Genomic DNA, 288,358 nt, shown 5'->3' with positions numbered 1-288,358 from the left:
TGTGTGTGCGCGTCCACTCCAGCTGGCCATTGAGAAGTATGAAGAGATGTTCCCAGCATTTTCAGATTCCAGAGAACTTAAACTTTTAAAGGTAATGGTCTCTCTCTCCCTCTCTTTCTCTCTCTCTCTCTCTCTCTCTCTCTCTCTCTCTCTCTCTCTCCTGCTGTCTGTCTGTGTCTCTCAGAGAGAGACAAAGACATATTATTGATAAAATGCACACATGAACATGCTGTACATTTGTACGTAACTTAAAAAAGGATAAAACACAAACACTCGTATTTATATTGTGGATGTTTTGAGTGCAAATGTTTTCGTGTAAAGAGCTTCTGATATCATTTTAGGCAGAACATTGGCCATGTATTTACCATCAGTAACCAGTAAATCATCATTGTCAGTAGTTGTATTTGTTTTCTGTGGCTGTATCTGTGTTTGTCAATGCCTCTGTCTGAAAACATGTGTTGTCCCATGCCCTTCAGAGCAGGTGTAGTGTTGTCTAAAAGGTCAAAGGTAAATACAGAAAAAGGAGTTAAAGACATTAAAGAGACACAATTAGACTACTAGAGCATACATTACGCGTGTAATGTCAAAGGTACATAAAAGTCCAATCTTAATTACTTCCTGTCAAACACGAATATGAATCATGATTTCTTTCACCTTTGTGATAGCTCATGTCAAGTGTTGAGAAAAACGTTTGCACACCTAGAATAAAAGCATAAAGTGCAGGTGCGTAGGCATATTAATAATAAAAGAATACGGTCACACACTGCCAAACTGCACGGTACAAGAGTGCATTTGTTGGCCCAGGCGGTGGCGTAACCGTCTGGGCACCCGACTGGTAATCCAGTCGCAGTGTGCCGCAGGTTCGACTCCCGAGCCCGACGCGGCCTTTACTGCATGTCATCCCCCATCTCTCTCTCGTTTCCTGTCAGCCTACTGTCTGTCCCTTCAAAAAACCAATAAAAGGCGTAAGCCGCAAAAGAATATCTTAAAAAAACAAAAAGAATAGTGCATTTGTTGAAGGAGAGGCACTAATGACCTTCGTCAGGCATAATTCAGCAGTCTGACAGTTACTTATATACAAACCATATACTGTAGCTCATCTTCTAGCTCAACGTTATTTAATAATAATATATTTAATAATAAAATAATAATACATTTATATAGCGCTTTTCTAGGTACTCAAAGTCACTTTACAGGACAAACTAATAAAACCAACTGTATTAGAAAATACTAGTTAAAATGGTTAAAAACTAAAATAAAGAAAAGAACTGTAAACAAAAAAGGGCGTTGGGATTTATGTAGGGAATGCAATTATGAAAATGTGGGTTTTGAGTGTGCTTTTGGACGTGGTGGGGGTGTCCCAACTCTGATGTGAGTTGGGAGTGCCTTATTTCAAAGAGAAAGTAAAATAAGTTCACGTTTTTTGTCGATGCAGAAACTTCTGGACGCACACGAGGAGCAGAACGCAGAGGCGTTCACGGAGGCGGTGAAGGACTTTGACTCGGTGTCTCGCCTGGACCAGTGGCTCACCACCATGCTGCTGCGCATCAAGAAGACCATTGCAGGGGACGCCGGCGACCTGAAATAGAGGGAGACGGGCGGAGAGAGGGAGGGAGGGAGGGAGGGAGGGATGGAGGCGGGGGAAGAGAGAGGGACAAAGGAAGCAGCATGCCTATAGTCATGCTCACGCCGCTGTACAACAAAGTATAATAGCTGCTGCGTTCACACTGGCATATACGAAAGACGCAAAAGATACGAAGCAAAGCAGCATAACCTGTCACGGAGCTGCTGTTTATCTGTCGCACAACGAGCTTGTTGACTTCGCCTGGTGTGCGTCGGACACGCAAGAATATTGTGTGGCGAGCAAATGGTCGAACAACAGTTTGTCGTTTTGTAAATTAGCTTTGTAGCTGAAGTTGTTCAAGCCAGCACAACTTGGATTTGTAGCTTTGGTATTTGTTGTCGCTTTTTTGTAGCAGCTACGAACGTCAGGCGCACTGTGGCTTTGTATCTTCATGATGTCGCTGGCTTCCATCGAAAAGAAATGGTAGACTGTATAGCTTTGTACCTACCAGTGTGAACTCACTGCATGAGAGATGAACAGAATAAGAGAGGGAGGGAGGGAAGGAGGGGGATGGGGGTGGATGAAGGAGAGGGGGAATAAAACGGTGTACATATCAGTCTGCATGTGACCCCCCCCCCCCCACCCCACCCCAAGCTTGACCCCAATCACCCCCCGCCAAAAAACCTCCCCAGACCTTGACATGACCTTCAACTAACCCTGCTGTGACCCTACTGTGTCCAGAAGTATTACTTCTTTGTTGACCGAAAATAAAACTGTACAAAGGTGTAGAGAGAGTGCAAGATTGAAAGAGAGAGAGAGTGTGTGAGAGTGATAGTGTGAGTGTGTGTGTGTGTGTGTGTGTGTGTGTGAGTGTGTGTGTGTGTGTGTGTGTGTGTGTGTGTGTGTGTGTGTGTGTGTGTGTGTGCGTGCGTGGGGGGTGTCGGGGGGGGGGGGGGGGGGGGGTGTATGGAAAATTATAAAACAATATTATATGGGATGATGTGTAACTTCTATCAGAGTTAAATATCTATATGTAATTGAAGACACATTATTTATGAGGAACTTATTTGTTATGGTGCTCAGTGTTAATAATTTGTGCTAATATGTTCGGTATTACCTCTCTCCTCTCCATCTCTCCCTGATCCTAATCACTTGGACCTGGTCAATCTGTGACGTCGCTCATCGTGATAACGTGATTGGTTACACTTCTTTGTGTTCTGGCCAGCCATTGGTCAGTGACGGTGTACAGTAGTTCGCTAACCCTCACCCTGTCCTCAGACTCCGGGACCTTTGTTTCTGCATGTCTCTTGTCATGTTGATCTACGTGTGTCTGTGTTGTGGTAAATGTGTTTTGATCATACTGTACATGTAGCCTGGTATCATTTTGTGCAAATGTCAGTAATCATATGATGTATCTCGGTATACAAAAAATAAAAAAAATGATCGCACTCCCGACAACCAGCTGTTGTTTCTGTGTTTACAAGTCAGCTCAGAACCAGATAGTCAATTGATCCTACCCCTGTTTTAGACTTAGAGCACTGTGTGCTTCCATATGTTGACAAACTTTATGGAGATGCTGATTTCCTTTTCCAGCAGGACCTGACACTGCCCACAGTGCCAGTGCCACAGGCTGACCACCTCCATGCCACACCCCATTGATGAAATAATTAGTTCAAGAGTAGCCCAGACAAAGAATTTAGTTTTTATACATTGTATACATTTATTGAAAACGTGTGAAATGGGACCTTCTGCATATGATTACTTTTACTTTAAATTATTGAATATAAAATTTTACTTGTCACAGACTATTTCTATAATAGGGTAGCCTATTGATACTTTTACTTAAGTATAAAAAAAATGTTGGTACTTCTCCATCTCTGATTAAAGTTAGTTTTAGCATAAAACTCTTGATTTGACCTTCATGCAATACCACTTGTCAACCAGTAGATGTCCTACCTTTCCACATTCATAGGCTACATTTCTGAAGATAATGACGACATAATAATAAATAGGCTACGTAGGCCTACTATAACGAAATAAATAAACACGACAACGAAATCATTATCTTTCTTTTATTAATTTTATTTCATTATGTCTTTTGTTAATTTCATTGCCATTCTCATTTATTTAATTGTGGCATTAATTATTACTTAGAAAAAGAAGTCACCCCTCACAAAAAAATATAAAAAGGAAAAAGAAGAATAAATAAATAACAAGAGTTTGTAGCCATAATGCATTAACCAGCAGGCAAAGACTGTAAAAGCGGTGCTTAATTTCATGGCAGCAACACTGACAGAAAGGAGGTATACTCCCGACCAGTAGGAGGCAGCATTGTGCCGAAAGGCATCCAGTCTGCCGGAAATCACAAGAAGAAGAACCGGATGCATTGCGTTAGAAATTGTTCCTGTTTCCGGTGTGGTGATACACGCTCGAGCGCAGCGCTGCTTTATTCATTTCATGTAGTTTTGGGTTTGTTTGTCTGCCCGGTCGTTTTGTCAACGTCTTTACATTAAATATCTGGATTAACTGAGGTCCAGTGTTTATTTATTTTTGTTTTACTGAACGGAGGAGAGGAATAAACCGCCGCAAGAATGCCGCGAATTATGATTAAAGGAGGCGTTTGGCGCAACACGGAGGTACGTGTTTACATGGTTAGCAGCTAACACAGGTTAGCTGCGAAGCTAACCAGCAGCAACTAAAGTCAACGGGGTTTAATTAGCATGTAGCCGCTACTTCCAGAATAATAGCCTGCTTGGCTAACAGTGTTTGGCTGCTATTGAATGACCCATTAGCAGTTTCGTTTACTTTTACACATTGTATTGACATGCTTTATTATAATACAAATGCTATTATTGCAACAACAAAAATACCACAGAAAACCATGCAGTAAAGCTAATACGTTAGCTTCTGGAGCCTGTATGCATCTCGTACATTAGCTCTGGTACTCGTACTTTAGCTCTGGTCCATAGCTCTAATGCGTTGCATAGAGCTATGGACCAGAGCTACTCGTACGTCATGTCAGTCAGTGGTACTTCACTTTATACACATTGCAAGGAAGGAAGCAGCATTGCACTATGTGCTAATGCAGTGGTATTGATTGATTGAATACTTTATTTACAGTTTGCAGAAAAACAAGCACAAGAAAGTAGAGTTTAATAAGAGGTCTGCTAAGTGGATTTAAACGCAAGAAGAAAGCCTATCATGGCTTATTTCCATTGAGGTGGAGTTAAGTGTCATTAGCCTCAGATTTAGACTCTCGTAGATGTATTTATCGATTCTGACATAGTGAAGATGTCAGAATCTATAAATAAATCTACCAGAGTCTAAATCTTGGGCTAGAGTGTCCTTAATATTCAATTCATCAAAACACATTGGTGGTTCTCAACATGTGGCCCGGCCAGAGGTGTGTCAGCTGAATGACTGATGGCTAATTTTAATTTTTACTATACGAAAATATAATGTTTTGTATTTGTTGTTGATGAAATGTATTATTGTGTAATTTGTATGCTATATTGGACCACAATGGAAACAAGTCCCCAGGACCTTTTTTGTGTTATCTTTTGCCTGACAACGAGATTGGGTGTAGATTGAAAAAGAACATGCAACACAGGTCCGTTTGACTGAGTATTGATGGTTAAACTTAAGTGATATTGATGGATTCCAAATATTATCAAAGTATTCTTTCTAAGGCACCCCTGGACTTGCGCCAAGGCACCCTACGGTGCCACAGCACCCACTTTGAGAACCACTGCTTTAGTGTGCATCATGTCGGTAAAGGAATCGTGGACCCAATGACGGACCAAATCACGTCTAACAATACACTTGTTATTATATTGTGGTCCTAGGGTTAAAAACCTTTAAAAATGAGCAAGTTTAAAAGGCTCAGTTCAGTTGTGAATCACTGATGTGAATCACTGTCTTATAAGACACCATGATACTGACCAGCGTGTGACTGACTAACTTCCAAATTCTGTCTTCTTTATCCAGGATGAGATCTTGAAGGCGGCTGTGATGAAATATGGCAAAAACCAATGGTCTCGTATTGCCTCTCTGCTGCATCGCAAGTCTGCCAAACAATGTAAAGCCAGATGGTAAGTCGTAATATTTTTTATTGTACTTGAATCCATAAATACTGTGAGTCAGAGTGGAAGGTTGGTACGGCGCTCTTACAGTATGTTGTGTGTGTGCACTGTGCAGGTATGAATGGCTGGACCCCAGCATCAAGAAGACGGAGTGGTCCAGGGAGGAGGAGGAGAAGCTGCTGCACCTGGCCAAGCTGATGCCCACCCAGTGGAGGACCATCGCTCCCATCATAGGACGCACGGCCGCACAGTGCCTGGAGCACTACGAGTTCCTGCTGTACGGAACATTTAACGCTGTGAAAGCATACATATATTTTCAAAGATTTGCGCCACATTTTCGCGGCACTCACACTACGAGCATTTTTATTTCAGTTGACTAAAATATGTGTGCCCGTGTCCGTGTGTCCAGAGACAAGGCTGCTCAGAAGGACAACGAGGAGGAAGCTGGAGATGACCCCAGAAAGTTAAAGCCAGGAGAGATTGACCCCAACCCTGAAACCAAGCCTGCCAGACCCGACCCTGTTGACATGGACGAAGGTACCTGAGCATAAGGACAGGGCCACATCACTTAAATCAACATGACGATAATTTAAAACCTTTAATAACTGGACCCTCCCCCTCACTGGTCTATTTGGTTAAATTAACACTGGAAAATAAGATGGGAGGGGTCCTTATGTACAATTTTATAGCTATCAAATCAAGCCCATGAATTGGTATTTGAGTCAACAAATGGAATTTGCGGGAGGGCCTGCTCAATCGTGCCGGGCAGTAGGCTACTGCTGTCTGGGAAAGAGGAAAAACATTAAAGTTCTCATTAAGATGACCATTGGCATTTATTCTGAAATGGACATGGAGCCCATGCAGCGCAGCTAAGACAGGAGTTATCTATTGAACACTCACATGTTAACTTGTCCCGTCACAATAGCCAGCGTCTGGACCAACACGAAGTGATTCAAGCGTCTAGAAATATATTTCATCTGACGGTGGGAATGTAGCTGAATAATGGTCTCCGTGTGCGTGTGTACGTACTACAGATGAGCTGGAGATGCTGTCAGAGGCCAGGGCCAGACTGGCCAACACGCAGGGCAAGAAGGCAAAGAGGAAGGCCAGAGAGAAACAGCTGGAGGAAGCCAGGTACTGTTGTCTCTGCTTCACCAGTTCTTTGCAAACTTTTTAACGTTTATAGGGTATCGCACACAACACACACCTAACTTCTAAATGCCTAATCCTGACCCTAAGCCCAACCTGAATGAATCTTTGTCCAATTGTAAACCCATCTTTTAACATCTTTTTTTTTAAATGATTCAACCATTGTTTTTGTGAGTACCAGGAATATAATCCTTAGTCTATTTCTCAAATTCTTCTATACTTGTGGGGAAGTATCGTCTCACACACACACACACACACACACACACACACACACACACACACACACACACACAATCGATAAGACACTACTCTCATGCTCTCTCTCTCTACCAGGCGTTTGGCAGCGCTGCAGAAGCGCCGGGAGTTGCGAGCGGCAGGAATAGACATCCAGAAGAAGAGGAAGAAGAAGCGAGGTGTCGATTACAACGCCGAAATCCCCTTCGAGAAGAAACCATCTCAGGTAACGAGCAGGTCCTACGGTACAGAGTTCCCACCGCTAACGACTAACAGTTAAATCAAACTAATCAATTCAATTGATTATAATAAAATTCAGGCGTCAAAACATTCCCTTCCCTGGGGTATCAGTGGTTCCAAAACCTTTTCATGGGCCCCCATGAAATATGACATTTATTTCACCGCGGACCCCCGTCTGAAATTAAATAAATCCAATACTTCAAATCCAAGATTACAAAAAGAAAAATTTCATAAATAGCAGATGTACAAGCTCGCAGCTCTGCACACTGTGAGCTTCTACATCTGCTTATTTTTTTATATCAAATATGTAATATATATATATATATAAATGGATAAAGTTGTTAAAATGATTGTGATGCTATGTTAACTGCTTTTGCTGGGTCTCCACTTTGAGAACAAAATCTATATATGCACCATTTGTGTTTGTTTTCTGCAGGGATTCTATGACACCAGCATGGAGCAGTACAACCCTCTGGAGCCAAACTTCAAACGCCTCCGACAGCAGCACCTAGATGGAGAGCTGCGCAAGTGAGAGACGCAAGCCCACCACACACCACACACGCCTCCATTATTTTCAATGAACCTATCGCACACCGGCTCCGTCCGCCGCGTCGCGCCGTCCCGCACCGCCCGGCGCGCCGATAGAACACAGTTCTCCCCAGAAACTCCCCCCTGTCAGGTGTAAAGGAGCAACTTGGACACTCAAGCATGAAGGAAGCATGAGTTAAGTCCGTTGCTCTCCCCAGGTTGGCGGAGGGTGTGTAGAGCCCAGGATCACAGTAGATGATTGGCACAGGGGTGAAAAATGGGTTACAAAAATCGTGGGATAAAAAATATAAAAAAAAAGAAAAAAGAACACAGTTCTATTTTCCAGGCGCCGCAGACGGGTTAAATGGAACAAATAATGATCTATACATTTAGATTGTATGTCGTGAAAGCAGTTGTGTGCATGTATGTTATTTTGAAACCTTAGCATCATATGAAGGTGGAGGTACATTGTTTCTTAAGGTGCCGTTTAAAAGACCAGTTTGTGCAGCATGAAAAGGAAAAAAAAGAAAACACATTTCACATGGTTAAAAAGTGTGTGTGTGCCCCCAGTGAGCGTGAGGAGAGGGACAGGAAGAAGGACAAGGCGAAGATCAAGAAGAAGAAGGAGAGTGACCTGCCGTCGGCCATCCTGCAGACCAGCGGCGTGGCTGAGTTCACCAAGAAGAGATCCAAGCTGGTGCTGCCCGCCCCTCAGGTTAGTTCCGCTCAGACCTGCTCATTGCCCATTATGTTCTGAGACCAGATTCTACAAAATGTCTTCTAAATCATGACAGTTTTCTGAAAAAAACCCACGTTACTATATCAGTGGTACTCAAGCTTTTTCATGGCAAGAACCCCTATGGAATTATCTGTATTTGTCCGCTGACATTCATCTCAAAATATTTAGTTCCAGGGACCTCCCAGAAGCATGGTTGTGAGTAAAAAAAAAAAACGTTTGCTGGGAAAGAATATAATTAATTGTGTGCAAGATTTGCGCACATTTTCACGATTTTTCAAAAATAACAGATCTAGAGCTTGTACATCTTTTTCAACAGCTAACGTTTAAATAATGGTTAAAGTGGTTAAAAACTAGATGCCTTCCAGGTCTTAATGGGTTAAAGATTGCTCTTACTCTTAATAGACCCCCGGGTATGGTTATAATATTAAAATATGTCTTCCCTGTGTATTTTTGGTTCCTTCCTGAAAGCTGAAAGCCTTTGAGTAAAAAGGCCCAATCGAAATACAGACAGACCTGTTGTAACCTATACGTTGTTATACCTTTCAATCCAGGAGCTACCTCTGTGTCTCATGAATATAGACAATGAATGAAGCCTGTCAGTCCTTGCAATGGAAGTCGCCATCTTTCTAGATCCGTTTGGGCCCAGCTGGCCCATTGGCTGGCCCAGACAACGAGGCGGGACTTCCCCCCTTCTTCTTCGTTGGTTTTTATTTTGACTCGAGTGGGTGGGGGATCCCGTTCATAGACTGTAACGGTAGCCATGCCCCTCAGAACATGCCCAACTTTATGGTCATTTTTTTTATAAATGGGACCATCATTTTCCAAAAAGAATATTATGACATTAGAAATGAGACTTTAAACTAGTGACTGGAAGCAAAAAGTATTCATGACCATGTTTATTAAGGTAAAGTCTAGGTGAAGTTGGGCCCAAATACATGGACTTCTATGCGGCTATGGGTTTTTTTTGGGCCCAATGACAGCGCCACAACAGGCCATTATATGCTTTAATTTCCTTAGTGGCTTCACAAAATATCTGTCTGACTGCCCCCCTGGTGTGATGCTGTAGTATGATCAAGTAGTTCATTTACAAGTTTGTGAGCGGCCTATTTGTCATGGTGGTACACCATGTTTTGACTCTACGTTTTCATTCTTTTTAAATCGTTTCTTGGGTAGATCAGCGACGCGGAGCTGGAGGAAGTGGTGAAACTGGGCGTGGCTAGCGAGGTGGCCCGCCAGGCAGCAGAGGAGAACGACCTGACTGACTCCGCCTCCTCCACGCTGCTGTCAGAGTACAGCGTCACCAACGCCATGGGAACGGGCCTGCGCACGCCTCGGACCCCTGCTGTCCAGGACAAGATACTGCAGGTGACCATACACACGCACACATGCACACGCTAGAGTTCTCAACGGGCCTGAAAATGAAGGCCCGAACCTATCTGGGCCCTAACTGATCAGGCCCGAGGCTCGGCACGTCTAATTAGCATGGATGTTTAGGCCCGACCCGGCACTAAAACGTCAGGCGGTTCGGGCGGAATTTGAGAACTCTACACAGAGTAAAAGTGAAACGCCAGTCAGCACCATCTTCATAATAGATAAATACACAGACGGAACAGAACTATATATTTATTTTTTAATAAAAAAAATGCTATATATCGTCGTAATTCTTGGTTTTACACTTGGTTGCATGCTGCAAATAGCCGAGTACAGCCAAAAAGAATAGCACCAAAAAAAGAGGTCCTTGCGGTCCATCATTACTTTTAGACTCAGTCTAAAAGCTGTTATTGGACGCGCTGCCATTCTCTCTACTGGTTCTCTAAACCAACGGTTTGGCTGTCAAGGCTGCCAAGATTTCATAAAATGTATTTAAACGTAAAACAAAAAAAAACGCACAACCTTAAGTACCGGTAAAAGAAAGATTCAAGACTTCTCTCTTCTGTTTCGACTGACTGTTCTCTTATCTCACAAGACCAGCTGCCGTTGAAAGATTCTTTTAAATATTCTAATATGGAATATTCGTCTACAGCCTTAATCAGTTTTTCAGAAATGAGACGCCACGCTTTATGCTGTCGAGCATCCGGTTGTGAAAAGCATTGAGTCAACAGACCATAGACTTTGCCTCGTAACTCTATGGTTATGCAGAGCGTGCCAATGTTGTGACGCTGCTGCTGCTAATTCAGCCTTATGAAGAGTTTAACCGTGTGTGTGTGTGTGTGTGCAGGAAGCTCAGAACCTAATGGCTCTGACCAACATCGACACACCCCTGAAAGGTGGTCTCAACACCCCTCTGCACCAGAGTGACTTCAGTGGAGTCACACCTACACGGCAGCAGGTCCAAACACCCAACACAGTCCTCACCACTCCGTTCAGGTGGGTCAAGGTTCACAGATAACAGTGGAACCCTGTTTCACCCAAGTGTTTGGATTTCATGGACAGACAATAACAACGTACAGACGATAACAACAAAGTGTAATCTTTGCAGAAATACATTATTTGCTTTGATATAACGTCCTGTGTTACATGTTTTTTTTTCTCCAAAAAGTTTGGCTGTTGGTCAGCCAAACATTTCACTTTTCATTAAATCCTTGTGGGGTTTGGATTAATACGTATCATTTGGACGTCTGTTTAGCAGGGATAGAACCACTTTAAACGATAACGTACCTTTTGTCCGAGGAGCCTTCCTTACCGGCGAGAGAGAATGGACGCTCCTGCGTCCATACGATTAATATGGATCTATACAACTCTTGCGTGGATTTATTTGATGTGATTTATGGGACAAATTGTCATGAGCTCCAGTGATAGACATTTTTGGAAACTGTTCATATGCTTGCAGAGAGCTTAACTTTGGTGGGCACACAGTCTTTGATCTGTGTGTGCCCCTGTTTTGTCTAAATACTTTACCATAATGGATTTATTGATTTGTGTCTTAACTGGTCGTTTCCTGTAGGACCCCCACAGCAGGTCAGGGGGCAGAGGGGGGCATGACCCCTCAACCCCCGGGAGGCGCGTTGACCCCGCGTGGCCCCGCGTCAACCCCTGGGTTGACCCCTGTGCGCACGCCACTGCGGGACAAGCTGAATATCAACTCTGAGGAGCAACTAGCGGACCCGGCATACGCCAAACACCTGGTAACATTACGCAAGTTCTCAGGAGCCAGTGTGTCCCTGCACCGAAAATAACATCGCAGCGTGACGTGTTGTGAGCTTGTAGACTGCTAATTATCTGTTATTTTAAGATGAAAGTGGTCAAACTAGCAATAGAAATACAAGTCTTTAGAAGCATCTTCCAGAGACCATGAATGGTCTCAGAAATGTCATGATTTCTTCAGCTGGTCAGCCTGTTTTGAGTTTTTCTTATTTTTGATATAGGCTGATATAGGTATAGGCTGATATTGATATAGGCTTGTAGAAGAACGTATAGAAGTACTGGTGTTTGAGTACTTTGTCTGCCACTGCACCTGTTAATAAACACTTATTTAGTTTCTGAGTTGGTCAAATTATTCCCTCTGGTCTGTCTGTCCCCCCCTGCAGCAGAGAGAGAGCCTGCAGCAGCTCAAACAGGGCCTTCTGTCGCTGCCACTCCCCAAGAACGACTTTGAGATCGTGCTTCCCGAAAACGCTGAGAGCGAGATGGAGGAGACTGACATGGAGTCGGGCTTCGTAGAGGACGCCTCTGAGATTGAGTGCCGCAAGCAGGTAGACGACTTAAAAAAAAACAACCTTTCACACATACTTGTACTCATGTTGTGCTACATAACCTGTCTGGTGTTGGAGTATTGAAAGGAAATTAACTTACTGTGTGTTACACTGTTACACTGTGTGTGTGTGTGTGTGTGTGTGTGTGTGTGTGTGTGTGTGTGTGTGTGTGTGTGTGTGTGTGTGTGTGTGTGTGTGTGTGTGTGTGTGTGTGTGTGTGTGTGTGTGTGTGTGTGTGTGTGTGTGTGTGTGTGTGTGTGTGTGTGTGTGTGTGTGTGTGTGTGTGTGTGTGTGTGTGTGTTACAGGCTGTTCGTGACTTAGAAAAAGAGAAGGAACTGAGGCTGAGGCACACTGCTGTTCAGAGGAGTCTACCAAGACCTACTGAGGTGAGCTTAGTCACTTTTCCCATTCAGTACAGGAACCCCTTTGGGGTTCTGATTGCCATACAACAGTATATGGCAGCATACCATTTTTGAAAAGTTTGTATACATCTTTCAGTATTTATAATCGGCCTAGTCCTAATTGGGTACACACACACACACACACACACACACACACACACACACACTCTTCAACATGATGCCTTGCCCCATTGTGCCAGCGACCTGTTAAAATAGGACATAGGATAAAAATGCTATTTTTGGAGGCAACACACACATCTCTTCTCCACTGGTTCCTCCCTGACATTTAGTTTGTATTTGTTGAGGAAATTGTCTATATTTTGCCATAGTTTTAGTCATCACAGCGAACACACAGATCTACAAGCTCTCAATGCGGCTATTTTCCGTTTATTATTTTAACATCAGAGCATTTGAAGTGGTCAAACTAGCAATATGATCAGAAACCTCTTCCATACAACCGCAATGGTGTCGGATATTTCATAATGGCAAAAGTTAAAGCTTCAATGATTGACGATTTCTTCATTGGCAGTATGTAGAACAGCAGGAACAATTTATCTATAAATGCACCATGTCTCAACGTGTGTGTGTATGTCTGTAATCCACATACTGTAACTGACACCATGTCTCTGCGTGTGTGTACGTCTGTAACCCACATACTGTAACTCGAGAACCATTCGCCTCACGACTTCAAATTCAACACCACCACAGGGAGTGCAGTGCCCAGCCTTGAGTCCGTCGGACCCATGCTTGTCCAGAACCAGCACAAAAGCCTCTGCCCAAGGCCCCTGCTCAGCCCCTGGACAGGGCCCAAATTTGCCCATTGATCACCCCTAGATCTCCATATATGGAGCTGGCCTGTTCTGATGTTCTGACATGCGCATGCCTGACAAAGAACATAATGACTGGGTGGGGCATTCATTTCCAACTTGCCCAACGGGCACCGCTCTAGTATTACTAAAGCATAATTTTACATATTGTGTTAATTGTTTAGGAGACAGTGCTAGTGTTTTGGAGGTTCCTTTCACACTGTTAGGACTTGTTGGCTGCGCAAACATTTTCAATCGTTCATTTTGCTTTAATCGTGAATGTGTTGTCTTTTTTTTTATGACAAACAGAATAAAAACGTACTGTATTTAATCGTCATAACTTAGTTTTTATTAACAATTTGGTCAAATAAAATAGACTAGTGGAGAAGAGATCCAATAGAACTAAAAGAGAAGTCTTTGTAGCAATGAGATTGTAGATCTGCTATTTTCAGCATACAACAAAGTTTAAAATCGGGCACTACGGCCAGAATAAATTTCGACGTTTGACACGCATCGCTCCAACGAACTGTAGCGGCCAATGAGGCATCTATCTTTCTTTCTTTCATATTCGTGTGTGTGTCTAGGTGAATGAGTCCATCCTTCGCCCCGCCTCCTTGGAGCCTCTCTCTGACCTCCAATTGGCAGAGGAGATGATCAAACAGGAGATGATCACCATGCTGCACCACGACTGCCTGCATCACCCGTCACTCAGCGCAGCCTGCCAATTGCAGCGCGGCAAGGCCCGGGGGCCCGCCTCCACGTCCAACAACGCTTCTCACATAGCCTACCTGGACTCACACGCCTACCAACCAATCAGCACCGAGGAGATGGAACAGGTGACACACTGATGTTATTTATTTATTAGTCTCGTCAACCGTCGCAGTCCCGTCCCCTTTCATGACGACGCCAGGCCCAGGAAATTAATCCCAATGCATTTTTCCCATAGACATTTCAAAAAGTATTTATTTAAATACCTTTTAACCCATTTTGACCTAAAATCAGATTAAAAAAATGTCTTCTACATCCTGACAGTTTTCTGATAAAGCTATGTTTCTATATCAGTGACTTTGATTTTTCAAAAATAGCAGACCTACAAGCTCGTAGCTTGTAGATCTGCTATTTTTCAATAGCTAAAGCATAACATAATGCTAACACCAAAAGGGGTTCCAGCCCAAAATGGGTTAAGCGTCGTACGAAGCCAACTCGAGTTGTGACAAATCATGACGACAAACACAATATTTTGGAACAAACGAATAATTACAAAGAAGAAAAACAACAAAAAAAGTGTTGTAACCTGCCATTTTCTTCTACTTTCTAATTCTTTGTTTGGCCCAAAACATTGTGTTTATTGTCATGATTTGTCACGACAAGAGTTGGCTTTGTCCGCGGCGTAAACGTCTTTAACCCATTTTGGGCGGGAACCCCTTTTGGTGTTTTAAACATTGTTATAATTTAGCTATTGAAAAATAGCAGATATACAAGCTCATAGCGCGGCACCGAGTGGCGCGCTACAAGCTTGTAGGTCTGCTATTTTTGAAAAATCGTGGAAATATTTATTTCAGAAAACTGGGTTTTAATTTTGAAGTCAGGCCTAAAATAAATACTTTCTGAAAAGTCTATGTGGAAAATAAACGGGGATATCTTTTCCGGTTCTCTCGAGGGGGTGGGGACTGCGACGCTCTATAGTAATTGCCTAGCCTGGGTAAACCCCCCCCTCGCCATGTTGATGGTGGGTGATGGTGTTCACTGTGTGTAGATGCAGTTATGAATATGATACATTAACGGTGGTGTACTGTACATGCACATTGAGCAAGCGCCTACAATTTGACTGTGCAGGCCTCGGCGCTGCTGACGGCAGAGATGGACGTGGTCAAGGCTGGAATGGGACACGGTGACCTCAGCATGGAGGCCTACTGCCAAGTCTGGGAAGAATGCTACGGACAGGTACAGTTCTTCAGTCGCCATGGCTGATTTCACTCATTTGGATTACATTATATTAATGTATTTGATGGAAGCATCTCAAGCACCGAAAATAGGTGGTCAAAGTAGCGATAGAATACACGTTCAATCTCCCAGAAATATCTCTAATATTTCATAAAGGCAAAGGTTTGAAGCCTCAATCTGTGATTTATTCATTATTCATTTGCCAATGTTTTATTGTGACACGGCGCTAGTGTGTGTGTGGGCGTTTTCTTTTCACGACGTTTCACAAGGATGTATTAGCTTAACAACATTCAGACATTGGAGAGGAGAGTGGGGAGGAGGAGGAGGGGATATGGGACGAGAGGGGAAATTGGACGAGAGGAGGCAAAGAATTGGTTGTGTCTGTGGCGAATTTTGTTACACCATTAACAAAACCATTACAATGTTCCTATTTTGATCATAGACTCAATTACTGAATGTTAAGTCTCCAGGCTTTACTTCAGAATATGTATTTACTATGCCACTAATATGGCATTTTAAGAGTCCAACTAGTACTAGTGGTTCTCAATTGTTTTATTTGCAAGGATCCCCTTAACTCTGAGTGTACCAACTCTTGAGGGGCCATAAAGGTCCATTTGTACACTCAGGGTTACAGACCTGTCGTGGTCATTCAGGGTTAGCTCTTTGTGTTTTTGGTCGGGTGCAGTACGTTGTTCAGACTAGTCATTGGTCTGACCTAACCATAAGCGCAAGCACGGGAGCAGACGCTATCCGCATGTCGGACTTATTCCCTGTCTGAATTACATGCGGGCCCCGCTTTGGTCATATTATTGTCCACTCAGTTTAAATTTGGACCAAAATGTCCACCACAAGCCAGCACGGTGATGACCCGCCCCCTGTATCTCTCTCCCCATGTCATGTGTGTAGGTGCTGTATCTAGCAGGTCAGGCCAGGTACACCAGAGCGAACTTGGCCTCCAAGAAAGACCGCATTGAAAGCCTGGAGAAAAAGCTAGAGGTGAGAGAGTACACACCATCATTATTCCAACATTTTGTGTTTTTCTGTAAATTATGCCCTACTTGGATTCAAATTCAAAAGCCTGAGTTGTGGAGTCTGGAACTGTCCTAAAACCATTAACATCTGTGCGTGTGCTCGTCGTCCGTGCAGGTGAACCGTGGTCACATGACAGCAGAAGCTCGTAGAGCCGCTAAGCTGGAGAAGAAACTCAAGGTCCTCCTGGGAGGTTTCCAGTCCAGAGCGCTGGGCCTTCTGAAGCAGCACAGCGAGCTGTGGGAGCAGGTTGGTAGAACACACACTGTACCACTACCTGTACTACTGCTTCTCAAGGAGGACTGGTTTAAGACACGTCAGATAAAATGCAAGCATCCCAATAGTCGTGGGTTCAGAACTGTATGTTACATTATGTTATCGTGTGATATACCTGCGCAGGCGTTGACACCAAGCGTTGCCCACCTGCCCCTGGCACTTGCAGGTAAATAAAACTTTCGGGCAGGTGGAGTTTGTTTTCAGTTTGCCCGACCGGGCAAGTGTTCGTTTGAGAGGGGACGCAACAGTCTATAATGACAACACGAGATATGTCTAAACAGCTGAAAGTGGCCAGAGAGCTCTTCTGGTCTGTGGAATGTAAAATCAAAGCACTGTTTACCTATTTTCTGTTTTCACTGTTGCTACATTTAAAAATAGGAAATAAGTGTGAACAATGTAGGTATCACATGTTATCGCACAGCCCCAGAAAGTAAAAAACAAAAAAGTGTTCAATTACTTATAATAACACTATAATAATGAACTTTTCGGGCAAGTGGGCATGATTTTTTAGCAAGTGAGACCTTGGTGTCAACCCCTGCTGCTGCTCTACAGAAGAAATACAGCTGTTATTTAGAAGCTTCTCCTTTTGTCTCAATAGGTTGAACAAGCAGCGACTGAACTCCAGACCTTCAGTCAGCTGAAGAAACAAGAAGATACCGCTATACCCAGGAGAAAGGAGGTATGACCTCATACTATATACATTACTTTATACCCAGGAGACAAGAGCTATGACATCGTAGGGGTGGAAATCTGTAGGTACCTGATGATTCAATTCAGGCCACCGTTACACGAGAATGGTCGCCAGAGAAAAAAAAATGTATTCACCTTTTACATGGGAACCCAACATTGATGAACACGCTGTAGTGTTCATCAACATGCCACCTCGCTGGCATGTGGCGGTGACGGACGGCCAGATAGATCAGTCACCCATGTACAAGAAGAACAGCACTGTGCCGTTCACTTCCTATCATACTGTTTGTTTAACATTCACCATCGCTAGTCGCTACATTTGTATAGGATGACCGGGGCGAGGGAGTGCTTGCTCATTTTAATACATCCTTATATCACCTGCGGCTCTGCATCAATGAAATAAAAATGTGCGTTGTGAACCCACGTGAGCCATGTCACAAGTTTTGCGGATTCATCGTTTTGCCCGTTTACATGGAGACGGGAGGAAACCGCGTTTTCAAAGATTTCCACCCTGGAAGGTGTTTTCACTTTGTTGCGCAGTTCTCGTCTAAAGGGACCCCAGCAAACGATACTTTATTTTGCCGTTTTCTATGAACACTGTTCTTGTGTAAAGGCTTTCAGAGGGCTTCGATTGTAAATTCAATACAGATGCATCTCATGCAATACATGATTTCATCCCCCCCCCCCTCACTGTGGGAGGGGTGGCTGGGGGGGGATTTGTTTATGTTAAGCATCAACGTGTGTGTCTCTCACAGGCTCTGCGTGAGGACGTGGAGAGACAGAGCCAGAGAGAGAGAGAGCTACAGCAGAGATTCGGAGAGCTTCTGCTGGACAAAGAGACTCTTCTCAACTCTACTCCCGCCGAGAAACTGTGACGATGAGAAACATAACGATGATGCACACGCGTCAACTACATCCACATAAATATGGTGTCGCTGTCGGGCGGAAATCTTGTATGTCCAAAAAAACGTTACTTTCCGGAAGAAAGATCCTGTGTTCCAATGTAGTTATTATTTAGTCACAATCTGGTGTTAATACTTTTCATTGGTCCGATAAATGTTTCATTTTCAAATTAAAGTTTCTAAGACAAAGTTGTGATGTGACGAAGTGTGACGTTCATTTGCAAAGATTTGAAATATGCAGGTTAAAGGTTTCTGCTCGACAGCAACAACAGCAAACATACAAACTCACTCATGACAGTGATATGATAGATAATTCAACCGTTTATTTGGGTTTTTATTTTATGTACAAACGCTGATCACACAGAATACTGAACACTTTCAGTGTTCGGTGGTTCTCAAAGTGGGGTCTGGAGGACCCCCAGGGGCCCTTGAAGGGATCCAGGCGGTCCCCAGTGAAACGATTGATGGGTAGGAATCAAATGGACACTTCCAGGTTTGTAATTCCAGAGAGTGTGCAAATGGGGTACGTTTGGTACCATTTGCATACTCTGTTATGGGGCTACACCGTGGCCTAATGCATACCAAATTGACGGTCTTCTAAGTTAAAACGTTCGAGAACCACTGGGATTGTGCGCGAAGTTGGCTCCCCCAAGATTTTAAACATATAAAATTGTATTATTTTTCCTTGCAAACATCTTATATCGTCACTGTTGGCTAGCCAACTTGTTGTGTTCCAATCTATCCATTGTAGTTATTATTTAGTCAAGCAAATCTTTGCTTCTGGGGGTTCCCTGGAACAACATATTTTCAGATGGGGGGTCCGCAGCTAAATACAGATAATTATGGGGGCATGAAAAAGGTTGAGCACCACTGACATGGAAACATGTCTTTTGATTTTGAAGAAATTTTTTGAATTAAAATCGTTTCATATAAGCATTGTGGTCCAAAAATAAACAAGCTGTCTCTGCGTTATTGTCAGTCACTCATATATGAGTTATTGTCAGTCACTCATATATGATAGTCTGTTTCTAGCGAAAATGTAACTAATTCAGTAGCAGTAACAATAGCGTTTTCTCTCAGTCAGTTGATTCTTCATATCCATATGAGTGTAACGGCTGGGATGACATGGTTATTTTTCAAACACAGTTCTTATGAGGCGGTCTAAAATCCCCGTATGGGATGGGATTACAATGTAAATAAAAAGTACATGAACCCGTGGATTTGCGCCCTCGATATTGACGCCAGCCTTCTGTGCTCTATTGTGTAGTACATATAGCAGTAATGCAGATGTTTAACAATTGAGAGCATAAAAATAGTTTGATTTTACACGCAAGAGTTAAAGATCTATTAAGGGTCCATTTGTTTACCAACTCTTCATCATTTTTCTGGGGACCACCTGGAACCCCCTCACGTACTGGTTGAAAACCACTGTTCTAAATTGTTCACAATTCTTAAAATGCCAAAACGGCTAATCTACAAGCTTTCAATTCATGAAAAGTGTTCTATATATCCGCATACACATTTTCAGATACGCTCTTGGTGTGTAACGCCTTTATTCTGATTGTTGTTCATTTGAGATCCGATGAGATTATAAATTCTATGACCAAAAAAACGTACTGGCACTAATTATGATTTTTTTAAACCTGTCCAGACAAACTAGTGTATTTTTTTTTAAGTGTTCAAGCCAAGAACAGTGGCTTTCCTCAGGCCTTTTGCTTAAACTATTATGAATTGTACAGCACAAATTAATAGAAATACAAGTTAGCCTTGGGGTGCCAACTTGGGGCACACATTCCAGCCCCCCCGCGTTCTCTTTCTCCTCTGTGTACTGATGATGATATTGTAATGTCACCGGCTGAGTTGTGAGCATGCTCAGTAGAAGTTCTTGTGTTTTATGTCTTAGTGACCAATAAAGTATCTTTTGAACAGTAGCCTGGCACCTAATCTCTATATTTTAACCTCTGCACCACCATGGTTCATACACAGTGTTGGGTGTAACGGCGCTATTAATAACGGCGTTATGTAAGGGACTACTTTTATTGGTAACGGAATAAAGTAACTTGTTAGTTTTGCAATTTAGTAGTTAGTTCCTTAGTTACATTTCCAACAAAGTAATCCCATTACTATAATGTGTCCCTGTTCATTCTGTTGGCAAGATTTAAAAATAAGATAAAAGTTATCCTCGTTTCTCATCATTTTGGACCATGGGCTATAGCCCATATCGTACGGCATACTATAGCGCGCCGTTTTTCATCATTTTTGAGGATTTGAAAAAAATGACGAAATGACAAAAACGATGGGTTATAGCCCATGTTTTTTGAAATTTTGAAAAAAAAAGTTAGCCTCGTTTCTCATCATTTTGGACCGTGGGCTATAGCCCATATCGTACGGCATACTATAGCGCGCCGTTTTTCATCATTTTTGAAGATTTGAAAAAAATGACGAAATGACAAAAACGATGGGTTATAGCCCATGTTTTTTGAAATTTTGAAAAAAAAAGTTATCCTCGTTTCTCATCATTTTGGACCATGGGCTATAGCCCATATCGTACGGCATACTATAGCGCGCCGTTTTTCATCATTTTTGAGGATTTTAAAAAAATGACGAAATGACAAAAACGATGGGTTATAGCCCATGTTTTTTGAAATTTTGAAAAAAAAAGTTAGCCTCGTTTCTCATCATTTTGGACCGTGGGCTATAGCCCATATCGTACGGCATACTATAGCGTGCCGTTTTTCATCATTTTTGAAGATTTGAAAAAAATGACGAAATGACAAAAACGATGGGTTATAGCCCATGTTTTTTGAAATTTTGAAAAAAAAAGTTAGCCTCGTTTCTCATCATTTTGGACCGTGGGCTATAGCCCATATCGTACGGCATACTATGGCACGCCGTTTTTCATCATTTTTGAGGATTTGAAAAAAATGAAAAATGAAAAAAACGGTGGGTTATAGCCCATGTTTTTTGAAAATTTGAAAAAAAAAGTTAGCCTCGTTTCTCATCATTTTGGACCGTGGGCTATAGCCCATATCGTACGGCATACTATAGCGTGCCGTTTTTCATCATTTTTGAAGATTTGAAAAAAATGACGAAATGACAAAAACGATGGGTTATAGCCCATGTTTTTTGAAATTTTGAAAAAAAAAGTTAGCCTCGTTTCTCATCATTTTGGACCGTGGGCTATAGCCCATATCGTACGGCATACTATGGCACGCCGTTTTTCATCATTTTTGAAGATTTGAAAAAAATGACGAAATGACAAAAACGATGGGTTATAGCCCATGTTTTTTGAAATTTTGAAAAAAAAAGTTAGCCTCGTTTCTCATCATTTTGGACCGTGGGCTATAGCCCATATCGTACGGCATACTATGGCACGCCGTTTTTCATCATTTTTGAAGATTTGAAAAAAATGACGAAATGACAAAAACGATGGGTTATAGCCCATGTTTTTTGAAATTTTGAAAAAAAAAGTTAGCCTCGTTTCTCATCATTTTGGACCGTGGGCTATAGCCCATATCGTACGGCATACTATGGCACGCCGTTTTTCATCATTTTTGAGGATTTGAAAAAAATGACGAAATGACAAAAACGATGGGTTATAGCCCATGTTTTTTGAAATTTTGAAAAAAAAAGTTAGCCTCGTTTCTCATCATTTTGGACCGTGGGCTATAGCCCATATCGTACGGCATACTATAGCGTGCCGTTTTTCATCATTTTTGAAGATTTGAAAAAAATGACGAAATGACAAAAACGATGGGTTATAGCCCATGTTTTTTGAAATTTTGAAAAAAAAAGTTAGCCTCGTTTCTCATCATTTTGGACCGTGGGCTATAGCCCATATCGTACGGCATACTATGGCACGCCGTTTTTCATCATTTTTGAGGATTTGAAAAAAATGAAAAATGAAAAAAACGGTGGGTTATAGCCCATGTTTTTTGAAAATTTGAAAAAAAAAGTTAGCCTCGTTTCTCATCATTTTGGACCGTGGGCTATAGCCCATATCGTACGGCATACTATAGCGTGCCGTTTTTCATCATTTTTGAAGATTTGAAAAAAATGACGAAATGACAAAAACGATGGGTTATAGCCCATGTTTTTTGAAATTTTGAAAAAAAAAGTTAGCCTCGTTTCTCATCATTTTGGACCGTGGGCTATAGCCCATATCGTACGGCATACTATGGCACGCCGTTTTTCATCATTTTTGAAGATTTGAAAAAAATGACGAAATGACAAAAACGATGGGTTATAGCCCATGTTTTTTGAAATTTTGAAAAAAAAAGTTAGCCTCGTTTCTCATCATTTTGGACCGTGGGCTATAGCCCATATCGTACGGCATACTATGGCACGCCGTTTTTCATCATTTTTGAAGATTTGAAAAAAATGACGAAATGACAAAAACGATGGGTTATAGCCCATGTTTTTTGAAATTTTGAAAAAAAAAGTTAGCCTCGTTTCTCATCATTTTGGACCGTGGGCTATAGCCCATATCGTACGGCATACTATGGCACGCCGTTTTTCATCATTTTTGAGGATTTGAAAAAAATGAAAAATGAAAAAAACGGTGGGTTATAGCCCATGTTTTTTGAAAATTTGAAAAAAAAAGTTAGCCTCGTTTCTCATCATTTTGGACCGTGGGCTATAGCCCATATCGTACGGCATACTATAGCGTGCCGTTTTTCATCATTTTTGAAGATTTGAAAAAAATGACGAAATGACAAAAACGATGGGTTATAGCCCATGTTTTTTGAAATTTTGAAAAAAAAAGTTAGCCTCGTTTCTCATCATTTTGGACCGTGGGCTATAGCCCATATCGTACGGCATACTATGGCACGCCGTTTTTCATCATTTTTGAGGATTTGAAAAAAATGAAAAATGAAAAAAACGGTGGGTTATAGCCCATGTTTTTTGAAATTTTGAAAAAAAAAAGTTAGCCTCGTTTCTCATCATTTTGGACCGTGGGCTATAGCCCATATCGTACGGCATACTATGGCACGCCGTTTTTCATCATTTTTGAGGATTTGAAAAAAATGAAAAATGAAAAAAAGGGTGGGTTATAGCCCATGTTTTTTGAAATTTTGAAAAAAAAAGTTAGCCTCGTTTCTCATCATTTTGGACCGTGGGCTATAGCCCATATCGTACGGCATACTATGGCACGCCGTTTTTCATCATTTTTGAGGATTTGAAAAAAATGAAAAATGAAAAAAACGGTGGGTTATAGCCCATGTTTTTTGAAATTTTGAAAAAAAAAGTTAGCCTCGTTTCTCATCATTTTGGACCGTGGGCTATAGCCCATATCGTACGGCATACTATGGCACGCCGTTTTTCATCATTTTTGAGGATTTGAAAAAAATGAAAAATGAAAAAAACGGTGGGTTATAGCCCATGTTTTTTGAAATTTTGAAAAAAAAAGTTAGCCTCGTTTCTCATCATTTTGGACCGTGGGCTATAGCCCATATCGTACGGCATACTATAGCGCGCCGTTTTTCATCATTTTTGAGGATTTGAAAAAAATGACGAAATGACAAAAACGATGGGTTATAGCCCATGTTTTTTGAAATTTTGAAAAAAAAGTTAGCCTCGTTTCTCATCATTTTGGACCGTGGGCTATAGCCCATATCGTACGGCATACTATAGCGTGCCGTTTTTCATCATTTTTGAAGATTTGAAAAAAAATGACGAAATGACAAAAACGATGGGTTATAGCCCATGTTTTTTGAAATTTTGAAAAAAAAAGTTAGCCTCGTTTCTCATAATTTTGGACCGTGGGCTATAGCCCAAATCGTACGGCATACTATGGCACGCCGTTTTTCATCATTTTTGAGGATTTGAAAAAAATGAAAAATGAAAAAAAACGGTGGGTTATAGCCCATGTTTTTTGAAATTTTGAAAAAAAAAGTTAGCCTCGTTTCTCATCATTTTGGACCGTGGGCTATAGCCCATATCGTACGGCATACTATAGCGTGCCGTTTTTCATCATTTTTGAGGATTTGAAAAAAATGACGAAATGACAAAAACGATGGGTTATAGCCCATGTTTTTTGAAATTTTGAAAAAAAAAGTTAGCCTCGTTTCTCATAATTTTGGACCGTGGGCTATAGCCCATATGGTACGGCATACTATGGCACGCCGTTTTTCATCATTTTTGAGGATTTGAAAAAAATGAAAAATGAAAAAAACGGTGGGTTATAGCCCATGTTTTTTGAAATTTTGAAAAAAAAAGTTAGCCTCGTTTCTCATCATTTTGGACCGTGGGCTATAGCCCATATCGTACGGCATACTATGGCACGCCGTTTTTCATCATTTTTGAGGATTTGAAAAAAATGAAAAATGAAAAAAACGGTGGGTTATAGCCCATGTTTTTTGAAATTTTGAAAAAAAAAGTTAGCCTCGTTTCTCATCATTTTGGACCGTGGGCTAATGGGCTATAGCCCATATCGTACGGCATACTATGGCACGCCGTTTTTCATCATTTTTGAGGATTTGAAAAAAATGACGAAATGACAAAAACGATGGGTTATAGCCCATGTTTTTTGAAATATTGAAAAAAAAAGTTAGCCTCGTTTCTCATCATTTTGGACCGTGGGCTATAGCCCATATCGTACGGCATACTATAGCGTGCCGTTTTTCATCATTTTTGAAGATTTGAAAAAAATGACGAAATGACAAAAACGATGGGTTATAGCCCATGTTTTTTGAAATTTTGAAAAAAAAAGTTAGCCTCGTTTCTCATAATTTTGGACCGTGGGCTATAGCCCAAATCGTACGGCATACTATGGCACGCCGTTTTTCATCATTTTTGAGGATTTGAAAAAAATGAAAAATGAAAAAAACGGTGGGTTATAGCCCATGTTTTTTGAAATTTTGAAAAAAAAAGTTAGCCTCGTTTCTCATCATTTTGGACCGTGGGCTATAGCCCATATCGTACGGCATACTATAGCGTGCCGTTTTTCATCATTTTTGAGGATTTGAAAAAAATGACAAAATGACAAAAACGATGGGTTATAGCCCATGTTTTTTGAAATTTTGAAAAAAAAAGTTAGCCTCGTTTCTCATAATTTTGGACCGTGGGCTATAGCCCATATGGTACGGCATACTATGGCACGCCGTTTTTCATCATTTTTGAGGATTTGAAAAAAATGAAAAATAAAAAAAACGGTGGGTTATAGCCCATGTTTTTTGAAATTTTGAAAAAAAAAGTTAGCCTCGTTTCTCATAATTTTGGACCGTGGGCTATAGCCCATATGGTACGGCATACTATGGCACGCCGTTTTTCATCATTTTTGAGGATTTGAAAAAAATGAAAAATAAAAAAAACGGTGGGTTATAGCCCATGTTTTTTGAAATTTTGAAAAAAAAAGTTAGCCTCGTTTCTCATCATTTTGGACCGTGGGCTATAGCCCATATCGTACGGCATACTATGGCACGCCGTTTTTCATCATTTTTGAGGATTTGAAAAAAATGACGAAATGACAAAAACGATGGGTTATAGCCCATCATTTTGAAATTTTGAAAAAAAAGTTAGCCTCGTTTCTCATCATTTTGGACCGTGGGCTATAGCCCATATCGTACGGCATACTATAGCGTGCCGTTTTTCATCATTTTTGAAGATTTGAAAAAAATGACAAAATGACAAAAACGATGGGTTATAGCCCATGTTTTTTGAAATTTTGAAAAAAAAAGATAGCCTCGTTTCTCATAATTTTGGACCGTGGGCTATAGCCCAAATCGTACGGCATACTATGGCACGCCGTTTTTCATCATTTTTGAGGATTTGAAAAAAATGAAAAATGAAAAAAACGGTGGGTTATAGCCCATGTTTTTTGAAATTTTGAAAAAAAAAGTTAGCCTCGTTTCTCATCATTTTGGACCGTGGGCTATAGCCCATATCGTACGGCATACTATAGCGTGCCGTTTTTCATCATTTTTGAGGATTTGAAAAAAATGACGAAATGACAAAAACGATGGGTTATAGCCCATGTTTTTTGAAATTTTGAAAAAAAAAGTTAGCCTCGTTTCTCATAATTTTGGACCGTGGGCTATAGCCCATATGGTACGGCATACTATGGCACGCCGTTTTTCATCATTTTTGAGGATTTGAAAAAAATGAAAAATAAAAAAAACGGTGGGTTATAGCCCATGTTTTTGGAAATTTTGAAAAAAAAAGTTAGCCTCGTTTCTCATCATTTTGGACCGTGGGCTATAGCCCATATCGTACGGCATACTATGGCACGCCGTTTTTCATCATTTTTGAGGATTTGAAAAAAATGACGAAATGACAAAAACGATGGGTTATAGCCCATGTTTTTTGAAATTTTGAAAAAAAAGTTAGCCTCGTTTCTCATCATTTTGGACCGTGGGCTATAGCCCATATCGTACGGCATACTATAGCGTGCCGTTTTTCATCATTTTTGAAGATTTGAAAAAAATGACGAAATGACAAAAACGATGGGTTATAGCCCATGTTTTTTGAAATTTTGAAAAAAAAAGTTAGCCTCGTTTCTCATAATTTTGGACCGTGGGCTATAGCCCAAATCGTACGGCATACTATGGCACGCCGTTTTTCATCATTTTTGAGGATTTGAAAAAAATGAAAAATGAAAAAAAACGGTGGGTTATAGCCCATGTTTTTTGAAATTTTGAAAAAAAAAGTTAGCCTCGTTTCTCATAATTTTGGACCGTGGGCTATAGCCCAAATCGTACGGCATACTATGGCACGCCGTTTTTCATCATTTTTGAGGATTTGAAAAAAATGACGAAATGACAAAAACGATGGGTTATAGCCCATGTTTTTTGAAATTTTGAAAAAAAAAGTTAGCCTCGTTTCTCATCATTTTGGACCGTGGGCTATAGCCCATATCGTACGGCATACTATGGCACGCCGTTTTTCATCATTTTTGAGGATTTGAAAAAAATGAAAAATGAAAAAAACGGTGGGTTATAGCCCATGTTTTTTGAAATTTTGAAAAAAAAAGTTAGCCTCGTTTCTCATCATTTTGGACCGTGGGCTAATGGGCTATAGCCCATATCGTACGGCATACTATGGCACGCCGTTTTTCATCATTTTTGAGGATTTGAAAAAAATGACGAAATGACAAAAACGATGGGTTATAGCCCATGTTTTTTGAAATATTGAAAAAAAAAGTTAGCCTCGTTTCTCATCATTTTGGACCGTGGGCTATAGCCCATATCGTACGGCATACTATAGCGTGCCGTTTTTCATCATTTTTGAAGATTTGAAAAAAATGACGAAATGACAAAAACGATGGGTTATAGCCCATGTTTTTTGAAATTTTGAAAAAAAAAGTTAGCCTCGTTTCTCATAATTTTGGACCGTGGGCTATAGCCCAAATCGTACGGCATACTATGGCACGCCGTTTTTCATCATTTTTGAGGATTTGAAAAAAATGAAAAATGAAAAAAACGGTGGGTTATAGCCCATGTTTTTTGAAATTTTGAAAAAAAAAGTTAGCCTCGTTTCTCATCATTTTGGACCGTGGGCTATAGCCCATATCGTACGGCATACTATAGCGTGCCGTTTTTCATCATTTTTGAGGATTTGAAAAAAATGACAAAATGACAAAAACGATGGGTTATAGCCCATGTTTTTTGAAATTTTGAAAAAAAAAGTTAGCCTCGTTTCTCATAATTTTGGACCGTGGGCTATAGCCCATATGGTACGGCATACTATGGCACGCCGTTTTTCATCATTTTTGAGGATTTGAAAAAAATGAAAAATAAAAAAAACGGTGGGTTATAGCCCATGTTTTTTGAAATTTTGAAAAAAAAAGTTAGCCTCGTTTCTCATAATTTTGGACCGTGGGCTATAGCCCATATGGTACGGCATACTATGGCACGCCGTTTTTCATCATTTTTGAGGATTTGAAAAAAATGAAAAATAAAAAAAACGGTGGGTTATAGCCCATGTTTTTTGAAATTTTGAAAAAAAAAGTTAGCCTCGTTTCTCATCATTTTGGACCGTGGGCTATAGCCCATATCGTACGGCATACTATGGCACGCCGTTTTTCATCATTTTTGAGGATTTGAAAAAAATGACGAAATGACAAAAACGATGGGTTATAGCCCATCATTTTGAAATTTTGAAAAAAAAGTTAGCCTCGTTTCTCATCATTTTGGACCGTGGGCTATAGCCCATATCGTACGGCATACTATAGCGTGCCGTTTTTCATCATTTTTGAAGATTTGAAAAAAATGACAAAATGACAAAAACGATGGGTTATAGCCCATGTTTTTTGAAATTTTGAAAAAAAAAGATAGCCTCGTTTCTCATAATTTTGGACCGTGGGCTATAGCCCAAATCGTACGGCATACTATGGCACGCCGTTTTTCATCATTTTTGAGGATTTGAAAAAAATGAAAAATGAAAAAAACGGTGGGTTATAGCCCATGTTTTTTGAAATTTTGAAAAAAAAAGTTAGCCTCGTTTCTCATCATTTTGGACCGTGGGCTATAGCCCATATCGTACGGCATACTATAGCGTGCCGTTTTTCATCATTTTTGAGGATTTGAAAAAAATGAAAAATGAAAAAAACGGTGGGTTATAGCCCATGTTTTTTGAAATTTTGAAAAAAAAAGTTAGCCTCGTTTCTCATCATTTTGGACCGTGGGCTATAGCCCATATCGTACGGCATACTATGGCACGCCGTTTTTCATCATTTTTGAGGATTTGAAAAAAATGACGAAATGACAAAAACGATGGGTTATAGCCCATGTTTTTTGAAATTTTGAAAAAAAAGTTAGCCTCGTTTCTCATCATTTTGGACCGTGGGCTATAGCCCATATCGTACGGCATACTATAGCGTGCCGTTTTTCATCATTTTTGAAGATTTGAAAAAAATGACGAAATGACAAAAACGATGGGTTATAGCCCATGTTTTTTGAAATTTTGAAAAAAAAAGTTAGCCTCGTTTCTCATAATTTTGGACCGTGGGCTATAGCCCAAATCGTACGGCATACTATGGCACGCCGTTTTTCATCATTTTTGAGGATTTGAAAAAAATGAAAAATGAAAAAAAACGGTGGGTTATAGCCCATGTTTTTTGAAATTTTGAAAAAAAAAGTTAGCCTCGTTTCTCATAATTTTGGACCGTGGGCTATAGCCCAAATCGTACGGCATACTATGGCACGCCGTTTTTCATCATTTTTGAGGATTTGAAAAAAATGACGAAATGACAAAAACGATGGGTTATAGCCCATGTTTTTTGAAATTTTGAAAAAAAAAGTTAGCCTCGTTTCTCATAATTTTGGACCGTGGGCTATAGCCCAAATCGTACGGCATACTATAGCGTGCCGTTTTTCATCATTTTTGAGGATTTGAAAAAAATGACGAAATGACAAAAACGATGGGTTATAGCCCATGTTTTTTGAAATTTTGAAAAAAAAAGTTAGCCTCGTTTCTCATAATTTTGGACCGTGGGCTATAGCCCATATGGTACGGCATACTATGGCACGCCGTTTTTCATCATTTTTGAGGATTTGAAAAAAATGAAAAATAAAAAAAACGGTGGGTTATAGCCCATGTTTTTTGAAATTTTGAAAAAAAAAGTTAGCCTCGTTTCTCATCATTTTGGACCGTGGGCTATAGCCCATATCGTACGGCATACTATGGCACGCCGTTTTTCATCATTTTTGAGGATTTGAAAAAAATGACGAAATGACAAAAACGATGGGTTATAGCCCATGTTTTTTGAAATTTTGAAAAAAAAGTTAGCCTCGTTTCTCATCATTTTGGACCGTGGGCTATAGCCCATATCGTACGGCATACTATAGCGTGCCGTTTTTCATCATTTTTGAAGATTTGAAAAAAATGACGAAATGACAAAAACGATGGGTTATAGCCCATGTTTTTTGAAATTTTGAAAAAAAAAGTTAGCCTCGTTTCTCATAATTTTGGACCGTGGGCTATAGCCCAAATCGTACGGCATACTATGGCACGCCGTTTTTCATCATTTTTGAGGATTTGAAAAAAATGAAAAATGAAAAAAAAACGGTGGGTTATAGCCCATGTTTTTTGAAATTTTGAAAAAAAAAGTTAGCCTCGTTTCTCATCATTTTGGACCGTGGGCTATAGCCCATATCGTACGGCATACTATGGCACGCCGTTTTTCATCATTTTTGAAGATTTGAAAAAAATGAAAAATGAAAAAAACGGTGGGTTATAGCCCATGTTTTTTGAAATTTTGAAAAAAAAAGTTAGCCTCGTTTCTCATCATTTTGGACCGTGGGCTATAGCCCATATCGTACGGCATACTATAGCGTGCCGTTTTTCATCATTTTTGAGGATTTGAAAAAAATGACGAAATGACAAAAACGATGGGTTATAGCCCATGTTTTTTGAAATTTTGAAAAAAAAAGTTAGCCTCGTTTCTCATAATTTTGGACCGTGGGCTATAGCCCATATGGTACGGCATACTATGGCACGCCGTTTTTCATCATTTTTGAGGATTTGAAAAAAATGAAAAATGAAAAAAACGGTGGGTTATAGCCCATGTTTTTTGAAATTTTGAAAAAAAAAGTTAGCCTCGTTTCTCATCATTTTGGACCGTGGGCTATAGCCCATATCGTACGGCATACTATGGCACGCCGTTTTTCATCATTTTTGAGGATTTGAAAAAAATGAAAAATGAAAAAAACGGTGGGTTATAGCCCATGTTTTTTGAAATTTTGAAAAAAAAAGTTAGCCTCGTTTCTCATCATTTTGGACCGTGGGCTATAGCCCATATCGTACGGCATACTATGGCACGCCGTTTTTCATCATTTTTGAGGATTTGAAAAAAATGAAAAATGAAAAAAACGGTGGGTTATAGCCCATGTTTTTTGAAATTTTGAAAAAAAAAGTTAGCCTCGTTTCTCATCATTTTGGACCGTGGGCTATAGCCCATATCGTACGGCATACTATAGCGCGCCGTTTTTCATCATTTTTGAGGATTTGAAAAAAATGACGAAATGACAAAAACGATGGGTTATAGCCCATGTTTTTTGAAATTTTGAAAAAAAAGTTAGCCTCGTTTCTCATCATTTTGGACCGTGGGCTATAGCCCATATCGTACGGCATACTATGGCACGCCGTTTTTCATCATTTTTGAGGATTTGAAAAAAATGAAAAATGAAAAAAACGGTGGGTTATAGCCCATGTTTTTTGAAATTTTGAAAAAAAAAGTTAGCCTCGTTTCTCATCATTTTGGACCGTGGGCTATAGCCCATATCGTACGGCATACTATAGCGTGCCGTTTTTCATCATTTTTGAAGATTTGAAAAAAATGACGAAATGACAAAAACGATGGGTTATAGCCCATGTTTTTTGAAATTTTGAAAAAAAAAGTTAGCCTCGTTTCTCATAATTTTGGACCGTGGGCTATAGCCCAAATCGTACGGCATACTATGGCACGCCGTTTTTCATCATTTTTGAGGATTTGAAAAAAAATGAAAAATGAAAAAAACGGTGGGTTATAGCCCATGTTTTTTGAAATTTTGAAAAAAAAAGTTAGCCTCGTTTCTCATCATTTTGGACCGTGGGCTATAGCCCATATCGTACGGCATACTATAGCGTGCCGTTTTTCATCATTTTTGAGGATTTGAAAAAAATGACGAAATGACAAAAACGATGGGTTATAGCCCATGTTTTTTGAAATTTTGAAAAAAAAAGTTAGCCTCGTTTCTCATAATTTTGGACCGTGGGCTATAGCCCATATGGTACGGCATACTATGGCACGCCGTTTTTCATCATTTTTGAGGATTTGAAAAAAATGAAAAATAAAAAAAACGGTGGGTTATAGCCCATGTTTTTTGAAATTTTGAAAAAAAAAGTTAGCCTCGTTTCTCATCATTTTGGACCGTGGGCTATAGCCCATATCGTACGGCATACTATGGCACGCCGTTTTTCATCATTTTTGAGGATTTGAAAAAAATGACGAAATGACAAAAACGATGGGTTATAGCCCATGTTTTTTGAAATTTTGAAAAAAAAGTTAGCCTCGTTTCTCATCATTTTGGACCGTGGGCTATAGCCCATATCGTACGGCATACTATAGCGTGCCGTTTTTCATCATTTTTGAAGATTTGAAAAAAATGACGAAATGACAAAAACGATGGGTTATAGCCCATGTTTTTTGAAATTTTGAAAAAAAAAGTTAGCCTCGTTTCTCATAATTTTGGACCGTGGGCTATAGCCCAAATCGTACGGCATACTATGGCACGCCGTTTTTCATCATTTTTGAGGATTTGAAAAAAATGAAAAATGAAAAAAAACGGTGGGTTATAGCCCATGTTTTTTGAAATTTTGAAAAAAAAAGTTAGCCTCGTTTCTCATCATTTTGGACCGTGGGCTATAGCCCATATCGTACGGCATACTATGGCACGCCGTTTTTCATCATTTTTGAGGATTTGAAAAAAATGAAAAATGAAAAAAACGGTGGGTTATAGCCCATGTTTTTTGAAATTTTGAAAAAAAAAGTTAGCCTCGTTTCTCATCATTTTGGACCGTGGGCTATAGCCCATATCGTACGGCATACTATGGCACGCCGTTTTTCATCATTTTTGAGGATTTGAAAAAAATGACGAAATGACAAAAACGATGGGTTATAGCCCATGTTTTTTGAAATTTTGAAAAAAAAAGTTAGCCTCGTTTCTCATAATTTTGGACCGTGGGCTATAGCCCATATGGTACGGCATACTATGGCACGCCGTTTTTCATCATTTTTGAGGATTTGAAAAAAATGAAAAATGAAAAAAACGGTGGGTTATAGCCCATGTTTTTTGAAATTTTGAAAAAAAAAGTTAGCCTCGTTTCTCATCATTTTGGACCGTGGGCTATAGCCCATATCGTACGGCATACTATGGCACGCCGTTTTTCATCATTTTTGAGGATTTGAAAAAAATGAAAAATGAAAAAAACGGTGGGTTATAGCCCATGTTTTTTGAAATTTTGAAAAAAAAAGTTAGCCTCGTTTCTCATCATTTTGGACCGTGGGCTATAGCCCATATCGTACGGCATACTATGGCACGCCGTTTTTCATCATTTTTGAGGATTTGAAAAAAATGAAAAATGAAAAAAACGGTGGGTTATAGCCCATGTTTTTTGAAATTTTGAAAAAAAAAGTTAGCCTCGTTTCTCATCATTTTGGACCGTGGGCTATAGCCCATATCGTACGGCATACTATAGCGCGCCGTTTTTCATCATTTTTGAGGATTTGAAAAAAATGACGAAATGACAAAAACGATGGGTTATAGCCCATGTTTTTTGAAATTTTGAAAAAAAAGTTAGCCTCGTTTCTCATCATTTTGGACCGTGGGCTATAGCCCATATCGTACGGCATACTATGGCACGCCGTTTTTCATCATTTTTGAGGATTTGAAAAAAATGAAAAATGAAAAAAACGGTGGGTTATAGCCCATGTTTTTTGAAATTTTGAAAAAAAAAGTTAGCCTCGTTTCTCATCATTTTGGACCGTGGGCTATAGCCCATATCGTACGGCATACTATAGCGTGCCGTTTTTCATCATTTTTGAGGATTTGAAAAAAATGACGAAATGACAAAAACGATGGGTTATAGCCCATGTTTTTTGAAATTTTGAAAAAAAAAGTTAGCCTCGTTTCTCATAATTTTGGACCGTGGGCTATAGCCCATATGGTACGGCATACTATGGCACGCCGTTTTTCATCATTTTTGAGGATTTGAAAAAAATGAAAAATGAAAAAAACGGTGGGTTATAGCCCATGTTTTTTGAAATTTTGAAAAAAAAAGTTAGCCTCGTTTCTCATCATTTTGGACCGTGGGCTATAGCCCATATCGTACGGCATACTATGGCACGCCGTTTTTCATCATTTTTGAGGATTTGAAAAAAATGAAAAATGAAAAAAACGGTGGGTTATAGCCCATGTTTTTTGAAATTTTGAAAAAAAAAGTTAGCCTCGTTTCTCATCATTTTGGACCGTGGGCTATAGCCCATATCGTACGGCATACTATGGCACGCCGTTTTTCATCATTTTTGAGGATTTGAAAAAAATGAAAAATGAAAAAAACGGTGGGTTATAGCCCATGTTTTTTGAAATTTTGAAAAAAAAAGTTAGCCTCGTTTCTCATCATTTTGGACCGTGGGCTATAGCCCATATCGTACGGCATACTATAGCGCGCCGTTTTTCATCATTTTTGAGGATTTGAAAAAAATGACGAAATGACAAAAACGATGGGTTATAGCCCATGTTTTTTGAAATTTTGAAAAAAAAGTTAGCCTCGTTTCTCATCATTTTGGACCGTGGGCTATAGCCCATATCGTACGGCATACTATAGCGTGCCGTTTTTCATCATTTTTGAGGATTTGAAAAAAATGACGAAATGACAAAAACGATGGGTTATAGCCCATGTTTTTTGAAATTTTGAAAAAAAAAGTTAGCCTCGTTTCTCATAATTTTGGACCGTGGGCTATAGCCCATATGGTACGGCATACTATGGCACGCCGTTTTTCATCATTTTTGAGGATTTGAAAAAAATGAAAAATGAAAAAAACGGTGGGTTATAGCCCATGTTTTTTGAAATTTTGAAAAAAAAAGTTAGCCTCGTTTCTCATCATTTTGGACCGTGGGCTATAGCCCATATCGTACGGCATACTATGGCACGCCGTTTTTCATCATTTTTGAGGATTTGAAAAAAATGAAAAATGAAAAAAACGGTGGGTTATAGCCCATGTTTTTTGAAATTTTGAAAAAAAAAGTTAGCCTCATTTCTCATCATTTTGGACCGTGGGCTATAGCCCATATCGTACGGCATACTATGGCACGCCGTTTTTCATCATTTTTGAGGATTTGAAAAAAATGACGAAATGACAAAAACGATGGGTTATAGCCCATGTTTTTTGAAATTTTGAAAAAAAAAGTTAGCCTCGTTTCTCATCATTTTGGACCGTGGGCTATAGCCCATATCGTACGGCATACTATAGCGTGCCGTTTTTCATCATTTTTGAAGATTTGAAAAAAATGACGAAATGACAAAAACGATGGGTTATAGCCCATGTTTTTTGAAATTTTGAAAAAAAAAGTTAGCCTCGTTTCTCATAATTTTGGACCGTGGGCTATAGCCCAAATCGTACGGCATACTATGGCAGGCCGTTTTTCATCATTTTTGAGGATTTGAAAAAAATGAAAAATGAAAAAAACGGTGGGTTATAGCCCATGTTTTTTGAAATTTTGAAAAAAAAAGTTAGCCTCGTTTCTCATCATTTTGGACCGTGGGCTATAGCCCATATCGTACGGCATACTATGGCACGCCGTTTTTCATCATTTTTGAGGATTTGAAAAAAATGAAAAATGAAAAAAACGGTGGGTTATAGCCCATGTTTTTTGAAATTTTGAAAAAAAAAGTTAGCCTCGTTTCTCATCATTTTGGACCGTGGGCTATAGCCCATATCGTACGGCATACTATGGCACGCCGTTTTTCATCATTTTTGAGGATTTGAAAAAAATGAAAAATGAAAAAAACGGTGGGTTATAGCCCATGTTTTTTGAAATTTTGAAAAAAAAAGTTAGCCTCGTTTCTCATCATTTTGGACCGTGGGCTATAGCCCATATCGTACGGCATACTATAGCGTGCCGTTTTTCATCATTTTTGAGGATTTGAAAAAAATGAAAAATGAAAAAAACGGTGGGTTATAGCCCATGTTTTTTGAAATTTTGAAAAAAAAGTTAGCCTCGTTTCTCATCATTTTGGACCGTGGGCTATAGCCCATATCGTACGGCATACTATGGCACGCCGTTTTTCATCATTTTTGAGGATTTGAAAAAAATGAAAAATGAAAAAAACGGTGGGTTATAGCCCATGTTTTTTGAAATTTTGAAAAAAAAAGTTAGCCTCGTTTCTCATCATTTTGGACCGTGGGCTATAGCCCATATCGTACGGCATACTATAGCGTGCCGTTTTTCATCATTTTTGAAGATTTGAAAAAAATGACGAAATGACAAAAACGATGGGTTATAGCCCATGTTTTTTGAAATTTTGAAAAAAAAAGTTAGCCTCGTTTCTCATAATTTTGGACCGTGGGCTATAGCCCAAATCGTACGGCATACTATGGCACGCCGTTTTTCATCATTTTTGAGGATTTGAAAAAAAATGAAAAATGAGAAAAACGGTGGGTTATAGCCCATGTTTTTTGAAATTTTGAAAAAAAAAGTTAGCCTCGTTTCTCATCATTTTGGACCGTGGGCTATAGCCCATATCGTACGGCATACTATAGCGTGCCGTTTTTCATCATTTTTGAGGATTTGAAAAAAATGACGAAATGACAAAAACGATGGGTTATAGCCCATGTTTTTTGAAATTTTGAAAAAAAAAGTTAGCCTCGTTTCTCATAATTTTGGACCGTGGGCTATAGCCCATATGGTACGGCATACTATGGCACGCCGTTTTTCATCATTTTTGAGGATTTGAAAAAAATGAAAAATGAAAAAAACGGTGGGTTATAGCCCATGTTTTTTGAAATTTTGAAAAAAAAAGTTAGCCTCGTTTCTCATCATTTTGGACCGTGGGCTATAGCCCATATCGTACGGCATACTATGGCACGCCGTTTTTCATCATTTTTGAGGATTTGAAAAAAATGAAAAATGAAAAAAACGGTGGGTTATAGCCCATGTTTTTTGAAATTTTGAAAACAAAAGTTAGCCTCGTTTCTCATCATTTTGGACCGTGGGCTATAGCCCATATCGTACGGCATACTATGGCACGCCGTTTTTCATCATTTTTGAGGATTTGAAAAAAATGAAAAATGAAAAAAACGGTGGGTTATAGCCCATGTTTTTTGAAATTTTGAAAAAAAAAGTTAGCCTCATTTCTCATCATTTTGGACCGTGGGCTATAGCCCATATCGTACGGCATACTATGGCACGCCGTTTTTCATCATTTTTGAGGATTTGAAAAAAATGACGAAATGACAAAAACGATGGGTTATAGCCCATGTTTTTTGAAATTTTGAAAAAAAAAGTTAGCCTCGTTTCTCATCATTTTGGACCGTGGGCTATAGCCCATATCGTACGGCATACTATAGCGTGCCGTTTTTCATCATTTTTGAAGATTTGAAAAAAATGACGAAATGACAAAAACGATGGGTTATAGCCCATGTTTTTTGAAATTTTGAAAAAAAAAGTTAGCCTCGTTTCTCATAATTTTGGACCGTGGGCTATAGCCCAAATCGTACGGCATACTATGGCAGGCCGTTTTTCATCATTTTTGAGGATTTGAAAAAAATGAAAAATGAAAAAAACGGTGGGTTATAGCCCATGTTTTTTGAAATTTTGAAAAAAAAAGTTAGCCTCGTTTCTCATCATTTTGGACTGTGGGCTATAGCCCATATCGTACGGCATACTATGGCACGCCGTTTTTCATCATTTTTGAGGATTTGAAAAAAATGAAAAATGAAAAAAACGGTGGGTTATAGCCCATGTTTTTTGAAATTTTGAAAAAAAAAGTTAGCCTCGTTTCTCATCATTTTGGACCGTGGGCTATAGCCCATATCGTACGGCATACTATGGCACGCCGTTTTTCATCATTTTTGAGGATTTGAAAAAAATGAAAAATGAAAAAAACGGTGGGTTATAGCCCATGTTTTTTGAAATTTTGAAAAAAAAAGTTAGCCTCGTTTCTCATCATTTTGGACCGTGGGCTATAGCCCATATCGTACGGCATACTATAGCGTGCCGTTTTTCATCATTTTTGAGGATTTGAAAAAAATGAAAAATGAAAAAAACGGTGGGTTATAGCCCATGTTTTTTGAAATTTTGAAAAAAAAGTTAGCCTCGTTTCTCATCATTTTGGACCGTGGGCTATAGCCCATATCGTACGGCATACTATGGCACGCCGTTTTTCATCATTTTTGAGGATTTGAAAAAAATGAAAAATGAAAAAAACGGTGGGTTATAGCCCATGTTTTTTGAAATTTTGAAAAAAAAAGTTAGCCTCGTTTCTCATCATTTTGGACCGTGGGCTATAGCCCATATCGTACGGCATACTATAGCGTGCCGTTTTTCATCATTTTTGAAGATTTGAAAAAAATGACGAAATGACAAAAACGATGGGTTATAGCCCATGTTTTTTGAAATTTTGAAAAAAAAAGTTAGCCTCGTTTCTCATAATTTTGGACCGTGGGCTATAGCCCAAATCGTACGGCATACTATGGCACGCCGTTTTTCATCATTTTTGAGGATTTGAAAAAAAATGAAAAATGAAAAAAACGGTGGGTTATAGCCCATGTTTTTTGAAATTTTGAAAAAAAAAGTTAGCCTCGTTTCTCATCATTTTGGACCGTGGGCTATAGCCCATATCGTACGGCATACTATAGCGTGCCGTTTTTCATCATTTTTGAGGATTTGAAAAAAATGACGAAATGACAAAAACGATGGGTTATAGCCCATGTTTTTTGAAATTTTGAAAAAAAAAGTTAGCCTCGTTTCTCATAATTTTGGACCGTGGGCTATAGCCCATATGGTACGGCATACTATGGCACGCCGTTTTTCATCATTTTTGAGGATTTGAAAAAAATGAAAAATAAAAAAAACGGTGGGTTATAGCCCATGTTTTTTGAAATTTTGAAAAAAAAAGTTAGCCTCGTTTCTCATCATTTTGGACCGTGGGCTATAGCCCATATCGTACGGCATACTATGGCACGCCGTTTTTCATCATTTTTGAGGATTTGAAAAAAATGACGAAATGACAAAAACGATGGGTTATAGCCCATGTTTTTTGAAATTTTGAAAAAAAAGTTAGCCTCGTTTCTCATCATTTTGGACCGTGGGCTATAGCCCATATCGTACGGCATACTATGGCACGCCGTTTTTCATCATTTTTGAGGATTTGAAAAAAATGAAAAATGAAAAAAACGGTGGGTTATAGCCCATGTTTTTTGAAATTTTGAAAAAAAAAGTTAGCCTCATTTCTCATCATTTTGGACCGTGGGCTATAGCCCATATCGTACGGCATACTATGGCACGCCGTTTTTCATCATTTTTGAGGATTTGAAAAAAATGACGAAATGACAAAAACGATGGGTTATAGCCCATGTTTTTTGAAATTTTGAAAAAAAAAGTTAGCCTCGTTTCTCATCATTTTGGACCGTGGGCTATAGCCCATATCGTACGGCATACTATAGCGTGCCGTTTTTCATCATTTTTGAAGATTTGAAAAAAATGACGAAATGACAAAAACGATGGGTTATAGCCCATGTTTTTTGAAATTTTGAAAAAAAAAGTTAGCCTCGTTTCTCATAATTTTGGACCGTGGGCTATAGCCCAAATCGTACGGCATACTATGGCAGGCCGTTTTTCATCATTTTTGAGGATTTGAAAAAAATGAAAAATGAAAAAAACGGTGGGTTATAGCCCATGTTTTTTGAAATTTTGAAAAAAAAAGTTAGCCTCGTTTCTCATCATTTTGGACCGTGGGCTATAGCCCATATCGTACGGCATACTATGGCACGCCGTTTTTCATCATTTTTGAGGATTTGAAAAAAATGAAAAATGAAAAAAACGGTGGGTTATAGCCCATGTTTTTTGAAATTTTGAAAAAAAAAGTTAGCCTCGTTTCTCATCATTTTGGACCGTGGGCTATAGCCCATATCGTACGGCATACTATGGCACGCCGTTTTTCATCATTTTTGAGGATTTGAAAAAAATGAAAAATGAAAAAAACGGTGGGTTATAGCCCATGTTTTTTGAAATTTTGAAAAAAAAAGTTAGCCTCGTTTCTCATCATTTTGGACCGTGGGCTATAGCCCATATCGTACGGCATACTATAGCGTGCCGTTTTTCATCATTTTTGAGGATTTGAAAAAAATGAAAAATGAAAAAAACGGTGGGTTATAGCCCATGTTTTTTGAAATTTTGAAAAAAAAGTTAGCCTCGTTTCTCATCATTTTGGACCGTGGGCTATAGCCCATATCGTACGGCATACTATGGCACGCCGTTTTTCATCATTTTTGAGGATTTGAAAAAAATGAAAAATGAAAAAAACGGTGGGTTATAGCCCATGTTTTTTGAAATTTTGAAAAAAAAAGTTAGCCTCGTTTCTCATCATTTTGGACCGTGGGCTATAGCCCATATCGTACGGCATACTATAGCGTGCCGTTTTTCATCATTTTTGAAGATTTGAAAAAAATGACGAAATGACAAAAACGATGGGTTATAGCCCATGTTTTTTGAAATTTTGAAAAAAAAAGTTAGCCTCGTTTCTCATAATTTTGGACCGTGGGCTATAGCCCAAATCGTACGGCATACTATGGCACGCCGTTTTTCATCATTTTTGAGGATTTGAAAAAAAATGAAAAATGAGAAAAACGGTGGGTTATAGCCCATGTTTTTTGAAATTTTGAAAAAAAAAGTTAGCCTCGTTTCTCATCATTTTGGACCGTGGGCTATAGCCCATATCGTACGGCATACTATAGCGTGCCGTTTTTCATCATTTTTGAGGATTTGAAAAAAATGACGAAATGACAAAAACGATGGGTTATAGCCCATGTTTTTTGAAATTTTGAAAAAAAAAGTTAGCCTCGTTTCTCATAATTTTGGACCGTGGGCTATAGCCCATATGGTACGGCATACTATGGCACGCCGTTTTTCATCATTTTTGAGGATTTGAAAAAAATGAAAAATGAAAAAAACGGTGGGTTATAGCCCATGTTTTTTGAAATTTTGAAAAAAAAAGTTAGCCTCGTTTCTCATCATTTTGGACCGTGGGCTATAGCCCATATCGTACGGCATACTATGGCACGCCGTTTTTCATCATTTTTGAGGATTTGAAAAAAATGAAAAATGAAAAAAACGGTGGGTTATAGCCCATGTTTTTTGAAATTTTGAAAACAAAAGTTAGCCTCGTTTCTCATCATTTTGGACCGTGGGCTATAGCCCATATCGTACGGCATACTATGGCACGCCGTTTTTCATCATTTTTGAGGATTTGAAAAAAATGAAAAATGAAAAAAACGGTGGGTTATAGCCCATGTTTTTTGAAATTTTGAAAAAAAAAGTTAGCCTCATTTCTCATCATTTTGGACCGTGGGCTATAGCCCATATCGTACGGCATACTATGGCACGCCGTTTTTCATCATTTTTGAGGATTTGAAAAAAATGACGAAATGACAAAAACGATGGGTTATAGCCCATGTTTTTTGAAATTTTGAAAAAAAAAGTTAGCCTCGTTTCTCATCATTTTGGACCGTGGGCTATAGCCCATATCGTACGGCATACTATAGCGTGCCGTTTTTCATCATTTTTGAAGATTTGAAAAAAATGACGAAATGACAAAAACGATGGGTTATAGCCCATGTTTTTTGAAATTTTGAAAAAAAAAGTTAGCCTCGTTTCTCATAATTTTGGACCGTGGGCTATAGCCCAAATCGTACGGCATACTATGGCAGGCCGTTTTTCATCATTTTTGAGGATTTGAAAAAAATGAAAAATGAAAAAAACGGTGGGTTATAGCCCATGTTTTTTGAAATTTTGAAAAAAAAAGTTAGCCTCGTTTCTCATCATTTTGGACTGTGGGCTATAGCCCATATCGTACGGCATACTATGGCACGCCGTTTTTCATCATTTTTGAGGATTTGAAAAAAATGAAAAATGAAAAAAACGGTGGGTTATAGCCCATGTTTTTTGAAATTTTGAAAAAAAAAGTTAGCCTCGTTTCTCATCATTTTGGACCGTGGGCTATAGCCCATATCGTACGGCATACTATGGCACGCCGTTTTTCATCATTTTTGAGGATTTGAAAAAAATGAAAAATGAAAAAAACGGTGGGTTATAGCCCATGTTTTTTGAAATTTTGAAAAAAAAAGTTAGCCTCGTTTCTCATCATTTTGGACCGTGGGCTATAGCCCATATCGTACGGCATACTATAGCGTGCCGTTTTTCATCATTTTTGAGGATTTGAAAAAAATGAAAAATGAAAAAAACGGTGGGTTATAGCCCATGTTTTTTGAAATTTTGAAAAAAAAGTTAGCCTCGTTTCTCATCATTTTGGACCGTGGGCTATAGCCCATATCGTACGGCATACTATGGCACGCCGTTTTTCATCATTTTTGAGGATTTGAAAAAAATGAAAAATGAAAAAAACGGTGGGTTATAGCCCATGTTTTTTGAAATTTTGAAAAAAAAAGTTAGCCTCGTTTCTCATCATTTTGGACCGTGGGCTATAGCCCATATCGTACGGCATACTATAGCGTGCCGTTTTTCATCATTTTTGAAGATTTGAAAAAAATGACGAAATGACAAAAACGATGGGTTATAGCCCATGTTTTTTGAAATTTTGAAAAAAAAAGTTAGCCTCGTTTCTCATAATTTTGGACCGTGGGCTATAGCCCAAATCGTACGGCATACTATGGCACGCCGTTTTTCATCATTTTTGAGGATTTGAAAAAAAATGAAAAATGAAAAAAACGGTGGGTTATAGCCCATGTTTTTTGAAATTTTGAAAAAAAAAGTTAGCCTCGTTTCTCATCATTTTGGACCGTGGGCTATAGCCCATATCGTACGGCATACTATAGCGTGCCGTTTTTCATCATTTTTGAGGATTTGAAAAAAATGACGAAATGACAAAAACGATGGGTTATAGCCCATGTTTTTTGAAATTTTGAAAAAAAAAGTTAGCCTCGTTTCTCATAATTTTGGACCGTGGGCTATAGCCCATATGGTACGGCATACTATGGCACGCCGTTTTTCATCATTTTTGAGGATTTGAAAAAAATGAAAAATAAAAAAAACGGTGGGTTATAGCCCATGTTTTTTGAAATTTTGAAAAAAAAAGTTAGCCTCGTTTCTCATCATTTTGGACCGTGGGCTATAGCCCATATCGTACGGCATACTATGGCACGCCGTTTTTCATCATTTTTGAGGATTTGAAAAAAATGACGAAATGACAAAAACGATGGGTTATAGCCCATGTTTTTTGAAATTTTGAAAAAAAAGTTAGCCTCGTTTCTCATCATTTTGGACCGTGGGCTATAGCCCATATCGTACGGCATACTATGGCACGCCGTTTTTCATCATTTTTGAGGATTTGAAAAAAATGAAAAATGAAAAAAACGGTGGGTTATAGCCCATGTTTTTTGAAATTTTGAAAAAAAAAGTTAGCCTCGTTTCTCATCATTTTGGACCGTGGGCTATAGCCCATATCGTACGGCATACTATGGCACGCCGTTTTTCATCATTTTTGAGGATTTGAAAAAAATGAAAAATGAAAAAAACGGTGGGTTATAGCCCATGTTTTTTGAAATTTTGAAAAAAAAAGTTAGCCTCGTTTCTCATCATTTTGGACCGTGGGCTATAGCCCATATCGTACGGCATACTATGGCACGCCGTTTTTCATCATTTTTGAGGATTTGAAAAAAATTACGAAATGACAAAAACGATGGGTTATAGCCCATGTTTTTTGAAATTTTGAAAAAAAAAGTTAGCCTCGTTTCTCATAATTTTGGACCGTGGGCTATAGCCCATATGGTACGGCATACTATGGCACGCCGTTTTTCATCATTTTTGAGGATTTGAAAAAAATGAAAAATGAAAAAAACGGTGGGTTATAGCCCATGTTTTTTGAAATTTTGAAAAAAAAAGTTAGCCTCGTTTCTCATCATTTTGGACCGTGGGCTATAGCCCATATCGTACGGCATACTATGGCACGCCGTTTTTCATCATTTTTGAGGATTTGAAAAAAATGAAAAATGAAAAAAACGGTGGGTTATAGCCCATGTTTTTTGAAATTTTGAAAAAAAAAGTTAGCCTCGTTTCTCATCATTTTGGACCGTGGGCTATAGCCCATATCGTACGGCATACTATAGCGCGCCGTTTTTCATCATTTTTGAGGATTTGAAAAAAATGACGAAATGACAAAAACGATGGGTTATAGCCCATGTTTTTTGAAATTTTGAAAAAAAAGTTAGCCTCGTTTCTCATCATTTTGGACCGTGGGCTATAGCCCATATCGTACGGCATACTATGGCACGCCGTTTTTCATCATTTTTGAGGATTTGAAAAAAATGAAAAATGAAAAAAACGGTGGGTTATAGCCCATGTTTTTTGAAATTTTGAAAAAAAAAGTTAGCCTCGTTTCTCATCATTTTGGACCGTGGGCTATAGCCCATATCGTACGGCATACTATAGCGTGCCGTTTTTCATCATTTTTGAGGATTTGAAAAAAATGACGAAATGACAAAAACGATGGGTTATAGCCCATGTTTTTTGAAATTTTGAAAAAAAAAGTTAGCCTCGTTTCTCATAATTTTGGACCGTGGGCTATAGCCCATATGGTACGGCATACTATGGCACGCCGTTTTTCATCATTTTTGAGGATTTGAAAAAAATGAAAAATGAAAAAAACGGTGGGTTATAGCCCATGTTTTTTGAAATTTTGAAAAAAAAAGTTAGCCTCGTTTCTCATCATTTTGGACCGTGGGCTATAGCCCATATCGTACGGCATACTATGGCACGCCGTTTTTCATCATTTTTGAGGATTTGAAAAAAATGAAAAATGAAAAAAACGGTGGGTTATAGCCCATGTTTTTTGAAATTTTGAAAAAAAAAGTTAGCCTCGTTTCTCATCATTTTGGACCGTGGGCTATAGCCCATATCGTACGGCATACTATGGCACGCCGTTTTTCATCATTTTTGAGGATTTGAAAAAAATGAAAAATGAAAAAAACGGTGGGTTATAGCCCATGTTTTTTGAAATTTTGAAAAAAAAAGTTAGCCTCGTTTCTCATCATTTTGGACCGTGGGCTATAGCCCATATCGTACGGCATACTATAGCGCGCCGTTTTTCATCATTTTTGAGGATTTGAAAAAAATGACGAAATGACAAAAACGATGGGTTATAGCCCATGTTTTTTGAAATTTTGAAAAAAAAGTTAGCCTCGTTTCTCATCATTTTGGACCGTGGGCTATAGCCCATATCGTACGGCATACTATAGCGTGCCGTTTTTCATCATTTTTGAGGATTTGAAAAAAATGACGAAATGACAAAAACGATGGGTTATAGCCCATGTTTTTTGAAATTTTGAAAAAAAAAGTTAGCCTCGTTTCTCATAATTTTGGACCGTGGGCTATAGCCCATATGGTACGGCATACTATGGCACGCCGTTTTTCATCATTTTTGAGGATTTGAAAAAAATGAAAAATGAAAAAAACGGTGGGTTATAGCCCATGTTTTTTGAAATTTTGAAAAAAAAAGTTAGCCTCGTTTCTCATCATTTTGGACCGTGGGCTATAGCCCATATCGTACGGCATACTATGGCACGCCGTTTTTCATCATTTTTGAGGATTTGAAAAAAATGAAAAATGAAAAAAACGGTGGGTTATAGCCCATGTTTTTTGAAATTTTGAAAAAAAAAGTTAGCCTCGTTTCTCATCATTTTGGACCGTGGGCTATAGCCCATATCGTACGGCATACTATGGCACGCCGTTTTTCATCATTTTTGAGGATTTGAAAAAAATGAAAAATGAAAAAAACGGTGGGTTATAGCCCATGTTTTTTGAAATTTTGAAAAAAAAAGTTAGCCTCGTTTCTCATCATTTTGGACCGTGGGCTATAGCCCATATCGTACGGCATACTATAGCGCGCCGTTTTTCATCATTTTTGAGGATTTGAAAAAAATGACGAAATGACAAAAACGATGGGTTATAGCCCATGTTTTTTGAAATTTTGAAAAAAAAGTTAGCCTCGTTTCTCATCATTTTGGACCGTGGGCTATAGCCCATATCGTACGGCATACTATAGCGTGCCGTTTTTCATCATTTTTGAGGATTTGAAAAAAATGACGAAATGACAAAAACGATGGGTTATAGCCCATGTTTTTTGAAATTTTGAAAAAAAAAGTTAGCCTCGTTTCTCATAATTTTGGACCGTGGGCTATAGCCCATATGGTACGGCATACTATGGCACGCCGTTTTTCATCATTTTTGAGGATTTGAAAAAAATGAAAAATGAAAAAAACGGTGGGTTATAGCCCATGTTTTTTGAAATTTTGAAAAAAAAAGTTAGCCTCGTTTCTCATCATTTTGGACCGTGGGCTATAGCCCATATCGTACGGCATACTATGGCACGCCGTTTTTCATCATTTTTGAGAATTTGAAAAAAATGAAAAATGAAAAAAACGGTGGGTTATAGCCCATGTTTTTTGAAATTTTGAAAAAAAAAGTTAGCCTCGTTTCTCATCATTTTGGACCGTGGGCTATAGCCCATATCGTACGGCATACTATGGCACGCCGTTTTTCATCATTTTTGAGGATTTGAAAAAAATGAAAAATGAAAAAAACGGTGGGTTATAGCCCATGTTTTTTGAAATTTTGAAAAAAAAAGTTAGCCTCATTTCTCATCATTTTGGACCGTGGGCTATAGCCCATATCGTACGGCATACTATGGCACGCCGTTTTTCATCATTTTTGAGGATTTGAAAAAAATGACGAAATGACAAAAACGATGGGTTATAGCCCATGTTTTTTGAAATTTTGAAAAAAAAAGTTAGCCTCGTTTCTCATCATTTTGGACCGTGGGCTATAGCCCATATCGTACGGCATACTATAGCGTGCCGTTTTTCATCATTTTTGAAGATTTGAAAAAAATGACGAAATGACAAAAACGATGGGTTATAGCCCATGTTTTTTGAAATTTTGAAAAAAAAAGTTAGCCTCGTTTCTCATAATTTTGGACCGTGGGCTATAGCCCAAATCGTACGGCATACTATGGCAGGCCGTTTTTCATCATTTTTGAGGATTTGAAAAAAATGAAAAATGAAAAAAACGGTGGGTTATAGCCCATGTTTTTTGAAATTTTGAAAAAAAAAGTTAGCCTCGTTTCTCATCATTTTGGACCGTGGGCTATAGCCCATATCGTACGGCATACTATGGCACGCCGTTTTTCATCATTTTTGAGGATTTGAAAAAAATGAAAAATGAAAAAAACGGTGGGTTATAGCCCATGTTTTTTGAAATTTTGAAAAAAAAAGTTAGCCTCGTTTCTCATCATTTTGGACCGTGGGCTATAGCCCATATCGTACGGCATACTATAGCGTGCCGTTTTTCATCATTTTTGAGGATTTGAAAAAAATGACGAAATGACAAAAACGATGGGTTATAGCCCATGTTTTTTGAAATTTTGAAAAAAAAAGTTAGCCTCGTTTCTCATAATTTTGGACCGTGGGCTATAGCCCATATGGTACGGCATACTATGGCACGCCGTTTTTCATCATTTTTGAGGATTTAAAAAAAATGAAAAATGAAAAAAACGGTGGGTTATAGCCCATGTTTTTTGAAATTTTGAAAAAAAAAGTTAGCCTCGTTTCTCATCATTTTGGACCGTGGGCTATAGCCCATATCGTACGGCATACTATGGCACGCCGTTTTTCATCATTTTTGAGGATTTGAAAAAAATGAAAAATGAAAAAAACGGTGGGTTATAGCCCATGTTTTTTGAAATTTTGAAAAAAAAAGTTAGCCTCGTTTCTCATCATTTTGGACCGTGGGCTATAGCCCATATCGTACGGCATACTATGGCACGCCGTTTTTCATCATTTTTGAGGATTTGAAAAAAATGAAAAATGAAAAAAACGGTGGGTTATAGCCCATGTTTTTTGAAATTTTGAAAAAAAAAGTTAGCCTCGTTTCTCATCATTTTGGACCGTGGGCTATAGCCCATATCGTACGGCATACTATGGCACGCCGTTTTTCATCATTTTTGAGGATTTGAAAAAAATGACGAAATGACAAAAACGATGGGTTATAGCCCATGTTTTTTGAAATTTTGAAAAAAAAAGTTAGCCTCGTTTCTCATCATTTTGGACCGTGGGCTATAGCCCATATCGTACGGCATACTATAGCGTGCCGTTTTTCATCATTTTTGAAGATTTGAAAAAAATGACGAAATGACAAAAACGATGGGTTATAGCCCATGTTTTTTGAAATTTTGAAAAAAAAAGTTAGCCTCGTTTCTCATAATTTTGGACCGTGGGCTATAGCCCAAATCGTACGGCATACTATGGCACGCCGTTTTTCATCATTTTTGAGGATTTGAAAAAAATGAAAAATGAAAAAAACGGTGGGTTATAGCCCATGTTTTTTGAAATTTTGAAAAAAAAAGTTAGCCTCGTTTCTCATCATTTTGGACCGTGGGCTATAGCCCATATCGTACGGCATACTATGGCACGCCGTTTTTCATCATTTTTGAGGATTTGAAAAAAATGAAAAATGAAAAAAACGGTGGGTTATAGCCCATGTTTTTTGAAATTTTGAAAAAAAAAGTTAGCCTCGTTTCTCATCATTTTGGACCGTGGGCTATAGCCCATATCGTACGGCATACTATAGCGTGCCGTTTTTCATCATTTTTGAGGATTTGAAAAAAATGACGAAATGACAAAAACGATGGGTTATAGCCCATGTTTTTTGAAATTTTGAAAAAAAAAGTTAGCCTCGTTTCTCATAATTTTGGACCGTGGGCTATAGCCCATATGGTACGGCATACTATGGCACGCCGTTTTTCATCATTTTTGAGGATTTGAAAAAAATGACGAAATGACAAAAACGATGGGTTATAGCCCATGTTTTTTGAAATTTTGAAAAAAAAGTTAGCCTCGTTTCTCATCATTTTGGACCGTGGGCTATAGCCCATATCGTACGGCATACTATAGCGTGCCGTTTTTCATCATTTTTGAAGATTTGAAAAAAATGACGAAATGACAAAAACGATGGGTTATAGCCCATGTTTTTTGAAATTTTGAAAAAAAAAGTTAGCCTCGTTTCTCATAATTTTGGACCGTGGGCTATAGCCCAAATCGTACGGCATACTATGGCACGCCGTTTTTCATCATTTTTGAGGATTTGAAAAAAATGAAAAATGAAAAAAAACGGTGGGTTATAGCCCATGTTTTTTGAAATTTTGAAAAAAAAAGTTAGCCTCGTTTCTCATCATTTTGGACCGTGGGCTATAGCCCATATCGTACGGCATACTATGGCACGCCGTTTTTCATCATTTTTGAGGATTTGAAAAAAATGAAAAATGAAAAAAACGGTGGGTTATAGCCCATGTTTTTTGAAATTTTGAAAAAAAAAGTTAGCCTCGTTTTTCATCATTTTGGACCGTGGGCTATAGCCCATATCGTACGGCATACTATAGCGTGCCGTTTTTCATCATTTTTGAGGATTTGAAAAAAATGACGAAATGACAAAAACGATGGGTTATAGCCCATGTTTTTTGAAATTTTGAAAAAAAAAGTTAGCCTCGTTTCTCATAATTTTGGACCGTGGGCTATAGCCCATATGGTACGGCATACTATGGCACGCCGTTTTTCATCATTTTTGAGGATTTGAAAAAAATGAAAAATGAAAAAAACGGTGGGTTATAGCCCATGTTTTTTGAAATTTTGAAAAAAAAAGTTAGCCTCGTTTCTCATCATTTTGGACCGTGGGCTATAGCCCATATCGTACGGCATACTATGGCACGCCGTTTTTCATCATTTTTGAGGATTTGAAAAAAATGAAAAATGAAAAAAACGGTGGGTTATAGCCCATGTTTTTTGAAATTTTGAAAAAAAAAGTTAGCCTCGTTTCTCATCATTTTGGACCGTGGGCTATAGCCCATATCGTACGGCATACTATGGCAGGCCGTTTTTCATCATTTTTGAGGATTTGAAAAAAATGAAAAATGAAAAAAACGGTGGGTTATAGCCCATGTTTTTTGAAATTTTGAAAAAAAAGTTAGCCTCGTTTCTCATCATTTTGGACCGTGGGCTATAGCCCATATCGTACGGCATACTATAGCGCGCCGTTTTTCATCATTTTTGAGGATTTGAAAAAAATGACGAAATGACAAAAACGATGGGTTATAGCCCATGTTTTTTGAAATTTTGAAAAAAAAGTTAGCCTCGTTTCTCATCATTTTGGACCGTGGGCTATAGCCCATATCGTACGGCATACTATGGCACGCCGTTTTTCATCATTTTTGAGGATTTGAAAAAAATGAAAAATGAAAAAAACGGTGGGTTATAGCCCATGTTTTTTGAAATTTTGAAAAAAAAAGTTAGCCTCGTTTCTCATCATTTTGGACCGTGGGCTATAGCCCATATCGTACGGCATACTATAGCGTGCCGTTTTTCATCATTTTTGAAGATTTGAAAAAAATGACGAAATGACAAAAACGATGGGTTATAGCCCATGTTTTTTGAAATTTTGAAAAAAAAAGTTAGCCTCGTTTCTCATAATTTTGGACCGTGGGCTATAGCCCAAATCGTACGGCATACTATGGCACGCCGTTTTTCATCATTTTTGAGGATTTGAAAAAAATGAAAAATGAAAAAAACGGTGGGTTATAGCCCATGTTTTTTGAAATTTTGAAAAAAAATGTTAGCCTCGTTTCTCATCATTTTGGACCGTGGGCTATAGCCCATATCGTACGGCATACTATAGCGTGCCGTTTTTCATCATTTTTGAGGATTTGAAAAAAATGACGAAATGACAAAAACGATGGGTTATAGCCCATGTTTTTTGAAATTTTGAAAAAAAAAGTTAGCCTCGTTTCTCATAATTTTGGACCGTGGGCTATAGCCCATATGGTACGGCATACTATGGCACGCCGTTTTTCATCATTTTTGAGGATTTGAAAAAAATGAAAAATAAAAAAAACGGTGGGTTATAGCCCATGTTTTTTGAAATTTTGAAAAAAAAAGTTAGCCTCGTTTCTCATCATTTTGGACCGTGGGCTATAGCCCATATCGTACGGCATACTATGGCACGCCGTTTTTCATCATTTTTGAGGATTTGAAAAAAATGACGAAATGACAAAAACGATGGGTTATAGCCCATGTTTTTTGAAATTTTGAAAAAAAAGTTAGCCTCGTTTCTCATCATTTTGGACCGTGGGCTATAGCCCATATCGTACGGCATACTATAGCGTGCCGTTTTTCATCATTTTTGAAGATTTGAAAAAAATGACGAAATGACAAAAACGATGGGTTATAGCCCATGTTTTTTGAAATTTTGAAAAAAAAAGTTAGCCTCGTTTCTCATAATTTTGGACCGTGGGCTATAGCCCAAATCGTACGGCATACTATGGCACGCCGTTTTTCATCATTTTTGAGGATTTGAAAAAAATGAAAAATGAAAAAAAACGGTGGGTTATAGCCCATGTTTTTTGAAATTTTGAAAAAAAAAGTTAGCCTCGTTTCTCATCATTTTGGACCGTGGGCTATAGCCCATATCGTACGGCATACTATGGCACGCCGTTTTTCATCATTTTTGAGGATTTGAAAAAAATGAAAAATGAAAAAAACGGTGGGTTATAGCCCATGTTTTTTGAAATTTTGAAAAAAAAAGTTAGCCTCGTTTCTCATCATTTTGGACCGTGGGCTATAGCCCATATCGTACGGCATACTATGGCACGCCGTTTTTCATCATTTTTGAGGATTTGAAAAAAATGACGAAATGACAAAAACGATGGGTTATAGCCCATGTTTTTTGAAATTTTGAAAAAAAAAGTTAGCCTCGTTTCTCATAATTTTGGACCGTGGGCTATAGCCCATATGGTACGGCATACTATGGCACACCGTTTTTCATCATTTTTGAGGATTTGAAAAAAATGAAAAATGAAAAAAACGGTGGGTTATAGCCCATGTTTTTTGAAATTTTGAAAAAAAAAGTTAGCCTCGTTTCTCATCATTTTGGACCGTGGGCTATAGCCCATATCGTACGGCATACTATGGCACGCCGTTTTTCATCATTTTTGAGGATTTGAAAAAAATGAAAAATGAAAAAAACGGTGGGTTATAGCCCATGTTTTTTGAAATTTTGAAAAAAAAAGTTAGCCTCGTTTCTCATCATTTTGGACCGTGGGCTATAGCCCATATCGTACGGCATACTATGGCAGGCCGTTTTTCATCATTTTTGAGGATTTGAAAAAAATGAAAAATGAAAAAAACGGTGGGTTATAGCCCATGTTTTTTGAAATTTTGAAAAAAAAGTTAGCCTCGTTTCTCATCATTTTGGACCGTGGGCTATAGCCCATATCGTACGGCATACTATAGCGCGCCGTTTTTCATCATTTTTGAGGATTTGAAAAAAATGACGAAATGACAAAAACGATGGGTTATAGCCCATGTTTTTTGAAATTTTGAAAAAAAAGTTAGCCTCGTTTCTCATCATTTTGGACCGTGGGCTATAGCCCATATCGTACGGCATACTATGGCACGCCGTTTTTCATCATTTTTGAGGATTTGAAAAAAATGAAAAATGAAAAAAACGGTGGGTTATAGCCCATGTTTTTTGAAATTTTGAAAAAAAAAGTTAGCCTCGTTTCTCATCATTTTGGACCGTGGGCTATAGCCCATATCGTACGGCATACTATAGCGTGCCGTTTTTCATCATTTTTGAAGATTTGAAAAAAATGACGAAATGACAAAAACGATGGGTTATAGCCCATGTTTTTTGAAATTTTGAAAAAAAAAGTTAGCCTCGTTTCTCATAATTTTGGACCGTGGGCTATAGCCCAAATCGTACGGCATACTATGGCACGCCGTTTTTCATCATTTTTGAGGATTTGAAAAAAATGAAAAATGAAAAAAACGGTGGGTTATAGCCCATGTTTTTTGAAATTTTGAAAAAAAAAGTTAGCCTCGTTTCTCATCATTTTGGACCGTGGGCTATAGCCCATATCGTACGGCATACTATAGCGTGCCGTTTTTCATCATTTTTGAGGATTTGAAAAAAATGACGAAATGACAAAAACGATGGGTTATAGCCCATGTTTTTTGAAATTTTGAAAAAAAAAGTTAGCCTCGTTTCTCATAATTTTGGACCGTGGGCTATAGCCCATATGGTACGGCATACTATGGCACGCCGTTTTTCATCATTTTTGAGGATTTGAAAAAAATGAAAAATAAAAAAAACGGTGGGTTATAGCCCATGTTTTTTGAAATTTTGAAAAAAAAAGTTAGCCTCGTTTCTCATCATTTTGGACCGTGGGCTATAGCCCATATCGTACGGCATACTATGGCACGCCGTTTTTCATCATTTTTGAGGATTTGAAAAAAATGACGAAATGACAAAAACGATGGGTTATAGCCCATGTTTTTTGAAATTTTGAAAAAAAAGTTAGCCTCGTTTCTCATCATTTTGGACCGTGGGCTATAGCCCATATCGTACGGCATACTATAGCGTGCCGTTTTTCATCATTTTTGAAGATTTGAAAAAAATGACGAAATGACAAAAACGATGGGTTATAGCCCATGTTTTTTGAAATTTTGAAAAAAAAAGTTAGCCTCGTTTCTCATAATTTTGGACCGTGGGCTATAGCCCAAATCGTACGGCATACTATGGCACGCCGTTTTTCATCATTTTTGAGGATTTGAAAAAAATGAAAAATGAAAAAAAACGGTGGGTTATAGCCCATGTTTTTTGAAATTTTGAAAAAAAAAGTTAGCCTCGTTTCTCATCATTTTGGACCGTGGGCTATAGCCCATATCGTACGGCATACTATGGCACGCCGTTTTTCATCATTTTTGAGGATTTGAAAAAAATGAAAAATGAAAAAAACGGTGGGTTATAGCCCATGTTTTTTGAAATTTTGAAAAAAAAAGTTAGCCTCGTTTCTCATCATTTTGGACCGTGGGCTATAGCCCATATCGTACGGCATACTATGGCACGCCGTTTTTCATCATTTTTGAGGATTTGAAAAAAATGACGAAATGACAAAAACGATGGGTTATAGCCCATGTTTTTTGAAATTTTGAAAAAAAAAGTTAGCCTCGTTTCTCATAATTTTGGACCGTGGGCTATAGCCCATATGGTACGGCATACTATGGCACACCGTTTTTCATCATTTTTGAGGATTTGAAAAAAATGACGAAATGAAAAAAACGGTGGGTTATAGCCCATGTTTTTTGAAATTTTGAAAAAAAAAGTTAGCCTCGTTTCTCATCATTTTGGACCGTGGGCTATAGCCCATATCGTACGGCATACTATGGCACGCCGTTTTTCATCATTTTTGAGGATTTGAAAAAAATGAAAAATGAAAAAAACGGTGGGTTATAGCCCATGTTTTTTGAAATTTTGAAAAAAAAAGTTAGCCTCGTTTCTCATCATTTTGGACCGTGGGCTATAGCCCATATCGTACGGCATACTATAGCGTGCCGTTTTTCATCATTTTTGAGGATTTGAAAAAAATGACGAAATGACAAAAACGATGGGTTATAGCCCATGTTTTTTGAAATTTTGAAAAAAAAAGTTAGCCTCGTTTCTCATAATTTTGGACCGTGGGCTATAGCCCATATGGTACGGCATACTATGGCACGCCGTTTTTCATCATTTTTGAGGATTTGAAAAAAATGAAAAATGAAAAAAACGGTGGGTTATAGCCCATGTTTTTTGAAATTTTGAAAAAAAAAGTTAGCCTCGTTTCTCATCATTTTGGACCGTGGGCTATAGCCCATATCGTACGGCATACTATGGCACGCCGTTTTTCATCATTTTTGAGGATTTGAAAAAAATGAAAAATGAAAAAAACGGTGGGTTATAGCCCATGTTTTTTGAAATTTTGAAAAAAAAAGTTAGCCTCGTTTCTCATCATTTTGGACCGTGGGCTATAGCCCATATCGTACGGCATACTATAGCGCGCCGTTTTTCATCATTTTTGAGGATTTGAAAAAAATGACGAAATGACAAAAACGATGGGTTATAGCCCATGTTTTTTGAAATTTTGAAAAAAAAGTTAGCCTCGTTTCTCATCATTTTGGACCGTGGGCTATAGCCCAAATCGTACGGCATACTATGGCACGCCGTTTTTCATCATTTTTGAGGATTTGAAAAAAATGAAAAATGAAAAAAAACGGTGGGTTATAGCCCATGTTTTTTGAAATTTTGAAAAAAAAGAGTTAGCCTCGTTTCTCATCATTTTGGACCGTGGGCTATAGCCCATATCGTACGGCATACTATGGCACGCCGTTTTTCATCATTTTTGAGGATTTGAAAAAAATGAAAAATGAAAAAAACGGTGGGTTATAGCCCATGTTTTTTGAAATTTTGAAAAAAAAAGTTAGCCTCGTTTCTCATCATTTTGGACCGTGGGCTATAGCCCATATCGTACGGCATACTATAGCGTGCCGTTTTTCATCATTTTTGAGGATTTGAAAAAAATGACGAAATGACAAAAACGATGGGTTATAGCCCATGTTTTTTGAAATTTTGAAAAAAAAAGTTAGCCTCGTTTCTCATAATTTTGGACCGTGGGCTATAGCCCATATGGTACGGCATACTATGGCACGCCGTTTTTCATCATTTTTGAGGATTTGAAAAAAATGAAAAATGAAAAAAACGGTGGGTTATAGCCCATGTTTTTTGAAATTTTGAAAAAAAAAGTTAGCCTCGTTTCTCATCATTTTGGACCGTGGGCTATAGCCCATATCGTACGGCATACTATGGCACGCCGTTTTTCATCATTTTTGAGGATTTGAAAAAAATGAAAAATGAAAAAAACGGTGGGTTATAGCCCATGTTTTTTGAAATTTTGAAAAAAAAAGTTAGCCTCGTTTCTCATCATTTTGGACCGTGGGCTATAGCCCATATCGTACGGCATACTATGGCACGCCGTTTTTCATCATTTTTGAGGATTTGAAAAAAATGAAAAATGAAAAAAACGGTGGGTTATAGCCCATGTTTTTTGAAATTTTGAAAAAAAAAGTTAGCCTCGTTTCTCATCATTTTGGACCGTGGGCTATAGCCCATATCGTACGGCATACTATGGCACGCCGTTTTTCATCATTTTTGAGGATTTGAAAAAAATGACGAAATGACAAAAACGATGGGTTATAGCCCATGTTTTTTGAAATTTTGAAAAAAAAAGTTAGCCTCGTTTCTCATCATTTTGGACCGTGGGCTATAGCCCATATCGTACGGCATACTATAGCGTGCCGTTTTTCATCATTTTTGAAGATTTGAAAAAAATGACGAAATGACAAAAACGATGGGTTATAGCCCATGTTTTTTGAAATTTTGAAAAAAAAAGTTAGCCTCGTTTCTCATAATTTTGGACCGTGGGCTATAGCCCAAATCGTACGGCATACTATGGCAGGCCGTTTTTCATCATTTTTGAGGATTTGAAAAAAATGAAAAATGAAAAAAACGGTGGGTTATAGCCCATGTTTTTTGAAATTTTGAAAAAAAAAGTTAGCCTCGTTTCTCATCATTTTGGACCGTGGGCTATAGCCCATATCGTACGGCATACTATGGCACGCCGTTTTTCATCATTTTTGAGGATTTGAAAAAAATGAAAAATGAAAAAAACGGTGGGTTATAGCCCATGTTTTTTGAAATTTTGAAAAAAAAAGTTAGCCTCGTTTCTCATCATTTTGGACCGTGGGCTATAGCCCATATCGTACGGCATACTATAGCGTGCCGTTTTTCATCATTTTTGAGGATTTGAAAAAAATGACGAAATGACAAAAACGATGGGTTATAGCCCATGTTTTTTGAAATTTTGAAAAAAAAAGTTAGCCTCGTTTCTCATAATTTTGGACCGTGGGCTATAGCCCATATGGTACGGCATACTATGGCACGCCGTTTTTCATCATTTTTGAGGATTTAAAAAAAATGAAAAATGAAAAAAACGGTGGGTTATAGCCCATGTTTTTTGAAATTTTGAAAAAAAAAGTTAGCCTCGTTTCTCATCATTTTGGACCGTGGGCTATAGCCCATATCGTACGGCATACTATGGCACGCCGTTTTTCATCATTTTTGAGGATTTGAAAAAAATGAAAAATGAAAAAAACGGTGGGTTATAGCCCATGTTTTTTGAAATTTTGAAAAAAAAAGTTAGCCTCGTTTCTCATCATTTTGGACCGTGGGCTATAGCCCATATCGTACGGCATACTATGGCACGCCGTTTTTCATCATTTTTGAGGATTTGAAAAAAATGAAAAATGAAAAAAACGGTGGGTTATAGCCCATGTTTTTTGAAATTTTGAAAAAAAAAGTTAGCCTCATTTCTCATCATTTTGGACCGTGGGCTATAGCCCATATCGTACGGCATACTATGGCACGCCGTTTTTCATCATTTTTGAGGATTTGAAAAAAATGACGAAATGACAAAAACGATGGGTTATAGCCCATGTTTTTTGAAATTTTGAAAAAAAAAGTTAGCCTCGTTTCTCATCATTTTGGACCGTGGGCTATAGCCCATATCGTACGGCATACTATAGCGTGCCGTTTTTCATCATTTTTGAAGATTTGAAAAAAATGACGAAATGACAAAAACGATGGGTTATAGCCCATGTTTTTTGAAATTTTGAAAAAAAAAGTTAGCCTCGTTTCTCATAATTTTGGACCGTGGGCTATAGCCCAAATCGTACGGCATACTATGGCACGCCGTTTTTCATCATTTTTGAGGATTTGAAAAAAATGAAAAATGAAAAAAACGGTGGGTTATAGCCCATGTTTTTTGAAATTTTGAAAAAAAAAGTTAGCCTCGTTTCTCATCATTTTGGACCGTGGGCTATAGCCCATATCGTACGGCATACTATGGCACGCCGTTTTTCATCATTTTTGAGGATTTGAAAAAAATGAAAAATGAAAAAAACGGTGGGTTATAGCCCATGTTTTTTGAAATTTTGAAAAAAAAAGTTAGCCTTGTTTCTCATCATTTTGGACCGTGGGCTATAGCCCATATCGTACGGCATACTATAGCGTGCCGTTTTTCATCATTTTTGAGGATTTGAAAAAAATGACGAAATGACAAAAACGATGGGTTATAGCCCATGTTTTTTGAAATTTTGAAAAAAAAAGTTAGCCTCGTTTCTCATAATTTTGGACCGTGGGCTATAGCCCATATGGTACGGCATACTATGGCACGCCGTTTTTCATCATTTTTGAGGATTTGAAAAAAATGAAAAATGAAAAAAACGGTGGGTTATAGCCCATGTTTTTTGAAATTTTGAAAAAAAAAGTTAGCCTCGTTTCTCATCATTTTGGACCGTGGGCTATAGCCCATATCGTACGGCATACTATGGCACGCCGTTTTTCATCATTTTTGAGGATTTGAAAAAAATGAAAAATGAAAAAAACGGTGGGTTATAGCCCATGTTTTTTGAAATTTTGAAAAAAAAAGTTAGCCTCGTTTCTCATCATTTTGGACCATGGGCTATAGCCCATATCGTACGGCATACTATAGCGCGCCGTTTTTCATCATTTTTGAGGATTTGAAAAAATGACGAAATGACAAAAACGATGGGTTATAGCCCATGTTTTTTTTAATTTTGAAAAAAAAAGTTAGCCTCGTTTCTCATCATTTGGGACCATGGGCTATAGCCCATATCGTACGGCATACTATAGCGCGCCGTTTTTCATCATTTTTGAGGATTTGAAAAAAATGACGAAATGACAAAAACGATGGGTTATAGCCCATGTTTTTTGAAATTTTGAAAAAAAAGTTAGCCTCGTTTCTCATCATTTTGGACCGTGGGCTATAGCCCATATCGTACGGCATACTATAGCGTGCCGTTTTTCATCATTTTTGAAGATTTGAAAAAAATGACGAAATGACAAAAACGATGGGTTATAGCCCATGTTTTTTGAAATTTTGAAAAAAAAAGTTAGCCTCGTTTCTCATCATTTTGGACCGTGGGCTATAGCCCATATCGTACGGCATACTATGGCACGCCGTTTTTCATCATTTTTGAGGATTTGAAAAAAATGAAAAATGAAAAAAACGGTGGGTTATAGCCCATGTTTTTTGAAATTAAAAAAAAAAAATTAGCCTCGTTTCTCATCATTTTGGACCGTGGGCTATAGCCCATATCGTACGACATACTATAGCGTGCCGTTTTTCATAATTTTTGAGGATTTGAAAAAAATGACGAAATGACAAAAACGATGGGTTATAGCCCATGTTTTTTGAAATTTTGGAAAAAAAAGTTAGCCTCGTTTCTCATAATTTTGGACCGTGGGCTATAGCCCATATCGTACGGCATACTATGGCACGCCGTTTTTCATCATTTTTGAGGATTTGAAAAAAATGAAAAATGAAAAAAACGGTGGGTTATAGCCCATGTTTTTTGAAATTTTGAAAAAAAAAGTTAGCCTCGTTTCTCATCATTTTGGACCGTGGGCTATAGCCCATATCGTACGGCATACTATGGCACGCCATTTTTCATCATTTTTGAGGATTTGAAAAAAATGAAAAATGAAAAAAACGGTGGGTTATAGCCCATGTTTTTTGAAATTTTGAAAAAAAAAGTTAGCCTCGTTTCTCATCATTTTGGACCGTGGGCTATAGCCCATATCGTACGGCATACTATGGCACGCCGTTTTTCATCATTTTTGAGGATTTGAAAAAAATTAAAAATGAAAAAAACGGTGGGTTATATAGCCCATGTTTTTGGAAATTTTGGAAAAAAAAAGTTAGCCTCGTTTCTCATCATTTTGGACCGTGGGCTATAGCCCATATCGTACGGCATACTATGGCACGACGTTTTTCATCATTTTTGAGGATTTAAAAAAAATGAAAAATGAAAAAAACGGTGGGTTATAGCCCATGTTTTTTGAAATTTTGAAAAAAAAAGTTAGCCTCGTTTCTCATCATTTTGGACCGTGGGCTATAGCCCATATCGTACGGCATACTATGGCACGCCGTTTTTCATCATTTTTGAGGATTTGAAAAAAATGAAAAATGAAAAAAACGGTGGGTTATAGCCCATGTTTTTTGAAATTTTGAAAAAAAAAGTTAGCCTCGTTTCTCATCATTTTGGACCGTGGGCTATAGCCCATATCGTACGGCATACTATGGCACGCCGTTTTTCATCATTTTTGAGGATTTGAAAAAAATGAAAAATGAAAAAAAACGGTGGGTTATAGCCCATGTTTTTTGAAATTTTGAAAAAAAAAGTTAGCCTCGTTTCTCATCATTTTGGACCGTGGGCTATAGCCCATATCGTACGGCATACTATGGCACGCCGTTTTTCATCATTTTTGAGGATTTGAAAAAAATGAAAAATGAAAAAAACGGTGGGTTATAGCCCATGTTTTTTGAAATTTTGAAAAAAAAAGTTAGCCTCGTTTCTCATCATTTTTGACCGTGGGCTATAGCCCATATCGTACGGCATACTATAGCGTGCCGTTTTTCATCATTTTTGAGGATTTGAAAAAAATGACGAAATGACAAAAACGATGGGTTATAGCCCATGTTTTTTGAAATTTTGAAAAAAAAAGTTAGCCTCGTTTCTCATCATTTTGGACCGTGGGCTATAGCCCATATCGTACGGCATACTATAGCGTGCCGTTTTTCATCATTTTTGAGGATTTGAAAAAAATGAAAAATGAAAAAAACGGTGGGTTATAGCCCATGTTTTTTGAAATTTTGAAAAAAAAAGTTAGCCTCGTTTCTCATCATTTTGGACCGTGGGCTATAGCCCATATCGTACGGCATACTATGGCACGCCGTTTTTCATCATTTTTGAGGATTTGAAAAAAATGAAAAAAGAATTCCGCAATTTCTGCAATTTCCATTTCCGCAATTACCATTTCCAGAATTTCCATTTCCGCAATTTGACAAAAACGATGGTCAAAAATGGTCAAATCGTTAAAAAAAAAGTTATCCTCGTTTCTCATCATTTTGGACCATGGGCTATAGCCCATATCGTTTATAAATCTCAGACATTTTTCCTACAAATAAGTATCTTCAGTTATTGGAATTAAGAACCTTTCATAGCTTATTTCACTCTAAATATCCCATAGATTAGACATCACAACAATGACAACCTGTGAACCTCCGCCAATCCACCTCTTCTCTTGCGAGTGTTTGAGTGAACCAAATGCTATAAATGTGCTATGATAAAGCAGATTCATTTAACAGGTGGACTGGGATGTCACACAATAACCTAGTAGTCATGTGGGGATACAAGTCGAATGGGCACCTAAACAAATTCCAAATGGGTGCAAAGACTCCACCTTATCCGAGTTGACTTGAATTTTAATAGGTTTGATTTGTACATTTGTAACAGTAAAGTGTGCAACAAACCATACAGTTATCCCCAAAAAGGACAACTCCAAAGATAGCTTTAGTTTTTTTTTCCTTTCGCCGTATACATACATGAAATAAATTCACAATCTACACTTTGAAGTACATGAAGTAGTTTACAGTACAGTCATCATTTCTCTAAACTGAGACGCAGTCTCAAATTAAGCCACTAGATTACATATTCTTGTGTTTCCTGCCCAGTTGTGTTTATAATACACGCTTGTGTTCACCAAGAGAGTGAACAGCATTGTTTTTAGTATGCTTTACAAAAGGTTCATGCCATGAGTGGTTGAGGTCTTCCAAAAAAATTAAAACGTGACAAAAACAAATAAAACAATTAAACAATTCTAGCCGCAATATGGGCTCACCGGCTAACCTCACAAGGCAAGAAAGTCGTGTGTAGGATAATTAGAGCCTAATTTATGCTGTGTGGCACGACGGCATCGCGTGCCGAGAATAGCAGACCTACAAGCCCACAGGTGAGGCTTGTAGGTCTATTTCCCGCAAGCGATGCCGCCGTGCAAGAGGAAGTATGAATCGAGGCTTAAAGGGCACCGTTTCAATGTTATTTCCATGCAACATTAAGGGAGACAAGTAATCGTGTACTGATAATTGACCAACTGCCTAGGGTACTAAACCCTTGGTTGAAACCTTTTGGTCAGTTAGATTGTTTTCAGTTCAAATTATAGCAGTGAAAAAACATGAATAAGGCTGACCTTATAATGCATGCAAGTGGTGCAGCTGCAGTTATTACCATACAATTAATAGTGGGCGTTAGATTTAACTGTCTTTGTGCATCGACAATACTGAGAATTGTCTATAAGCCTACTTGGCACAACCATGTTAACAGGCACAGCTAAATATAACTCGCCCCATATTATTACATATTAATATTATACAGCATCATTAGCTGCAGCTGTGTCGCTTACTAGCCTGCCATGTTTTTACCCTTCTGTAGTTATTCATTATGTAAATGAAAACAAAGTCAAAATCAGCCTTGGGTTTCATGGCCCTTTCCAAAAAACTGCCGAGCTGCAAGCCCACGACAGGACCAAAGTAGGGAGGGACAAAACGAAACGTGTTCTTTTGTCAAAGCAAAGTGGTCAAGCTTTGACGTTCAAAGATGGTTCACAAATCTCAGCGAAAAAGACAAATAACACTCTTAAAGTGCGTACAAAAAATACGTTACACTTAAGTTTAAAGACAACGTTCTAGATTTAGTATACCTCATGTGAAGCTTGTGTCACACCCTCCTAAGCCAAGTACTGCACATAGCTTCTGTTGCCTTCATGTCAAACTAGCACTGTGGAGGACTGTGAGCGACGTGCTTCACTGACATAATCTGCTCGACAACAAATGTTTATGCGAACAGTGGCGCAGATAAATTATCATTTATCTCTGATAACCCCTATTTCCATTGCATTTCTCTTAGTCCCCTTATATTATTCTCATGGAAAGTTTCCACTTTTTGAATATCAGCAAAATGTTGCGACCCTAATCCCAGGCTACACCGTTTCGTTATGAACCAAATTGACTGCAGTGCAGGACGACAACACGAGTCGATGCCGCTTATCGAGCATCGATATTGCGCACTTTAAATAGCCGATCTACAAGCTCACAACGCGTCGCAGCACTTGAGCTTGTTCTCCAGAGGACTGCAGTTCCCGGAAAACACATTGGCGACATGTCGCCAAAATAAAAATCACCTTCAGATCACAAGATTATTTTAAACATACATTGCACTAGACAGAAGTAGGTAAAAGAAAATGTGAATGAAACCAATTAATTCACACTTAACCTAATTATTTAAAAGGAGAACGTTACCCATTTTCAACCGTATTATCATAGAATTGGTCCCCACGGATTCTTATTGTAAGATGGTACAATTTCTGTACGATCTATTTGTACTCCGTCTGCGTCTCATAGGTGGGCTATAGGTCATCTAAGTCAAGATCACTAACCAGACCACAACAAGAAACATCCAGAACACCTTTGATGTGGATTCCAAGCTAATAAAATCTAAAGTATTTCTCTTCCTGGAAGTTTAGCATGCTGAAATAGAAGCAATTGCTCTTAATAAATAAACAAAAGTTTTAAATCTTGTTTGAAACTACCACATCTGCCTACTGATGATGTCACTGGTGGGGAGGTTTCTGAACCGTACACAGCCTACCTCTGAGACCAAATAGAGATGGTGCTATCTTGTAATTTGCAAATTTGCATTTGTGGGGGCCAATTATACGAGAATAAGGTCGACAATAGGTGGTCCTTGAAGTCCAAAATGTCCCCATGAAGGCAAATCTTCCACCCTCAAGGTAAATGATCAAACTGAGACCACTGACTCAACAACAAGGAAAAGGGAATAAAACGTGTTCTGAAGAAAACCGATTTAGGTTCTTAGACGACTATTTTATCCACCAACGGTCATAATTCATAATTCTTGACTCAATACTGCAAGGTTCTAAAATTATAAAGGAAACAAATGCAATCCCTTTTTTTTCTTGCATTATCCTCCAAAGAATTAGATTATTTCCAAGAAAAATGAAACAGGATTTTTTCTTTTATAGGAACCAACGTTCAAAAAAAGAAAAAAAGTCCAGCCACCAAAATCGGTCTTAGTGTCAAATGGCATACAATTTGAGTTTAGGGTTATGAGCAAGAAGCTCGACAACACACTTTAGTTAAGCGGCTTCATGCACGCCTTAATTTAACAACGCGTGACATTTCTAAACGCCAACCCCCAGTCACATAAAGTTGTGCAAAAGTCATAGTGAATCTTTCGGTTCAGTGGTTTTTCGTCTGTGGACAGCAGCACTTGATTTAAAACACATTATTGGCGACGTAAGCCCCCACCTTAAAAAAGGCCATGCCTATGAGTGGTGACAGCTGATGGCATGGAGGGGACACGGGGATATGATTGAAACACTTTTGAAAGCAAGATACGCCTGACTCATTTCACAGGACAGGACAGCACATGAGCGTCCGGGGGGAGGGGGTCGGGTGTAATCAATCAGACCTCAAAACCAAACAAAAAGAAGAAGAAAAAAAAAACCCTAAATGACACACCGCGCGGTGGTGCCACGTGCCGAATACAGCTGACCTAAAGGCTCATGACGCCAACGCGCCTGCGACGTGTCCTGAGCTTGCAGGTCGGCCGTTATTTCTGGCGTGCGACTGCCATCGCGCGACAAGAGCATAAATTAGGTGTTAGCGCGTCCCCCTTTCATTTCTTGCTGCGCAGGCGTTTCGACTGCCTCGGGAGGTCTGAACTCTTCCTGGTGCGCTTTAGCGAAAAGCCGCCTTCACCGATGGGCTCTCTGGCTAGAGACGGCAGCGTGGATACGGCCACCTGCGTCGTGCCGGACGTAGTGGCAACGCCGGAGGAAGAAGAAGACGCTACGCCGCTAGCGGCAGACGTGGAAGGAGGAGCCGGGCCGGGGCGCGGAGGCGGCCCTCCCACGGCGCTACTGTCCATCAGCTCACGGAGCTTGTGCTCCAGCTCGGCAAGGCGTGCGTTCTGCTCGCCGATGACCTGTGTCTGCTCTAGCAGCTTCTGCTCCTGGTCCTGTAGCTGCTTCTGCTGCTCCAGCTGCTTCACACGCACCTGGAACGGAATGGTTTGATGTTACAATAAGTTAAAGCAATGGTTTAGCCTTTCAGACCCAAGACTTGGAATGTTTTGTTCTCGTTGGGTACTATTTTGTCCACGATTCCATGCTGTCGGTAACGGCGATAACAGGCAAACGTTGAGCCAAATAACAAATTCTTCTACATTCTCTAATTGTGTAGACTTCTTGAAAATGAAGTGATGCAGATGTTTAATAATAATTCAACTCTTGTGTAAAATAAAACAAATGGACCCTTTTGGGTCCATTTGTTTCATTCTCATTTTTTATCCCACAGGTGGTCAATCCTTACATAGTTTCATTCAATAGCTGAGCTGCACAGTCGGCATGTGTGAAATAGGTTTGTGTTAGACCGTGAGTTGGCCGTTTGTAGAACAAGAGTTTCATCTACTAATAAAATTAATTAATCAATACCACAATGATTGTTATATGAATTTTGTCCACCACACACCTCCTGCATCTCCCGCCGCAGCGCCGTCACGGAGGCACCGTTCACCTTCACCTGCTGCTGCACCTTGGTCATCTCTGAGCGCGACGGCGTGTTCTTGGCCAGAAGGGACATGGTGGTGAGGGAGGTGGATGGACCTGCGACTGAGGGGGGGGGGGGGGGGCACAAGGAAGAGCGGAATTAAGCCACAGTCGGAGATTGTGTCTTTCAGCGATCGCCGACAGCAAAAGCACTTGTTAAACTTTAGATACCCCATGATAGGGTTCAAGAGGTTACAGTGATCCTACCTTTGACCCATCTAACCCGGGCGAGTACGTGTCCATTACCTGGGGCGGATCCGATGAGGCGTCCAGACAGGTCGGCCCCAGGCAGCCTCTTCTTCAGGATGGGGACGATCTTCTCGTCAAAGTACTCCATGGCCATGGAAGAGATGTCGCGCAGCTCCTGCAGGACCTCGTGAGCGCGCTGCGGCGCGCGAGTGGAGTTGACATAGCGCAACACGCGGTATATCTCGTCGATCACCTTTTGAAACACAACCGAGGGAATACAATTAGGACCATGCTGTTAACACCCCGAACACCCAGGGTCATTTAATCAATTAGGACCATGCTGTTAACACCCCGAACACCCAGGGTCAATTAGGACCATGCTGTTAACACCCCGAACACCCAGGGTCATTTAATCAATTAGGACCATGCTGTTAACACCCCGAACACCCAGGGTCATTAGGACCATGCTGTTAACACCCCGAACACCCAGGGTCATTAGGACCATGCTGTTAACACCCCGAACACCCAGGGTCATTTAATCAATTAGGACCATGCTGTTAACACCCCGAACACCCAGGGTCATTAGGACCATGCTGTTAACACCCCGAACACCCAGGGTCATTAGGACCATGCTGTTAACACCCCGAACACCCAGGGTCATTAGGACCATGCTGTTAACACCCCGAACACCCAGGGTCATTAGGACCATGCTGTTAACACCCCGAACACCCAGGGTCATTAGGACCATGCTGTTAACACCCCGAACACCCAGGGTCATTTAATCCAGTGGTTCCCAAAGTGGGGTCCGGGGACCCCCAGGGGTACCTGAGGGAGATCCAGGGGGGACCCATCTATTTTGTTCATGTTCATAAAGTGCTAAAGTGTTTAAAGCAGTGGTTCCCAAACTTTTTCATGTCAAGGACCCCCAAATTGACACTACTTAGCCCGTGGACCCCCATTTGAAAAGATATGCCAGGGATCCCCATAAGAGAAGACGTACACATTTAGACGTCTACATTTAGACGTCTACATTTAGACGTACACATTTAGACCCCCCCCATAAGAGAAGACGTACACATTTAGACGTCTACATTTAGACGTACACATTTAGACGTCTACATTTAGACGTACACATTTAGACCCCCCCATAAGAGAAGACGTACACATTTAGACGTCTACATTTAGACGTCTACATTTAGACGTACACATTTAGACGTCTACATTTAGACGTCTACATTTAGACGTCTACATTTCCCCAGTGTCTCCCCAGTGCCTGCCCAGTATCACATTAGATAATTGACACAGGGGTGAAAAATTAGTTACAAAAATCGTGGGATAAAAAAAAAAAAAGGTAATCTAATTAATTAGAGGCTTTGTAATTAATCAATCTCGATTAATCGCATATCAATATTCGCCCTGAGAACAGTGAGAAACTTTTTTTTTCTTTTTATTCCAGTGAATCAATTTATAGTGACTATGGAATACCACTAATTTTCAACATTTTACTATGTCATTAATATACCTTAGAGTTGTTGGAAAAAGTCCCCCCATTCTTTGTTGCCTAGAACTGGAGGTCTGAAAAAAACTGTAACATTATGAAGTACATCTCAGTGATGTCACAAAGATGTACTTCATAATGTTAGTTTTTTTCCCCCCAGACCTCCAGTTCTAGGCAACATAGAATGGGGTGAATTTTTATTATTTCCAAGATTGCAGGCCAATAGACACCATTTTATAAATAACTCTTCCTACTTCCGGGCCTCTTCCAAATTCCGTGTTATCGATGATACTAATTAAGGCTCTGTTCCATTTAGTGTAAAGTGGTTCTCAAACGTTTTAATTTCAAAGGACCTCTGTACAGTGGTTCTCAAACGTTTTAATTTCAAAGGACCTCTGTACAGTGGTTCTCAAACGTTTTAATTTCAAAGGACCTCTGTACAGTGGTTCTCAAACGTTTTAATTTCAAAGGACCTCTGTACAGTGGTTCTCAAACGTTTTAATTTCAAGGAACTGAGAGTGTACAAATGGAACCATTTGTACACACCCGTACGGGGCCATTTGTGTAATACAGAGATTTACATAGAGAAAGACAGTTTGTTTTCCATGTCGTGGGATCCCAAATACGAACACAATTGGCTTGTGTTCGAGTTAGCGAAGCCAGGGTGGAGAAGTTGATATTACTCATTGCACATACTCCTACCTCCCGGTGGGGGCTCCTTGCTGGCAGGTGAAAACAGCAGTGACAGCAACACACAGAAGTGTGTGGGACTAATTAAAGTGTGTTTAAGTGTGTTTGAGCTGAGCCGACCTTTCCAGGGATGAAGCAGCATAGGTTGGTGTCCACGTATTTCATGAAGGTCATGTTGAGCAGCGAGAGGCGTGTCTCCACGGCCGCCAGGATGTCCGCGTGGCGGGCCAGCGAGTGGTTCCTCCTCTCCGACTCTCGCCTAGCAACAGGTGGCAACGTTATGCATTCATATTGACAGGCTCTCTTTATTATGAAGTTGTAATGTTCGTAAAATCAAACTGACCTGGGCAGCTGTGCTTTGACCTGCCTTTGACACAGGCTGTGGTATCTCTCCACACGCAGGAAGCCCTGGTTCAGGATGCGCTGGCAGATAATGTCCATGCGCTTGCACACCTGTAGAACACATTCAGCAAATGAGATGGAGCACTTTGCAACAAGAGCCGACATTTTGATGGGGCAAAACATTTTAAGGGGCCGGTTCGAAGGCCACAATAACCTCGCTTAACAGACTAATAAATAATCTATTAATAATATATCATCCATCAACACGGCCAAACCCAACAACAATGCAAATTAGCCTTGGCTATAAACCCCATATACAATGCAATGTTTCGTGTTTTATTTTATTTTATTACCGGTATATATTTTTTATCCCACGATTTTGTAACCCATTTTTCACCCCTGTGTCAATCATCTAATGTGATCCTGGGCTCTACACACCCTCCACCAACCTAGTCCCAATATATGGGGGACAAGGGGAGAGCAACAGACTTGAACTCATGCTTCCTTCATGCCTGAGTGTCCAAGTTGCTCCTTTACACCCGACAGGGGGGAGTTTCCCTGGTTGGACATAGCGCGTGGAAGGAACACGTTATTCCAACCAGTTCCTTTCCCCTCCATCAGGCACCCCGGCTGGCCAGGGGGAGGCAATGTTTGTCTGTGTGTGGACAGATGGACAACTCTGCAAGGTGACCTATGTTATGCAACTGTACCCCCTCCAACTGTAAATACTTAAACAATTTAGGAAATAAAATGGGGTATTATGTTTTGCCACTTGCTTTGATAATGTAAACATTGTTTTCTCATGCCAATAAAGAACCTTTCGATTGAATTCATCTGATGGCATTTACAGACTGTTGCTACACAGTAGTCAATTCCTCGGGTCCTGGGTTTTTACCTTAGTTTAGGCAGGGCACAGTAATAAATGACCAATCCTCGTCAGGAGAGGAGGACCTAGTTCCAAACATTACCGATTGTAGCTTTGTAAAACAGTTTGTTAGCAGAAATGGAGAGCTGGTAACCAAATGGACCCTTAACCCTTATAGATCTTTAACTCTTGATCAAGAGTTAAATCATTGTTAATCTGCATTACTTAATTTACAAGAAGTCTACACAATTAGAGAATGCAGAAGAATTGTTATTTTGATTAACGTTTGCCAAATGGTCGCACATCAATACAGCATGGAATTGTGGACAAAATCGGGAGCGTACCCATGTTCCCCAGGTTCTATGTTCCCCACCATGCAAAAACCAGCATGGTGGCCTTGTGGTTAGAGTGTCCGCCCTGAGACTGGGAGGTCGGGGTTCAATACCTGGCCGGGTCATACCAAAGACTGTAAAAATGGGACCCAGTGCCTCCCTGCTTGACACTTGAGCATCAAGGGTTGGATTGGGGGTAAGTCCCTGCGACATACTAGCGTCATGTCCAGGAGGTGTACTTGTACATCAAACTGCTTCACGCTACAGAAACAGGAGATAGGCTCCTGCCCTATGGGCCTCATGGTTCGGCAAGGCTACTTACCACCATGCAAAAAAGGTTCTTTGTTCCCCACTTAGAATAAACCTAACCAGACGACAACAAGTAAGAGCGGAATTAAGCCACGGTCGGAGATTGTGTCTTTCAGCGATTGCCAACAGCAAAAGCACTTGTTAAGTTTAGATACCCCATGATAGGGTTCAAGAGGTTACAGTCATCCTACCTTTGACCCATAAACTCCGTCCTTTTGATCACATCAATCTCCATCTTGAGCGCTGGGCGTTACAAATTGATAGGGCGGAGAACTCAGTCTTGTGCGCTCAGGGTGTTAACTAGAAACTAACCTAGTAATTTTAGTAATTCTAGTAAGACTATAAGTATTTTAGCAACTTAGTCTTATTTTAGTAGCAAACTCTGATTTAAGCTCAGTCTTTGAACAATCCATTGACTATCTAGTCTTAGCAAACAAAAAAGCAACACCGGCATAAAATAAAATAAAACATAATTGCTCAGACTCTTCAACAAAGATGGCAAAAACAAACATTCTTTGTTCTGTACTTATACCTACAATTGTATAGTACAAAACACTGAAGTCCTTAAACCAGAAACCTATAACGCTAACCCTAAACCCTAAGGTAAGTTGGGAACATAGAACCTGGGGAACATAGGGATGACCCCAGGAAATCTTATCCAAGGACAACAAAATATTCTACGTTTTGGGACTGAGAAGCGAAATCTCATCAAATGGTGGTCCGTGGCTCAAACATCGAATAAATAATGGCCCTTGACATGAAAAGGGTTAAAACACCGGGCCCTACAGGTTCAGCTGCAACCAAACCAAACACACACACGACGTGCACACAAAATCAGGGGCATGCTGGCTTGTGGTGGACATTTTTGTACAAAATGAGTGGACAATAATATTACCAGAAACACAAAGAGCTATCCCTGAATATCCATAACAGGTCTGTGACTGTGTTGTGTTCAAATGGTCCATTTGGTTCCATTTGTAGGCTACACAGAGTTAAGGGGTCCTTGCAAATAAAACGTTTGAACAGAACACCTAATCAACATACCACCGTCCTAGTGGACTCGTCGTGCCATATAGTGTAATAAATCACTTTCATACATATTCTGAAGAAAACCAGGAGGCTGGCATTCAGTAATTGGGTCTTAGGATCAAAAATAAGAACATTTTGATGGTGCGTGTAAAACAATTAAATCTAAAATTAGCAACGGACAAGACCATCACGTCTGTGTGGACATATTGATGACCCCTGCACATAATACGAACACACACACACACTGGCATACATCCACAGCGTCATAATTATGAACACGAATTGTGGTTTAAATTAAAGCAGCGTTAGCTTCGTTAGCATCGCGTTGTGTTGTAGTTTGTTTTTGTTCTCTCACACACAGTGGGAGCAGTAGTGCCGCTTTACACACATCCTGTCTACAGCGGATACGGTATCAGATCGTGCGTTTTTGCAGCGTGTTCGCAGGTTTATCAAGACAGTTATATAAAGATCATTGTCCAATTTTATTTTAACGGCAAAATTGAGAACACATTTAGAAATATTTGTGTGTATACTATAAGTTGCCGGATACAGTCAGTAGGCGGTCTCTAGACCGGATATTATGAGCACTATGCAGAGTAAACAGGAACGGCCAGCGGGGTAATATTTTCCGGCGACGCAAAAAAATAACAAACTGTGTCGCGCGACGAAAATAGCAGATCAAGCTCGCACAACGATAATAGCGTCGTTAATAGAAGACGCAGAAGTACACTGCTTGCACGAGCTTGTGTTTATCTGCCATCTTCGGTCTGCGCGACACCGTCTAGTCGGCTTGTGTGTGTTCTGTTGTCCTTTCACCACTGTTGCCAGATCCAAAGAGAGAAATAAGCAGCCAGGTCTATGAAAACAACCCCAAAAGAGCAGTGGTGGAAAAAGTACTCCATGTATTCTATTCTGAAAGTATCATTACTGCAATGTAGAAATACTCTGGTACAAGTAAAAGTCCGGAATTCAAAATGTACTTGAGTAAAAGTAAAAACATATGGGCGGCGTCAAAACTTACTTAAAATAGCAGATCATGTAGTGGAGTATATTTGGATCCGACATGTAGTGGAGTAGAAGTAAAAATTGGAAATACTCCAGTAAACTAAAAGTACCTCAACATATTAAGTGGTACAGTACTTGAGTAAATGTAATACTTTACACCACTGTTTACAAGCAACTTCACAGAATATTCAGATTAATTGAATATGGACTAGGACCCCACTGGAAACAAGCCATAGGCTCTTTGGTTTAACTACAACTTAAAACATTGCATGGAGGATGCACCTGGGACGTATCCTCAGTGATGAGGAAGTGATATCCCAAGATCACTGGGGTTTCGGGTCTCTCGAACATCATTGCGAACGCAGTGAGCACTTACTATAAGACCTAGCAGATCATGTCTGTCTGTGTGTGTGTCTGTCTGTCCCGCTATACGTCCAAATATGGAGTGTGTTGCATCAGCAATCACTCAGCTCCATATATGGGCACAAAAGGGGCCAGGTCCACATATACAGTAACAGCGGGACAGACACACAGACAGACAGACAGACAGACATGATCTGCAGAGTCTCAGCTGCGTTCGCTTCCCGCGCGTCTTACTGGTACCACTCACTCAGGTGACCCAGCCGGGGTGATCAAGTCCCGACTTAAGTCCCAGTAGCTACCCTCGATCAGTCCCATTAGGGGAAAACCAAGGACAAACAATCCGTTGTTCCGGAACTACTCTGCCAGGACTGGGAGAACCAGATCCTGGCGAGTGGAAGGACTAGGCTCTGTGGGATTACTCCTGTCCGGGCCCCTCCTACATCTCACTAGGACCAGGACCTGTGCGTTGCACCAGACTCCCAGCACCAGGCACTTCATTCAGGAGTGGTGGATTATAATGGCCCTCATAAAGGCCCTCACTATAAATAGAATAAGTATAACTGAAAAACATCACATGGACATATCCTCAGTGATGTATCCCAAGGTCATGGGAGTTTCGGGTCTCTCAAACATCATACCCCTCACTCAGGTGACCCAGCCGGGGTGATCAAGTCCTGACTCACGTCCCAGTAGCTACCCTCGATCAGTCCCATTAGGGAAAAACCAGGGACACACAATCCGTTGCTCCAGAACTACTCTGCCAGGACTGGGAGAACCCGATTCTGGTGCGTGGAGGGACTAGGTGGCTCTGCGGGACCCCTCCTACGTCTCACCAGGTCCACTCCTGCTCTCACCAGGCCCTTAGCAGTCAGATCCTCTTATAGTCTTAGCAGATCTTGTATTGAACTCTATTTTTCTGTTAAACTGTTAAAAGTATTCAATCAATCAGGATAGATAACAGGCAAATAACGTAATATAACAAAACAACAATTATTCTACATTATCCAATTGTGTAGACTTCTTGTAAATTCAGTAATGCAGATGTTTGACAACAATTTAACTAGTTGCAGATCTATTGAAATTTTGTTTTTGTTTTCATGTGAAGACATTGAATTTGAAATGTGTTAATTAATAGATTGCATAGGGTCTAAATGGAAACAAGGCTGCAATTAACTTTTCTATTTTGTGCTGAGTGTTTGACACATAATCTTTTGCTGTTTTTACATTGCTGTCTAATAAACCAATCAATCAATCCAGAAAACCAACCAGGCCCCAAACACAGTCGCTTGTATTCAGCAGACGTGGCAACGCCGTGTCTCACCAGGCGCAGCAGGCTGATCTCGTCGTAGGACAGGAAGTTGAGGATGGTCTCCACGGCCACTATGGGCAGCCCCAGCAGAGGGTTGGCTGCGTTCTGGTTCTGATGGCTCTGCTGGTGGTCCGGCGGAGGAGGCGTCGACACCAGCCGGTGGGGCGACGACCAGTCCGACGACGACGAGTCGCAGTCCATCAGGTTCAGAGAGCCGCCCGGAGTAGCGGCAGCGACGACAACACCCCCTCCACCTCCAGCTCCGTCCGCTCGCTCTACGATGGCAGCCATCTTTGCCTTTTTTCCTTTTTTTCCCCCGTCCAAGGAAGGAGGAGTAGAGGAAGTGACGTCGAGGGGGAGGGGAGGACTTCAGGACTTGGGGGGAGGAGTGGTGGAAATACCAATAAAAGTAACACTGTTACAAAAAGTCAATTTCTTTATAGCCCATTTCAATCAATTGGATTGTAAATACAATTGTCACTGTAATGTTGCAGCTGTTTAAATCACTTATCCTTCCACCCATCCTATCTACCCACCTACCTACCTTGGAACGCCCTAACAACAGTCATTAAGACATGTGAATCCCATGACTCCTTCAAAACTGCTCTCAAAAGGAACCTACGGACGGCTGCAATTCAAACTGGGTTTTGTGTAGGGTATCAGACTCATGACTGTATATAGGACTGTTGGTATGTCTAACCAAGCACATAGATAGGACATGTTATGACCCTAAATCAAATGACCCAAATGTAATAAACATTTAACAAAGTCTACCCCAAAATGTAATCATATTCAGCATGAAATACATTTGTCTTCCAGAATGTAATAAGTGGTTACCCTGCCCAAGATTCCATTTTTGTTGGGCCATTATTACATCAAGATGTTGTGACTCTTACGTTTAATTGTAACTATTTTAGTGTTTAAATTCAGTGAAATACTCACTCCACTCAAAGGCAACCAGCTAATTTATTAATGTAAAACTAACATATTGCCAAAACTGTTATTTTCCAGGATTCAAAAACAAAAATAGCTAAAGTAACAGATCGACAAGCTCAAAACGTTCAAAAATGTGGTGTTTCGAGTTTGCAGATCTGCTACTTTTGTGTGACACTGTAGTGTGATCAAATAGAAGAAAATAAAAATATGGATAAGAGGTTTCTGCCCGACAGCAATGATTTGTTGTCTTCCTTGACGTCTTCCAGTTGAAGTTTTAGCAGTCCTATTTGCCAGCTGGAACTGGAAGGTTGTTTGGCATGTGCCATAGTTTATGTTGACCTCAATGTAAGATACAAGATAACGTAAAATATGGTAATATTTGAGTGCAAACAGCTAAACTTTACCTGCTTTGTTAATATGTATTAAGCCAATATTACCTATTTAACTTTGTTAATGAGCGTATTGCTGTTATTTCTTTACCGTTCACTGGTACATTCCGCTAAATTATAGGAAGGTCCATGATCCAGAAATTGGTCCATTGGAGTAAACAGGAGTTGTTGCTGCTGTTTTTACACCAGTTACCATTTCTAAACTCAGTTTACTATGAAAACCTGCATCTCCCGTCAGTCACGCCTCCATATATGGTCATGCTTCGTGTCATTACGCCTCCATATATGGTCACGCCTCGTGACATCACACCACCATAATAGCCGTCTCCATATATGAAGATCACAACACTGACCTGATCAAACCCTGGATAGCCAGGTACCGTCCTGAAGTCTTCTCTTCGGTGCTACTGAAAATTTCTGACAAGCCGAAATCATTCCGGCACTACAGCGCAGAAACAGCGGTAAAATAGGAGTATGAATCGGCCCAAATGAAGTGGCAACTATACATGATAGGTACATGATTTAATATTCCATTTCCTTAAGTAACTATTTCACCGTTTGGAGATACAAGGTTTCTGCCAACAGCAAAACACTGTACACACGGTACACCAAATTTCCTTTAGAAAATCCAGCACGTTGGCGTATTTTTACTGGCATAACTGATGTAGAACAATCTATATTTTCAATTGCTATGATCTGATTATTTATATAGGATATAAGAAAACGGAATCTGTCAATGTAATTCCAAAGATACATTATACACTAGCACAAAATATATATAAAACAAAAAAAGGTACTGTACAGTATAAGCAAGCCGCACCAACAAAATGTGCTGCAAAGAAGCCAGCTTAACCCAACCGGGAACGCATCTGTGTCATTTTAGATGGATATAGCAACATACGTTTTAAAGAAAATTCTTAGGATTTAGAACAGTGGTTTAGATCTTCTCTTCTGGTGGTGCCCTGGCACAAACACATTTCAGATGAGGGGGGGGGGTCCGCGGGCCTCAGGTCTTATGGATCAGGAGAAACAGTGGCTGTAGGCTCAGTCCATACAGTATCAACAGAGTCTTTCCAATCAAAATGCCGTTTTGAAATTCGAACGCCAGCCAAGCACACATTGTGTAAGTCAATGTCTGTTTCCTGTGAGTGTAAGCGTTTTATTTGGTCCAGATTCATTCCATGTCTGTAGAGTCCAGTTCATTCAAGAACCTCTGACACTTGGTCATGAGAACTTTTATGGCTTCTGTCACGAGGACATCGGGTGGCAGGATACCAGTCGACTCCACAGTAACTAGGAAGAGAAAAAATAAACGTTAAACATTTAACACCTTAAAAGCAACATTAAAACATCCTGCTGTATAAACATATTTTAATATTATAAATGTAATGCTTCTACAGAACTGCTCTGTGTTGAACAAGCGAAAAAGTATTAAATATGCATTCTACTTTAATTATTTACTCACTTATTTATTTATGAATGGATCAAAGCAGAAATTAGTAACATTTCAGGGTGCATGCATGTATGCACATGCGCGTTCACGCACGTTTATGTGCGTGTGTGATGTGTTACATTAACATTAATTCAGAATATCAGTATGTGCGCGTCTTAGAGTAACAAACTGAAACTCATGGGTTCATAATTACAAATATTGTACCAAATAGAAATGAATGGCATAAAGTCCACATTGATGATGTATTCTACTGATGCTGCTCTGTACAGCACTTTGTATGTGCTTTTACATTGACTTGACAATAATGAGTTTGGTCTCTTGTTCTGAAATTTCACTTCACCAAACAAAAGGTCCTCCTTTCCTCTATCCTCTTCTCATTTCCTACATGCTTCCTCAGTGAGAGGAACTTCACATGCAAGGAAAGGATGTGAGAGTAGGACAGACTATGGATTTAATTTAACAAAGAATCACCCCTGGAAACCATTCAAGACAATTCTAAACACCCCCATTAAAGTAGTGATGATGATAAAATGATTTGTGATGAATTACGTACAGATGAAGTGGTCTGAATTAAATGATTTGTGATGAATTCCATGCAGATGAAGTGGTCTGAATTAAATGATTTGTGATGAATTCCATGCAGATGAAGTGGTCTGAATTAAATAATTTGTGATGAATTACGTACAGATGAAGTGGTCTGAATTAAATAATTTGTGATGAATTACGTACAGATGAAGTGGTCTGAATTAAATGATTCGTGATGAATTACGTACAGATGAAGTGGTCTGAATTAAATGATTCGTGATGAATTACGTACAGATGAAGTGGTCTGAATTAAATGATTTGTGATGAATTCCGTACAGATGAAGTGGTCTGAATAAAATGATTTGTGATGAATTCCGTATAGATGGAGTGGTCTGAATTAAATGATTTGTGATGAATTACGTACAGATGAAGTGGTCTGAATTAAATGATTCGTGATGAATTACGTACAGATGAAGTGGTCTGAATTAAATGATTCGTGATGAATTACGTACAGATGAAGTGGTCTGAATTAAATGATTCGTGATGAATTCCGTACAGATGAAGTGGTCTGAATTAAATGATTTGTGATGAATTCCGTACAGATGAAGTGGTCTGAATAAAATGATTTGTGATGAATTCCGTACAGATGGAGTGGTCTGAATTAAATGATTTGTGATGAATTACGTACAGATGAAGTGGTCTCGGACCCTCGCCAACTTCACCAGATTCTTCAGGTCGTCGTGACGGAGCACTTCCCTGCTGCACGTGTCCAGGCGGCTGTTCGCCACCTTAGCCACCTGTCTCCCTGGAGCAACAAACACACACATGTTCCACCACGTCAGTAATATACCATTGATTCATTGAATACTCATTATAAAGTACAACTAATAAACAACAATGCTAAAAGGAGAACACAAAAAGTCCTGAGGGATTGTTTCCATGGTGGAAATGTGCATTGTTTCCCAAACAGTGGGTCGGACACTTTTTCTTTATTTTTTAAAATAAGAAAATCTAAGATAATTGTATAGGTACATAAAAAATAAAAAATAAGAAATCTAAGAATTGCCATGAATAAGAAAGCTTGTAGATTGGCTATTTTCACTAGTTTGGGTCCCGGGCAAACGTTTAATGTTTCTTTTGGGTGTCGAAATTAAAAGTTTGGGAACCACTGCGTTAGACATTCAATACTATACGAGATCATCGATACTAGGAGCAGTAACATATATTTACAGAAAAACATTGATTTTATTGGCAAGCTAGACAATGTGTAGCCCCTGTTGTAAATTGGCGTTATTTTAAGGCGATTTTGAAGGAGGGTAGGGAGTCAATGACTGGTGACTGACTGGACTATCCACACAGATTTAAAGTCTTTGCTAAATAGTTACTGTATCGATTTTAAATAATTGAAATGTGTCGTATCGTCAACCATGAACCGTGATGTGTATCGTATCGCTGTTCAAATGTATCGTTAGTTACACCCCTAAATGTTTACCATTAACGTCTTCCAGCTCTATGACCCCTCGAGAGAAGCAGCGCTTCAGTCTCTCTGCCTTCTCTCCCTCCACCACCTGGAGCAGCGTGATCTCTGGAAGCAGTCTGTAGCTGGCTGTGGCCACGGGAGAGAACTTTGCATGGTCCTTACCTGAAAACACAATAGTATAATTAAATAACAATAATAGTCTTTATTGTCCCCTCAGGGATATTCATCTTCACAGTCCAGTTCCAACAGAAAAACAGATATACCATATAGCCAGTGGTGGAAAAAGTACTCACATTTTTCACTTGAGTAAAAGCATCAATACTGCAATATAGAAATACTCAACCACCGCACCTAAAAACGAGTATGTGTCGCCCTTAATGGTCATTTGGAGCAAATTCTTTATGTGTTTGTGTACTCATTTTGTATGTGCGTGGCAAAAATAGAATTTTGACAAATGTCCACAACAAGCCAGCATGGCACCCCCATAGGAAGAATGGCCACTTATACCCACGCCCTTCACACAGTGCATGACCAGGTCCAGTTCACTTACCCACGCCCTTCACACAGTGCATGACCAGGTCGATTTCCTGCCCTGGGCGGAGCTGTGCCAGCAGGATGTCGCCGTGCACCGGGCCGATGTTGGCGTCCGCAAAGACGTCTGCCTGGTTCCCAATGGGCACCCACTTCATGTCCTTGGAATACACTGACATAGGCACGAGAAGGAACACCGTTAAATCACACATTAAGGCCTGAGGCCGATTCTACAAATGCCTTCTAAAATCAGTTGTTCTTCTCACACTTCTCACACTTTTTTTCAAAAATAGCAGATTTGCGAGCTTGTATATCTGACCATTTTTGAATAGCCAACGCTAAAATCTAAAATGATACGGGTGCTTTCCCGGTTTAATTGGGTTAAAATAATGCACCCTTTCATTCTGGAATTATTCAGCACTTAAACAAAATCAAACTTGACTTGTGTGAAGTGAGGGGTTCCCACTGTATTGATATTGGCCAAATGGCATCTTATGTCGTCATTTAGTGCCCTAAACAAACATTAAAGTCCATAGACTCACTTGGCTGGCAAATGATTTATGTCATAAGTGTTCAGCCTCTAAAAAGAAACATTAAAAAGACCATAGACTTGGCTGCCACATGAAAATCCATGCATTGGAAGGGCTATTGCTCCTCAAAATTGTGGCAGAAACTTAGAAAGGTCATCTTGTTTTCTAGTATGTACAAGTAGGACAGTGATATTCACCACAAACCTGAAAATGTTGCTGCAAAAACAATCATATTTGATGAGCATTTGTCAGTATTATTTTTGGATTTAGTGGGTGATATTTTGAAATAGAATGGCAGCAACTGCAAGCACCAGAATCTTATTTAGCTATTGTTTCAGGATACTCCATGCCACATTTAATACTTGTATTTGTGCAATCGTAGTACTTTCATATTTGCATAATTATTTGTATGGTTTATAAGTGGTTAATACCTACCCATGTGATTTAGGTATAATTCCTGTGGGTCTGAGGAGTCTTTTGTGGCTTTTGGGTTCCTCGTGCACTTAACCGTCAGCTGAAGCTTTACTGTGTCAATTTCAGACCCTTCCTCCTCTTCAGATTGTTCTTCACCTGGGAAAAAAAGAGAAGAGTACCCCTCATGAGCCTTTAAAAGATAACACATCACACATGGGATCATCCGAAACTAGTGTGTGTCTTTCATTCTGTATATATGGATTTATTATTCAATAATTCAGGATTCCAATTCAGAAATAGCTAAAATAGCAGATCTACAAGCTCAAAATGTTGATCTTGTAGATTGGCTATTGTTGCTACTTTTGTGTAGAATGACGAAGTAGGGCATTCATTTACAAAAGAAAAAGTTAAAATACAAAGATAAGAGCTCTACAGCGAACTAGAGCTCTGAGATAAGAGCCTCTATTGTACACTGCCATGTACTGCCTGACAGTACATGCAACGTGCCTGTGGCCCTCTGGAGTGAGTGTGGCAATATAGTGGTCCCCTCCATCATCAAAGTTGCCCACCCCTGGTCTAATCCTTTGCCTCATTCCATGCTTACCAGCATTTCTGTATTCAAACAGTCGAGGGTCAGCCTTGATGGGGACCAGGCCCAATCTGTGAGCCAGGATCTCGTCCTGGATGATGGACGTGTTGTTGTAGATGAACACTTTCTCTACAGCCATGGTGGGGACCTGTTCACAGTTATAGCACGTATCATTCATTCAAACATTCATTTGATTTATTCTTGAAAGACATTGAGCTTGCCCTCATTTGCAGTATCGTCTAGATACATCACATACACAATTCCATCAATATTCACTTCAATGATGAAACGGAACAAAAACACAACTAAAACAAAACAGAAACATATAATGTTTCAAAGTAGTTGCACACTCATTCCAAGTGGTTGGGGCATTAAAACACAGCTTGGTGTTTACTTTGGGGACCTTTAGTTTGAGCACAAAGAGTCCTTTAGCTCAGTGCTTCTCAAACCCATTCAAGTTGAAGAACTACTGATTTAGAAGGCATTTGTTGAATCGTCCTCAGTTCTTAATGGGTTAATTTCAAGGACCCCTAGTTAGATATGCATGTGAAACCACGGACGCCCATTTAGTATCTCTGGGACCGCAATCCACACTGAACAATCCTCTGCGTTAATTTTACTCTGAGAGTGTAGAAATAGAACAAACCATTAGTACAGTCAGTATTGGTTACAGACTTAGTTGTAAATAAGGGTCCATTTGGTTCCTAAATATCAAAGATGTAGCTGTGTTTTCAATCCCAGTGTGAATCATCATTCATACCTCATGTTAGAAGGTAGGGGAGGAATAACAAAGAAAAACCATACCTCTGCTAGCAATATCCTTCGAAAGGCATTGGCTATAGAAGCATCAATCCCAACCATGTCGAACTCCATGGTGTTTTCATCCATGTCCACCATGTCAATTCTAAAATTCTGCAAAGAAAGCATAAAATATCAGCTCTATTGAATTTTTGTTAAACCCATTTAGGCCTGACGTCGAAATAATAAAAGATAAGTCTTCCTGAAAGAATATATATATATATATATATATATATATATATATATATAAGATTTGTGCCGCATTTTCACGATTTTTCAAAAATAGCAGACCTACAAGCTCGTATCTGCTATTATTCAATAGCTAAAGTATAACATAATGCTTAGTTAAAACACCAAAATCCAAAAGGGGTCCCCGCCCAGAATGGGTTAATGTAGGGCCGGCTGAGATATCATCGCTGCCAGACGCAAAACTCCTCTCTTTGCATTTTAATTAAAAAATAATAATACAAATAACAATAATAACCAATTAAGTATTAAAAACGCTTCTAAACCTCTACATTGGATCCTCAAACTGTCGGTCAAACCACTTAAATCCAACTCAGGATTAGTTTCCGTCTGACTTCGTCATTCTTATCAACAATACAACCATCTCCACATACATTGGTCAAAAACCAAAAACCAAAAAGCCAACAACTCCACTTGAGCTGGCTTTGGATAAAATGATGATAATATAAGGACATATGCTAGTATCTGATGATGATAGTCGCCGCAGCAGTCACAATACCAACTTTGATGATGCAGTATTGTGTGAATGCGAGGAAGGAAGTCACTCACCTTTTGAAATTTCTGTAAAGTCCAAGTGTCATCGTAGCCCGGGTAGTTGCCAGGATAATCAGTAGTATGAACCTGCAAATGTCAAATCCAGTGTATATTATTTTATCTATTTCCAACTCCAATTCGTCACATTTGTACACTATCAGAGGTACAAATAAAAATAACACTCAAGATAGTACAGTGTGACCGCAAAGAATGTGGCAATGCCTCAAAAAATTTGATAAACCATACGTTCCCAAACAAACTGGGGGTCCGGTCAGGACACCCAGGTCACCAGATGAGTACGCACATTTTTAGCGGGTCCCCATTTGATGGAAAATATAGAGAGTATGCACAGGCATGATTTTCCCATCAGGACACGCAAAACATTGAGCAGCATGGAGTGTTGGAGTTTGGAAGCGCTCGTTGGAAATCACTCAACCGTCCTGTTTCTAAATGTCACATAATGCAGGAGGCAGCAAAATGTTGTTATTGAAAACAAGCACTTCCAAACTGATACTTCACAGCTCATAACGTTTCTATGGTGGATTTTTATGAAACAAAAACTTTTCAGATAGAAAGAGGATAATTCAATTAAATTCCCGCATAACTTCCAGGTACGATGATGTCACGCGCATACCCTCTATTAGCAAGCTTCACAACCAGCTATTTTTACTGTTTCTGTGGAACTGGAGGGTCACCATTTCAAGTATGATTCTGCTGGGGGTCCCAGTTCAAATATGATTATTTTGGGGGGTTTGAGGCCTGTAAAGGTTGGGAACCTGGTGTACATTGTGGCAGGAGTAAAACTTGCTTCTTCCACCACTGACTGACTCGAATAAAAACATGATAATCGCACAGTAACTGATTTAAGTAGCTTAGTTCAGGGGTTCTCAACCTGTGGTCCTTGAGGTGGGTGGTTGGTTGGTTCCATGTGGTCCCCACTCCCCAGCTAAATGGACAACCATATGGACCCTCATTAAATATTGAACTCTTGAGATGATCTAACTCTGGTCTTGAGTGTAAATCTCAAGAGTGAGATAATTGTTAAAAATCTGCATTACTAATTAATTTAAGTCTACACAATAAGAGAATGTGCAATAATTGTCATGTCTTTCAACGTTTGCCTGTTCTCTCCTAATGGTACGGTGGTACCACATCCAATACAGCATTCTATCTCAATGGTGGTCCGTGGCTAGCTATGGACCAGAGCTAGTCCCGTGGACCTTGATAAGAAAAGGGTTGAAAATCACTGGCTTAAATGAACAGAGTCAGCAGCAAGCATGCATGCTGACCAGAAATAACCATATTTATCAATATCATATCATAGCATGATGGTGTCCACAGTTCAATTAACTAGCGGCAGAAGCTACATATAAGCCCGCAATGCTGCTGGATAGAACGACATAGTTAATAAAGACATAACGGTAATTAAACAACGTACATGCTTAACGCCATATTCTTGTAATATCACTCGATTCCGAATCTCATCCACGTTGCTCATGGACGCCGCCATTTTGCATATGTTTTCATTGACGTCACAGCAGGATAGGCTTCTTCTCGTTTCCGGCAGGCGTTGGACGTTAAAAGGCGTAATACTGCCCCCCGGCGGCCAATCCAATAGTCAGTCCAGGTAGTATAAAATTCTGGTGGGACTGGTTCAGTGTTAATTTGGTTGACTAAGACTAAAAAGACAAAGACTAAGATTTTTGCGAATGCAGTGAGCACTTACTATGAGACCTAGCAGATCATGTCTGTGTGTGTGTGTGTGTGTGTGTGTCCCCTTTGTGCCCATATATGGAGCTGAGTGATTTGTTTGTGATTGATGCAACACACTCCATATTTGGACGTATAGCTGCTTTGGGGACTCCTTATATGGTTATGGCTAAGTTAAAAACTTAACTTAAAAATAACTTAACTTAAAAAAAGAATAACTTAAAAAAAAATCTTAAAAAAACCCAAATATGTACGAGCTGCGTTCGCTTCCCGCGTTTGCGCGTCTTACTGGTGATATTTAGTCGACTAAGACTAAATAGGACTAAAACTAAATGGTGTGTTCAAAAGATCAAGACAAAATCAGAATTTACTGTCAACACTATAGGGAAGGTGCTGGAGTCTCCGGGTGAGAGCTGGTCAAGGAACTCAAAGGTTGAATGTGAAAATAGACTTGAGAAGTCGTGTCCTGGAGATAGACGAGAAGGAGATGAGAAATAAACGTGTGGCGGCCACTCTTCATATAGTGCTTATAATGGCTGGATGGATGCTCATGACATCTGATCTCACTGACTGTCACAATTGAGTCAGCTATATATGGAGTTATATGACGTCACAATGAGTCAGATATGGAGTTTTACCATGGCATGATCATGATGTCAGCATTCTACATGTCTCTTCGGCGCACTTATGGAAATCATGAATCGGAATGAAAATGGCCAATCTGATTTAAACTTAGATCTGATGTAACTGACCGGTTTATTCCATTTTTAAATCCTATTGAAACAATTGTGCATCATTCGGATTGAAGTTCATTCTGGTCTTTCTGTGCATGCTTGTTTCCATGTAATTGGTATGGCTATATTATGCTCTTGTTTTGCGATTAATTATATTAAGAAACTAGACAACTAGGCTACAGGATACATCAAATACGGCATAAGTGTTTTTTTATTATTATTATTTTGTTTTACTGAAATGTAGTGGAGTAAAAGTAAAAGTATTGGAAATTGAAAATACTCAAGTAAAGTAGAAATAGGCTACCTCAAAATTGTACTTTAGTACTAAAGTAAATGTACTTATTTACTTTCCACCACTGGACGTAAACATATATCCGCCCGGACCCCTATCCAATCAGAAGCCTTCCCAGCCCCAAACCTGATGTGGAATGAAATAATGGGATTTAAAAGTATTGTCCATGTAAACACTCATTGGGAATGACCTTTCCCATGTAAACACGCAGCAAAAAACATTACTTCTGAATTAATTAATTCTGAAGTTTTCATTCTGAATGAAAAAGCCCTCATGTAACCGCAGCCATTGTTTGGTGTCACTTCTTGTTCAGTTCAGTGTTTGTGTCGTTTTCCCAGTTATTTTGTAATAAATCACCCATCTTGGATCTTGAACTCTGTCTGCTTGCTGTCCTGCATTTGGGTCCTCACCACACCACCAGAACGTGACAATGACTCAACCAGACAATCCGGTGCACTTCCCCCTATTGAGATATCATACTAACTAGTGGAAAAAATTTAAATCAAAAATCAAAAAAAAAAAAAAAAACGCCTCCTTCTAGGCCTTTTCTATGCCAGTAGAATGCCACATTGAGGATGAATGATTGGCCTCTGCGTAGTCTGCGAGCAGCAAGTGGATAAGTGACATTTTTACGTTTGCTCAGCAATGCGGATGTGTCAGGCTTCTATCCCTGCAGAACTCAAGATGAACATGAGGTATAATCTTAAAGTATTTACTTTGCAAAAATAGAACTTAGGTGCACCTTACAAGGCTGCAGGCAATAGAGAGAACATACAAACAGGTAGAGCAGAATGATAAGCCAAAAACCACAGGTAGGCCCATAGGGAGAATGGGAGCAGGTGAGAGGTGAAAATAAGTAGTCATCAGGTCACTGGGTGAGCGGGTTTGGCACAGACTGTGGAAGAGGATGTGACACAATGTCTGTTGTGCAGTGTCAGACTTCCTCGATTGACCAATCAGAATGGTTGACGTCAGTGTTACGTCAGTGCACTGGCAGTACACAGTACAGTATATATTCCCTTCAGGCAACATGAGAGTGTCTTTACACTTTCACTTTGTCTCAAGCCACGCTTGAAAGGAAGAGACAGAGAGAATAACAACAGCAACAGTGTTGCAGAGATGCTCCCGCCGAGGTTCCTGTCGCTGCGTTCCACTGTGTCCAGGGCCTTCCGTGCGCTGGCCGTGGCTCCTCCTCCTCCTCCTCCTCCTCCTCCGGACATGACGGAGGTTCGCAGCAGATTGATGGCCATCGTGGGAGCGTCCAGTAACTGGAGAGACCACCAGCAGGCCTTGGCAGAGCGTGTGGCCTTATCGTCCCAGCTGGCCGGCTCGCAGAGCGAGCTACCGGTCAGGAGGATGCGAGACAGCTATGTGGAGGCCCACCTGCCCCTGGGGTCTCAGCCTCTGCTCAAAGAGAAGTACATCACGATCCACAACACCGTCCGCTTCGGACGGATCCTGGAGGATCTGGACAGCTTGGCAGTGCTGATCAGCTACTGTCACACCCACAACGATGCGCTGCCCAGATCTCCGCTGTCCATCGTCACCGCCCAGGTGGACAAGATAGACAAGAGGAAGCATACCATCTACCCCGACCGCGATGTCAAGTTCACCGGTCACGTGACGTGGGTGGGGAAGTCCTCCATCGAAGCCAAGATGCAAATGTTTCAGTACTACGATGGAGCTTACTGTCCCGTTCTGGACGCTACGTTTGTCATGGTGGCCAGAGACCCTGAGAACAAGAAGGCCGCGTTCGTGAACCCCTTGAAGCCGGAGGGCTCGGAGGAGGAGAAACTGTTCCAGGAAGGAGAGAAGAACAAGAGCCGCCGCGAGGCGTTGAGAACCGCGTCGCTGTTAAAGGTGGCTCCGACGAATGAAGAAACTAAGGTGGTTCACAGCCTGTTCCTCAACACCCTGGATTCTAAGATGGTGAGCTTTCAAAGTCGGGTTTTGCCTCCCAACTCCGTGTGGATGGAGGACGCCAAACTCAAAGGACTGGAGATCTGCTATCCCGAGGAGAGAAACATCTACAACAAGATCTTCGGGGGTTTCCTGATGAGGAAGGCCTACGAGCTGGGATGGTCCAACGCGTGCATCTACGGAGGAGGTCGTCCCAAGCTGTTGGGCGTCGACGACATCGTGTTCCAGAAGCCCGTGGAGATCGGCTCCGTGCTGCTCCTCTCGTCACAGGTGTGCTACACAGAGGGGAAGTACATCCAGATCAGAGTCCACACAGAGGTGCTGGACCCGCTCACGCGGCAACACGACACCACCAACGTGTTCCACTTCACCTACGCCTCGGAGGGGGACCACCTCCCCGCCGTCGTCCCCAAAAGCTACGGAGAGTTCATGCTGTACCTGGATGGGAAGAGGCACTTCAAGCGGACCTTGGAGCACTGAGCAAGGGACCCACTGACTCAAGTCTATTCCCAGCGCAAACTTTAGATTATTTTGTTGTTGGAGTGGTGCTAACCGCTCCAACATGTGACTTTGGGTGTTTGGGTGTCTAATTCTGTCGCATGTGATGTCGCATTCAAGTCAATGTCAAAAATAAAGTTTATCTACCACAAATAAATTAAATCTGCAATGGCAAAATAAAGGGTCAATACATCATCAGAGATGTGTGTTGCTCACTTCACACTGGGTGTTATTTTTCCGACACTAGTGTATAACATAGAAATAAAGTCTATCTATGGAAAAGGCCATTATAGCAATGTGGGTGTGGGTATTACTATTATTAACGTCACTTCCTCCATGTCTTCCTGGGAGGCACCAAAGATCCCAGGATGGTGTTGGGCGAGTGGGAAGACAGTTGGACAAACAACACATTTCATATTCATATTCATACACAAGAGCCTCTGCACATTTTGCATGTGTCATGGTTCTATTTAATCACGTGATCCCTATACGTCCATATTCTTGCTGTTAACATTCAGTGGAAATAGACAATCTCACAACGGGTCACAACGTGACGCATTCTGAGCTTGTAGATCAGCTATTTTCGGGGAAAACATTTAGTGTAGTGCAAAAACAGAGGAGGGGTCTAGAATAAACTCCTCTGAGAGTGGGGACTCCGGTCATTTAGGGTTAGAGGAGGGCAGGGCTTAAAGCTTGTATATTCTCGTTGTGTATGTTTGCTGTATATGTTTGCTGTTTTCTGAGGTTTGGAATATAATCTATTCCCAGAATAGATTCTGGGAATGTGGGGAGGCAAACATGGCAGATATTTATTTACCTCCCACTGTGGAATGTTTTTGAGGTCTATATTGTTTCAGTTGTGTCTGAACGAGTTTTATGTCTTCATTACTGACAAGTCAAGACCCACCTCCTCACCCTGGAGGCATGGATGAGGGTATTGTGTTGAGTCAGGCTATGTGTTCCATTGTAAATGCACAGGGCTGGTTCCAGTATTCAAATGCTAATAAACTTTGAATACTTTGAGAATCTGAATTGTGTCTGTATGAACAATCCATATGTGCCTATTGGTGTGATGGATCTTCTAATCTGTATTAGGAAGGTTCAGAGACACATTAATGACTGTGTCTCTCCCTTGTATACCCATAGAGATCTCTGTGTGTCTGTCTGTCCCTTTTATCAAAGTCAAAGTCGTACGATTTGTCACACACGTTACCGCAGTGAAGTTTGTTCTCCGCATTTGACCCATCTCTTGGAGCGGTGAGCTCCAGCTGTGCCGCGCTCGGGAATCATTTGATTAGTAGATTTAGATTATACCCACTCATAGAGATCTTAGTAGCCTACTGATGTCAATAATATCGATTTGATAATGGGTACTGTACCGCATTAGATGCTTCTGTTGTGGAAGAGAAAAGGGGAGAGAAGAGTCGCATGACGACATGGGGTTCAGACTCTTTGACTGAGCCAGTGATTCTCAGCCTTTTTCATTTCAATGATCCCCAGTTTAATATGCATTATCACTAATCTTATTAAGTAAGCCTTGTGAGCCACGAGGGCAGGAGGCCTATCTCCTGTTTCCTTGGCATGGGGGAGCTTTGCTGGACATGATGCTAGTATGTCCCAGGGGCGTACCTCAATCCAACCCTTGATGCTGAGTGCCAAGCAGAGAGGCACTGGTTCCCATTTTTATAGTCTTTGGTATGACCCGGCCGGGGATCAAACCCCGGGAATCTCTGTTCTTTTATGCCCACATATGGAAATGACTGGCGTGACGTCGCTGCTTGAATACAGGTGCAGGTAAATAAAGTGTGCTCTGCATTTTGTACCTCTATATTTTCAGATGTTGTCAGTACCTCTCAGCCAATCATGCTCTCACAGGAATGGTTGGCACACATTCTGGAGGCTGCTCATGCTGGCCACATTATGTAGTCATATCTTCACGGCTGAGATCGAGGTACGGGGCGTAGTGGATTCTACGCACCCCAAGGACTTGATACTTATTCTAATAGGAAAGACTGGAGTGGGAAAGAGTGCCTCTGGAAACACCATCCTGGGGAAGAACGTCTTCAAAGAGGACGTTTCCCCGGAGTCGGTGACGGCGCATTGCCAGAAGGAAGAGGTGGCGACGACGGGCGGAAGGAGACTCACGGTGGTCGACACGCCGGGCCTCTACGACACCAACATGACCAAGGAGGAGTTAAAGAAACGGATCGAGGAGTGTGTCGTGCTCTCCGTGCCGGGACCCCACGCGTTCCTGCTGGTGATCACCCTGAAGGCGAGGTTCACCGAGGAGGAGAGGAACACCGTCGGATGGATCCGGGACAACTTTGGCGTCGACGCCTCCATGTACACCGTCGTTCTTTTCACACACGCAGACCTGCTGCGGCACAAGTCGGTGGAGGACTATCTGAGAGAGAGCGAAGAGCTGAGGAGGCTGATCCACTCGTGCGGGGGGAGGTACCATTCGCTCGTCAACAGCCCAGCGGCTGCTACGCCTCACGGCCAGGTCGAGGAGCTGCTAGAGAAGATAGAGGGGATGGTACAGTACAACGGAGGCAGACATTACACCAACGACATGTACCAGGAAGCGCAGCGGAAGCTCCAGGAGGAGAGGACGAGGAGGGAGCAGGAGGACCTCAGACAGAAGAAAGAAGAGGAGGACAGGATTAAAGAGGAGAAAAGAAGGTCTTGGTGTAAAATGACATATTTTGCCAGTCTGGGATTAATCGCTAAGGGATTCATCGGAGGAGGGGCATATTTGTCCTCCACTATGTTAGTGTCTCTAGGTGCATACCTGGGAATCACTGAAGGCCATGAATGCTTAAAATACATGTTTAAATGACATGCTGTGAGGCACCCCGCCGAGCTGCCGACCACTAGTATATTTATAGGCCTATAATCTATATCTATCTATAAATTCCCTACATATCTGTGTCTGTATATCTAACTGTTCAACCAAAAGTCAAACCTGCTGTGAGTATTACCCAAGGAGTGAAGTGCCCAGTGGGAAGTCGATCAAATCAGCAACTCTCAAAATATAATTCCCAAATATGTAAATGCTAGAGTCGCTATTCTAATGTCTATCCCTTTTATGCCCATATGTAGATCCATGACGTCGAAAAGGCATGTATCATAAATACATTCTCTTCGAGGACCACTTCAGCCATTTTCATACATCTTCATATAATTGGTCCTCAGTAATGCTCATTAAAACATGGTACCATTCGTCGGGAAACAAAAGTGGCATTCCGACGCCTTTGCTTCCACATGCGGTTGTCGTTAGGGGCAGGGTTAGTATTAGCATGTTGAAATGTTGGCAGGTTTGATCATTTCAAACATTATTTTTTAATAGTTTTTAAGAACATTGGCCTCATCATGCGCCAACCGTACATTTTGAAGAAGATTTTGCCAATGTTAACAAAATCTACACGCACTGAAGAGCACTCTTAGGAAAGCCTTTGAGTTAGTGTGACATGTTTGTGCAAAAAATACTTTTGCACAAATTATTTGTGACCTTGAGCAAGTTCCAAGGGTCCACAGAAAAACGAAGAACAGTTTTACCACTTTAGGCCCCTTAACATTACCCACCCCATAATCCCCCACCCAGTGACTCCACCCACCATCATCATCACCTACGTGGCCTATACGTACTGTATGTCGGTGGTAAGTGGGAACCCTTGGCCAATAAGGGACTCCATTCTTATGTACGGTGATTAGAGCGCACCTCACTTCACATGGGTGTGATTTTTTTACCTTTCAAGACGGGAGACCATTGTTGTGTTGTTGCTATGTATAGTACAGTATATAGTAACATGTTTTGTAATTGTGTGTATCTGTCTGTCTTTCTGAGCTTTTAATTGAAAATAACTACAATACCGGTAATAATAATATAATTCACTGTTGATTCTTCATGTTTATGAAATGGTAAAAACTACAATCAACGTTTGCAATATTTGTGTATTCGCATTGTTTACTAATCACATCCATAGAGTGGTAAAATAATGCTTAGATCTATGTTATTTTATTCACTTATATATTATTCTGTTGTGTTATGAGTGGAACAGCTGTTGATGCCAAAGTAGGATACAGTCGTTCATAGAATCCATCTCATATTCCTGCATAGTAAGCCATCTGAAGGCTATCGCATTATAATATTAGTTTGTTGAAAGTTGAAACGGTATTGTTTTGATTCTTGTGAAAAATATGATCGTCACTGGGTGGACTCGAACCACCAACCTTTCGGTTAACAGCCGAACGCGCTAACCGGTTGCGCCACAGAGACGGTGGTGACCACAACGGACGAAACAGGAGTATTCTTTAGTCATGCGACCATTGGACCTCTAAACAATGAAATTACATTTTATGACGTGTCTGTATGTGTGTAATATATAGGCCTACCTGTATATCACCAGACTTCAGCTTATGGATGTCATCTTTTGATGTTTTTATTCCAAAGTTATGGTAGCGTCTACTTCATGGTGCACTTTCACTTTTTCAGCAACAGAGGGCGCCAAATGCCAAGCATGGAGTAGGCCATCCCTGAAATAAGTCCCACAGCCAGCTGTCTCATAAACATGCAGTGGTGGAAAAAGTACTAGCCCAGAATTCAAAATGTACTAAAATGGTATCAAATCAAAATGTAACGAATGTAGAAAGATGTAATAAAGTGTAATACATTTACCGTAAAACAACATGCAACAATGAGTTTCATATTCTTTGACACAATGTGTATGAAATATGATACATCAACTAAACTACAATCAGCTGTTGTCTCTCTGTGTGGATTTTAATATTTTATATTTACTTAACTTCAGGTTGACAGATATAAACTATGGCCGAGCCCAAGATCCCAAATCAGACGAACCAGATCCAACCAGGAATCCATTGTCACATTTAATGGAACAAAAATCCAGAACCGGGTTTTATCTACAGCACTGTCAGAGCCGTCAGTCTGTCTGCCTTCCTGTAATGTTATTTTTGTACAAATATTTTTCACATTGTCAGGTGAATGTCAGTCATGAATTAATTTATTAGGTGTTCCATCATGCTCATTTAAGCGTGACTAGATGGCTACTTCAACCAATCAGATTGCTTCCTTGAAACGACCTGCTATTAGTGATGATCTTAAAGAAAAGGCTGCACGGCCTGGTATTCCTAAAGTAACCTAAGTACATTATGCTTAAACGGTTAAACTTAACCTTATTCCTAACCTTAACCTCATTAACTAACTAAAAATACATCGCATGGATGCACCTGGGTCTTCCAACATCATACCCCTCACTCAGGCGACCCAGCCGGGGTTGATCAAATCCCGACTTACATCCCAGTAGCTACCCTTGATCAGTCCCATCAGGGAATGAGCAAGGCCACACAATCCGTTGCTCCGGAACTACTCTGCCGGTACTGGGAGAACCAAAATCTGGCGCATGGAAGGACTACTAAGCTCTGTGGGTTGACTCCTGACCGGGCCCCTCCTACGTCTCACCAGGTCCACTCCTGCTCTCACCAGGCCCAGGACCTGTGCGTTGCACCAGACTCCCAGTACCAGGCACTGCATTCAGGAGTTAAACTATGCCCAAACCTAACCCTATTCCTAAACTTAACCCCAGTAAAACTATGCCTAACCCTAAACTTATTTCTAACCTTATTCTCAGTAAAACTAAATAAAAACTAAAAGAACCGTCGGACTGAGCGGTCGGCGTGAGGTCGGCGGAAACATTGAGGGGTCAGATGGTTTAGGGGCGACCGTACCTGATACCATGTGAAGTACCATGAAGGGCAATTCCACACCAAGCACTCCAACCGAGCAACTATACCATTACTTACAAAAAAGTAAAATGTCAAGACAAATCTTTTGTTACAAGATCCGGAGCACAATTTACTTGGTATTCATTTGATTCCTTGGCCCAGAAGACATAGGATTGTCATGTTTAATTAGCCTAAGTTTCTAGGTTGTCTAGAAGCCAAGATAACACCAATTATGTATTTCATTTATGTTGGCCATTTTGAAAGTCCAACATGGCAGCCATGCAATTGTCTGTGCAAATGGCAACATAGATTTTTGGATTCCCCATGCTCTGAAGACCCCAAAAATGTATAGTTTTACTAATCTCCAAATATTTTGAACAAAAATACATAGTGAACCTGACTATAATGGGAACGTGCGTGCAAAATATCACACGCTGTGGTCATGATTTGAGTAACCTCACGTCACCAGGCTTTCCACCTCGGATGATTTGATTTGTTTTGTTCAAAACGAAGCACAAATCTGAAAGACGATTTTGTTTAATGGCTATAGAGTAGCAACTTCGCTGACTTGCGTGATGTTTGGACAACATCTGTAAATGTACCTCCTTGTGGCGCTATAAGAGGCCCAACTATGGGCCTCAAAAATGTCACATGTGAATTGAAGGCAACAGTGGACATTTATTTTATTAAGGACGTTAATGGTCCAAAAACAAACAAGGCACTTTAATAGAGCCAACACAACACTGTTGTAAAACAAGTGAAATGTAACCCTAAATGGTTCAACATGAAGGACAACCAGCTGCCTGGAAAAAGAATATCAGTAAAATCCTCAAGTGTTAATTTAACTCAACAGTCAAACTTTATAGGCATTTTACACAATATGTGAATATTTGATATTATACATTCAATACCGCCTTTGACCATCAGGATCACGGTACACTGTACTGCAGTTGCAAGCTCGGGTTCAGACTACAGTAGAGATAATTTGCAGTGGTGGAAAGTAACCAAGTACATTTACATAAGTACTGTACTTTCTGTACAATTTTCTGGTATTTGTACTTTACTTGAGCATTTCCATTTTCCAACTGCCATTTCGGACGGAGTCAGGAGGACATCTTGGGGTGCAACAAGTTCTGAGAGAAAGTTCTGAGACCTCCCATCATATTCAGAAGTTCTGAATGATGTCAATTTGTATTTAGAACACCTCCGTTTAAAGAAAATAAAAAAATAACATTTATATTGCATAGGACGGATTTGTAAATTTTTACATGCCATAGTGAAATTAAGACTGAGGATGTATCTGTGTCAATGCACAACCAAATGGCTCAGTAGTAAACAACAGCAAACATTTAAGGCTTTCATGATAAATAGTAGTGCTGGATCCCATATTACATTCATACTGTATATACTGGGACACTAGTTTGACACGTTGCTATTCCAAACTAGTTTTCGAGGAGTGTAGGGCAGGGCAATATATAAATATTCTATCGATATCAATCATCTGTGTTTTTTGATTAATATCAAGTAATATTGTGATATGGCAAAAAATACTTTATCTAATAATCCTTTATTTCTCAACCAAGACCTTCTCGTCGTCAACTATCCCTTGCATGAGCATTAGTGTTTATATGAAGATAAGGTTGAAAATGGTAGATTGAAATCAGTTTAACTAATTTAAAGGACAACTTTTTTTCCCCAACAAAGTGTCATGTTTTAGATTATTAGAGAAAGTAAAAGATGAATGTTATTTATTTTTCATTTGCTTCTGTCTTTCGTTTTTGACGGGGACGGGGGATAAATATGATTTTTAGCAAGTGACTAAATATGATTTTAGTTTTTTAAATGTGTACAAAATTTTACAGTGATTTAGAAAACTTACATCTGGCCACAAAAGATCACAGCATCTATTGTATGTGAAGGGGGAGGTACAAGGGGGATGCCATACTGAGGGCGTGTTCGGAAAGCTCACTGAGCACTGTGCAATGCAAACTAATAGGCGAGTGCGCTCCGGTGAGGTATTTCCGAACACGCCCTGTGTGTCATAGGGTGCGTTCGGAAATGCGCCCTGAACGCACTGGTGTGCTCTCTTGTCGTTCGTTTATTCAGTGCACTCGGTGTGTTGTCGTTCGAAAATCCAGTGCGCTGCGCACCGGGTGTGCCGAGTGCCCGCACTGAGCGACCCTACCCTGAAGCTGGGGTTGTCCGGTGTGATTCGTGTGAATGCGTCACAGCTGTGGTCGTTCGTAAATAAGGCACACTGAACGCACTCTGTGACGTCACCGCCCACCACACTCAACAAACGGACCACATTCGTGGTGCGCATTTCCGAACGCACCCGTAGGCTCAATACATCGGTTTGTCACCTCCCCCTTCAAATTGGGGGAGGGAAGCCGGGTGGGGAGGGTGGTATTGGTACATGTAGCCACTCCTACAGGCTGGGGCCACACCTGGCGAGTGTTGAGTCAGTAGGATACAACAGTAGTGACAACACAAATGTGTGTGGGGAGGAATACATTGGGGAGAAGAAGGGGGTAAAATTATTGGCTACTCTTACAAAAATAATAAAAATAAATAAACATAAGATTTTCTTTTTTAACTACTTCAACTCTATACATACGTATAAATCAGACACATAAAAAAAAACAAAAAAAACACGAACACTTTTTTGAAACATTTTAGCAACACAAATTTTGAATTGTATTCTGTATGGAGATCTCTGGCACAAACAGATGGGTGTCGATGGCCAAATACATAATAATTGCCAAGGTCGGAAGGCCTTTTTGTGTTGTATGGGACGCATTTTGTTCTTCATGCACGTTATTTGTATATTATATGTTCATAGCCTATTTTTGCACATGGCTTCGCTATTGCAAAACAACAAAAACAAAACACAATTCCTGTTCCAAAACACTGTTTGGGAGGAGCAGTGGTTCAGTTTGGTATGCCATGCATTAGGCCACGAACCCCCATAACTCTTTTTTTTTATATATTTGTTAATGGAGGGACTAGTCTCGTGTTGTTGCCTCTGCGATTTCCATAAGCTTCATCATACAGTCTGGGCCAACGAAAAAGGTCTCACGAGTATCCGGATACAGCGGAAGTGGAGCCTCCTCGCCACTTACGTTTCGTCTTTACAGTCGCGCATATCTATCCTAATATAAATAGAAAACATCTAAGGCTATAGCTAGCTTGTTGCTTAGAAGAAAAGGAAATAAAAATATATATTTTAACGGAAATGGCAGCTTCCGTTACTCAGCTCATGGGGGCTATAGTCCCAGACTCTATATAGCATTCGGAATAGTTGTCTGGCTACGTGAGACTATGGAGGGACAGAAAGTAGGCTGACAGGAAATGGGGAGAGAGATGGGGGGGGGAAGACATGCAGTAAAGGCCGTCGGGATCGGGAGTCAAACCCGCGGCACACTGCCAGACTGGATTACCAGCCAAGGTGCCTGGACCACTGAGCCATGGCCCAGGCCACCCCCATAACTCTTTGAGTGTACAAAATGTGTACACTATGAGTTACAGACCCATATTAATGGTCCATTTGGTTCCTAACTATCAATCGTTATACTGGGTTCCCCTTAGTTGGAACACAGCATAGAGTAGGGCTTGTGTTCACACAATTCATCACACATTTATGTGAGATGGTTACTGCGAAACATACTTGTGAAATACTAAAAAAATAACTTTGCAACTAAGGTACAGTATGACTTTAAAATATGTTCAAAAATAGCAAAAATAAACTGATCCACATGCACACAACATGGTGTAGTGGGCATATAGATCGGCTATACCTATTATTTATTTAAAACAAATGTATTATCACAATATTACCATCACAATATCGATAGAGGCATATCTTGTCTGTATCGCCCAGTGTTGATTTTGACAGCAAATTTTGATTTAGTTTAAGTCAGTCATTTGAATAAAATTCCAATATTTCATATTTTAGTAATCTGAAATGCAAATGCAATCTGAAACTAAACATCACATTTTAGTAGACTAAATCTATAGTTGATATAGTCGATTAATATGTATTTTGGCAGGCCTTGATGGTGTCTTAATGCCTGATTTTGTTGCATGCTGAATCTGCAAGCTTGCTTGTAGATCTGCGATTTTCAGCATGCAACCAAACAATGATTTCTCTTTTAGTTCTTCTGGATCTCTTCTCCACTAGTTTTTCTTCAACATTTTGGTCTAGTTTTTATTTAGTCTTAGTATTCGTAGCTTAGTTTCTTTGTAATTTTGCTCAGTGAAAAAAGGTAGTCGACAAACATTTTTATCAGTTTTAGTTGACGAAATCAACTCTAGTATTGCCCAGCCCTAGAGGAGTGTCTTTTGTGTTGCCATTTTTAGCTGTGCCTTTTACATGCAGGAGTAACGTTCCACTAGCAGTGACTTAATGCTTGTCATCTGTAAAGTAATAATTGACCATTATCATACCTCGGAGTTCATAGTTCATAAACTAGGGATGGGACGATGATAGGTTTTATCGTGATATTTCTTTTTCACAATATCCGTATACCAGAGATGTAAATCTATCGTCGAATTGTCCTCCGTCATACACTAGGATGAATGTGCTTTTGTTGAGCTGGAAATTCAGTACAACAAAAACAGACGCATTTGGTAAGCTCTTATGTCACTCTGCACAAATCCAGTCTGGCATTTTCAGTTTTAAGCATAATTTGATTATCGATAATATCGTTATTCATGATTATTGTTGTTAGCCACAATAATTGTGATTTTTGTATCATCCCATCCCTAATATAAACATGCGTGTATAACTGAACAGCTATATCAGGCAGTCACAGCAACAGGGTCACATAATATATAGAGAATTCTAGAATACGACAGATTTTAATGAACGGATGAATATTAAACATCCAACCTCGACACATCCCATACATTCACCAGAATCATCCGTCCTCTGTGTGATCCCAGTAATTTGCGTACTTGAGGAAGTTTAGAGAAACGATGACCGTTGAAGCTAAATTTATGCTCCGTCTGCTATTCTGCACCGTCACGCGACAAAGTATAAACCTGAGCTTTACGTTGCAGTAGTACTATAAACATCATGATATTACCCCCAGCTGCATCATCTTCAGATGACTTGCATACAAAACGATGAGCGAAGACGACGTTGAGTCGCCTCACCGCGTAAACGAACACCTCACGCCTCACGGGACTCGAAGAGCGGCTCGTTAGGGGGCGGGATCTTGATGTCGGAAGGCTCTACCCCCCAGATCTCGGTGGCGTACTGGGAGATGGTCCGGTCACTGGAGAACTTGCCCGAGCCCGCGATGTTCCTGATCACCATGCGGGTCCATTCCTTGGGGTTCTGGTGAGGACAGACGCTCAGTAAGCCAGTGGTTCCCAACATTTTCATTTCGACAAACAAAAGAGAGATTAGACGTTTGCCCGGTACCCAAACCAGTGAAAATAGCAGATCTACAAGTGCACAACGCGTCACTTTGCACCGCATTGCAAGCTTGGAGATCGTCTATTTTCAGTACTTATTAATTATTTTGTTTTTATTAATTTAATTATTTGCTTTAAAATGTAAATAATTGTTTTTTAATTAAAAAGAAAAAAAAACTTTTGAAATAATATAAACAAATATGAAAAGTGGAATGACTAAGTAATCAAATGGCAGGTGAGGGGAAATGGCTCAGGTAGAGCCTGAAAATTGGTGTGGGGACTTAGGCTCATTAGGTCCACTGGTAGAGCCTGACCGGAGCCTTTTCTGGCCGTTCTGGACAACCGTGCATCCGACCGAGTCAAGGCTGTGCACTGCACTCCCTGTGGTGGTGTGGAACGCATGTGTCGAAGTTAAAGTCGGTGGGGCGAACAGGTCTCAAATTACGTGGATTACAGAAGTACGTATTACACACACATACAGAGACTAGGATGAAAATGGGTGACGTGTTCTTTAAAGATATTCTGATGCCAATAACTTTGCACTTTTACTCAAGTAAAAGATTGTTATTAAGTAAATAATCAGAGTACTTCTTCCACTATGGGAACAAGCTGACATTGAGATGAAACTAGAAGCGTTACCTTGTAGAGCTCACTGACGGCCTCCTGGCTGTGGATGTAAGCCTCATAGTCAGCAAACACTTTGAACCTGGAGACACACAACAACCTCATAGTTAACACTTTGAACCTGGAGACACACAACACACACACACTGTGGATGTGGGCCTCATAGTCAACACACACACCACACACCCACACCCACGATAAATGAAGACCATTTAATTTCCCACCCAGGGTTTCACATCCTAAAGTCCCAGAATGCCTTGCTGCGGCCCCGCCCCTGCTGTTCTTACCTGTCGTTGTTCATGAGCATGTGCACCACATCTTTAAACAGGTCCGGCTGTGAAGGACTGAAGCATCCGCTCTCCATCTGATCCATCACCTGCCTCAACTCTGGTAGACGGTCATAGTACTCTCTGGCATTGTACCTGGAGAGAGAGAGAGAGAGAGAGAGAGAGAGGGAGAGGGAGAGAGAGAGATAGAGAGAGATAGAGATAGAGATAGAGATAGAGATAGAGATAGAGACACAGACACACAGACACACAGACACACACACAGACACACACACACACACACACACACACACACACACACGTAACGTTGTCGCCTCACAGCTAGAAGGTTACGGGTTCGAATCCCACCAGGGACACTGTGGGCGCCTGGGGCGTGTTCTCTCCTCCGCGTCATCAGCGCCCATATACACTAGGTGGGGTTGGCGAAAGGGCCTTTCTGTGTGGAGGTTGCATGTTCTCCTCGTGTCCCCTAGAGTAAGTACCCTCACAAAAAAAAACATGTAGTAATCCGCATCCCTATACTGCCTCCCCCATAGATATTCCACTGTTACTTTCTTAGCTTACGCATGTTTCATGATAAATGCTTTTATGTGATGTATTCCCATGCTTTTGTTCTTGCTTAATGTAAGTCGCTCTGGATTAAGAGCGTCTGCTAAATGCCTAAATTGTAAATTGTCCCCCTGGTCAGCTGGGGCACCTGATGGAGGGGAAAGGACCTGGTTGGAAAAATGTGTTCTTTCCACGTGCTACGTCCTACCAGGGAAACTTCCCCCTGTCAGGTGATGCGAAGCGGCTTGGACTCATCATGCTTTGAAGGAAGCATGAGTTCAGTTCGGGGCTCTCCCCATGTTGGCAAAGGGTGAGCAGCGCCCAGGATTTCAACTTAGGCAATTGGCACCGGGTGAAAAAATCGTGAAAAATAAAATAAAATAAAACAAGAAATGACTGAAGAGAGATTGACATTCCAATCATTCTTCTTTTGTGGACCTTAATTCTAGGCTAGGGGAGAAAGTGTGTGGGGGGGGAACGCCTCCCCATTGGCTTGAAGGATAGCCAAATAGCCAATGGTCAAAAAGTGTAGAAGTGAAAAGAAGAGTTGAGTTGAATAAGAAGTGTTGAAGTATGAACAGCCTGACACATGATCAGCTCTGCAAGCTGATGAAAAGCAGATGATGGATGAACAAGTCCTCTCACTCACCCGTGCTGCTGCTGGTCCATGCGCTCCACGTCCTCCACCCTCATGCCGAAGATGAACAGGTTGTCCTCCCCAGCCTCCTGGGCCATCTCCACCGTGGCTCCGTCCATGGTGCCGATGGTCAGCGCTCCGTTCAGCATGAACTTCATGTTGCCTGTCCCCGAGGCCTCTGTCCCCGCCACGGAGATCTGCTCCGACAGGTCTGCTGCCGGGATCACTGAGGACCGCACACACGCACACGCGTTTTCATTTTGACAGCAAGCTCTGATTTAGTTGGCAAAAACACACCATTTAGTTTTAGTCCAGTTTTTGGCACCTTTATTGTTTAGACGTAATTAGTTAATCACAAATCCCTTAGCCTCGGAAACCCAGATGATTTTATTTCCAGGGAGAAAATCAAATCCTTAAAACTAACTTATAAATGTCAAATCCAAACCTGAATCTTTTTCCTTTTTCCAAACCTGAATCGCTAAAGGACCAAGAAAATTGTACTATACTATAATGGTATAACTTATAGTATAACTTCTACTATAATGCGGTCCTCACAAGTATGCTAACACACACGCACAGTACCTTTCTCAGCCAGAGACACCCTGTAGTTCTCTAGGTAGACGACCTTCAGCCTGTCACCCACGGTGGGGTCATTGTTGACCACCTGACCCACTGAGGTGATCAACTTGATGATCATCTTGGCCATGTGGTAGCCTGGCGCCGCCTAGTGGAGCACACGTCTCATAAGTCATTCATCAGTGCTTCTCATACCCACCAGTGTGGCCATGACGATATTGTAATTGATGGGTCTCCAAATAATACAATTTTATTGAAAATATAGCTTCTTTTTTTTTTTTAAAGGGACCAAGTACGTCCAGAAAGGACGTTGGTCACTTATTGTTTGTCTTTTTTTCCCTTCTCCTCCTTCTTCCGCCAAAAATAGCAGTTCTGGCTGAACCGTGCAGTCGGTTTTCGCGAAACGTGGCAATATGGTAGAGGGCCAATGCCAAAAGTTGACTATGCAAAGCCCACGGCCATTGGCCAAAGGGTGGCGCTATAGTACTCAATTGAAAATGCAATCTTTGACCACGCATAGCCCATGGACCGTTTTACAGAATAAATAAAATAAAACGTCGATACACGTATGTGTCTCCTCATGCCGAACAACTTTCGTGCTCTAACTTTTGACCTCTGACCTTTAGATCACCCGCCATTTTGAATGATATGAAAAACAGTTCAAATCTATCTCCTCCCAGTATCTAACACACACACACACACACACACACACACACACACACACACACACACACACACACACACACACGCACGCACGCAACATGTACCTTTCCTCCGATCATCACTGTCCTGGGAACAAAGTGCTTGCTGGGATCTTTCTTGATGCCTAAACAACAACAAGAAAACATTTTTTCACTTTGTGCAAATCACCTGTAGTTCTGTGCTGCACAGACAGGGGGCAGTAACTGCATGTCATAATGACTCACTATGTAAACTCTCACATTCTAGCCCATCTATGAGAAATCAGCTGATGTCTGTGTTTAGGTGTTCTCTTCTTTTCAGAGGCAACTTGACCAAGTTCAGCCAACGGAACCTCTAGCAGCATTATCTACAAGCTTGTAGATCGGCTATATAGCATGCAACACAGTGTAAAATCAGGCATTACGACACCATCAAGGCCCACCAAAATGCCTTTTCGTTGACAAAATCAACTGTAGAAAACTAGACTAACTAAAATATGACTAAAACTAAATCAAAATTAGCTGTCGAAATCAACACTACATGACACTGACTGACAGACTCAGCAAGAGCTCAGTCCCACACTATGATTTGTTGAATGGCCCTTTCTTTCTTTTTTAAATATTTGTTTTATCCCACGATTTTGTAACCCATTTTTCACCCCTGTGTCAATTATCTAATGTGATCCTGGGCTCTACACACCCTCCGCCAACCTGGGGAGAACAACGGACTTGAACTCATGCTTCCTTCATGCATTAGTGTCCAAGTTGCTCCTTTACACCTGACGGGGGGGAGTTTCCCTGGTTGGACGTAGCACGTGGAAGGAACTAGGGCTGACCCAAAAAAATCGATTAATCGACGTTCAATCGATACGCACGGGAATCGATTTTTAAATTTTGAATCGAATAGTCATTTAAAAAAAAGCGTCCGCTTTTGGTCCGCGAGACGGCCCCATTTGGTCCGCGAGCCATGCTTGCGCCTCGCAGCACCTCGCAACGCCTCCTCTTTCCCCGTGTTAACAAGGAAGGCAAGCGCATGCACCACAGCTCAGTGGACATTAAATATAGGCTACCTTGTTTGATAAGTCATATAAAAACATTACTTACACGAAAATGAAAATATAAACTTCACAGATTATAGATCACTTGGAATTATAACAATCTGTTGAGTATTGCCTGAATAATGCCACTATAAAATCTCAACTTTTATCGATGAGCCATTACGCTGCTTGGATTCACATGGTGAGTGCGCTCAGTGCACCGAAGAATTGATATTTTTTGCTCCTACAGACCCAGACCAAAACACCTTTTCTCTTTGGCATTTAATTGCACCTGATCGTATTATTGTAATAATGTAGCATATACTATTTGCCTGTGTTTTGTCTTTTAATTATGCTTTTTTTTTTTGCGCCGATGGTGATGCGATGCTCCACTTGTTTCAGCCTGCAGGCCTACAGCACTTTGGTCAGCTTTTATTGTTTTAAATGTGCTATATAAATAAAGTTTGATTTAGGCCTATATTGGAGCAGGTGCTGGCAAATAACGAATTACTGTAATGCAGTGAAGTTGCGCAAATGTCAACTCAATTAGCAAGTGGAGCTGCATGCATTCTGCACTGCAGTCTGCAGATCTCTTCTTAGAGTTTACTTTAATATTATGGTTTACTTTCAACCATAAACCATAATATGATTGACAAACCTTGGATTATAATTCTTCATCGACCAACAGCGCATGCAGCATGACTATGAGGTAAATTTAACTATGTGGGATTTCTCCATCGGCATCGCATGTCGATAAAAAAATGGGATTTCACTAGTGGCATTATTCAGGCAATACTCAGATTGTTATAATTCCAAGTGATCTATAATCTGTGAAGTTTATATATTTTTTCCCATACGCACACTCACAGTCACATTAACTTTATGATCAATCAAATCAACCGTGGTTGATTTTATTTCTGACAAGTGTCAGGCTTGAAAAGTTCATTCATGTTACCGTTCGTTTACAATTGACAGAGGAGTTTGGATTATATATATTTTTATTTGATGGAGAGGTAATGCCTGTTTCAGGCAGTTGACTTGTTACGGTCGGATGTTTTATTAAGCCAAATTATTTGTGCGTCACTGCTTTCATGAAGGCTGCAAGCCTGCTACAGTTGTTGCTTATTGTTTAAAATAAATGAGACCAATACAAGCATGCCTTTCTCTCCGCTATATCGTTGTTTAAGCCAAAGAGTCACTGCTCGCGCGCGCGCGCGCGCACCCCCCCCCCCCGTTGACGTTTCGAAGCGTCGACGTTCGAAACGCGGGAATCGATTTTGAATCGATCATCAAATACGGAATCGAAGGTCAGCCCTAGAAGGAACACGTTATTCCAACCAGTTCCTTTCCCCTCCATCAGGCGCCCCGGCTGGCCAGGGGGAGGCAGTTTAGAGACCAGGATTACTGCATGTTTTTTGTGCGGGTACCCGCCTCGGGTATGGGCACTGATGAGGAGGAAACACGCTGCCAGCACCCACAGCGTCCCGAGCGGGAATCGAACCCAGGACCTTCTAGCTGTGAGGCGACAGCACTACCAACTGTGCCCCTGAATGGCCCTTTCTTTCAGCAAACCTTAATTTAGTTTGGCCTGGAGATCGCCGGTAGTTCAACTTTTTCGGTTAGATCTTAGTTTTGGTTTTGTCAGTCAGGGAGGGAGGGGGAGCAGCTTCAACGTCCCTATAGGGCAGTGGTTCCCAAACCTTTCAGCCTGTGACCCAAATGAGAAATTAGACATTCTCTCTGGACCCAAACTAGTAACAATTGCAAGCTCAAAAATCACTTCGCCCCCCGTTCAGCCCAGTGAGCTTGTAGACGGCAATTTTCACCTCTTCTTCTGGTAAAGTAATTGCATTGAGTTGTTTATTGAGTTGTTTATTCCTCCCTTTGTTGTGGGAAGTAAATAAAAAGTGATTTAAACGTTTCCAGTTTGTGGTGTCCTATCATTAAGTTGAGAATAAAAAAAGTGATTTAAACACACTGGTTATTTTGATTATTTGTTTGGAGACCGTAACAGACGTGTACTTACGGTTGTACAGGGTGATGGAGACCATAACAGACGTGTACTTACGGTTGTACAGGGTGATCGAGAGCGTAACAGACGTGTACTTACGGTTGTACAGGGTGATGGAGACCGTAACAGACGTGTACTTACGGTTGTACAGGGTGATGATGTGCAGGCAGTTGAGCAGCTGTCTCTTGTACTCGTGGATCCTCTTCACCTGAACGTCAAAGATGGACTCTGGGTTGATCTTCACCTGGTACTCTTTCTCCAGGTGGGCAGCAAACTTCTGCTTGTTCTCCTGGTTATCACGAAGGAACACGGGATTAAAATAAATTTGTGAAACAGCATGGGGAAAGGAGCAATTTTCAATGAGATGCCCAATCTGACAGGCGGAGCACTCCTGCAAAACTCCTGCGTTCGTGCTCGTCTTGTGCACACACTAGACTAGAGGATGAACTATTTGTATCTGTCCAGTCACTGGAGGAGTGCAGTCAGTGTGATCCCAATGGTACAAGCAGGTACCATTGGGATCATGGATACAAAACAAGCCCACTGTGGCTTTTAGTGTTATCCTTTCAGCATAACCTACATTAACAATTCTGCTAATACAGTATTCAATCAATCACAACTGCTGTTGCACACACTGACAGGCATACAGACAAATAGGCAGGCAGGCATGTAGAGTAGGCATGCATAGTGTACGTATGTGTACAGACAGACAGACAGACAAGGTGTGCACCTGTTTAACTTTGGCCACGTCTCTGATGAAAGCCTCGTCATCGATGAAGTCCAGAAGCCTCTTCAGCTGGTACATGTCCGTCAGGAAGTCCTCTCCGATCCTCTGCAGCACAAACACACCCATACTGTACCACTTTAGTAGCATTACTACTAGTACTGCTACAGGCGTCATTTCAGAAAGAAATAGGGGGTGGCAAAAAGTTACCATGATACAGCCCCATTTCTAAAATAGTGGATCTACACAAGCTCTCAGCGTGTCACTTGACCACACGTTGAGAGCTTGTAGATCCACTATTGTCACCATTTGGGTGGCAATTGCCAGCCCCTGATGCCCCGAATGACGCCCCTGGGTAGAGGAGATCAAATCAAACTTAATTTTCGGTAGTAGGAAGAGTACTGGTAGTAGTCCTAGTATTGGTACTAGTGCTAGTATTACTAAGTCTTACCAACCTCAACTATAACATCAGCCAGTCCAGGGTTACACAGCAGTAACCATCGTCGAGGCGTGATACCGTTGGTTTTATTCTGAAACTTCTCTGGCTCTACCTCAAAGAAGTCCTTAAAACTGCAAAACAAACACAAACGTGTAAATATCACATGCAGTACAATACATACTGCATATCGTTGCTGGCCTGCAAACGAAAATTAGGTATACTGGCTGGTTCTATGTTATGCCTGGCCTACTAAGCAGGCACGTTACAAGCGCCATACAGCTCTCTTACAATGTAAAAAAACGAAGGCGCCCACCAAACACACACAACCACACACACTCTGTGTTCTCACATGGTGCTCTTGACGATGTCAGAGTGGATCTGGGCCACTCCGTTGACGGTGTGCGAGCCGACCACACACAGGTGAGCCATGTTGACGCGTTTAGGATCGCCCTCCTCTATCAGGGACATCCTCCTCACACGCTCCACGTCTCCTGGGAACATGGAACTGATCCTCTGAGAGCGCGCGCACACACACACACACACACACACACACACACACACACACACACACACACACACACACACACACACACACACACACACACACACACACACACACACACACACACACACACACACACACACACACACACACACACACACACACACACACACACACACACACACACACACACACACTACATATTTAAGTGTGACACAGACACCTGCTTTAGACAATATACAGTAGATCAGTGGTTCCCAAACCTTTCAGGACGAGATCCAAAAGAGAGATTACGTTTGCCCGGGACTCAAACTAGCACGGAGCTTGTAGATCGGCTATTTTCACTACATTATTTTTACTTTATGGAATTTCCTTGTTTCCATTTGTGTTTTACAATGAATACAATTATATATGTTAAAAAAAGAAAATAATATATAACAATGTTTTGACATTTTTAGATGTTTACTCGAGTCGTGACCCATAAAAATTGGTCCGTGACCCACAAACGGGTACCGACCCACAGTTTGGGAAACAGTGATATAGATCACAATAAATGTTTAAGACATGTGTGTGTGTGTGTGTGTGTGTGTGTGTGTGTGTGTGTGTGTGTGTGTGTGTGTGTCTTACATCCAGGTGTCTCTGGTTGATTTCATAAATTATGTGGAGGTGTCGGGGGAGCAGTTTCTCAAACAAACAGACGGGCCATCTCTCCAAGGCCTCTGGCAGGACTGTATGGTTGGTGTATGCACACGTTTTCACTGTGATGTCCCATGCCTGCACACGCACACACACACACACACACACACACACACACACACACACACACACACACACACACACACACACACACACACACACACACACACACACACACACACACACACACACACACACACACACACACACACACACACACACACAGGGTTGCAGGATAACAAACACAATGTTCCCACTGTGCAAGTACAATGTTAATTGTATGTACTTAATAAACCTAATAAAAAATATGGGTCGGAAGCATTCATAAAAAAAACACAGTGAAGCAGCATTCTGCTTCCACGGCCTGGAACAAACTCCCATTACACTGTGTGTCCGGCAGCTTCTGTATATAGCTTTAAACCAAAGCTCAAGACCTATTTCAGATTATCTCGCTTGTGTTGTTATTCATGTCCTCACTGTTCTGCCTGATTCACTGCCTTTTTTGCTATTATTTTAATGTTTTAGGTTTTCTGTATTGCTCTGTGAAGCACTTGAGCTACATTTCATGCAATGAAAGGTGGTATACAAATAAAGTTGTTTATTATTATTACGTATGCGTATATTCCATTCACCTTGTCCCAGTCCAGCTTCTCCATGTCCAGTAGTATTCTCATCAGCTCAGGGATGGCCAGCGCTGGATGTGTGTCGTTCAGCTGGATAGCCACCTAGCACAGCGCAGGAAGTACACGCATTAGAACCACCACAGAAGAAGAAGAGGAAACCCTGGGCCAGCTGTATCAGCAAAGATGGTGGATATAAATGGCATACAAAATGGTCCTGTAAGTGAGCGCCGTCTGACGGCAAATGGCAAAATTGTCCTATGTATAATGCTGCTAGATCTGTGTTACTGGGACAGAGAAATAACGAAAATGAAAAAAGCTAGTTTAGTGTCAAAATGTAGGGAGGATTGCGTGGCTTGCGGCAAAGGTTAGGGAAAAGTCGTGATTGAAGTCATGTCACACATTAGGCCTGACGGCGTGCCGTGGGTTCGACTCACGATCCTGACGGCCTTTGTCGCGTGTCTTCCCCCATCTCTCTCCCCATTTCCTGTCAGTCTACTATCATCCCAACAATAAAAAAAAGACCCAAAAAATATCTTAAAAAGGGGGATGTATTCATTAGTTCCCCCCCTCGGTGTGACCTTGTCAGGGAAGGTGTCGAAGGACGTCCTGACGGGGTCTCTGCAGCCGAACTTGGAGGATTTGAACCTGCGGATGATGTCCTGCAGGGTGGCGGCCACCACAAAGTACTCCTGCTTCAAGCGCAACTCCTTGCCCTCGAAGAACTGGACACACACACGCACACACACACACACACACACACACACACACACACACACACACACACACAGAAAGACTGTCTAAAAACATGAACCCTCAGGAAGAACTTACAGTGATCCTGGCCTCTATAGAGCGTCGCAGTCCCTCACCCTTTCAGAACAACGAGTGGCCCAGGAAATGAATCCCAATGCATTTTTCCCATAGGCATTTCTTTATTAATTTATTTAAAGACCTTTTAAGCGTCGTACGAAGCCAACTCTGTGACAAATCATGACAACACACACAATTTTTCGGGCCAAGCCGCCAAACAAAGAATTAGAAAATAGAAAAGAAATGGCAGGTTACAACACTTTTTTTGTTGTTTTTCTTTTTTAATAAGAAATAAGGGAAAAATGCATTGGGATTCATTTCCTGGGCCACTCATTGTTCTGAAAGGGGGAGGGACTGCGACGCTCTATACTGCCTCCCTCTAGTAAGTAAAGTTTATTTATAGAGCACCTTTCACAGACAATCACATTCACAAAGTGCTTTAACAACAATAAAAGTGAAACAAGTCACTAATAAAGTAGGAAAAAAATAAAGTTAAAATAAAGCAATCAACATTTAACAAAACCGGCTATAGGCCTGTCTAAAAAGGTGAGTCAGCTGGGTTGCCTGATTGAGGGGAAAGGAACTGGTTGGAATAACGTGTTCCTTCAATGCGCTACGTCCCACCGGGGAAACTCCCCCCTGTCAGGTGATAAGAAGTGGCCAGGTTGGCAGAGAGAGAGTAGCACCCAGGAGCTTACAAAATCATGGGATAAAGATTTTGTAAATACAAAAACAAAACAAAAACCCACACTGTGCCTATCCTATGTCATGATATGGCAAATATTCATGAAATAAATTGGCAAGCAAAGAGATTTGGTGTAAAGGGGAAAAAAGAAGGGCACGAGTACTAGCCTGGCATGGTGTGGTATAGCCTGTTACCATAACATTAAACAATGTTAAACTCACCAACATTGCAGCTATACGGAAAGCTTGAATTATCCTCAAAGTTTTGTTCCATAAAAATCCACCGTAGACATGTTGTGAGCCACTTTATCTGAGTAGTTGCTTATTTTTGTTTTGGAGTTTGGAAGCGCTCCTTTTCAATAATTCAACGTCTTACTGCCTAATATGCATTATGCTTTATGTGACATTTAGAAACAGGTGGCAGGACGGTTGAGTGATTTTCAACAAGCACATCCAAACTTGCTACATGCTGGTTAATGTTTTGCCACTGGGGGCGTGTCCCGGTGGAAAAGTAATGCATGTGCATACTCTCAATTTGGTCTTCACCACATGGGCCTGCAAAGAATGAATATCTGTATGTATCACACACACAAAAACACATAGATTTGACTCACATTGTCGTTGGGGTAGAGGACTCTAGAGATGTTCTCTGCCAAGTTGCGATCTAAAACAGCTTCAATGTAATCTCCAACGTTAACTACACACATACACACACACACACACACACACACACACACACACACACACACACACAGTAACATTCTAATGTTAACTAGACACCAAATAGCGACACGCCTGTGCAAAATCATAAATAGCAGAGTAAGCATGAGATCTAGTCAACAAACAAGGTGTATATATAGTCACAAAAGTGCAGAGAGAACAATGTAGTCCCTCAAAAAAGCCTGGATACCAGGTAAACAATGAACCTAGCATCTGTTTTAAATCAACATGCTCTAAATCTAAATAGATAACATTCTTAACATTTGTGGTGGAGAAACATATGAGTAACAATATGTCTGCGTGGCAAAGTGGCATAAAGAAGATACAAGGAGAGTAAAGGGCTAGGGGTTGAGGTGGAGTCTGAACTTGATCGCATGAGTGTGAATTGGGAGTGAATCTGCATTTCGTCGAAGAAACCTCATATGTCCAAAACGGTTACTTTTCAGGATTCAAATTCAAAAATAGCAAAAGTAGACGCTTTTGTGTGACTCTATAGTATGATGAAGTAGGGAGTTAATTTATGAAAAAAACAAATAAAACAGAATATGGAGATAGGAGGTTTCGTCCCGCCAACTCGCCAAGGACGATGTATGACTGTCTGCAATGGGGAGTTTGAGAGCCAGGTCAGAGAAAAGTCTAGGATGTGTGGAGCGTTTTCCGCGGTGGGAGTTTGAGAGCCAGGTCAGAGAAAAGTCTAGGATGTGTGGAGCGTTTTCCGGGGTGGGAGTTTGAGAGCCAGGTCAGAGAAAAGTCTCGGACGTGTGGAGCGTTTTCCGCGGTGGGAGTTTGAGAGCCAGGTCAGAGAAAAGTCTCGGACGTGTGGAGCGTTTTCCGCGGTGGGAGTTTGAGAGCCAGGTCAAAGAAAAGTCTAGGATGTGTGGAGCGTTTTCCGGGGTGGGAGTTTGAGAGCCAGGTCAGAGAGCGTTTTCCGGGGTGTTATAGGCAAGGCTCGGACAGCATTCCTACGTTAGCTGATCTGAGTGAGCGCGGGAAGGGTTTTAGGGTTGTATCGTGTCTTGAATTAAGTGCTATGCCTTCAGTTGTCTTATACACCAACCACATGTTGTACTGGGTCAGGGTGCGGTCAAGAGAACGGAAAAGGGGGCAGTGGTATAAAAAGAAAACTGACAAAAGTATCAATACTGCCATGCAGAAATACGTAAAGTAAAAGTCCTGTAATCAAAATTTACTTGAGTAAAATTACAAGATTACTGGCATAAAAAGTAAAAGTACTCATTATACAGAATGTCCCGTTTCAAGTTTTCAATTTCATACATTTTGAAAATGGCTCCCGACAGGTAGTGGAGTAGAAGAAAAATAATTGGAAATATTCCAGTAAAGTAAAACTTCTTGTGTACATATACACAGTTACTTTACACCACTGACGTTTTGTATTGAGTGCGGGCACTGGGTTCCCCCCCCATCCTCTCAAAAGGTTGAGAACCACTGAAATAGACAACACATAGATGAAACAAATTGAACGAACGTACAGTTCTGGAGGTTGAAGTCGTTGGGAGCTTTAGCAGACCACAGTCTCATGGTGTTCACAGTGTTGTTCTTGTATCCGGGGACCGGAGTGTCGTACGGCATCGCTAAGACCACCTGGCACACAAATGGATGGACACACACACACACACACACACACACACACACACACACACACACACACACACACACACACACACACACACACACACACACACACACACACACACACACACACACATTTATAAAACAAATACTAAGATGTAAATTAGTTGGTCGAATTCAAAATAACGTAATGGGTGGTGTGTGAGTGTGTTTGTGTCACACACCTGTGTGTCCATCCATTTGACTCCATGCTCTGTGTGTTGCACGTGGCCATAGAAGTGCACGGGCAGCATGTATTCAGGCCGCGCCTTCTCCCAGGGGTTGCCATAGCGCAGCCAATCATCGGCCTCCTCCACCTGGGAGAGGAACAGTAGGTCAGAGTTTTAACCATTTTTAGCGGTGCTAGCCGCTTCTACATCTGACTTTGTGTTTGTATGCATGTATGCATGCCATACCATCGATGGTGGCGTGCGTGTCTACCTTTGAGAGAAACCGACGCGCCGAAGAAGAAGAAAAGAGAGGAAAAAGAAAGAACTGGAATGCAGCACAAGCAGAAAAATCAGAACACATCATGCACCAACGTGCCTGCAGCAGACGTGACTTCCCTAGATCTTCATTCGCGAAGCAAAGCCATGATGATGATGATGTGTAAATAGGGTATAAGCAGCTGCAACCAATTGCAACAATGTTTCCATTTTACACTTACCTCTGCATACAGCTAGGGGTACACGTACCACCCATTTGAGGAAAAACTTATAGAGGAACTCAACCGTTTTCAATCGGCACGCGGGAGAAATCACCCTTCAACTATATCTGCCAGACATAGTAGCCCAACACCTTGCATCCAGCAGCCCGACCCTGTAGTCACTGTACTGTGAGTGGCCGTTGGGGCAAAACGCAGTTCCCGCTACATTATTTACTATTCTGTGCCGATCGGGTTGCAACTCGGAGTCGGCTCAAGCAAACTTCGCAACGTGCTCACTTTAGCTCGCTTGGTGGTGGCTCTTGTTGCTCAAGTTCACTTGAGCAAGACGGCGCCCCACTTTACTTTATCGGAAGGAAAAAAAGCCACTGAGAGTGCCGAGATGGGGCATTCGGTCTGTATTAGAATATGACAACGCAAAACTTCTGTAAAAAGAAAGAAACCTGGGCCAGAAGCCCCACCCCTTAGAGTCAAGGCTTCCCATCCCATATTTCTGGCAGAAGCCCTTGACAGGTGATTTCTCCATTCTTCTTTCTATTGTTCATGTCCTAAACTTAAGTTTTTGTGAGTGTGAGCGTGCACGTGCACGTCTGCAGTCCCTGAGGAAGACCATCTAGGCCAGGGGTTCCCAAAGTTAGGGTAACAGGGCACTGACAGTGGGGTCGCGTGAATCCTTCATTTTGGGTACGGGCTGAAAGGTTTGGGAACCCATGTTGTAGTCTGGGGGCCGTGCAGGCTTTTATTCATGAGTACTGTACCTGCCATCCATTGGTGATTCTCTGGTTGAAGATCCCAAACTCGTATCGGATCCCGTAGCCGTAGGCTGCCAGGCCCAGCGTGGCCATGGAGTCCAGGAAACAAGCTGCGTAGGGGTGGGGGGGACAGACAGACAGAAAGTTTGAATCAGTCATCTGACATGGGCTGTCCCTCTGATGTACTCGTTCCAGATCCTATCCATCCTTGTTATTCCCATAGAGAACCTCAACATTTTAGTCTCTGCTACCTCCAGCTCTGCTTCCTGTCTTTTCCTCAGTGCGACCGTCTCTAAAATGATTTTCATATTGTCTTTCTTTCTTATTCGTTTTTTTGCGTCATCATCTTGCTTAACCACAATGCCACTGAGCTGTCGTAAGTGAATGCAATGTCTGTATTGTGTGAACATGTACCTGCGAGTCGACCGAGTCCTCCGTTTCCCAATCCAGCATCCTCCTCGATCTCCTCCAGCTCCTCAATGTCTAAACCCAACTACACGCACATGCACGCACACACACACACACAAGCATACAGCAGGTACGTCACAGATAAAGAAGTTGTTGATGATGCAAACATCAATATTCAATTGTATGTATCGTTTTCATTAAAGTTTCTTAATGGCATAATTCAACAATATTGCTTCAGGTTTTCTGTGTTTATTAAATGGAGTAAGACTTGTGAATAACAGCTTAAGGACACAGAGCAAATTATTCGACACTGTTGAAACAATACAAGTCACAATCCATCAATATTTGCATAATCGTCTCTGTCAGGTGGAAACCTCATGTCTAATAGGGCTGTTACGATTACACATTTAAGTTGATGATTGTCACACAAATAATTGCAGTTAACAATTGAATTGTATATTTTTTTGCATTGAACATTGGAACATTACAATTTGTATTTTTGTTTGCTTTTTTAGGCTTCATTATTACAATTTGCACATTACACACACACACACACACACACACACACACACACACACACACACACACACACACACACACACACACACCTGATAAATGGCCTCATCGCAGGCGTTCTGCAAACCCAGATTTATCATGGTGTTCTGGAGAGTTCTGCCCATGTAGAACTCCAGGGACAGGTAGTGAACTCTCTGGAGAAAAAAAATTAACACTCATCTTTTACTTTCTCTAATAACAACCTAAAACATGAACCTTGGTTGAAAAAAAACAAAAGTTGTCCTTTAAGGCTATGGAGCAGCGCTAGGGTTAACTATAACATTTCCATTAATTGTGCTATAACATGAATAGAATTCATCCATGCACCACTGCACTTTCTGAATGCTTACTTTCTGAATGCTTACTCTTGGTCAAAGAGATTCTATAACAAGAGACGACACTCCCATAGTAACAACCAGCACCCAGTCCATCCGACATTTTGGGGTGATGACACAACTTCTGATTGCTTTAAAAAATATTAAAAAGTCATGCTGTACAAACACAAACGTCTTTTATTCTACTATCATATATTTAATGCTTCTACAGAATTGTTCTGTGTTGAACAGATAAAAATATCCATACTACTATAACTATTTACTCATTTATTTATTATGAATGGATCAAAGTAGAAATGAGCTACTTATTCTTTCGGAATTTCAGGTTGCATGTATGCACATGCACTCGTGCGACCATGCATGTTCATGTGCATGTTTGAGGTGTTACATCATGTTACAATAACACAATAATTCTGCATATCTGTATGTGCACATGCCGCCATATTGGAGTGATGCACCATCTAGTGGTGATTCCAAAAATATACTGTAAGTTGAATGATGTTTGAGTTTCTCTCTTGTTATAGAATATCTTTGTCTCTTGGCCTCCAGCAGCAGTAGGGTAGGTTGCTGGGTTAAAGGGACTAGTCCTTACCCGTTCTGAATATATGAACAGCAAATGATGTTCAGTGTGGGTAATGTGATGTAATAGATCACATTACTGATAGGGGAGGGGGGATTGTCTTGGGAAGGCGAGCAGCTGTCTTGCTCTATACTAGGGAAGGGACAGACAGACTGACTGACAGACAGACAGACAGCGGTTCTTGAATTTAATAATGATATTCGACTTGAATGAACAAATTCCCATTCCCATGTGAAGTGATTGTGAATTTGGCCAATCACAATTTGTGATTTTTTTTTACAAAAACACTCAAAACTAGTCATAGGTGGTGGTAGCAAAACGATGTTTGTGTTTACAATCTATTTTTTGAGGGACGCTAGCCCCTCCTATATACAGCTTTTGTCCCCACACGTCTCAATATTTGCCATTGACAATGAATGGAGAAATTAGGTCAATTGTCCGCTAAATGTTGTCCCCACATGTCTCATATTTGCCATTGACAATGCATGGAGAAATTAGGTCCGCCAAATATGACGTAAATTTAACAAACCAATCACACAAATCCAGTTGTTCATGAGATGATGTATAATGATAAGAGTGCCCCTCACTTCACACGGGTGTGATAGAAGGGTTCCAAAAGAGGCTAATCAGTCACCAGTTGTCAATTAATGTATTATGATGGTTAAAATTGAGTTGAAATCAAATGGAGTTTAAATCAGCATCAACATAAAGCTTGTCAACATACGGAAGCACAGTGCTGTAAAATAGCATCATCATATATAGACGGTTGTGTTGAGACTCTGGACAGTCTGGACTTGATAAAACACAGTGATGACTTAGCCCATGTTTTCGGCTCGTGTTGGTCCACTGACAGTGAAAACTTAACACTGGCTTCAACTGATCGCACTACTTTGTGCTTCAGTATGTTGACACGGTGAGGATGGATCGGCCACACACTTCGGAAGCCCAATACCAGCATCACAAGACAAGCCCTTAGATGGTACCCGGCACAAGAAAGAGAGGGAGGACGAAGAACACCTGGCACAGGGACCTTGAGACTGACATCAAGCATTGTGGACTGACATGGAAACAGCTGGAAAAGAAGGCCCAGGATAGAGGACTCTGGTGAACTGTAGTCAACGGCCTATGCTCCATGAAAAGGAGAGATAGGCATAAGTAAGTATGTTGACATGCTTTATAGAGATGCTGATTTTCCTTTCCAGCTCAATTTGGCACCTGACCAGTGACCACAGTGCCAAAACTACTAGTAATTGGTGTACTGACCATAGTATTGCTGTGATTAACTGCCAACTGCCCTGGACCCCAGTGCACCCCACAGAGAATCTAGGTTGTATTGTCAAGACTCAGGAAGGTGTGACTGAGAGTCAGTGAGACACTAGATTCAACAATACAAATGAGCCTAAAGCTGTTATCAAAGAAAACGTGGGCTTCCATAACACCATGTGCCATAGGTGACAGGCTGGTCACCTCCATGACACGCCCCCTTGATAAAATAATTTGTTCAAAAGAAGCCCAGGCCAAGTATTCAGATGGTCGACATTTCCCGATTAAAAATATTGGATTGGATTGATATAGGATTTTTATATGTTCATGAGCTGTATGCCATTAATCATTACAATTAAATGGTTTTGCATACTTCACGTTATGCGCAATGAATTGAAAATATATGAAAGTTTCACTTTTTTAAGAAAATGAACTTGTCTTTTACACAATATTCTATTATTTTAGAAGGAGCTGTATATGAATCAACTTAAAAAACTGTCTGGAGTGTTGACAAAAGCCCGAGTAGACGATAAAATGACTTTAATATGCTTTTCTTTAAGCCAGGTTATTGCCTTGATGTCCTCGACTTACCTTGGGGTCCTTCTCGTAGTAGTACTGCTGCGTGCGGATCCATCGCCCCACCAGGTGGTCCCTGACGGTGTGCGCCAGGGCGAAGTAGTAGTCCCTTGGGGTGGCGACGTTCCTGTCCTTCACCAGGGTGAAGTGGAGGTGTCTGTTGAAGCTCTTCTTGATCTCGCCCACGTCGGCCAGCCCGACGATGCCCCGCACGCTGATCTGCTTCCTCTTGTCCTGGTCGCTCAGAGGCGGCGTCGCCATGATCTTTGATAGATCCCCCCCCCACCACAGCAACAACAAACCTTATGATGATGATAATAATAATAACAGAGCTGTTTTGTTGTTGTTGTTGTTAGGAGCTTCGGGTGTTGTTTGTTTGTTGTTGAATGTATGTGTGCGTGCAGTGCACTACAGTATTGTGTTTGTGTTGTTGGAGGTGGAAATGTTGTGGACAGTTGTGGTTGTGTGCCAGGATTTGAGAGAAACAAGCAACCAGGTCTATGAAAGCAAGCCCAAACTTTAAACATATTATTTAAACCGGATATTTGAAAATAGCAGATATATATAGTACAAAGGACCCAGAAACCCATAGGCTTTATTGTGTTTTGTGAGAGAAAAGCCTACGAAACTAGGCTGCCGCTACACTTTAGATTAGAAACAAGCCCCCTCCAAAAACGAAGTTGCTTATAATAAGCGAAGATGGCAACACTGACTAGACTGGGGAGACAACGCCTCTTATTTTGACGGCGAAGGGGAAGAGAGAAGAACGGGGCGTGGTCTGATGTGGCGTTAAGCAAATGGAACAGATATACAAACTAGCAAGGCCAATAGGCGTCTAGTGAAGTGATGCGACGCGCTGAATTGTAGATCTGTTCCTTTTTGGTCGCTGTTTAAGTTCTTGGAGAGAAGACTTCTCTCCAAGAAAAATCTTCGTACTTCTCTGGTTTCATGCATCCTCAACAGTTTTTGTATTGACTTCAATGACTTGTGCTTTCGTTTGAAATGTAGGCTACCCAACCCCATTCTACATATTGTGAATAACATTTTCAATCAATCAAAAGCTTTTTTTCATTTAAAAAAAGAAAGAAATAGGAACGACTATGAGAGGCCTGAGAAACATAACAGTTCCTCAGTGAGGACCAATTTCCTCACTAATGTTCATGATAAAATACTAAAAAAAATTCTACTCTGGTCTGTGGGAAGTTCAGAAACCTGTCCACCAGTGACATCGATGGTGAATTTAAGCTAATAGAAACTGCAGGCTTACTATTTGTGAAAAGGACAACTTTATTAGAAAAAATCACACCTGTGTGAAGTGAGGGGCGCTAATATATTAAACGGTGCAAACACATATCCCTTATTTGGCTTAGTGGTCATGGTCAACATGTTGGCTTTCCAGACAGGAGGGGAGGGAGGGGTGGCGGTCGGGCGCTCAGGTGAACCAATAGGATCCACCGCCTTTTCGACCGTCACCCGCCCGGCACCGCCCCTCGCAGATAAGTAAGCCTGGGACCGAGGCTACCCGCCCCTCTAGACCAGAAATCACACAGGCTGGGGCAGGCCAGTGGTAGGCCAACTAGTGGTTCTCAAACCTTGTCAAGGACACCCAAATTGATACATATTAGCCTGATTATCAGACTCTGAGCTTCCTGCTCTTGAAGAGTGGGCAGGATTTATGGGCTGGAAACCAGGCTAATGGACCTCCCTCATTTGGAATATTCTTTATGTGGCTCTTATAGCAGCGATTCTAAAGCATTTTAATTTCAAGGACGCCCAGTTTCACATGCTTTAGACACCGACGGCGAACACCCATTTTACTTACTTCAACTCGGAGAGCTAAAGTAAAAAAAATAAATTTTAGTTTTTTAGTTAGTTTATATTTACATACATGGTAGTTACAGGTACATTTGTACGATTTTCCTGGGGACCTCCTGTGACCCACTCAAGGACACCCGGGAACCATGCACTGTATAGCTTATATAAGCCTACATGAACATGACCAGGAAAAACAATGACTAGATGAAGATGATTGTTTTAATGTTTATTATTTTCATGTTGGTCTTCACATGACAGTGGATGGTAGCCCAACTACAACATACAAACACTATTAAAAGTAATTAGTGTGGTTGCCCCTGGCCCTTAGTCCACCCCGTGATGTCATGTGGGTCAATACATTATACATTACTGTACTTGGTGAGCTACTTCATGTGTGCAACCACACACACAATGTCGAATGTTCTAGTCCCAATTGCATGTGGTATGAAAATGCACTTAAAGATCTCCGAGTCAGGTTTGATGGACAATCTAATATATAAATAAATGCTATGGTTTATATTATTACGGAACATACATGGGAAAGTTGTCATTCTACTGCTCTCTCTGCCACTAAAATGTGAATGCCCTACTACTAAATCGTCATCCATGAAGGATGTGTTGGTTTCTTTCAAAAGGGGAGGCAAATTAAAATGTCCAGGGCCAGACGTGAGCAACACCATATCATATTTGTCATATTTTACCAACAGCGGCTACATACTGTGGGACATCACAGTGGATGGCAATGAGACTTCTATCCATTCTCTTCACTTTGTTAATAAATAAGCTTATGCATGTGTGTAAACAAAATGATCAACCTGAGTCAGCATCATCCAGCCTCAGTCACAGCTCCATCAGCCTATGGGCCCCACGTAGATAGGCTACTGTACACCACACCTGAATGCAGGGGATTAAACTACTGTAGGCGTATATAAACAAATTAAACAATGCTGTTTTAAGACTCCAAACAACTGTTACAACACAGGACAAAAATGTAAGTTACACAAATAGACAAGACATAGACAGTTAATCTTTTGACCGAATATATATATATACACACACACACACACACACACACACACACACACACACACACACACACACACACACACACAGTCAAACCAGTCCAGTCCTCTTCAGTCTTGCTTAATATGAACATATGGTTCTTCCATCGATTGATACATTGATAGTGGCTACTGGCTAGAAACCACTCCAAGTATTAAATTGTAATTTATCTGTATAAATACCAAACATAATCAGGCCTGTCTTTTCCCAAATGAAAATGCATGAATTTTATTTAGTCTGAGCACATAGAATGACCAAATGGGCTATATCAAAATCAGTCCTAGTTTAATTCCAGTAGTAGGGTTAGTTTTAGGGTCATTTGCCAGGGGCAAGATTCAAGCAGTTCAGATGATCATTGTCGGGCAGAAACCTCTTATAGCCTATCCATATTCAAACGTTTTGTGTTTTTCTTCACACAAACGCATCAAAAGTAACAGATCTGCAAGGTAGAGAGCTTGTTTGACATATAAGGTTTCCACACGACAGACGATATCGATATGTATTACAATTTCTAATTTCAATAAATCACTTTGTGAAGGCAGGTGTAGACTATGCCATACGACCAAAAACATTCTGTGTATATAAGTTGTGCGTTTCTTCCATTACATGTAGATGCATGATTTCATTTGAGTTAACTAAAATGTTTTCATACCTAGACTTTTTGTTTGTTTGTTAAATAACATTACTTTTTTTAATGACGTCAATACCTGTGAAGTCATGGACTCATCCTGGAGGATCACCAACCTGCAAGAGAAACTGCTCACCTGTCTTCATTTCATTCAGCCCGTTGTTTCCACCATCCTAATACTGTCCAATAATTAGAAATACACTCATGCTTTCTAAGGTGTGAAAGAGGGGGGGGGGGGGGGGGAATTATGACAGGCAGTTTCTGCTGTCAAAATATGACCCCCAGTCAAAAAACACTTTGTTTGAAATACAGTCATGCTTTCTAAGGTGTGATTTGGGGACCTAAAGATGAATACAAAATTAACATGGGCAAACATCCAAGTGGAGAACATTTCAACACAATGTCATCTAATGAAAACTGACACTAAAAAATGTGCTTTGTACTGTATAAAATGTGTATCTAAACCAGTACCCATGATACAAATAATCGACCTGAGGCCGATTCTAAAAACGCATCCTAAAACCTAACCCAAGGTTTTCTTAAAACCTTCAAATTCTTACTAAAAAAATAAAATATGTTGCTATATGAGACAGAGGTGTATGTGACACAGAGGGTGCAGCCTGCATTTAAGGTAAAAAAAAATGTATATGGTAAAACCAGGTCTAAATGAGTTAATTCTCGTCCTGGGGCGCCAGCGGTTCTCAAACATCTTCATGTCAAGGAAGCAGAATGGACAGGCATTCGGCCACAGACATCTGTCTGAAAAGAGTTCGTGCCAGGAACCCCACCGCAAGGTGTCACATTGCAGTGAGCTTGTAGAACCACTATTTTGATGTTTCTGCCTGTTAGAATATAATAGAATTAGCGTTAGGTTTAAGACTCCCCAGGACCAGAGTTTAGAACTGCTACTTCAAATTTCCTTCAGCCCAGTGAATGCAATATAAATACAATTATATACAATCAATCATTATCAAAGAATTATAATATTAATATTCATCTGTATATCGTCTTTCATGAAAAAAAATATACTGTTAGATTATTTACTTGCTCATAAAACATCACATGAAAATTGAAAGTGAATAAATACGTTACATGCATGTATGTTAGTCATGGCATCATCTTTGTACATCATTTCAAACTCAATTGTAGGCTGTTATAGTAAAACAAATACAGTATTTATATGTAGTTTATTGAGACAAAATTGAAGCACATACTTTAAGTACATTTAAGTACAGTAAATCATGGAGACATGATTCACTGCAGAACTACATATGTCTCTGAATGATGAGCTAAGACCGACAATTCAGGAATACTTTAATAGAACTGAAATGTTGTATTTATGGGGCATTACTCATCAACAAATTAAACCAGCTCATTAGTCTACCGATCACAACAACAAAAATAACTAAATGAGAGATATATGCACACATAAAAGAAGAATCCATTTTCTACACCTCACCAGCCAACTGGATTAGACCTACACATCCTCCTTACCTAGCTCATTCCATCTTTGTCTGTTGTTAAACCTTTCACGTCTAAAATTAAGTAAAGAAAAGTACAGCGGAGAGTAGACTATCTGACAGCATTTTAAAATAAAAATAAAAAGGACACTTAATTGTGAAGTCTAAGACAGACCTTTAACTCTACCCCTTGTTAACCTCCATCTCCCACTTCTCCAGGAAATCCTGCAGGTTCAAGTTGAACGTGTCGATCCCCTTCGACGACAAGTGCACTCCGTCCGCGCGGTACAGTCCCGTGTTGGTGCCGCAGCGGATGTTGTCGTGCGTCAGGGAGGTGCCGCCCAGCTCGGTGATGATGCTGTGGATGCGGCGGTTCACCGTGGTCCTGACCAGGTCCACGTCGTGGGCGTCAGGCGAGTGGCGCCACACCCTGCGGGGCAGGATGTTGGACCACACCAGCAGACACTGCGGGAAGATGCTCCTCATGGAGGTCAGGTCCTTCTTGACCGAGGCCAGGAGGTCTGTGGGGCTGTCAGTGCTCATGTCGTTGCCCCCCAGGTGGATGATCAGCACGTCAGGGTTGGGCCACTTCACCTTTAGCTGGTGGAGCAGGGGCAGGAGCTGGGGCCAAGTCATGCCCTGCGTGCCCTTCCACGAGATCAACACATTGTTGGGGTTCATGCCCAGCTGCATACCTACCTCGGGGGACTTGGCCCTGGACTCTGCCCAGTACACGAGCGAGTGGCCGCAGATCCACACGTTCTTGGGCCCTGGAGGAGAAGTTGAGAGGACAACGACTGAGTTACAATGCTCCTCATTTTTGGTCCACAACAGTGGCTCTTAACCCGTTTCAACCTGCAAAACCGACGCTTGTGTGTCCTTGCGATCAGGACCCATAGCATGAATACACCAACGAACACACAAAACAATGGTTTGGTAGAGAACTTTAGTTAAAGCTAAATAGATCAGCTTGGAGAGAGGACAGAAAAGGTTTCTTTCTACAATCTACTGAACCTTGGTTGTAACTAAAATATGCTGTACATGTGTTGTTTCAATATGAATCTGGTTAATAAGCAATTCTAATGTCCTGCCGATACATTATTATACATTATTGCATAATATTTATTTCAAATGTAGTTGGGTTTAACTGGGTCTACCCGTCGCGTTTTGACACCATGCCCCAAATTATAAGTTTGTGTACTCAAAAGAACAGTGGGAATATCAAAATTACCTACCTTTATCTTCAAGGCCTAATATCGCCATTTACTTCAAATCAGTATGGCCATAACAATGCAATTATCAATTCTTCAATCTGCCCACCAACACAGACAACAAAACTTTAAACTACTGATGACATATCTCCAAGTTAAGGTTAGAATTTGATCGCTGTAAGCTTTTCTTCCTCAGATAAATAGGGCTATACATTTGAAGTTATGCATTTAAACATCCCCTTAGCCGTTAACAGTATGCCATGTCATGTGTCAACCATATCATTAACTACACAGTTTAAACATGATGCAATGAATACAACATTTCAAATGCAAATATTTCATTTCAATAATAAAAAAATAAAACTTCTCAACTGGTCGTGTACGGCTGTGCGCTCCTTTATACTAAACTGAGATACATTCAGAGTCCAACATGTAGTGTGGAGAAATAAAATGGAATTCAAAGTTCATACCCGAAAATAAAATTGTAAGCCAACGTTAACTTGTTATGTTGTAATTATACAACATCACTATTTAATCAGGTGGTAAATTAAATTACCACCAGCAAGCAGGGCAATCCATGGCCCACAATTAAAAACAGATTATTTATGCATTATCTTCCATTTATTTTCCGACTACAGAGTGGAGCTCGTCTAGGCTGCTTATCCATCCAGTAATAATATAGTAACTAGCCAATGTTAACGTGGGTTACCTGAACCAGAGAACTGTGTACAGATGAGGCTCGCTGAGCGAAAGTAGTCAAATGGGAACGCTAGTAGTCAAATGGGAACCCCTGTTCACTGCATGATTGCAGTGAACAGGAAATCTACTGCATGAGTGCAGTATGCAGAGCAACATCAGGACTTATTAGCTAACATTGACTTATTTATGTTAGCATGCAGAAACACGTCTGTTCTCAATCTAGAAAATGCTATGAAATGGTATTACGTTGCTCTGGATAAATGCTGCTACTGTAAATGCCTAAATACAAATAAAAAAAGAGTCAAAATTGAATACAGACCTTAACAAATCATTTTTGGACCAAAAGCAATGATTTCCATTATAAACTAGCTACATATAACAATCTTCCACGCTGGTACGTACCTATACATACAATACTGTATACCGGTATACATGGTAATTTACATTGTCCAATATTTAAACTCTATGAACACAACAAATTTTGGAATGAAATATAATTCACTTCATTTTGAGGAGAATACAGCAATGTAGAATAATCCCTAGCTAATGTGACGTTTAAAAACAAAACATTCAATACATTATAAACTTAAGTCCGATATCACCCTGACTGTAGAGGTGTATTGCACAGGGAAAGTATTTGTTGGGATTCGAGGATTCCTTGTGAATGATTCAAATAATCCAAATACCGTCTATCAATGCAAACTAGCACCAAAGTAGGCTTCTTGGTCTTCCAATAAATTGTCTCTTTTCATGGCAACAGGGATATGAACGGCTACTCTTACACAATAAGTGCAGATAAAAATGGCTGCCGAAACAGATCATTTTCTAAGCTCAAAGGCTTACAGTATAATTCAGATGCAGTGGTTCTTAACTCCAAGTCCTTGAAAACCAGACAACTGCATCATTAGTTATTCATAATATCACTTGGTGTCTAGGTTTGGGATCCTTTACTGTAGGACTCCTTATAACCCCTCTTAAAGATCCGATTCCTTAGCGTTTCCATTTAACGATTCCTATAGGGGGTTCCAAATGGACCCTTACAGGTGTGTAACTCTGAGTTATGGTGGTCCTTGAAATTAAAGGTTTGCAAACCACCGATATTGCAATTGTATGGCAGACGTGAAGTCCACATAGCAGCTCTGACAGTGTGATATAAAGGCAGTGTTGCCAGATGGGAAATGTTGAATTATCATACCGGAGGCTTACAATTATCGTATTTGAAAGAAAACTATCGTAGACGGCCAAAAAAGAAAAGTCACACATTGTTTGAGATTCCTGGCTATGATACAAAAATGCATCACATGCGCTGCGTGGAAGTAGGCTACAGTACTTCATGGATCTTACACAAAAGGCTGAATCTGGACTGTAATGTAATTTATCGCACGTCATACAGAGGGTATTGTACAAATAAGATAATTACCGTACATCTGGCAACACTGCCTGACAGTCCCTCCAGCAGATACTCATTAAAATAAAATGACTTACCCACAATTAAATGAATCAACAGAGTACATTCTCCCTCGCCAAACAGGGAATTCAATCAGGAATAGGTCTTAACATGGCTTTCTTGAACATGGCTTAGATTTTGTCATCTTGCTAAGCGAATGAAATACATTACTAAAGATAACTAAATCTAGGCTTGATGTTTCTAACTAAATCTATAGGCTTGATGTTTCTAACAAAAACATATCAGAAGGATAGTGGCAGTGAGCATTACATCACTATCACAAAGAAAAATTACGTTACATTTATTTTAGTTGGCAATTTAAAGCTGCAATCCATAACCTTTTAGTGTGTGATTAAAAGCTGGTAGAGAATGTTAATACAATATCACATATCTGAGGGGGTTGGAGGGTCTCCCAGCTCTTCTATTGAGACCTTTACATCCCGCAGTTGGGTAGGACATCTACTGGCTAACAACATGTACTGCATGGAGCTCAAATCAAAACAACATGCTTGCTATTATAGCTCAACAGTAACAATAGCAATGATGATAACAATCTTAGATTTGTATAGCACGTTTCAAGAAACCGAGGATGCTTAAGGCCAAAACAGTAAAAACGTTGCAGTTTGCACAGGGAACACGTTAAAATCCCAGTTAGCAGATGAAACTTACTGATTGCAGCTTAAATATTTCTAAAACAGATTAACTTTAAACTCTTTGTAAAATAAACTAATGCCAACTTTTGTCTAGACTAATTTCTATTAAACGTCTAAGGAACAATGAATGTTAACTACAATAAATCTTTTCTATCGTAAGCCATGTCTGTGAAAGCCAATTTAGAAAGAGAACGTGACGTCACCCGATTCAAAGTAAGAGCTGAAAATCTCAAGATGGCGCCACCTTGTCCATTGAACTCTATTGAACGGTTCCTCAAGCTATATAGGAGTTTCTCCCATAGACAGAAAGGTAGACACCTTCTGCGTGCGTCACAGAAGGGGACGTTCGGTAGGCCAATCAGAGACACTTGCTTTGGCAATGTAAGCGTTTGTTTTCACATGCCGTTACATCTCCTTTGAATTAAGTCCCGGAAAAGCCGCGTTGCGATTGGCCAGTAGTCACTTGGCAGCGTGCCTACCACACTTCTGACGCTCGTCCGCCTTCCCTGCGATACAGGTCGCTCCAATTAACTGCAGTGATACAGGTCGCTACAATGAACTGCAGTGATACAGGTCGCTACAATTAACTGCAGTGATACAGGTCGCTCCAATGAACTGCAGCGGTGATTGAGGTTTTTATATCTATGGTTTATCCTACTTGAAATGGCAGTCATGGACTATTGGACACTGGATCCATTGTGGTGCAATCGGTCCTAACCTACGTGATGAACAATGTGATACACACTGTTGTTTTTCTTATTGCGAACGCAGTGAGCACTTACTATGAGACCTAGCAGATCATGTCTGTCTGTGTGTGTGTCTGTCTGTCTGTCTGTCCCGCTATCCAAATATGGAGTGTGTTGCATCAGCAATCACTCAGCTCCATATATGGGCACAAAAGGGGCCAGGTCCACTCAGCTCCATATATGGGCACAAAAGGGGCCAGGTCCACATATACAGTAACAGACAGACAGACATGATCTGCAGGGTCTCAGCTGCGTTCGCTTCCCGCGTTTGCGCGTCTTACTGGTACTATATTTACCCAGGGTAGTAGCTGAGCACAAGTGCTCATTTTCAGCAACGCCCTGCTGTATACTTAATAGAAAGCTCTAGGCTCTACGGCTGTAGCAGGTATAAAGTACCGTCTAATCGGATTTATATGACATTAGATTGTCAATCATTTCCATACGGAACACATTCAAACATGTTCTAACACTGGAAATAGAAGACATACAAGCTCAAAAGTCAAAACGTGTTGTGATGAGACATGTTTTGAGCTTGTAGATCAGCTACTTCCACAATGTATTTTCAAGTATAAAATGATGTCAGTTATTTGTCATATCCGCCCTGTGCAATTTTTGTTTACGAAGAAAGGTCGAACAGAAATGCCATTATTACAACAGAAACACGATTAAATCATTAATCACAATTATTATAATAGTACAGTATTATGTCATAATCGTGACAGCCTTAACTACAGGTACTGACACCGAGGCTGCGGCCTACACTATTGCACAATAGCTAAAAAAAAGTATATGGTGATCCTGGCGTGACCGTAAATGACTGTAGGCGTCTAGGTGTTACTGTGAGCAACGTCTCGGGCCTTCATTCTCAGTGCCTGGGCTCCTGGAAACCGCTAGCTTTATTTAGCACAACATTCTTCATGGAGGCATTCTTCTGACTCAACTATGGTTGGAAAGATCTAACGGCTCAGCTCTGGTTTGAAAGCTATACAATGGCAATAGCGGTTATTTGTAAGCTAGCTGTAATAGCGATAAGAGTAACTAAGCTGCGAATACACCGTACACAATGCTAAATAGATTAATGTCATTATACAGGTCTGACTACTAGACTACTAGTGAATACATTGCATAACATCCCCATGGAGCAAACCAGAGGTGCTGCTATCGAGTTTATGAATACATGGGACATTTTTGTGTTATCCTTTTAGTCTTAATATCTGACTGTACCACATACTGTTTGCATACTGTCTAATACAAGTATTCAATCAATTGATCAAACTCAAAGACTACCTGGCATGAACAAGAAAAGAAGTTAAGTTACACTGTGTGTAGTGTAGTCACTGGCAGCAGTCTTCTTGTCTTCTTAGATGAGATGGACCTCTATTTCTTGGGCTAAGGCACATTCTGAAGCACACATTTCACACACCTCCTGCTGCTGTTCTGTATGACTGAGCACTAGCTGCTGTTAGCCTGGCCAAGTCAATAGCCTGGATTCCACTGTGGGGACCAATGTGGCTTTCTAATCATTAATTCCACCAACAATTCATCCTTTTTGCAGTTCAATAACAGAGTTAAACCAAGAGCCGCCATTTGACCCTGCAGTGGAAACCTAGCTAATGCAACTTATTTAGGCTGCTTTTAACTCCCTGTAGGCTATAGCATTTTAAATCGCCTGGCAATTTAAAACAATCAATCAGTAAATCAATCAATGGACTGGGCTTAATAATTAAATAATAATAATTAAATCCTCAGCCTCTTCAGTAAAAAAAACAAAAACAAACTGTTTGATGAGTTATGTCATGATACCACCCACGCAAACTCCTTCACATGACTACCGTTAGGCCACAGCAGCTGATGTAAGATTCTAAAGGATAATTCTTTCATGTTTTACAATATAACATTTTTCAGTTGAAATGTAATGTTTAAACTAGTGGTTCCCAAATAGTTGTGCCGTGAGACATGGTCCAGGTTTGCCTTGCGATTTCTGACCTCACACAACACACCGTGCGCTTGTAGATCTGCTATTTGCGTTATGCAAAAAAGGTAGGCAAGCTTTGACTTGCCTATTCATTGTGTGACGTGGTCACAAAGTTTGAAAACCACATTTATGTCATATTATATTTCTCCCTTAGATACAGAATATCAGTAGGAAAACTCAGGACAGATTGAAAATAATTCCTGCACCAAAAAAAGCAGATCTACAAGCTCACAACGCGTCATAACGTGATGTGTTGTGAGTTGTGAGAAGAGATTTACTGTAGATCAAGTCGGTTTTACTCAGTATATAGAGTAAGTGGTTAAACTGAAGTGATATTGATAAATTCCAAATATAACTATTCTGAGACACCCCTGGACTTGTGTCTCGGCACCCACTTTGAGAAACCCTTGTCTACATGGCTGCGCAACACCTTGTCTTTAATTCTAACTCTGTATTTAATTGGCATCCTAAATCAGTGCTTCCCAATCTTGTTGGCTCGAGACCCAAAAGAGTAATGCCGTGGCTTCCCGGGACCCAAACTAGTGTAAATTCTGTAGTTTGGGTCTCCTCACTCACATTCTGTGGTTGTAGATCTGCCATTTGCACTTTACTTAATTTCTTAGATCTTTTTTTAAAATTCATTTATGAGATTATTTTTGAAAAGTGTTTGATTATTATTATTTAATTCATGGAACATTATGATTGTTTGACAATCTTTCGATTGTCAATAATAATTAAAAGCAAAATGTAGGAAGCAGAAAAATAGGTATTTACTCAACCCACTGTTTGGCAAACACTGGCCTAAATCCCAGCTATGACTGAACCCTTGACGCCCCAAATCCTCCTATGAACCTTTCCTATTTCTTAATGACATTTTCTTGCTAGACGGTTCACAGATTTAAACTGCTGTATTTCAGTATGTTTTGATACCTGTTTGGGCAGAGTTGTCCTCCGCTGGTACTCTCTTGCCTTGTCTGTATGTTTCTATGCGAAAAGCCCTTTTCTGGGTGCGCTGCTCTTTCTGTTCCAGTTGGCGCTGGTTGTACTGGTCCAACTGCAACGCACAAACGCACACACACACATCAGTCTACACCTTGGCGAAAGTAATCAAGTACTGTACTTTTGCTTCACTGGAGTATGTTTGAATTTCTATAAATGGAAAATGGTGCATTTATACAGCGCCTTTTATCCAAGTGCACATTCACCCATTCACACACATTCATACACTGAAGCTACTAAAAAAAAAGAAAATAAATTGAATCTAGTACCTTTTCTTTCTGTTTGGTCTGGACGTCGTCAGGGTCGTCCTTCCCCTCGGAACGGGAGGCCGGTTCAGTCCAGTTCAGTGGACACCCGCTGAACCGAACCGATTTGGTAAATGGTTGTTTGGGCGTTGCGGTGGGCGTTGCGGCGGCGGGCGTTGCGGCGGCGGCTGGCGCTTCGGCCAGAGTCTTCACCGTCTCGATCACTTTCAGACACCGAGCCACGGTCGTGGCGATGGCCGGATTGCTCATGGGCTCACTAGGAGACTTCTGTGACACCTGAGGCGGTGTCCATTGTTGACAGCAAATTTTGGTTTAGTTTTTACATCGTAGTCTTTTTAAATATAATTCAGTTTAGCTGCCAAAAGAAAATCATACATTGTAATCGACTACATCAGGGGTTCTCAACCTTTTTGGCTGGGGACCCCCAGAAATGCTTCAGCCATCATAAATACTGAAATCGGATACATCGATGCATGTGTCATGTAAACTCTTAATTTCCATTTCCAGCCATTCAGTCAAAATCTGGGGACCCCCGAGGGGTCGCAACCCCAGGGTTGAGAACCCCTGGACTACATCTACAGTTTATTCAGTCAACAAAAGATATATGTTGCTACATAGTACAGGAAATCTATGGAAAATACAGGATCAACCTCAAACTAATTGCAAAAAAACCAAACAGCTGATTTAGCATCTTCAATATATCCTGAATAACAGAAAAGAAGTTGCCTGGAATTGTCTGAGGGGAAAGTGTTGGATGTGATGATGTCAGCACATTTGGGCAAGTTGCTATGGCCAAATTTAGCCCAATGAGTGTTTTTGTGCAAAACGAATGCTTGGAATGGATTCAGCATCATGAAAACCCTCTAGTTTGACATGTCAGAATGCTACTTAAAGCATAAGGACATTATGAAAATATTGCCTTATAATAGGATGTCAATGGTGGCTATACTGTACAGTCCATTTTCAACACTTTCCCCTCAGACAATTCCATGCAACCTTTTTTCTGTTATTCAGGATATGTTGAATCGGTTGTTTTGCAATTAGATTGAGGTCAGATTACATTATTACTGGACTAACATAGCAACAACTAATGAGGCAGATCCAGGATTGAAAGGTATAACATATAGCAGCGGTTCCCAAAGCCACCCCCCCCCCCCCCCCCACCGGAAACAATCCGGTAGAAAACCGGAGAAATATTTTGTTAGCTTACCTTGGTCTCGAGTCTATTATATCGCTAGAAGCTCCAAAGCATTCATATTTTGAACGAGAGGCATGTTGAAGTCAGAAATGAAGCGCGTAGTATATCCATCAGATCAAAACCACGGAGAGCGCCCTGGATTAGGACAGACGAGGCATTCTTTCTGCCGCGCTAACAGCTAATCGAACGGTAAGCTAATATGAAGGCAGATCGAAGCTACGGGTGCCTGAGAGTCTCAGTAAAAAAAAAAAAAGGAAAGGAAAAAAATCAGAATATTCTTCTCTCGCCTGATATCATTGAGGACGCGCTAGGACGTGTACACACGCCCTATGAACGCGCCGATTGGGTTCCCTAGGACGTGTGGAGCCGTCCTACGGACGGAAACGGTTAAAGTGTAATGCCTTGTTTTAAAGGATTCTCAAAAAGTGAATTTGTTTCAATTGAGGACAATGAAACTTTACACTCATTCAGCTTGTTATTCAATTTATTTTTCATAAAGATATTATTAGATATTTCAGACACTTGCCAAACAAGTGGCAAGTGTCTGAAAGTGTGCTTTGTTTTTCAAAGATACTAATTATTAATGAATTCATAATTTTAATGCCAATAGAAAAATCTGTGATATACCGGTACACACTATGTCTAATTTTCACGGGGCAAGACTATAGTATTAGACACCGAGTCCTGATGGTGGCGGTAACTCACAACATCCACTAGCTTTCTGAACTGTGTTACACAGTGATCTGTCCCCGATGCTATTTGATCATCGTTTATTTTAATATCTAAGTCAAATCTAACGAAGCCTGATATGCAATTGAATTGAATTGAATTTCGGCCGGTTTTAGGCCGTTAGCCAAACTAGCCAAAAGTTGCTACATTTTGCTACATTAAGCCCCCGATTATAGGAAATAAAACAATTACGTCAAGGGTAATGAGGGATTTTTTTAAATTAATTACGTCAATAGTGTGAAGGGCCATAAGAGGGTTACTAATATGCTCTATTGCCCTACGCACCTGACACTAGCCTTTTGATGTGTGCATCGGCCTTTTGCTACAAAGATATTAAAGCAACAGTGGATCATTCACTCAAATCAGGTGGTTTCTTTAGCTTGCATTGTATTTAAAGTTTAATGTAAAATAAGTTGTGTGCTCACCTTTGTGTGAAATTCGGATTGACCCGTTTTAGTTCTACTGGATCCCTGAACTACTAGTCTCTCCCTAAAAACTTTGTCTAATTTTTATTTGTTGACACAAGTATCAATATATCTAGGCATAGGTTTTTTTGCCATCATACCATAGTTTTTATGTCGTTTTTGCCAGTTAAAAAACATTTAACTGCCAGTCGGCAGCAACATTTGTCCTAGTTTTATTGGACGGAATGAACACTGACCTGAGGCGGTGGAGTCGTTTCGGCATTCTCAGGCTGCCCTAAAAAGGGAAGGTTTACGTCGGAGGAGGGCGGCGGGGAAGCGAAACGAGTAGCCCCGGGAGTGGTTCGCCTCGGAGGGGGTCCTGGAGGGGGACCGGGGGGAGTCACAAACCGCGGGGGCGCCTGACCGGCAGGAGGCGAGGTTGTACCAGCAGTCACGTTGGCGTTGTTGCTGTGCAGAGAACAAGGGCATAGTTAACTAAAAAATCACACCCGTATGAAGTGAGGGGCGCTCTTATCAATCATATATTATAGATATATGAAATGTAAGATGACAACTGAATTTATGTTATATATACATAACATACACAATTAATTGCATTTTTATAGTGCTTTTCCAAGTGCGCTTTACAATGGTTAATTCATTCATACATTGGGAGGTGAAGCGGCGAACAGTCGACGCCAGCGTCCTCACTTCCCACATTCACACACCAATGGTGGCGAGCTCACAACGACCAACTCATTGGAGGCAATGTAGGGTTCAGTGTCTTGCCCAAGGACACTTCGACACGTGGACAGGAGGAGCCGGGATTCGAACCGCCGACCCAGAGATCATTGGACGACCTGCTCTACTTCCTGAGCCACAGCCGCCCATACGCCCACATACATTACATACATACATTATCCTTTCATTGTCATTTGTCAATGGCATTTAATTAAGCAATATTACACGAGGGGGTGTTCTTCTGCGATAACTTTCAGAACTCGCCCTCCGGGTGAGTTCCTACGGCACCACAGGCGTGTAATATTGCAATTATGCAACAGTTACCCTTAAAACTAAGATAATGATAAAAAATGATATTTTTTTAATGACTGATGTAGTCACTACGACCACAAATGTCCCAAGAAACGATCTAGCCTAGCCACCGAGTCTGGGAGAAAAACACAGCTGAAAATGTTGTTTTGATTAGGTGTTCCTTTGCGGAACGGCTAGGAGCTGTTTCAACCAATCAGATTCCTCGAAACGACCTGTTGTATAATGTTTGTGTTGCCACAAAAAGATGATTTGTTCAGACACATGTGACGTAAATTCTCCTTTCATTGTCAATGGTAAATGTGACACGTGTTGTGATGAAAATCTGCATATACTCAAATTAATGTTTTCAGTTAAAGCTGCATTATGGTAACTTTACTCTTCTATCCCTGGATTTGAACCCGGTTTCCTGCGCAAGTGCCGACAGGTTTTACCATTGAGCTAACAGAGCCTGCCTGCTTGCTCACAGGATAAACTGAATCTTTGACCATCAGGTCAAAATTCGTGTCAGATCCTGTGTCTAGGTGAGCCAGAAGGGAGAAGAGTTTGGGACGTGTGGAGCGTTGTCCCGGCGTTTTTAGTGAAGGTACTTCCAGCTTCCCTGCGTTGGCTGATCCGAGTGCACGGGAGGGTTTGTAGGGTTCGATCAGACTTGCAAGATATGGGTGTGCCATACCTTTGATTGCTTTCAATGCCAGCATCAGAGATTTGTAGTCTGTGCGGGCAGTGACTGGGAGCCAATGAGGGCATGTCGGAGTACGAGCCCTCATCTATTGGTTGACCCACATGCAGGAAAACATGCCCGGGAATAACCCATTTTGGACTGAGGCCAATTCTAAAAATGCCTTCTAAATCCTGACCTAAGCTTTCTGAAATACTTTAAATATTTATATAGGAGAATCATTTTTTTGTAATTTTTGAATACTGTACAGAACCCCAAGAGGGGTTCCCGTCCATAAAGGTTAGAACACCAGAAGGGGTTCCCGCCCAGAGTGGGATAAAGATGTACGATAGCAATTGTGGGCTCGCTACTCAAGGCCACAATAAGAAGAAAATGTCAAACACTATGACTAACCTTGATGAAGATGAGTAGTGGGAAGCCCAGCCGTAGTGTGCGGCTATGGGCTGGCCCTGGTTGTGGTCTGGAGGAGGGCTGCTGGCTGTGTGAGGAGTGGCGCGGCGCTCCGGCGTGCCTCCTCCTCCTCCCATGGAGCTGGTGAGGCTCCGCTGCATCTCTCTGGCTCTCTTAAAGGCCTCCATCTCCAGTTGGTCCAGGAAGCCCTCGTACTCCGACATGCCCTGCTGGCCCCTGCCGAGCGGCTCCAGGCCAGGGGACGGGGAGTGCACGGAGGGCGACGGGGAGTGGAAGCGGTCCGAGGAGCGGCTGGACCGCCGCTCGTCCCCGAGGGTAGGGCTGTGTCACGATTAGGGGTGGGGAAAAAAAATCATAGATCAATCGAGATGCGGACATGGACGATTAGGAATTGATGGAATTTTTTGTTTGTATGTTTGTTAGAAAGCTGCTTGATGTTTGCGTTTGTTGGTAGTGTAATAAAATATAATGAAAGAAAATGTATTTGTTTCATCATCATTACAAATCACTTTGTTCATTAGTCACACAGTGAGGGGGAAAATAAATCATGTATTGGAATCAAGATGCATCGTGATCCATGTGTAAATCGATAAATAATCGAATCGTAGTCCTCTGAATCGGAATAATAATTATCACAGAATGTTATCAGGCGTTTATGATTACAATAGGATCTATGCACACAGAATAACTATTCATACTTCCGGGCCCCTTCCCTACTTCCTTCATTGTTATTATTCATTATTGTTTTGAAAGTACCGCAGCATGTATGTTACGTCACCATATACACGTGGACTAATCAGAGGCTGAAACGCAGTCACTGGTTGACCCTGATCATTTTATGATTTCTCCAGCTTCCGCATCCTTTCTGCCAATGGGCCGAATAATAGCGGGGAGGTCGGTGAATCCACATTATGTGTCTGGCCAAAGCCAGACTAGCCATTTTGGAACCCACTCAAGGTCACTTTGAGACCCACTGGTGTAGCAGAGTGTTTTCAGTGAGCACAATACAGTAGCAGCACCCCGACTCCGTTTGACCAGAACGGAACAGCCTTCATTAGTATCATCGGTAGCACCATCAGTGAAGGAAGTAGAAAGGGTTATTCTGTGTGCATGGACACAGCCTATTGTGACTGGCTTACTTACCCAAGAGATGAATGTCTCAGCTCCCGTTCGGACGACACAGACGAGCGGTCACTCTTGGCGTGGTGTTTCTCCTGGGCTTTGCTGGCCAGCTTGGAGACGTCCCCGGTGGACAGTTTCAGCCCGATGCTCCTGAGGAGAGACTGGATCTTGTCGTAAGGCTCCTCCGTCTTAGCTTCCTGGCTGCCGGCCCGCTCTGAGGAGAACCTCCTGGGGCTCCGGGCTGTCACGATTACAACATTTAAGTTGACGATTAATTTTCACACAAATTAATTTAAATTGTGTTTGTGGCATTGGACGTTGGAACATATGAATGAAGAATACATTCCTGGATATCCAAAAATGTACAGGGCAGATATGACAAATTGAAAAACTGAAATATACAAAGACATTACTGAGTCTGACATTCAACATAAATATACTTAAATAAACAAAATATGGAATTAGCTGATCTACAAGCTTAGGTGTCGTGACGCATTGTAAGCTTGTATATCAGCTCTTTAAGCTTTTTATGCATGAAGATCTTTCAACATTGAAACGATTGACAAAATAATTGCAATTCGACGATTATGTAATAACTGTGAAAGGCCTACTGGGGCTTAATGGCCTCCTCCTGTCCCCGTCGCGGGATGGCGTGTTGCTGTTCGAGTGATCTTGCGAGAAGAGTCGAGAGAAGCCGCTGCCGTCCTGGAGGGCTCGCTCGTGGGGCAACAGGCCGTCGTCGGGGATCGTGGGACTCGGCGGATCGTAGGACTCCGGCGCTGTCTGACCGACAGACGACGACCGACGATCGGAGGTCATCTGAAAAGGATTGGGGTTGTTGTTGGGACGTCTCGGGGAGGGGCTTCTAGGCGGAGGTTCTTCGGGAGAAGGCGGCCTAAAGGGAGGGGACTGCTGGTGCAAGTGAGGCGCATGGGTGTAGGAGCTACTGGAGGAAGCATGGGTGTAGGACGTGCTGGAAGGAGCATTGGTGTAGGAGGTGCTGGAGGGGGCATTGGTGTAGGAGGTGCTGGAGGGGGCATTGTTGTAGGAGGTGCTCGAGGGGGCATTGGTGTAGGAGGTGCTCGAGGGGGCATTGGTGTAGGAGGTGCTGGAGGGAGCATCGGGGTAGGAGCTGCTCGAGGGAGCATTGGTGTAGGAGGTGCTGGAGGGAGCATTGGTGTAGGAGGTGCTGGAGGGAGCATTGGTGTAGGAGCTGCTGGAGGGAGCATTGGTGTAGGAGGTGCTGGAGGGAGCATTGGTGTAGGTGCTGGAGGGGGCATTGGTGTAGGTGCTGGAGGGGGCATTGGTGTAGGAGGTGCTGGAGGGAGCATTGGTGTAGGTGCTGGAGGGGGCATTGGTGTAGGAGGTGCTGGAGGGAGCCTGAGTGTAGGAGCTATTGGAAGGAGCATTTGGGTAGGAGCTATTGGAAGGAGCATTAGTGTAGGAGGTGCTGGAAGGAGGTTCAGCAGGATAGGAGGCAGCGGTGGCGACAGAAGACTGAGTAGGTTGAGGAGGAAGAGCATGCTGAGGAGGAGGCTGTGAGGGATCTTGGTGCCGCTCCGACGGAGGTGGGTCATACTGACTGGCATACTTTGGTTGATCACCGTACGGCCGATCGTAATGCCTGTCTTCGTAGGGGTCGTCGTAAACATCGTACCGATCGGTGTAAGGGGGAGGAACGGGGCCGGGGGCTGGGCCTGGGCCGCCGGGGGCCGGGCCGGGGCCGCTGGCGTAGGGGCGGTCATTGTAGGGGCGCTCGGCATAAGGGCGGTCGTCATTATAGGGACGATCGTCATAGTAGCGGGTGTCAAAGGGACGTTCGCCGTAGGGGCGCTCTCTGTAGCGGTCACCATAGGGATCGTCGTGCGGACGTTCCCGTTCCCGATAGGGCCCGCCATACGGATCGTTATAATTGGGCCTGTCCCGCTCATCGTAGGGTCTTCTAGGGTCCATTGTGGATGGGGGGTACCGGCTATAATCGGGACTGTCGGGTCGTTTCTTGAGAATAGACCGAGGCGGCTTGTATTCAGTAACCGGCACAGGCAGCCGCCCGTGGCCGTAGTCGATGCAGGTCCCCCGGCTTGGGTCTACTGGCTCCACCAAGGCCTTCTTGTAGGCGATCATCTGGTTCAGCTCGTCCAGTTCTCTCTTCTTCCTGGCCAGCTCATCCTCCACCATACTAGCCCGCCTCGGCTCCTCCCGGGACCTCTTCTTGCTCGGCTCTCGCTCGGGGCTGCTGTTGCGTCTTTTTTCCTTGTCGGACCGGGCCTTGCTTCGCTCCTTGCTCCGACTCCTGCTTCGGCTGCGACTCCTGCTGCGGCTCCTCCTACCACCGCGACTCCTGCTACCGCTCCTGCTACGACTCCTGGTCCTCCCGCGACTCCTGCTACGGCTCCTGCTACGACTCCTGGTCCTCCGGTGAGACCTGTCCCTCTCTGCTCTGGCCTCTCTGCTCTTGTACCTTACACCATCCTTGTTTTGGTACCACCTGTTGTTGCTGCTGCTGCTGCTGCTGGCCCTGTCGGGGCTGGGGCTGCGCCTCTTCTCATACACGTAACGTCCAAACTTGTCCCTGGGCGGACTCTTGTAGGCCCGGTTGTGTCCAGGGACGCCCGTTTTGCTGTCCTGTGCCCGCAGGTTTTTAACTACTGCCTTCAGCTTGTCACTCTGTGGTTTGTCCTTACTGCAGAATTGAAACAAACAACCGCAAGTTTATTAATTGGTGGTTCCCCATTTCACTTTGTTTTTCTTTCTTTATTCATTTAAAAAAAAATGAGATCAATGCCCTATTTGAATAGTTGTTCAAATTGTCCAATTGTTGTATAGCTATTCAAAACAGTATGCAATTTTCGCATAATAAATAATAAAATAGTGACGGCAGGTTGAAACTGCTTACATCCGCCTATGACTTTCTGGACATTTCCGCCCGACAGCGACAATATAATAGTTGTTGGTTAAAGACAGAAGTAAAGAGCTTTTGATGTATTGTACAGCAATACATATAAATGGGGCGGCGGTGGCTCAGTGGTAGAGTGGCTGGATGGTAACCGCAAGGTTGCCAGTTCGAACCCGGGCTCCCCCAGAGTTAGTGTCGAAGTGTCCTTGAGCAAGACTCTGAACCCCTAATTGCTCCTGATGTGCTGGTTGGTGCCTTGCATGGTTTCCGCCGCCATCGGTGTGTGAATGGGTGAATGTAATGCACAATCTATGTAAAGCGCCTTGGATAAAGGCGCTATATAAATGCACCATTTACCATTTAAATAAAATAATGGCTTAACACACAAGAGATATTTGTACAATTACGTTTTAGCAACTCACCTAGAGTCTTCAGTGTCCTTGGTATCAGACTCTTTAGACAGCTTGATGGTCATCTTTAAAGAACACACATTTATGTCAAATGATCCAATTCATTAATTTAAATTTTAATATTTGATTACATTTACTTAGCCCCGCTAGCTACAACAAACAGATCAATGATCATTAGGCATGTAACGATATATCGATATATATCGATATTAATCCCGACTATATGAATCGATTCATTGAAATAAAATTTCAATTTTTATTTTTAGGGGGGCTAGTGTGTGATGTGAAATATGAGATTTAGTCATATTCCATCATATTCAAGTGCTTTTGGAGAGAAATGATAGTCACTTTCAGTAGTAGAGCACTGTAGAGGGGAGCTGTGTGTGTCTGTGACTGTAGAGGGGAGCTGTGTGTGTCTGTGACTGTGCCCAGGTGATGATGGTCGTTGATGCTCATCAAGGAAGGCAATTATGTTTCTGCACTGTCAAAAGTAATGCTACTTCTTTTGCAATGTAGTTAAATAAAAAATCTCAGGGGGGGGGGGGAAGATAAATGATATAAAATTGAAAAAGAAATATATATATATATATATTTTTTTTTTTAATATCGTGAAAAATCGTATCGTGAAGCTCATATCGTGATATGAATCGTATCGTGAGTTGAGTGAATCGTTACATGTCTAGTGATCATTATCATCATCTAAACGTGATCAAAGTTATTATTTTAGTTGTCACCTTGGCTTTTGTGGCTCCCACTCCTCCCAGTTTACGAACAGGGAGAAACACCTTCTCAGTGAAACGTTTTATCCTGATGGCTTGGTGTCCTCCCTCGGCTGTTTCATGCTAGAGGAAACCATGATAAAATATATAGAAATAAAACGCCCGTTTAAATTATCTCAAATACAGCTGTTAAAAACAGTAAAAAAAAATATATACCGTACTGAAGAGAACCATAACAGCAGGAAAATATCAAGAGACTGTTGATAGTATTACATATATTGATTGCTAGGGTCTAGTAGGTGATTGCTAGGGTCTAATATGGGGTTGCTAGGGTTAAATATGTTGTTGCTAGGGTCTAATAAGCAGTAGCCAGGCTCCACTGTAGCTAAATGGAGGATGGTATTCTTGTTGCTAAAAGTATGGACTAGTTAGGGGCCAAGAAACAGGGTGGAATAAATAAATAGTGTGTGGGGAATGGGGATTATACCATTAGTGTGATCTAATGTGCCTTAGCGATCCCACAATTATGGTGTTGAGCGATCTTACCGGCACAACACTGAATTCCACCTTCTCGTTGAGTTCTAGTTTCTTCCTTTCAATCACCTCCGTCATGTGGAAGTAGAGCTGGGGATTCTGGGTACACTTGATGTAGCCGGAATCCTCAGCAAACTCAATTACGATACCCTTTAAGAGAAAAAACAGATGTTAATTTTACGCACTTGACGTTTCAGTTTACAATACCCCGTGCTTTTTTAGAATAGGAATAGGAACTAGTGTTGTCCCAATACCATTTACTTACGAGTACTTAATTTTTAGTCCTCGCCGATACGAGTACTATTTTTTTGTTGAGTAACATTTTCTCATAGATTGTCATTTATGCTAGATCGGCTGTTTTTTGGCAAATTGCTGCAGTGTTGGGTCAGACTTGCTCCTGTTGCATTCGTTCAGCCTAGTGTCAATTTGATGTTTTGGTACTCAGGTCAAAGTAGCCGATACCAGTATCGGTATCGTAACAACTCTAATAGGAACACTAGGGTTCGAGAGCTCAACAGAGCAGTTCGGGGGTCGTCTGTACATGGGAAGGAATGTGTGTTATCGATCAATCAGTTGCCAGGTCGTATATCGTACGATGTTGACATATCTGCTTATTATAAGCAACTTTGGGCTTGTTTTTCTGTAAAGTGGCATGCAAACGTTTCCTTAAAAACATACGTGTCTTCGTTGTTCTGTGGATTCTTCAAAGGAGTCGGGGAGAATCTCGACGTACGTGGCCCGTTCCTCTTTGGTTTCCCGGTGAGTGGCGATGTTGAACCGCACCTAGAGTATGTTAAATCAACTCAGTTAGTTTACTGCGATGTTGAACCGCACCTACAGTATGTTAAATCAACTCAGTTAGTTTACTGCGATGTTGAACCACACCTACAGTATGTTAAATCAACTCAGTTTACTGCGATGTTGAACCACACCTACAGTATGTTAGATCAACTCAGTTAGTTTACTGCGATGTTGAACCACACCTACAGTATGTTAAATCAACTCAGTTTACTGCGATGTTGAACCACACCTACAGTATGTTAGATCAACTCAGTTTACTGCGATGTTGAACCGCACCTACAGTATGTTAAATCAACTCAGTTAGTTTACTGCGATGTTGAACCACACCTACAGTATGTTAGATCAACTCAGTTTACTGCGATGTTGAACCACACCTACAGTATGTTAGATCAACTCAGTTTACTGCGATGTTGAACCACACCTACAGTATGTTAAATCAACTCAGTTTACTGCGATGTTGAACCACACCTACAGTATGTTAGATCAACTCAGTTTACTGCGATGTTGAACCACACCTACAGTATGTTAGATCAACTCAGTTAGTTTACTGCGATGTTGAACCACACCTACAGTATGTTAAATCAACTCAGTTTACTGCGATGCTGAACCACACCTACAGTATGTTAAATCAACTCAGTTAGTTTACTGCGATGTTGAACCACACCTACAGTATGTTAAATCAACTCAGTTAGTTTACTGCGATGTTGAACCACACCTACAGTATGTTAGATCAACTCAGTTAGTTTACTGCGATGTTGAACCACACCTACAGTATGTTAAATCAACTCAGTTAGTTTACTGCGATGTTGAACCACACCTACAGTATGTTAGATCAACTCAGTTTACTGCGATGTTGAACCACACCTACAGTATGTTAGATCAACTCAGTTTACTGCGATGTTGAACCACACCTACAGTATGTTAGATCAACTCAGTTTACTGCGATGTTGAACCACACCTACAGTATGTTAGATCAACTCAGTTTACTGCGATGTTGAACCACACCTACAGTATGTTAAATCAACTCAGTTTACTGCGATGTTGAACCACACCTACAGTATGTTAAATCAACTCAGTTTACTGCGATGTTGAACCACACCTACAGTATGTTAAATCAACTCAGTTTACTGCGATGTTGAACCACACCTACAGTATGTTAAATCAACTCAGTTTACTGCGATGTTCAACCACACCTACAGTATGTTAAATCAACTCAGTTTACTGCGATGTTGAACCACACCTACAGTATGTTAAATCAACTCAGTTTACTGCGATGTTGAACCACACCTACAGTATGTTAGATCAACTCAGTTTACTGCGATGTTGAACCACACCTACAGTATGTTAAATCAACTCAGTTTACTGCGATGTTGAACCACACCTACAGTATGTTAGATCAACTCAGTTTACTGCGATGTTGAACCACACCTACAGTATGTTAGATCAACTCAGTTTACTGCGATGTTGAACCACACCTACAGTATGTTAGATCAACTCAGTTTACTGCGATGTTGAACCACACCTACAGTATGTTAGATCAACTCAGTTAGTTTACTGCTTTACTGTGTGATTCTGATCAGATAAAATGCATAAATAGGAATGGGACGACATGAAAATCACATGTCATGATTATTGTGGAAAAAATAATTGCGATTAGCAATAATATCGCAGTAATTAAAAAATGCTTAAAACTCTGAAATTATTTTTTCATCACAATAAACGATGATTACCGGTACCTATGCATAAACAGATGAAAAATACCAAACTGAAAGTATAACCATCTCCAATTCACATATTTATGATGAACAGACAAAATAAAGAACATTTTTAACAAAATACAGCGGTTAAGAGGATTTTACAGTGTGGATTGTGTTCCCAGACATAAACAAATGGTGTCAAATAGGGGGTGTGGCCCAATTCCAACAGAACACAACGGGGGAAAAGGTTGTTCTCTATCCTGTATACTTGTATAATTAAATGTAACGATACAAATATTGACATCATCAAAAAAATAATTAATTAGGGTGCTGTAAGTGATATCCTTTTGGATAAAACAAAATGTTTTTTGTTTGCACGTTTTCAAGTTAATTTGCAGCCAGCCTGCACACGCATGCCTGCGCCATATGAGTGTGTATGTGGTCCGACAGGAGGGTCTATCGATTACTATCAGAATAGAAAAAATATTGAGCTATTCAACACTTATTTAACAAATAAATATCACTTACAACCCTTATTAATATCAGTACGATATATATCAATCAAAAAGCAATATTATTTTTTTTTAAATCAATATTTTGTAGATAATCTGAAATATAAGTCGGTTCACCTTGTCTCCGACCATCATGGTCGCAATGCAGAGGAGGTCACGTCTCCTAAACGCCAGCTGCTTCTGTTCCCCGGCAACCGTCATGACCAGCCGACCCACGTCTGCGTCTTTGCTCTTCTCCGATTGCTTTGACTTCTTATCGTCTATGGAGACCTCTTCATTTTCCTTCTTCACCGGCACCGAAAGTATCTTCTCCACATCTGGTTTCACCTCCACCTCCACCTCTCCTCCTGCCTCTTTCGTTTTCTCCTCGTCTCTTTTGACTTCCATCTTCTCTTGCTTCACTTCAACTGGCTGATAAAAGAAAACACAAATTGATAAAGACAATCTACAAGCTCGCAAAGTGACACATTGTGAGCTTGTAGATTGGCCATTTACTTTTCTTTTTATTAATTTAGAGCAGCCAATTTAAGAGCACCCCAATATATTCCTCCCCAGTCGCCACACACATTTGCGTTGTCCCTGCTGTTGTATCCTACTGACTCACCTACGAACATTTTGTTTAATCCGTAGGCTACAGAAGAGGCTTCTGTAGCCTACGGATTAAACAAAATGTTCAGTGTTAGTAAAAACATGTATACAAAATAAAGTCTGCATTCATTAGGGCTTTGACGCAAATTCTAAGCATGAAGGCTGTAAATAAATAAATCGATACGACACATCGATAAATGCCCCAACACTTAGACAAGTTTCAGAGGGGTGCGTGTCACGACAAAAAGGACAAAGGATCCAAATGTGTCATGGTGGGCTCCGTTCCAAACCTTTTGCTCCTCAGGGTCTTTGTCGTAGGATTTGGGCATGGCTTTGAGCACCGTACCCTCAAACCTCTCCTTGCTGATTTCATCCATGGAGTCTGGGCATGTGAACTTGAAACCCAGTGGAGTCCACTGCACGCGCACGCACACGCACGCACACACACACACACACACACACACACACACACACACAGTGAGTAATGAATATCAATACGATAGTGTGACATCTATTTTTGTCATTGATTATCTCCAACACATTGAGACCCGAGTCCGATTTTAAAGTTCTCACACTGTCAAAAATGCTCAAAAATAACAGGTGTACAAGCTTGCAGCATGTCCGCTATTTTTGAATAGCCAACGCTCAAATCTAAAACGACTAACATCAATTCATCCACCCATCCATCCTTCCATTTCTCAATCTACGCATCCATCCACCCCATCTATCAAAATGGGTTAACAAAGAAATGGGCTAATGGCTCATTAATCGTAATCTAACAAACGTTGTGATATTGATTTGAAGTCGGTTTTGGGGTATTATTAACGAAATGTTTAGTTTTTTTTGTGCATTAGTTCAAATGCATCCATGCGTACCTTGACCTTAGCAGCAGCCAGCGCGGCGGCCACCTCTAACTTCTTCTGTTTCTCCTCCTCCTCCCGTTTGAGCTGCTCCGTTATCCGTTTCCTCTCATGTTCCATCTTATTCCTCGCCTCGTCCTCGAGTCTCTTCAGCTCCGCCACGATCTTGTCCTTCTCCATCCTCCGCAGCCTGATGGCTCTCTTCTTCTGCTTCACCTGGAAGACGACACATTGTAACGTTAACCAGGAACAATGGGGTTCCACCTCCGCGCCTCAACTGTAATTTTTTTTTAAACATTTGTGCAAATCTTTTAAATATACTTTTTTCATAAAGTGAACCTTTTTAACTCAAATCTTCGCTTTGGTGGTCCCTGGAACAACATATTTTGAGATGGTGGTCGGGGGCCAATTAAATACATACTGTATCATTTTGGGTGGTCCTTGACGTGATAAAGTTTGAGCATTGCGAATATACAGCAACATATGATTTTTTTTTTGTATTCAGAAAGCCGTTAGGATTTAGAAGACATTTGTAGAATCAGCCTCAGGTCTTAATGGGTTAAAACAATTGCTCACCTCGACCAAAGTGAACTCCACCTCCTTGTCCACGTCCAGGGGACCGAACTCGGTGTCACTGAAGTTCTCGGTGACGTCAAAGGGCAACTCTCCATGTTCGGCACATTTCAGCACGCCTGAGATAGCATTAAACTCTGGCTTTCCCAGAGTTTTCATTATGGCCTGAAACGACACATTGACTTCGATTACATTCAATGAATCAAGTTATATGGTTTAAGTGGTTGAGTTGAAGTGCCTCAAGACTCTATACCAGTGACTTTTGAAAGTAGCTGATCTATAACTGATGACATATTGAAGCTGTGCTACAGCGCAAATGTAAACACAACCTACTGTAACAAGACTACAACTCGAAATTTTTATGGAGAAATATTTTTGTCCCACTGCTTCCGGGTTCATCGTTTCAGCTTGAGAGAGCCCAGATGCAGGCAGGAGGAGGGGACTTGTGAACTCAATACTGCCGCAATCTGGCAGTCAGGTTACACCCCTGGACTGTCTGGTGTCACTCACAGGCACGGCACCCACTTTGAGAAACCCTGACAAGCGAGAGTCCTCACCTTCTCTCTCTTCTCCTTGGTGTAGTTGAAGGTGAAAGGGATCTTGGGTCTGATGTTGGCAGCCCTTCTCTTCCCGGTGGCCTTGTCGATCAGCAGGTTGATGAGCACATGGTCGTTCTTCAGCAGCGTGACGCCGCAGTCTCTGTGGTCAAAGGTCACGTTGGTCCTGATGGGGCCGATGTTGGCGAAGATCTGTCCGGGGTAACCCACCATCTTTGGCTTAAAATACAGCAGGAGAATTATGTTCACACGTGCACTGACGAAATCAAGATGTCTCCGGAAATCTGATATTATCAGCGCTCATGCAATCTGGGAACAACATGGAAACTTTGAATTTTGCCTCTGGGATTCCTCTTACGGTGGGGCGCTTATGTTTTCATTCCACTATTCCCTAATGCACACACGTTAACTTCTGAGCTGTGCTTTAAAGCTATCTACAGAGGCTACCTGTTTTAGGTGTAATGAGTTTATTAATGAGGTTATTTATAATTTTAGCACTTTGAGATTCTTACAAAGTGCATTATGAATAAAATCCATTATTATTATTATTATTCTAAGCCGTCATGCTGCAGAAGCAGAATACTGCTTCACTGTGTTTTTTTTATATGCCATTGTAGGCACTTGGAGCAGGTCAGCACTAGAAGACTTGAGGGGGCAGTTTGGAACATATCTAGGCAGTCATAGAGGTAGGAAGGTGCCAGACCATTGAGAGTTTTATTATATAATAATATGTTGTATTGTCCCTGAAGGGATATTCGTCTACACAGGTCTGTTCAACACCAAAAACAAACAAACACGCAGCATAGAAAACATGTCACCAAGACAATACATAAACATGAGGTCCCTACTGTACACAGAACCATAACAAATTAACCTAATCCAATTGACCTTTTTCTACCCCAAGGTTCTGTATCTTTGTCCAGATGGCATGAGGTCAAAGAAGCGATACAGGGGATGATTAATATACTTCTAAACAAGTAGCAGTGTTCTTACCGTGGGTTCTATGATCGTCTGGCTGACAATTCCTTCGTACACCTCTGTGTCCAGAACAAAGGGCTTGTTGTTGAACACCAGAGGCCTGTCCTGGACGGCGGTGGGTTTGTCTGTGGGCGCGGCGGTGGACAGCATGAGGAGCAGGGGCTCGTTGGAGCGCTTGATCCTCACTGCTCTCTTCACCTCCTTCACCTGGACACACACGTTTGTATTACTATACTTGTGAGGACAACATACATTTTATGACAACTTTGGTAACACATTCATAGAGGAAATGCTCACGGTCACGACGGTGAACTCCACTTCCTCGTTCATGTCCTCTGTACAGAAGTCCACGTCGCTGAGGTTCTCGGAGACGTTGAAGACCAGCTCGCCGTGTTCCTCCGACTTTATGATCCCTTCATTTATGGTCCCTTCCTGCGACCTTATGTCCTTCAGAGTCAAGAGGACACCCTGGGGAACACAGAGGGGGGTCAACGTTAAGACACCGAAGTGGCGGTCCAAATGTCAACCCTGACCACACACATGCACCGGTCAATAGAGCACTGGTTCTCAATGTGGGGGTTCGGGGGACCCCAAGGGGTCCTTGAGGGCGTTTCGGGCAAGTTCATGTAAAGCTTATCAGACGGAACATTAGGCCAGAAGCAGTTGCCGGTTGGATTCCTTCTGGCGGAACGTTCCCTCACAAGCAGTTAAACTGTTAATTGAGAACGCTTATGCGTTTTGGCAACGGCCTCCTTAACATACCGTCTCTCTCTTCTCTTCGGTGAATTCGAAGGTGGAGGGAATCTTGGGCCTGATGTTGGTGGCTCTCTTCTTCTCGGAGATGATGTCAGTGAGCAGGTTGAGGAGCACCTGGTCGTTCTTCAGCAGAGTGATACCGCTGCAGTCCTTCTTGTCAAACACCACGTTGGTGCGCAGCGGCCCAATGGTCACGTGCACCTGGCCAGGATACTGCTTCTCTCCTGTCTGGGGACGGCCATGAACACACCCACCATGGATTAACCCACTCAGGACGGGAACCCCTTTTGGTGTTTTAACCCATTTTGACCTGAGATCAGATTCTAAAAATGTCTTCTACATCCTGACAGTTTTTCTGAAAAAGCTATGTTTCTATGTCAGTCGTTCGTCGACTTTACAAAAATAGCAGACCTACGAGCTATGAGCTTGTAGATCTGCTATTTTTCAATAGCTAAAGCATAACATAATGCTAACACCAAAAGGGGTTAAAGTATAGAAACTATGTGAAAAGAGATGAGTGGGGAGGGATCCACAGTATTTACCTGAGGCTCATTAATAGGCAGGCTGACCACGCCTTCATAGATCTCCAAGTCAATGTTCTCCGTTCCTCCTGGAGCCACTTTGACATCTGTCGCTATATGTTTGAGGTTCTGTTTTTTGTCCGCCTTGTCCTTTGTCCATCACACACACACACACACACACACACACACACACAATACATAAAAATGCCATTTTGACCATTTTCTGTGAGTGTGGCATTTAGCCTCATCGTAAACCTGACCCTATAAACCTATCCCCTACATTGCCTGACCCTGACCCCGTCTGGAAGGTTTTTATTAATTTTAACGCCACTCTTAACATCTTAAACGTCTCACCAAGCGACACATTGTGAGCTTGTAGATCTGCAATACTTTGGTACTCTGACAAGTATTTCTACATCGCCGTATTGATACTTTTGGTGGAAAAGAAAAAGCGAATACCGAGAGTGTACAAATGGAACCAAATGGACGCTTACGGGCCCATTTGCTTCCAATTGTACACAAATGGATATTTCACGTTTGGGGTCATTTTTAACGTCTACTTAAGATGACCCCAAAAACAAGTGAGATCTGAGGTATGAACAGTGAAACTGTTGCCCACACTGACCTTCTCTGTATAGGCGGTGAAGTGAACTCTGACCCCTGGGACCATGGCTTTGGGGTTCCCGAAGAAGGCATCGAAGCTGAACGTGTATCGAACCTGATGGTCTTCTCTGTCGATGTAGCCGAACGATGGCTGGAGACACCAGACAGACAGACAGGACCACATGTATTCATTGTGACAGACAGACAGACAGACAGGACCACATGTATTCATTGTGACAGACAGACAGACAGACAGGACCACATGTATTCATTGTGACAGACAGACAGACAGACAGGACCACATGTATTCATTGTGACAGACAGACAGACAGACAGGACCACATGTATTCATTGTGACAGACAGACAGACAGACAGGACCACATGTATTCATTGTGACAGACAGACAGACAGACAGACAGACAGACAGACAGGACCACATGTATTCATTGTGACAGACAGACAGACAGACAGACAGACAGACAGACAGACAGACAGACAGACAGACAGACAGACAGACAGACAGACAGACAGACAGACAGACAGACAGACAGGACCACATGTATTCATTGTGACAGACAGACAGACAGACAGGACCACATGTATTCATTGTGACAGACAGACAGACAGACAGGACCACATGTATTCATTGTGACAGACAGACAGACAGACAGGACCACATGTATTCATTGTGACAGACAGACAGACAGACAGGACCACATGTATTCATTGTGACAGACAGACAGACAGACAGACAGACAGACAGACAGACAGACAGACAGACAGACAGACAGACAGACAGACAGGACCACATGTATTCATTGTGACAGACAGACAGACAGACAGACAGACAGACAGACAGGAACATATGTATTCATTGTGACAGACAGACAGACAGGACCACATGTATTCATTGTGACAGACAGACAGACAGACAGACAGACAGACAGACAGACAGGAACATATGTATTCATTGTGACAGACAGACAGACAGGACCACATGTATTCATTGTGACAGACAGACAGACAGACAGACAGACAGACAGACAGACAGACAGACAGACAGACAGACAGACAGACAGGAACATATGTATTCATTGTGACAGACAGACAGACAGACAGGACCACATGTATTCATTGTGACAGGTGATGACGAGGCATTCTAGCCACGTCAACCATATAATAGTGTCCCTGTACTGGGGGGGGGGGGGGGGGGGGGGGGGGGGGACATTTGCCAAAAATATCTTGTCCATCGGCTACTTTTTGGCAAAGAGATTAGTTTATAAAAAGAGTACAATATACATTTTTTAATTGTACTCACCTTAATGTCGGCGATAGTTCCAGTGGATCTGCCTGGCGGGGGTCTGTAGCACAGGAATTAAACATAATTTTAGTTTAGTTGTTAGATTAACATGACCCGCTCCAAGGTTCACGTGTTCAACCCATTAAGACCTGGGGCCCATTCTACAAATGCCTTTTAAACATACCGGTAGTTCTTACACTTTCAAGATCTTTCTAAAATGTTCAAAAATAGCAGAATTGAATGCGTCACTTTGTGCCAAGCTTGTATATCTATTTTTGAATAAAATAAAATCTAAAATAACAAGGGTGCTTTCCCGGTTTTAATGGGTTTAAAACAAAATAATGCAAATACGTGCCGATTCTGGTCAAAAAGGATCAACTCCAGCAACCCCCAAAGCACTCACTCGTCGAGAGTCACAACACAGTAAACTTCACATCATGTACAGATTATATAAAACCACACATGAGAAAATAGTTGACTTTACTTTTCAAAGGTCATTTTCCTGAGCAGGCCGATGGGCTTAGCCGGCAGCTTGTTCTCTGGTTCAGCAGGTGGAGACACCGCAGTAGGGGGTGGCATGGTAGGAGGAGTGATGATTTTAGTTACCACCAGCGCAGGAGTGGGGGGCATACTGTCCTTCTTGTCGGGAGCCGAGATCAACGCTTTGATCTGCAAAACAAAAGGCCATGAAACACAAGCACGTGTGGGCCTTTTTTCACTAAAAAAAACTAAATAAAAACTATGTTTTTATGTTAGAGAGGGACTAGTAATAGTCACAAGTGTGAAATCAGCCATTACGATGCCATCAAGGCATGCCAAAATACAAGATTTAGTCGACTAAAATATAATGATATTTAGTAAACTAAAACTAGATATGACTAAAACTAAATGGAATTGAATTCAAAAGACTGACTAAAACTAAACTTACCGGTTTAAATCTCAAATCGAAATCAGACCAGCCTCTCCTCTTTAGTGGAAATCTCACGAACGTTTGACCTACTCACCAAATCAAACACGGGTTGCCTACTTTCCTTAGTGGAAGCACTCTGAGCCCCCCACCACACGTATAAACGGTACTTTTTGGCCAGAAAGGGATTTTTTTCCACCGGAGGAAATATATTCTCTATGAGGCAGTTCTCTGGGCAATATCAGTAGAGGGAGCAGCGGAGTAACTAAAAATGTTTTTTTTCCCGGTGGAAACAAAATCCCCTTTTGGCCAAAAAGTACAGTTTATACGTGTGGTGGGGGGCTCAGAGTGCGTCCACTAAGGAAAGTAGGCTTTCTATTGACACAACCCGTGTTTGTATTGGTGAGTAGGTCAAACGTTCGTGAGATTTCCACTAAAGAGGAGAGGCTGGTCTGATTTCGATTTGAGATTTAAACCGGTAAGTCGCATAGCCTTACTGCAGGGCAGAAATTTGCAGAATCGAAGCAGGAAGGCTATGAACCAGAGCTAGACACAGGGCATCAACTGAAACACTTTAAACGATTCTTTCCTGAAAGTTTCCAAACAATTAAGTTAAGTTGTGCCCACCAAAGCAGACCGTACTCACCCACTCTGGCTGATCAGGTGGAGCGTTGACCATCACCTCATTTGTGCTCTGTAATGTCAAGAAGAATTTCCCATGAGTAAAGCCTGACTAATATTATGATTTGGCAAACATATTTTCACTGGTAATCTGCAATTACGCAGCCTGAGCAAATGTCTCCGGACTTTTAACCACTTTCAAGTGGTGTCCCTATTTTGTAGTTAGGTGCTAGGTTCATTGCTTATCTTTGAGGCACTCCATTGTTCTCTCTGCACTCTTCTTATGCGACTACATATTATGTACCATACCTTGTTGTTCATCGACTAGAGTTCATGTTAAACGCCCAAATTGAAATTGTCAATTATAACGAACCAAGTTTGGCACGCACAAGACATTTGTCTTGTGCGTTTGACATTTGACATATTATAAAAAATAAATAAAAAGGTCTCTTGGTGCCGTGACCCAACAGGAAGTCAGCCTTTAGAGCAGTGGTTCTCAACCAGTGGTCCGGGGACCACCAGTGGTTCTTGAGGGGGTTCCAGGTGGTCACCAGCTAAATGATTGAGTTGGTAACCGAAGATCTAAAATTATTGTTAAACAACTGCATTACTTAATTTAGAGTCTACAGAATTACAAAATGTAGAAGAATAGTCATTTTGATCAACAGTTGCCCGTTATATGTCTCCTATGGTACCAACATCAATACAGTATGGAATTGTGGACAACATCGTATGCAACGACAAACACATATTCTTTAGTTTTGTGTCTGAGAGTCTAAATCTCATCAAATGGTGGCTCAAATGCCAAATAAAAAATGGGCCTTGATATGGAAAAGCTTGACAACCACTGCTTTAGAGGCATAACAGAACATCCTCTTCCTTTACCTCTGCCGTCCAGCCAGGTGGGGGGAACGCCGGGGGGGGATACGAGGCGTAGGACAGCGGCGGCGGCACGCCCACATGCGGAGGTGGCATTCCTAGCGGTACCACCGGAGGAGGCATACCCGGGGGGGGTCCCCCCGGCGGTGGCACCGCTGGGGGCATACCCGGGGGGGGTACTCCCAGCGGGGGCACCGCTGGGGGCGGTATGCCTGGCGGTGGCACCGCCGGGGGCATACCCGGAGGGGCAAACCCCGGGGGCGGGACAGACACCGTGGGAGGCGGTGGGAGCGCTGGGAGAGGGTCTGCGTACGGAGGAGGCAGAGCGGGAGGACCGCCGTAGTACGGATCCAGTGGAGGGAGATCGGGGGGGCCGTAGAACGGGTCCGGGCCCAGGGGGCCGTAGTCGTAGCCCGGCCCCCAGCCGCCCGGAGGCGTCGGCGGCCTCCCCGGTCCCCACGGTCCCCCCCCTGGGTGGCCCCACGGGTTGTCCGGGCCCCAGCCGCGAGGAGGCGGACCATCGGGACCCCAGTCACCTTGAGGAGGCATCCAACCTGGAGGAGGCAAGAACAGTCAACTCAGAGGATCCACATTGTCCAACTTTGAAACTCCTTTGAAATGCATGCATGCATGTTTTTTTCTGACTGTTGAACCAAAGAAAATAATATTAATATTGTGACGATATTTTCGTGGGTTGACTATAACCAGGCGTTCTAAACCCCTTTTCCATTTAAATTAAGGGCCATTTGTACATTTACTGTATATAGCACCTTTAACCAAGGCGTTTTACATAGATCTTGTGCATTACATTTGTCCCATTCACACACACATTCATATACCGATGGCGGAGGAAACCATGCAAGGCACCAACCTGCTCATCGGGAATAGGTTTTTAGAGTCTTGCTCAAGGACACTTCGACACCAACTCTGGGGCAGCCCTGGATCGAACTGGGAACATTCCGGTTCCCAACTCTACACCTGTGTTTTATGCCGTTTTATCCCTGACCCCAATTCACACTGCAAAATCCTCAGTGTTCATTTATGAGAGGGTACAAATATTAAACTTTGGGGAGAGGAGCACCAGTCTTTTCAGATCCTCCTAATTATGTCTGATTTACAACCTGACTGATTGAATCTTTGACAACCCAGTCGATAGCCTATTTATGTTGTCTCAGGTAACGTGCAGCCTTGCAGGTTATAACACTGGTGACCAGTGTTATAACTTGCCCGTTAAGTAGAGACCAGTGACTGGTCTCTACTTGAGGATACATTACATAAGACTGGACCTGCTGATTTGTGTACACTACACTACACTACACTACACTACACACACACACACACACACACACACACACAATATTGCTCTTTATTTTGTATGAGGTATGCGACAGTTATGCTACATGCCTGCCTGTCACTGAGCAATAGAAAGCTCCTGTTGTAAAGGGATGTTGTGTTGTGTATTGTATATTTGTGTTTTATTCATGGGTTTTTTATTATTGTTTGGACCCAATGTTTTATGTCAATAAAGTAACTAACTAAACTATGTTGTGAACATGCACTCGGGGCTCCTTGCAAAAGAGAGCATGCTTGCCTGATTAAATAAAGGTCAATACAAATGAAATATACCTTTTTATATACTTGAGATGATTTTTGAAGATATTTTGAAACGATATAAAAAATAAATTAATGGACCCATAAAAATGTGTCCGCGACCCACAAATGGATCCCGGCCAGTGCAGTGACGTTCTCGTTCTCCCTACCTGGACCTGGTCCTCTCCAGTCCGGAGGTGGAGGGCCCCGCGGCCCCCATTCCCCGGGCATCGGCCCAGAGTCCCAGAAAGGCGGCGCGCCATCGCCGCCCCACAGTGGATGTCCTCCGCCTCGGAACATCACCAGTCAGCACAACACTGGAGCAGCAGCAGCTAACTTTAGCTACCTTCACCACCACCATTCACATTGACTGTAGAGAACACAGCAGCAGCGAGCTAGCCGGCTAGCTAAACAAATAGCAGGCTAGCTTTCTTTCAAGCAATTCTTCTATCCGTCTATCGACAGATAGAAGTGTATAAAAACATTAAGCCCGGAGTTTACACTTATATGTTTGTTAAGCACAAAAAGCACTTGCTTGTGCTCGTAGTTTTCTACACAGACTAGACTGTGATATATTAATTATTATAAAGCTATGCTGTGGAGTGTGGACATTTAACCATAGCACTTCCTGTCAATTATTTCTTCTCCGTTCTGCTCGATAACGTTGTGTTTACAGTAGGTGCATACCGCCGCCTACTGTACAGCTGGAGTATGTGTAGTAGGAGGACGATTGATTGAATACTAATACTTCATTATAGTGTTTCTCAAACTTTTTTCTTGTCCTACATTGACACTTATTATTAGCCCACGGATCCCCATTTTAAAATATATTCCAGGGACCCCCAATAGAAGATGTTCTATAGCTTGCAGCCTTGCAGTGATTCTTAACCTCAGATTTTTGATTAATTGAAAATGGTGGGCCCATTGTAAACAAGTGTAATGCTTTATGGTGTCGTCCACTCACAGTTAACAGTATTTTTGTAATTCTGGAAACTGTTAATAAATCAATCAACCATTTTAATTTCAAGGAGCCCTGGGTTGACAGGCTATTATATGAACCCCCATTTAATGGCATTTCTTTCTCTGGGATCCCAATTGTATTGTAAAATCAATGTTAACTTAATTTACCTCTGAGAGTGAACAAATGTGGTCCCATTTGTACACATACAGGTCCATTTGGTTCCTAACTATAACCCCACTTTGAGAACCACTGCTTTATTAAATAGGCTACTTTGGAAAATAAAACTAAAAACTAGATTCAAAAGGATGCTAAAAGGATAGCCCAAGAAAGTCCAATTCAATTCATCTAAAATTTTAAAGACAGAAAATTCAATAAGCACAAGCCTCATATAAACGGGTATCAAAAATAAAAATAAATACAAAATATGTGTAGGGCCTACATGGATTAATAGACCACTTCCATAGACTGATTAATTACTTTGCTCACATTATTAAAGCCTAAAGGAATAGAATAGTTCCTATCACTTACTCACCCCATGAAGCCTTGAATTCACTGAGCCGATCATTCCATATTACATGAAACTGTTATGGTAGGACTATAGGGCTTTCCATTGTGGTAATCGGTCAATGGCCCCTTTTCCTTCCGTCTACTCGTACCATCAAGTGTATAGCATTAGTGAGGACCAATTTAAGATAATGAAATGGGATAAGTGCAAAAAAGAATACTGCTTAATAATTAGGTGGCCATAGCCAAGTAGAGTCTCGTAATGTATTTTATCGATGTCAGAGTGGACATTCTCAATGTCAGAGTGGACATTCTCAATGTCAGAGTGGACATTCTCAATGTCAGAGTGGACATTCTCAATGTCAGAGTGGACATTCTCAATGTCAGAGTGGACATTCTCAATGTCAGAGTGGACATTCTCAATGTCAGAGTGGACATTCTCAATGTCAGAGTGGACATTCTCAATGTCAGAGTGGACATTCTCAATGTCAGAGTGGACATTCTCAATGTCAGAGTGGACATTCTCAATGTCAGAGTGGACATTCTCAATGTCAGAGTGGACATTCGCACATGGAAAGAAAATTCCACTGCTGTGCATGGGCTCCCGACTTTAGTCAAAATAAACAACACTACTTTGCTACTCACTCACCGAAACAAAGGCTGTTTTGTGTTGTTGGCTTATTGTGCGTATTGCATTAGTTTTGTTCCGTATTGCTTGGCCCCCGTTGTCGCTGCATGCAGCTATATTAATACGGTAATTGATATTGAATAAAGTTGTAGGGAAAACCTACCCTACATTCTGTAGTGTGTGGGAGTCACAATGTGCTCTTCACAAGATCTTTGAAAGTAAAAGGTTTGAGAACGATGCACTGGCCCAAAGGGCCATTCACACCAAGAACTATAATTCTAACTCAAGTGGATAGCATTGTCAACACTCGACACCACAACTGTAACAAAGACAACAGTGAATGATATAGATTTGCCAGTGGTGGAAAAAGTACTCACATTTTTTTTTACTTAAAAAGTATCAATACTGCAATGTAGAAATACTCTGTTACAAGTAAAAATCCAGAATTCTAAATTTACATGAGTAAAAGCACAAAAGTATTTGGTATAAAAATGTTCTTTAAGCACCAAATGTAAAATAACTCATTATGCAGAATGTCCCATTTCAAGTTTTCAAAAGCATAACAATATTTTGATAGCAGATCTACAAGCTCAGCTATTTTCAAATGGCAGAATGTGTATAGGGCTGAAGTGGTTAATATGTTTTGTAATAAACAAAAACTTCAAAGTAAATAGTAATTCAAGTTTTCATAAATGTAGTGGAGGATGAGAGATGTAGTGGAGTAGAAGTAAAAGTATTGCAAATGGAAATACTAAAATAAAGTACAAATACTTTTGTACTTAAGCACAGTACACAGAACATGTACTTAGTTACAGTACGTTCCACCACTGAGATTTGCAGTCGATGTAGTCAATAGTTTAGGTGTGAACCGCCATTAAGTCCCATCCTTATTATTCTGGAGTAACTTGCTGATCAGCCTCAACATTTGCTAATGGACTTACAGCAAATGTAAATGCAGTTTAATTAAATTAAATACATTCAATAAACATATTTTTCGGCCTGCATGGCAGCAGAAAAAAACAGCTTTTATTCAGTTTGCCTGCTGAAGTCGCACAACTTCGCACAACGAACTCTGAAAGATAGAACATTTTGGAACATGAACAATAAGAATATAGGATCTCTCAAATTACAGCTTACCGGACACTGGGAAACCAGATATCTTTTTAAAAGCTTTAACATTGTACAGAACATCAACGAGAATGTCCTTTAGGAGGACAACAAAACAAACGAGTGCATGTACAGTAACTACTTTTTTTTCCATTCGTTTTTTTTGCTTAGCAAATAATGCAACAAGTGTACTTTAAGCCTCATTTAAGCGTGGTTTATAATTGATTGCATGCCTAGGGTCAGCTGTGACAATAGCAGATCTGAAAGCTCGCATTGCAGTGTGAAGCGTGTGAGAATGCAGATCTTGCATGTGTGGCACACAGCCAAGTATAAATCAGGCTTTATACTCCATCGCATGACGGTGTCGCTTTTACCGACACTATTTGCAGGAATTCAAGAGGCTGAGTGTTTGTGTGATATCGCTCCTCTTCAGGACATATCCCAGACATCCAGACAGCTTAGCATGTTTACGTCCATTAGTTCAACGCAGCATCGCCTTTTTAGATGCAGTTAACGAAACCCATAGCCTTCTGGTAGAGCCAACAAAATGTCCTGTATATATATTTTTTCTTTTTACAAATAAACCTAACCCAAAGTTAGCAAGGAACACAAGTGTCCCAAGTGTGAACTCTATTATTTTATTCTCAAATGAAGGCAATCTTTTTAATTTTCAAAAATAAATCAAGGCAAAACTTGTGATGAAAACAAAGATTTGTAAATCGTGCCAACTCAATTTACCAGTATATAACAATAATAACATACATACATAGGCCTATATTTAGGCCTAACAGAATGTCTCGCGATGGACTGAGTAATCCCTTCTTAATTATTGATTCATTTGCATGGCTAAATAAAAAGAATACCGAACATAAAACAGCAGCAATAGAACTGGTATCAAACCCAACATAAAAGGCCTTTTTGTTCCCCCGACAAACATCTCAAACACAATCCCCTAAAAGGTGTGTTTTCTCCCCATCTCCTAGCCAGCCAACTATTAACGCCCACTTTTCATGCTGCCTATGGGCCGAACTCCAGACTCGTATGCAGGTAGGAATCTTCAGTGAATCCACGCTATGAGGCTGACCAAGCCAAGCTAGGGTAAATGCACATGAGCCATTTTGGAAATAACTCTTCCTACTTCTGGTCCCCTTTTCTACCGATGATACTAATTTCAAGGACCCCCATGAATCTGAGAATGTACAAATGTTACGGGTCCATTTGTTACACACAATGTGAGACCCACTGGTGTAGCAGAATGTTCCCAGTGAGCCAACATGCACAATAGCAGCACCCTGACTCTTTATTTGACCAGAATGGAACAGAAACTTCATTAGTATCGGTAACACTGTACACCTGTGAAGGAAGTCGGAAGAGGCCCGGAAGTAGTCGCGTTATGTCCAAAATGGTGTATGTGCATATCCTATTCACATTTCCAAGTGTCTTTCAACCGGGACTGTTTACCAGGCCAAAGATACCCAGCATCAGAAGAAATATGAAAGAAATAACAAGAAAACCCTACTGTTATGACAGAGTCAACATGAGACAGTGAGACATCACAAGTGCAGCCATTTTGAATGGTTAAAGGTAAGGAGAGAGATAAACTAATCACCACTTAAATTCCTATTTGTCTTGAATTTCTCTTTGATATCAAACATAATATATGTTGTCCATAACAGTTGAGGTCATAACCGTTAACATAACCCCTTAATTATTTTAAATGATCTCGACTCTGAATTAAACAAACACTCCAAATCTGATGATCTTATAATTGTTACAGACCCTCCACAGGTTTATTTTCCAACCCTCTGAAACCGCTTAATAAGATGGGGTCCTCCAGGGGTCTATACTAGGCCCACTCTTTTTCCCCCATGTAAAAAAAAAAAAAAGAATCAAAGAAAATAGCCCATCTACAAGCTACGTAATGCGAGCTTGTAGATGTAGCTTGTAGATCTGCCATTTCTTTCCAGAATGTTCCGGCATAGCTAGGGTTAAGTCTGAACAGTGAACCGTCATTGTTTTACCGACCACTGCCCGTTAGCTCCGTCAGCGGTTCGGTCCCGTCCTCCGGACTCTGGAGTGTATTTTTTGCGTCGGTCAGTCGAACGGGCTGAAGTCTCTCTCCAGGTTCTCAGACTCGTCGTCCTCGGAGAAGAAGTCGTCCTCGTCGATGTCGTCCTCGTCGTAGTCCTCGTGCCACTCTGGGACGTACTCCTCGTCATACTCATCATCGTCCTCCTCCTCTGCGTCCTCCTCCGCGCCGTCCTCGCGGTTGTTGTTGTCCGAGTCGTCCGAGTCCGAGGCTGACTTGGCCCTGAGGAGATCGTCATCACAACAACCCATGGTAAAATAACAGTTAAACTAAGGCTTGGACCTGACAAGAGAACGTCATCACAACAACCCATGGTAAAATAATAGTTAAACTAAGGCTTGGACCTGACAGGAGAACGTCATCACAACAACCCATGGTAAAATAACAGTTAAACTAAGGCTTGGACCTGACAGGAGAACGTCATCACAACAACCCATGGTAAAATAACAGTTAAACTAAGGCTTGGACCTGACAGGAGAACGTCATCACAACAACCCATGGTAAAATAACAGTTAAACTAAGGCTTGGACCTGACAGGAGAACGTCATCACAACAACCCATGGTAAAATAACAGTTAAACTAAGGCTTGGACCTGACAGGAGAACGTCATCACAACAACCCATGGTAAAATAACAGTTAAACTAAGGCTTGGACCTGACAGGAGAACATCATCACAACAACCCATGGTAAAATAACAGTTAAACTAAGGCTTGGACCTGACAGGAGAACGTCATCACAACAACCCATGGTAAAATAACAGTTAAACTAAGGCTTGGACCTGACAGGAGAACGTCATCACAACAACCCATGGTAAAATAACAGTAAACATGAATGTATGTAACCATCTATTATTCGTTGCTGTCAGGAGGAAACCAAATAACTAATTATTTTGATAAATCAGTGCTATTGAACACCCTTTACGTCTGTGTGTCGTTTAAAAAATATTGAACCAATGCAAAGTAGTAAAAAGCGCTTCGGACAAAACCGCTCAACTCCATTGGACCCTCAAACTGTCTGCTAAAGCAACTAACTCCACCACCTCTCCCCCTCTCATGGAAGTAATTGAAAATATAAATCACACCAACTTCATTTTCAAGATAAAAGGTTTTCTTAATTTCCTGAAAATTGGAGTTAAGTGGTTTCTTTTCAAGTTAATATTATTTACTGTGTCCAATACATGAATGACCGTACATAGACATACTGACTTCTTATTGGCATCTGTCTTATTGGAAATGTTGGAGCCCTGGGCAGACTCCGTTTCTGGACCTGGTTTGGACTGGCAGCCGACCCGGAAGTCCTGTTGGTCAAAGACAGAGAACATACCGGTACTTTTTTGACTTGAGAGCTACTTTTGCTTCAGCTCAACAAGATCTACTCACCCAAAAAACAATTATCCCATTGCTGAAAAAATGTTAGCCTTTGAATAGCCCTTTGAAATGGAAGGGGGGGGGGGGGTCTTAATCCATGAGTTACGGTGGTGCTGTTACCTGAGTGGAGTGTTGCAGGATGGCCAGCAGGCGCTCCTGGATGCGTCGTATGAGCTCCTGGCCCGTGTTGACATGTTCTGGTTTCAGCAGACGCATGCAGGAGGCCAAGTCAGTGCACTGCAGCAGAGTCTCCTCTGGAGGGAGCACAGCACTGCATGTGTTACTTACAATGTAGGCATTTCATGGACTGCTTTTCTTACCCAAAGCGCTTACAATGGTTTTAAAACAAATCTAAACAAACAAATCCATAAATAACAATTAAGTATTGAAAACACTTGTGTGTGTGTGTGCACACTTGTAGATCACTAGCTTAGGTATAATCTCTCTTTTGGGAACCACTGATTTAGGAGACACCCTTTATCCAGAGCGACTTACAATAAGCTAGGTAAACACACACATCAAATGCAGAGAGACAGTGTAGTCACAGTGCCTCTGTGTGTGAACTAGGATCACAGGCAAACCAAGAACCTAGAGCATCAGTCTAAACAATTTACTATCAACATAATAATCTGTACATTGACAATGTACTTGTAGGATACAAGGTAATCAATATCTCTAATTAACATGACATCTAAATGACATTCATAATGCTGGTTCTCACTTTGAGTCCAGGGGCCCAGTTCCCTCACTATTTTTAAAACAAAACTAAAGACACATTTCTACAGAGAGGCCTTTTTAACCCCCAGAACTTGACACCTTTATTCCCCCTGATAGTGTTGTTATTTTTGGTTGTAATTGCTGTGATCGCATGATTGATTTATTTATGTTGTTAAGCACTTTGGAACATTGTTTAAAAAGGTGCTATATAAATAAAGTTTATTATAAAAAAAAAAGACACACACACACACGCGATGGATTCTCACCCATTAGGATCTGCAGGGCGTTGGCATGGAGGTCCAACCCCTCCATCTGTTGCTCCATCACATCCATCTTCTCTGTTTCCTGGTTGTAGTAACTGTACACACACGAGTAGGCCAGCACCTACAGTACATCATAAACACATTGAGTAAAATACACACAGTATACCTACTAGTGATGCACGGGCCGGCTTTTTTTTCATAACCCGACCGTCCCGTCCCGCCACGGGAGCCACCCCGCAAAAACTATAAAGTATACCCCAATGACCGGCAGGTCAACAACCAACAGGTCCTTTCCATTCAATTTTTTAAGAGAGAGAGAGGGGAGGGGGCAGGGACGTGCAGAGGGAGTTTGAAGGGCAGCCAGATTTAGCGGAATATCTCATTTTAAACACTTGTAGGAAATTAAAATTACCCAACCAGTCTGCCCTGCAGCCCAAATTACTGGTTATCAAATTAAAATGAGCAGTTGCTTGCTTTGCTAGCTGCTCTACAAGCTCACAACGCGTCACTTGCGACGTGTTGTGAGCTTGTAGATCTGCTATAATCCTGTGTGTGCGCACTTTCTACACCTGCACGGCACAGCACTCAATTGATGTATTGTGATGTTTCTTTTATATGATATTGTATTACTCGACGACACTGAAAATGAGTTTAATTACTCAGTGTAATTTCGAGAATAAATAAAATTTGAATGAATGAATGAATAAATGACTGAATGAATGAAGAAAGATTTGGTGCAGATGCGCTCATTGCGCTGATGACGCGTGCGTGTACGTTACCTTGCGTGCCTGAGCCAGGACTTTACAGGCATCGATGACAAAGGTCAAAGACTTCATCTGCAGGGCTTCATTGATGGATGACACTTTATACTCCAGGTTGATGGCAAAGTCCTGCAGCACACATACAAAATACAGGCAACAATGTATTACAGCAGTGGATACCAACCCTTTTCATGTCAAGGTCCATCGTTTATGCGGCATTTGAGCCACACAGACCACCATTTGATGAAATCTTAGCCTCTCAGACCCAAGACTTGGAATATTTTGTTATCGTTATGGATAGGATTTTGTCCACAATTCCATGCTGTATGGATGTTTATTGGTACTGTACCATTAGGAGAGATAACAGGCAAACAATCTAAATAACAATCTACATTCTCTAATTGTGTAGATCAACTAATGCAGATGTTTAACAATACTTTAACTCTTGAGAGCATAGTGTGTGTGTGTGTGTGTGTGTGTGTGTGTGTGTGTGTGTGTGTGTGTGTGTGTGTGCGTGTGTACCTTGGCCTGGTTATGGAAGGTACATCTCTCGTTGTAATCCTGAAACTTCTTCTCCTGTCGAGCTGCTTTGCTCACCTGAAGGACAAAAACACACATTAGTGGAGCTTCTACCAACGTTGTAAAAAAAAAAAAGAACAAATACTTAAAAAATCCCGACTGTAGCACAGAGAAAAACCGTGTGTTTATCCAAGTTTTATCGTACTGAATATAAATATTCTGTGTCTACTTGAAAGGTATGGGAAAAACAAAAAATCTGAAATCTGAAGGAGCTGTATTTATTCATTTATATTTAGCTTGTTTTCAATTTGGACACCTACAATTTGGTGTCCGAAATGCGGAACTGCTAACTGGCCTGAACGCGCCTGAATAGATTCATGAATGAGCGATCTGTGTTAAACCCGAGCTGCTGCGCGCTCTTTTGCCCAGAAGCAGTGAGTGCATTCTCCGGCAGCGGCAGCAGCCGTGGCTGTGTTTCCTCTGCCACCGGCAAAGCCTCCTAATCCGCAACAGACCGGCGGCTGCAAGCGACATATGTGCCGGCATGTGCCGGCAGCAAACGGCAGAGGAAACACTGCCACGGCAGAGGAAACACAGCCGTGGCTGCTGCCGCTGCCGGAGAATGCACTCGCTGTCCCTCCTTTTGCTTGTGCTACGTACATGCACAAGCAAAACTGCCCACATGCAGTAGGCCAGTAGGGTAGCGCGGCTTCAGTGTTTCTCAGCTGCTCTGGGGGCTTGGTGTGTGTGTGTGTGTGTGTGTGTGTGTGTGTGAGAGAGATTGTGTACGTACACCTACCATGGCTGAACAGTTGTAGTAGTCTTTGTGGGTTGGTTTCCATGGTTTCAGACACCGCCAGCAGAAACCATGGTTACACTTGGCACAGGTCATACTGGGGAGGGGGCGAGAGAGAGAGAGAGAGAGAGAGAGAGAGAGTACATGTTCATTTCAAACTAACAAATGCTTTTGTTTGGTATGAAATATTGGCCGCTATATACAGTAAACAATTTCACAAAACATGATCAGGTGTGATATAATTTTGGCCCCAACTACTAGATGTTATATATTGCGGCCTGACTATGAGGACAACTTCGGGACAACTGCCTGTTAAGACAAACATGTTCTGGTGGTTGTGTGTGTGTGTGTGTGTGTGTGGTTGCGTGTGTGTGTGTGTGTGTGTGTGTGTGTGTGTAGGGTTGTCACAATTATTACATAATCGTCTAATCACAATTAAGATTACAATTATTATTTCTGCTTAATCATGTCAATGTTGAAACAAGCTTCGTGACACGTTGTAATCTTGTAGATCAGCACTTTCCGCTATTTTTTAAACCTGTTGTATGCTTGTATTTTTAGTATAACATTTATAAAATACCATTAATTTATGGTATATTTCAATAATTTTGTGCCCTGTGCACTTTATTTATTATGAAGCCAAAATAAAAAGCCAAACAGAAAATGGAATTCCCATTCATGATGTTGCAATTCCCAACGCCAAAAACACAATGAAATTGTTAATCGCAATTACTTGTGTGACAATTCATCGTCAAATGAATGTGTAATCGTGACAGCCCTGTGTGTTTGCGTGTGTGTGTGTGTGTGTGTGTGTGTGTGTGTGTGTGTGTGTGTACGTACTGCAGGCATCCCTCGTTCTTCTCGATCTGGGCCTGACAGCTGGGACAGCGCTTGGAGATGAGCTTGGCCAGATGTTTGCTCTGAGCCTCGGCGCTCATGCCTTCGTAGAAGCCCCCGTCGTCCAGCCACTGGGACATGTGGCTGCAGCTGGCTGGGTAGTGGGCCTGCAAGCAACACAAACAGTCAGCTGGCTGGGTAGTGGGCCTGCAAGCAACACAAACAGTCAGCTGGCTGGGTAGTGGGCCTGCAAGCAACACAAACAGTCAGCTGGCTGGGTAGTGGGCCTGCAAGCAACACAAACAGTCAGCTGGCTGGGTAGTGGGCCTGCAAGCAACACAAGCAGTCACACTACAGAGAAACACTCCTCTGAAAACAGTGGTTTTTTCAACCCTTTTTATTTCAAGACCCATTATTTATTCTGCATTTGAGCCACAGACTTTAGCCAGGATTTAGCCTCTCAGACCCAAAACTAAAGAATATGTTGTTGTCATTGATCAAAATAACAATTCTTCTACATTCTCTAATTGTGTAGACTTGTGTAGAGAAAATGCCGTAATGCTTAACTCTTGAGAGCGTAAAATTTAACCAAATGGACCCGTATGGGTCCATTTGGTTTCATGTTATGCTCTCAAGAGTTAAAGATCTATAAGAGTCCATTTGGTTACATAATATAAAGTACCGGTAACACATTTCAGATGACTTAAAATGTGACTAAAACTAAATGGAAGTTTATTCAAAAGTCTATGACTAACGCTGAACTAAAAACGTGCTGTCAAAATCAACATGGCGGTCAAGTGGAACAGCATTTCCCTCGGTTAGGTCTGCGCCCTCCGCTGAGTCTTTAAAAACACAACTTAAAAACATTTTTATATTCACAAGCCTTTGCATCAACGACATGATCTCGCACCTTTCCTTTTAGATTATTCTGTCCTATATGCCCGTTGTTTTATTATTGACGTCCTCTGCATTGAATTGTATTGTATTGTATTACATTTGTGAAGCACTTTGGTACAATGAGAGTTGTTTTTAAATGTGCTATATAAATACATTTGTTCTGAAGTGAGCCATGCAGACATCAGACCGACCTCAGGGAAGTTGCAGCTGAAGCAGGAGGCCCAGCAGCACTTGGAGCACGTCCCCATGCTGCCCAGGTTCTCCTTACACAGGATCTGATCACAGCCCTGAGGGTTGGTGCACCACGTCAGGTTGGAGCAGCACTCCACGTAGCCACGCAGCAACGAGTTCTCATACTGAAACACAACCAGAGAGAGACAATGAGTTATACTGAAACACCAGAGAACAGAGGAGAGTTGTCCTGTCAACTGTATGTTGCATAAATGGAGCTGCTGTGTTGCGAGATGACTTTTCTGTGTTATCTTTTTAGCTTAACCCATTTTTAGCTTAACCATTTTTGGTGTTAGCACTATGAAATGCTTTAGCTATTGAAAAATAGCAGATCTACAAGCTCATAGCGCACCACCGAGTGGCGCGCTACGAGCTTGTAGGTCTGCTATTTTAGAAAAATCGAAGAACCACTGCTTTTTCAGAAAACTGTCAGGATGTAGAAGACATTTTTAGAATCTGATCTCAGGTCAAAATAGCTTAATGTCTTACTGTTTTACATGTCTGCCTTAATAAAGTATTCAATCATGGTTTGTTGTTGCAGTTACCTTAGCGATGGTGTCCTTGTCAGTGAGTATGGAGTAGTAGAACTGGGAGGTGGGCTGCGCTCGGCAGTACGTGATTGGACAGTCACAGTTCATCAGCAAGTTCTGCTCTATCCGAGCGGTCAGGTACTTCTGCCAACATGACTGCGCGCACACACACACACACACACACACACACACACACACACACACACACACACACACACACACACACTTTTGTAATTAGTGGTTCTCATCAGAGCTGCTCTAAAGCCTGATGTTGCATAGTGTGTGTGTGTGTGTGTGTGTGTGCGTGCCTCTCCTACCTTGCAGCAGTAATGCATAATAATAATAATAATGAACTTTATTTGTATAGCACCTTTCATGACGTGAAATGCGGTGCTTGACAAAGCAATAAAGTAAAAAGAAACACAAAATAATAATACATTAAAATAAAAGGCAAAAAGGGCAGTGTATCCGACCAAACATATGACAACATAACATATGAATAACACCAGAGAATTAAAAATCAACTGAAAGCAAGTGTAAAGAAATAGGTCTTGAGCTGTGATTTAAAGCTATCTACAGATAGCATACAGTGTGTGTGTGTGTGTGTGTGTGTGTGTGTGTGTGTGCATGCATGCGTGCATTTACCTTGCAGCAGTAGTGCATGCAGCAGAGCATGGGGGCCTCCTCCTCGTCCTCGCTGCGCGCCACCAGACAGACGGGGCAGGTGGAGGGAGGCGACTGGGGGTCCGAGGAGGAGCAGGACACGGAGGGCCCCGTGTCGGGGTTCTTCAGGCCGGCCGCCGTGGCCAGCGCGTCGGGGTGCTCCGTGTAGCGCTGCACCAGCAGGTCCACGCTCCAGCGGCAGTGCACCAGCAGGTGCTGCGCCCGGTCGCCCTCCAGGCTCAGCGTGCCCGACACCTGCTGCACCGTGCGCTGCATCAGCTGCCGCACCTCCTCCTGGGAGAGCGTGCGGCCCATGGAGAAGTGGACCGCCTCCAGCACGCCGTCCGTGTCCGAGGAGCGGCGCTGGCCAGTGCCGGGGTCCATCAGGCTGGATAGAAGAAGACAAGACGGACGGTTAGGGTCTTAGTGGTGGGAGATAAAATCTATCCATAGGTTAATTGTGAAGCGGACGGACATGGATGATTATGAATCGATTCACAGTGAATCATGTTTTTTTGGTTGTTGGTACAGAATTCATTATTTTATTTAAAGAAAGATGCTTAATGCTCGTTTGTTTGCAGAGTAATAAAAGATAATGGAAGTAAATGAATCTGTTTTCATTATGGATCATTAGAAAGCAATAAATGTATTGGAATGAATCGAGATGCACCGTGAATGCATCTGTAATCGATTTATAATCTCTGAATCGGAATCGAATCATCCAGTACATAGAGGTACAATAGAGATTAAATCCGCCCCTAGTTAGGATCCATACATACAAAATACATTAGGAGTTAGAAACCTTGCATCCCGATTCTGGGGGGGGGGAAACGTTCAGCGAAAATAGCTGATCTATAAGCTCTGTTGCGACGCATTGTGACCTTGTAGATGAGCCATTTATCGCTGATTTGGTGTAGAAGGACCCTGTACACAGAGCCAATTCGGGTCAACTTCTGGATGTAAGTGAAGTGGATGTAAAAAAAACCTTCTCAGTCCTCAGGGACCCCTAGTCCAAAGTCCAAACCCATTTTTTCTATCCTACCAGGAACTCTAGTACTGCACATCATTTCACCAGTAGGACAGAAAAGTAGAAAACAAAAGTAAAAGCTCTATTAGAGCTTTCAGTGTCCACAGAATCTATTTATTTATTTGTTTATATGGAGGAACATTTTAGAATATTGAAAAGGGAAAAAAAGTCCTTCCAAAGAAGATGGAGTGAAGTTAAGGGAAGGGAAGTTGCAATTCACAACTAGTACCACCTCTTCCTCCAGTTTGATCGGTTGGAGGAAAAAGTACAGCTGACGTGTTGACGTGCTCCTCTCCAAAAATGGAACCATCTTCTACTTGAAGTGTCCAGGGTGCTCCGTCCAAAAAACGCTAGCTTCCGGAAAAGAAGTGTTTCCAGCTCATCTTTACCATAGAAATGCATGTCCAAAAATGCTTTATTTCTGTGGAACATTGACTGTAAAAAATGTGGACGACAAGAGCCTCATTGGTTTCTACACTCATTTTGACACTTTTTCTGCAAATTCAAATCCACCATCTTGGAACCTCCGGTCCCGAAAAAGCAACCGGAAACGAATGCCATTGGCTGGAATGGCAGCGACGGAGGGCAGGTTATCACTCGGTAGACCTACTAGAAACATATTTCCATATATGGAACTTTTTTTCCCCTTCACATTAACCACCCAAACCCTATATAGAATTATTATTCTGGGAGGGAACAGTCGCAGAAAATAGCTGATCTACAAGCCTGCAACGTATCGTGCCGAGTTTGTAGATCGGCTGCTTTAACACAAAGAGATTTTGTTTAGAGACAAAAAGAGCCAACCAAGTATAGAGCCAAAGGTCAAGTTTACTACGTTTACAACAAAAGGCCATAACGATTCATTTACCGATGATACCGCTGTCATACAAGTCTACGAAGTAGGGATGCAACGATATATCGGTCACATATCCGTATCGGACGATATTTGCCATTATTGGTCAATATCTGTATCGGCAAATAAAGCAGACTTTAAACGATTAGCCAATATTTATCCTTTGTTGATCAATTTTGCACTGGCTACTGTATGTTGTTGTATCAGTTGTCTGGTTATCGGTTGTCTACCAAGCTGCAGATTCAGATTATTACTTATAATGAAGATTTATTTGTTTCCCTGACACAAAAGTGGAAATAAGTGGAAATCGGTTTCAGTATTGGATATCGGCTAAATTGTTATTTTAAACATCGAGATCGGTCATGAATTTCCATGATGCAAGGTCGACTGGCAAGGATTTTTATTTTCAGACACACAAGGCTATTCTAATTATAATTGCTGTTAATGGTTGATTGCGATGAGCTTTTTTTGGCTCCCGGTGTTACTGGAAAACCAGTGACCGATGCCTGTTGTAGTTGCGTAATCAATCTACCGTATTCAATGGGTCACCACTATTGTGTCACACGGGTGACGGAATGGTCTTGTTTACATTGACATGGCAGAGACTGAGAGAAGACGTTGGGGTTACCTTGGCTTACGTAAGGCCATGGAAGTATTCAGACACTGTTTTTGGATTCATTGGTGAGAGATCAACGTCAATACAATTAGCCGTGGTGAAGCTCAACACAGCTACACAACACACCCATTATACATAATTTAACACGCCCAAACTGGCTCGCCAATAAAGTGAACATTTCTCGACTCTTCCCGCTGGTTTCAGGTAAAATAAAAAAATAAAAATCAGCATACAGATATCATTTCATCCAACACCTGGTCAACCCCTTGCATCTAGGGATGGGACAGGAAATTGTCACAATTATTCACAATAATTGCGATTTACGATATTATCGCGAAAATTAACAAAACTCTTAAAATGACACTTTGTTAACCCCCAGCATCCATACTCTGGGACGGAATGTTTGCAAACAATAGCAGATCTTCAAGCTTGCAACGTTGTGATCTTGTAGATTGGCTATTTTTGGCAAAGACATTTGGTAGAGAGCACAAAAAAGACTGTCTCAAGTACGTTCTTTACAGGTCTGTTTTACCAAGCATAGAGGGATGTCGGATATGCAGCACTCGGCAAATAATTGTGAATTGTGCACGACGGAGGACAATTTCACGATAAACAAAATCTCTGCAATATGATTATTGTGAGCGGTTTTTTTTATCACGATAAACTATAGCGATTATCGTCCCATCCCTACTGCCCCGAGATATTCCCAGCATATTTAATTCTCAAAGAAACAACACTCAAACCAACACAGATCATAGTGCAGGGATATCATTGTTTATTTTTTTCGTTCTCACGATTAAACACTAATCATATTATATATCCTGGCTCTGTAAAGGGGTTGAAGTTGGACCTGATGTCTGCCTTGCTCTCCGCCGTGGTCTCGTCCAGCCGGGAGAAGGAGATCTGGGCCTGGCCCTTCTGCGGCGTGGTGGGGTCCTCGGGCAGGTACTGCAGGATGTGGGGGCTGTCCTCGCCGCGCTGGGCGTAGCCGCGGTTGATGACGTGCGTGATGCAGGACAGGACGTCTGCCGTGCTGCAGGAGAAACGCACCGGAGCCTCGTCTTTCCGACATGACTCCAACACCTGGGGAGAGAGAGAGAGAGAGAGGAGAAGAGGCCCAGTGTGAGACACTGACAAACGGGTTTACTTTTCCAACCTGTGTGACGTAAAGGTAGGAGACCTTTTTAGGAGACCGGAATTGGGCAGGATCTAACTCATTGACTGCCAAGGACGAGTTTGGACATGTTTATAGGTTTCGTTAAAAAATCAAAACAAGCTTTATTTTCCGGCTGGTCGCGGTTACAAAATGTCTATTTCGGGTAACATATAAAAAAACATCTCGGCTAACTCTACATAGCCATTGCTTGCTAATTTCCAGCCCTCGGCCCTACCCGGGAGTTAATGCTCTTCAAAATAAGATATTTTGAGACCTTGTCAGGGAAGGGACAGACTGTAAACGTGAACACAGCTTCTTAACGATTCTTTAGCCACTGAGCTAAATCAAATGTTTTATGGTCATGATTCCCCGGGAGCCTGGATGGCTTGGTTTCAGGCTTAAAATAATTGATAGAAATAAATCTGTGGTAAAACTGAATGGGGTTTCTATCTGTGGCACCACAAAATAGCCACCACTGCTATATGACCCAACATAATAGCTGATGATTTAATTTTTTTTTTGCTTTTGTGTGTTTCTATTACTGGTTTAGATTGGTGCAACGTTTTTGTCAATTATACCTTATAGAATGTATGTGAACCTGCTAACGAGACAAACCGTCTCTAATAGTAAGACAATCATTCACGTAAACAACATTGGGAAGTCATGTGACATATTCATTTATGGAAATTCAGTTCTGACTTTGCAAAGTTTTTGGTAAAAAAAAGGGGTCACATAAGACTGTAGCATTGATTCTGAAAACAAAAAAAAATGTTTTATCCATTTATATATTGGCTATTCAAAAATAGCAGATAGCTGAATCTTCTCTCCCCTGGCACAAAACATTTTCAGATGGGGGTCGACGGGCAAAAACCCATCTTTTGTGGGGGTCCTTGACACGAAAAGGTTTGGGAACCACTGACATACAGTAATAGGGCAGCAATGGAATTCTTTCTTCACCTTAAACACCAGGTTGTCCATGTGCATCTCTTTCTCCTGTTTGAGGATGCGGACAATCAGACAGTACAGGAAGTTCCTCTTCCTCTCCAGGATCTGAGCAGCGTCCTCGTCCACGCTCAGGTACGTCTGTCTGGGCAGCAGGCGGCGCCACCTAGGGGTGGAGTCTGAACTGTCACACAGAGCCTGCTGGGTCAGCCTCAGGGTGCCTGCAGAGAAGAGGAGGAACCAAAATTAAAAACATCCTCTTGCCTTGTTCAACTCATGGCTTCCCACATGAATAGAGGAGCTCCGATCAATCGGCCCGTCATTTAGAAATCACCCCGATTATCATTCCAAATAACTCGATATAGGCTCTATGCACAAACGCCATTTTGGAAATAAGGGTGTAAATCTTACCCTGGGTCAGCTGGTCAGGGTGAGATGCAGTGAGGATGCCTGTCTCTCCTGTCAGAGGAGACAGAGCATGGGCCAACACCGTGGGAGACAGACCTGAGCTCTGCTGGAGAGACTCCACACTCACCTCCTGAGGGACAGAGATAGAGCGAGAGAGAGAGCGTGAGCGAGAGAGAGAGAGAGAGAGAGAGAGATGAAAAGCAGGGAATCATGTCATATGAAAGCAGGGAATCAAATTGACATTGGTTGTTCAGTTTGACGCCACTAGATATGGCTTGTAGAGTAATGTCTTGCAGAGTTGAGAAAACAGGCTTGAAACATTCACTTCTGTGGTCTCTAACATTACACCTAGCTACATGTACATGTTTAAGCATTTATTTCATATTTATATGTCGATTTCAGCTCTGACATTTATTTCAGACATGCTCTAGTATGTGAAGAGTGTAGCTGGAGGCTACACGATGGCAGGCCCTCAGTCAAATCTGGTCACATTTGTTCACAAAACTATTTTGAAAAATATTTGAATGAATTCATGAAACAATGTGCATTTCTTTCATCATGTTTTGATATCCGTACCCACTGTTTGCAGTGTGTGTGTGTGTGTGTGTGTGTGTGTGTGTGAGTGTGAGTACCTTGGTCTGGTTGAAGTGCAGCAGTATGAACATCTGTACTGTGCTAACGCCGAGCGTCAAGGAGCCGAAGCTGATCTCGGCGTGACCCAACCACGTCCACTGGAGACGACGAGGCTTGGCCAGACTCAGACCGTACAGACACTGGCCTGGACGGACACACACAGACAGATTAGATTAAGGAATCATTATTAGCACAAAATGTTTTCAGATGGGGGTGGAGAGTCCACAGCCATATACATGACTTTAAAAGGTTTGATAAAAAGTAAAAATCACACTCGTGTGAAGTGAAGGGCACTCTTGTCATCATACATTACTGTATGTGTGATGTAACATCACACATAATCCTACATCACATTCACACATAATCCTAGGAGTGAGTAGTTGCGACCCAACTACTTAGGGGTTGATAATACTAACTGTGCGTGTAGAAGTAAGTGAAGTTGTTGATGGAGGAGTGAGTATAATATACTCACTCCACTATATTATAGTGGTGATAATAATAGTAACTGTGTGTGTAGAAGTCAGTGAAGTGGTTGACGTAGGAGCCTAGGAGGAGTATAGTGGTGACAGTACTGTACTAACTGTGCGTGTAGAAGTCAGTAAAGCTGTTGATGTAGGAGGCCATCTGTGGCTGCAGGTGCAGCTTGTCTGGATGGTCCAGGTGACAGGCAGGAGGCACGGCCCAGCACCGAGGAGACAACACCAGCACCGTGATGTCTGTCTCCTCTGTCTCCTCTGCTTCTGATAGAGCACAGTCCTCCATCTACACACACACACACATACAAAAAGAACATGTTTTCAGCATTGCCTGCCAAGAAAAAAAGGAAAGAAAAAAATGGTTCAGAAACGTATAGGCTCCCGTTTCAAAATGAAACTGGGGACTGCAGTGGGGACTTTAACCCATTTTGACCTGAGATCAGATTCTAAAAATATCTTCTACATCCTGACAGTTTTCTGAAAAATGCTATGTTTCTATGTCAGTCGTTCTTCGATTTTTCAAAAATAGCAGACCTACAAGCTCGTATAGCGCGGCACCGAGTGGTGGCTAACACCAAAAGGGGTTCCCGCCCCAAAATGTATTAAGCACCAACCAGGTCCTGGTCGTCAACCAGGTCCTGGTCGTCATCGTCCTGCAGGGCGCGGTCCAGCTTCTGCAGCCGGTAGAGGTGGAACTCCTGCTGCAGCTCCTGGGACTCCCTCAGGCTGCGGATCATGCCCTGGGGGAAACGGTTGGGGAAACAGGCTCCTATCTCATCCACCACGGCCCTCTCCAGCCACACCCTGTTCTGCACCAGCAGGCGGTCTGCCAGGTAGTACCTGCACACAGAGGCTATTGGAGTTAACATGGCACTGGAGCAGCTCAGACCGTTTAGGCCCTTTGGTTTAAGTACAGTACTTAAGTAAATGTACTTAAGTAAATAAGATACTTTACCCACCACCGGCTATGATCCTAATAATATGACAGTGACCTGTAGAAGCGTTCAAAGGTGCTGGCTATGATGCTAATAATATGACAGTGACCTGTAGAAGCGTTCAAAGGTGCTGGCTATGATGCTAATAATATGACAGTGACCTGTAGAAGTGTTCAAAGGTGCTGGCTATGATCCTAATAATATGACAGTGACTGGTAGAAGTGTTCAAAGGTGCTGGCTATGATCCTAATATTATGACAGTGACCTGTAGAAGCGTTCAAAGGTGCTGGCTATGATGCTAATAATATGACAGTGACCTGTAGAAGTGTTCAAAGGTGCTGGCTATGATCCTAATAATATGACAGTGACCTGTAGAAGTGTTCAAAGGTGCTGGCTATGATCCTAATAATATGACAGTGACTGGTAGAAGTGTTCAAAGGTGCTGGCTATGATCCTAATATTATGACAGTGACCTGTAGAAGCGTTCAAAGGTGCTGGCTATGATGCTAATAATATGACAGTGACCTGTAGAAGTGTTCAAAGGTGCTGGCTATGATGCTAATAATATGACAGTGACCTGTAGAAGTGTTCAAAGGTGCTGGCTATGATCCTAATAATATGACAGTGACCTGTAGAAGTGTTCAAAGGTGCTGGCTATGATCCTAATAATATGACAGTGACCTGTAGAAGTGTTCAAAGGTGCTGGCTATCTCCAGTCCGGACAGGAACAGCATGGGTTCCAGGAACTGCTGCAGGCGGCTCAGTGTCGCCTCCTCACTGCTGCTGTTGTTCCCACTCTCCCGTATCAGCCGGTCTATGTAGCGGGCAAAGCGCTCACTCACCTGCGCGCGCGCACACACGCACACACGCGCACACACACACACACACACACACCCAAAAGAGAGATCATTAGACACTTGCGTGGGAAACAAACTAAGGAAAATAGCAGATCTACAAGGACACAACGCATCGCTCCGCATTGTGAGCTTGTAGATTGGCTATTTTCCACTACTTCTTAAACATTTGTTTTCTAATTTATGGAATTTCTTTGATTTATTATTATTTCTTCTTGAAATTACTGGGAAAATATATTTGAATTTGTGCTGAATTCATGATTTTGTTGTCTTTTTTTTTTGCATTTTTGTTAATGTTTTGAAATAATTAAAATCTAAATATTTTAACATTTTGCAGAATCTGGTCTCAGGAAAAAAAAACATTTGGGTACTTTTCCCCACTACTCACGTGCATGGCGTTGAGCACATTGAGCTGCAGCAGGGCAGCAGAGAAGCCCTGCCTGAGGGCCAGCATGAAGCCGGTGTGCTGGCCAAACAGCTCCTCCATGCCTTTCCGAAGACGCAGGTACAGAGCACGGTAACGCTCCACAAAGTCTGGGTGGCCACACCACAGGTCCAGGAATCTCTTCACCTGCAAACAGTAAAAAAAAAAAAAACGACAAAAGCTTCGCTTCGGATTCAGAGTACTCGCTGCTCGATTATAAATTGATTACCGATGCATGATGTTACCAATGTATAATGCTCACTGTGTGACTAATAAATGAAAATTTAAACGATGAAATCAGATTGATTTACTTATTGTCTTGTATTACACTACAAACAAACCAAAACCCTTAAGAAGCTTTCTTACAAAAATAAATAATAAAACAATCGATTTTTGACACATGTGGATCGATACATAATCGTCCATGTACGCATTGTGATTAATCCATGAATTTTATTTTCCTCCCCTAAAAAAACATCATCAATGTCATTAGCAATGTTTGAAATTATAGATAGGGTTACCTTTGTAAGTGATACTTTTTGGTTAAAACAACAAAAAAACTGTAAAAAGGTTAAAGCTCAATATGCAGATAGCAATCATCGTTATAGTGTTTGTTTAGTTTCTTCATGAATAAAAAGTTAGGGTGGGTTGCCAATTTCTGACAATCAGGAGAAAGTACCCATTAATCAGCTTCGGTGAACACGAACATGACGAAGGTCATCAATTACTTTTAGAAGTGCTGTTTTGGTGCCATGTCCTTTCCTAAAGCCAGATTGGAATTCGTGATAGACTGTATTATTCTGAAGAAAGACATCCAGCTGGTGAAAAATGGGCAAATCAGAGATACGTCTGTAATTTCCCAGCACAGAGAGGATCAAGGTCGTGTTTCTTAGGTAAGGTTTTAACCACAGCGGTTTTCAGAGAATCTGGAAAGACCCCCGATTGAATGGAGCCGTTTACAATTTTAAGGATATCACCAATAACACAGTCTCAGGCCGCAGTCACATCTATCAGACAAGCGTCTTATGGTTGTCTGATGAAAAGCATCAGACAAGACAGCTCCCAATGCATTTCTAATGGGAGTCACGTGGTTTCATCAGACAAACGTGTTTCATGGGGGGGGGGGGGGCAAGACACAAGACACAAAACATTTTGTAGGCGACAAGCTGAAGAACAGGGCAGCACCTCAGACAAGACAAAAAGGGTTGGGTTTACCCGCCAACCAATAGGAGAGAAGGTCCGTTTGTTACGCTGCACTGGGCGGTCTTTTCACACTCTGAGTCTGTTGTTTTTTTTCTGCATAGTGCAGACACGGAAGAGGAAAGCGCCTATGCACTTTCGTAACGAAAATGATTTTATTGTTAAGTAAAGTACTTTGGTCTGTTCCAGTAAGCAATTCAACAGGAAAATATAATCCCTGCCCGTCGTGGCCGAACAGAAAATTAAAACAAACGTTATAATTCAAGGTGCATGCATTTTATCATTCACTCCTAACCTAGCTCTGGTCTATAGCCTAATGCTTATATAATTCAGGTGTCGCGTCGACTGCGTTCAGATCTCTCGTTCCACCTCGTATCAGTTTGTTATTACACCCGACCCATAATCAATAGTTATCCGTCTGACTGCACGGACCAACGATATAAAAGGACATCAGTGCTTTACACAGAGGATGCGACATAAATGAAGGCCTACTTCAAACCATTCCATATGATTTGGTTGTTAAAATAAAATAAAACTGTTAGCTAATATGAATGAACATGTTTTCAGTTCGCATGGGCAGTGCGCATTGGACTGGATATTATGAAACAGTCGTAGCCATGACTTATATTTCTGAAAATGCTACTGCTCCCAAACAATCATTTTGGGCATGAAATGTTGAAGGATAAATGTAGATATGATAATGATGTGCCGTGTTGGCTATGCCCAATGGGCCTACTGTACATTAGGCCTACTTCAGATTATGGTTCAAATATGATTCCCCCCCTTTTTTTTCTCTCATTTTTTTAAATAACATTAACATCGAGGTGTCCACTGGCAATGCCAAAGCAGTGGCATGCACTCTTCAATCTGTCGTCTCTCCTGAAGTAACGCTGAACGGTCGGACTGCAGATAGGAGAGCCGTGCGCCCAGGCGCAACTATAGGCTCCAACTTGGAGACGCATGTCATCTCTTATCCTATATTTCGCCTATAGCCTGCATCGACGTCTGCGTCATGGCTAACAGGCTGAAATGCAGCAAGTCGTGTGTTGTGGTAAAATGGATGCGCTTTATTAAAAATAATGGAGTCGTTGCTAACAGAAAATATTAATTTTCCACAATGATGCCATGCTTAGTCTGCGTACCTGGAGGCTATATACATACACACGGAATCAGTGCCAGACTTGGCACCTACTGTGGTAGTGGTACTGATAAAGTGGAGACGCAACACGTTGACACAACCAACAAGCTACTAGCTACTGTGTCCCGCAGCTAACAGCGTAAGGACAACAACAGGGGCAACACGTGGATCTGTTTCCGCATGTCCTCGCACCGCCCACGCACCGCCCAGATTCCGCAAAGCATTGTGGTCAATTGATGCGACAAACGACAAGACAGATGAAACCATAAAACATTGATAAGACGCTTGTCTGATAGGTGTGACAGGCGCCTAAAACTATTTTGAGAAAATGGGTGGAAATAGTGTCCAATGACCACGAGCATGACTCGTCATCTGTGAAATGGTGTTGCGGACTTCCTCTCCATCTACTGCACACGCACAGAATGATACCAGACTTCCCCTACACTTTCACACATGGCAGCATGAGCTCCATTTCCAGTTTGCGAGTTTGTGCTAGCAGCAGCAATGTTCATAATACCAGCTCTAGACCACTCCCTGCCAACACTAATAACGTATTCAAACTGACCTGGCTCTGCACCACGACCTGCCAACACTGAGCGATCCCAGTGATGTTGCTGCTGGCCTTCGTCTTCGTCTTGGCCGAGGAAGTGGCAGCAGAGAAGGAGGAAGAGTTGGCGGCTGCAGCTCCGTCTTTGTTCTTACCCTCTTTGCCGTCTGGAAAAAGTAAAAGAGCTCAAAGGTCAAAGTCAAACTACACAAGTAAGATATAGCTTAGCGGGTAAAATAACAAAAGAAACAATGGAAGCAGTCAAGACAGAAAAAAGCGTCGTCTTTTTACGATTGCCTTCTCGCTCGTCTGAAAGTAATAGAAATGAAGTTCAGTCTCATCCGACGTAAAAAGTCAAGAGTGAAAAGATCACAATGAAAATGAGGGAAAGCAGCCAAGTCATGGGATCAGTGAAGTCATTTATCTGTGAAGACAAGAAGACATGTCAATCTGAAAAACAGCGCAAAACTCAACAAAACTACACTATTTAAAGGGGGGTGTAATGCAAGTCATTATTTCTTTGGTAAAATAAGTGGACAACTTTAGTTTTTTTCAACCGTTTTAGGTAGTTATTAGAGAAAGTAAAAGGTGAGTGTATCTTTTTTTTCATTTGCTGCTTTCTTTAGTTTTAGGGATTTTAGCTGTTTTTGACAGGGGGGGCGGGGGCATTCGAGCACGAGGCTAAATATGTATTTCTTTACAAAATAATTATAGCGATTTCTTTTTTTATTCTTCACATTCAGTAGATCCTGTGATCTTGTGGCCAGATGTAATTTATTGGGGTCTAGTAGGACTATAGTAAACAATACAAAAATAAATCGCTTTAACATTTTGTAGAGAAATACATATTTAGCCCCATGCTCGAATGAAAGAAAGCAGCAAATGAAAATAAATTAACACTCATCTTTTACTTTCTCTCATAACAACCTAAAACATGAACCTTGGTTTAAATAGCTCTATATTCTGACAGTATCCGTAGCGACAGAGTGTTGGTTCATTAACTGTCTCTCCAGCTCTTTATTAAACAGAAAACACATTTTCATGTTGGGATACCAATTGTATCTAATCAGGAGAGAGAGGCCTCATAAAAGGTATACAGGATAAACAAGTGAAATTGGACGTGAAAGAAAAAGAAAACTAACATGGATCTGGAAGACTATCAAATTTAAGATGATATCTTTGCAGAGTTCTGAACAAACACTCTATATTGTTTACGATCAGAATACAGAGCTTTAGCTTTGTCACTAATCACCCCCCGTTTAAATAGCGAGGTACAATACATCCCAAACTGGTCAAAAATGAACAAGAATGACAAATAAACTCAAATCAATACGACAAGAGGTTGTTTATAGCAGGACACATTTTAATGGCGCCGTGCACAAAGTCAGACCTAGTGTACGTACTGCACAAACCAAGAGAAAAGTTATTCAAATTAAGCAAATAGTCTGTCGGGTAGAACCCTCATATGTCCAAAGCTGTTACTTTTCAGCAATCAAATAAAAAAAACAGCTAAAGTAGCAGATCTACAAGCTCTCACTGCGTTTGCTACTTTTGTGTGACACTATAGTATGAACAAGTAGGCCAGGGCGTTAATTTATGTAAACTGAAATGGAGATAAGAGGTTTCTGCCCGACTGCAACAAAGTAGTCATTATTATTTCCAAAATACTGGAATGGCAAGGCAGATATTTTAGCAGAAATATCTCAAATCTGTATTTTGTTTGGTCAATATCGTGCAACCATAGCTTTGACACAAATACCAGCTGGCAAGTAGAACCAGCACATTTATTTCATATGGAGGGAGAAGCAAAATGCCAAAGTCCTCAGCGATATGAACATGAAAATAAACAAATAGCAGTAAGAGTCTAAATCAGTGGTTCTCAAAGTGGGGTACGAGGACCCCGAGGGGTCCTTGAGGGGGTTTTGGGCGGTCCCCAGCAAAATGAATATAGGAGGAAAAACACTTTAACCACTTTAACCCTATGTTGACAATTTGAAAATATCTTAATTTTCAAATAATCTTGACAATTTGAAAATATCTTAATTTTCAAATAATATTGAACACATTGAGGTGTATTTTTAACATTTGAACACACATTTGGTATTGGGGGATCGTGAAAAATAAATATTTTTTTCAGATGGGGGTCCGTGAATACAGTATGAATTACTTGACATGAAAAGATTTGAGAATCACTGATCCAAATGACACAAGGCTCTAGGGCAGTTACTTACTTTTTATATCCCTGCTTCGGTTGAGGCCTTCTGGAGACAAAATGAATGAACAGCTCCAATCACTGTCTCAAACATCACTTTTAACGTACGTGTGTGCATGCGTGCGTGAGTGTGTGTGTAGTGTGTGTGTGTGTGTGTGCGCATGCGTGGCTGCGTGCCTTAAACAGTAACACCGGGGCTCCACCGGACGTGTCAGCGTTGCGTCTCCGTCACCGTCAGGGAATGTTCCCTTTTTTACAACGCGTTGCGTTGCGTGACTAATTGTGACTAAAATTGCCCCGGTTCGTTTTTTGACGCACGCGACGGAGACGCAACGCACCCGGTGGAGCCCCGCCGTAAGTAGATCACTGTTTCCATAACACACAGACCAAATTTTATGGTTCATGACTTGAGTAAAAATCTAATTTCCACAAATAAAATAGAATTATTAAGAAGTAGTGGAAATAGCGGATCTACAAGCAGTGTTGTTTTCGTCAGGCATGACGATGACGTAAATGACGACGTCAACGGCCCTTTTTTCAGGACGAATATCTGACGTTGACGGAATAAACAAAAGATATTCAGGACTGACGCTGACGAGCTAAACGGCTCTCTTGGTTGACTAAAATATGACGAACTTGACGTGTGTGAGTTTACGTTGATGAGACGAGACTAGACGAACATATTAGTGGTTTGACTAACAAAGTTTCAGAATGCATGGAAATGTTCCGCCAATTGTGCGTGCAAAAATATCAGAAATGCTGCCGCTACTATGGCTGTATCCTGCCCTTGTGTGTGTGTGTGTGTGTGTGTGTGTGTGTGTGCAAACTGTGCATGCACGCACGCATACACCCTCCCTCGGTTAATTGTTACTCTCTCGCACGCCGCATGCACATCTCTCTCACACACACACACACGTATCAGATGCAAGCTTTGCATGTCGCGTTCGCATTGCCTACCTGACGTACTTGTAATGTGCTTTTAAAAGTAATTTCCTCAGAAAAGTGACAGGTCCTAAACAAATTATCCATGACTGTAGATAGGAACTCTAATTAAATCCTTATGCAGAGTTTAAATGTTGTATTGTAAACTAAACTTTTTCTTTTTTCTGTCGACACATTCTAAGCCCTGGCCCCTCCCCTCTCTTCCATGCAAGTGTTCTGATGCACGTGTGAGTGCATGCCATAGGGTGCATTTTTTCCCCTTGAGTATAATAATGATGAGGCATTTTTTAGTTGTATTGTTATTATCCATAATTTGAATCTTCAAACTGAGATATACTTTATGATAATAGCCTACTGCAGTGGCTGCAAAACCTTTTCATGTCAGGGACCCCCAAATTGACACTTATCAGCCCGCGGACCCCCATTTGAAAAGATATGCCAGGTAAGATATTTTCGGTTCTAGCAGTGATTGCCAACCCTTTGAATTTCAAGGACCCCCAGTTTGACATGAATTAGGCTATGGACCCCCATTTAATGGCATTTTATCTCTGAGACCCCAATGTATATTGTAAAATCAAAGTTAATTTAACTCTGTACACTCTCTGAGTTACAAACTATAATTTAGCCCCCTCAAGGACCCCTGGCCTATCTTTTATTTTTGACTAAAACTGGACTAAAACCTTTTAAGTTTTCGTCGACTAAAATGACTAAAACTATCAAGGATAGAAATGACAAAATGTGACTAAGACTAATTAAGCATTTTATCCAAATGACTAAGAGTGACAAAATCTAATAAGCATTTCGTCCAAAAGACTAAGACTGACTAAATCTAAAAAATCCCTGCTAAAAACAACACTGTCTACAAGCTGTCAACGTGCTTGTAGATTGGCTATTTTCACTAGTTTGGGTCCGGAGCAAACATTTAATCTCTCTTTTGGGTCTCGACCTGAAAAGTTTGGGAACCACTACAGTAAATGGCAAAAATAGCATCAAAATATGATCTGCATATTGCTCACAACATGTCACTTGGGTCGTTTGGGATGCATCGCAGACCTTTTTTTACACTGTAGAAATCCAATTGCATACAGTACATCAGACAAATTGTCCCGGCATCAGTGCTAGCGACATAGTATATGTTGGCGAAGAGCGCCAGCTATCGTAAACCACTGAAAAGACCATATGACGCAATAGTGTGTGTGACTGTGTGTGTGTGTGTGTGTGTGTGTGTGTGTGTAGGGTTTCTCAAAGTGGGTTCCATGGCACCCCTAGGCAAGTCCAGGTCTGCCATAGAAGACTTAAATATTTGGAATTTATCAATGTCACTTCAGTTCAATCACGGTCTTAGACCCTCTAAACTTAAAAGTAAAATGGACCCGAGTTACTGGACTGTACTTACTGTAGGCTGAACGCACCAAGTTTCTTGTAAGTTTGTAGATCTGCTATTTTTGGTGAATGTCCCCCTTTACATAGAGTTAATATGACATAAGGTGCTATAAATAAACAATGTAAATCAGGGGTTCAGTGGATGAGAAGGTTATTTACAGGGGTGCCCTGAGACAAACAAGTTTTAGAACCACGGATTTAACAGGAGGTAGGAGCTCCTGTGTGTGTGTGTGTGTGTGTCTCTGTGTGTGTGTGTGTCTCTGTGTGCGTGTGTGTGAGCGTGCACACACACACGTGTTGTATTACTCACTGGTTTTAACGGGAGGCCTGATCTCCTGCGTGTCCGTGTGGCTGGTGTCGGCGTGGACCAGCAGGTGTGTGAGCCGGCGGACCCTGGAGTTGAAGACGGCCTCCCGGCAGCGCTGGGCCCTCCGGGCCAGCTTCGTGTTGTCCAGGTACTCTGTGAGCAGCCAGGACAGAGGACTGCTGCTCTCACCACCACCACCACCACGCTTCTCTGAGGAGGAGGAGACCGCACTGGGACTGGAGGCACCTGCAACACAATTAGCCATGATGATGCAGACATGGACGATTAACCCATTTTGACCTGAGATCAGATTCTAAAAATGTCTTATGCTATGTTTCTATGTCAGTCGTTATTCGATTTGTAGCTAAAGCATAACACAATGCTAACACCAAAAGGGGTTCCCGCTCAACATGGGTTAAGAGTCGATTCACAAGAGGCCAAAAATATATTTACCTTTTTTTTGTATGTCGGTACAGGATTCATAATTTTTAAAAGAAAGCTGTGTTAAGTTTTTGTTTGTTTGTTTGTAGTGTTATAATTTTGCCTCTTCTCTTGGCCAGTTCACACTTGTAAAAGAGACTTCCGTCTCAATGTGGGTTTTTACTGATTGAATAAAAATAAAGGATAATGAAAGTCAATTAATCTGTTTCCATTATGGATCATTAGAAAGCTTATTTAGTTTATTAGTTACAGTGAGGGAAAAGTATTGGAATCGAGATGTGGCGTGATACATCGTAAATCGATTTATAATCTAATGGTAGCCCTCAAATCAAATCCCTCAGGTACCAGGTATCAGGTATTTCACCCCTAGTGTTAATAGTACATACCAGCAGCAGTGATACTGTGTACTATGGGTGTACATACCAGCAGCAGTGATACTGTGTACTATAGGTGTACATACCAGCAGCAGTGATACTGTGTACTATGGATGTACATACCAGCAGCAGTGATACTGTGTACTATGGGTGTACATACCAGCAGCAGTGATACTGTGTACTATGGGTGTACATACCAGCAGCAGTGATACTGTGTACTATGGGTGTACATACCAGCAGCAGTGATACTGTGTACTATGGGTGTGATCAGAGCTTCCCAGCACGTTCGACCCAGTGCCTCCGCAGCTTCCACGTCTGGAAGGAACCGTTCTGCAAACATCTGTTCATGACGCAGAGCACTGTTCAACCTGAGCACACACAGGCACGCGCACACACACACACACACACACACTTAGACTATGTTGGATAATCCAATGGCCTTTGCACACCTGAATGACAATTAGGCAACAGGTGCATTGGTGGAGTATATGTTTCATTTAAAAACAAAACGAAAAATAAAAAGGGATCCAAAACATGCAGGTCCCGACCCGATATCTGTGAAGGAGTGGTCTATAAAAGGTCAACAAACAGGGCCGTACTTGTGGAAGAGCTGCAGCAGTTTGCTCTTATCTTCAAGGACCTCCTGACACCAGGTGTGAGCCTTGGTGCTGTAGAACAGGAAGGTCCTGCAGCACAGCTGCTCCTTAAACACCGGCCAGAACGTGGGCTTGGGACCCAGCACCTCGAAGCCGTGGACCCTGGTGTCTATACCTCCCTGCCGGGGGGAGAGACAGAGAGAGATGAGCAATGGTGTCTATACCTCCCTGGAACACACATGGAGGCGTGATTATGAATCCCACCAACGTTCTAGGGTAGACCCGCCTCACCATGTGCCCGATTGGCTCCCGGGAAGGCATCGTTTTACTGAGGTTAGGCCGTTCGGGTTAGGTTTAGGGGGGTGCATACTTAGTTTAGACTAGTCATTGGTTAGACATGGGTTAAGGTTAGGTTTAGGTGTGCTGCCCCGTGGGAGGTTAGGTTTAGGGTGAGGGTTTGATATAGGTTGTAGGACTAATGACTGGTCGCAAAAACAAGAACTGTCAATCACAACGACTACTGGCCAATCACAGCAGGGCTTTCCTAGAACTGCGGTGGGATACATAATAACGCCACAGGGAGAGAGAGAACAGCGTGAGGACAGGAGGTGAATGACAGACCTGTTGACATCTCTTGACCCGGAGCTGAATAATGGGCCAGAAGCGAGTCACATTCTGCAACAGCACCACCCGCTGGGATGTGGGAGACACATTCACCTGGACCACACACACACACACACACACACACACACACACACACACGTTAAACGAACAGATGGAATAAAGTGAAACAAAGGTTATGTTAAGTATATGATCTTGTGACTGTTGATCTGAGTTGGTATCGTTTAGTATGTGTACCGTTACTGGAATGATTTTCAAAAAAATTTCCAAAAAAGGGAGAACTGGCCAACATCAAAAGGCAGTTACTAAAAATAATTGAGCTCTAGCCTCTGTTATACCGTACGTACGCTACCGTGTTTTTGTGACACTTGGTGGTGTTTTTACCGTGTTGAGTTCTGTGTTGATGTTGGTGGGGTCTTCTCCACCCTGAACCAGAATGCGGGCCGGCATGTAACTGGAGTCTTCCGGAGACAGGAGAACAGACAACTGCCTAAGAGGAGCACGAGCACAGGCGCACACGTACATCACACACACACACACACACACACACACACACACACACACACACGGGCCACGGCTACTTACTATATCGTCTGCCAGGTACTGTAGAAACCCACCAAAACTATCCGTTTTTAGGATTCAAAAGTAGAAGATCAACAAGCTTGTGGATGATGCCACTTTTATTGGGCATTATTATACGATACAAACCCAAAAGTTAAAATAGAGAGTATGCACATGCTTCACTTTTCCACTAGGACACGTCCCCTCATCTAGACTGAGTGGCAAAACATTGAGCAGCATGGAGCGTTGGAGTTTGGAAGCGCTTGTTGGAAATCACTCAACGAACCTGCGACACGCTGTCAGGCATGGCTCAGCAGCCTAGGTGCCCGGACCGATACACTAGCCGCCGGGCCGTCTATGGGGGTCATGAGACATAGCCAAAGCATTTCCGGGGGTCCCAAGCTAAAAACGCTGAGAACCCCTGGTTTACAATCAGACAGGACTTTTCTGTTTGGATGAATGTGTGTGTTATGGCCAGAAAGTAATTATTTTTGCCACTCTGTAGGCATTTCCATGTATGATGATGATGCCTCTATAAGCAAATTCTAAACATGGCTCAGGAACAAATCTTCCTTCTTGGTGGACATGAGAGATAGTGTGTACCTGATGACCACACCCTTGTGCATGTAGATGTTGACGAAATGGGAGCCGGTGCAGCCGTTGGACTCCCAGTAGGTTTTAGGGTTCTTGTCCGTCAGCTTGTGAGCTCGATGGTGGTTAGACGACACCTCCACCTTCTCCCAGCACTTATCCTCCTTTAGCTCAATGCTGGAGCCTGCACGCGCACACACACACACACACACACACACACGTGTTACTTTATACTCATTTCGAAGAGATTCAGAAAGACGCATTTCTTTTAAAAGTAAATGGTGCATTTATCTAGCGTCTTTATCCAAGGCACTTAACATAGATTGTACATTACATGACATTGTACATTACATTCACACACATTAATTCATTTTGCAGAGCGGTCTTGATATCGGAAGGTCGCTAGTTCGTATCCCGGAAAGGCACGTTAAAATTACCACCGTTGAAGTGCCCTTGAGCAAGGCATTGAACCCCTACCATGAAATGTTCCATGAGCAGGGCCTGGCTGTAAACAAGTTCTTGAGCTTAGTCCAGTTACCCTCGGTAAACATGGTAACTTTGCTTTGCGGGCTCTGGGGGAGCCCGGGATCGAACTGGGAACCTTCCGGTTACCAAAGCGGCCGCTCTACCCCTGAGTGTATAGAAGAAGTGACACCAGACCTGGTATGTATTGTTAATGTGTACCAGAGGTTACGTACCTTGGCACAGATTCCGGAGGAACACGTCAAAGAAGGGGATGTTGATTGGCTGATGGCTGCGTCGATGTTCCTCGATCTGACCCAGAACCATCTGGAGAGGAACAAACGGGTGACCAGGTTTACATCCATCTGAACTCCATTAGACCAGGATTTATCAAAGTGGGCACCCTAGGGTGCCTCAGCATACTTTGATAATATTTGGAATTCATCGATATCACTTCCGTTTAACGACTTAGTAAAACAGACCTGAGTTGCTCTGTACTTGGCGAGCTCTTTTTTAATCAACACCAAATCTCTCACCAAAAATAGCAGATCTACAAGTTCATGATTTGCAAATGTACTGTACGTACAGAAATATGACATGATAAGATTCAGAAAAATCTCATTCTACTGCACCAAGGACCTCCCTAAATTCTTGGTTCTGCAATGCATTTATTCTTTTAAATATCTGTATCGTTTCCATCCAGTATTTCTACATTGAGTTTAGATATCACCAGATTCTAAGATTAGAACTCCATTAAGACAAGGGCTTTACAAAACATCATTGGAGAACAAGTGACACATATCATACCGAGTCATGTATCCTCTCAGGAAGCTTTCTGACCAAGTCACTATTATAGTTTCACAAAATTCACGGTTCGATAAGTTGGTGTCACAGTGCGATACATTTTCCAAACCGCACGGCTCCCCACCCCATTTGTGTGTGTGTGTTTGTGTTTGTGTGTGTGTGTGTGTGTGTGTGTGTGTGTGTGTGTGTGTGTGTGTGTGTGTGTGTGTGTGAGTTGGAAATGGTATTTCTGTTTCACATTCAAAATAAAAATAAAACGTTTGGTTCAATATTTTGCCCCATTTATGTATGTTCTTATCAAGACCATGCAATGCAGCAGTATGGACATTTGCACATACTAACGCGAGTAGGCGACTAGGAAGTGAAATTACTGCCGCTGAAGCTAAAACATCATGAAATTGACTTAAATGGCCGGTTAAGACTGAGGTTAGGGTTATAGTTTGGGTTACATTTAGCCGTTACGGTTAGCAATAGGCTGACATGTCAGTATGTGGAAATGTCCATACTGGCTTCATTGAATGGTGTTGATAACGGCTGATGACAGAGATCAAGTCATCTGACAACATCCGAAAACGCTCTTTCAGGAGTTCTCTGCGTTACAGTACCTGGATGCATCCTGCCAGGACGCTGGTGGTCATCTTCTTGTAGAGGCTGGCGTACTTCTCACAGTCGGTGATCAGCTCCCTAAGCTCGGGCACCATGAGGAGGCTGGTGCTGCTGTGCTTGTCCAGGGCCTTGACCAGCGCGTCTTTGGTGCCCAGTCGGCACATCACCACCGCGTAGTCCTTGTTCAGAGACGCCAGCCGGTGCAGGAAGCGAATGAAGAGCTGCACCACCTACTCCCAATACATACACACACACACACACACACACACACACACACACACACACACACACACACAGTAAAGCAAAATACAATCTCATGACTGAAAATGATATGATTGGGGTGCACATAACTTTCTCTGCACTGTGGGCAGACTTCTCTACTCTGCCACAATGCTACTTTAGCCAGCATGAGAGCGATGCTGCGGAGCTAATGATTAACTCGTTGACTGGCAGAATGTTTTTCAGTCTATGTACCTTCCTTGCCACAATAAGTCCATTCAGTGGGTGCCTTGGTTGTGTCCGGGTAGAGCTCTCGCTTATAGACCAGTGTCATGGGTTCGACAGCATCAGTATGAGTAGCACAGCTTGCGTTCGGCAAGTTGTGCGATAAGAACTGGGAGCTGATGGTTAGGTGTCAACAATCCATCCCCCAGGGGCCTAGACTTACTTACTTAATGTTCGCCTATTGTGGCCAGCCCAGAATAGGGACACTCATGTGGTTAAATGGGTGTTCATGTGAAGTCTTAGTAAGGTCAGTGAGGAGTCTTCCTCATTCCTCACCTCTCTGTCGCTGATGAAGGCATTCATGGAGGATAGGCAGGGTTCGATGCTCTCATGCCATGGTAGAAGGTCTTCCTGGTAGTTATCCAGGAACATGTTGAGGATCCTACATGGCAGGAGAACACCGTAGTAGTCAGTAGTACTCCACTAATCACATTCGACCCAGATTTCGTCTCAAACACGTGGTTAGATTTGTTCTCCTATGTCACAAAAATGTGGAACACCATACCAACAGTCGTTAAGGAATGTGAATCCCTATACTCTCCTTCAAAACCGCTCTCAAAGAGCACTTACAGTTCGCTGCCATTTGAAACTGGCCCCAGTAAAAAGTATAAGACCCCTAGTCAGTGTATAGTGTACCCAAGTATAGAGTAAAAGACCCCTAGTCAGTGTAGGGTACCCAAGTATAGAGTAAAAGCCCCCTAGTCAGCGTAGTGGACCCAAGTATAGAGTAAAAGACCCCTAGTCAGTGTAGTGGACCCAAGTATAGAGTAAAAGCCCCCTAGTCAGTGTAGTGGACCCAAGTATAGAGTAAAAGCCCCCTAGTCAGTGTAGGGTACCCAAGTATAGAGTAAAAGCCCCCTAGTCAGTGTAGTGGACCCAAGTATAGAGTAAAAGACCCCTAGTCAGTGTAGGGTACCCAAGTATAGAGTAAAAGCCCCCTAGTCAGTGTAGTGGACCCAAGTATAGAGTAAAAGCCCCCTAGTCAGTGTAGGGTACCCAAGTATAGAGTAAAAGCCCCCTAGTCAGTGTAGTGGACCCAAGTATAGAGTAAAAGACCCCTAGTCAGTGTAGGGTACCCAAGTATAGAGTAAAAGCCCCCTAGTCAGTGTAGTGGACCCAAGTATAGAGTAAAAGACCCCTAGTCAGTGTATAGTGTACCCAAGTATAGAGTAAAAGACCCCTAGTCAGTGTAGTGGACCCAAGTATAGAGTAAAAGCCCCCTAGTCAGTGTAGTGGACCCAAGTATAGAGTAAAAGCCCCCTAGTCAGTGTAGGGTACCCAAGTATAGAGTAAAAGCCCCCTAGTCAGTGTAGTGGACCCAAGTATAGAGTAAAAGACCCCTAGTCAGTGTAGGGTACCCAAGTATAGAGTAAAAGCCCCCTAGTCAGTGTAGTGGACCCAAGTATAGAGTAAAAGACCCCTAGTCAGTGTATAGTGTACCCAAGTATAGAGTAAAAGCCCCCTAGTCAGTGTAGGGTACCCAAGTATAGAGTAAAAGCCCCCTAGTCAGTGTAGGGTACCCAAGTATAGAGTAAAAGCCCCCTAGTCAGTGTAGTGTACCCAAGTATAGAGTAAAAGCCCCCTAGTCAGTGTATAGTGTACCCAAGTATAGAGTAAAAGCCCCCTAGTCAGTGTAGGGTACCCAAGTATAGAGTAAAAGCCCCCTAGTCAGTGTATAGTGTACCCAAGTATAGAGTAAAAGCCCCCTAGTCAGTGTAGGGTACCCAAGTATAGAGTAAAAGCCCCCTAGTCAGTGTAGGGTACCCAAGTATAGAGTAAAAGCCCCCTAGTCAGTGTAGGGTACCCAAGTATAGAGTAAAAGCCCCCTAGTCAGTGTAGTGGACCCAAGTATAGAGTAAAAGCCCCCTAGTCAGTGTAGTGGACCCAAGTATAGAGTAAAAGACCCCTAGTCAGTGTAGTGGACCCAAGTATAGAGTAAAAGACCCCTAGTCAGTGTATAGTGTACCCAAGTATAGAGTAAAAGCCCCCTAGTCAGTGTAGTGGACCCAAGTATAGAGTAAAAGACCCCTAGTCAGTGTATAGTGTACCCAAGTATAGAGTAAAAGCCCCCTAGTCAGTGTAGGGTACCCAAGTATAGAGTAAAAGCCCCCTAGTCAGTGTAGGGTACCAAGTATAGAGCGCTTTACCTGAGAATGGAGAGCTGAACGGCCCGGTCAGCACGGTGCTGGTCCAACAGTCTGACCAGCTCCTGATAGAAGTCACGGGTCACCTGGTGGCACCACAAAAAAATGTATTCTACATCCTGACAGTTTTCTGAAAAAGCTATGTCTCTATGTCAGTCGATTTTTCAAAATCGACTGTGACGGAAGTAGGGAAGGAAGTAGGACGGGTTATTGTGTGCATAGATAGCCTATTGGAGTCAGTTGTCGTCTAATCACCTGGGTGTCACAGAGGTCACAGAGTAGCTGTTCCAGGGTCAGTATGACCTCCTTAGTGGCGGTCATCTCCTTCAGACTGCACACCAACATCTGGAACTCTGTCTCTTTCAGGTTCACGTCTTCCCTGAAGTCTGAGCACACACACAACACAATTATTACATACTTCTAAAGTAACGGTATTGAATTGAGAATTCAATGCACACACTCCATAATAGGGTTAGTAGTTGCATAATGCAAGCAAAAAATGGGACCTAGTGCCTCCCTGCTTAGCACTGGGCATCAAGGTTAGGATTGGGGTCCCTGTGTCATGTCCTAGGAAGTGTACTTACAAGCTGCCTCACGCGACAAAAGAAAGAAAAAAGGAGATAGGCTCCTGCCCTATGGGGCACATGCAGGCCAGGGGTCATCAAGATGACTGTAGTCTACACGGACACATGTCTGTGGCAAAGACTTGGTCTTGTCTGTGGTCAAGTGGTAAATCGTTTTACTGCCAAGTCTATGGACTTTAATGTTTGTTTAGGGCACTAAAATACGTAAGGCATAAATACAGTGGGCACTCCTCACTTCACACGAGTGTGATTTCTACACATTATTGCGAAAGCAGTGAGCACTTACTATGAGACCTTGCAGATCATGTCTGTCTGTGTGTCTGTGTGTGTGTGTGTGTGTGTGTGTGTGTGTGTGTGTGTGTGTGTCTGTCCCGCTATCCAAATATGGAGTGTGTTGCATCAGCAATCACTCAGCTCCATATATGGGCACAAAAGGGGCCAGGTCCACTCAGCTCCATATATGGGCACAAAAGGGGCCAGGTCCACATATACAGTAACAGCGGGACAGACACACAGACAGACAGACAGACAGACAGACATGATCTGCAGGGTCTCAGCTGCGTTCGCTTCCCGCGTTTGCGCGTCTTACTGGTAATAAGTCTTACTTGATCATAAGAGCCAATTACTGAAGGCCCTGGTACCACCCTCCCAAGGAGACAGTGGTCTACGCTCAATAGATTCAGGACTGGACATGGCCCCTGCTTGGCCAGCCTCCACAAATGGGGCAGTAGCCCAAGCCCACTGTGTGCGTGTGGTGAGGAGCAAACTATGAAGCACATCATAGAAGTTTGTCCTCTCCAAAGACTGGAAGGAGGATTAATTACCCTCCACACAGCAGACCAGGAGGCAACCGTTTGGCTTAAGGACTTTGCATTCGCTAAATAAATAAAATACTGAAGGTCAATGTATGACACATATTTACTACGACACTATGGCATATTAGTACTCCCATTGAGTGAGTACAAATGGAACCAATTTGTTACAGACATGTTATGGTCATTTAGGGCTAGCTCTTTATGCGTTTCCTGTGATATTGTTGTCCACTAATAGTTTTTGTGTTTCCGTGACCACCACAAGCCTCAAGGCTTACTCGGTTGGATGATAAAAGTTGTTGGGAAGCATAAGAGCTACCTTTCCTCTCCTGCTTTTGAGCGACGGACAGGTGTTTGAGGGCGATGATGGCCAACATCATCTCGGGCCGGGAGGCGGACAGGCAGGGCGTCAGCACGGACTTCACTTCGCACGCCGACAGCTGCTCCGCCAGGCTCTGGTGGTTGGAGATCAGCATGGTGAGGACCAGCAGGCCGTTACACACCGCCGAGGTGCACCTGCCGGGGAGGACACACACACACGGCTGTCACGATTACAATATTTTAACCCATTTTGGGCGGGAACCCCTTTTACTAATAATAATAATAATAAAACTGCATTTGTATAGCACCTTTCATGACATGAAATTCAGCTCAAAGTGCTTTGCAGAGCAATGGAGAAAAAAAAGAGAAGCAAAGGCATAAAACATTAAAAGAATAGCAGTAATGCAATACAGCGAGGACATGAATAAGTAAGGATTCAAAAAGCTCAACTAAAAGCAAGAGTGTAGAGGTATGTCTTGAGCTGTGCTTTAAAGATGTCTACAGAGGCTGCCTGTCGAAGGTGTAGTGGGAGTGTGTTCCACACCGTCGGCCCATAGAAGCAGAAAGCTGCTTCACCGTGTTTTTTTTGCTAAAACCATTATTTATTTATTTTGTCTATTAAAAAAAAGCCGATATACAAGAAAGAACATAGCACGTCACTTCATGCCTTCTTTTTTTTCAAAAAGTTCCAGACCCACAGGAACGTGGGTGCCGGCCCGATTCCGGTGAGCCGCCCCGCGTCCGAAACGGTTGATAAATGACACTGTACCCTGTACTGTACTGTCACTGTACTATACTGTCACACCTGAAATCACCATATATACAGTTATGTGCGTGTGTGTGTGTGTGTGTGTTTGTGTGTGTGTTAGGTTGCGCACAGGTGGTGAAAAACAACCATGCTGTTTTCGTGCTCAAACATACCCAGCCAGCCAGCTACCCACACACATACCGGTAGTCACTTATTAAGGAAGTGGTTTGCACCACTTAAAAAAAAAACAGAAAAATTACAAAAAGAGTCTTGGGTTACCCTTTGGTGCTCTGCATGAGTTTGATGGCAGCAGGAATGGCTCCCAGCAGCCCCGGAGAGCCCTGCGGCGTGGCCGAGCCGATGCTGGCGAAGATCTCCAGCATCACCTGCTGGCCAGACTCCGTCAGAGGAGTGCTGGAGCCCAGGTTACGCAGCTCGTATTTACTGGCACCCGTCAGCACCTTCAGGGTCTGAGGATGGGACCATTATGAACATTTCATGTCACCATTATTGTGACAAAAATAATTTGCGATATCATCGCGATAATCAAAATATGCTTAAAACTCTTAAAATACCACTTTTGTTAAACCACTTGAACCCTAACCTCGCCTCACCAGGCTTTCCACCGCCTCGGAGGAAAGCCTGGTCTCTGTTTCAAAAGTCCGTATGATCCCGCCTGGGGCCGGATGATGTGGTTACGTCATGTTGTAGTATTGTTTTGTAGTCGCCAGACAGGATGAACAGGCGGCGACAACTTCCTTTTCCCTCTCAATAAAAGCTCTCGCTTACGAGAGCTTTTATTGCTTTTAATCAAACAGGAAGCAACAAACAGCTTCCTGTTTGTTGTAGGCAAACCATTGCCTACAACATGACGCAGGCATATCATCCGGCTCCAGCCCGGATCATATACCGAAATTAAATGGTGCCCAGGCTACTTGAACCCCCACCAACATCCCTATTCTGGGCCGGAACGTTCTACAGTATAAGCTCACAACGCATCGCAAAGAGACACGTTGTGAGCTTTTGGAAGACATTTTGGCAGAGACCAGAAAAAAACATTGTATCAAGTTAGTTTTTTACAGGTCCGTTTTACCAATTATAGAGGTTTTCTTTAAGTGGTACAGGGATATGTGCTTCAAAATAAAAGCTGAATTTGATCCCAGTGCATGACAATGCAGCACAATTTCATATAAATGAAATCTCTGATACGATTATTATTTTTATCACGGAAAACGATAACATCCCATCCCCATCAGTTTTTCTCGCCCCCCTAGTGGCGAAAAATAAAACTTCTGGGAACTCAGATAACAATATTCACTGAAATAATAGTCGAGTGATGGCTAAAACTATGACTAAACATACTGACAATTTCATCAAATAAAAGCCAATTGATAAGGTAATCCATAACCTATGGTCTACTCTAGAGATCCAGTAGAGCTGAAAATAACCGATCACTTGTCTGCGATGCGTTGTGAACTTGTAGATCAAATATATTCGGCACACAGCCAAGTATAAATCAGGCATTACGACACCATCATGCCAACAGCTTGTACATCTGCTATTTTACATCGAAAATGTTTTGAACATTTTGAACAAAACCTTATTTTCTGTGAGTGCCTGGCAGACAATATGGGGGTCCACGGCAGGCAATATATATACTAATTTGGGGGTCCTTGACATGAACATGTTTGAGGACCACTGCTTTAATGGATGACGTCAGGGCATTCCACATTACGGTGGCAGTAGTAGAACGAGAATTGTCCCATGTTTGTTCTAAATTTGGGGGGGTACCAGATCGTTGTCAGAATGTCGGTATACTTTTTTGTTTTTTCAGCCCAAATGGGCTGCCGTAAAAGCCGAACTGCCAATAAACCTTACCTCCATGCTCGGGAGCTACGGCATACTGTACTACAGAGGGGTTTTGTTTGTCGTTTGTTTTTTCGCCTCTACCATTGGTTGTTGGATATAACATCGGATTGCGGTTCGAAAAGTGCCTGTCTGGAATTCTAAAATCTAAAACTGTGGTTTTCAACCCTTTTCATATCAAGGTCCATTCAGCGTTTGAGCCACAGACCACGGTTTGATGAGATCAAATCAGACCGCAAACTTAAGATTCCATGATGTACTGATGTGGTACCGTAGGACAGATAACAGGCAAACGTTGATCAAAGTAGCAGTTGTTCTACATTCTCAAATTGTGTAGACATCTTAATGCAGAAAGTAATGCAGATGTTTGAAAATAATTTTACTCTAAAAGTGACCAACTCTCCATCATTTAGCTGGGGACAACCTGGAACCCCCCTCAAGGACCGTTTGCAAAAACGTTTGCATTTGATTGGTGCTCACCGCCAGCGCTATCTGCTGCAGCTGCGTGGCACTGCTGAACTCCTGCATGGCAGACAGGATGGCTTTGACTCCGCCCTCCGTGGCGAAGGACACCCGCCACTCGTGTTTGACCATGAGCAGGTAGGTGAGCCGCAGGGTGCAGGTCACCACCTCTAGACACTGACCGCTCAGCAGCTCCACCAGCAGCTTCAACAGCTTGTCTCTGTTGTTGGGAGGGGAGGGGAGGGGAGAGGAAAGGGGAGGGGAGGGGAGGGGAGAGGAGAGGAGATGCATTTCATGCACAAAGCCAATCTGTTAGGAGTGTTTTACTTCCTGCATCACAACACACCTCTCTGACCCCCACACGCCGCTGCCTCCTCTTCCCAGGCCTCGTCTATCATCAGCCGACAGGTTGTAGTGATCACACCAAGTACTGTAATAGTGAGAACGTCACGTCGGGGAACTTGTCACCAGAATGTCACCATCTTCGTTATCGTGGAGTCATTAATTTGTCATGTGGCTGAAGAGGATTTTTTACACTGTGGAAAAGTGGTCCCAGAAATACAAATAACCCAGCAAATTGAATATTATTTTTTTCCCCCGTGAACACAGCACAGAGCACACATGGGGGAGGACTGGGGGAGCATAGCAATTAAAAAAGAAAAGAAAAACAAATGCTGAAAAGGTGATATAAACGAATAAAGAAAAAATGGCCTGGCAAGAGGAGAACAAGGGGCGAAATATGCCATGTTAGCTATGCCTACAGTTTATAAATCATGCTGAGCTAAACATGCGTTTTAATTTTGAAGTATTTATATTTAAACAAGATGAAGAAAGTCTCCACTCGGATCCCCACACACAGTCCTCCATGTTTACGCACGACAGACAGACAGAATATTCTGTACACTGCAGTGTTTTTTATGTTTCCTTAAGCAATAGATTAATGTGCTCGTCCTCATATTTCGATGAGGGCTTCGGTCTCCTTATTTGACCACGTCACATGGAAACCTAACGTGTCGGGACATTTTTGTACTGTGTAAAATGAATATCCCTTCTCCGCCTCCAACTGTGCAGCTCCTTATCCGCTGCATAGTTTGCTTCATTTCCTTTATTTGCTACGGATTGCATTCCCACCTGCACCGAATCGAAATCAAGTGTGATTGGAAGCGAAGCGAAACCCCCGTTTTTTGGCGGAGTAGAATGCGGTTCTTTGATGCGCATTACAATTCGAATGAGCCTTCACACCTGCCAAACGAAGCGCATTTTCTGACAATACGCAGCAGGATTAGTTTTAATGGCAGTAAAGCTTTCTGGTGTGAACCTTACCGGATGCCCTGTTGGGAGTCTGAGCGTAGTGTGCTCCTCTCCTGGCCTCCTCCTCCTCCCTCCTGCTCCAGGAGCTGCAGCATGGTCCTCACGGCCGCCAGCTGCAGGGACGAGTCATTCTTCTTCAGGAGGTCCATCACCTCCCCCATCTTCTCCAGGCACGTCTTCTTAGTCTGAAGTCTCACTACGTTGAAGACTGCAGAGGAGAGGAGAGGAGAGGAGAGGAGAGGAGAGGAGAGGTCCATTTCATGCACAAATCCAATCTGGGAACTCATCAGCATAAAAAGGAAAAACAGCACCCCCTGCTGTTTCTTCCTTGAGAGATTGGAATTAACCAAATAATTCGGGTGGATATTAGTAGGTCCGGAGTTGCTTATTGTCAGTATCAGCCGGTAAGTCGCAGGAGTCCGCCTTACAATGCACTAGACTCCTGGGAGATGGATTGCTAAGGTGGAACGCCACACGTACCATCAGCTTCCAGTAATTCCCGCACGACTTGCCGCACCCAAGTCGTGCTACTCATACACTGAGTTGGCAGTGCCTGGGATCTAACCCATGATCTTGTGATCCAAAGGCGAGAGCTCTACCGACTGAGATACCCATATATGGATATTAAATCTGTCACAAATTGACCGAATTAGTCAAAAAACAGCTAAAGTTCACAGCTTGTAGATTGGCTATTTTAGCAATTTTTCTGAGCCTTTTGAATCTTAACCTGGCTAGTGGCTAGGCTACCCAATATTAAAAACCAAGCTTATTCCAAAGAAAAAATAAAATAAAATAAACTAGCAAACTCACTTTAAATTTAAAACTAAACTGAAATTGAAAAGGGAAGAAGTCAAAGAAACAAATAAATAAAAATAAGTACTGGAAAAAATAATAATAATAATAATATATATATATATGATTATTATAACCACCGCTGTGCCCTATATAGAGAAAGAGTGGTACCTTTCATCTTGTCCTCCAGGTCTTGGGGGTATGTGGACTCGTCCTCGGCTGGCAGCTCCCCCTCAGCGTCTGGACTGCCACAGCCAGAGTCTCCTGGGAGGCTGTCCTTGTTGGCCTTCTTGGACGCCACGTTGGAGGATGACGACGACTCCGAGGGCGAGGAGGTGTTGGTTGAAGAGAAGGAGGTGCCTGGTGCTCCTCCCGTTCCAGAGGAGCCTTCTGCTGGGAGACAGACACACAAAGGGAGATCTTGTTGTGTGAAGGGGTTGGAAACTATGATGATGGAGAGGGCCACTATATGTAAACAGTAGCCGTGATCAACACAGAATGCAGCCTACTGAGTTTCTCCAAAACGTCACTATAATACAATATAATGTTTCATAGGTCAGTAGACGCGTCTGAACATTAAACGTGTTTTTGTCCCTTTCAATGCATTGATGGCATTTGAATCCGCTAGCCTGACGGCGTGTAGAATCTCACCCGCGGGGAGCGGCAGCTCCAAGCCCACCGTGTCTCCTCTGTGCTTGAAGAAGCAGTGGGAGCACAGGAGGTCCGGGAGGCAGGAGGACGGGAGGTGCTGCCTCAGGTAGAGCAGCAGAACCCTGGCCAAGTCCACCGGAACACACACACTGATCAGGCCACTGTCATCCAGAGAAGAGTACTGCAGGAGAGAAGAGAAGAGAGTTTATCCATTGCTGTAATCTGCCAATACCGTGTTGGCAACAGCCAGTGAATGTGGATGTGGAATGTTTTTTGTGGATTAATCTGATTTCATCACAATCAATGCCAGTCCGCCTACATGTGGCAAGTGTAATAATTTAGATAGGTGTTTTATTGTATACAAAATGCAACCATTTATTTATGAACCAACTTTGGATGTGGTTTCTTTTTTTATCACGATAAATTATAACGATTATTACACGGCTTGATTGAAGCCATCAAGGCCCACCAAAATACATTTTAGTTGAATCAACTGCAGATTTAAATCGACTAAAACTAGACTTAACACTAAAACATTCCAGGCAACTAAAATGTGACTAAAACTATGCGAAAACCATTCGAGACTGACTAAAACTAAAAATCTAAATTTGCTGCCCAAAACAATACTGGGCTCTGGGGCGGTCCTAGTCCGACTCCTACCTGGTCCTGCAGCTTCTGCTGCATGATGCCGGTGACCTCCTGCTGCTGCTTGGGCTCCAGCTTCTTGATGAAGAACATCAGCTCCCACCACTCTGCCCTGCTGAGGCTGGGGGCCGAGGTCGGTCGCTCCTCCTCACACAGGTAGGGCAGCGTGTACAGACCCCCGGGAGGCTTGGAGAAGAACGACTGGCTCACTGCACACATACACACACACACACACACACACACACACACACACACACGGTGAACACCAGTGGAGTAGTCTCGTACCAGAAGACAGTAGCAGCGTTGGATTTCTTTGACTAAAACTACGATGAAAGATGTTTTATCAATGACAAAAACTATATGAATAAAAGCTAAATAAAAACCAAGCTATGATGACTAAATATATTGACAATTTTGTCAACAAATAGAAAATAGACTAAAATGTTGTTTTTTATTATTGTGCAATTTTTAGATGAGCCATTAATCAGCCATGACGACGCCGTCAAGCCTTGCCAAAATATTTTTTTGTCGTCAAAATAAACTGTAGAAACCCAAAACCCTGATGACCTTGGGATACATCACTGAGGATACGTCCCAGTTGCATCCAAGCGATGTATTTTCGTTCTGAGGTATTCTATTTATAGTGACTCATAGGAATAGACTATGCGACAACCAGGTATAGTCTGGTGACCACCGGAAAGACGGGTGACAGCCGGAATGTAGACGGCACCCCGGTATGGGTTAGCGCTCCAGCCTGCGTCCTCCGTGAGGAGGAAGCCCAAAAACCTTCGATGAGGCCTTTAGGAGGGCCATTCGAGCTGCAAGCGGAGCCTGCAGTACCACCGTTGCCCAGGTGGAGCCTGCGGAACCATTGCGGCTCAAGAAACCACCACTACTGAATGAAGTGTCTGGTGCTGGGAGTCTGGTGCAACGCACAGGTCCTGGCGGTACTCCTGGTGAGAGCAGGAGTGGACCTGGTGAGACGTCAACCCACAGAGCCTAGTCCCTCCACATGCCAGAATTGTGCCTCCCAGTCCCGGCCTCTGAGCTGTAGTTCTTTACCCAGGCTTTTCTCCTTTGTGAAATGAGAACAGGCTTTGGAACGAGGTGAACATGGGTTGCGTTCTAAGCCTTATAATTACCGGTGAAGAGTCTGAGGGTCTCTGTCAGAGTGGTGGCCTTCTCCTGATTCTCCCTCTCAATCTGAGCAGCGTTCCCGGCACCCAGGATCTCAATCATGTGCCAGTGGACCCAGTAGGTTCTCATCAGAGAGTTCCAGTGCACCTAAAAAGCCAAACAATCACACCCACCCAGGTTTGTATTATTATATAGCAGATTGACATGAAAAGGTTTAAGCACCACTGATATATTATACAGGGGAGCACATAACAGGTGCGCCAGTGCGCATGCGTCGTCAAAATAGACAGCTGAGACAGTTGTGTAGAGAAATCTGACAGGCATTCAAAAGGAACTCAAATGTTAACCTCCTGTTTCTAAGTAGACTTAGAAATAAAACTAGTGTTGACTAATCATTACATGTGGCTCTTATTTTGAAGAGGAAGTCAGTGCACAAGAAGTCCGTTTCAGTTGTATACTATGACACTTTCCCAAAGTTTACAGTGCTCCTGTCCATAATGCTAGTCACTAAACCATGCGACCATAATTATTTACAATATGAAAACCATGCATCTTGAACAACACTGGGATTACTTAAACATGGAACCTGCAGCAGTGGGTGAGTAATTACTGTGTTGGACGTTTGTATTGGTTTCAGTGGTTGAGCTGCTAACAAACGTCCTCCTGCTGCTAAACGACCTCCTGCTGCTGAACGACTAGCGTACAAATACACCGTCTGTGAGCATCTTTATCTTTTGCATCTGCCCGTGTGGGCAGCATTACATTGTAGCAGAGTAGAAACGTCTCTGGTCATATATAGGGCTAATATTGGATAATAATGTACCTGTACAGGTGGCGAGCCGTCGTTGCTGTATCTGAAGTCGCCCACGTCTCCGGCACTGACCTCCTCGTAGTCCTCCAGCATGCGGACCATCATGCCGCTCTTCAGGTGGTCCTGGACGTACTCCACGTAGGAGGAGCGGCTCGCAAAGTCCGTGCGGGTCTTGAAACCGTTGGAAGAAGCCGTGAGCACGGGCTTCTTCTTCTCCCGGGAGGCGGAGCCAGAGGCCGAGGCCGAGGCAGAGGAGGAGGAGGCGGCGCCGCCACCGCCTCCGCCGCCGCCGCTGCCAGAGGCGGAGCCGATGGGCGCCACGTTGACGGATGACATGGAGGGAGGCGTGGCAGCGACGGCCAAGTTGCGGAGCTGGAAGATGGAGCGAGACCTGGCGGGATACGTATGACCCGCCTCCTCCACTCGCTCCTCTACTGACATCACACCCCCTGCTGCACAGTGGTGGAAAATAACCAAAGTACATGTAATTGATTGATTCATTGATTGATTACTTCAGTGTTTTTCAACCTTTTTCATATCAAGGCTGATTCATTTTTCAGCATTTGAGCCACGGACCATTTGATGACATTTATCCTCTCAGACCCAAAACTAACTTGTGTTATTGCTGCATTGATGTTGGTACCATTAGGAGGGGCAACAGGCAAACGATCAAAATAACAATTCTTCCACTTTGTCTAATTGTGTAGACTTCTTGTAATTAACACCCATTGATGCCTGAGGCCGAATCTGGGAACGCCTTCTAGGGCCTGACCTAAGGTTTCTGAAAACCTTCAAATTCTGATGTATTCTGATGTATAGCAATAGCTGATGAGACACAGAGAGCGCGCCGGCATCAAGGGTAGAACAACGTATACGTTGCACCAGGTGTCAATGGGTTAAAGATCTGTATGGGTTCATTTGGTTACCAACTCTGCATCGCTTAGCTGGACACCACCTGGAAACCCCTCAAGTACCACTGGTTGAAAACCACTGGAATACAGGAGTACAGTCAAACACTTGGTCCAAAAGGATATTACAGATAAAAGAAAAGTTATTGCTTCAGACCTAATTGTTTCAATTCAGGTCCTAAATAAAGTACTGTAGTTTTTTACGTTACTGGATTACTTCTCAGAGGCAAATGTACTTTTGACACCACTACAATTATTTGAAAGCTTCCGTAACTACTAGTAATTTTGTAGATGTTGATAACTATTAAAAAACATACATTGCCCACTTCAGCCCTATATACATTTGGAGAATTTGAAAAATAGCTGATCTACAATAGCCTGGAAAACAGATGAATCTGCCACAGGGAGAATCTCCCTGGGAGGTTGGTCTGGCACGGATTGGTCAGTTTGAATTACATTTTGCCCAGAGTTGTGGGTGACCAATCAAGAGCCCACTATTCAAAACACCCCTTGGAAATAAATCTCCCAGACTAATATCTACGCAGTGATATTAGTCTGGCCATGCCAGGCTAGATCTACAAGCTCAAGTTTGTGGATCTTTTAGCGCAGGGGTTCTCAACCCATGGGTCGCGACCAAATCGGGGGGTCACCAAATTATTTTGGGGGGTCCCCAAATTACTTAAATTAAAAAAAAAAAAACACATAGTACATGCATACACCTTCCCTAATGATTATATCTGGTTTCAGTATTTATTTATGGTGTATTGTCTCTTTTATTAAGGTTATTGTAGCAGTCAATTTATATTGGGGGTCGGGAGGGCCCGGTGGGGGTCCCGAGACATTGCCAAACCATTTCCGGGGGTCTCCGGCCAAAAACGTTGAGAAGCCCTGTTTTAGCGTGTAGCTCTTTTAGCGCCTACCTGCAGGGCTGGCAGAGGGGAACATGCGGTTGCGGTCCCAGCCCATGACCCGCACCAGCTCTGAGATGAGGTTGGCCATGGCCATGGTGAAGTCAAACTCCTTCTGGAGACGCAGCTGCTCCGAGGAGGGGGGCGACGAGGAGGAGGAGGAGGGGAGGGAGGAAGGGGAGGGGCTGGACTCCGCCCCGCCACCCGCCGTGTTGAGCTTGTCCATCAGCGATGTCACGCAGAGGTAGCGCTTCACCAGGGAAAACAACAGCTTCCCTGGAATCTGAGAGAAACAGAGGTCCATGCGTCAGGGAACAGCACCATCTAGTGTAAAAACACCAGAGTCGCAGTCCCACAGGATACGGAATGTGAGCTTCCCGTTTTCAAACAACGTAAGCTCTGAATGGAATCTTTTCTTTTTCTTTTTGTGAACACAGCACGTGTCCGTGTCGACGATCAACTGAGGTGCGATAAAAAAAAACCCTCAACGCATGTCTTGAAAAGGTAAGGTAATAGCGTAAGTATCTCACTAATATTTGGAATTACAACATGGAAAGTTAAGTACTCAACCCAAACCGCTACCAAAGTGTCTATGTGCTTTAAATAAAGGTTGCAGCGCTTTTCAAATGAATGGATGTTGCAGTAGTGTTTATTTACCTGCGGTAGGTGGATGAATGGGTGTTGCAGTGGTGTTTACCTGTGGGAGGTGGATGAATGGGTGTTGCAGTGGTGTTTACCTGCGGTAGGTGGATGAATGGGTGTTGCAGTGGTGTTTACCTGCGGTAGGTGGATGAATGGGTGTTGCAGTGGTGTTTACCTGCGGTAGGTGGATGAATGGGTGTTGCAGTGGTGTTTACCTGTGGGAGGTGGATGCCGTCGAAGGAGATCCCGTGCTCTTCTGAGGATGTGGTTTCTGCAAACAGCTCCAGCAGAGTGTAGCGGTTGTCAAAGTCCATGTGCTGCTCTATGCCGTCCTGCTGGCTCAGCGACAGAAGCACATAGGCTCGACTCCCTGGGAGAGAAGAGGAGACAAGAGGAGGAAGACAAAAGAAGGATTATGTTCAGTTAGGCCCAATTCTATCTGCTTTTGCTGTGCACAAGGAAACTCAGCAAATACCCAAAGTAATACTGTTAACGTTACTACCGTACATGAGGAAAATCCGGAAAGCTCGAGGAAGCGACGGAGTGAGCAGGCGGCTTTGATGTCGCCGTGGTACAAAGCGAGTGAGCCCTCCTCTGAAACGTGAGCCAGGCTGTGGGCTAAGCCAAACAGCTAACCGTTCTGGCGGTAGCTCCAATAGGCCTTGGAATCTCATGACCATGGGAACCTTGTTTCTAGTATAATCATAATACCTGATGATTATGTTTTAGTGGGAGGGGGGGTCACGGCCCTCCGTCTTTAATTCTCTCTCTGCGAAGTACGAACATATTCGTACCCCTCAGCTATGGGACGTTATCAGCCATCATGTTCATACCCCTCGTATACCATTATGTGTATACAATGGTTGATCCCCACACTAGCAATCCAGTTGCTTGTCATCACCACCAGCTATGGGACGTTACAACTGGTCTCTGTTTACCTCGGTTCAAAGCAGGATTTTCAAACCTCCATAAGTCGGAATCTACGCAGAGCTTAACTACATTTATGCTACAGCTAGCAGCAAAAAAGAAAAAGAGTGAAATGTGCGGCGATGTTGGTTTGTTTACTGTGTTGAGTGTGACAATCTTTTGGGGACCGCCCTGGGGTTCACCGCTTGAGAACCACTGAAATAAGGTAACAGACCCGTTTCCTTTTACTATTGTGCGTAGTCATGAGGCAGATGGCATCATTGCTCACCATCATGTGTAGTCACCCTCGAAAAGCCACTCTGAACCATGAGGGGCCATGACCCTCAATAACAACAGCCCTCCTGTCTTTAACCCCAACAGAGATGTTGCTGTTCATCTCCAACGTCCTAGGGCTGGGCAATTAACTCAAATATACCAAAACTGATATTTAGAACCAATAACCTTATCTACTTGTAACCGAAAACTCTAGAAGAAGTGTTTAAATTATTATTATTATTATATATCGTTGATGTTGGGACGAAACCTCATATCTCCATATTTTAACATTAGTTTTTGATCATTCTACAGTGTCACACAAAACTATCTAAGTATCAAAAGTAGCACATCCACATTTGGGTTCAGCCCCAGTCCAGAGTCCAGACTGAACTCTACAAGTGTGCCACATTAAATGTGTGTAATAGCCATAGACTGTAAAAAATATGGACAAAGCGTTCCGCGGGTCTAACGTGAACGTAAAATGAAGCCTGTCAGTCCTTGCAATGGAAGTCGCCATCTTTCTAGATCCGTTTTGGCCCAGTTCAGGCCAGCTGGCCCATTGGCTGGCCCAGACAACGAGGCGGGACTTCCCCCTTCTTCTTTGTTGGTTTTTATTTTGACTCGAGTGGGTGGGGGATCCCGTTCATAGACTGTAACGGTAGCCACGCCCCTCAGAACATGCGCGACTTTATGGTCATTTTTCTAATAAATGGGACCATAATTTTCCAAAAAGAATATTATGACATTAGAAATGAGACTTTAAACTAGTGACTGGAAGCAAAAAGTATTCATGACCATGTTTATTAAGGTAATACAGTCTAGGTGAAGTTGGGCCCAAATACATGGACTTCTATGGGGCTATGGTTTTTTTTGAGCCCAATGAGAGCGCCACAACAGGCCATTATATGAACTTTCATTTCCTTAGTGGCTTCACAAAATATCCGTCTGACTGCCCCCCTGGTAATAGCACACACTTTACGCCATCTATTCATACAGAAGCTTCCTCCCTCACGCAATCACATGGCTGCTAGGTAACCCAGAGGGAAAACAAGGGGATGACGTGTCTTCTCGGCAAGGGGGAAAGATGAGTCCTCAATACACACAGACAGACATAGCCTAGACAAGAACACTACCATTACCATTACCCCTGCTGGGTCTACAGAGGTCATATGTTTTTGATGTTGATGATGATAAGTTTGCCTTATGATTGTGAAGGTCCCAAAAAACATACTCTACACTTTAAGTAGAGTACCCCAAATACCTAGTGTGGGAACCACTGATCTAGGCTATACAGAACAGACAAGACAGACTTTTCATCTGCTAAGGGACACAACACAGCGGATATGGCAGATGCCATATGGTGCTACAGTATAATTAAGAAATCAACACCATTTCACACACAAACATCCACTGATGACGTACCCGTCAAATGTGTAATCGAGCAAAGTCAATGATCTGCATGCAATTTCTGGCACGCCTTAGCTTGCCATGACAAACACACCCAAAGATTGTACAGGAGTGATCTTGTAGATTGGCTATTTTCACTATTTCTGAAATAGGACTTGATGAAGTGATTATAAAGTACCATATTGTCCCGAACAATATAAAGACAACCCCCATTTTTCAAGACTAATTTGTGAAAAATAACATTGAATGTCAAATAGTCTAGTCCCCGATTATAATACGACCACGTTTTTTAGGATATTTCCATTTGGAAAAAACGTAGTCTTATATTCAGGCCAATAGGTATAACGTTTGGGTCCTGGGGAGACACTACATTTTGTTTTGTACATTCTGTTCTACAGAACTTGGATCTTCAACAAGCACACATTCCGTTTGTTTCTAAAGTCCAACTATCACACCAGTGATAGAACAGTCAGACACACCATTCTCCAATCAAAGCAGCAGCAGATAAACTCCATTTCTTACTTTCAAGTCAGTGGAGAAATAAAACAAAACAGAACAAGGACAATAGATATCCAGTCTGACTGCTGTATTTCTGTATTTGTGTGACACATGTGAGAAGCTTGTGGACCAAAGTACTTTACAATATATCAACCACCATCACCCACTGACCAAACCAAGCATGACAGCTCACCAAGTCAGTGCCGTGTCGGCTATGCCTGGGTTACACCAGTTACCATTACAGTCAGGGTGTGTACTAGAGGGGAGTTAATAACAGAATCCTTTTTTTATCGCCACATTCAAAACTTTTTCTTCACTGGTGGTCCGTGAAGGTAGTGCATTTGGTCCCTGACTATGCATTCAGTAATGTATAGTTGAGAAACAGCCTATGATGACATGTCAAAGTTGCTTGTCGGCGGGGAAGAAATTCCACAGAATCTCAAGATAAGGCATCAAGGGAAAGTGTACCGGATTGACTGGTTGAGTCATCCAGGAAATGTGCCCATATAAGTGCATGTTGTCTGCTCATAATTTACAATCAGCATATCAGTTAACATGAGTTAATATATATATACACTTTATTACAGGCTCGTGGCCCACAAGGTAAGACAGTACATCACATATACGAAAATACTAATATATATCTAGAAATATAGATTAGACGGTTAAGAGAAAGGATTTAGGGTAGCCGTGGGATTGGAACGGATCAGTATTCTCAACATTTTTGGATCTCTGGACCTCTAGAATATGTCAGTTAAATAATGAATGTTAACAGCATGATTTAATTAATTGTACGTAGTAACCTATCATTACAAACCTAACTACAAATTAAATCAAGCCCTTAAGTCATTTAATTTCAAGCTTACCCCCACAACATATCCCCAGCAGACACAACAGTTGTCCTCAGGTTGATTCTTAGTCGGGTTGGTGGTCCCCGTTTCATAATCAATTGAAAACCCTGTACTAATCACACAAACACATGGCGTGAAACGATTGAGCTTGTAGATCTGATAACGTTTGATGCTTTTGAATGTGAATCCTGAAAAGTAACAGTTTTGGACATATGAGGTTTGCCTGGCTGGTCGAGGTCCCAGGTCGAGGTCACCCTACTTTTCTCCCCTCTACACCAAGTTTTGGTGAAAATAGTCAATCTACAAGCTTGTAGATATGTAATAAGGGCAGTAGTGACTGGGATTTGTCATAATTAACACAAGTCTTCCCAATAAATTGTCTCAGAAAAGACAGTACAGACTAGAGGATGTCGCTGTCGGACCGAAACCTCTTATCTCCATATTATTTTTTTAATTTGTGCTATAGCATTACACACAAGTCTCAAAAATACCAGATACACAAGCTCGAAAGCCCTTGAGCTTGTTGATCTACTACTGTACTTTCGGTATTTTTTCGTATTTTTCCCTCGGGCACCAGGGAGTGTGTGTGCAAAATCTGGCATCGACCGGGTTTACGGTGCTGGAGATTAGCTGGTAACAGACGGACGGACGGAGTGCAAAACATGCCTTCAGCCTTGTGGAGACAATTACAATGGTATTGATTATATGGTCACACTAAAGTACGATAGTTCAACAATGGGATATTTAATCTCCCCTGTCTGCATCCCAGCAGTCAGCTCTTGGAAGAAGGTTGTGAGAGAACTTATGTCAACACAAACAGCAAGCTCTGCTATCAGTAACAGTTAAAGTGGTGGAAACACACACACACACACCTGACACGCTGCAACCCTGCTACAGCAAACGTGTTTAACCACCACGCTACCGCATGGCCTCATTGGCCTGGAGCAGAGCCATTCAAGGAGAGTTGTGTCATCTCCGTTCACGTCAGGCGTTTAGGGAATGCACTGGAGTCTATGAGCATGTGTCACCATTTAGAGTGACATGAACCACGTGAACCCTCATTGGCGTAACTCTCAATACAAGACTCTGGCACAACAAATGCAGTATACTGTACACATGGAATAAAGCAAAATAAAATATCACATAATGATGTTTAGGTATTATCATTCAAAACCCATGTTGCTAAATATTAATAAGCTTCAGCCCATACCTTTTCGGTCAATTGTAATCTCAGAACCTTGACTCTGTATGTTAAACTGCTTTGTTAAATCATGACCGAGATACAGTACATACATACAGCCAACCAGTTGAAGAGGCTTTAAACCTTCAGCTTTTGTGAATTTTTAAAAACTGTTTCATGCTTCTAATCTGAACATAAATGGTAAATGGTGCATTTATATAGCTGCGCTTTACATAGATTGCATTACAATGTGCATTACATTCACACACACATTCATACACCGATTGCAGCGGAAGCCATGCAAGGTACCAACCAGCACATCGGGAGCAATTTGGGGTTCAGTGTCTTGCCCAAGGACACCGGGATTCGAACCGCCGACCCATGGATCATTGGACGACCTGCTCTACCTCTTGAGCAGTCACCCCTACTGATTTGACCCGTTGTGAGCTTGTAGATCTGCCATTTACATGCATGCACGCACGCACGCTGGAGGGAAGTGGTAGAACCAAAATAGATGCCACAGATAGAGAAGTGTATTTTTAAAACTAGAAAAAGAGTAGAGAGAACACCGCTGTGGCAATTATGTGACATATGTTATATGTTTTCATTTCCAGAACGTTGAGATAAAGGAGAGATGACGTTGCTTTACATCAAACCGATGCACTTTGGTCTAACTACACCACATACATTTATTTATAAGGATTAAATAAATCATCATCCATACACTCACACAAGAGACATTATCTTTCCTTTTATCACAGAGTCATTGTCTGTTACACCACTGTTGTTTTAACCCATTAGGATCTGAGGCCCATTCTACAAAAGCCTTTGAAAAAAATCAGTAGTTCTCACACTTTCAAGATTTTCAGAAATGTTCAGAAACAGTGGATGTACAACGTCAAGCAAGCTTGTAGATCTACTATTTTTAATAGCCAACGCTAAAATCTAAAAAGATGCTTTCCCGGTTTTAATGGGTTAAATTCAGTCTGGCTGGCCCGTGTGTGCGACTGTGCGTGGGAGCCAAGTATAGAGAGATCCCATAGCCTGCGGGGCTGTAACCATGACGACAGATCCATTGGCTGTCAATTGCCAATCATCAAAAGGTTGCAGGGAATCTGCCTGTGACATCAATCTCAGGACGTGTGATTGTCGGACTGGGCGTCCCAGTCGAAAACTAAAGTTGGTCAAGTAGAAAACAAAGCAGCAGTGTCATGTCCACTGTGCGAGTCATGCAGCAGCGTCACAGAAGAAGCAGCAGGTTGAGGAAGAAGGGTGCACTGCACCACGAATGCTACAAAACCCATTCTAGCCCCCCTCTGGTTTCACTGCAACAACCCCCACCTGCACAGAGGAACCGTCCCACACAAGGTTGAGCTACTGTACATGCAGCAAGAAAACCTCTGGCCATCAGGAGGACATGCCCTTCCTACCCAGAATAGATACTGGCCAGGCTGGAAAGGGTTAAAAGCCAGGATTACATGGACAGAGCAGCCAGCGGTCTCTTTATTGCTCAGACGCTCGTATCTCTTCGGCCCGTAGGGAAATAACTCTTATCTTATAAGTTGATATGAGTTTACAGTTTACACATAAAACCAAGTGAGCAGTATTGCCATGTCTGCTAATTATAAGCAACTTCTGGCTTGTTTTCCTCTAAATATTGGTGATTTTCATGTCATTGACCACCAAATGAATACATGTATGTTCCTAAACTCCATCTTTTGTTGTGCCCCCCGTACCAGATTTGTGTTAGACATTAGAATATTTCAAAAATCTAACATTTTCAGGAATTAAAGAAAATAATAATAACCGGTCGCTTCTTTTGGGCTTTTCCTAGACCTGTTGCTTGTTTCTCTCAAAGAATCTGGCAACAGTGCCAGTGAGTCAGTGTCTCACTCTCTCCAGCTCTGTGACAGAAGACACGTATTACAGCACACTTCCTGTTTTTATTTCCTGAGAAAGGAATTAGCATTTCACTTGTTTTGTTATAGCTGTACATTACAAGGAATGGTTTAGAAATCTGGTTGAGATCCTGCCATCTACAGCCGTGAGTTCCCAAACCTTTTAGCTCAAGACTGAAAAAAAAGACGAAAGTTTGAGAGAAAATGGCAAATCTACAAGCTCACATGTTGTGACTACTTTCACAACTTTAGCGACTCTGCGTATGACATTCACTTACAAAATGAACACTTTGTTAGTCACACGATTAGGGGGAAATAAATCATGTATTGGAATCGAGATGCATCGGTAATTGATTTATAATCGAATCGAATCGTACAGGTACCTAGAGATTCAGGCCCCTACCATTTTCTATATTTTCATGTGAAGTCATGCCGGTGTTTGTGTGATGTAAAAGAAATCACACAATTTGTGTTGAGATGTGGCGTTGAGATGACGTACCTGCATCGTGCGACGCCAGCGCCCGCAGCATCTTGCCCGCACTGCGTCTGGTCTGCCTCTCCTTGTTGCAGAGCAGCTCCATGAGCAGGTCCAGTGCTCCCGTCTCCTTGAACTCGCCCACCAGCGAGCCGATGGCGGCGTAGGCACTCAGCACGTGGATGGTGTGGTGGATGGAGAAGTCGTTCTTCTTGCTCATCTGCTTACGGGCGCGCTGCACCAGGCTCTTCACGTCCCCCTTCATGTCCGACAGCTCACCCTGCGTGTCCCCGAGGAGGAAATGAAAAGTTAGGTGTATTTACTCAAAAGTGATGTGTCAACAGCAAAGACAAAACAACTTCAAGTAGTCCAAGTGTCATCGATGTAAAAAACATAAATCATAATAGATTGTAGCTTTTAACTACAGCCATAACTAATTTATGAATGTTTCACACATAAAATATAATGCACACAGACTGTATGGTACAAAACAAACTCAAATCATACGAATGTTATGGCTAACATTAGATACATTGTCTACAGTATGTGATAGGTCAAGTAGTCCCACCCACCTCGTCGAAGGTGACGTTCGTGGGGAACTCTGCACCCGACCTCCTCCGTCCCCCGGCCTCGTCATCATCCTCCTCGTCCTCCTCGTCCTCCTCGTCCTCCCCCCTCTCCCTCCTGGCTCCCCCCTCCGCCTTCCTCTTCTTGCCCAGCAGCGTGGGACAGTTGGCGTAAACGTCCTCCGTGGACATCCACATCAGAATGCTCTCTGCCTTGCTCTCACCGGCGGTCGACGAGCTCCCGGACCCGCCTCCACCCGCGGCGCCCGAGCCGCCCCCTCCCAACGTTCCCACCCCTCCCCCCACGCCGCCCACCACCCCGATGCCGCCGCTGTCGAGGGATCCCACAGCGGGGACCCCCGCGGGGTCCTGCTCCAGCGTGACCAGGCTCCAGCGGACCAGGTACTCGGTGTGTCCGTCGTGGGTCCTGCGCTGTCGCAGCAGCTCCTCGGGGTAGGCCTGCAGGCGCGGGCCCAGCTGCACCAGCAGGTTCCCGTTGCGGCGCTCGCCCGCCATGGCGGCTGAAAAAGAGGGGAGAGACCAGACGATAGAGAACTATTAATAAACAATCGTTAACCTCTGCCGGTCAGATGTTAACCCATTCACGCCGGGAGGGTGTCACGTTAATCAAGAAAGGAATCTAGTCCAACACTCAAAATGCTGAAAATGCTAGTACTGTCACTGTCACTTCCCATGCCACAATCAAACTTAAGTGCCATTCATTACCAACAAGACTCTCAGAAGTTACAAATGCTCACAATTCAGTTTCATGGCACAGGACAGTGTGGAAAATATTTGTCGAGGATTAGCAAATAAATAAATGAATACGTTTGTTCACTACTAAAACAATTGCATCCATGTCAAAAGAAATCTTCAATCGGATACGGAATAATTTCTTATTCAATTCCTCACAGTTGCTTGCTGTTATGCAAGTGTAAGGTATTAACTGTTGAGTCATCCTGTGTATGACTTGTCTTGTGACTAATGAAATTAAAATGTTGTTCATATTCACCCTTGGCCTTATGATAGGTTCTATCATTGCAGTCGGGCAGAAACCTCTTTATCTCCATATTTATTATAACTTTTTGGTGTGTTCTTTTTTTAAATAAAAATGAACGCCCAACTTGATCATAATATACTACAGCGTCCCACAAAAGCCTCAAAGGTAGCAGATCCACAAGCTTGAAACGTGGCGCAAAGCGACACGTTTTGAGCTTGTAGCTCTGCTACCGTTGCAGTTTTTTTTTCCTTTTTGGAATCCTGAAAAGTAACTGTTTTGGACAGACACATGAGGTTTCCACCTGACGCTGACGAGAGACGATATTATAGAATTAAGACGCCAAAGCGTGTAGGCCAGGTACGGTACAGTACCAGTAAGACGCGCAAACGCGGGAAGCGAACGCAGCTGAGACCCTGCAGATCATGTCTGTCTGTCTGTCTGTCTGTCCCGCTGTTACCCATTTACCCCTTTTGTGCCCATATATGGAGCTGAGTGGACCTGGCCCCTTTTGTGCCCATATATGGAGCTGAGTGATTGCTGATGCAACACACTCCATATTTGGATAGCGGGACAGACAGACACACACACAGACAGACAGACAGACAGACAGACAGACAGACATGATCTGCTAGGTCTCATAGCAAGTGCTCACTGCATTCGCAACAAAAATGGGGCGGCAGTGTCTCAGGGGTAGAGTGGCGAGGTTCCCAGTTCGGTGAAAATGAAACTCCTTCTCCATTTCCATTGAGAATGAGATCACACATTGTATGAATGGGTGTGTGAATGTAATGTAATGCACAATCTATGTAAAGCGCTTTGGATAAAAGTGCTATATAAATGCACCATTTACCAATTACAATGCATGGCTCTGTGACAATGACAACTCACAAGCACTCCCTCTTGAAAGGGTTATTTTTCCATATCGCCCAGACGCCCACCCCTACTGAACTTGGAATTAACGACAGTCACTATAGCACCAGGCAGTGTGCAAACTTGATTCTAACGCCATGACCCTTCACAACAGCCTCATTGGCCCGTTTAAAACAGCTGTGCTGGCCACTTATCTTCCAGTATAAATGCCATAAAGTCCACCTCCATTCAGAAGGACAGTGACTGACATTAACACTTATGTAGTTAAAACGAAAGTTGAAATACTGTAAACGTGTACAACAAACACACATTCCCTCATGTCCATCGTGACAAGCATAAAGTAGCATGTGATCATTTGTGTGCGTGCGTGTTGCCTGATATTACATCACATTCAACTTAATAAATGGGCAGACACATAACTGGACAATGACTGGACAATGAGAGAGTGTTGCCCCCTTCTGTATCTAAACATCATCATAAGTGTATTATAATGTTCCAAATAAACATTTAGGTATCCTGTTTGCCTTCATGCCTTGTGCCCAGTAAAAATATAGTCAGATTCTCGTACTTTACGGGCACGGCTCAGTCACTCGACGACAAATGACGTGAGGGGAAACCGAAACAACGTCGTTTTTATCCAACTCACGGGCTTAAATGAAGCCTATACAACATTAAAAAACAAGGATAAGGTTGGCCCACTATAGTGGCTAAACAAACCTTTAGCAGCTTCATTGCACACAATTATTTTTGTTATGACAGTTTAACTGCCATGCTAGCTATATAGTAATTAACGTTCGCTGTCAAAATGTCCCCAAATGAAATAAAAAAGAAAACGTGACAGTTCTTTGCTATAGCAGCCGTAGCTACTCGGCTAGTTATTCTCTGCTTACCAAATGGCCCGGCGAATTAAATAAATAAGTTGGGTAGGCAGAAAGCGTTTTGTTCGTAGTTTGTTGTGGTTGCTTCGGTGGAGTTGTTGTGCCTGGCCTGCTAGCCGCTAGCCTCACACTCTGCACGGGCACGAAAAGTACAGCCTTAACAGGTGTTACAGTGGGATCTGTGGACCTGTAGACATTTGTGACTCCAGGGGTCACTGTTTCGCAATCTTTCCGAAGAAGGATGCAAAACACTGAAAACAGACATTATTATAGATTGATGTGACCTTATTATTATACTGTTAGTTTTGTCAGCAAGTCTGCAAGTCTTAAGTATTTTTCTTTTAACACACCATTTCGTTTTAGTCCAATTTTAGTCATTTGAAATTGTTTAGTCTTAGTCTAGTCAACTAAATATCAGTATTTTTGTCTTAAAATATAATATAATATAACAATTTCCTGGTGGTCTAGTGTTAGGATTCGGGGCCTCAACTGACTTTTTATTATGAATTGAACATGGTGGTTGTAAACAAGTGTAATGCTTTATGGTGTCGTGCAGTCAAGTCTTGTATTGAGTTGTGCTTGAAATGTACTGTAATTCTCCAAAACTGTTAAAAATGGAGTCAATCAAACTAGCTAGTATATTTCTATGTCATTAAAGGTTCTGATGAATTGAAAAGGAAGGTTCTATTCAAAGTCAAATCTTTAGTGTTTTCTTGAGTCTAAATCCTCTAGTCAAGCAGACTGAACTGTACTACTACTATCCTGTGCTATTTTCTGAAAACTAATGACGTTTTCAATCAATCAGAGCTGGACGATTTTTTGTTTAGCCCAAAAACAAGAGAGGGGGAATGTGAAATGTAAAAACAAGAATTCTCGTTGATGAACACGGCGCCCCCTGGGGTCACACATTTCAACGAGTTACCGGCGGCAGTCTAACGCACGCTAGCAGCAGAGAGAGTGGAGGAAGCGGCCCAAAGAAACCACGAAAGCCTTTTTATTTTACCTGGTGGTGTCTCACCGACTCTCCTCCTCTTGTCCCGCTGCTCTGTGCTCTCCTCCGGCCGTCGGAGTTTCCTTTTCCGCGGTAATGATGTGTCGTTTCCCAGCCTGGAGGTTTAAGTGTCGACGGTTCTCGGAGTTAATCAACTGTTGTGACTTGTTGTGGATGGAAAAGAATGCAGCGTGAATCTATCTGACAGCACAGTGCCTGCCGCTTCGTTTGTCTTCTTCCTCGGTTTGCTTGCTTGGCCGATCGTGTGGTCCTCTGGTGACCCCCCACGGACAAGGACGGCATTAAATGTCTGCCTTGAAAAAAAAGTACTTAAAATTTAAATGAAAGTAAAAGTATTGGTATCAAAATGTACTTAATTAAAGTACTAGAAGTGAAATCTAGCATCACGTCTCTGTCTGCACGTGTGTACTGTACTGTAATGCACGTAACTCGAGAACCGTTAGCGCCCCCACCGACTTCAAATTCAACACACATGTTCCACACCCCCACATGGAGTGCAGTGCCCGGTGTCGAGTCCCTCGGACCCACGGTTGTCCAGAACACAAAAGGCCTCTGACCAGGCTCTGGACTGCAGAGTCCATAATGGAGCTGGCCTGTTCTGAACTTCTGACATCATAACACTCCATATTATTTGGGCATGCCTGACACAGAACACGATACTAATAAAGGGACACAGAGAGACAGATACAGAAATCTCCATATATGGGCATAAAAGCGCCACAGACAGATGGGTATACTCTGACACGGGTACAACGGGTATTGCATAGCCTTGTGGGGCATAGATCTCCAACTTCCATCGTACTCTACAGCCGGGCACCACTCTAATAAACATAATTTGAAATTGCAAGCTCACAATGCGTCGTCATCGCCCCCATTTTTTCCGCAGGCCGCTCGCTCCCAGCGGTTCTTCTAGCCTATTTTTGTATTTGTTTTAGGAATACGTTTAGGAGGTGTATAGTTACTGAGGTTAGGTTTAGGAATAAGACCAGTAAGACGCGCAAACGCGGGAAGCGAACGCAGCTGAGACCCTGCAGATCATGTCTGTCTGTCTGTCTGTCTGTGTGTCTGTCCCGCTGTTACTGTATGTGGACCTGGCCCCTTTTGTGCCCATATATGGAGCTGAGTGGACCTGGCCCCTTTTGTGCCCATATGGAGCTGAGTGATTGCTGATGCAACACACTCCATATTTGGATAGCGGGACAGACACACAGACAGACATGATCTGCTAGGTCTCATAGTAAGTGCTCACTGCATTCGCAATCACTGCATTCGCAATTAGGTTTAGGCATTGTTTTACTGAGTTTAGGAATAAGGTTAGGTTTAGGCATTGTTTTACTGAGTTTAGGAATAAGGTTAGGTTTAGGCATTGTTTTACTGAGTTTAGGAATAAGGTTAGGTTTAGGCATTGTTTTACTGAGGTTAGGAATAAGGTTAGGTTTAGAACATTAATCTTCAGTCCTATACACGTGATTACCTTTTCCACCACTGCCAAAATGTTCCATACATTTTTTTGATCATAATAGATCTGCTATTGTTGGATGTGTTTAATATGATTGTGATGCTGACACTTTACTGAGGACCCCCTGGGGGTGTCCGCCCGGCCGGACCCCACTTTGAGAACCACTGATATAGCCTATTCTCTATATGCCAGATGCCATCGCAAGCGGCCATTAGCGTCACTCACCGAGTCTCTTTAATTAGGTTGGATCTCACAAACTCGGATCCATGCATTGGTGAGCAGACAGATTTATCCCCCAGACACCGTCTCATTCCCCTGGAAGAAAACAAAACATTCATTGGTAATTGGTATATGATTCCAAATCAATTCAATAAGGCACTGTGTGACAGACAGACAGACAGACAGGTCTTGTTCCTCTTGATGGGCAGGGTAGTCTCCACAGAAGGAAGGAAGGACAGACAGACAGACAGACAGACAGACAGACAGACAGACAGACAGACAGACAGACTGACTGACTGACTGACTGACTGACTGACTGACTGACTGACTGACTGACTGACAGACTGACTGACAGACAGACTGAGTAGGCCTACTACTCACCTCATTGCCTCCCTAGAACACTGGGGGGCAGCATTGTGTTTGTTGTGGGGCAGTCATAGCTGTTGAGGAGGCAATTAGCTAAATGATGAGCTTTGAAAACCTCCTCTTCACATCAAGTTGAATGGAAGGCCTCTCTCTCTCTCTCTCTCTGTGTTTAAGACACCTGTAGGCTCGATTATTACTTGATATGATGGCTGATGCTGTACATTTAGGCTATACCTGGCTGTTCTCTTCTCATTCAAAATTCTTAACACATCATCAAATGATAAACACACAGGATGATGTGATGGGATTTGACTTCACATTGTTGCAAAATTAGATGAGAGCTTGTATGCTTAACATCACAGTGAACCAAGCCATGCAATTACTAGCAAGACTATGATGCAACCCTGCCTGTTTCAACGGCTGATTCGGTCTGGCTTATTAGCCAGGCTATGTTTCAATACCAGTATGTCACATATTTGCATTGTGGAGCAACATACAGTTAAGTATCAAGCATCATGTCTTTCTATTTCTGACAGGGGGACCTGTTTCATTTCACCATAACCCAGATTTACATACACTTCTTTCTGTATTTGACTAGCTCAGTGTGGTTACCCCCTGAACACATCATGTCCAGACTCCAGAGCGTGCAGTATAGCCTAGCCTACTTGTAGCCTACTTGCAATGTTTGATGAATTGAGTATGAAGGACAGACCAGCCAATAGGCTTTCTTTGGTTTAAATCCTCTTAGCAGACCTTAATTGTATTCAATTGTAGCTTATATTTCATGTGCTTTTTTCTGCAAACTGTTAATAAAGTATTCAATCAATGCCTCAGGATATAGGCCTATAGTAAGCCTAACATAGCCTATACAGAAAATAACACATATATACAATACAATTTCACAAACGATAGTGTGATAGAAAATAAGTCATTTTAGAATGAACTACTACTTAAAAGGACCCCCTGGCCTGGAACCAGCTGAATGAAAAGTGATGCATGCATGTATGAGCAGTACATATATATGATTGTGAAATGGGCATTATGCCAATTTATTGATGCATTGAATATATAGGACCACAATGTAAACAGGCACTTTTTTCAGTTTTGCAAGTGTGCGGTGCATTAGGAATTTAGGACCATGCAAGGACAAGTTTGAGGAGCCTTATATTGTCATTGTCAGGATTCAGCGCACGCACACGCACACACACACACACACACACACACACACACACACACACACACCACGCAACGCAGCGTAGCGTAGTGTAGTGTATGAAGATGAGGTGACATCACGTTCTGCTAGGAGGACGGTCGGAGGAGGGTGACAGAATCAGAATGTGACCGTTCAAGAGCGCGGAGGACGCGCAAAACTTCTAGGAGTCGACCTGCATGGCGAAACTGTTATTAATAATATGATTATCTCCCCCGTTCAGGAATGATATTGTAGGCTACTCTGTATCATGATCAAAACATCTTCACAGTGAGGACTGGACGCGATCAGCGCACCACCGGCAGATGTTGACTTTATATTGATTCGCCTGGCAGGTGAATCAGGAGGATATAGACTACAGTATAGCTATATATGTGTCTTGTATATTAAATATTGTTAAACATGCAGAGGAATGCTATAGCTATGACTCCGTGTGAATAGTATCTGAATGCGGATCGTTCAACGCGGCGGTCCCTGCTGCTTCAGAAGACTCGTCCACCTCGGGAAGGTAAGTGGCAAGTGCTTGCAATCACTTGCAGTCACATCACGACTTAACTCTTAACATCATGATGCTTGATGCCGTGCATGAAGCGACGGGCCCATTCGTTGGCATTTCAGACCACGGACCACCATTTGATGAGATTTCTTTTCGTTGGATAATATTTTGTCCACAATTAATTCCATGCTGTATTTATGGGTACCGGTGAGAACAGGCAAGTATTTATTTTAAACAAAAAAACGGAAAAACGGCTAAAAATCCGAAAACGCGTCCAGTGCATGCATCCCATGTGCAGGGACCTTTATGGTAAATTAAGCAATGCAGATGTTTAACCATAATTTAACTTGAGAGCATTTTACACTCTCAAGAGTTAAAGATCTAATAAGGGTCCATAATGGACCTAACCAATGGACCGTCCATTGGTTAGGTTACACAACTCTCATCCATATAGGAACCGCTGGAATCCCCCCAAGGACCACTGGTGGTCCTCGGACAACATGTTGAAAACCACTGGATTATTGCACCAGATAACACACTGTGGACCCCATGTGCAGTCCCCCTTAGATCAGTCCAACATTTCCTATCAAAAGACAAATTGATATGATTTGTGTTTAAAAAAAAAGAAAAAAAAATCTACAGTAAATTATTAAAGAATGTCCAATAAAAGAATAGCAGGTGAAAAATAGCAGATACAAGCTCGCACCAAGGCAGGACGCGTTGTGAGCTTGTAGATCTGCTATTCTTTTTTATAGCCATGCAACGTATAAAATATGGATATGGATAAATATGGATTCATATCAAAGGACCCCCAAATGAACATGATGTGTTAAAATGTTATATTATACCAGTAAGACGCGCAAACGCGGGAAGCGAACGCAGCTCGTACATATTTGGGTTTTTTTAAGATATTTTTTTAAGTTATTCTTTTTTTAAGTTAAGTTTATTTTTAAGTTAAGTTTTTAACTTAGCCATAACCATATAAGGAGTCCCCAAAGCAGCTATACGTCCATATACGTCCAAATATGGAGTGTGTTGCATCAATGACAAACAAATCACTCAGCTCCATATATGGGCACAAAGGGGGGACGGACACACAGACATGATCTGCTAGGTCTCATAGTAAGTGCTCACTGCGTTCGCAACTAAGACATTCCAGGTGACTAAAATGTGACTAAAACTAAATGAAAACAATTCAAGAGACTAAAGTAATGACTAAAACTCAAATTAGAACTTTCTGCAAAAAAAACAACACTGCAGCGCCCACCTGACGATCCCAATGAAACGGTTACCACTCCCACCAAACCCTGTGAGGACTTTGACTAATAATAACATCTTATCCTGTGTTTGTAAAACATGATAATGAAGGGTCATTATAGTCCAGGGGCCAGGCCAGATTTTGGTACCATTTTGGTGACCGTAAAGAGGTGTGATTAATTTGGTATAATGTTCCCGATCCGAGGGTTATTGTCACATGCATGGTTACAGGTTCACTTGAAATTAATGAAATAAAACACTCATTACTTGTTACTTGCGCGACACACAAAGGTGCCACTTGCCAAAAAATAACTGATCTACAAGCTACATAACAACAGTGAGACTCCTCACTTGTCGGGTGGAAAGCAACAGTTGGTGACTCTGCGTGTGTCAGTGGAGACATGTGTGTCTGCACCCTCACCCACACCACACAGTAGGTGGTGGCTGAGACGGAGGCCAGAAAATAATAGGCTAAAAACCGATGTAAAATATCAATCATTGATGTAAGGTGGATACCTCATATCATCTCTGTCGGGTATCCTGTCACAATTATTACTGTACATAATCGTTTCCACGTTGAAAATTCTTCATACATACAAATAAAAGAGGATATAGCAGATCTACAAGCTTACAACGCACGCATTGTAAGCTTGTATTCCAATCAAATGGAGCACAGACAGAGAATGCTGCCTTGCCTAAAGCTCTGTCTGAGCAAACGGAACCTTGTCAGTAAGGTAATAGCCTCGGAAACCCAGGCGTTTTTTACTTCCAGGGAGGAAGGTAAAGACGGGATGAAGCCAGTGTTTACATTTTGGGCTATTTGGGCTAAGTATATACTGTAGACATAATGTACTATAAAGGTCACACTCTAATCCTTAATTGAAGTTTGCAGCGGGCATCAGGAAGTGTGTGTTTATGGTCTAATGAGCCAATTTAAACTAGCTGTGTGTAAGAGAGAGCATGCCTTGCGTGTGTGCGTGTGCGTGTGCGTGTGTGTGTGTGTGTGTGTGTGTGTGTGTGTGACTGTGTGCGTGTGTGTGTGTGTGTGTGTGGTTACTAGCTCCCTGTGAATAAAACAAGGCAGGTTGGGTCATTCAGTTGTGAAACAACCACGCAGACATGTGTTGCGTATGCATAATGACACACACACGCACACATGCGTGCACGCACAGTTCAGTGGAGCATCTAATTAAACACAGAATGCTGCTCAGCATGTATACACAGCACACACACACACACACACACACACACACACACACACACACACACACACACACACACACACACACACACACACACACACACACACACACACACAAAACATGTGTACTCACACTAACAGTATCATGCACAAAACATGGTCACACTCAACACACAAACACACACCTCACCTGCACTGTGACAGATACAGACAGACGCAACAAGACACAACACACTATTATATATTGCCCCTGTCCATGCAGAGATGCTGCTTTGGCCTATAGTAAGTCGAGTAGTTGAAATTCAGCCTCTCATACAGAAGACCTTGGTTTGAATTCTATAGGCACCATTGTAGATAAGTGGTTTAACTGGTTTTCAACCTTTTTCATATCAAAGTCCATTATTTAATCAGCAGACCCAAAACATTTAATATTTTGTTTATATTGGATATGATTTTGTCCACAATTCCATGCTGTGTTAATGTGGTACAATTCTTCTGCATATAGTTGTGTAGACATCTTGTAAATTAAGAAATGCATGTATAACAATAATTTCACTCTTGAGAGCGTAAAATGAAACCATGTAAAGTTGCACATGAGTTGCAACCTTTACTTGGTACACTCTTTTCTCACTCTAAACATGTCTCTATGGCAAAAATAGCAGATCTACAAGCTCACATCTGATTCCAGACATATGCGTTTCTACGTGTGAAGCTTGTAACCATGCTTAAGTGTAGTTGTGCATTTGTGCATGCAGGTACGGTACATGTCTCTAAATTATTTCTGTATGAATTTGTGTGTGCGCGCCCGCCCGCCCATATCTGCTGTTTGTACTGTGTGTGTGTGTGTGTGTGTGTGTGTGTGTGGGGGGGGGGTCCAACATCCAGTGTGATACCAGAGACCAGTTGGTAGAACAAGAGGTGGGCTGGGATTGTGTGCATGTACGTGCGTGGGTATAGGTGGGTGGGTGTATACACGAGTTTGGACTTGAGTTTATGTTTGTGTGGCATCCTTCCAAGTGTGTGCAAGCGTGTGTGTGTGTGTGTGTGTGTGTGTGTGTGTGTGTGTGTGTGTGTGTGTGCCTACATAATGGTTTATTGGGCACACATTTTAGGAGGTGGATTTACTGCTTGGCAGAACCCACCACCCAAACTGGCATCCCTATAAAGGTTTCTCTAAAATAGGGAGGGATTGTTGGGCTCAGGCCCATAATGTACTGAATCATGCTGTCGTGTGACTTAACATTTTAACAACTTAAACACTCTGGGCTCTATGCTAGTGTCTTTTCAGTTATCTGTTATTGTGGTGAAAGCTTTGTCTGAACATATCATAGCCCATTGACAAGCTCAGTATGGAATACAGTATGTAATTGTTGACTAAATCGAATCCAACGATAACAAAATATTCTACATTTTTGAGTCAGACCCTAAATCTCATCAAATGGTGGTCCGTGCCCGGTGCCTCAAAAGCAGAATAAACAATGGAGCTTGAGTGGAAGCCATCTATAGAAATACATATTTAGTGGCCTACAACCACAAATAGTTTCTGATGAGAAAGAAATACTGTAGAGCTGATGCATAATATTGATTGAATTCACAAATTTATTCAGCATGTGGTGTGGGAGCGCAGCCTTTAATAGTCCCACTGTCAACACTGCTGATTCCTATGCATACACAATATACACATACTCTCCTCTCCTCTCCTCTCCTCTCCTCTCCTCTCCTCTCCTCTCCTCTCCCCTCCCCTCCCCTCCCCTCCTCTCCCCTCCTCTCCTCTCCTCTCCCCTCCCCTCCCCTCCTCTCCCCTCCCCTCCCCTCCTCTCCTCTCCTCTCCTCTCCCCTCCCCTCCCTCCTCTCCTCTCCTCTCCTCTCCTCTCCTCTCCTCTCCTCTCCTCTCCTCTCCTCTCCTCTCCTCTCCTCTCCCCTCCCCTCCCCTCCCCTCAGGGATGCAGAGAGCGGGGGTGATTGCCTGTGCTCCCGACTGTGTTCCGGCACAGGGAGGAGAGGAGGCTCAGCGCTTCCCGCAGGCGGAGAGGGAGTCACAGGGAGGACAACGAGGAGGTCTGGTGCATGCTTCGGGGAGGTGCTCCAACGGCCTCGTCGCCACACGGAGCGCTGGGGACGGCGGGGAGCCGGGGGTGGGTGTGGTGGGTCTGGGGTGCGTCTACTCGGCCCCCCAGTACCACGGGCATGTGGCTGACACCCTGCCAGCCCCACAGGAAGCCAACGGGACCCCAGTGGGAGGTATAGGCTTTATTGTCACACCTCCTGTTATTTGAGATAGTCACACTTATGTTTGCATAATCAGCATTTATATATAGGCCTGATTGATCGATTGATTGAATATTGATTGATTCATTGATTCAATAACAGTTTGCAAATAGTACAAAGTTAAGTTTTTACAATGATTGTTTAAAAGGATACCACAAAAAGCCATTTGGGGCTTGCTTCCATTATGGTCCCGAGTATAATTGTCACAATTATGACATAATTGTCTAATTGCAATTATTTGAGATAATCGCAATTATCTTTGTCCACTGTCCATTGTTCCACCACTGGTTGACACACAGGCCTGACGGGAGGAGGAGGCGTAGGAAGAGGGGTGGCCCCACCCCCTCCGCAGCTCCTGAGTGCCAGCACGCTCCACCAGACCGTGACCCTCGACCCCCGGTTCAGAGTGCGGGCCCCTGGGGGCCTTATCCTCTACTGGGGCCCGGGTGAGGGAGTGGGAGGAGTGGGAGGAGGGGAGAGCTGCGAGACCACCTTCATCGAGGGACCGGCCGATGGAACCACCTCCTCCTGCACATCCTCCTCCGGCCACAAGGAGGTAGGGCTGCACGATATGGACAACATTTCATATCTCGGTATTCATGCCAAAGATTGCGATATCGATACAATATACGATATTACCGTTAAAAATATATTCTAATTCTATATTTTAAGTGTTGCAACATTCACTAAACATTAGGCATGTTTAAAACTGCATAATAACAAATCAATATTTTAAGTGCTATTGGATTCCCACACTTGTTATTTCATATTATATATTTTCTAAAAAGACAATATCTATAACAAGTTAGTGTCATTCTTAACTTTAAGCATCTTAACACACTTGTTAGCAACAATGAAAACTAAGCATTCTTCAAAAACACACAATATATTGCGATATATCGCGATATACAACACTGTCGCCTTTTTGTGATATTGATAACGCACAGGTTCATACCTCGATAACGATACGATAACGGTATATTGTGCAGCCTTACAAGGAGGCGCTGCTCCTGGCTGACGGGAGGTTCCTGGAGGAGACAAAGATCCACACGCTGTCCTACGACATCGATGACGACGACGACTTCCAGGAGCTGGAGGTGAGTGAGGAGCAGTGTCAATTTCATTGACCTAAACAGTGGTTCCCAAACTTCTTCATGTCAAGGACCCCTAAATGGACCCCCTAATTAGCCCACGGGCCCCCATTTGAAGAGATATGCCCGGGACCCCCATGAGAGAATATTTCTACGGTTCCAGCAGTGGTTCTCAACCCGTTTAATTTCAAGGGTGCCCCAGTTTGACATGCATTCGTCTAAGGACCCCCATTTAATGGCATTTCTATCTGTCAGATCCCAATTTATATTGTAAAATCGATGTTAATTTAACTCTGAGTTAAATCAAAGTTACAGACACATAAGGGTCCATTTGGTTCCAAAATATAATTTAGCTGGGGACCCCCTGGAACTTCCTCAAGGAACCCTGGGGGTGACAAAAACTACATTAAATTCTATTCAAAAGCCTATGATTAAAACGGGGGGAATTAAAAGATTTCAGTGCACTGTGCCTACACATGTCGCGACCGCAGGTCGCGACATGTGTAGGCACAATGCAAGGAATAAATGCATTCGCCATGTATCCGAAGGAAGTCTGATCCAATCACTTTTAGATTTCTCCAGTTTAATCCTGAGTTTAAGTTTTTTAGTGTTCAAGATCTAATTTTAGGCATGTTTAAGCCTCGAGGAAAATCCGTGTTGAGGTTCTTAATCCACTGTTTTTCATTAAAACGTCTTTGTCCTACTGTCCAGTTAGGATTGTGTTGAAGTCCAGCGCATTTTAGAGCTCCAATGCCGTGCGCCATAAAATGTTGCACCAATCTTGTGGTTGTCTTTTTGGCATTGTTAATATTGTATCTGTGTCGTCCCAGCCTAGTACCTATTGTTTTACCTGTCTCTCCGACATATTGTAAACCACATTTTTCACATGTGATTAAATAAATGCAGTTGCTGGTTCTGGCTGTTATTTGTTGTTTAATCTCCAAGACGCGTTTTGTGGTTCTATTTTTTACTAATTGTTTGGGTTTGAAGTATTCTGGTCCCTGGCGTGCTGGTGTGTTGATTTCTTTTAGTTTGCTGTGTACTAGATAATCTTTAAGGTTTTTATTTTTTCTGTAGGCCGATATAATTTTATAATCTTTTAGAAGATCGTCTGTTCGGTTCTCAAAATTCCTTTTTATTCTGTTGTTGGCTAGTGTGCTCTGTGTTGAATAACTGGTTATCAGGGCCAATTTGGGGCCTGTATCTCGCACTTTTATTTCTAAGAAGGTTTTTTGGGCTTTCCGGAGGAAGGTCCTAGTGTATCCTCTTAGTCTGAGGGCATTAAATAGAGTTTTACAAGCTATTTTGAAATCACTTCTTTGCGTGCAAATCCTATGGAATCTTAGTAGTTGTGATTTGACTATTCCTGTGTAGGAGTGTGTCGGGTGGAATGACGTTTTGTGTAATAGGGCGTGAGTGTCTGTTTCTTTAAAGAATACTTTTAAGTCTAGTTTCCCATTTGTGTTAAAGTTTGGGCCCTTGAAGATTGTTACATCAAGAAAGTCAATCCTTTCTGTGTGTGTCACATATTTTATCGTTATGGATCTATGATGGCTATTTAAAACCTCAATAAATTCCTGGAATTCTTCTTGGCTATGTTCCCATATTCCAAATATATCATCTAGAAATCTATAGTAATGTGTCGGTTTAAGTCTGCATTTTTCTAGTGCGGTCTGTTCCCATATGCTCATGTAAATGTTTGCATAAGATGGTGCAAATCTCTTTCCCATGGCCGTGCCTTTGATTTGTAAATAGAATTTGTTGTTAAAGGAAAAATCATTCTGGGTTAGATTTAAGTCTAGTAATTGGAGTATTTCCTCCTCTGGTCGACTTGTGTCTGGGTATTTACTAAAGACTTCTCTGACTGCTTGGAGTCCTGATTCTGTTTCAATGTTTGTGTAGAGGCTGTCTATATCTATTGAAAATAGAAGGGCCTCCTTTCCTACTTTAATAGCTTTAATTTTGTCCACAAAATCGTAAGTGTCTTTTATAAAACTGGGGTGTTTTATCGACAGTGGGTTCAGGAAATATTCAATAAACTCTGCTGTCTGATACGTCTCGCTGCCACAGTCCGACACAATTGGTCTCCCGGGTGGAATTTCATATGGTATTGTCCATGAATCCGGGCTTTTGTGTATTTTTGGTAAAAGATAAAATATCCTAGCCCGTGGGCTATCCTGTCCTATTAAGTATTGGTGTTGTTTGGCGTTTATGTGCCTTTTGTCCTTAAGACTGTTTATGATGGCTATGGCCTTCGTAGCTGTCTGCATGTAAATGGGTTGGTCTAATTGCCTATAATGGTCCTGATTGTTGAGCTGTCTCTCACCTTCTAAAAGGTATTGATGTCTATCCATAATGACTATGCAGGAGCCTTTGTCTGCTGGTTTGATAATGATTTGTTTGTTGTTGATTAGTTCCCTAAGTGCCCTGGTTTGTTCTATTGTGAGATTATCTTTTTCCTTAATGTGTCCTGGTATGCGTGTTACCGTATTCATGTCCTTCTGCATCAGTCGTTTAAGACTGCTTGGGGGGGGGGGGGGGAGCGCTGTCAAAATCACCACTGTACAGTACAGACTTTGTACTTTCTACCAGGTGTAGGAGAACAATGTTGTACTGTATGTACAGTACCCAGCTGTGTATCTACAAGCTGCATCTTGCTGGATGGATGATGGAGGTGAGAGGGCAGGGAACCATCTGGAGACAGCAAGGTGCATGCTGGGAGTGAAGGCTTAACGCTCAAACACCCGCTATATAGTTCACATTCAGTAAGTGTAAGTGATAATATACAGTAGTTGTTATTTTGAATCCTGAAAAGTTTACTCCCGACAGAAACAATAATACTGCCATCATTATGGGAGCTGGTTGATTCTGCATGACCTTCAGGTGATTATAAAGGACTTATATCCTATGGCAGACACAATCTGTGGGACTTAAATGTCAATGCAGGGGTATATGGAACAATGTCATGTGTGTGTGTGTGTGTGGGTGTGTGTGTGTGTGTGTGTGTGTGTGTGTGTGTGACAGTGACAGTGAGTACATGTTGATGTGTGTTACAGAGTGACTACTCCAGTGACAGTGAGTACATGTTGATGTGTGTTACAGAGTGACTACTCCAGTGACAGTGAGTACATGTTGATGTGTGTTACAGAGTGACTACTCCAGTGACAGTGAGTACATGTTGATGTGTGTTACAGAGTGACTACTCCAGTGACAGTGAGTACATGTTGATGTGTGTTACAGAGTGACTACTCCAGTAACAGTGTCAGTGAGTACATGTTGATGTGTGTTACAGAGTGACTACTCCAGTGACAGTGAGTACATGTTGATGTGTGTTACAGAGTGACTACTCCAGTAACAGTGTCAGTGAGTACATGTTGATGTGTGTTACAGAGTGACTACTCCAGTGACAGTGAGTACATGTTTATGTGTTACAGAGTGACTACTCCAGTGACAGTGACAGTGAGGACATGTTCCTGCTGATGCCTCCCAGAGACCACCTGGCTCTGACGGTCTTCTCCATGCTCTGCTGCTTCTGGCCGCTGGGCATCGCTGCATTCTACCTGTCCCACCAGGTGACCTTTAGTTAACCCCTGACCCTTCTACCTGTGTGTGTGTGTGTGTGTGTGTGTGTGTGTGTGTGTGTGTGTGTGTGTTGTCGCTGCCCCCCATGGTGATCGCTGATCAGGTAGCCTAATCAGCAGATTGGCTACTTGGTATTTCTGTAAACCTCGTCGCTTTGTAGCAAACAGTAGCGCGCGCTGGTTTGTTTTGGAAAACAGCAAAATGGATATAGCCTACGCCCTACGGTCTTTTCCAAGGCAAAGATAAAGTAATTCAGAAGCTGTGAGTCGGCTGTCAGCACTCGGCAGCACCAGTGCCTGCACGGTTCACAGTTCACACCACTGCAGCAACACTGACACGTTCAGCGGAGTGGCTGTCTCTGTGCCGTCTGTGAAGAGCCATGAGCCGGGAGGGACAGCAACACACTGACTCCAGACTTGAGAAAAAGACCCATATTGGCCAAAGTATCCCAAAACGATGCCCGGGGAACTTTAATTAAAAGCTATAAGTGGCTATAATTGGGTCAAGGTAAGATTGGTCAAAGTAACTCATTTTTAGACCATCTGGGGGAAATAAATAAATACATAAATCTGTCTAAAAGTGTATTGATACCTGTCAACCAATGCTGCCCGGGTAAACAAAGTTCGGCTTTTAAAGTGACGGTACACATATTAAGCAGTTAACAGTTTCTTTAATATTATTTTATTGGTAAAAAAGTAAATTTCCTTCCGTTTGTTAGAAATGTTCTGTATTTGAAGGCCTTGTAAAATACTGTATACTACTGGTTCTGTTAAGAATGTATTGTCTCCCGTCTTTCCACAAAATTATAGAAAATGCTCAATATTGGGCTCGATAAGAACGCGGCTCGATAAACCTGATCGATAAGGTGCTCGTTATCAATACAAATTAACAAGCTCCATCCCTATATTAACCCATTCTGACCTGAGATCAGATTCATACGAGGTTTCCACTGGACACACACTGGTCTGATTAACCCATTCTGACCTGAGATCAGATTCTAAAAATGTCAGTCGTTCTTCGAATTTTTCAAAAATAACAGACCTACAAGCTCGTATCGCGCCACTCGGTGGCGCGATATGAGCTTGTAGATCTGCTATTTTTCAATAGCTAAAGCATAACATGATGCTAACACCAAAATGGGTGCCCGGTCAGAATGGGTTAACAACAGAATGAGCATTAGGTGAATGCTCTGTCTACAGGGTCAATCCATTAAATTATCACTTCACTGTCATCTGGGGACCCCCCCCCCCACACACACACACACACACACACACACACACACACACACAAAAATCATGTGGGGACCCACGTGTCCCGACCCACAGGTTGATAACCACCGGAACATTCTGCATTCCTACAGAGCAGCTCTCATTCCAGAGAGGCCTATACATTATGCATCTGACGGCAGACTCCTCTAAAAGCAGAGGAAGATTACATGGTGATATTCATACGCTACGTGCACAACTACTGCATGTTAAAGTATATAAGCCCATCACCCCTGGGACGCAAGGAAGGAGAGACGGACGGATTAAAGTGTGTGAAAGAGAGAGAGAGAGAGAGAGAGAGAGAGACTGGAAGACGAGGGACAGGGGAGAGGAAGTGTGAGAGCCAGGGAGATAAGATGGAGAATTCTTCTGACTACACATACGTCATGTCCTAGAAAGAGCGAATAGGGGAAGGGGATCAACTTCACGTGGTTCTTTGTTTGACCCGAAGAGAACTTGTAAATGTGACTCAAAGAATATGATTATTGGCAGAATCGCGGATAGTGTCGAATATTTGGCGGTCCCATTTTCATTTTTCACTGCATCAGTGGTTGTTGCAATCACCTTCATTATACCGGTACACTTTCACCATCATAAAATGTGTAGTATCATAGTATGTTCCCTAATGCAATTCCAGTGGTAAGCTGTGTTGTTTTCGCCCTAAGCAATGGCGGATTCGGACATGCCTCAAAATACCTGCATGTGTGTCTCATCTCAAATAATGAGAGACAGAGAGATAAAGAGCGAGCGAGAATGAAAGAGAGGCACATAGAGAGCGAGAGTGATAATGAAAGACAGAGTAGGGGTGGAGCTTGTTACTTTTTGAGGGGCGCTATAGCCTCTCCTAAGTCCAGCTTTGAGGGTTTGTGTAAACACAAGCATTGTCCTAACATAATATTGAATGTTATTACCAATTAATGGCCAGCTTTGAGTGTTTGTGTAAACACAAACATTGAAGACGAAGGTGAGGACGCAAATTGTGATTGGCCAGAATGAGATGATGTACTGTATGATGATGTATGATGATAAGAGCGCCCCTCACTTCACGTGGGTGTGATTTTTACTGATAATGAACACCTTATCGAGCATGCTTATTGATCTGACGTTTCATGGAGCCCACTATTGAGCTTTTTCTATTGTTTTGTGGAAAGACGTGAGACGACAAATTCTGAACAGAACCGTTGCGGGAAGAAATGGGGTCTCCCAAGGAGTCCTTAAGGGGGTTCCCGGGGGTCATGAATATGCATCCGTCCCCTGTCCCCCCCCCATTCTCGGGCCAACATTCGTAGAAAATAACAGATCTGCAAGACAAGCTCACAAAGACTTTTTGGTGCGTTGTGACGTTGTATGTGCAAATTTCAGCAAAGATATTTGATAGTTGACTTTGAGTCCACGATGTGTTCTGAATACTAATTCAATCTCTCTCTCTCTCACTCACTCTCTCTCTCTCATCCTTTGTTCTCCTAATATAAAATGTATTCTGGGTTAACAGGCCCCACAGCGCCCAATCACATCCACTATTGTTTTCTGTGATTCTCAGAAAAGAATATATTATATTATCAGGAGGAGCATTGATCTCGAATAGTAGAAGCCACCTTGAAAAAGAACACACACACATCGACGACATTCAACAAAAAAATAGCAGATTGATATCATCTATTTACAGCAAGGACATGTGTGTACTGTGTATAGACAGGCTAGAGGTCCAAGTAGAGTTGTAACTCTGCTATTTTCCGCACAGCAGAGTAGCTCAGTGGCTGTGATGATGGTGTTGGTCTTTTTGTTTAGTCATTAATGAAAATGACGGATGGGAGACCGCCAGCCGCCTTGGCAACACTACACTCATTAATCACATGAGCATGCACGCACGCACGCACGCACACACGCACGCACGCACGCACGCACGCACGCACGCACGCACGCACGCACGCACGCACGCACGCACGCACGCACGCACGCACGCACGCACCTCTGTTGGATGGTCATTAGGATCATTAAGAGTATATAAATGACAGGCAGCTGTTGGGACCTCAAAGTTCAACGTAGATCAAATTAAATTGATTAATATCAAACACACACAGTAAGCCATGTTCTCATCCTCTCCTCTCCCCTCCTTCTTCCTCTCCTCTCCTCCTCTCCTCTCCTCTCCTCTCCTCATCCACTGGCAGTGATGGGATTATTTAAAACTAATCACCACGCTAGACACAACAGACAGAGTGGGGGGGGGGGGGGCGGAAGACCGTCGGGCTCCAGCTGACTCGTTCCGTTATTAAGCAGCATGTTTACAAACATATATTTATTTATCCACCATAAATAGGTTATGTAGTAACAAAATATAGACTTATTTCTCCTCTACAGATGCTATTTTACATTTTAGATCAAAATGCGCACCTGTTCAAACTGAATATTTTTTTGTCTCGTCTCAAGGGCACTCCAGCTACGAGTTGAGTGACATGTACCTTTTCTCTCAGAATTATTGTTGTGTAACAATAATCAAAATCTACAAAGCAACTATATAGTAATGTTTTCAAAAAGCTAAAAGTACAATATTTGGATTCGAGATGCATAGTGGAGTAAAGTATTGGAAATTTGAAATACTCTAGTAAATAAATAAATACAAATACCTCAAAATTTGAAGGTATTTGAAGTAAATGACAAGTGCTTGTTACTTTACACCACTGGTGATGTCCTATACTCAGACATGGTTCAGTATGGAGGAGCTTCAGAGCGACAACGTCAAAGAGCTACTCATCTCTCTCTCTCTCGGTGTGTGCCCCTCTCTCTCTCTCTGTGCTCCTCACTTCCTTTGATTCGCCCACTGCCGATATGTAAAGCTAGGAGAGAGGGGGGTGGGGGTTTGGGGGTGGAGGAGGACGATGCATTAGAAGAAGGAAGGAACTGGCAGCGAGATGCACTTGAAAGAAGAGTGCAACCTGCAAAGAGAGATATAAAGAAGAGAGAGGAGTGAGAGGAGAGAGAGATAGCTGTAAGAGTGAGAGGGGAGAGAGGGGGGAAGGGGGGAGAGAGAGACAGAGAGGGGGGAGAGAAAGAGGGAAGAGAGGGGGTGGGAGGAAAGAGAGAGATGGGAGAGAGAGGAGAGAGAGAAGAGAAGTGTAAAAGGGACTTTGCTGTGTTGCTAAAGTAAGAGATGATCTGGAATCATCCACTCTGCTCACAGACGCACGCACACGCACACACACACACACACACACACACACACACACACACACACACACACACACACACGCACACGCTCGCCTCTGCCTCACCCCTCTTCAACACTGCCAACTCTCTATAAACTCGGCCATCTTTACCTCTGCCTCACCCCTCTCTAATACACCTCTATCTCACTCCTATAAAGCCTCACGCCTCTCTGAAACATTTTTGGGCTCAGGCCACGCTAAAAAAGACTATATATACACCACATTTCCCACCCGTCCACCCTGGCTGTCGACTATTCCTATATTCTGGGGAAACGTTCACGGATAAAAAGAGCAGATACTAAGAGACTTGATGTGCCAACGCACCAAGTACAGTTTAACTCAGGTCCGTTTTACTAAGCATGGAGCGTCTAATATGAGTGGTTGCGACTGCAGGTCGTAGTTACTATGCAAACGTGCAGGAAGCCTGTAACGCTTCCGTCACACGCTCTTCATGTCATGCTTTGTCACGCTCTTCAGGTAATGCTGCACAAAAACACGGGTGACACCGCAGACACGCCGCCACCACACACACACACACACACACACACACACACACACTTCTGTACATTTCGAGAAGTTTATTTGTACGGAGGCAGCTCCCAAAGTGACAGGAGCGCAACTTTTTCATATCGCGTCAAATAAGAACTGGAGGTGTTCCAAAAATAAACACATGATTGCGGTGGTTTGACTCATATGGACTCATATTTTTGCTATAAACAGACGCTATCAAATATCACTGACTGTTGAGACGACACAGAGACACCTCCCTGACAATATCGCTGAGACAGCTTATTTATTTTTGGACCACTATGCTTATATGAGACAATTTAAAAGGAAACTTCTACGGCCCTGGACCAGGGGATGAGCGAGTGACATCAGGACTTTGGTAGAGATGTCACCGTCTGTCCGCTCCGCTGTAGTGCTGACATAATGAGTGTCTCAGCCCTGCGGTCGCTCCTCTTACTGGTTAAACTGAAGTGACATTGATAAATTCCAAATATTAGTAATTAGCAGTAGTGGAAAAAGTATACTTGAATGTTTTACTTAAGTAAAAGTAGCCTTTCAATGATGCAATATAAATGCTCTGTTAGAAGTAAAATTCCAGAATTCAAAATGTACAAGAGTAAGTACAAACGTATTGGCATCTACATATAGCACCACAAGTACCACAGTGAAAAGTACTCATTATGCAGAATTCAGAATTCACTCATTTCAAGATTTCAGTTGTATTCAAACTTTTGAAAATAGCAGATCTACAAGTTCACAACGCGGAGAATATCAAATACCGGTACTCAAAAAAGCCCATGCACACACTCATACTGCCGTACTTTATTGACGACGTTTCGAGCCAAGGCACTTCATCAGGTCAAACTCTGACGAAGAACTGTGGCTCGAAGCAATCAGCATTAGTGAGGGACCATTTACATGAAGTGCTCCTTTTTTTCTTTTACGAAAACATAAAATAAAAAGCTCCATAAAAATATGGAGATGCAAGGTGTATGCCCGGCAGCAACGTTAATCTTTCTTTCCTCCTTTCCTCCCTTTCTCCCCCATTCCTCCTCTTCCTCCTCTCCTCCTCCAGACCAACAAGGCCGTGTCGAAGGGGGATTTCCACCAGGCCAGCTCAGCCTCCAGGCGTGCCCTTTTCCTGGCCGTGCTGTCAATCACCATCGGGACAGGGATCTATGTGGGCTTGGCCGTGGCCCTCATCGCCTACCTCTCCAAGAACCACCCCCTATAGCACCAAGTTATTTTTTATCCCACAGTTTTGTAACCCATTTTGCAGGAGGCTCTTTCTGCTTTGTTCCGCCTTGTTTATGTTGGATTTGCTAAAACATCATTTTTGGAAAAAGCCGGGACTTGACGAAGGGTATATTGCCATATAAGCTGTAATCCTGGGCGCTACTATCTCTCTGCCGACCTGGGTAGAACCCCAAACTGAGCTCATGCATCCTTAATTCAATCCATCCATGAGGAGTGAGCAGGCTGCTTCTTATCACCTGACAGGGAGGGGAGAGGTCCCCGGTAGGACGTAGTGTGTGGAAGGAACATATTATTCCAACCAGTTCCTTGCTTTGATTTGATTTGATTTATTTGATAGATTCATGATACAATTCACCAAAGTGCATAGTACAGTAGAATTATCAGGAGTGCACAAAAAGTCAGTGAACTTAATTACATAAAATATTCGTATTTCACTGATAAAACATTTGTTAACTAAAATCACTGTAATAACATTCAACAACAAAGTCAATCATAAAATCAGTGTCCAAAAGACAAATAAATAGATTAAATAGAACATAAAATCCATCAGCCTGACCAAAGGGAGGCAGTGTATAGAGACCAGGATTACTGCATGTTTTTTTGTGAGGGTATACTTTCCTTTACCCTATAGGGACACAGGGAGAACATGCAAACTCCACACAGAAAGGCCCGTTCGCCTAACCCCTATACCGTAGAGGGTATGCGTGGCACTGATGACACGATGAGGACAGAACACGCCCACAGTGTCCCTGCCGGGAATCGAACTTGGGACCTCCTAGCTGTGAGGCGACATCACTGTCGCACTAAGTTCTCAAAATGTTTTTATCGTTCTCAAGGATCCCGCAAAGGGATTCGTACGGTATTTAGGCCGTGGATTTGAATTCTGAAAGGATATACAAGCTCACATCGCATCGCGGATGCGACTGTTGTGAGCGTAGAGGTCTGCGTGCGCGACACCATCGCGGGACGAAGCATAAATTATGCTTGATGGGCTGCAGGTGCGCGTGCAGCCGTGCACAAATAGGCTCTGCTGCCGTGTTCATGAGCGCACCTCCCGTTCTTATGACAGCGACTGGAGGTGTGGTTTTGAGGACAACTGCTTTGAATTGCTATTATTGTTCACAAACAACAGAAACCAATGGATTCAATATTTCAAGGGTGAGAGATCACAATAAAAATCCTAATTATTTTTCCTCCACAATGGGATAAAAACAGCATCTAAAAGTTTGATGGGGCATTTTTTACACGTGAGTGCAGTTAGAACTTTTCCATTGCATCGTATGAGAGGTGGTGTTCTTCTGCTGCCGTTATGCGCGCGCATGCTGTTGCTTATCAGTGTGACGTCATCTGTTAAGGCGTCTATAATACGGTAAGAAAAACGCTAGTCCGGAATTCTCCTTCGACAGAGACTATAAGAGCATAGGACACGGAGTAACTGACAGACTGACAACCTTTCTGTCATTCTTTGGACTCAACGGAAGGGTGTCTGAGATCAGTGGAGGAGAAGACAAAACGGACTGACTGGCCAGATTTCATTTGATCGTGATTTGTATGTGACAAAGTCAAACTGATAAAGTAAAAATAAATGTGTCTAAAGATAAGCCGTTCACTGCTCTGTTTCTGTCCTGACGACACAGCTTCTGCATCACAGTCGAACCCCAACCCCTTCAATGCACATGTTCACGTTTGTCAAGTGCGTGTGCGTCCATGCCCCACTTAAATCAGTGTTCCTCAAAAGGGTGGTAGTCCTACTTTTGGGATATCCATAGCCCTAGGCCGGGTTACTCCCTGGTGTGCATATTCTGATGGCAGTCCCTTCCTTAACAATGTGTGCGCCAAGATTTGGTGCAGATCGGAGCAACGGTGCACCTCGCAAGTCTGAATGTCTGCCCCCAAATGCACAGCGCAGCTTGTAGACCTGCTGTTTGTGCTTGTTGTGCTGGTGTATGTGCTTATTTTTTTGAGTGGTGCAACCACTCCTAGAACCAACAATGTCTGTCCGTCCCCATGTCTGTCCGTATGTTTATGGTACCAACAGGGTTTTTCCTAAAGCTTCCCTTCTTGTGGACAGATGCTATTCTATTCACCCTCTAATTTAAACGGACATACTGTAACTCTGTTAAAATCAACCTACCGGTATTATTTTAACAACAATCTGTTCTGCAGTGCAGTCTTTATTTGAAGTGGGCAGATGCTACGCCATTTAACTTATTCATGAGACACGACGTATTCTCAATGAGGATGTCTTTGCACAGTACTTTCTATTCTCACACACACACACACACACACACACACACACACACACACACACACTTTAGGACAGCATTATTTTATGGTCTTTTTGCATTATTTCGCAGTTTCACACCGTAAGCTAAAAAAATCACACCGTGTGAACTGAGTGGTGCAATTCCCCCCCCCCCCCCCCCTCTCTCTCTTTCTCTCTCTCTCTCTCACATTAGAGACACAGCACTACCCCTCTCTCTGTTTCTGGCGCCCCCTACTGGTATAAATAAGTAACATACTCGTGCTCATTGACCTACACACGTACACAGGTACATGGACTGGATTGCTGGTTGTAGGAGTGGTTGCACCACTCAAAAATAGCAGATGTTCAACTGGACAGTAATATGTGGTATAGGGCAGGGCAGTAGTATTCGCCACAGGGGATTGGTAAGAATTCACAAGGAGACAAGGATGGACAGCTAGTTGCTCGTAGGCACAGTCTTTGTTGAATGTAGCACAGCACAATTAAACAGCACAGTATGGCAAAATGGCAAGACAATAATCTGGGTCTGTTCATATGTGTGGCTTTTGGGTCAGTGACGCAAACTGAAAATTTGATAGGTAGTCGACTGGTAAAAAATACTAAATAAATGTTCAGCTCTGTTGCTGCCATGTTCTCTTCTCCTGTCCTTGTTCTGAATGAAAGCATGGCGCACCTGTGCTAATAATCACACCTGCAGTGCACTGGATGTGACTTAATTGTTTCAATTAGGGCCTTTTGTACAGCAGATATACAACTTAACGTGTCGCGCTGTGAGTAGATCAGATATGTCTCGCAACTAAGTAAATCCAATTAACCCTAACCCCATAAACCTAACCTCTAGGTCAGGTTTAGGTTTTAGGACTTTGTAAAATAGAGCCCAGTCTAATCCTAAATCTAACCTCTAAATGTCAGATCCTAGACATATAGGAAAGCTGAGAGGGAGACAGATAGTGTAGGAGAAACGGACATTTTCACTGCTTTAAAATGTAAAAAAAAAAAAAAAGAAACTGTAATGTTTCTGGACACGTTTTGTTTCCACCTGACAGCAACGATTTACAATTCTAAACTCTAGTAGTAGCCATATGGCCTGGCTTGCTTCCATACACATCGGTCAAAATTTCAATATTGTGCATCTCTACTTAAAACTACACCATGGGACAACAATAATAATAATAATAACACATTTAGAACGAATTAAGACAAAGAGTAAAAGACCTAGGAAAAAATGGATAGGGCAAAAGCTTTGTTGAGGACGCCATGTGTCGCCATGTGGACATGGGTGGACTTTAAATGACAGCTGGTTGTACAGACTCCAGAGGGCACTCTATGGTGCATCCTCGCCCACATGGGTTGTTCTGTGCCAGGACGTTGCTGCCAGCCACCATGCCAATTCTGTGCCAACATTAAAATCTCCTTTAACATTGGCTTCTTTCTTTTTTTTGTCCATAATTTTAATTATTATGGACAAAAACAACTGAAAGGATTTAGGGTTTGGAGACTCTTGTTTACAGAGGACATGCAGATGGCTGGAGTGACAGAGATACATATAGCTGTCTGTCTGTCTGTCTGTCTATTCAAGTTGTTTCCAAACTCATGTCAGGCAGAAATCTTGTATCTCTTTTTTCGTAAATGAACGCCCTACTCACAAAAGTGTTGCTCACATGCTCACACGTCTATGTTCACTCTTTTAAAGGTGGTGGGGTAAGTGATTTTCTTTGATTAAAATAAATGTTATACATGTAGCTCTATATTCTGATAGTAGGCCTATAACTACTCATTGCTATAGGGTATTTGTTCAGTAACAGTAAGAGTCTCCAATGTCTCTCCAGCGCTTAAATAAACAGAACATTTCAGGTCGGGAAATTACTGAATTTTAAGGGGGAGTGGTTATTGGTTAGACGTGCAGGCTACCAATTTTATCCTATCATGATATTGGAAGTGATGACACAAATTAAATGGGTAGGCGTACTCTTTCCTTATTGGCCAATGACCCAACCCAACTGAAACATGTATTTTCTGAAAAATATGTTTTTAACCCATAAATGTCACTAACCCTACCTTTGAGTGGTGCAACCACTCCTATAGACTGCAGCTATAGAGCGTCGCAGTCCCTCCCCCTTTCAGAACGACGAGTGGCCCAGGAAATTATTCCCAATGCATTTTTCCCTGCATAGGCTTTTCTTAAAGTATTTATTTAAAGACGGTTACGCCGCGGACAAAGCCAACTCGGATCGTGACAAATCATGACAATGAACACAATATTTTGGGCCGATCAAATCATTAGAAAGAAGAAAATAAAGGCAGGAGACAACACTATTTGTTTTGTTTTTCTTCTTATAAATTATTTGATCAGCCCAAAACATTGTGTTCATTGTCATGATTTGTCACGATCCGAGTTGGCTTTGTCCGCGGCGTAACCATCTTTAAATAAATACTTTAAGAAAAGCCTATGGGCAAAATGCATTGGGATTCATTTCCTGGGCCACTCGTCGTTCTGAAAGGGGGAGGGACTGCGACGCTCTAGTGTCCCTGGGTCCCTGGCTGGGTCTGTCTGTCCGAGCACGAAAATAGTGCTTGGTTGGTTTTCACAACCAAGTGTCACTGTTGCGCAGCCCCACGCACCCACCCACCCCCACCCACTGTCTGGATGTTCCGGGGACCCCCACACGGTAACATTTATCGAACGTTTCGGACGCAGGGCGGATCGCCGAAACCGGGCCGGCAGCCTGGCTGCGTTCCTATGGAACTTCTGGGGACCCCCACACGGAGTTGCACCACTCACTTCACACAGGTGTGATTTTTCTTGCTTTTTTGACTGGAGCGGGAGAGATAACTTGATGATCAACATGACAACACTGCAACAGTATCAATGTGGAGGGACAGATAAAGAGCATTCATTATGTGAAGAGCTCACAGCTGTGATGCTACATACAGTACGTAGCACAAGTGGCACTCATCTCTCTCTCTCTCGCTCTCTCGCTCTCTCCCCTTTGTCTCTATTCGTAGTCTCTCTCTCGATTAGTTCTCACCCCCTCTCTCTCCATCTGTTCTCTCTTTATTCAGTCTCTGCCTATATGCTGTAGTCTCTCTATTAGTTTCTCTCTCTCTCTCTCTCTGAAGGTCATTTATAGACCAGTGGTTCTCAAAGTGCGGTTCTGGGACTCCCGGGTTATTAAAAAAATAGCTCCAGTCAGTTTCTGTCACATTATTTAGTCAATAAACTTACAGTGCCATCTTGTATTTTATTAAAAAGGTGCATTAAGTGTGCATTAAATAAAGTGTTGAATAGCTCTATATTCTGATATTATTCTGTAGAGTTATAGGTTGTGATGTTCTTCTCGATGTCAGTGCTGAACAAGCACATCCATCGCCAGCACAGAGCCTACAGTCTGAGCCTAAAGTCTCTAGGTGGAAAGCATGTATGTCCCAAAGAAACATTAATTTTCAGGAAATGGTCAAATAAAAATAAAATGGATCCAATGTGGCAGTGTTGATTTTGTCGACTAAAACTATGATGAAGTGTTCGTCGACTATACCTTTTTTTCATTGACGAAAACTAAATGGAAACTAAATAAAGACTAAGCTACGATGACTAAGACTAAGACTAAATATATTAAGAATTTCGTCAACATTTAAAATCTAGACTAAAATGTTAGCGCTAGTACCAAGAAATAGCTGTTCTGCAAGCTCGGAGCGTGTTGTGATCGAGCTCATAGATCGACCAATTAGTTTAATTTTTTGCTACACTCTTGTACGATGCGGCAGCACATTCATTTATGAAAAATGGAAAGCACTCAAACAGTCAAAGTTGATATTATATTATACCACTACGTATATACATTCATACTATTCCACTATCTAAAATCATTGCCTGCATCTCCCCTCTCTCTCTCTCTCTCTCTCTCTCTCTCCCCCCCGGCACGGTCGAGGAAGATGGCCACCCACCCTAGAGTCGGGTTCTGCTTGACGTTTCTTCCAGTTAAGGGGGAGTTTTTCGTTAACACTGCCCCAAAATTGCTTATGGTGGGATCTCTGTCGGGTCTCTGCTCTACATCTAAAGTGTCTTGAGACAACTTGCTGTGATTTGACACTTTAATAAAATTGAACTGAATTGGATTGAAGCATGGACATATGAGGTTTCTGTTTGACAGTAATGATTTGCACTCTGAATTACAGAGAGAGGACGGATTAGAGAAGGACAGAGAGGGAAGGACAATGACAGGGAGGGAGCTGGAAGGTGCAGTTCCATCCCCAGCTCTGTCGAGGTGTCCTTGACCACATGTTTCTTTCACAGAATGTGTTATGGTCATTCACCAGGAGCGATGACGACACAAAGACATGAGCAGACAAAATTGGAACTGGTTTGGAACACAATATAATGGAAGCTGATAAATGGGTACTTTGGCTGAAGATTTGTCACCTATATCCGAAAATGTATTTTCCGTTTATTGAAGATGTGGAGAGACGTGCTGCAGAGACCAGTGAGCCAATGAAAACTACTGGCTGTGACATCATGTGGGTCACAATAATAACTATAATATCAAGAGCTAATCAAGCCCACAGTCAAGAAATAGTACATATTACTCAGAATTAGTTGGCTGCCTTTTGAAAACATTTCGTTTAAAAAGGTCAAGAGAGATTGCTACTTTACTTTATAGCCTTTTTGGCTGATTGGTGATTCTTATTATTCCAATGAATTGTGTTCAGCTCTAAAAGGAGCTGGCTAAACAGATTGTGGTGTTGCATGTCTCTCTTAGTTATTTTGCGGGTGGGGGTTGGAAAAATAATGTAATATAATATATACTCTTGATTCCAAGTTATAACTAATATAATATAACTTTAAGGAGTAATATGCGATATGTAACATATTACTCGTCTGAGTAATATTGTCCAACACTGGTGATTGCTCCTGATGAGCATGGTATTTTCCTCCGCCAAACGCAAATTATTGTTTCAACCAGTTCTCAAACATTTGCTTGTCAAGGATGGCCACATTAATGTATTTCTCCGCATCTCCACCTCATCTGAAGTTTGCACACACACACACACTAAAAGCTGGACATAGGGACTATCGCCTATCAAAAATTATAATAATCTGCCACTTGAATTAAGGTGACTTGATTGATTGACATCAAGGGCCTCTCAGCTCAAACCCACAATGCAATACTTTGTTTTCAAGTATCGTATCACAAACGTCAGTAGCATTTCCCCCCTGTATTTCCCATTCCAAGTGCGTTAGTCTTATAATGTAATGCCATTGCCGCTATTCCAAAGGCCCCTCACGAGTCACGTACATTATTTAACTATTTTCAGATATTTAATAAAATATATTTTGTTGAGCTTGTCATTTTGAAAGTAAAAAAAAAGTGTGGGCACCCCTGGCCTAGAGCAAGTGCGAGCGTGTGTCTCATTCAAATGTGAGACAGAATAAATCAGCCTTTTTAAAAAGGACGCTTAATTCTGTTGAATGGAAATCATCAGGAGTTTTAATTACTATGCAAATGCTGGCAGCGCACTGTATGGGAGACAAGGAAGGAAGCACGCGCGCACGCACGCACGCACGCACGCACGCACGCACGCACGCACGCACGCACGCACATAGGCCCCAATCGTAGGCCCCAATCATTCACAATGTGCTGAAAAATCTCATCACCCTTCAGCCAAACAAGGCCACCGGCCGTGACAACATCCCCACCAGATTCCTCAGAGATGCTGCTGTCTACGTATATTGCTCCCATAGTTTATTTGCAGATGGGATTCTCATATTGCTACCATAGTAACCCACATTACAAATTGATCCATCAGTCAGTGTCACTTGACTTCAAATTGGCTCGAGTAATCCCTCTACTGTATATAAAAAAAGGTAGCAAATTTGAACCTGGCAACTACCGCCCCGTTTCCAGCCTTTGTTCCATCTCAAAGGTTATTGATTGATTCAAGAACAAATCAACAGCTACCTCACCGAGCGTATAAGCTGCTGTTTGAATTCCAATCTGGTCTTCAGAACATCCTACTCCACTGACACGCGCCTACTGTATTTGAACGACTACATGAAACGTGAGGTAGACTTTTTCCTGTTTATGTGTAAAAAATCCAAATAAAGTACTGATCATAAAAAAAGAACAGCTCAGCTCCATATGGAGATCTAAGGTGGCTGCGGGGGCAGTGTCAAGAGTGTACAGGGTTTGATGAGGGCCCCGGTAGGGCCGGGCCTTAATTTTGAGGCCTGTTGAGAACTCTAGTTTTCGCCGGCTTCTGGGCGCGGCTGCACTAATAACAAAAGGGAGACATCGAAGAGGAAGGATGGATGGGGAAGGATCAACATATGGAATGTCAGAACAGGTCAGCTCCATATATGGAGATCTAACGGTTTGAGGTCAGATGTAGAGTTGCTGGCCAATATTGATGACATCAGGGATCTCCATGCCTGATGTCACGAGGCATGACCATATATGGGACTAAGCAACTAACTAACGGGAAAGTTTCATGCTATAGGTCGTTAATGGTATGGTATAACCCCCTATAAAAAGACATTTCTCAATGTTGACAGCCGCTTAGCAGGTGGATTCATGAATGTATACATGTATATAGACAATATTTTAGCTTGTAGATCTGCTATTTTTTTAATATATTTGTATGCATTTGAAAACATTCTGCATGATGAGTAGCCTACTTTCTCCTGATACTGTATGTACATTTTGAAAATTCTGATACCAAATATACATTTGTACTTTCAAAGTAAATGTACTTGTAACAGAGTATAGTTGCAGTATTGATACTTTTACCTAAGTCAAAAAATAGAGTACTTTTTCCATCACTGCGTGATACCATAAATTACCAATGTGAACCATATGGTGTGTGTGTGCTTTTAGCACAGGGTGTGTGATGCGTCAGTGCAGTAGTACTGTGTAGAAGTGCTTGTAGTTAGTGCATGTTGCATGCTGCTCCTGCTTGCTACTCTCTGCTTTCAGCTACTGCCGTCGGCTAGCCCTCCTCGCGGGGGGTGAAAAGAGGAGCTGAGTTGCGTAAGTCTCCTCCTGCCGGTACACAGCCTCTCCACCACCAAGACTCCTGCAGTGCCTCCTCGTGGCCACACACGGATATGTGTCCTTGCGGACACCAAACTAAAATGCAGGGGATCTCGGAGCAGCAGTGGGCCCCAGAGGTGAGGTGTGCAGGCCCACCGGTGTGTGGACACGCCCTGGCACCTTACCAACCACTGCCCCAGTTATGGGTAAATAGCATGGGCAGGTGGAGCTCATAGCCGAGGCAACCCACCTAGGAGAAGGACACTCCGAATCAAAACCAGGACTGTGAGGAGTTGCGCCCCACAGTTCTTATATAGCATTGTAAAGTCAACCATGGAAAGTCTAGTCATTTCAAAACCTATACTTCCAGCGGCGGGAGTCCGCAGGAGCCTAGCAGCGGACCGTAGTGCTGGTCCTCCCCCGGGGGGACAACATGACGATTGGACCTTAAACCCGCAAGGGAGGGTTCAGTCCGAAAACAGCACACGGTCTAATGCAATCTTGCGTTGCAGGAAACCATTTATAATGGGAACCTTCAACGCATGCACGGTCAGAGAAGATGGGAGGTTGGAGGAGCTCACACACTGTGCAGAGAGCAGAGGAGTGGAGATCCTAGGAGTCCAGGAGCACAGAAGGGTGCACAATGAGATCACCATCAAACACTGCAGGGTTGAGAGTTACACCTTCGTCACCTCCTCGGCATGGAGGAACGAAGCCCAGGCAGCAACCGGAGGTGTGGGCCTGCTGTTGAGCCCTAGAGCACGTAAGACACTGCGGAAAACCCACCGATTCTCAGAGCGGATCCTCATCGCCGAGTTTAGTAGCAGTCCAGTAACAACCATCATGGCAGTGTATTCACCCACCAACGTGGCGTCAGTCGAGGAAGCGGAGAAGTTTTACAGGGACCTAGCAACGGCAGTCCGAAGCGTCCCGGCACACAATTTTCTTGCGATTCTGGGGGACTTTAACGCGAGACTCGGACGAACGGACGCGACATACACTTTCCATGAGGACACAAACCGGAATGGAGCGTACCTTGCCACACTACTCCAGGAACAAGAACTACTAGCTGCAAACACCATGTTCAGAAAAAGAATGGGCAAAAGATGGACCTTCCAGGACCGGCCCACCGGTATGAGACGTCAACTAGACTACATACTAGTGAGACGAAAATGGAGGAATTCCATCTTGAACGCGGAACCCTACAACACCTTTAACTCTGTGGGTTCTGACCACCGGGTGGTATCCATGAGAGTGCGACTTAGCCTCAGGGTCCCCAAGCCAAGCCCCAAGATCCGGCACGACTGGAAGGCATTCGCAGCCGACCCAGGCCTGCAAGCCAGGTACACGGAGGAGGTTAGGAGGCGCTTTGGGCAGCTGGACAAGGGAGCTGAGCCCAGCAGCGAATATGAGAGATTTGTTGTTGCGAATGAGGAGGCGACCAGGCTGTGCGTGCCAATGCTGGACAAAGCCAGAGTGTCCATGCGGTCCAGACATCCGGAGGTGGTAGCTGCACGCAGCAGGGTGGAGGAAGCACGGCTCAACTTTGAGCGCGAACCAACCGTGGAGAGACGTGTTGTACTGAATGAAGCCAAGCAGTTTCTCTTCAGTACATACGACTCCATAAAAGGAGTGGAACTGATGGAGAGCGTACAGAGAGTGCAGGCAGCGCATGGTGAACGGCAATATGGGGAGGCCTGGAAAGTCATCAATGAGATGACTGGGCGGAAAAGAGCTAAGGAGGGACAGGTGGAGGGACACAGCCCAGAGGACAGGGTGACTACCTGGTTCGGCCACTTCCAGGGGCTCCTGGGTACAGCAGAGGATGGAGTTGAGGAGGATGTGCCGGCAATCCTCCAGGGCCTGTACATCGAAGATGGTCCCTTTACGTCCAGTGAGCTTTCCAAGGCGAAATCCACAGTGAGGGAGGGCAAGAGTGCTGGGCCAGATGGCATACCCCCAGAGGTCCTAAAGAACTGTGACCTGGATGACCTCACCCTGGAGTTTTGCAACCTGTCACTAATGAACAACAAACAGCCTGAAATATGGTCTCTGTCCAACATCATTCCAGTGCCTAAAGCTGGGGACCTCTCAAAGCCAGACAACTACAGAGGCATCAGCCTGACTTGTATCACTGCAAAGATTTACAACAGAATGATACTAAACAGGATACGGCATGCCATCGACCCTCTCCTGAGAGAGAACCAAAATGGCTTCAGAGAGAGGAGAACTACCGTAGCACAGATCTTGGCACTGAGGAGAATGATTGAGGGGGTGAGGAAGGATAACTTGACTGCTGTACTCTGCTTCATCGACTTCAAAAAGGCGTTTGACTCGATTCACAGAGGCACAATGGTGAAGATCCTTAAGGCCTACGGTGTCCCTCCCAACTTGCTCCGGGCAATAGAGTCCATGTATGCGAGAACAAGGGCCAAGGTGGTGACCCCAGATGGTAACAGTGAGGAGTTTGATATCCGGGCCGGGGTAATGCAGGGGGATACCCTAGCCCCTTTCCTCTTCATCATAGTCCTGGACTATGCGCTCAGGAAAGCTATCAGTGGACGAGAGCAGGATCTTGGCTTCACCCTAACCCCAAGGAGGTCAAGACGACATCCCAAGGTAGTCCTGACAGATCTGGACTATGCGGATGACATCGGCCTGCTCTCCGACAGCGTGGAACAAGCTCAGGAACTCCTGAACAGTGTGGAGCTGGAGTGTGCCAAAGTTGGCCTTAGGCTAAATGCCAAGAAAACTGAGGTTATCACCTACAACATCTCACCGGAACATCCACCTCTCACAACAGCAGGAGGCACGGTGCTGAAGGAAGTCAAGGACTTTAAGTACCTCGGCTCATGGGTCAACTCAACCGAGCAAGATCTGAAAGTGAGGAAGGCACTTGCATGGAGGTCCCTGAATGGCATGAACAGTGTTTGGAACTCCAATCTCCCCCGACAAATCAAACTGAGCTTCTTCTACGCAACAGTGGAGTCTGTTCTCCTATACGGCAGTGAATGCTGGACCCTGAAGCCAACCCTGGAGAAGTCCCTTGACGGGTGCTACACCAGAATGCTGCGTGCAGTACTTAACATCAGCAAGACTGTACATGTCACTAACATGACTCTGTATGAGGGACTACCGAGGGTGAGCCAGAAAATAGCAGCCAGGAGAATGAGACTAGCAGGACACTGCCAAAGACATCAAGAACTGCCAGCCAGCAAACTGGTGCTCTGGGAACCAACACACGGCCATCGATCACGAGGACGCCCCGTGCTAACATACGTGGATATACTCAAGAGCGATGCAGGAGTGCAAAGTACCAACGAACTGGCCGAATGTATGGAGAACCGAGATGACTGGAGACGACGATGGAGGGCTCGTCTGAGGACGACCTAGAGAGAGAGAGAGAACCATATTGCATTTTGCAGAGAGTACACCAACCTTTCCATTTACAGTACATACAGTACATGTATATTTATATACATATGTATGTAACTCTCCTTTCTAGACGCGTCAACGTGTCTGATATCTTATGTAAGGTTACTGCACATCCATGAGCCACTGTATATCTCTGTGCTCTGATTGGTGGAGAATGATCCTACATGTAGCGCCCCAGGCTCTTTTGCAGCCATAGGATGAAGAGCAGACATCACACACAAACACACACATCATGCACGCACGGCACGCACACACGCACGCACGCATGTACTATACTGTACTTGTGACATCAACATTTTAGGATGGTGACTTATTTTAATTTTTTTAATCTAACCTCTAAATGTCTAATCCTAACCTCTAATAGTACCGGCAATTGAACATTACAGTATCATTACAAGTATAGGCTAGGCTAAGGAAGGCATGACAATGGAATTAAATTGGATAAAGGGGGGGTTATCGGTACTCGGTATCGGCGAGTACTCAAAATTAAGCACTTCTACTCTTCAACTCTAGTCAACGTATCCGTATCGTATCAATCAGGGCTTCCTGTCGAAAGCCTGAGTTCCATTGGTTCACTCTGTGTGTGTGTGTGTGTGTGTGTGTACAAAAAAAAAGTACAGTACTTAAGTAAATAGTACTTAGTTACTTCCACCACTGTGCGCGTGTGTTTGTGTGTGTGTGTGTGTGTGTGTGTGTGTGTGTGTGTGCATCATCTCATCTGTATTCCACTCAGACTAAAACATATTGCTGTGTTGACCCCTGACCCCAGACACACTGTGACATATGGTGACGCTCAATGTCACAGAATTATTGCCGCTATGGAGCAGAAAGCTCTTATCTCTTCAGACTCCGCCCTATAGCCCGCAGCAGAAACCTCTTATCTCTTCAGACTCCGCCCTATAGCCCGCAGCAGAAACCTCTTATCTCTTCAGACTCCGCCCTATAGCCCGCAGCAGAAACCTCTTATCTCTTCAGACTCCACCCTATAGCCCGCAGCAGAAACCTCATATCTCTTCAGACTCCACCCTATAGCCGCAGCAGAAAGCTCTTATCTCTTCAGACTCCACCCTATAGGCCGCAGCACATGCCCTCACCTTGACAAGCAGAAACCTCTTATCTCTTCAGACTCCACGCTATAGCCCGCAGCACATGCCCTCACCTTAACGAGCAGAAACCTCTTATCTCTTCAGACTCCACGCTATAGCCCGCAGCACATGCCCTCACCTTAACGAGCAGAAACCTCTTATCTCTTCAGACTCCACCCTATAGCCCGCAGCAGAAAACTCTTATCTCTTCAGACTCCACCCTATAGCCAGCAGCACATGCCCTCACCTTGACCACCTTGAAACCTCTTATCTCTTCAGACTCCACCCTATAGCCCGCAGCAGAAACCTCTTATCTCTTCAGACTCCACCCTATAGGCCGCAGCAGAAACCTCTTATCTCTTCAGACTCCACCCTATAGGCCGCAGCACATGCCCTCACCTTGACCACCTTGAAACCTCTTATCTCTTCAGACTCCACCCTATAGGCCGCAGCACATGCCCTCACCTTGACCACCTTGAAACCTCTTATCTCTTCAGACTCTACCCTATAGCCCGCAGCAGAAACCTCTTATCTCTTCAGACTCCACCCTATAGGCCGCAGCACATGCCCTCACCTTGACCACCTTGAAACCTCTTATCTCTTCAGACTCTACCCTATAGCCCGCAGCAGAAACCTCTTATCTCTTCAGACTCCACCCTATAGCCTGCAGCAGAAACCTCTTATCTCTTCAGACTCCACCCTATAGGCCGCAGCACATGCCCTCACCTTGACGAGCAGAAACCTCTTATCTCTTCAGACTCCACCCTATAGCCAGCAGCACATGCCCTCACCTTGACCACCTTGAAACCTCTTATCTCTTCAGACTCCACCCTATAGCCAGCAGCACATGCCCTCACCTTGACGAGCAGAAACCTCTTATCTCTTCAGACTCCACCCTATAGCCCGCAGCACATGCCCTCACCTTGACCACCTTGAAACCTCTTATCTCTTCAGACTCCACCCTATAGCCCGCAGCACATGCCCTCACCTTGACGAGCAGAAACCTCTTATCTCTTCAGACTCCACCCTATAGCACGCAGCACATGCCCTCACCTTGACGAGCAGAAACCTCTTATCTCTTCAGACTCCACCCTATAGCCCGCAGCAGAAACCTCTTATCTCTTCAGACTCCACCCTATAGCCCGCAGCACATGCCCTCACCTTGACCACCTTGAAACCTCTTATCTCTTCAGACTCCACCCTATAGGCCGCAGCAGAAACCTCTTATCTCTTCAGACTCCACCCTATAGGCCGCAGCACATGCCCTCACCTTGACGAGCAGAAACCTCTTATCTCTTCAGACTCCACCCTATAGCCCGCAGCAGTGCAGCACATGCCCTCACCTTGACCACCTTGCAGGCTTACGCAAAAGGTTAAAATGTGTGATTTACAGTAGATAGCATGTTATGTAGACAGATGCCAGGTCATTATTGATCCGGCATATTCTACTGTTGGACTGATGATGGTTCTTATGTATTACCTTATGTTGTTGTTCTTATTGTAAATCGACGCTCTGGATTAAGAGAGTCTGCTAAACCGTTTCCCCCCCCCGTAAATTAACGCACCTACTCGTTCATACTACAGCAGCGTCACACAAAGTAAGCGTAAAAAATAGCAGATCCACAGATGCTCAAAATGCAGCAAGAAGTGGCTCATTTTGAGCTTGAATTTGAATCCTTTATAACAGCTTTGGACAGATGTTTTCACCCAAGAGAGACGATGCATGGCATACAATAGGACAGCTGAGAGACAGACAGAGACAGACAGTACAGCTGAGAGGGAGACAGCATTATCACTTCTTTCATTCTCTATTCCCATATCAGTTTATCTTTGCATTATTGGCATGACAAAAGATCCATTTGTATTATCAAATAGAACTCTCACTCCCTCTCTCTCTCTCTCTCTCTTTCTCTGTAACCTAGCAACAGGCTCCAAAGACTTTTAAAAAAGAAAAACAATTCTCAAGTCTCTTTATAGTGTCGACTGCGCTCACGGCACGCTCACGCACACGCGCACACGCACACACAAACAAACAAACACACACTTTAGTTTAAAACAAATATTTTGAAATATATATATTTTTCTAAATGCAGGAAAAGAAATGGCTCGAGTCGTGACCCATAAAATTACAAATGGGTCCCATAGGGGAAACAGTCCCCTATATATGCCCCAGCACTGACATCTGACGTCTTCTATACACGTCTCATTCTGCCATAGGATAAGTCCTTTCATAGTAGCCTAATCACCTGAAGGTCATGCAGAATCAACCAGCTGCCATAAGTATATAGAGCTCATAGTAGCCTAATCACCTGAAGGTCATGCAGAATCAACCAGCTGCCATAAGTATATAGAGCATCGCAGTCACGCCCCCTTTCAGAACGAGTGGCCCAGCAGGAAGTAAATTCCCCATTCATTTTCCTCAATTAATAATAATAATAATTCACCCAATTATATTTTTGTAATTTTCATAATGTTGCTAATGTCTGAGGTGGGTCTTTCAGTAGGCCTACCCACTGTTTAGTGATAGAAAATCCCATACACCCACAATGGGATTTCTTCTTTTTTCAAAATGTCCCATTTTCACCAATTTTGCCTCCATGTAGGTAGGTGATCACTATAGTGATGGTTTGACAAAAGTTAAGGTTAGAGCTAGGGTTAATACAAGTAAATTGAATCATACAAATGAAACAATGTGGGATTATAAATTGCCTAACCAGTTATTTTAGATTTTTTGATTAATTTAAGAAGGGCACATAGCCTATCCTACAACAACAGAACGCCAATACTTTCAACAACTTTGAAGAACTTCACCAGGTTGGTAGACAAACCGTTCCAAATAATTTGCCATGCAGGAAATCTGTGATTTTCCCGAAAATCCTTGTCTACAAGCTCAGTCAGCATAGTCATCATATTTTAATGTCTTCATGACAAATTATATAGGCCTATTATAGCCATCAACATATCATTTACAAATAGACATGTGTCTGAGGTCGACAGATACCTAGACAGGCTGAGTAGGCCACAAACATTTGTGCAATTGAGTCAAATTAATGCCATATTATTAAGTTAAGACAACTAAATTACATTTGATTTATGATGACAGACAGTTTGATTGGATAACGCATCTGTGTGCAGCAGTGTGCTGCAGTGCAGAATGTAGGCTAGACAGTGCAAAAAAGCAATTTTGTATAGGAAAGAAAACTTTTAGCCAGCATTAGCAGTAGGCTACTAGTACTCACCAACGCTGCAAAGGAGAATGAAGATTGAAGAATGCACTTTTGTTGGTTACAGAGCATGGAAAACATTACGTTTGGCCCTAATTAAGTCTTGTGTTTATTTATATTGATAGTCCATGGTGTTGTTGTTTAATTGTTTTGTTTTATGCTCGGGGAGAACATGAATGAGCTGAACGCACAATGAAATGCACAACAATTATACCTGCAGCCGTGAGCACAGAGCACCATCTACTGGCCAACACAACCATCACAGTTCAGTTGACCTGATAAATTGACAATACAGTCTGACATGCAGACTAATGTAGAGGTGCACTCCACTGCAGCAGTTCATTGCACTTGAACAATTTAATGCATTATAACAAAATAAATGATAATCAATTTACAAATATAATACAAATATTATATAAAAAGGTATTATATATAAAAGGTATATTCAGTGATTTATTTTTTTGTTTTGTTGTGATAATCCTCCCTACTATAGAGTGTGCTGACCATAAGGAGTTCCTCCCTGTCCCCAGTTAACCCCTGGGGGTTAGCTAAAATAGCATTGCATCAAGACATGTACAATAGTGAGCTTGTATATCAGTTACTGTGTATTAAACTGTCAAAGTATAAAAGTCTAGGGCTTAAGTGGTGAATCAGATTAATCGATCCAGATCCAGCTCTAGCTTAATTTAGAGTAACAACTATCAAACAAAATGTGTAGGTGGCATTACACTGGCTCCCTGTGTGTCAAGTAATTGATTAAAAAAATACGTTGCATGGACTATAAAGCTTTGAATGATTTAGGTCAAAAATACATTTCTGATCTTGTACGATATCATGATGAACCATCGAAAAGGCCTGCTTTCTGTCCCTAAAACCAGAAATAAACACGGGGTAGCAGCATTTCGTTTTTTATGCTCCACATATGTATCTGGAACAAACTCCCAGAAAGCTGCAGGTCTGTTCACTGCTACCCTTATAAAACACATTGAATTGTGCCTTGTTGTTGAAATGTGCTATACCAGTGCTTCTGGTATAGCACATACCTTATGCAACATAATGTTATCCAACGACAACAAAATATGAAAAGTTTTGGGTCTGAGAGGCTAAATCAAATCGACTGTGGCTCAAATGCCAAATTAATAATGGACCTTGATCGGGTATACAAAAAAGGTTGAAAACCAGTAGGCCTACTGTGCTCTACGAATAAAAATAACTGCCTTGCCTTGCCGAGGTGTTTTTTTCAACTGTTGAACTGTATAAATGTAGCAGGTTTGTGGTGGTGGTACAAAAGATACCAGAGCTCCATAAAATAGTGTGTGGTTGTCGACTCAAACAGTCAAACAGGAAGTGGAAACAAAGACCACCTCCCCCACACAAGACACCCACCTGGGGGCTCTCAGTCTGCCTCTCTCTCTCACACGCACGCACGCACGCACGCACGTGTGAGCACAGTTGCACACACACACACACACACACACACACACACACACACACACACACACACACACACACCGATGCTATCTCAGCTGATGAGTCATCACTGATAATATGGTCTAATCATTTGAAGTACAACTTAAGAAGTTAGATAATTGATGACTGTGTTGATTATATGCACTAGGCTATACTTGCTCTACTTTCAATCACTGATTGATTGATTGATTGATTGATTGATTGATTGATTGATTGATTGATTGATTGATTGATTTATTAACAGTTTGCTGAATTACAGTACATTTCAAGTACAACTCAAAAAACAAAAACTAACTGTGAGTGGACGACACCATAAAGCATTACATTTGTTTACAATAGGGTCCACCATTTTCAATTCATCAAAACATTAAGAGACGTACGAATATACACAACTATATAGTCAAAACAGGAAATCATCATAGAGGAGGTAAAAAGGGAAAAGAAACATATACAGTGAGGGGGAAAAGGGGTGGGCAGCCGTCCGTAGGTGCCCTTTGAGAGCAGTTTTGAAGGAGTCAAGGGATTTGCATGTCTCAATGACTGTTGGTAGGGCGTTCCACATTTTGGTGGCATAGGAGCGGAATTAATTTAGACCCTTGTTTGTACCGAATCTGGATTGCACATGGTTTGTTGAACTCCCTCTGGTGTTGTGGGTGTGGACTTCATTGACATTAAAGAAGTATTTAGACAGGTAGGTACATGGGTATCTTGGTGTAGCGAATCTTGTGGACCAGACCCATTGCAAGATGTCCTCAACCCTAAGCCATTCCAGCCTGTCAAAGTGTGCAGGGGTGAGGTGGGTTCAGGGAGTGAGGCCAAGTAATAGCCTGACCAGTTTGTTTTGGGAAGTCTGAAGCCTTGTTTTAAGGCCTACCAGGCTGAAATAGTATTATAGTAGTATACCTGCACTTATTTAATTAATTATTGTAGCTACAACAATGATGGGTATCACTGGTGGGTATCATGGTCATTTGATCAACTCTCTTTGGGTTACAAAAGTAACTCAAAGAGAGTTGGGGGGGGGGGGGGGCAGGATGCTGTGAGCTGTGGTCAAAGTGTTGAGTTGATACAGGAAGCCAGTGTGTGCTATTGAGACACGCACGCACGCACGCACGCACGCACGCACACAAGGGGAGAGAGAGAAACTGACAGAGAAAGAAGGAAATAAAGAACATAAGAAATATAACAAGAGACAGACAGACAGAGATTCATACAGGCAGGCAGGCAGGCAGGCAGACAGACAGACAGACCATCATGACGGGACATGTGCTGCCATTCACCTCTCTGCTAGTCTTCCTGGGTAAGAGAGTTACCATGGAAATACATCTATTTTACTGTCGTTTTTAGACAATAATCTGTTGGATTATTGTTGCCATGGAAACAGAAGAAGCATGTTCTTGTTCCATGTTTGTACCATTACTAGTGAAATATCTGTTCTATTATTGTTAGACTGTATCCTTTATTGTGGGGCAATATGGGCTTTCGTACTAGCTGTAGCTGTTGGGCAGAAACCTCTTATCTCCATATTTTAACTTTTCATGGTTGTGTCATTTGTACATTAATGTCCTATTTTGTCCTACTCAGAAAAGTTGCAAAAAATAGCAGATCTATAATGTCACAATGGGACCCGGTTTGAGCTATAGTAGATCTGCTGTTTTTTAATCTGAATCCAGAAAAGTTACATTGGGATAACTTTTCTTGCTGTGAATTTGAAATATTAGGCTATATTGTCGTCGTCAGGCAGAAACCTTGTATATTATTCATGATTCATCTTTGTTTTATTTTCATAAATGAATGCCCTATTTTATGCTTCGTCGTATGACTCTCAACACATCACGATGCGACAAGTTGAGAGATGCCCAAAATAGGCACGCCAGGTTGAAAGGTTAAAGTTCCATTATCTTATTGTCTTTACTGACTTAACTATGACTTTATCCAGTCCGTATGTTATTAATACAAACGCCCAACGTAACACTTGAGGTGGTTGTATTTTATCTCCCCCTGCTATTCTACTGAAACTTTAGATCCTGTGTCTATGTTTGACGCAACCTTTGACACGATCCCGTTTCTGGTTTGACAAAAATCTTGACCTGAAGCTCAAAATTGACCTCCCCCCATGCCTGCAGGCTCTTTAAAGCCTATTTTGGACTGAGGTCGATAAAAAAAAAGGCTTCTAAATCCTAAAGTTTTTCTGAAAAACCCATGTTTCTATATCAGTGGTGCTCAACCTTTTTCATGTCAAGGACCCCCAGAATTATCTCTATTGGGCCACGGACCCCCATCTCAAAATATGTAGTTCCAGGGACCCCCCAGAAGCAAATAATTTAGTTAAAAATGTTCGCTCTGAAATATATATTAAATGATTTGCGCCACATTTTAATGATTTTTCAAAAATAGCAGACCTGCAAGCTCGTAGAGTGGCGCGCTATGAGCTTGTAGATCTGGTATTTTTCAATAGCTAAATTATAACATGTTTGAAACACCAAAAGGGGTTCCCGCCCAAAATGGATTAAAGCCTATTTTATTAAGATTTTTTGTAGAGATCTTTTCACACCACAACATATAGGAGGAGTGGCAGTGGCTTGTGTTATCCTTTTAGCAATATTATATAACTAACTATACAGTCAATCTACTAAACTAAAATCATTATTTTATTTTTTGCACTCACTTATAGGACGTAGTATTTTCATAATGTGTTATAATATGATTGGATTCAATGCCGTAATGAGGCTGTGGGGTTTTCAAGGTTTGCAATGTTTAGTGTTTTGTCCAATCAATCAATCAATCAATCAATCACCAGGGTGTTTGTCGGCGTTGGGGGAGGTCCAACAGAAGGGGGTCAAGGGTCAAGCAGTGCCCGGGTTTCCTTACAACATCAGTACGAATGACACGGGTCTGCACAACGCCATCCTGACTGGCACCTACTCCTTCAACAACCAATCCAACGACATCTTCCTCTTCAAACCCTCTGCCATTGGTGGAGCCCAGAGACAGGTGGGTGAGAGGAGGTCACAGACAGTGGTCCCATCATGCCTAGTTACTATAGTTACTTTGTACATTTTGATTATTATTATTATTACAAAACATACAGTAACCACTTCAGCCCTTATCTGTCTTGGCGTGGCTTTATTGCTTGCCGGTCTGTCGACTTGGAGATCGAGGTTCGACTCCAGATCGGTGCACTAAACGTTGCATTAGTTACGGCTGGGTCTTTTGCAGGGTCGTTACAATATAGAAATAGACACCTGTGTGACTGTGAACTGAGCGGTGCAACTATACATTTATTTTTATAGTTACTATACTCTACTGTGCTCTGTACTGTACTGTATTGTAGTGTACTGTGCGGGGATCCCCGGAACAACCAGGGGGCGGTCCGGTTCCAGTGAGCTGCTGCACGTCCGAAACGGTCACATCCAATGGCCCATGGCTCATACTATAGTGTACTCTGTGCCACTTTAGTCTGTGCTGTACTGGCCACTTTAGGTGTTGCAGCTTTCCGTGCTCAGACAAACAGACACACAGACATACATATGGATGGACATAGCTCCGTAATGGAGCGGAGGCAGTAGGCACCGCTCAAAAATGACACAGTACGGACAAGGATTGTCTAAAATATCTCCCCCTCTGTTGCTTTTACAAATCGAAGCATAAAACAGAAATAAAAGTACAATGTTTTTCAGTTAATTATCATCTGTGTTGCAGATCATTAAAGGGATCCGCTACCTGGTGGACATGAAGATCTCCAGAACCGTCTGCAGTAAAAGACAGGAGAACCAGGATCTGTCCAACTGCCACTTTCAACCAGGACGCTTCCACCAGGTAACCAACTCAGCCTGGCATGGTGTGTGTGTGTGTGTGTGTGTGTGTGTGTGTGTGTGTGTGTGTGTGTGTGTGTGTGTGTGTGTGTGTGTGTGTGTGTGTGTGTGTGTGTGTGTGTGTGCGTGTGCAGTGGTGGAAAGTAACTAAGTACATGTATGTAAGTAAAACATTTAGGTATTTGTACTGTACTTGAGTATTTCCAATTTCCAATACTTTTTACTTCTACTTTGATGCCATTTACTTTAGCACTTTACGCAAGTACATTTTGAATTCCTACATTACAGCCTGCACCTTTGACCCTACTCAGGGAGGGATTAACAGCGTGCGTGCGCGCAGCATTTTTGTGTTTTTATCATCCTTTTGACCTACATTTAACAAAATAAATGGCCAAAATCAATGGCCCCAGGAGCCCTTTTGAGGGCGTCAAACTACCGCACGGTCCAATTTCCCCGAAGGGCCCCTGGGCCACGGCCCCACTGGCCCAATCGCTAATTTGTCCCCGACCCTACTAGCCTAACCGGTTTTGTTTCCCATGCAGACTTTGCAGTGTCACTTCGAGGTGTGGTCCCTCCCCTGGCAGCACGTCATGAAGACCACCTTCTTCATCTGTCTCCCCTGATGGATGATCTTAAAGATTTATGGTTGGCATTAACGCCTGGTCCTTCATCATTAAAAATTTGCCATCAAGATATATTAATATTGCCATTAAAATGGTTAAATTTAACCATCAGTCCATCACTGCCTTCAAACCTGGTTTAAACATATATGCTGTTCTCAATGCTCATCATACTAGGGTTAGGGCTGACGACAGAGTACACAGCATCTTGCAATGGGTCTTGTCCACAAGATTCGCTACACCAGGGATACTCAAATAGATTTACCTGTGGGCCACATTACAAAAATGGCAAGGGGCCAGGGGCCAGTAGATAAAATTACGACATTAATGATACTTGATAACTTCTCTCTTTCAATTGCTTTATTTTCGCAAAATGTATCAAAGTACAATGTGCATGCACACAATATGTAAATAAATAAATGTGTTACATTTTCTTGCATAAACACAAAGAGCTGTTTCCATAACTGCACAAATTATTGCACATAACATGAGTAGCTGTCTGACTGCCTGCCTGTCCAATTCTCCATGAGTAGCTGTCTGTCTGTCTGCCTGTCTATGAGTAGCTGTCTGCCTGCCTGCCAGCAAGTTGGTTAACAGAAAATAAATTGTTATGGCTGAGTAAAATAAAATACAATAAACACAATTTGCCTGAAAATAGATTACCCAGCTATGACCTTTTTCATGAAAAAAAATGAGTAGTGATATGGCTGACTGAGTAAAATAAAACAATCTACCTGAAAATAGATAGCTATAACTGAAGAGCAATTTCCGCAATTTCCATTTCCGCAATTTCCGCAATTTCCATTTCCGCAATTACCATTTCCGCAATTTCCATATTTCCGCAATTTCCATTTCCACCATTTCCGCAATTACAATTTCCGCAATTTCCATTTCCATTTCCAACTATTAATGGCAGCTGGGTTTCATCATTCAAATAAAATAGAATTCTGTCCGTTTAGCTATAAAATTATGTCAGGGAATAGGGATACACTAGCCTGGATCCAGCCCAAAGACCCCGCCCACTCTCTGAGTGGACTGCATTACAGTCTGATAATCAGGCTAGGGATACACAGTATATGTCTTTCATTTGCATTGCATCTCCCCCCCCCCCCCCCCCCCCCCAAGCTTTTATTTTCGTTCGAGTAATAGTACAACTCTAATAGTATTACTTATAATAATGTAATTAAAGATAACTTCATTCAGATTTATTTATTTTTATTTCATTTTCCAGATTTTTTTTTCTTCTTTTTTTTAGATTTTCATTGGTGGGCCAGTCATAATGGTCCCGCGGGCCTGATGTGGCCAGCGGGCCTGAGGTTGAGTATCACTGCGCTACACCACCAAGATACCCCTGTACCTGTCTAAATATCGTATTGTTCCGAATAGACTAGTCGCTCATTATAATATGACCAGTTTTTTGGGGATATTTACATTGGGAAAGAAATTGTCTTATATTCAGGCCAACAGGGTACTTCCTTAATGTCAACAAAGTTCACACCCACAACACCAGAGGGAGTTGATCAAACCATGTGCAACCCACATTCGGCACAAACAAGGGACTGAATTCATTTCGCTCCTATTCCACCAAAATGTGGAACGCCCTACCAACAGTCGTTAAGACATGTGAATCCCTTGACTCCTTCAAAACCACTCTCAAAGGGCACCTATACAGACGGCTACGATTCAAAACTGGCTCCCTAAAATCTGAATGTAGGCCTACTGTATGTTTATTTTCCCTTTTTACCTCCTTACAATGATTTCCTGTTTTTTATATATAGATGAATTGAACAGTGGACCCTGTTGTAAACAAGTGTAATGCTTTATCAGTGTGTCGTCCACAGTAACAGTCTACCGAGTTGTGCTTTCATGTGAAATGTACCCATTCTGCAAACTGTTAATAAATACTTCAAATGAATCAATCAAACCTGCTCTAAACATGTTGTTCTCAATGTCTTAAAACCTGGTCTAAACATGCTGTTCTCAATGCATTTTCTGACATGATTTACATCAGGGGTCTTCAACAGGGGGTCCGGGACCCCCAAGGGTCAATAACAGTTATTTTTTACATTAATCATTAATTATATAGCAGCGCTTTTCTGAACATTAGCCGAAAATAGACGAAGTACAAGCGAGGCGTTGTGAGCTTGTATCGAGACAAGTGAGGCGTTGTGAGCTTTTAGCCGGCTATTTTCAGTAAAGAGATTTGGTGTAGTGGGAAAAAGAGCGGAAGTACATAGTCAAGTTTACTAATATATTTGGAAGCGAATACTCAAATCTTTGCTTCTGGGGGACCCTGAAACAAAATATTTTGAGATGGGGGTGTGCGGCCAAATACATTTTGGGGGTCTTTGACATTGAAAGGTTTTTGAGCACCACCGACATAACATAGGTTTTTCAGAAAACTGTTAGGATTTCGATGGCCTGTAGAATTGGTCTCATGGTCTCGACGGGTTATGGAAGATGTATTGTTAAATGAAAGACTTAAACGGCTTGTTTTAAACTTAAAACTATTTTTATTCAAAGGAAGCTCAGTGGAGCAGCAAGACTGAGCTTCTGACATCAGAGTTTATACACACAGAAAAACACATGAGAAGCACTGGGACAGAATTCATACACATGATGTCTCAGGAACCGTTCATCCCCCAAATCCTCACCCCACCATGGATTGTTTTTTGTTTTCGTCACATTCCTAAGCCAATCATTTGAAGACCTCAAATGGTGGTCCGTGGCTAAAATGCTGAATAAATAATGGGCCCTGGTATCAAACTGGTTGAAACCCACTAGCTTATAGAAATGTGGCAATAACAAAAAAATAATAAATAAAAATATGCATGAATTCAAGTCTCCATGGGGGGGAATAATCGATTTTTTTGGGGTATCCTTTAAGAACAAATGAGGGAAGCTAAAATAATATTATGCACATTAAAATGGTCCTGGTTTTCAAAGTCAGAAATCTCCTGCCTTTTGGGAATGTACACATCGTCTGTCGGGTGGAAACCTCATTGTGTCCAAACCAAAACTGTTCATTTTCAGGATTCAAAATTCAAAAATAGCAAAAGTAGCAGATCTACAAGCTCAACATATGCAGCGGGAAGAGCTTGCAGATCTGCTACTTTTGTTAACCCATTCTGAACGGGAACCCATGTTGGTGTCAGCATCATGTCATGCTTTAGCTATTGAAAAATAGCAGATCTACAAGGTCTGCTATTTTTTGAAAAATCGAAGAACGACTGACATTTTTAGAATCTGATCTCAGGTCAGAATGGATTAATCAGACCAGTGTGTGTCCAGTGGAAACCTCGTATGAATCTGATCTCAGGTCAGAATGGGTTAATAGTTAATAAGAGGTTTCTGCCCGACAACGACGTGTTTGATTCAATAGCTCTGAGGAAGTACAGACAGTGTGTGTGGACGCAGTTCAGTGCAAAACAATAGTCAAAAGTGCAAATTAATGATCATAATCGTAACTAAACAAGACAAAAACATTTACATTTGGCACAACAATTGAATCAACAACTCAAAGAAATTAATGAAATCAGAAATGGAAAACCAAGAGGTTTTCGGGGACACCCCCCGCCCCCACACCCCAAGAAGTTCAGGTGTTGTAGGCCAGCGGACCAGCGGTGATTTGTTAAAGTAAGTGTTAACTAGACTATATTCTGATAGTACTCATTTCTATAGTGTTTGTTCAATAACAGGGATCTCCCCGTCTCTCCAGCTCCTTAGTAAATAGAAAATACATTTTGTTATCCAATCAAAGGAGTGAAATCAAAGAATGCAGGATAAAACCAAGGGAAATGGGAAATGATGAAACATCTTTGTGAGGGCTCTGAATATATAGAACACTAAGTTAAAACAACACACTTTCCCCCTTTTAGCTATAGCCAGTGGCAGTACCTGGAAGTGAAGGACGGCACGCATGCAACATAGCAAGCAGCAAGCATGCAAGGATGGCTGCACTAGACCAGTGGCTCTCAAATAGAACTGAGGACCCCCTGGAACCCCCTGAAGGACCCCCAGGGGTCCATTAAAAGGAGAATTCCGGAGAAGACATATTCTTATCGAATTCTGGCAAAAACTCCAAGCTGAGCACTCATCAGCTCCAACCGCGCACGGCTGGTCTCTTTGCTATTTTCCAAAATGGACTTCTGTCTGAGGCGAGCAGCTGATCCCTCCCTGCTCAGAGCTACAGTGCGTTAGATCATAGACATAAAAAGGTAGACGCCTCCTCCGGCACTGGGGCGTGTGTATCTCGAGAGGCTCTGGGGCGTGTGCATCTCGAGAGGCTCTGGGGCGTGTGCATCTCGAGAGGCTCTGGGGCGTGTGTATCTGGAGAGGCTCTGGGGCGTGTGCATCTCGAGAGGCTCTGGGGCGTGTGGATCTGGAGAGGCTCTGGGGCGTGTGCATCTCGAGAGGCTCTGGGGCGTGTGCATCTCGAGAGGCTCTGGGGCGTGTGCATCTCGAGAGGCTCTGGGGCGTGTGCATCTCGAGAGGCTCTGGGGCGTGTGCATCTCGAGAGGCTCTGGGGCGTGTGCATCTCGAGAGGCTCTGAGGCTCGAGAGGCAAGCTTTTGCGGAAGCACAGTGGAAAGCTTGCCAAGCTTCCGCATGTGTCACAGAAGGTGATTGTTCGCTAGGCCAATCAGAAGTGGTTAATGGATATATTATCATCAGATTACGGTGAGAAAACGTCTACTACGGAATTCAGCTATAATCACCATGTACTCTGATGTAATCTAACACCAAAGTAATGGTGGACTAGGACGGAAGCCCAGGTGAGTCAGTCAGATACAACAGCAGTGACAAGTGACAACACACAGACAGATGTGTGGGGACTCTGGAGGAATGAATTGGCTGGACTAAATTGGGGAGTAAAAAAAGCTAATCTACAAACTTAAAACCTGTAGCTTCGAGCCACATGCTTTGAGCATGAGGATCTGCTACTTTTGAGTCACTCAAAAGCATTAATTTACGAGAAACAAATGAATAAATATGGAGATAAGAGGTTTCTGCCCGACAGCAATGATATGCTATGTGCATACAGTGGAGGGACAGGAGGACAAAAATCAACATGCAGCACAGGTCGTGAGCAGGATTCGAACCTGTGACATTTGTACAGTACACCCACTGGTGCATGTACCAAATTTATCTGAGTTTGACTTCAGCATATTACGTTGCCGAGGCATAGCACAATTGCCTAGGAGGTAATCTTTTGACCAAATAGACATTTCTGCCTACTAACTCTACCTCTCCTAAGACTACTTCATTCTACCTTAGTGCCCACATCCTCTGCCTATCAGAATGCTTGTTACATTCCAAAATCACTATCTGCCCAAGTCATTTCAAGTCAACCTTTTGTCAACTTCTGTGTGTGATTCCAAAGTTGCCATTCTGTTAAATCTCTGTGCATGTCTACACCTTCACACATTCCTCTGTCCATTCCCTTTACCATCCATCCGTCCATTCATACCAGGGTGACCATGTATTCAGCCCCTCAAATCGGGACTCTTAAATTAATGTGCACATTTGGCGCGCACACACATTCATGCACGCGCACATGTATACGCACCATCTGTGTTTTCATTCATTTTGATTGTTTGAATACTACTTGCAGAAAAAAGCACAGGAAAGTACAGTTCAATACAAGGTCTGCTAAGAGGATTTAAAGCCCAAGAAAGCGTATGGCTTGTTTCCATTGGGGTCCTTCATACTCAATTCAGCCTCAGTGTTGAATTCAGACATGCAATGCATCCAATCGTGTTTCTGATTGGTTAGGCATGTTTACGTGAAAAGATACATGATGAACCTCTACGCAACCACTGAAAACAACAGCTGATATTTTAATTCTGGCAAAAACGAGACGATTTTGTAGTGAATATTGAAAACCGGGACATTATTAAGTGTTTTGGAGATATTTGTCGGGACTCAGGCGCGACACGCAGCTTGAAACGGGGACAATCCTGGACAAACTTGGTCACCTTAATTCATCGATCCATTCATCCATCTCAGACCTTGCGGAGGTCTATTCTGGCGATGTACGGCGAGCGATAGGATCCCAGGTACAAGTACCCATCATGCTCGTGGGCCTCGCTGATGTACCCAGCCACGGCGCCGTGGGGGTCGTGGAGGCTGCGTGTGCACACGCCCCCGTCATGCAGCTCCACCAACAGGCTGTAGCAAGGGACAAACTTCATCAGCACCTCCTGACTGAAGATCTAGAGAGGAGAAGAGGAGAGGAGAGGAGAGGAGAGGAGAGGAGAAGAGAATAGAAGAGAAGAGAAGAGAAGAGAAGAGAAGAGAAGAGAAGAGAAGAGAAGAGAAGAGAAGAGAAGAGAAGAGAAGAGAAGAGAAGACTTTCAAAAAGCAGATAAATGCATTTGAAAAAATCCTCTAAAATGGGGTGAGTGGATGGGAGCTGTTTTTTGGCGTCCGTATGATTTCCTAGTTCCTGGTTTCAAGGACAGTCAAACGGTGACTCATAGATTAGCAAAGAGCGCCCGCCATCTATCGTACATCACACCACTGAAAACACAAAATCCTGTGTTTCTTGTGTTTGGCACTCTGAGCCCTGGCACCCAATGTAAATGATACCTTGAAGATGAGTTTCTTGATCCAGGGCCTCTGGGCCAGGAAGTCCAGCATGGAGAAGCCTGGGTTGGGGCGCACCGCAGACATGGACACCCAGTACCCCCCAGAGGAGCTGGGCCGCACGTTGTCAGGGAAACCGGGCAGGTTGTCCACAAACGTGTCCATCCCTCCTTTGTTGAGACCAGACACATGGACCCTGACACACGCACACACACGTTTGTATTATTATATTATATAATTTGTACCGCCAACAAATAGCTGATCTACAAACTCAAAACACGTTTTGTCTGTCTGTCCGTGAAGCGAAGTAAAATCTAACAAAAAAAAAGTTGTATAGCCAAGTCCTAATGTATGATTTGATTCTTAAACAATTAACACAATAATTATGTTAAATTATGTTTTAGTATTATGAGAACTGAGAGACTGAAAACTTTAATCCATGTGTCCGTCTGTCTGCATATCCTAGCAACAGTAGTCTCGGTCACTAGTACAGACTCCTGGTCAGGCAGGCAGACAGACAGACAGGCAGATCGGCAGGCAGACAGACAGACAGACACCTGCGTATCCTAGCGACAGTGGTCTCTGCCACTAGGACATACTCCTGGTCAGGCAGACAGACAAGACAGACAGACAGAAAGGTACCTGCGTATCCTAGCAACAGTGGTCTCGGCCACTAGGACAGACTCCTGGTCAGGCAGCAGCTGGATCCCGTTGGGGAACCGCAGGTTCTCCATCACCACGGTAACCTCTCTGCTCTCTGTGTCGTACTCCAGAACTCTGGAAAACATCGCCAACTTTATTTATAGAGCACATTCAACCCATTTAGACCTGGGAAGCATCGGTTTCATTTTCGATCTTAGCTGTACAGTGTGTGTGTGTGTTTGTTTATATATATTGAAACCTGACATACAACAGGCCAGATTTAAATAGCGACCTAGTCATAAATGGAAGTCGCCCACATGCTGCCTGAGCCAATGGGAGCCGCCTAAATGCCGCCTAAACGCCACCAGCCAATTGCGTAGTAGCGACCTAGTCATGATTGGCTGCCTCCTAAGCTATGACACGGGCACGGCGGAAATCTGCAATGCCCAGACCACACTCTCAACCATAAACATATATAAACAGCGGAGCTGACTCAGCGGAGCGCCTGATAACACCGCCTAATGTTATGAGCAAACTGGAGAGCAGGAAAGATGCACAACAGAGCCAGCGTTTGTTTCACCTGACAAATATGACTATAGTCAGGGCTGCACATAAGCGGTGCGCCAGTGCGCATGCGCCGTCAAAATTCATAATGCGCTGTCAATCAAGCGCCGGGAAGCGCTTCTGCATACCAACAGCTGGGGCCGCACAGAATGATTATCATGGCCAGAATACTAGTAAATTCTGTGGCGAGAGCATTTCCCACTGACTGCCACTCAAAGTAGCTGCTACTGGCCAATCACAGCACGTCTTGCACAAGTGCACTGGCCATTGTGGCTAATCACAGCGCGTCCTTAGTCAAACGAGGGAGGATCCACTCCATGGGGAGGATTCCATGCTGCACACTGCTTGTTTTCCGGGTGCTGGAGCAAGTTGCTCGTGTGCGATGCCGTCTCTCACGGACTGGCACTGCTGCTGCACAATATGAAGCTTATCAACATGACAACAGACATACTGTACCTTATTATCGTAAAGTCGGGTAGTGTACACTGTTTATTTTGCACCGAGGAGCCATGTGTGTCTGTCTGACTGTCTGACTCTGTTGACTGTGTGTACATCGCCTCGGCTAAAAACAAAAGGGAAGCCTGACGTATGCTTCGCCGTACGACGTGTCGTATGTGAAACAAATAGGCAATAGCTGATCTGCAAGCTCACAACGTGTCGCCTCCACAACACGTTGTGAGCTAGTAGATCGGTTTTTTAAATTAAAAAAAGTATCCAAATATTGCTTTGATGCTCATATTATCCTTAGGAAGTATTAAGAAGTTTGTATTAGAATATGCATATAGGGCTGGAATACACATGGACCTATAGCTGCAATTTGCAACTCTAGATTTTTTTGTATAATGAGAGTTGCAATACTCCATTGACTCCCCAGTCCCCACTTATCCAATAAATATCGTTTTGCTATAAGTTATTAATGCATCCCTCTTTCATCCATCCGGCGAGACGGGTTACCGCATTTTAGGAGCACCAAGTAACTCCTCCAGGTGCTCCTCTGAGTACTAGACCAAAACATTTTAGTATGCATGGCTTTGTGTGGCTTGTGATGACCGGGTCCAATGTTTAGTTCAGTGACCATGGACCCACAGAATGATTCAGAAGCTGTGTTCACGTTAACTCTACCATTGGAATAAATATACTCCTACCTTTCCACCGTTCTCCTAAAAAGGCGACTGCCTACTTCACGCAGGTACGGGAAGTAAACCGGAGATGGCATGTCTTTATCTATTTTTCTTCTTGCCCAGAATGGTAACCGTCTCCTAACATACATGTACCTTCCGTCTGCAGTGGCCTCCATGATGAGGTGCAGGTAGTGCCTACGCTGCCACCTGCTGCTGGAGTCGGTGAAGTACACCTTCTTGCCGTCACGCGTCACATCCAGGTCGTTGATAAAGGACAGCTTCCTGCCCCCGACCAGCTTCCCTGGAGACACCAGATTGGTGGCCTCACCTAGCACACACACACACACACACACACACACACACACACACACACACACACACACACACACACACACACACACACACACACACACACACACACACACACACACACACACACACACACACACACACACACACACACACACACACACACACACACACACACACACACACACACACACACACACACACACACACACACACACACACACACACACACACACACACACACACACACTAAAATGCTTCCAGTTGTACAGTCTGGAGCAACGGAAGCTCTGAAAATGATCAGAGGATAGAGCAGATGCGATGCCTCCGCCTCCTCCTCCTCCCCAATCTGTTTCGTCTTTACAGTCGCGCAAATTTATCCTAATATAAATAAAAATAATCAAAGCATATCGTCGCAGTCGGGCAGAAACCTCTTAACTCCATATTTTAACTTGTCGTGTTTTTTCGTTAATTAATGCCACTACTTGATCATACTACAGTGTCACACGAAAGTAGCAGATGTACAAGCTTGAAACGTGGCGCGAAGCGACACCTTTTTTTAAATACATTTTAAAATATATTTTTGTGAATGGAAATGACAGCCTTTATTCTTGGCTTTCGGGAGGTGTAGTTCAAGAATACACCTAACCCCTGAAATCTTTCACAAATGTTCAAGATTTTTCTAAATGTTTAGAAAATTAGCCGAAGAATAGAATAGTGGCTAAACCGCTCCGCATTTTTCTGGGGTCCCATAGGAAGCCCCCCTCAAAGACCCCTGGGGGTCCCTGGACCACACTATGAAAAGTGATGGCCTGATGGCCTCTGTCCCTCCCCCTTCACCACGGCAACAGAGGACCTCTCACCTGTGATTGGGTCAACTTCAAACAGCCCCAGGTAGGCGTCGGCCACAAACAGCGTCCCATTGGGTCCCGCTCGGATCCCCAGAGGCCGCCCACACGTAGGCTCCTCCTCCTTGGAGCCTTTTAGGGAAGAGAGAGAGAAGGGCATGGTGAAGTTGTGATAAAAATTGTGATCACAACAAACAGCTTTGTCATACATTTTCCACTTGACAGAAACGATTATGAATATATACAATAAAAATCACACCCGTGTGAACTGAGTGGTGCAGCTTGCAAAATTATTCATTCAATCAATCAAATGATCACCTAAAAACCTTGGTGAAGTCAACATAAATGTATAACTCGTTTTGTTACATGTACAGTAGATGCAGATTGAATACTCTAGTTTACCAAAATAATAATAGAAAGTCTGCACAGCACACACAGAGCTCCCTAAGTTTCAAAAGGTTACCGATTAACGTTGCCATATGAAGACGACTTATAATACGTGAAGGAGAGACACAGGAACAGCATGGACATTTTTATGTTTGATGACTCTGAGGAAATTGTAGTTCACATCAGTCACCCTTACTAGCACCTTTTATTAACAAAAGAAAAAGGCTTAAATGTCTGCTTAAACCACCCTAGCTGGTAATCCAGTCTGGCAGTGTGCCGCGGGTTCGACTCCCGATCCCGACGGCCTTTACAGCATGTCTCCCCCCCATCTCTCACCCCATTTCCTGTCAGCCTACTGTCTGTCCCTCCATAAAAAATATAAAATAAAAAAAAGGCGAAAGCCACAAGAAAACATTAAGGGCTGTATTTTGCGTGTCTTAAGTACCAGGTCTTATTCCCTAACTTGAGTAAACTAAAGACCTGGAGGCGTGATCAATGCTCTTTGGCCACTCAGAATAGCCAAATGGCATTGATCACGCCTCCAGGTCTTTAGTTTACTCAAGTTAGGGAATAAGACCTGGTACTTAAGACACGCAAAATACAGCCCCATATGTCTGCGCTGCTCCAGTGTCACTCCTTCGCTGCTGTACAGTCCCGTTTCTGTGACGCAGCGGACCCGCCTTGTTCTGGGCTGAGGCGCGGTGGTACTCCTTTGTTCTGGAAGACTAGAATAATAACTCTGCAACATGCAAAAGGAATGTTGAGCAACAAGAGCTTCAGATGACTCTCTCTCCTCACCCCAAAAAAGAAAGTCTGTTGAAAGTTCAGTCGATGTGAAATGAGATGAAGACAGACCAACGTTCACAGCTGTGTGTTCAGACATGTCGCACAATAACCTACTACACTCCATGAACCAACATTTTGAAATAGACGTCTAGTAATCTTTGCCAAAAACTTTGCCAAACATCATATTTGATCTCTCAGTCAGAGGTTAGTATTAGTGAAATTGAGGGTTAGAGTTAGATTACTTGGGCTGCAAGCTTTAATGTTTTCTCAAAAAGGCCCAAATCATTTGTTGTAGGTTCTTAAATAAACTCTTTGCACCAGCGTCTTGTGTGTGTGTGTGTGTGTGTGTGTCTGTACCATGACAACCATAGATAGATCTCATAGTGTTTGTATCTGTTGATGACATGTATCATTGTGTTTATTTATGTATGCTGTTGAATTGAATACTGTACATAGGACCACAATGGAAACAAGTCCCCAGTAATTCTCTGGGTTATCCTTTTGGCTTTAATATCTTACTGCACATTTCTGACTAATAAAGTATTCAATCAATCCATCCAACATTATGTGCATTTTCTACGAGGCCATGCGAAAATACACATATTCTGCGAGGCCACAAGGGTTTAGTGTTAGAGAGGTTCTCACCACAGGGGAGTTTTCCCAGTCTGGTCAACACATGCATCCTCTTCCCAACCAGCTTTAAGATCCTCCCATCAGCTGTACCTGTATACAACACATCTGCACGCACGCACACGCACACACACGTTTTTGTCGAAGCACTTTGTAATACTTTCCATTGGTTCAATATTTGTTTAACCAACACACAGACGTAAAGGGTGTTCAATAGCATTGATTCATTTCAAATATTAAAAAAAAAAATTGTTAGGCGGTTTCGCCTTAAATGAACAGGGTTGAGGACCACTGGTCTACTAATTCACACACCCACCTCCTATGCTGGTGATGGACTCTGGTCCAACCAGCTGGTCCTCAAACAGCCTCTCCGCCTGGCGAAGCTTCAGGTTGGGTTCATAACAGCCGGTCATCACAGGCGGCTCGCTGAGACTGTTCATAAACATGCCATAAAACAGTCAGTAATCACAGGCTGAGGCTTTGTTTTATGGGGTTACGGTTAGGAATTATGTTTAGGTTTAGGCATAGTTTTACTGAGGCTAAGGTTAGGAATAAGGTTTAGAGTTAGGCATTGAAGTCAGGTTTAGAAATATCGACCATTCCGAGGTTGCCGGATTTGACCCGGGACGATCGTGTTTTGGGGGGAGCGTTCTTGTATTCTTATTAATTATTCACAAGCTTGTTGATACTTCATTGGTTCTCTCTGGCGTGACGTGTCACGAGGCCTAACAGACTGACAACCATATATGGAGGCGTGAAGGACTGACTACAGGTTTTGAACGTTTTAATAATAACTTATACAATCTGTATGGCGGAGTATGTTAACAGTTTTACTCCATAAAACGCGTTACCCGCTATTTAATCAAATATTCTACGCTGCCGAGATTGTTTTATTACCTTTAGAGCATACGCCGAAGTAATTGCAGCTTTCAACGACGAAACCCCCCGTCCACTTACATTGAGCTCAATTTCCCAGAAGCCCTAGCAGCCCAGATGATGACTTGATTTCCGGTAACGCGACGGCCTCGTCATCAGGTCCCGGATAAATCCGCCGTTTCTTTTTAATTATTTTAAAACTGCGAATTAAACGCATTAAACAAATGTCGGGTATAGCATTTTACACGTGGTGGAACACTGGATTAAACAATTAGTTAATGTTAATGCAATATAACGTTTTATATAATCTGCAAATAATCTGTATGCCAATACAATATAATTTTACAATCTGTATGGGAGAGTATGTTAACACAATATAACTTATACAATTGGGGTGGTTGTATTTTGTCTCCCTGCTCTTCTATTGAGACATTTAGATTGTGTCAAAGGTCATGTCTCACCTAGACACAGGCTAAGATTTCCACCCGACTGTGCAAGACAGTGTGAGTTGTTGCCCCATTTGAGCAAAACACAAATGGGAAAATGGAATTTGTGCAAAAGCGGCATCATCAAAAACAGAATAAAGGGTGTTGTGTAAACAGCCCTGTCCTCATCTGAACTGCTCTGGTCCACAGCCAGACTGAGAGGGTTTGTTCTGTCTGTCTGTCTATCAGTCTTGCATGCGTGCGATAAGCAATTAATCTCAAGTCAATAATTCGTTTTTGTAAGAATGTCTGACCATCAGATGCATCTGTGTGGCAGACATTAGAGGAGGAGAATGGAGGAGTTGTGGCTGCCACTAAAGTTTGGATGAAAATCATGGGGTTAAACGTTCCGAACAGTAACTGACTAAAAGCATGTCAAAATCTGAAGCGTTTTTTTTTTTTTTAATATTATTTATAGTATAGTATAGTTTTGAGACAAAATGCTGCCATTTGTCCCAAAGTGACTGCAAAAGATTGCTGCCATTTGTCTAAAAAAGCTTTATACCCTGTATATAACATAATGGTGCAATGTGACATATCTCTGTATAAACATTGCTGTTTTCCGGTTTTCAACGTTGTTTTTTTATTATTATATTTTGACAATTTCTTTGGCAATGTAAACATATGCTTTGTCATGTCAATAAAGCTCTTTTGAATTGAATTGAATTAACCTAATAGATAACTAGTAACTTAATCTGATGGCTCTCAAACCCCTCCATGTTGACATGCATTTGGCCACTAACTTATGTAAGTTATTACGTAATACAGTTTGCCTTTTTTAAGATTGACTTCGCTGAAATAGGTAACATCTGATGAGTCAGCAGAAATATAGACAGGTCAACTGAATGTAATTCAGACTGTTAAAAGGGTGAGTCAGCAGTCTTAGTTCTGATTTTGCCACGTTCAGTATATTGTCTGTCGGGTGGAAACCTCATGTTACTTTTCAGGATTCAGACTCGGATTCAGAATGACGGAAATAGCAGATCTGCGAGCTTGAAACGTGGCGCGAACTTGTAATGGAGAGAAGACCTTTGTGCGCTGTGTGTTTAGTTTAATAGGTTTTTTTTCTTCATAACTTAACCCTATATAGTATATACGTATACTGTTGTCCAGAGACCCCCCCAGGATATGTACTAGGTCTTCCCCACTCTACATCAGACCTCTTTGCTGCAAATAGCTCAAGATGTGAGCTTGTAGATCTGCAATTTTTTTACAAAGACTAAAACTCAGGACATTTACTCATGATTTTGTTTTATAAATATATTATATAATATTTATATAATTTTTTTTCGTATTTCAGTTACTGTATACTGACATAACAGTATAACTAAATAACTGACTTAACAGCATTGGACAGAAAAGGACAGAAAGGCTTACCTGAATACTTCTGGCTGGATGGGAGACTCTAGAATGAAAACAATCACAAGCAGAGGGAGAAGCAGGAATCCTCCCAGAGACAGCAGAGTGACACGGAACACCTTCCCACTGTACGAACTGCAACACAACACAAGAACATGAACACCGTCAGACTGTACGTTTGTTCGATGGCACATTAGAACATGAAAGAAATTATATATATTTTGTTCAGTTTATAGCCTTATTTTTTTAGGGACTATAAACAGCTATATAGTGTACATTCTGTCAATGCCATTGACAATGAATGGAGAATTTAGGTCATACAGTATGTGTCTGAGAAAATCGGCTGTCAGTATGTGTGTCGGTGTGTCGTTGGAAACCCTTGGCCAATAAGGGAGCACCATTCTTGGTGACGTAAGGTATGTTTTAATGTTGGTATAAGGTCAATAATTGATTAGAGTGCCCCTCACTTCATACAACTGTGATTTTTTATTTTAAATCTAAATTGCTGATCTACAAGCCCACAATGCATTGCAGCATGACATGAGAGCTTGTAGATCCAAAGCCATGTGCTTGAACTCCACGATTCATGAATCACTGACTCATTTAAGTGAGTTGCAAATCAAGTGGCAAAGTGAGTGGCAAGCTGGCAAAGTGAACTTAATGTAGTTAAACATTGTTTAATGCAATCAGATCAATCAGAGCAATCTTTTCTGTTTGGATGTATGTGCCGTCAAGGCCAGAAACTTCGGGGTATTATGATGATGTCACACATAGCCTCTATATAGAGAATCTAAATGTACTGATTCAATTATGTGATAGCGATATAAAAGGGACTAGGGAGTGGGGGGACCCGGAACATCAGAACCAGAACTTCATAAAAGGGGGTGGGGGATGGGCGGAACATGGAGAATGAGACGTTTACAACTCTGAAGGGAGGCAAAAGGCAAGCCAACCGTGGAGACAATTTGGCTAATTTGAATGTTCATGGAGTGGAGCCTTGCTTTTAGGGCAGCCTTAAACCTTAATGAGGAAGTTAAACGGTACAGACCCTCTATTTGTTGGCGGTCCCTAAACCCAATGTTGAGAAACAGTTGTAACGGTTTCCTCAGGAGCTTATTTGGCGTGCCAGGCAGGCGTGTACCTACCAGAGAGGAACTTAGCTTCTCCTTTTTTATGTAGCCCGGTGGTGTCAAGGAAAACGAACAAAGGACTCAATAAAAGATAAAGAACCCTTAAATGTGATTGGAACTGTCTTTGTATTGAATGTTAGAAGCAGATCACAACATTTGCTTTCCAAGAAAATAACAAAATCTAACAAATAGCATTCAGTATTCTGTCAATGCACTTCCAGAACCAGTCATAAACTCCTAAATCTAAATATACTCAAGTTTTCACTCAAAAACTCAAAAACCTTCCAAATTAATAATTCAACCTTAAAATAACCAAAATGAGTCTCCAGGAAATAAATCAGTTCAATTCAAATAAAACAAAACGATCCTCTTCAATTTGCAATGTTAATGGGAAATATTCTCTTTCTGTTTAGGCAATGGGGCAAACTCATCTTGCTGTCAGTTAAGTAGGCCATATTTCCATATGGGTGAATATGATTAACTCAAAACAGGCAAATCCTGAAGGACAACTCCCACTCCAAACAATTCACTCCTCAGCTCCAATTCTCCCTGGATTCCAAAACGCAGTGGAGCTTGAAGATCCTCAGTTAGTGAATGATATAGTTTGTTTGTTATATAGTTTGTTTAGCTGCTGCCAGCATACAAACAAACTTCTTCCACCCTGATTCACACACACCTGTGACAATTTCAGTGGTGAGCAGGGAGATTGCCAGGTGTCAATCATTGTTGAGTGGTGATGGCTTGTCAATTAGTCAATTAAGAGTAAATTGTGACTCTGGCCGTCACATTCCTCCCCCCATGGAGAAAGCCGACCAAGATTGAGGGAGACGGGTCGTCACACAGTGTTACAATATAGTGCACTTCACAATCCTTTCTTATTTAATACTGAGCTGTGAGGGACACAGTGTAGGAGAGACAGACCATAGGAAAGATGAGAGGGACACAATGTAGGAGACAGACCATAGGAAAGCTGAGCGGGACACAGTGTAGAAGAGACAGACCATAGGAAAGCTGAGAGGGACACAGTGTAGGAGACAGACCATAGGAAAGCTGAGAGGGACACAGTGTAGGAGAGACAGACCATAGGAAAGCTGAGAGGGACAGTGTAGGAGAGACAAGACTGTAGGAATAAGAAAAGCTGAGGGACCCAGTGTAGGAGAGACAGACCATAGGAAAGCTGAGAGGGAGACAGTGTAGGAGAGACAGACAGCAGTAATAGCAGAGAGATACACTCAGACTGTAGGAGGTCTGCTTTTGAACCAGACCGCAAAAGAGCAGGCGTAGGAGAGACATGCAGTAGGAGTTGGGAAAGCTCAGAGGGAGACAGTGTAGGAAGGAGATACAGTGAACATTATCATCTGTATGGATACTATACAGCCAAACTTGGCCTACATTGAATGTCCTGTTCCTTGATAAATCGTCTACTGTTTACATTGTCAACCAATTCAAAATATAGCTATAGATAGAAGATATATGACGACAAAAGGCATGATCTACTGTGCTTAACGCCTCCTATGATGACTGTGCACACATCACATCAGTGATCACACATCAGCTGATCTGACCCAGATATTACACTGGTTTGCCTTGGACGTTACATGTGTCACCCAGACTTTAGTGACCCATTTCATTGTGTGACCGACTCCATTGATAGGTCATGTAGCAATTTTACAACATACCCAAACAAAGGTGGCTAACAGTAGTAGTAGCATTTAGCTTTGAGAACATCCATCATGATCAGATCAATAGAGGATCTAAATCTAATCTGATCGGAAACTATAGCAGCAGTATTCGTGTAGGTCGCCGATTTCGGCGTAACGCCCGTCCGACGATGATGATGCGCACCTGCTCCTAAAATATAGGTCAAGTTAACGGGGTGCCGGGGTGCTCGCTCGCGACAAGAACAGATCTACAAGCGCATGTGCGCTTGTAGTCGATCTGTTCAAGTCAGCCGAATGGTTCAGTTGGTACCTGGATCCCTTGTACTGTGGCTCCTGCAGATCATCTGTGATGACGTGTGGCCGGTGGAGCCTCCTGAACCTCAGACCCTCAGATTCATTCATGATTGATGGTGATGAGTGGAGACCACCGGTTCTCTCCCGGACGGTATTTTGGATCCGATGTTCGGTTACGCTTTGAATTGGTCTGCTCCGGTTCTGTTCTATGTGAACAGTGGCTTGTTGTTGAATGGACCTGGTCCGCACACAACAGCGCACATCACCATCCTCTCCTCGTCATGTCAACACACACAACTGACAACCATCAAACCGTCAAGACAGACATCAAAGGGATAAAGAGCTACTTCCTCTGCCGCGCTTCAAATTAAGAGCTTGATATATTATTAGATATTGCTTCGTTGGTTTATAGTGATTTTTTTTGCAGTGGTGAAAGGTAACGTACGTGTGGTTTACTGTATTTAAGTACAATTTTGAGAACTAAACATTTACACTGGAGTATTTCCACTTTTACTTCTACAGTAGAAGACTAGAAGCTCCACACATCTCAGAGGAACATATTGTAGCCTATGTTTATTCCTCGAATCATTTCAAACTTTAGTTACAATATTATATTTTAATCATTATTACATAACCACATGACCCTATTTGAACTTTTATTTAAAGCTTTCAAAACATTTTATTATAATATTACTTTTGTACTTTAAGTATATTTTGATACCAAGACTTTTGTACTTTTACTCCTGGAGTAATTTGCAGTATTGACACTTAAGTAACAAAATGTTGTACTTTGACCACCACTGACATTTTGTTAAAATGACATGAAACCACACACAATACCACATAGTTTAAACATGTAGGCATGAATGTTTGTAACATACAATCAAAACTGAAGGTTGTGGGCATATAAAGCATTTACATCCAACTATAAATGCACCAAGTCTCTGTGTGTACTGTACATCTGTAATCCACATAACTCGAGACACACGTTGCACCCACCACAGGGGGTGCAGTGCCTGGTGTCGAGTCGGTCGGACCCACGATTGTCCAGAACGGCCCCAAAAAGGCCTCTGCCCGGGCTCTGGACAGGGCCCCTGCCCATTGTGCATATATGGAGCTGGCCTGTTCTGACATCTGCATAGACTCCATATTTGGGTATGCCTGACAAAGAACTATATGGGCATAAAGGGAACACAGACATAATATCTGGGTGGGGCATTCATTTCCAACTTTACTTTGAAGGCTTAATTGTGTATCACACTGAAGCTGACTTCACCCTCTGAAGAGTTTCCGGATTGGTCTTTATCACCACCTGCTGCACAGAAGTGGACATTGCACTGCTAGAGAAATAGAAAAAATATCCAACACCAAATTCATTAGCCACAATTTGCAACACTAGATTTTCTTTCATAATGGGATGAATGTTATTAGTATCATTGGTGAACCGTGGTTGCATATTGTGTACTATATAAGAATAGTAAACCATACCATGTGTCATATATATTATATACTATACCATATTATAGTAAAACATAACCTATATTATACCATATACATTATAAGTAACTCATTATATATTCAATAAGGATAACAGAGACACATGAATCACTCATAATATCCTCTAAATAATAACCCTTATATAGTAATCCGCCAACAATGTACCTCAGGATGCTCTTTGCCACTTTGGCCTAATCAATCATTACAAGTAAACCATAACACAATGGCAATGAAAGGTATTGACTCTGCACAGCAGGAATTATTTTCTTATTTTTATGTATGTTTATATATGAATATGTGTAGATGAATGTATATAACGGTATCTAAGGACAACATGAATGTATGCACTGTGTAGGCAGATAGATGTCCCATCAGTCTGCTACACGTAGACCTAAATATACAAATGGACTCCAGGGGTAGGGCCCGACAAGCCTATGGCTTCTCCCTAGCCCTTTTTCGGATATCGGACAGGACATAAGCAACGGACACTCAAAAGGAGTAGAAAAAAAGTAAACTATGTGTGCTATGTATGAACTGTGATGATTGTCCACCATTCCGAAAATAAAACTGAACTGAACTGAATCTAGAGTTGCAAGACCTATTTATCCAAATTGCATTTGAGATCTCCTTGCAACGTTAAACTCACCAACATTGCAGCTAGGGCAAGCTTGAATTATCCTCTTTCAAAATGCAAAGCTCTTGTTTAAAAAAAATCCACCCTAGAAATGTTATGAGCTACTTTCTGTCCAATATATTTCTAGCATATTTCGAGCGGCCATGTGTACTAAGTTTGCAAACAGACGAAAAACAAGTCATGTGGGAGAGAGCTTGTTTTATTGCACACTGTGTGTGAAGGGGCGTCGCCTGCATCGTCGTCTTCTTTGGATGTCCCAGGTGTGGTGGATTTTTATTAAACACATTTTTTGTTTGAAAGAGGATAATTCAAGCTTGCCCTACAGCTGCAATGTTGGTGAGTTTAACGTTGTTAATACAAACAGATTTCAAATGCAATTTAAAAAAGAATCTAGTGTTCAAATTGCGGCTATAAATTCATATGCATTTTGGCCGCAAACCTCCAATATATTATTATTATTTTGGTTCCTGAGCTCCTGCCTGCTAGAATAGCAGTTTAAATCAAGTTCAGTTCGTGTTCGGTCAAAACATCAGTACCGGTAATTAGTAAGGATAGGATTCTTCAAAAATCAGGAATCGGTATTGGACCCAGCATTCTCTAATCTGGCTCTAATCATTATATTATTATATATTATTATATATAAATAAAGCCCCCCCCCCCCCCCCAAAAAAAAAGAACTCAAAAACCCAAATTGCATTTGTGGTCTCTTAAGTTCCTCATACAGGCGAATCCCTTGCTGCATTTCAAACAGTTGAAGGGTTTCTCTCCCGTGTGAACCAGCTGGTGCGCCTTCAGGTTGTTGGCCTGGTTGAAACTCTTGCCGCACAGCGTGCACACGAATGGCCTCTCCCCTGTGTGCACGCGGTTGTGGCGCACCAGGTTCTGCTCCACGCTGAAGCTCTTGCCGCACACCTCGCAGATGTAGGGCCTCTCGCCGGTGTGCGTGCGCAGGTGGAGGTTGAGGTTGTTCTGGGTGGAGAAGGTCTTCTGGCACTTGGAGCAGCAGTGCGGCTTCCCCTCGGAGTGGAAGCGCCTGTGCGTCTTGAGGTAGCTGAGCGAGCTGTAGCCCTGGCCGCAGATGTCGCAAGGGAAGGGCTTCGCTCTGCCGTGGACCTGGGTGTGGGCGGGCGTTTATTGTTATGAATACATAATCACCCGATTAATCATCATTTGAGATAATCACAATTGTTTCGCATATTCGTTAAAAGTCCTTAGAGATTGGCTATTTCCTTCATTACATTCATTTAGTCATAGTTTTATTAAATATAAAGTAAATATGGCCTAAATGAATGCAAATGAAAATGAAAGGTTTCCTTTTACGCTCTCAAAAGTTAAATTAAATTAAACATTAATTGTCTACACAATTAGAGAATGTAGAAGAATTGTTATATTGTTCAACATTTATCTGTTATTATCTCTCCTATGTTACAACATCAAAGCATGGAATTGTGGACAAAATCTTGAGAGGCAAAATCTCATAGAAATGGTGGTCCGTGGCTCAAATGCCAAATAAATAATGGACCTTGATATGAAATAGGTTGAAAACCTAATTCATATCAAGTAGTAGTTTATACCTACGTAGTTTAAAATTGTTAATCGGTTATTTTGTTTATGCCAGTTAATCGTTAGGTGAAATGCGATGATGGCGACGGCCCCAAACCTGGAGGTGGGTCTTCAGTGCCTGAGCGGTGAGGAAACTCTTGCCACATTCCTCACAGGTGTGTGCCTTCTCCCCGCCGTGCGTGCTCTGGTGCCTCTTCAGGTACTGCGCCGAGCAGAAGGCCTTGCCGCACTGCGTGCACACGTAGGGCTTCTCCCCCGTGTGCGTCCTCTCGTGCACCACTAGGGCGCTCTTCTGGCCGAAGCCCTTACCGCACACGACGCACATGAACGCACGCACGCCCGTGTGCGTGTGCTGGTGCACCTTAGAGAGAGAGGGGGGAGGGAGGGGCTGGGCAATTAACCGAACATATATCGAAACCAGAATATATGCATTTGGCTGCAGGAATTTGAAATAGTTTCTTTCCAAATTAGCCTTAAAAAATCATCTATCAGGAGACCACAAGGAGGGGTAAATGCATACCGGTATGTTTTTTAAATTGAAATTGTCAATAAATTTAGTCTTAGTCATCATAGCTTAGTTTTTATTTGTTTTTCGATAGTAAAAAAAGGTAGTCGACAAACATTTTTCGTCATAGTTTTAGTCGATGGAATAGTCACTGGTTTCAGGTGATACGCTACCTTCAGATGACTGGCCTGGGAGAAGCTGCGCTGACACAGCGGGCATGAGAAGGCCTTGACGCCCATGTGGGTCTGCCGGTGGCGCTTCAGGTTGGCCGCCACGTTGAAGCGCTTCCCGCACTCACCACAGCCGAACGCCCGCTCTCCAGTGTGGACGCGCCGGTGGATGTTCAGTGCGCTCCTCCGGGAGAAGCCCTTGTCACACTGCTCGCACGCATAGGGCCGTTCCCCCGTGTGGGTCCTGAGGGGTTAGGGGAGACAGTCACCATCATTAAACTTTAACCTAATGTATTTATTGTTATACATATAATTGCAATAAAAGCAGCACTATGTAAATTTTTTGCATGAATAACATTTAATTTTGAAGAGCCAAAACCCGCGACCGGATGTTAAAATGTCACTACGACTGTGTGTGTTTGCATCCACTTCGGGTCTTGCAATCGGCGATGAGAAAGCCTGATTGTGTTCAGTACAGCGTGTCAGCTATGTAAGTAAGTAGCCTTGCCGAGCCATGAGGCCCATAGGGAAGGAGCCCATCTCCTGTTTCTGTAGCGTGAGGCAGCTTGATGTACAAGTACACCCCCTGGACATGACACTAGTATGTCGCAGGGACTTACCCCCAATCCAACCCTTGATGCTGAGTGTCATGAGAGTCTTTGGTATGACACGGCCGTGGATCGAACCCTGAACTCCCAGTCTCACGGCGGACACTCTAACCACAAGGCCACTGAGCTGGTAGCGTCAGCTATGGGCCCTGGAATAAAGCTTGTTTTGACGAGAAATGCCATCTGGGACAAGGAATTGGAGATAAAGGCGATCAAAAGAAACAGATTGGGCGCGGGCTCACGCAAAATTCAAGATGCCGCACCCCCACTGCTGTTGACATCATCACCTAGCAACCCGATGGTAATGTGAGTAGCATAATGACTTGATTGATCATGAGCACTATAAAAGACCAATTGCCGTACATCTACGGCAATGCCGTTAAATGGTTTACTACAATACAACTTATACAATCCAATGTTATTATCCGTAGAGAAAAACTTCCGCAAACCAGGGGATGGACGAGTCACGTCAGGACTTCTGTGCTCTACAGTAAAATGTAATTGCAAGTCTGACCAAAGCCCAAAGCCCATCATACCTGAGGTGAGCCCTCAGCCCGCTCTTCTGGCTGAACGCCTTGCTGCAGACGTGGCAGGTGAATGGCTTGGCGCCCCGATGCACCGTCAGCTGGTGCACACGCAGGCTGCGCCGCGCCGTGAAGCCCCGCTGGCACGTGGGGCATGTGAAAGGCTTGTTGTCCCCCGTGTGCACGCGCTGGTGAAAATTACAATGTTATGATTTTATTGCAAACATAATGGTGATTAACGATATTTTATCACGATAATCAAAATGGCACTTATTGCTTACCACTTGAACACCCATCATCCCTATTCTGGGATGATGATCGAATCGATTTGTGTAGAGTGAAATAAGAGTGTACCAAATGTACATACTTTAATTACTATAATTACAGGGTATATATAATAGAGGGTTCAAGTGGTACCGAATTTCCTAGTGTGTGACGGAGGACAATTTCACACTAAATTATAATCTCCATGATACGATTATCGTGAGTGTTATTTTTTTTAATCATGATAAACGATAATAATCGCCCCATCCCTACCGTGTGCACACGCTGGTGCTGGACCAGGTCGCTCCGTCGGCTGAAGCTCCTCCCGCATCCTCCTTCCTTGCAACCGAAGCTACTGTGGGCCACCGTGGGCGTGTCCGCCCGCGGACAGGCCTCCCTGTGGGCCTTCAGGCAGCATCTGGCCGGCAGCGCCTCGCTGCACGCAGAGCACTTCACCGCCGCCGTGCCCGCCGTCGGCCATTTTGTGAGCTGGTGCTCGCGGAGGTGGCCACGTGTGCCGAACACCTTCCCGCAGTGCGCGCACTTGAACGGCCTCTGCTTGCCGTGCACGGTCGCCTCGTGCACCTTGGCGCTGCACTTGGCCGAGAAGCGCTTGCCGCAGAGCGTGCACGCGAACGGCCTCTCTCGGACATGCGTGCAGGCGACGTGCACACGCAGGTTGCTGCGGCGGGCGAAGGTGCTCCTGCAGAGGGCACAGGAGAACACTCCTGCGGCGGGTTTCTGCTGGCCCGCGGCGGTGTTCTTCCCGGTTCTTGCCCTCTCGCGGGCCGGGGTTGCGAGGTCGCTGTCCTCCATCTGTCGGGCTGAAGGAGGTGCAGGTTGTTGTTCACCTTGGATGTTCGCTTCCTCCTGCGTCTAGGGATGGGACGATATGAAAGTTTCACATCACGATTATTGTAACCAAAATAATAGCGATTTGCGATATTATAGTGATAATCAAAATACTCTTGACTCGCTCCACTCTCCACTTTTATTAGTTAACCACTTGAAACTCCAGCATCCATATTCTGGGTGGAGCTTTTGCCAAAAACAGCGGATCTACAAGCTCACAACGCGTCGCAATACCACAAGTTGTAGATCGACTATTTTTGGCAAAGACATTTGGTAGAGAGCGGGGAAAAAATACTGTATCGAGTACGTTCTTTACAGTTCTGTTTTACCAATTATATAGGGTTTTTGAAGTGGTACCGTGATATGCGGCTCAGCAAATTAAAGGCGAATTGATCCCAGTGCATGACAGACGACAATTTCACGATAAATTCAATCTCTGCGATACTAGCGTTTATGCTTTTTTACGTTTATCGTCCCATCCCTACCTGCGTCTCCCCCGGAGCGAGGGCGAGAACCTCCTCCTCTGTGGGGAGGAGGAGGAGATGTGTGGGTTCCTCTGCGGGAGGTTCAGCTGCCGTGTCCGTCGTGGGCGCTGCGCGTGAACAATCAACATCTGAACATCTGCATGTTGATCAAAACCATCGTTCCTGTCGGGCAGAGACGATCTTATCTAACTTTTTTTACGCCCTACTTGATTGATCATACTACAGCGTCACACAAAAGGTATCAAAAGTAGCAGATCTACAAGCTCGAAGCGTGGCTCAAAGCGACGGGTTTTGAGCTTGTACTGTAGATCTGCTACTTTTGAATTTGAATCCTGAAAATGTGGACATAAACTGTATTAAGTTTCCACCCGACAGAGACAATATACATATACAGTATACGAATAGCGTAAATAGTCTATGTACCATATAGACTGGCTATTTGACAAAAAACTATATTTATATACAGTGTACACACACACACACACACACACTATAATAATACCAATGAAATTATAATAATGATAATGTAGAGGGTTTACTTTATAATAATTTATTATTTTAGGAATATGTTGGCATTGGTTTGTACTCACAGGGGCACTCAAAAGCATCCTTTGACTTCTGGCGATGAATGAACCACTCTGCTGCTTCTACAGACTGACAGACACAGACAGACAGACAGACAGACAGACAGACAGACACGTTTTATGGGATGTCAATTTCTTTCTTGATATAATAGCTTTATACTTTTTTCTTGACAATTTTAGGGGGTCCTCCAACGTCTGTAATGTTTGCTTTAAGCAGTGACGTCATATGGCAGCCACACTTTTTTAAACATAAACCTAACCTCTAACACGCCTAATACTAACCATGACCTTAACCTGAATTGTAAAAATTGTAACCGTAGCCACCGTAAACCACGAAAACAACATTTCTCTTGTGGGGTCTGCCATTTTGGACCTCCCGTGATGAAAAAAGAAGATCTACAATCTCGCCGCTATAAATGTTTTACAAATCTTCACAAATGTTACCCCCACCCCCCTTGTTCCTTGGCACAAAATATTTTCGGATGGGTGGGTGGGGGTCCGTGGCCAACTTACATATCAAGTCAGGGGTCCTTGACATGGAAATGTTTGAGAACCACTGATCTATATATAAACACCTGTAGTAAAGCCTGCTTAGAAACGCCCTCTGTGACTTCCATCCTCGGCTTCGCCTCCTCCTCCTCTCGGTGGAGCCTCCTCTGCAGGGTGTTGTCCACCTCATCTTCCTCTCGGTGGAGCCTCCTCTGCAAAGTGTTGTCAACATCCTCTTCCTCTCTGTGGAGCCCCCTCTGCACGGTGCTGTTGTCCACCTCCTTCTGCACCAGTCTGAGCAGCTCCTCCGCCACCTCCCGCAAGAGCCTCCTCATCACACACCACAGCTGCACACATGGACAGACACAGAAGGAGATTTGAGATTTGTTTTGAGAGATTACATACAATGTATTCAATTGATTGATTGAATACAATATACAATTCCATTTCATGCATTCAGCAGACGTTCTTAATCCAGAGCGATTTACAGTAATACTTCATTAACATTAACAGTTTGCAAAAAGGTACAGGAGTATAGTTATACAATGCTAAAAGGATTACCCAGAAAGCCTTGAGGGCTTGTTTCCATTGTGGTACTGTGTATTCAATTCATCAAGACATACAGTATAAAGACATACAATGAATGAGATCAGTGGTACTCCCACTGATGTCGTGCCATGCTGTGGGCGTCACTCACTTTTTTTTGAAGTAGTCAAAATACATGAGTACGTAGTACAGACAATACTATTGGTCTCTTGGGTATGTTGCAGACCAGTCACCAGACCTGACCCATTGCAAGTAGCTGTACTCTGCTGATGTCACTACCTGCTTTGCTTCCACTGTGGAACAGTGGATACCTTGTATATTCCTCATTACCGTCCATATTTATGACACTGTACAGACAGACAGTCACTCAGTGTACAAATTAACTTGCACATTACCCATGTAGATATGATAGGGTACACACAACTGCGCACATACACAATGGCTGATCTATTTATAAATAGTATACAATTAAACCAGGGAAACAGCAGTACGTTCAAGCACCGAACGGTCCTAATCCTAGCTCTGGTCCATAGCTCTAGCGCGTTACGCATTTATGGATCAGAGCTATCCTAATCCTATGACTTGAATCTTGACTAAAACACTGCAGCAGCATCAAACTCTCAACTTCATCCCATGTAAGGACAGTCACCCTGCAGAGGATGACGATGATATTATTTATCATCGTCATCATGAAAAAAAAACATCTAGAATATTATCCCTCACCTCAGTTTCCCTTTCCAACGTGGTGTGTGTTGTTTTCATGTCCTCTTTATCAGCTGTGAACTCCTTCCAAAGTTTTGCTATTTCCAAAACAGCAGCCACAACAAACCGCTCCATAACGTCTCTAAATGGATCTTTTAAAAGCAACGCCATGATTTCAATCTGTTAACAAAAACAACCCGTCAAAAATGCCAGCAGTTTGTTGTTGACGTAAAGTGATTTGTTTGTTGCGATTTGCGACAGCGTGCCGTGTAGGGCAGCTTTTACGACAACATATAAGTCAATAGCAGATGATAGCACCATGTCGCCCTCTGGCGGTTCGGATCAAATCTAATTTTACTCATCGCATTTAAATTTATTATGGCCAACAATGAATGTATCGGCTTGAGTTGTGCTTTCATGTGAAATGTTCTGCAAACTGTTAACTTAATACATCAATCAATCAATCAACCAATCAATCAATCAATCAATCAATCAATCCATTTGGCAACAATATTTCAGTTCTGTGAATGGTTTATATATATTTTTAACGGAGACATCTACACAGTCTACAATACATAATAGATTATAGCAGCTAGATCAGGGCTGGCCTAAGGTGGGCAGGACGAAGATATGGTGGTGGCATGATGGGCATCCCTGCGGGCGAAAATGTTTCGGGGAGTCAAATCCCTGTAAACCCCTGAAATCTGTAGAAAACTATGCTATCAGCATCAGTTTTTCCATCTAACTATATCTTCTTCAGGTGGGTCTAAAAATGCTGCCCATAATCAGAAATGATCAATGCTAGTATTTTAGTGGTATGTTTTATATTGGCTAAAAATAAATATTCCCCATAACTATTGAGACATTTAGATAGTGTCAAAGGTCATCTAGACATAAATGTTACAGCGCAGCTTTAACAAATGTAATAATTCTAAGCATGGTACGGTAGCACAGTAAATATATACTGTATATCATTTATTCATTTAGTAGGCTATTAGTTCGATATTAGGATGATGTCTTATCTTTCCTAGTTATTATGTGGCCAATGACAGTTCAGTCTGGTTTCTGGCATAGCCCTTCCCTACAGCATCCTAGTCTGACTTGTTGCGACTGTAGGTCGCAGTTTACTATGAAAACATGCATTTCCCCGTCAGTGTCACGCCTCCCTCCATATATGGTCACGCCTCGTGACATCATGCCTCATGAGTCATGACACACTCCATATATGGAGAGATTTGAAACACTTTTGCACTTTTAGCCCCTCGTTGATTAAACAATCAACGAGGGGCTAAAAGTGCAAAAAGTGTAACCGTTTATTGCAGAAAAATGTTGCTTGTCATCATTACATCACCTTAAAAGAACTTATAAGAACATTACAATTGTTCTTAGAAGGGTGGACCCCTTATTATGGGTCTGTAACTCAGAGTGGTTCCAAACTATCATTTAGCTTGGGTTCCCCCTGGAACTGCCTCAAGGACCCCTGGGGTCCCCAGACCTCACTTTGGGAAACAAATATTATACTGATTATAGTGTGTAGAGTACACTCATGTTATTTAACTGTATGACACAGATGTTTCTTAACAAGAACTGTTCAAAAATATTAGTTAAAGCAATTGAAGCTCAATTTTTCACAAAACAAATCTTCACTTATTCAGGGTCTGTGGGCAAATACATATCAGTCAGTTTGTATAAGTAGTGAGTATAAGACCATCTATGAAAGTAACACAAGGGACAACAATAACTTGACATGTGAATAGTTCTCTCACTCTCACTCATGTGATATTATGAATTTATTGATTTATTTTAGATTTGCCACGCCCCCCTCCAACAAGGTTCAAAGTTATTGTCAACTGTCACTCAGACATTTATACTCAAAAGGACCAGAATGACAATTAACACTTGGAGTTTGTGTTTTTGAGGGCCCCTCCTATATACAGGTTTAATGTTTGTCTTTAGGTCAATGTTTGTTTTAAAAATGCCATTGACAATGAAGACAAATTAATGTTTGTTTAGTCACTAACAAACATTAAATCCCATTAATTTAATGTTTGTTTTGACATAGTTTGTTTTTCATCATTACATCACCTTATAAGAACATATAAGAACATTACAATTGTTCTTAGAAGTTAAATACATGGATGACCAAAGCATAAAGTAACATTTTTAGCTGCTTCAAGCTATACCGAACTCCTCGATGTTGTAAGATGATAAGAGCGCCCCTCAGTTCACACAGGTGTGATTTTTTTCTTTTTATGTTCATAATATATATGCATTTGTATCAATATAAAACATCAACACTTATGGTTTCAGCATGTGTTCTCCACACTGTAACTTAGGGGGTTTTCTTGTGTGATTGTGCCCCCTAGTGGCCTGCATTCAGTCCTGCATGGATAGCCACCCATACCTCAATGCTCGAGTGAAACACTTCAATGCATCTGTTGTCGAAGAATCAAATTACTCTTTTGAGTCTTGAGCTAAAAAGCTGGGTAACCACTGCTTTAGAGAAATAAAGTATCCCTAATGGGTCATTTGGAGTATGTTTATTTGTATAGCACATTTCAACAACCAGGCAATTCAGTGTGCTTTAAAGCACGAAGAGCAGCATTAAGAGTTGAGAATATGAAATCAAAATAACAAAATTTATAAAATAAAATGATATTGCAGAATCGAAAACCTCAGCAAAAGATAACAGGAAACAGAAAGTCCTGAGATCTGATTTAGAAGAATGTCACAGGAGTTAGGTACAATTACAGCCAGACTTCTGAACACTCAAGGTCATGTCATCTTACATCATGGTTTTTACTTACAAATAAATAAATAAATAAACAAACAAACAAAAAAGAGAAACCAATCATTTTGGATGAATAAAACACAATTTCTTTCTCTGTGCCAATCAACATCATTTACAGACATATGTTGTATTGCTAAACTGAATAGGAATGAGGCTTCAAACAAAACCATACAACTATGTTCTCATTGTTCTGTATTATATATCATTCCCCCCGGGATGGGATTGAGATTTGTATTAATCCCAGGATTGGGAAGGGAATGAAAAGTCAATGGGGTGGGGCAGAGCGTCATTACATTACTACAGATTAACTGTTCCTGGTACCATATATTTTGAATTAAAACGGCATGAAACAGTAATCTTAAAAATAACACAAAACGCATTGCCTTTCCTAATGACTAACTTAATACAAACAAAACAAAAAGCGGGATAGGATCACACGTCATTCTACCAGGAGTGGGATGGGATTCTTTTCACCCTGTATGAGCTTTCATGTGCATCTTCAGAGAACATTTATGATTAAAGCTTTGGGTACAAACTGTACAAGCAAATGGCTTTTCCCCTGAATGAATCCTCATGTGTGTTTTCAGATTTTCATTTTGGTTAAAGCTTTTGTTACAAACTGTACAAGCAAAAGGCTTTTCACCTGTATGAATCATCATGTGTTTTTTCAGACAATCCTTATGTTTAAAGTTTTTGTTACAAACTGTACAAGCAAATGGCTTTTCGCCCGTATGAATCTGCATGTGTTTTTTTAGACATTGATTTTGTTTAAAGCTTTTTCTACAAACTGTACATGCAAAGGGCATTTCTCCTGTATGAATCCTCATGTGTGCTTTCAGATTTTCTTTTTTATTAAAGCTTTTCTTACAAACTGTACATGAAAAGGGCTTTTCGCCTGTATGAATGCTCATGTGCATCTTCAGAGAACATTTATGTTTAAAGCTTCTGTTACAAACTGTACAAGGAAAGCAATTTCCACCTGTATGAATCCTCATGTGTGTTTTCAGATATTTAGATTGCTTAAAGCTTTTATTACAAACTGTACAAGAAAAGAGTTTTTGTCCTGTATGAATCCTCATGTGCGTTTTCAGACTAGAATTTTGATTAAAGCTTTTGTTACAAACTGTACAAGCAAAGGGCTTTTCGCCTGTATGAATCCTCATATGTGTTGTTAGAATACTTTTGCTAGCAAAGACCTTGCTACACTCTGAACAACTGAAGCTTTTCTTTCTTGTTTGACTCCTCGTGCATGGCTTTTGTTTGAATGATTTTAGGATCTGAGACAGCCTGTTAATAAAAGACCATTTTTGTCCTCCCACATGTGCCTCATCTTCCCTGGTCTCCCAGTTATCACCGTCACCAGTATCAGAACTGTGTGAAGCGAGGAGCTGGTCATCAATAGTTGGTTGTGATGCTCCACTGTCCTCTACATCAGCCTGTGTTTTCATGTGTTCAGTTGAGGTGCTGGCTAGAGGCTCTGTCTTTCTGTCTTCATCATCATCATCTTCACTTTTCATTACTAGTAATGTCAACGATGACCCTGGTTTTAGAAGTACCTCTTCCTGTTCCTCCTTAATCTGCAGAGGTTCTAGTTCCAGCTGGACCAGACTAATTCTACTATCTTGCTGTTCTGCTTTAATCTGCAGAGGTTCTAGTTTCACCTGGACCAAACTATAGCTACTCTTAATCTGTGGAAGTTCCATTTCCACCTGGACCAGACTGGAGCTACTCTCCTGGTGTTCCTCTTT

The 288,358-nt window shown here is 42.3% G+C and overlaps 13 protein-coding genes across 21 annotated transcripts in view; 6 read left to right on the top strand and 7 right to left on the bottom strand.

Annotated features, from left to right (window-relative positions):
* The window catches only part of napba (N-ethylmaleimide-sensitive factor attachment protein, beta a), a gene marked incomplete at its 3' end in the record, with an annotated part of 11,361 nt that extends 9,773 nt beyond the window's left edge, over positions 1 to 1,588 (top strand). The window contains exons 9-10 of the mRNA XM_080782709.1: positions 23 to 91; positions 1,436 to 1,588. Coding sequence (XP_080638835.1) covers positions 23 to 91; positions 1,436 to 1,588 — 222 coding nt within the window. The remainder of the gene's footprint in view (positions 1 to 22; positions 92 to 1,435) is intronic.
* A 2,398-nt stretch (positions 1,589 to 3,986) lies between these two features.
* Positions 3,987 to 20,208, top strand: cdc5l (CDC5 cell division cycle 5-like (S. pombe)). The gene is made up of 19 exons (XM_080782699.1): positions 3,987 to 4,200; positions 5,552 to 5,655; positions 5,762 to 5,923; positions 6,056 to 6,183; positions 6,681 to 6,780; positions 7,129 to 7,255; positions 7,706 to 7,797; positions 8,368 to 8,512; positions 9,710 to 9,901; positions 10,755 to 10,903; positions 11,481 to 11,661; positions 12,064 to 12,228; positions 12,535 to 12,615; positions 14,021 to 14,272; positions 15,273 to 15,380; positions 16,287 to 16,376; positions 16,527 to 16,658; positions 17,284 to 17,364; positions 18,131 to 20,208. Exons 1-19 carry the CDS (start codon positions 4,156 to 4,158, stop codon positions 18,248 to 18,250), a joined length of 2,454 nt encoding a protein of 817 aa, XP_080638825.1. The 5' UTR covers positions 3,987 to 4,155; the 3' UTR covers positions 18,251 to 20,208.
* A 43,639-nt stretch (positions 20,209 to 63,847) lies between these two features.
* fbxo28 (F-box protein 28) lies at positions 63,848 to 74,100 on the bottom strand. 2 transcript variants are annotated; one of them, XM_080782700.1, is made up of 6 exons: positions 73,401 to 74,100; positions 68,178 to 68,287; positions 67,955 to 68,093; positions 65,665 to 65,899; positions 65,381 to 65,520; positions 63,848 to 64,907 (listed from the first exon to the last, which is right to left on the bottom strand). In XM_080782700.1, exons 1-6 carry the CDS (start codon positions 73,677 to 73,679, stop codon positions 64,527 to 64,529), a joined length of 1,284 nt encoding a protein of 427 aa, XP_080638826.1. In that variant the 5' UTR covers positions 73,680 to 74,100; the 3' UTR covers positions 63,848 to 64,526. The 2 variants fall into 2 exon arrangements, with proteins under 2 accessions (XP_080638826.1, XP_080638827.1); XM_080782701.1 differs by having other exon boundaries at positions 65,704 to 65,899; positions 73,401 to 74,097.
* A 1,105-nt stretch (positions 74,101 to 75,205) lies between these two features.
* On the bottom strand, positions 75,206 to 83,339 carry polr1c (RNA polymerase I and III subunit C). Its single transcript, XM_080782704.1, has 10 exons — positions 83,252 to 83,339; positions 81,829 to 81,900; positions 81,040 to 81,147; positions 80,251 to 80,383; positions 79,668 to 79,802; positions 78,722 to 78,874; positions 78,184 to 78,333; positions 77,380 to 77,496; positions 75,307 to 76,006; positions 75,206 to 75,250 (listed from the first exon to the last, which is right to left on the bottom strand). The coding sequence occupies exons 1-9, from the start codon at positions 83,321 to 83,323 to the stop codon at positions 75,888 to 75,890; spliced, it is 1,059 nt and encodes a 352-aa protein (XP_080638830.1). The 5' UTR covers positions 83,324 to 83,339; the 3' UTR covers positions 75,206 to 75,250; positions 75,307 to 75,887.
* A 2,278-nt stretch (positions 83,340 to 85,617) lies between these two features.
* Positions 85,618 to 86,960, top strand: LOC308328676 (acyl-coenzyme A thioesterase 9, mitochondrial-like). Its single transcript, XM_080782702.1, has one exon. It carries the CDS (start codon positions 85,669 to 85,671, stop codon positions 86,947 to 86,949), a length of 1,281 nt encoding a protein of 426 aa, XP_080638828.1. The 5' UTR covers positions 85,618 to 85,668; the 3' UTR covers positions 86,950 to 86,960.
* A 1,913-nt stretch (positions 86,961 to 88,873) lies between these two features.
* Positions 88,874 to 89,806, top strand: LOC308328357 (GTPase IMAP family member 7-like; the record flags this gene model as incomplete). Its single annotated transcript, XM_080782133.1, has 1 exon — positions 88,874 to 89,806. One exon carries the CDS (start codon positions 88,874 to 88,876, stop codon positions 89,804 to 89,806), a length of 933 nt encoding a protein of 310 aa, XP_080638259.1.
* A 3,572-nt stretch (positions 89,807 to 93,378) lies between these two features.
* Positions 93,379 to 116,945, bottom strand: LOC308328673 (glycogen phosphorylase, brain form). 2 transcript variants are annotated; one of them, XR_013965322.1, is made up of 21 exons: positions 116,507 to 116,945; positions 113,791 to 113,892; positions 113,189 to 113,267; positions 112,781 to 112,884; positions 111,544 to 111,675; positions 111,220 to 111,331; positions 109,624 to 109,706; positions 108,097 to 108,240; positions 107,528 to 107,620; positions 106,827 to 106,973; positions 106,047 to 106,210; positions 105,714 to 105,828; positions 105,265 to 105,366; positions 104,676 to 104,823; positions 101,574 to 101,632; positions 100,813 to 100,954; positions 100,243 to 100,456; positions 99,045 to 99,179; positions 98,773 to 98,839; positions 95,372 to 98,053; positions 93,379 to 95,299 (listed from the first exon to the last, which is right to left on the bottom strand). XR_013965322.1 is itself a non-coding variant. In XM_080782698.1 (20 exons), exons 1-20 carry the CDS (start codon positions 116,750 to 116,752, stop codon positions 97,886 to 97,888), a joined length of 2,556 nt encoding a protein of 851 aa, XP_080638824.1. In that variant the 5' UTR covers positions 116,753 to 116,945; the 3' UTR covers positions 95,369 to 97,885. The 2 variants fall into 2 exon arrangements, 1 of the variants encoding a protein (XP_080638824.1); XM_080782698.1 differs by lacking the exon at positions 93,379 to 95,299 and having other exon boundaries at positions 95,369 to 98,053.
* Positions 116,946 to 121,174: 4,229 nt separating this feature from the next.
* LOC308328671 (uncharacterized protein) lies at positions 121,175 to 153,966 on the bottom strand. The gene is made up of 26 exons (XM_080782696.1): positions 153,522 to 153,966; positions 151,768 to 152,315; positions 150,908 to 150,955; positions 149,839 to 150,023; positions 149,373 to 149,415; positions 148,076 to 148,204; positions 147,472 to 147,600; positions 146,936 to 147,157; positions 146,471 to 146,641; positions 146,189 to 146,380; positions 145,196 to 145,414; positions 144,642 to 144,803; positions 144,081 to 144,281; positions 143,496 to 143,621; positions 142,735 to 143,028; positions 140,286 to 140,390; positions 139,620 to 139,757; positions 139,089 to 139,196; positions 138,367 to 138,419; positions 135,660 to 137,731; positions 135,070 to 135,289; positions 133,909 to 134,247; positions 132,041 to 132,251; positions 129,456 to 129,728; positions 129,118 to 129,241; positions 121,175 to 122,226 (listed from the first exon to the last, which is right to left on the bottom strand). Exons 1-26 carry the CDS (start codon positions 153,649 to 153,651, stop codon positions 121,640 to 121,642), a joined length of 7,029 nt encoding a protein of 2,342 aa, XP_080638822.1. The 5' UTR covers positions 153,652 to 153,966; the 3' UTR covers positions 121,175 to 121,639.
* A 2,421-nt stretch (positions 153,967 to 156,387) lies between these two features.
* cul9 (cullin 9) lies at positions 156,388 to 214,599 on the bottom strand. Of its 6 annotated transcripts, none has more exons than XM_080782689.1 (46): positions 214,385 to 214,599; positions 210,640 to 211,154; positions 210,092 to 210,347; positions 202,792 to 202,946; positions 201,947 to 202,217; positions 200,131 to 200,570; positions 199,313 to 199,454; positions 198,186 to 198,379; positions 197,526 to 197,706; positions 197,046 to 197,267; positions 196,095 to 196,290; positions 194,790 to 194,991; positions 192,723 to 192,913; positions 191,694 to 191,890; positions 190,234 to 190,364; positions 189,982 to 190,064; positions 188,111 to 188,216; positions 187,330 to 187,560; positions 186,157 to 186,247; positions 185,471 to 185,642; positions 184,691 to 184,796; positions 184,307 to 184,402; positions 183,689 to 183,864; positions 183,324 to 183,457; positions 182,278 to 182,520; positions 179,662 to 179,691; positions 177,449 to 177,597; positions 174,510 to 174,692; positions 173,949 to 174,109; positions 172,947 to 173,172; positions 172,438 to 172,618; positions 171,856 to 172,001; positions 171,227 to 171,353; positions 170,831 to 171,036; positions 169,568 to 169,800; positions 166,204 to 166,609; positions 165,574 to 165,714; positions 164,989 to 165,153; positions 163,904 to 164,067; positions 163,061 to 163,160; positions 162,271 to 162,345; positions 161,767 to 161,877; positions 160,991 to 161,108; positions 160,128 to 160,261; positions 159,846 to 159,937; positions 156,388 to 158,862 (listed from the first exon to the last, which is right to left on the bottom strand). In XM_080782689.1, exons 2-46 carry the CDS (start codon positions 211,147 to 211,149, stop codon positions 158,646 to 158,648), a joined length of 8,091 nt encoding a protein of 2,696 aa, XP_080638815.1. In that variant the 5' UTR covers positions 211,150 to 211,154; positions 214,385 to 214,599; the 3' UTR covers positions 156,388 to 158,645. The 6 variants fall into 6 exon arrangements, with proteins under 6 accessions (XP_080638815.1, XP_080638819.1, XP_080638817.1 ...); XM_080782693.1 differs by having other exon boundaries at positions 163,067 to 163,160; XM_080782691.1 differs by having other exon boundaries at positions 197,046 to 197,264.
* Positions 214,600 to 218,053: 3,454 nt separating this feature from the next.
* syndig1 (synapse differentiation inducing 1) lies at positions 218,054 to 233,861 on the top strand. Its single transcript, XM_080782708.1, has 6 exons — positions 218,054 to 218,155; positions 222,543 to 222,842; positions 223,169 to 223,425; positions 223,859 to 223,966; positions 227,395 to 227,532; positions 233,593 to 233,861. The coding sequence occupies exons 2-6, from the start codon at positions 222,545 to 222,547 to the stop codon at positions 233,749 to 233,751; spliced, it is 960 nt and encodes a 319-aa protein (XP_080638834.1). The 5' UTR covers positions 218,054 to 218,155; positions 222,543 to 222,544; the 3' UTR covers positions 233,752 to 233,861.
* A 19,593-nt stretch (positions 233,862 to 253,454) lies between these two features.
* On the top strand, positions 253,455 to 256,955 carry cst7 (cystatin f). Its single transcript, XM_080781909.1, has 4 exons — positions 253,455 to 253,582; positions 255,083 to 255,276; positions 255,985 to 256,101; positions 256,640 to 256,955. Exons 1-4 carry the CDS (start codon positions 253,537 to 253,539, stop codon positions 256,718 to 256,720), a joined length of 438 nt encoding a protein of 145 aa, XP_080638035.1. The 5' UTR covers positions 253,455 to 253,536; the 3' UTR covers positions 256,721 to 256,955.
* A 3,386-nt stretch (positions 256,956 to 260,341) lies between these two features.
* On the bottom strand, positions 260,342 to 274,713 carry apmap (adipocyte plasma membrane associated protein). Its single transcript, XM_080782011.1, has 9 exons — positions 274,413 to 274,713; positions 271,330 to 271,446; positions 268,908 to 269,023; positions 268,607 to 268,699; positions 266,804 to 266,920; positions 265,785 to 265,959; positions 263,947 to 264,081; positions 263,308 to 263,500; positions 260,342 to 262,931 (listed from the first exon to the last, which is right to left on the bottom strand). The coding sequence occupies exons 1-9, from the start codon at positions 274,502 to 274,504 to the stop codon at positions 262,722 to 262,724; spliced, it is 1,248 nt and encodes a 415-aa protein (XP_080638137.1). The 5' UTR covers positions 274,505 to 274,713; the 3' UTR covers positions 260,342 to 262,721.
* Positions 274,714 to 277,199: 2,486 nt separating this feature from the next.
* LOC308328010 (uncharacterized protein) lies at positions 277,200 to 284,020 on the bottom strand. 2 transcript variants are annotated; one of them, XM_080781684.1, is made up of 10 exons: positions 283,841 to 284,020; positions 282,802 to 282,918; positions 282,658 to 282,756; positions 282,089 to 282,152; positions 281,499 to 281,605; positions 280,435 to 281,037; positions 279,910 to 280,085; positions 278,769 to 279,009; positions 278,188 to 278,451; positions 277,200 to 277,640 (listed from the first exon to the last, which is right to left on the bottom strand). In XM_080781684.1, the coding sequence occupies exons 1-10, from the start codon at positions 283,988 to 283,990 to the stop codon at positions 277,206 to 277,208; spliced, it is 2,256 nt and encodes a 751-aa protein (XP_080637810.1). In that variant the 5' UTR covers positions 283,991 to 284,020; the 3' UTR covers positions 277,200 to 277,205. The 2 variants fall into 2 exon arrangements, with proteins under 2 accessions (XP_080637810.1, XP_080637809.1); XM_080781683.1 differs by having other exon boundaries at positions 282,658 to 282,918.
* Positions 284,021 to 288,358: the final 4,338 nt, after the last annotated feature.

Source organism: Protomyctophum bolini, assembly GCF_963924005.1.
Source record: "Protomyctophum bolini genome assembly, chromosome: 14".
NCBI classification, from domain to species: Eukaryota; Metazoa; Chordata; class Actinopteri; order Myctophiformes; family Myctophidae; genus Protomyctophum; species Protomyctophum bolini.
The sequence above is the reverse complement of the archived record's forward strand: the minus strand, read 5'-3'. Positions and strand labels throughout refer to the sequence as shown.

Coding starts and splice junctions, on each gene's coding strand:
- cdc5l (XM_080782699.1), top strand. CDS start 4,156: ATGCCGCGAATTATGATTAAAGGAGGCGTTTGGCGCAACACGGAG. Junction 7,798..8,367: donor CTAGATGGAGAGCTGCGCAA/GTGAGAGACGCA, acceptor GTGTGCCCCCAG/TGAGCGTGAGGAGAGGGACA. Junction 15,381..16,286: donor GGGAAGAATGCTACGGACAG/GTACAGTTCTTC, acceptor TCATGTGTGTAG/GTGCTGTATCTAGCAGGTCA.
- fbxo28 (XM_080782700.1), bottom strand. CDS start 73,679: ATGGCTGCCATCGTAGAGCGAGCGGACGGAGCTGGAGGTGGAGGGGGT. Junction 68,288..73,400: donor AGATCAGCCTGCTGCGCCTG/GTGAGACACGGC, acceptor TGTGTTCTACAG/GTGTGCAAGCGCATGGACAT. Junction 65,521..65,664: donor CCGGGTTAGATGGGTCAAAG/GTAGGATCACTG, acceptor CCCCCCCCTCAG/TCGCAGGTCCATCCACCTCC.
- polr1c (XM_080782704.1), bottom strand. CDS start 83,323: ATGGCGGCGTCCATGAGCAACGTGGATGAGATTCGGAATCGAGTGATA. Junction 78,875..79,667: donor ATTATACCTAAATCACATGG/GTAGGTATTAAC, acceptor TGCCTATGTCAG/TGTATTCCAAGGACATGAAG. Junction 76,007..77,379: donor GGTCCGAGACCACTTCATCT/GTACGTAATTCA, acceptor TTCTCTTCCTAG/TTACTGTGGAGTCGACTGGT.
- LOC308328676 (XM_080782702.1), top strand. CDS start 85,669: ATGCTCCCGCCGAGGTTCCTGTCGCTGCGTTCCACTGTGTCCAGGGCC.
- LOC308328673 (XM_080782698.1), bottom strand. CDS start 116,752: ATGGCGACGCCGCCTCTGAGCGACCAGGACAAGAGGAAGCAGATCAGC. Junction 109,707..111,219: donor CGACTTCAACCTCCAGAACT/GTACGTTCGTTC, acceptor GTATGTGTGTAG/TTAACGTTGGAGATTACATT. Junction 101,633..104,675: donor CATCATCACCCTGTACAACC/GTAAGTACACGT, acceptor GTTGTTGTTTAG/GCATCAAGAAAGATCCCAGC.
- LOC308328671 (XM_080782696.1), bottom strand. CDS start 153,651: ATGTTCCGAGGCGGAGGACATCCACTGTGGGGCGGCGATGGCGCGCCG. Junction 146,381..146,470: donor TGGAGTTCACCGTCGTGACC/GTGAGCATTTCC, acceptor GTGTGTGTCCAG/GTGAAGGAGGTGAAGAGAGC. Junction 144,282..144,641: donor TGGAGTTCACTTTGGTCGAG/GTGAGCAATTGT, acceptor GTCGTCTTCCAG/GTGAAGCAGAAGAAGAGAGC.
- cul9 (XM_080782689.1), bottom strand. CDS start 211,149: ATGGCGGGCGAGCGCCGCAACGGGAACCTGCTGGTGCAGCTGGGCCCG. Junction 197,707..198,185: donor AGCAGAAGCTGCAGGACCAG/GTAGGAGTCGGA, acceptor TCTCTCCTGCAG/TACTCTTCTCTGGATGACAG. Junction 179,692..182,277: donor CAGGCCTCCCGTTAAAACCA/GTGAGTAATACA, acceptor TTTTGTCTCCAG/AAGGCCTCAACCGAAGCAGG.
- syndig1 (XM_080782708.1), top strand. CDS start 222,545: ATGCAGAGAGCGGGGGTGATTGCCTGTGCTCCCGACTGTGTTCCGGCA. Junction 222,843..223,168: donor CAACGGGACCCCAGTGGGAG/GTATAGGCTTTA, acceptor GTTGACACACAG/GCCTGACGGGAGGAGGAGGC. Junction 227,533..233,592: donor CATTCTACCTGTCCCACCAG/GTGACCTTTAGT, acceptor CTCCTCCTCCAG/ACCAACAAGGCCGTGTCGAA.
- cst7 (XM_080781909.1), top strand. CDS start 253,537: ATGACGGGACATGTGCTGCCATTCACCTCTCTGCTAGTCTTCCTGG. Junction 253,583..255,082: donor CTCTCTGCTAGTCTTCCTGG/GTAAGAGAGTTA, acceptor ATCAATCACCAG/GGTGTTTGTCGGCGTTGGGG. Junction 256,102..256,639: donor AACCAGGACGCTTCCACCAG/GTAACCAACTCA, acceptor TTTCCCATGCAG/ACTTTGCAGTGTCACTTCGA.
- apmap (XM_080782011.1), bottom strand. CDS start 274,504: ATGAATGAATCTGAGGGTCTGAGGTTCAGGAGGCTCCACCGGCCACAC. Junction 269,024..271,329: donor ATCCAGCCAGAAGTATTCAG/GTAAGCCTTTCT, acceptor GTTTATGAACAG/TCTCAGCGAGCCGCCTGTGA. Junction 264,082..265,784: donor GAGGCCACTGCAGACGGAAG/GTACATGTATGT, acceptor GATGTTTTCCAG/AGTTCTGGAGTACGACACAG.
- LOC308328010 (XM_080781683.1), bottom strand. CDS start 283,990: ATGGCGTTGCTTTTAAAAGATCCATTTAGAGACGTTATGGAGCGGTTT. Junction 282,919..283,840: donor CGTTGGAAAGGGAAACTGAG/GTGAGGGATAAT, acceptor CCATGTGTGCAG/CTGTGGTGTGTGATGAGGAG. Junction 278,452..278,768: donor CCCAGGCCAGTCATCTGAAG/GTAGCGTATCAC, acceptor TCTCTCTCTAAG/GTGCACCAGCACACGCACAC.